The sequence below is a fragment of the Vipera ursinii genome (assembly GCF_947247035.1).
Source record: "Vipera ursinii genome assembly, chromosome: 3".
NCBI lineage: Eukaryota > Metazoa > Chordata > Lepidosauria > Squamata > Viperidae > Vipera > Vipera ursinii.
Window position 1 is genome coordinate 18748087 of NC_139516.1, and position 288358 is coordinate 19036444.

Sequence of the window (288358 nt, forward strand, 5' to 3'; positions counted from 1 at the left end):
ATGTATGTATGTATGTATGTATGTATGTAAATCCATGAAATCTCTTTCATAGAAACCAAAACACCATTCTTCTATTTCAGCTGTTCAACAATATTTATTGAAAGACACTAGATGGCAGCAAAGGAAAAACCTTAAAACTACACAAGTCTATGCTGCCATCTCCTGTTCAATAGGTTTATAATCATTTAATATAGAAATGGGAGGAAAATGGCTGGATAGAGGTTCCAGATGTACAAGCAAAGCCCCAACACACACTCTGTATGGCAGTTAGTGGCAGCTTTTTCTGCATTTGTCGACCTTGGGAAGACTGGAATTTCAGCCAGGGAAAAATTATCAGTCCCTTCCCCTCCATTGTCATACAGTGGAACTGTATAACAGCAGCACAGCATGGCTCTGTTTCTAATGCCTCAAATGTTGTGGGAACAACACAGCTTATGCCAACATGATTTCCTTCTGTGGATGGACCCATAGAGTCTTGAAGTGGCAGCAGAAGGTGCTGTTGTAAATAGTCCTCACTGGACACCAAGTGTGAACCAGATGGCCAGTTTTTCCTTATCTCATACTCATTCCAGTGCTACTTCAGGCAATGTGAGAAGAGTGGAGGTGCATTACTTAATACAGTTGTAGGAGATGATGCCAATCTCATAGATACCCTATAGAAGTGTTTCTCAACCTTGTGAACTTTAAGATTTATAGATTTCAACTCCCAGAATTCCCCAGTTAGCTCGGCTGGCAGGGGAACTCTGAGAGTTGAAGCCCACACATTTTAAAGTCCACAAGGTTGAGAGATACAGCTCTGTTCAATCACAGAGATACCCTACTTCAGAGATCCCCAACCTTTTGGGCACCAGGGACCAGTTCCATGGAGAGAGGTTTTTCCATGGATCAGAGGGTGCACGGTTTTGTGTGCTGCCTGCATCCTGTGGATGGGGCTTTGCTTGTTTGTGAGGACCAGTTGCTGGCATGCTGCAACCTGGTGCTGGTCCATTGACCGGGGATTGGGGACCCCTGCCCTACACCATGGGTGTCAAACTCACCATGTCACATGATGTGTTGCAACGTATCGTGACTTTTTTTGCATTGCCATAGCAGCCTTCACATGATGCAACTGACCCACGGGCCGGCAGTTTGACACACCTGCCCTACACAGTCTTTTCCTCCTTAATGTGGCTTGTATGCAGAACAGGAGGGTCATTCCCAGTAATTGTATCCCCAATTTTCCTCCCTGTGATTGTCATTGTATAAAGGGTTTACAATCAAAATAGATCATATCTTCATTTTTGCTTATTCATTTACTGTGCTACTGTGTGCCTCCTGCATCAAAGATTCTAGGCAGCTTAAACTCAAGCAATAAAATCATTAAACCATAAAAACAAGTCAAACCAGAAATTCCAAGCTTTAAGTTCTCAGACTAATTATATCTGCCATATGTAGCTGCCTTCAATAAAGTAACAACTTTTACTCAAAGTCTTCCTGGGAAAAACAACTATCTTGGTTGCCAGTAAAAGAGAATATTTGTAGCTCAAGGTTGAAACAGTCAGACTGATGAAGTTGCCTAGTTCGGGTAATGAAAGTTCTGCAAGAAAACATCCTGGTTCAGAGAGCCCCAAGGACCCTCATTCTTGGTTGCTTTTCAGAATGTTAGCAAGGGCAATTTGTGACAAAGCAACAGGCCCAGGACTCAGAAGGCTGGTTTCTGAACCTCACATCTTCACATCTCAAGTGTGGGATTTTTTTCAGCCTGGGAGGGCAAAATAGTTGCGTGTATTCTACCTGAATCAGATAGTCCTAATGGTAATAAGGATTGGAGCTATAAAGGATTTTATAAAAGACAACCAGAACCTTGAATTGGACCTGAAAGCCAATTCCTGCAAAATGATCTTATTCTACTATTTACCAGCAATAAGCAAGAGCCTTGGTGGAGCAGTGGGCTAATGCCTCCTTAAGTAACACCAGCTGCCTGCAATTAGTGCAGGTTCAAGTCCCACCAGGCTCAAGATTGACTCAGCCTTCCATCCTTCCGAGATAGGTAAAATGAGGACCCAGATTGTTGGGGGCAATAAGCTGACTTTGTAATAATGCCGCTTGGGGGGGGGGCGAAAGCCCTAATAAGCAGGCATATACATAGAATGAAGGCTATTGCTAAGCACATTGATTTGTGCTTTAGATCAGGGGTGTCAAACTCAATTTCATTGAGGGCCGCATCAGCATTGCGGTTGCCCTCAGGGGGCCAGGTGGGTATGGCCAGGGTGGGCGTGGCCTGCTGGGTGGGTGTGGCTAGAGTGCATATGGCCTACTGGGTGGGCGTGGCCAGCTCTACATTGTTTGCATCAAGGGTGCCTATGGGGGCCTGGGCAGGAGTGGGAAAGATCTGAGGGTCTCTGGCAGAAGGAGGGTCTCTGGGCCAGGGCCAAGGCAGTGGGGGCCGTTCCCTCACTGTTTCCAGGATGGCTTCGCAGGCCACATGAAACCACTTTGCGGGCCGGATCTGGCCCCCGGGCCTTGTGTTTGACATGTCTGCTTTAGATTGTAAGCCGCCCTGAGTCTTCGGAGAGGGGCGGGATATAAATAGGATTAAAAAAATAATAATAATTAGGAGTGGTTAAGCCTTCCAACTGCTTTCTAGGGCAATCCCATATAGAACAAACAGTTGTAGTCAAGATACAAGTGCAAGATAATAACTATTGCCCTTGCCTCTTGGTCCAGAAAATATAATCAAATGCATTGACTTATCTTTCCATTATCAGCTTATTTCAGAAAAAAATTATAAAGACCAACTATTCTAAAATCATCCAACCCCAAAGAAGATTGAATATGGGTATGCTTCTCTGAGGAGCATGAAAGTTCCCAAGTACTCGAAATATTCCAATTAAAAATTAAACTGGTCTAATTTCCAAAACTGGCAATAAACACTTGAATTTACCTGATATCTGATTCATCCAGGACAACACAAAGAAAATGAGGGAGGAAACAGAACTATATAATTGAACAGAATTACAGAGTTGGAAGGGACCTTGGAGGTCTTCTAGTCCAACCCCCTGCTCAGGCAGGAAGCCCTATATACCATTTCAGACAACTCTTTGTCCAATCTTTTCTTAAGAACCTCCAGTGTTGGAGCATCCACAATGTCTGAAGGAAAGTCATTCCACTGATTCTAACTGTCAGGAAATTTCTCCTTAGTTCTAGGTTGTTTCTCTCCTTGATTAGTTTTCATCCATCCAGGTGATAATATTTCTCAATATAAAAGAATAATCAAATAGACTTGGCAACTTTAGGTGCACAAGACTAATCAGGATGAAAAACTAAAATGGTTTTATGGAAGAGTGTTCTATCTGAGGCCTAAAGGGTGCAATCCTGTTCAACCTTAATGTTGAGTGTCACTTCCACAATCCTCCCAAGGTTACATGTGCTGGGACAGTAAATATATGATTACTAATTGTGAATGGTATTTAAATAATTTAACTTTCAATTTAAGTTAAATTTTCCTTTATAGAAACTGTTACAGAGAACAAGAAATAGCTTAACCAAAATCGCTTGCCATTGCATCAATTATGATGGTTTAAATTAAAATATTAGTTAACATTAGCCTTTCCTTCTCCATTGATCTAGGTTTGCAGGTTTATAGAGAATTTTGTTATTAGGACCCACAAAACCTCAGTGGACATGACAACCATATGATTAAAGTGGGGGTAGGGATAAGAATTAGCCTGGAATTAAATTATACATCCAAATTGTTCCTCAATTCTCTCATTTTTTAAAGCATTGTGAATGTCCCATATGGACAGAAAGGACTTTTTATCCTGTGCAGATATTTTCAAAGCAGTAGTAACAAGAACAATCTGTGCAAAGGAATTTAGTGCATTAAAGATGATGGTAACAGCCATTCTCATTTGTCCTTCTATGTGAAACAGATTTTTCATTTAAATATGTTCTCAAAAGAGGTTGAACTAATCCAGAAATTTATTTGCCATTTAGAAAGCAAAATTATCTACGCCATAAATTAAACTGTGGTAACAAATATGACCGACCCATAAAACGCTTTTTTATTCATTTATGCATTAGATATAAACTTGACCACAATCAAAAAGGCTCTTGGCGCTTCACCAACACCAGTAAAATACAATAAGACATCCATGGTAAAAGAATATAAATAATCACACAATAACCAGACAGTCAGCTCAACCCTAAAGGTCCTCCAAAATAATAGCTTGCAGAAAGCCAATAGAATGAAGGCATATCAAATGTCTTGTTCTACCCCCTTAGTTCATGAAAATAGGGGGTTGTGCGCAGGATCTCTCAGAGAGGCTGAAATTAGATAGAATTACAATAGAATAATAGCGTTGGAAGAGACCCTAGAGATCTTGTAGTCCAACCCCTTCTCAAGCAGGAGACCTTATACCATTTCAGATAAATGGCTATCCAATCTATTCTTAAAAGCCTTGAGTGATGGAGCACCTAGAGCTTCTGAAGGCAACCTGTTCCACTGATGAATTGTTCTCACTGCCAGGAAATTTCTCCTTACAGTATTTCCACTCTCTCCTTCATAAGTTTCCATCCATTGCTTCTTGTCCTGCCTTCAGGTACTTTGGAAAATAGTTTGAACCCCCTATTCTTTGTGGCAGCCCCTCAAACATTGAAACACTGCTAAAATGTTCTTCTTTTAATTAGACTAGACATACCTGGTTCATCTTACCCTTTTTACTCCAGTCCCTTAATAAACGTTGTTGCTCTTCTCTGCATTCTTTCTAGTAGCCTTGACATCTTTTTTTGTATTGTGGCCAGTGCTTTTTTTGTAAAAGAAAAAGATGCCGGAACTCACACATGTCATACAACCCGCCTTGCCTACCCTACAAGGTTCCATCCAAAAAAGGTGCCGGAACTCCGTTCTGAGAGTTCTATGAGAAAAAAAGCCTTGATTGTGGCGACCCAAACTGGATGCAGTATTCCAAGTGTGGTCTTACCAAGGCATTATAACATTTCACATGATCTTGAAACTATCATCTGTTAATGCAGCCCAGGACGATGTTGGCTTTGTTGGTGACTACAGCACACTGCTGGCTTATATTTAAGTGATTGTCTACTAGGAATGTTAGATCTCTCTCACAGTTACAGTTATTGAGTGAGTTACCACTTATTCTAAACCTGTGCATTTGGTCTTTCTTGCTTAAGTGTAAAACCTTACTTTTCTCACCATTGAATTTCATTTTGTTGGATAATAGAGAAGTATTTCTGCAAGAACCCTACCACAAAGCTATGTAGGCCTTCAAATCAAAACCAGCATTTTGAATTGCATTTGGAACTAATAGGAAGCCACGGCAGACCCAAAGCAAAGATATATACTAGTAATGGGTCCATTGCACTGTGGACCAATTGAAGCTTCTGAATGGTTTTCAAAAGTAGCTCATGCAGAATCTATTGGCAGATAAGTGATAATGAGGGCATGAGTTACTGTTCTCCCAGGATGTCCAAGTCAGGCAGGCTAAAATTAGACAGAAAAAGTATTTCTGCAACAACCCTACAAGTAGTTCTAAACTTATGAGTGTAATTGAGCCCAGAATTATGGTTCTAGGTCATGCCAGTTGTTAAACAGATTATGGTTTTTAAGCAGATCACTATGTGACCATGTCTGATTTTTATGACCTTTTTGCAGCAATCATTAAGCAAACACAGAGGTCATAAAGTGAAGGCAGTGAAGGCAGTGGTCATTACATAGATGTAACAACCCCATCACTTCAGGATAAAGATCCTCCAGAAGAGTGACTGATGCTGTATTCTTCCATGTCCAAATATGAATCCTGAGTAGAAAAGATCCTAGCTTATCTTTAGAGGAACAAGTGCCAAGTTGTTATGGTGCCAACATTTCAAATACAAATTATGTAAAGCTGACTCTTCAACAGCTATCTTTTCATTTTATAATGAGATATAAAGGCAATAAAAGCGTGAGATAAAGAAGGAAGATGAAATGCAGAACTCTTCTCCCAGATGACATCACATGCATGAACGAAAGAGGTGGACTTTGCATCCCAAAGGCATGCTGCTGCTTTTGTCATTTTGTCACTCTGATCTTGCAGAGGACCTTCTGGGTCCTTGGCTCTTGAAATATCCTTGTTTGCAGAATCCAGACCCTTGCCAGAAGAACTAACCATGTCTCTCTAAATGATCAGAATAATCCCTGGCCAGTTTAATTGAAAACCATGAAGGCATTGGCAGGTTACTGGTTTTCCTACAAACTTGTGCATAGCGCTGAACTCATCAAATATAACTATCTTATCTTGCTTTTGTTTCTTTCCTTTAAAGTTCGCTATCAAGGCAATGAAAATGAAATAAATTTGCAGCCCCCTGTTCCATGAAACCAGCTTCTTACTTCACGTTTTACTAAGTAGATGTTGTAAACTTGTATGGCACCCCCCAATTTGGTTCTCTCCCAATGTGATAGGTTGTCAATGCCCAGAATTGACTATCCCACATGGCCAAAAGGAAATGTGAGAGTTGCTATATCAATAGAGAATCTTTTGCATTCCCAGGGCCTCAAATGCACTGCCTCTTTAATTGGATTCCAGGTCACACTAGCTGCTCTCCTTCATGATGCACAAGACTTCTCTCTTATCATCAGCATCAGAAGTTTGAGAAGGCAAAAGATCTGCCTTAGTTGACAATATTTGGAAAATTAACTGGGTTTAAAAAAATGATAAATATTAAATTTCCAATTAATTAATTAAAAATAAAAAATAAAACTCAATTCAAAGTGTAGATTCAACGGATCACTAGGTCTTTTTCTGCTGTCAGTTTTCTATGTTTCTATATTTATAAGTTCAGCAGTAATGATATGCCATCTAGATAGGAAAAAAAGTAGATTTATAAGATGAATGTACTTGCTCCAATAACATAAACTGTTAAGTCCATTAGCAGCATTTCTGCACCATGCTCTATTATGTATGTTCCGAATAGCATTATCCTAGGGCAGACAAGCCAAACATGCACAAAAATATCGTCTTTCACCTCTGCCCACTCTTCTTTTTGGCTATGCTTTCCTTTTTTTTTCTTTCCTTTCATTATCCAACATACAGAAACCATCATACAGCTCTTTTTCATCTATTTGGGATAGGCGATTTGGTGATTTCAACTGCAACTCTCATCTGCTCCAACCCAACTAGCTGATGGTCATGAGTCTGACTGCCTACCCATGTATTAACCATTCATGTTTTCTGCCTCACCATCATTCAGTCTCATGTTCTTTCCTGTCCATCTCATTGGTGATATGATTTAGGACTTCCTTAAAGGTTGCTTCAAACAACCGTTTAGATTTTAGATGTTTTGGAATTGTGTGAGCTTCTGAATCCTTCTTTTCCTTCCCACTTGGCTCCTGCTGATCTGACAGTGGCATGGGAAGGGGTGATGTAGTTTAGAAAGCGCTTTAGATGAAAATTAAAGATGCATAAACTAGACCAGTGTTCTTGCTGTTTTAGTTAGACGGGTGTAGAAGAAAGAATACATAGGGAAAGGATAGCCACTTCAATTTAGCACACAATGCTAATACTCAGTTTATTAATTGTTTCTATTTATTTTTTTGAGAAAGGTAATGTCTTACATTTCCCTCAAAGAACTGAGATGGAACTCTCAAATGCCGAAAGCTGAAGCAAATCTTCCATGAATTACTGGTGATATTATTCCACAAGTATGTCACCTTTTCTTCAGTTGAATAATGTCACTGAAATGCTGTCATCCAATGCTCAGTCCATTATAAAGCAAAGTACTTCATGCACAGAGCAGCTCAATTTTTTACATCATCGGTAAACTTGAAACTTGTGGATGAAAAGGCCACTTCTAGAAGGACCTCTGTTCTCTTCAACAACACTTCCTTTCTGACTGAGAGGAGCCGAAAGAATTGCTGCATTCTGAAGCTGTGTTTGCTGGATGACTAACACTTTTGGATCTTTCTACATACTGGGACATCCATGGAATTCTTGACGCAGCGAACATGAATCAGCTTCCCTGTGTTGCACTTGGATTTTAAAACATTAAAGGGTCACTAAAATTCATAATGCAGTAGGTTGGAGCTATGATCTGTGTGTCACATAGTCAAGCAAAACTAAGGCTTAAAGGAAAACAAAAAGGATTTTTGTACCTTAAAGAGTTTTAAGGACATTTTAATAGATGCATCCATTCTTATCTTTGGGCAACACGTAGGTCCCAAATGTCTTTTCTCTATTCTTATTAAAAATCTGACAGTGAAAAAGCAGCCATAACTGAAAAGAAGAAAAATATATAACTTTATTGTTTCTGAGTTTTTCTTCCTTCCCATCACTCCCTACCTCATTGTTTGATTGATTGTCTTGGGGTTTCTGCTTGGGACTGGGTCTTAAAGATCCTAAGGATTGGTCACCCTCTCCCCTCAACTTTAGTTTAAAGCCCTTCTGATAAGTTGAGCCAGTCATTTTCCAAATACACTCTTCCCGGTTCTTGTGAGGTACAGCCCATCCCTTGCTAGAAGCCTTTCATGTAGGTAATGCAGACCATGGTCTGGGAATCCGAAGTTGTCTTAAGCCAGCGACTCATTTCTAAAATTCTTTGTTCCCACATTGGATGTTGACCCATCATTGAAAATACAGATGAAAACACCACTTCTGCTCCTAATTCCTTAACCTTCTTGCCTCATCCCATATAGTGATTGTATGGGAGTTTCAGTTCTCAATTGAGACTCTGACCATATTGAATTATCCTTAATTTATTTAAAAGACTTATAGCTTACAATCTTTTTAAAAAGAAGACTCAAATGAGGTTTACCTTAACAGTAATTATTATGCTCCTATTTTAACATGCAGCAGGCAAAAAGCTTGCAATTCTTAATATTTAAAAAGAAATGTAAATGTAATCCCAATTCAAAAGGAAATAATAAGATGGTGGATTTGACTAGGGAAATTATAGAGATGATAACCTGTCCAAAGTGTAACAGCTATATAAAGGAGCATAAAGTAGGAAAGATGTAAAAGCTACATGGATAAAGCCTTGGTGGAGCAGTGGGCTGATGCCTCCTTAAGTAACACCAGCTGCCTGCAATTAGTGCAGGTTCGCATCCCACCAGGCTCAAGGTTGACTCAGCCTTCCATCCTTCCCAGGTAGGTAAAATGAGGACCCAGATTGTTGGGGGCAATAAGCTGACTTTGTAATAATGCCGCTTGGGGTGTGTGTGAAAGCCCTAATAAGCAGGCATATACATAGAATGAAGGCTACTGCTAAGCTTGTAAGCCGCCCTGAGTCTTTGGAGAAGGGCGGGATATAAATGGAATTTAAAAAAAAGGTAATTCCTCCAGATGAAGCTTGATTCCTGGTAACTAGTTCTATGCAGTTTTCTTGGCAGTATTACAGAGGTGGCTCCTATTGCCTTTTCCAGTGTTGTTTTTTTCTACTTCTCAATCTAGCCAATAGATCTGGAACTTCCAGACATTTTTCTATCTGATATAAACCAGGGGTGATCCTCCTTAGCTTCCAAGATCAGTTAAGATCAGCTAGAAACTATTGTCTAGTTGATACCTTTATGTGGATGTAGGCAACTATTACAAAAATTAAAGGTAGCCCTTGACTTACAGCTATTTTTTTAAGCAACCATTCAAAATGACAACAGCACTGGAAAAAAATTGACTTACAACTGGTCCTTGCACTTAGAAACATTGCAGCATCCCCAGAGTCGCGTGAGATCCAGCATTTATCTGCTGGGCACTTGAGATCCAGCATGTATTAACAATGATTGCAGTATCCCTTATTGTCATTCACAACCTTCCTAGAGGGCTTTCCACAAGCAAAGTGAATAGGGGAAGCCAGATTCACTTAATGGCTGTGTGATTCACTTAATTGCAGTGATGGCAAAAAGGTCATAAAAGGTCATAAAATCAAGCACAACTCACCTAAGAACTGTCTTGCTTAGCAATGGAAATTCTGGTCCTACTTGTGGCTGTAAGTCAAGGACTACTTGCAGTTTGGTGGAGGAAAGACTGTGGTTTAGAATTAGAACATACACTTTGCATCTAAACCTATCTTTCCAAAAAAAGACTGGGAAAAACTTCTGCCCGAAACATGGGCAGAAACTAGTAGTTTTTTTGTACATCATTTGCCCCTAACCAGGTGCCCTTCAGATGAGTTGGACTACAGCAGGGGTGTCAAACTCGCAACGTCACATGACATATCGTGATGTATCGCAACTTTTTTTCCATTGCTAGCAATGGGCTGGGTGCGGTTTTGCCATGATGCATCTGGCCCCTGGGACAGCAGTTTGACCCCCCCCCCCGGACTACAGCTTCTAAAACTGTAGGAATAGGAGCAGGGGGTCAAAATCTTAACAGATACTTCTCCAGTGGCATCAGATTGGAGAAAAGTTGATTAGAGAAAATTTATTATTTATTTATTATTTATTAATTTAATTTGTATACCGCCCTTCTCCCAAAGGACTCAGGGCGGTGAACAGGGCAATACATATTAAAAAACAAGATACAAAAATTAAAAGCGATTAAACAACAATGCCCATGAATAAATTAGTACATATTAAAAATTTAAAACAGATTTATAAAACCCAACCCCATCCCATCAGGCCAGGCCAGCTTGTTCAAAAAGGTAGGTTTTGAGATCGCGCCGGAAGGAGCGGAGGTCAGGCGCCATCCGGAGCTCGGCCGAAAGATGGTTCCATAAATCCGGCGTGCCCACAGAGAACGCCCTCCCCCTGGGGGCCACCAGTCAACATTCTTTGACCGGTGGCACCCTGAGGAGGCCCTCTCTGTGGGAGCGTGCTGGGTGGAGGGAAGTTGACGCCGGCCGCAGGTATTCTGGACCCATGCCATGTAGGGCTTTGTAGGTCATTACTAACACCTTGAATCTCACCCGGAAGACAACTGGAAGCCAATGCAGCTCGCGGAGCAGAGGTGTAACATGGGAGTGTCGGGAAACTCCCAACACAACTCTTGTGACTGCATTCTGTACCAGTTGGAGCCTCCGAGTGGTCTTCAAGGGTAGCCCCATGTAGTGGGCGTTGCAGTAGTCCAGACGAGAGGTCACGAGCGCGTGAGTGACCGTACGTAAGGCTTCCTGGTCTAGATAGGGCCGCAACTGGCGCACCAGGCGGACCTGGGCGAAGGCCCCCCTAGTCACAGCTAATATATGGTCTTCTAAGGAAAGCTGTGAATCTAGGAGGACTCCCAAGTTGCGAGCCCTATCTACGGTGAAGTTACATTGAATATTCATTAAACTGGTTGGCTTGTTTCATATTATCATACTAAATCATATTGTTTGGAGTTGTTTGTGGGCTTTGGGTCCTTTGTTTTGAGGTTGACTTAGTATGATGCACTGTAGCTACTTAAGAAACCATGACAAGCAAACCATGGCTTAACATAGTAAGGAAATCAAACTGTTTTAATTTTGTTACCTCTCTCCAGAGAGGATGGTCTACAGCAGCCATACTATAGGTAATCTGTAAAAATCCAAGATGGTACTAAGTAAATACAGAAACTTTTAGCTATGGGAAGGTTCTCTGAATTCTTGAAGCCCAGGTGTGATATTTGCCCAGTTGTTTAGGATTCTGTAGAAGACTCCGCCCGTTTCACAGGTTTTTTACCGTTGTAGTCATCCTTTGTGTCGTTCCCTAAATGATTTATGCCGGTCCAAGAATTTCACGTCTAGCGGCACAATACGAATGCCCCCGCCCGTCCCACTTAATCATGGCCCCGGTTCCGAAAACCAACAAAATAGAACCGGAGTCCTATTCCATTATTCCTAGCTGGAGTATTCCGGCGACCGGCCTGCTTTGAACACTCTAATTTTTTCAAAGTAAACACTTCGGATCCCCGGGACACTCAGTTTAGAGCATCGGGGGAGTGTCAAGAGGCAGGGGCTGGGACAGGCGGTAGCTCGCCTCGCGGCGGACTGCCAGCTCGATCCCAAGATCCAACTACGAGCTTTTTAACTGCAGCAACTTTAATATACGCTATTGGAGCTGGAATTACTGCGGCTGCTGGCACCGGACTTGCCCTCCAATGGATCCTTGTTAAAGGATTTAAAGTGGACTCATTCCAATTACAGGGCCTCGAAAGAGTCCTGTATTGTTATTTTTTGTCACTACCTCCCTGCGTCGGGAGTGGGTAATTTGCGCGCCTGCTGCCTTCCTTGGATGATTTTGCAACACAGGTTTCTCCCTCTCTCCCTCCCTCTTTCTTTCTTTCTTTCTTTCTTTCTTTCTTTCTTTCTTTCTTTCTTTCTTTCTTTCTTTCTTTCTTTCTTTCTTTCTCCACAACAAAGCATTCAGTAGTACCAAAGCTCAAAGGGGATATCAGGTGTTTACATTTAATAAGAGTTCAACATGCCTGAATCAAAGCTCATTGCAAAGTACCTCTTAAATAGGCTGGACGAAATTTGGCCCAGGCCTGGGGGGGTCGGTGTTTACAGCAAAGAAGAACTTATTCATATTAGAATCTGGGCTGCATCATGAACTGACTTGTCAAGTTAACTCAGCATCCCAAGGATCAATAATTACACCGTGAAGTCTTTTCCATCTTTAAGTAACTTAGCATGTTTGGCCATTGAAACAGAATGCAACTAAATCTGAAGTGCTGAAAGAAATATAGCACCAGAAAGAATGTTTTCATTAATAGCGGGGAGAGGGGGGTTAAACTTTCAGACTATTTAATGGCTCAGGTTGTGAATGTCTTGCATGGTTCTAATTGTACTTAATACTCATTTGAATAAATGTTTATTTTCCGATATTTTCTTTTATAATCACAGGTATTCTAATGGTGTAAATAAGAATTTACAGATCACATGGGCTGGTTGGTTGGTTTCTTCCAAGTAAGGAGTTCATTAAAATTCAACATTAGTTGTAGGGTGTGGCCACTGACCACAGTAATGAATAGCAAATTGTGCTCAGATTTAATATTGGGTGCTTTTTCCTTGTGCCACATTTTTGCATTGGCAGTTACTTTGTTTTAAACAAACAAAATTAATCTTCCGTTTTTTTTCCTCAAAACTTGGATTTTTTTAAAAGGCCTGAACAAGTAAAAAAAGAAGAAGAAGAAGAGAAAATCAGGTTAAAAACTGCAGGATTGCAGTTTCAGACTTCTTGCCAAAAATAAATTTTAAAAAGGTAACAGTTCTACATGAAAAAGCAAATGTGAATTTATCTTCATTGTATTTCATCTGGGGCATGGATTAATTTGTTTAGATAATTTTCACAATAGTAGCTACGTTAATTTGTGATAGACAATCCACAGCAAAAACAAAAAACAAAACTTTCTGCAGTGTGTGTATGTATGTATTTCTGTGTAATTTTAGATTTTATACACCACACACACTATGAAGTCTTTCCTCAAGAGAAAGCTTAATTATAATTAAATTAGGTTATTAATCTAAAGAGATCTCACATCTTAATTGAAATCAAGGACTAAGTCATGCTTAATCTCCCTTATTCCTTGGAATGCAACCAATAGTTTAAATGATATTCAGGAAGAAAATTTCATTAAAAATATATCTGAAATGCTGGCTGGGGAATTCTGGGAATTGAAGTCCACATATCTTAAAGATGCTAAAGTTGCAAAACATTTATCTTGGTACTTCCGCAGCCAATGACAATGAACAAAGATACTATATAACATCTGGAGATGAGGAGGTTGCCTGCCTTCTGGAGCACAGAATACTGGGCTAAATAAATAAGTGATCTGGATGTATGACACTTTATTCATAATAATGTGTACATTTTTAACCTACAATATTTTAAAGACAGATATCTTCCGAAAATATATTAAAGAATATGTGATGATGATAATGACAATGTGGAGGAGGAGAAGGAGGAAGATAGGCACATTTGAACTCTGAGCTTCTTCACAGATCCTCCAATTGAACAAGCCAGAATACAAACCACCAATATGATCATCTACATCAAAGATCCCCAACCTTTTGGGCACCAGGGACTGGTTCCACAGAGAAAGATTTTTTCACGCACTGTAGAGTGCATGGTTTTCTGTGCTGCCTGCATCCCACGGATAGGACTTTGTTTGTGTGGACCGGTTGCTGGCATGCCGCGGCCCAGCACCGGTTCACAGACTGGGGGTTGGGGACTCCTGATCTACATAAAACCTGCCTATTTTTTAGGGAAGGCAAAGTGTGTAAGCGTGGAGGGAGTGGATGGGAATACAGTGATACAGGATGCAATAAGAAGGGCTCAAATAAAAAAAACCCTCTCTCTTTTTACGTGTCCCTATTCAGTGTGGAGTTGGGACAATTGGATGGAGCTAAGCATTTACTGGGCGGATGCCCTTCCTGACACCCATGCAGAGTTTGCAGCAGATATTTTTTCTTTGTGCTCTAAGAGAGAAACATCTGCCACTACCTCGCATTGAACTCTCAAACTTCTGAGTGGGAGGTGAACATCTTCACCACTAGGCCACCACACCACTTAATAAAAAGGGCCCAAATACAGGGGCTCAAATGAGCATTCTGGCTTTAGAATTTTTCAAAAGGTCCTGAGTGTAAATATTATTTATTAAACATTAATCAGGAAGATCTAAATTGATCCAAAGCATGCTATTAATTAGGAATTTTTTGAAATTTTGTCAAATTTTACAGTTCTACAGGGGTTTGGTTCAGCTTTGGAATCAACCCCACCTCTATACTTCTCCAAATCCTGCAAATGTATTTTCATGGATTTCATTCTGAGTGAAAAGTTCCATTAAACACTGTGTTCCTGATCATTCTATTACACTATTTTGCTTTTTAAATTTGGGGGGATTTAAAATGCAGTTTGCACATCTGCAGATTGAATATGATTCCTCAAAACTAATTGTTGATGGTACATTGTTCTTGGATATGCATACAGTCTGGATATAAAACAAAGTTTGATATGTAAAAAACCAATCTGTCATTCACTGTAAATATACTGGGTTCATATAAAATGAGTTGAGTATATCAAATTAGAACCAAATCAGTTACCTTCATTTGTTCCATCTCCAAGGCTGTTTCTTGCTACCAGGTGGCATGGCAGGGATAGTTGATATTTGCTCCTCCAAATATTAACTTTCCCTTACCTAATAATCCTCATGACTATTATTTACCACACCACTGGATAATTCTGGTGTGATGGAGCCTGGTCCATAGTAAAAAAATTCCTATGGTGCTATGAAGTTAGAAACAAGAAAATTACCTGTAGTATGCCATAATCAGGGAATACTTTGGATTTAATATCCCTTGTTTTACTTGCACTGGTTTTTTTTTCCAAAATCCAGGCAACTGTCTTAAATCTGTAGGAGAGCAGATCAGAAAAAAAATCCATCTGAAATAACTCCATATCTAGTAAAGATGTAGATAATAAGGGACTAGTGAAGATATAGATAATAAAGGACTAAATACATCTGCTCAAGATATTCTCTTTATCAAATAAGATTCATTATATATATATACTTTGCTTGATACTTCCACTCTTGTGGATCAGGTTCAAGATCTGCTTTCAGCAGCAGAGTCTGTCTATTTATTTTGGAAAGACAAGAGTCTTTTGTCAAAACTAAGTATTGTTGCTGTGAGACTGGAATGCTTTTGCAAAGTAAAAAACTGAGTTGGCTGTTATGATAAGCTCAAAAGAGCTGCTGTGGAACTTTGGGGCACATCCTCAGGAAACCTTAAAGGTTGATCTTCTCAAGAGCTTACAGACCAAGGTGGCCATTTGGAGCCTTTGTTCTGCTTCCCTAAACATCTCTTTGCATCCTGCCACTGAGCCAATATATTAGATCAAGATCGGTCAGCTAGCACCCATGACCTTAAACTATTTACTGTATTTGGCTCCTACTGGAGAGGAACGATAGCTCAGTGGGAGAAAATAGGTTTTGCATATAGAAGGTTTCTGGTTCAAGCCCTGCTCTTTCCAATTAGGAAGGATCATGTAGCAGAGAACACGGAAAAGTCAACTCTGCTTTAGAGTTTGAAAAACTGCTGTTGATCTGACAGTGATACTGGGTGGAAAATAGTCTGATTTGATCACCTTTCCTATGAAACAGCTACAACCCTTTCAAATCAAGTACAGATCAAAGTTCACTACAACTTAACTCAAAAGAACATATATGTATATGCACCACACAGAGACATAAACAGACACACAGAGAGAGATACACAACAGACATATACACAAAAATAGATGACAGACAGACAGACAGACAGACAGATGATAGATTGCAGGAAATGGATATTCCATTCTTTGGATGCAACTGAATAGTTTGAATAGTTTGATTATTTACTTATGTATTTTTACAATATTTATAGTCTGTCCTAGTCCTAACAGATTCTGAGTAGGGTGTAATAAACTCTAAACACAAACAAACAAAAAGCTCCCCAAACAAACAAAAAATCCATATAAATAATAGAAAATAACAATAATTTTAACTGTAAGCCACCCAAAATTGCTTTGAAGAATGAGATGGGCAGCACATAAATTTAACAAATAAATAAATAAATTTAAAGCAACAAAAGTACCATTTAATTGGAATAGTGCTATTTTTGTCTATTTTTTACATGTCTGTTGGGTAGGGGCCTTCTGTACCTTCATAGGGAGAATGTTCCATTAAAGGGGGCCACCACTGAGAAGGTCTGTTACCAGGCTCATGTTCCACAAAGCTCTTGGCTTCTGGAATTGGCTAATCCTTAGTTATCTACTTTGTTCTTACAATACAAACATCTAAATCAATTCTCTTTTGCTCTCAATACTTCGAAAAGACAATAATATGAGTACATTAATAATAATAATAATAATAATAATAATAATAATAATAATAATAATAATAATAATAATAATAATGGTGGTGGTAATGATGATGGTGATGATGGAAGGGACATTGGAGGTCATCTAGTCCAACCCTCTGCTCAGGCAGGAAACCCTATACCATTTAAGACAAATGGCTGGCCAGTCTCTTCTTAAAAACTTCCAGTGTTGGAGCATTCACCACCTCTGGAGGCAGGTTGTTCCACTGGTTAATTGTTCTGACTGTGAGGAAGTTTCTCCTTAGTTCTAGGTTGCTTCTCTCCTTGATTAGTTTCTATCCATTGCTTCTTGTCCTGCCTTCAGGTGCTTTGGAGAATAGCTTGACTCCCTCTTCTTTGTGGCAGCCCCTGAGATATTGGAACACAGCTGTCATGTCACCCTTCATCTTTCTCTTCATTAAATGAAAAAATCTGTTTTCCTCTGATACCCTCCAGAGATATTGAACTTAAGTTTTTAAAATATGGGCCGGCTGCTGGCTGAAAATTTTAATACTTGCAGTCCCAGTACAGGCAGAAGGGAGTAGAATGAGGGAAACTGGTTCATATTTTGAATATAAACCTTAGTCTTACTCCTTTTTCTTTTCTTTTTATTTTTGTTATGTCTTTTAGAACATAAACCTGTAGATTCTTGAAGTCATTCTGAGATCTATTTTGTCAAAATAATAGATTAAAAATTATCCAGTGAATGATAAATATTCTAAGAGAGGCCTTGACTAGTAGTAACAGAGGCAAATGCTTTGTTTTGAGATCATATGGATTCTCTGTGCTCTTCAGTGAGACCTTTTGAGAACATCCACTTCAATGTTTATTATGAACGAATCTTAGTTGAATGCTGGTTTACCATAGGGGATGGATCTATATATGACAGTGCTTAAAAACACGTGATGCTGCAGTGTGCATGTGAGGAAAGCATTTATACAAGTGAACGAAAGTCCCAAATATTCATACTCTTCAGTGTGTGATAATTTTCTCCTTAGTGCTCGAAGTAAGGGAACACTATCAGAAATAAACTTCCTGGGGAGGTATGGTGAACTGGAATGGCAGACAACTGTGACAATGATCAAGGAACTGGTGAGTAGACTGGTCCCTTGCAGCCTCTTCAGATTAAGGAGATGAAGGGAGATTGCCCACAAGTACTCTGAATGGCTGCTTCTCATGAGGAGATTGAAGAACAATGAACAACAGTGCTATGAGACAACAGGACAGGCCATCTTGCTAGCAGCCACAGCACAGCTTTTTGAAGGATGCTAAGTTTGCAAACCTTACTTTCCAATCACTTTGGAAAATTCCTTGTTAACTATCTCTAAGCTGTCTTCAGAACAATTTTTAAAACAGGCCAAGAGAATTACTCAGAAAAGAATATTTGTTGATTTGTTTTTCTTCCACTCAGTCATATCCAATTCTCAGACAAGTCCCTATATTTTTCTTAGCAAGTTTTTTCTGAAGTGGTTTGCCCTTGCCTACGGCTGGGAGAAAGTGACTGGCCCTTCAGGTTGGCTTCATGCCTAAGAAAAGGCTAGAACTAAGTCTCTTGCTTTCTAGCCAGATGCCTTAACCACAGTAATAAAAACTGGTTCCCTGTTTATTAATTAAAACTATATATTCAAAAAACAGAGTTCTACAGGACTGCAAAACTGCACACAAATATTAGATGGCCCCAAAGTAACAATAAAAATCATTCCTGCCATCTAGTGGTCATCTGGATTTTTGCATTCTAGATCTAGTACTAGTTACAGATCTAGTACTGTAGTAGTTACAATATTATTTACAGTAGTAGTAATATTTTAGTTCAGTACAGTAATAGTATAAATAATACTATTACAATTGTTAAAATTCTTCTTTTCAGAATACTATAAAGTAGCATGCAGGCTGTGCTTTATTACTAAGATAACAGACAGCTTAATTTTAAAACAATAGATCTCAAGCCTTCCTAAAATCTTATTTTGTCATTTCAGTTATATGGAAGAAAGCTGTGAATCCTGCCATATCTGCAGGATTTTTATTTTTATTTTCTTTCTGTAATTTCATGTTACAAACTTAGCAAATGTAAGTACAAGCAGCATCCGATTTTGTTCAGAATTTGGTAAGGAATGACTTCCAAATTAATTTGGCAGGAGAATTTGGCACATTTAGCCTCCTCTGGTGTAACTGATTTGACTTTTTTTCCTGAATAATGTCTGTAAGCTTGATTTGCTTGCCCATATAATTTCCTGCAATGTATTCTGCAACCATAATTTGGAGATCGCTTGGTGAGGAAGACGGGCAGTCTCCAACATTTGATAAATAAATAAATAATTCTTGAAGTGTACTGCACCCACATTCTGCAGTGTCTCATGCATTTGAATGAATACTTTCAGTGTGTGCATATTTTATGGATGGAAAAATGATCCAGCATTTAAGAATTAGCTCATTTAGAAGCCTTCCAGAGTTCTAGCCACAATGCAAAAAATATTTTATTTTATATGTGTTATATACGTAAACAATCCCCTGAGAGAGATGTATATATGTTAAATGTTCAAATAATACGGCAGCAGCAAGCGTATAAACTAAAGCAGCCTGACAAGAAAACACGCGGGAACTTTGACAGCTGTCAAAGTTCCCCGCACCGCGCAGGCGCCACCACTGACAGCTCGCGGCTGTCAAACGCCGGACTACGAAGAAGCCTGAGCTGTCAAAGCATCCACCATACAGCGCAGGCGCAACCACTGACAGCTCGCGGCTGTCAAAACACCAAGACACGCGGAAGCCGGAGCTGTCAACAAAAGACGACGCGGATTGGTCCCTGCCTGACAGGGCGCCAAAATGGACACCGCTGATTGGTTCTCACTACCAGCTGCCGGCTATAAAAGCCGGACAGTTATTCTATGTTGGCCTTTGCTCTTAAATAAATCTGTTGTTACTAGCCTGTCGTCCCGAGTGGTCCTTCGGCTACTTCACTGGCGACGAAGGTGGGATCGCTCCGGAGCTGAAGTCACGGCCGAGGAAGGGAGTTCCCGGCAAGAGCTGTCACGGAAGTTTTAACTTCCATCGGAGCAACCCAGGACCGGACGACATGGCAAACTTCGGCCGTGTGAGGGAGTTTGATACCCGCCATCCCGAGAGATGGCAATCACACCTCGGCCAAGTCGAGGGATTCCTCCTCGTCAGTAAGATCACTGACGACCGAGCAAAGGCCGCCGCTCTGCTGTACATCAGCGGGCCCCCGGTGTACGATGCAGCCGTCGGGTTGTTCAGCCCAGTGCCCATCACTGAAGTCTCCTACGCGGACTTGGTGGACCAGCTGAGCAAATACTACATGCCGGCTCGATCAGAACTATACTGGCGGGTGCAATTCGCGCAAAAGAAACAACGGCAGGACGAGCCCGCCAACGAATTCATCGCCGGGGTCAGGCATGCCGCAAGGAACTGCTGCTTCCCCGACCTGGAAGACCGCATCAGAGACCAGGTGGTGATCGGTCTGAGGGACGAGAAGCTACAAAAAAAACTGACGTCCAAACCCGACATGAACCTGGCCGAGCTGACCAGGGAGATCATGGCATACGAACACAGCCACAAGAAGAAGCCGACCAACACGACCCCAGAGACCCCCGCGACCGTCTACCAGGAAAGCGCAGCCTTCAGCGACAGCGGAGAGTCGGTAGATTTCACCGACGGAGAAGCCCTACAACGCCGAATGGAGCACCGACAGCCGAGAAGGGGAAAGACGTCGGACCGCCGGGGAGCCAGGAACCCTCCACCGCCACCGCGTTACGAGCAACGAGCCGCCTGTGCCAGCTGCGGGGGCAATCATGCCCGAGGAGGTTGCCGTTTTAGGAACGCGAAATGCCACAATTGCGGGAAGACCGGCCACATCAAGCCGGTGTGCCGCAGCAAGGGCCGGGACAACATCAATGAGGTGGAGGCAAACCCACCAGGTAGGCCGGCTGCCCAGGCCAGCAGAGAACCCCACCCAGGGCCCCTGGTAGAGACAGTTGACAGGGTAAACAGCATAAGCTCCAAGGTTAAGATCTGGGTCAGAATTCAGGGGGTGCCCTGCCACATGGAAGTAGATTCCGGGTCGGCAGTTTCCTTAATTTCTCTAACAACCTATCAGGAGATCTGTCAGAAGGGCCGAGGACAAATCCCCCTGAAACAAACTCAGGTACACCTAGCTGACTTCCAGAAAACCCCCATTCCGGTGGAAGGAAAAGCCAAGGTCGTAGTGCAGTACAAGGGGTTCAAGGGGCCCCTGGAGGTTTTAGTCACACCAGGGAACCGCACCGATTTGATAGGACTAAACTGGTTCAGTCCATTAGGTATCGCCTTAACTGGGGTTAACACCATCCTAACACCCAGCCTAGAAGCCGTTTGCGATAAATTCGCCGACGTTTTCGATGGCACTTTAGGGAAATACACGGGTCCCCCCATCTCCTTACAGTTAGACCCTGCAATCCAACCAGTTAAGATAAGAGCCAGGAGGGTACCTTTTGCCCTTAAGGAAAAAATCGAAAACGAACTTGATCGCCTCGTAGGACTAGGGGTGCTTGAGCCCACAGAAGGGGGAACCTGGGAGACCCCTATCGTCACCCCAATCAAACCTAATGGGGAAGTGAGACTGTGCGCCGATTATAAGGCGACAGTCAACTTAGCCCTCAGCCTCCATGCCTACCCGGTGCCAGCGGTAAGGGACGTATTTGCTTCCATCCGCTCGGGCACCCTTTTCGCCAAGCTCGATCTCGCTCAGGCGTACTTACAGCTACCTGTCACTGAGGACACTGCGGAGGCCCAGACAATTGTCACCCACCGCGGTGCCTTTAAGGTAAAGAGGCTCCAATTTGGCATATCGGCGGCCCCGGGTATATTTCAGGGTATCATGGAGAAGACCCTGAAAGGAATACCCGGGGTCTGCCCCTACTTCGACGATGTTCTCATCGCCGGAGAAAACGAAGCGAACTTAGCTGACAGGCTGTCAGCTGTGCTAAGCCGGCTCAGAGAAGCCGGCCTCAAACTTAAGCGGGAAAAGTGCTCTATTGGAGTCACATCCACTGAATTCCTAGGGTACAAAATAGATAGCCAGGGCATCCACCCCACCTCAGAAAAACTACAGGCTATTCAAACCGCACCCAGTCCTAGGAATAAGCAAGAGCTGCAATCCTTTTTAGGATTGTTAAATTTTTACCATGCCTTCATCCCCCATAAGGCCACTATTGCGGAGCCTCTGCACAGACTCCTAGACAAGGGTACAACTTGGTCCTGGACCAAAGAACATGAGAGTAGCTTCCAATCATTAAAAAAGATTATCTGTCACAGTTCAACTATCACCCTTTTCAGGGAGGACACCCCAATATGCATCGCTTGCGATGCCTCTCCCTATGGAATCGGGGCTGTCTTAAGTCACATATTCAAGGACGGCACACAAAGACCCATAGCCTTCTATTCACGCACTCTAACCAAAGCTGAAAGAAACTACGCCCAAATCGACAGGGAAGCCCTAGCAATAGTAGCAGGGGTCAAAAAATTTCACGATTACCTGTATGGAAGACCATTTACTATAATTACAGATCACAAACCCCTGCTAGGCATATTCACGTGGAACAAAACTACTCCACAAATTCTCTCCCCGAGAATGCTAAGATGGTCAACCTTCTTAGCAGCCTATTCCTATCAACTAATACATAAACCAGGTAAAGAATTGGGTCATGCTGACTGCCTCAGCAGACTGCCCATACAAACCAGGGACCCAGACCCAGCCCCAGCCAGCCAGATTTTAGCAATCTCTCAACTTCCAGAATGCCCCCTGACTGCAAACATCATAGCTAATAATTCTGCCAAAGATAAAATACTTGCCAGAATCCTCAAATGGGCCACAACGGGATGGCCAGCTCAAAATCCACAACCTCAATTCCAACCTTATTATAACAGAAAAAATGAGATCTCAACACATAGAGGATGCCTGCTGTGGGGAAATAGGGTCATCATACCAGAGAGGAACATAGACCAAACATTACAAATTTTACACGAAGGACACCCTGGAATTGTAAAAATGAAGGCGATGGCTAGAAGTTATGTGTGGTGGCCAGGCATAGATAAGCAAATAGAAAAGTACGTAGGTGGGTGTTATACCTGTCAAGAGACCAGGAATGAACCACCCCAGGCTCCAATCCATAAATGGGAGACAACAAGAAACCCTTGGTCACGTATACATGTAGATTTTGCGGGACCCATCCAAGGCCAAAGTTTCTTAATTGTAGTAGACAGCCACTCAAAATGGCTGGAAGTCACCCCCCTTAGAACAATAACGTCCCAAGCCACTATTCAAGCTTTACGAAAAATATTCGCTACGCACGGCTTACCTGACACCATAGTTTCTGACAACGGGCCTCAATTCACCTCTCGTGAATTTCAGATCTTCGCTATGAAGAATTGTATTAGGCTGGTCACGTCGGCGCCGTTCCACCCTTCGTCAAACGGAATGGCTGAAATTATGGTACGATCCACGAAAGAAGCATTAAAAAAATTCGTTAAAGGAAACTGGCAGAGGCGCCTCAGCCAGTTCCTCTTAGCACAACACACAACACCATGCTCTACGACCGGCAAATCACCAGCAGAATTAAGATGGGGGAGAAGGCTAATAACACGTCTGGACAGACTGCACCCTGACACGTATCCAGAAAAAGAACCACACCCCCACCCTACCCGCACACTCAACCCAGGACAATTGATTTGGGCACGATCATACACAGATAAAAACAAGTGGGTCCAAGGAACAGTAATAAAACAAACAGGGCCCATCTCATACCTTATAGCTACGCAAGCACAGGGCAACATACGCCGCCATATTGATCAGCTCAGACCCAGACAACCACCACACAATTCTGGGCAACCAACCAATGCCAGCATACAGCTCCCACCGGAAATGCTGCCTATTCCAAACCAGGAAGAAGAACACCAAAACGAAGACCCGGAACCTCACCACCCTCCACCCCTTCGCCGCTCAAACAGGAATCGGAGACCACCCACCTACCTAAAAGACTATCAGTGGGCAGGTTCAAACATCCAAGAAGATGGAAACGCACCAGGGGAGGGGTAAGGGGTGTGTTATATACGTAAACAATCCCCTGAGAGAGATGTATATATGTTAAATGTTCAAATAATACGGCAGCAGCAAGCGTATAAACTAAAGCAGCCTGACAAGAAAACACGCGGGAACTTTGACAGCTGTCAAAGTTCCCCGCACCGCGCAGGCGCCACCACTGACAGCTCGCGGCTGTCAAACGCCGGACTACGAAGAAGCCTGAGCTGTCAAAGCATCCACCATACAGCGCAGGCGCAACCACTGACAGCTCGCGGCTGTCAAAACACCAAGACACGCGGAAGCCGGAGCTGTCAACAAAAGACGACGCGGATTGGTCCCTGCCTGACAGGGCGCCAAAATGGACACCGCTGATTGGTTCTCACTACCAGCTGCCGGCTATAAAAGCCGGACAGTTATTCTATGTTGGCCTTTGCTCTTAAATAAATCTGTTGTTACTAGCCTGTCGTCCCGAGTGGTCCTTCGGCTACTTCATTATATTCTTAAAAAGTATAGAAATGCTGTTACACAACTCCCATTTCTTCCTGTGAGACCATGCCCTTGATCATTTGGACGGGGAGCAGAGGGAGAAAAGAGGTTATTTTCTGATTCTGAGATCACTAAATGACGATCTGGAGGCTAAATTGTATGATGAACAGCTAAGGGAACTACAGTATGTATGTCTAGCCCAGGGGTAGGCAACCTCGGCTCTTTTATGACTCATGAACTTCAACTCCCAGAATTCCTGAGCCAGTCATAAGAGCAGAGGTTGCCTACCCCTGGGCTAGCCTAACAAACAGAAGGTTTAGGGGTGATATAATAGCTGTCTTCTGCTCCTTGAGGGCTGTCACCGAGAAGAGGGGATTGGCCTATTCTATGAAGCAGCTGGGTGAAGGAAGCAATGGGTGGAAGCTCATTAAAGAAAAATTCCACCTGGAACCAAGGAGAAATTTCCTGATAGTGAGAACAATTAATGAATGGAACAACTTGCCTCGTGGTCTCTGGGTGCTCCATTGCTGGAGGTTTTCAAGAAAAGATTGGACAACCATTTGTACAGGATAGCATAAAGACTTCTGCCTGGGGCAGGAATTTGGACTAGAAGAACTCTAAAGTTCCTTACACCCCTATGATTCTGTTCTGTTCTGTTCTGTTGTTCTCCTCTGCTCTGCTCTGCTCCTATCCTATCCTATCCTATCCTCGAGGGAGACAACCTCTGACTCAGTGAGTTTCCCTTAATAAGCCCTAATTCTACTGAGGAATATATGACCAGAAAAAGCAATCTTATCTCAAGCCCCACCCATTTAGTGGGAAGAGGAACAAAAGATTCAATCCGGATGGAAGTCAAGAGAATGCAACAACTGGGAGAAATGGTGTCAAGAAGAACATTGGAAGGAATTAGGAATAAGGAGACCTCTTCTTAGTAAATGAAATAAAAACCATGTTACTAAAGAAACAAAGGAAAAAACGGGGGGAGGCATCTGGTCTTCCACTGAAAGGAACTGAAATACATAACTATATAGAAAACTCTTCTGGTTTCTAGGGAAACTCCTTCTCCTTCTCCTTGGGAATTCCTGGAAGTTATATAACACACAAACTCGTTTCCTCCCCAATTCATGGTCACTCTCAGGTCTCCTATAGCAAAGCCAGTCCCAGAAACGGTCCCACCAGGAAAATTTAAGTCACCAGTTGAGGAGCAGATGGGGTTGGCTGTCCTTCTCTCCAAGCCTTTGACAAGCAGCTGGTTTGGGGAATGTTAGATCATTCGGAAGGCAGCCTTTGTGGCCAACCATCCCTTCTGGACTTGGATGGGAATAATAGGAGTAACAGGATTCAGCATTTTTCAAACTTGGAAAAAAAATGCTGGTGGAAAAGAGATATTTTAGGAAAATTCTCTCATGTGTAGCAGCAGGAGCAGATGGATTTGGGGGCTATTTAAAGAAAAGACAATGTATTTTTAGAACTGGACTGGCTGAGGAGAGCCAAATGAAGTGTCCTAACCACGGAAAAAGGATTCTCCCTGTTGTAATGCAGGAATGTGGAGGAGGCTTTTTCCACCTGCAGAGCCCAAATTCTCTCTTTGTTTGGAGAAATATGTTGATTTAGGAAACCCCCTGTCTCTCAAGAGAAGCAGGAGTTCCTATACTGTTCTGGTCAATTCTTTCTTGAGTATCTCCTGATGCAGTATGTACTCTGGCAGGTAAATGTATCTACTCATCTAGTTTTTTAAAATATATTTATTTACAGATACAAAATGCCACTTCTTAGGGGCTGCACTGAAGGTGTCAGCCCCTCTGTTTCAGCATTCTTTATATTCCTGAATATTTAAAATAGATTGGCATATATCGTGTTTCCCCAAAAATATATATACCTCCAAAAGAGGCAACAGGTCTTATTTTGGGGTGATGACTTTGGACAGTTGCAGCCAGGTCTCCCATGCCCTGCTACTTGGCTCACCTTGCCGGCCCACTTCTGTGGCCGCTCGTGTGCATCACCCCTGGCCTCCGTTTCATCGTTAGAGGCCTTCTGGAAGGCCTCTGATGGTGAAACGGGGGCCAGGGGGGGGCGCCACACGCATCAGTCCAGAGCTCGTTTCTCAGCTGCAGAGGCCTTTCCAAAAGGCCTCTGACACTGAAATGGAGGCTGGGGAGATGCACACGAGTGGTGGAAAGTGGCCACAGAAGAAGTGGGCTGGCGAGGTGAGGCAGGTGTTGGTGCGTGGGAGGCCTGGCTGCAACTGTCCTAAGGTAAGTGGATGCGGGGCACGGTTCCCACCCCATCCCTATCCTAACTTGATTTTTAGCCATGCACCCCACCCCAGGTGCAATGGAGTGAGTGGGGTCTTCAGCAGGGCTTATTTTGAGGGTAGGGCACATGTGTAAAAATCAAGCTAGGGCTTATTTTTGGGATAGGTCTTATTTTTGGGGAAACACGGGTATGTGATTTTTTAAAATCCATGCAAACCCTATAGATATCTGCCTCCAGACAAACATCAGAAATAATATGCAAGAAATTTTGAGTTTGCACATTTTGTTAAGCCTTTGTTTGAATGCATTTGCACAATGCAATATGCCATAGACTATAGTTTAACCTCCCATAACTGGAGACAACACGCTAAACCTCAAATAAATAAAAGAACTTATTGGCTAATATAATATGGGAATAAAATGTGCGTCTGTATATCTATGTTTGTGTGCCTGTGTTTCTGTGTGTAAATGTATAGTTCAGTGGGACTTTTTTGTGCATATATGTGCCTCCAGATCAGTTTTCATTCCTGACGATGCTTGGACAAGTCTCTGCAGTCTTCTTGGTAAGTGGCTTGCCATTGCCCCCTTCCTAGAGGGACTAGGTCATCCATTTGGTTTTGTGCCTAAGGCAGGATCAGAACTTAGGTTTTCCCAGTTTCTAGACTGGTGCCTTAACCACTATACCAAACCTCAGAAAAGGGACTTATAACCCAGATTCAAAATTACAATGGCCACCCTCTCCTGTGGTCACATGATCACCTTAAGGGCACTCAGCAACCAGCCCATATTTATGGCCGTTTGTAACGTCCCGTGGTCACATAGCCACAATTCACAATGTTTTTGCCAAAAACCAACATTTTCTTTGTATTTCTGTCAAAAAAATATATGCCCCAATGGGTTCATTCAACAACCACAGCATTCGCTCTAAGATTACGATGTTCGCTTTACAATTACCATGTTCACTTAAAGGATGGATGCAAAAATCTCATAAAATTGGGCACCTCACACAGTAACCTGCTTAATGACTGTCACAACATACAACTGGAATTCCAAGCTCAATTACAGTTATATGTCAAGGACTACCTGCATGGCTTTCCTTTGCATGCTTCCGAGCTAGTAATTCTGCCTGGTTAGTACTGGAAGGGCTTCCATCGCCTCCTGCAAGGATTAGGACAAGGCCTTGAAAAGTGACAGTCTCCACCAGGAGAATAATGTGGCCTCTGCAGTCCAGCTGAAGTGAAACACAGCTGTCTAGACCAAGTCTAAAAATGTGTCAATATCTTTATGGGGCCAAGTGAAGTCACAAAAATGGGTACAAGCCAAATTCTATTTTAGCCTGGTCATGACATGGCTGAAAGCTCATGTCTAACTGTGCGGAAATTTATTTATTTATTTTTGCGCCTTTGCAATCCTCTAATTTTTGTAACAGCCAAAACAAAATAAACCACATCATAGCTTGACGTGATATGCAAAATGACTCTCTGTAAATCAGCTTCAGATGTATCTTTCATACTGCTGTACTTAAAGGTTCAAAGGTGTACTTTAAACCGATCACAGGACTGTTATGATCATAAAAAGGCTAGTTCAGATAGCCTAAAAAATATGACCATCTTGTTTTATTTTTATGTATCTCAAACACTTTGAAGCATTCTTGAATCATGGTGATCATTTATCACATAATAATGTCATATCTTGATTACAGATGAAGAAAACAGATCGATTACTTCAGGAAACATGAAGATAAACAAATGGTATTTTGCTTCTGATGCAGTTTCTAAGAAATTTGTATAAGTAACATACTGTTTAAGGGACGCGGTGGCTCAGTGGGTTAGGACGCTGAGCTTGTTGATCAGAAGGTCGGCAGTTTGGCGGGTCGAATCCCGAGTGCCGCGTAACAGAGTGAGTGCCTGTTACTCGTCCCAGCTTCTGCCAACCTAGCAGTTCGAAAGCACGTAAAAATGCAAGTAGAAAAATAGGGACCAATACGGTGGGAAGGTAACAGCGTTCTGTGCGCCTCTGGCGTCTAGTCATGCCGGCCACATGACCACAGAGACGTCCTCGGACAAGCGCTGGCTCTTCGGCTTTGAAACGGAGATGAGCACCGGCCCCTAGAGTCGGAAACGACTAGCACGCATGTGCGGGGGAACCTTTACCTTTACCTAACATACTGTTACCATTTTATCTGCAGAAATCTATATACACTACTACTAAAACTCATGTCTGTAACCTTTAACCTGGTGACACTTGGTGCATTGTAGGGCAAAGTGTTTTGATTGAAGGAACCTCAAATGGACTAACTCAGAGAATGCATCCTAAATCGGGGATCCATTATTCCTGAGGAAATGAAATTTGGCAGGTTTTATAAAATATTTTATAACACTTTAAGATACAATGCAAGGTGTCTTAAAAGATTTTCTTTGATCAATTTCTGAAGTTTAACTGTGCTATACCGTTCAACATGGGCTAATTTCAAGGAAGGTACATCTCTGAACTATCTCCCTGAATTTTGAAGACCTTTTCAAGTATATTAAAAGCTCTGTGACTAGTTAAAGGCAACTGAGGAATATGGTAAGGAAATATCTCTGTAACAAGCCAAGAGATAAAGGTTGTCTTGTAACAGCTAACATCTTCCATCTCATTGAAATCAATAGGATTTAGTACATGTTTTCCATTCACTTCAGTAGGATTTCAAAATTTCCTCACTATATCTCTGCTTACATCTCTAATTAGCATCCATTCTCATGAGAATGTCCCTTTAATAGGGACAAAGGAGATGCTTTTATAAAAATGATTTATATGCATATATTTCTTTGACAAAATGTTTTGTCAGAATGAGATCTGCAAAAATCTTGTTTTATACTGTTTTGATATTTTGCTGATTGCTTTGGATGAGAATAGTGACAAATGATGGTCCATATCTTTCTGAAAGAAGTAAAAAAGGAAGCCCTCTTCTCTGAATTCAGAATATTGTGTTTGCAATTACATTTAATTGTGGACATTAATGTGGGGCTGAATTATATCTATTGTTTCCAGTGTTCCTTGTGACTGATTTATTTCTACAAATTTTTTCTCCAAAAGCAGTGGTTTCAATTGTGAAGTGTAAACAGGGGGATTAAATTAGTCAGTGCCCCTGTTACGTTCAGTCAGTTACTCTCCTGTTTTCACATAAATATAATTCAGAAGTGGCACAAACTAGACCAGAGAAATCCCAACTGACTTTTGTGCTGAAATATGAACATGAGACCAAATGTCTTTGCAAGTGAAATATTTTTACCTGCATAGAACAGTATGAAATACCTCCTTAATACATAGTATCTACTTTGATTCAATGAATTTGGAATGCGGTTTGACTGTTGTATCCACTCCACTTGTGCTTAACATTCAAAGATGAGATATTTTTACCATCTTATGCCATTTTGACAGGCCCTAAAGTCAACACTCTACTGTAGCTTCAGAATAAGATTGTTTTAATTATCTCCCTAACTTTCTGTATTTGCATTCAGGATGGGACCAGATGGTGGGATTCAGCCGGTTCACACCAGTTCGGCAGAACCGGTAGCTAAATTTTGTTGAGTTTGGAGACCCGGCTGAATACACACTGCTTCTGGAGGCCTCAGAGGCCTCAAGGAGGCCTCTCAGCCTAGAATGGCCCACCAGAAGTGCGTGGATGTCACTTCTGGAAGTCTGTTCTGGGCCTTGGAGGTCCAGTCCTACATCCACACAGAGAACCAGTTCAGGTATTTGAATCCCACCACTGAAATCATCCAATGAAGGCTAACTACCAACTGGGAGCCCAATGAACTCATGAAATTACTTCATTTATTTGAGGAAAAAGCAGACCCTGATCTGCCCTCATTTCCACACCAGGGAGGCCGGTTTCTCATTGGATGACTTTGTGTATTTCCAGCTAATGTGGAGTTTATTCAAGGACTAATGAACTTAAGCCAGTCTTGGGTAGTGATGAGGGCACAGGCCTAGAAACCAGGAGACTGTGAGTTCTAGTCCTGCCTTAGGCATGAAAGTTGGCTGGGCGACTTTGGACCAGTCACTCTCAACCCAACACACTTCATAAGAGTTGTTGCTGTGGGGGAAATAGGAGAAGGAAGGAGTATTATGTATGTTTCCCACCTTCGGTTATTTTTATAGTAATAAAAATGGAATAAAAATTAAATAAATAAGCCCTATTTCTTCAAATGTATGTGAATTAGATCTTTTGGCGTTGTTATTTGTAGAGGATCAAGATAGTGGTCATGATTTTAACTTGGGAAATACCCAAATAAACTGTGAGAAGAGGTGTAGGCAAACCAATGTAGAAGTGTGCAGATAGAATCCTGAGGGCAGATCCACCTCATTCCCTCTCTAGAGCCATCTCTGATGGATGTTGAAAGCCAAAGCAGAAGACACTTTGCTATAGCAAGTGGAACTTTCACAAATCAGAACAAATGCCTTTGGCCATTTGCCTTTGGGCAATTACTTGGAACAGACACCAAAGAACAGGGGTCCTCAACCTTGGCAACTTTAAGACTTGTGGACTTCAATTCCCAGAATTCCACAGCCAGCTTTTCTGGCTTTGGAATTCTGGGAGTTGAAGTCCACAAGTCTTAAAGTTGTCAAGGTTGAGGACCCCTGTCATAGAGGCAAGGGCAGGGTGTGGCAATGTAATAGCACATATTATGTTGGCATTGTTTTGTGCTATGTCAAGGATATGCATCTACTACTTTAGCTCAGTTGTGAGAAAAAGTCTACAGTGTAAAAAGAGATAACTAAGTAATCTGCAATATTCATCTTTTAGAAAGCAACAGCTGTGATGTCAAGAGGAGATCAGGACAGGTTCAAAAGACAGCTCTTAGTTCTCCCTTTGGGACAGAAATCTTTCAGTCTTTCACACCTTGTTCATTGAAGGTCCATGTCCCCTGTCTTTTCTAGCTGAGCACACACTGGCTGCTTGGAGCAGGTTCCAAAGAGATGGTGTTATATAATATGTGCCCCTGGGCACCAATATATTTTCTCCTAAGTGTTTCCAAGAGTGACAGGACAGAAGTGGGGAGGGAAAATGTGTTTCCCTCTCTTGCTCTCAGTTGCTACTACACAAACCTTACCATAACAAATCCAGGAACAGAAATTCCAGAGATGTAATTCAAAAACGGAGGAGAGTCAAAATGGAAAGGTTTTGTTTTATGCCAGCCAGCTGTATTGTTGAACTGGAATCCAAGTTCATGAACAGAAGATGACTCAGCCTCTGCTTATTCCCATGACCACCTCTGACCCTGACAGCAGTTTGTGTATTGAATGGCAGTTTTGAGATGGCCCAGAGCATCCACAGTTAATTCTCATCCCGATGGCAATTCAGATAGAGACTAGCAATTTGAAGGTATCCCAAAGGGTCAGGTTCAGGGCTGAGTCCAAAAAAATCTAGCTTTATTTAACTTAAATCATCTCTTTCTTTAACAGCTGACTGCAGTGTACCTAATTCTTGTCTTTTCAATTGATCATTACAACAAGTCTGTGAAATAGCTTAAGGCTGTGTGTGGTCCAAGATCACTGGGAAAAGAGATATCTCAGTAAGACTGTTCCAGATCTCTCTAATGCTCTAAAATATTGCACAATCTTCACATATATTACAAGTGGCTTCAATATATAGCTTTCTTCTGCATAATATTATTTAAACACAGCAGCTGCAACTTGGTTTAATGATTCCAACTTATCCTGATTTTTTTTTAAACTTAAACTTAATTGTTTGGAGATGGCTACAAGTCTCTCATTCCATTCTTATATCAGATCCCATAAACAACCCTTATGATTCACTGAGTCAATTAACTGAGATCAAGTAATTTTGGACATCAATTCTCAATAAATGTAGCAAAATAACTCTATGCCTATTCACACAATTATATTAACACATTAAATAGAAATTCTCTTAATATGAATGTCCTGCTATATCTGTTTGGGAGTCTCATTTTTTCCATAGATACAGAAAATTCTGAATTGTGTTTTTCCCAGATGTGCACTCAGAAAGCACATGGGACCAGGGTGAAGAAATTGAAATCAGGCAAAACCAACATTTGATTTTCATTTAATGAAATGTACATCAAATGCAGTAAAGACAACCAATAGAGGCTGTCTAGACTTGGCTGGGAAGGAACTGACTCCAACTGAAACCTACCAAGACGTGGATATTAGGCCCAACTATACACTTGGATGGGGTGGCACTTCCCAGTTCAAGAGTGGCATTTAATAGCACCTTGAAGATCTGGCTCTTCTCCCTAGAAAAGGAAGTTTGAAAACTGGATGAAAACTTTCCAGGCTGGTTGAGTCGAGTGATGGCCCCTTGAGAAGGAGATGAACCATCACCTCTTTGAGACCCAGCAGAATTTTTTTTTATTTTAATTCCATTTATATCTCGCCCTTCTCCGAAGACTCAGGGCGGCTTACAAGCTTAGCAGTAGCCTTCATTCTATGTATATGCCTGCTTATTAGGGCTTTCACACACACCCCAAGCGGCATTATTACAAAGTCAGCTTATTGCCCCCAACAATCTGGGTCCTCATTTTACCTACCTCAGAAGGATGGAAGGCTGAGTCAACCTTGAGCCTGGTGGGATGCGAACCTGCACTAATTGCAGGCAGCTGGTGTTACTTAAGGAGGCATTAGCCCACTGCTCCACCAAGGCTCTTTTTTTCCCCTTCCTTCAAGGAAGAATTACTGTTTGGGCCCAACCACACATCCTCTCCTGGGCAACCTTGACCAGCATGGATCTAATATACAAGTGTATATAAAATCTAGCAGTAACAAGAATCCAGACCACTTCCTCAGGCTCAACAGGATCAAACTCTTCCCAAATAACTTTGCGAGACGTAGCCTCATAGCTTCCACTGGCCCTGCTTCAAAGCTGGTGTCTAATGTAGAGCCAATATGAGTGAATTAGTCAGTAGATTTATACCCTGCTTTTGATTTGTACAACTCCAGGTGGTGCCTACAGTGGTGGGAATGGGTCATCCAAAACAGGGCTGCTGAATGACTATGTGTGGGTGCAATGAGGGTGGAGAAATAATCATGTTTTACCACCCCTTAAAACCACAAAGTAGGCTCTAACAGTGGCTCTAGGGTGATCTTCCCCTGCTGTATCTTTTAGCTCTCTTTAGCCTTGCCAGCTCTCCAAATATGGAGGCCATTCAGGCATGATCTGATCCAAGGCCATGGCTGCTCCCCCCCCTTCCATGTGGCTACCAAGCAGACTTCTCAGGACAACCCCGGGCTCCCTCTGAAACTCAACTGGATCCATTAATCACCTGAGCTAGTAGGCTCAGCCTCCCTGCAAAGGGAGGTATCACCAAAGAACTGAAGGTTCAGCAAGGAGTGGTCTTACCATGACAGTTGCCTCAATTAAACAGCACTGCTGTGACAGAAAAGCCATGTCAAGTATATGACCACTATTATGCATTGGGCTTTGGATGGTTTGGACAGGACCATTGTGGCATGAACTCCAAGGCCACCTCAGAACCCATGCTTAGGGTTGGCAAGTTGAAGTCCCCCAAGAACCATAAGCCTGGAGAACTCCACTGCCAGCCAAAGAGTCAAGGAACTCAGGCAGGGAAGTTGCCACACAAAAATGAACATCGCAGCTACTGATAATGTTTAGTAACGATGGATTTCCATTTATCCCTTTCTTCAAAATTCTCTGCAATATTTTTTTTTGTTTTGCTTTCCAGAAGTGGCAGTAGTTTGACTTAAGAGCTGGATCACAAACCAGTCAGAAATTATCCATGTGTAAGATCTCAGTTCATTCCATTTTTTATTTTTTATTTTAAAATTGAATTGAATAACAGAGTTGGAAGGGACCTTGGAGGTCTTCTAGTCCAACCCCCTGCTCAGGCAAGAAACCCTATACTATTTCAGACAAATGATTGTCTAGTCTCTTTCACTGCTTCTTGGAGGCAGGTTGTTCCTCTGGTTAATTGTTCTGACTGTCAGAAAGTTTCTCCTTAGTTCTAGGTTGCTTCTCTCCTTGACTAGTTTCCATCCATTGCTTCTTGTCCTGCTTTCAGGTGCTTTGGAGAATAGCTTGACTCCCTCTTTTTTGTGGCAGCCCCTGAGATACTGGAACACTGCTATCATGTCACCCCACACCCTTCTCTTCGTTAAACTACACATACCCAATTCCAGCAACCATTCCTTATATGTTCTATTTAGTAGGTCAAAGAGAACAACCAATTTATGCCCTAATCCTTGGGAGAGAATCCCATTGAATTCAATGAGGCTTCTTTTCAGATAAAGGCACCAAGAATCAGGTCATGCATCCCTTGGTTTTTCACCTGACTTCAAGCCGGATTGAAAAAAGACATTCCCCGCATTATTAGATTAGGATTGGGAGGGAAGCTTCAGTTTCCTTTCCTTGCTCATCCAGGAATATTTCCTGTATAAATTGGGTCTCTCTTCTTTCTTTCCTCTTCCAACTTAGCCTCCCTTGCAAGGTTGCTCCGAGGATAAGGCAGGGGGGAGTGAGAAGAACTGGAGGCCACGCGAGACACAAAATTATAAGAAATCCAGCCACGAAAAGGAACTTTGGCTAAGGCCCTGGTTATTTGGTCCAGGCAGATGATACCCCTCTAATGGCAGAAAGTGAAGAGGAACTAAAGAGCCTCTTGTTGCGAGTGAAGAAGGAGAGTGCAAAACTTGGGTTGAAACTAAACATTAAGAAAACCAAGATCATGGCATCCGGCCCTCTCAATTCCTGGCAAATAGATGGGAAAGAAATGGAGGTAGTGACAGATTTTATTTTCCTGGGCTCCAAGATCACTGCAGATGGGGACTGTAGCCAAGAAATTAAAAGACGCTTTCTCTTTGGGAGGAAAGCCATGGCAAATCTAGACAGCACACTAAAAAGCAGAGACATCACCCTGTCAACAAAAGTGCGTATAGTCAAGGCTATGGTCTTCCCAGTTGCAATGTATGGCAGTGAAAGCTGGACCATAAAAAAGGCTGAGCGCCAAAGAATTGAAGCCTTTGAACTATGGTGCTGGAGAAGACTCCTGCGAGTTCCTTGGACTGCAAGGCAATCAAACTGGTCAGTCCTAGAGGAGATCAACCCTGACTGCTCTTTAGAAGGCCAGATCCTGAAGCTAAAACTCAAATACTTTGGCCACCTAATGAGAAGGAAGGACTCACTGGAGAAGAGCCTAATGCTGGGAAAGATTGAGGGCAATAGAAGAAGGGGACGACAGAGAATGAGGTGGCTGGATGGAGTCACTGAAGCAGTAGGCGTGAGCCTAGATGGACTCCAGAAGATGGTAGAGGACAGGAAGGCCTGGAGGAACATTGTCCATGGGGTCGTGATGGGTCGGACACGACTTCACAACTAACAACAACAACAATTTGGTCCAGTGGTGTGGTGTTTTTTTTGGTGTTTTTTTGCTGCCGTTCTAAAGGTAAACTGCAATGGTTAATGAAAACAGTTATCCTGAAACAGTGGGGTAGATTTTTAAAGAAGGAATAACCTCCATCGTCCCTCCGTCCCTGCTTCTATCATCTTCTCCAGGGCTGGGTTTTTTGTTTTTTTCGTGTTTTTTTTTAATCCTGGCGTCCCCTGCTCCTCTTCCTCCCCCCTCCCCCCCCCCTTGGCGCAGCTCAACAATCGCCTGCTTGTGTCGCGGCCCAGAGAAAGAGGAGAGCGGGAGAGAGAGGGAAGCCACAGGGCCGCCTTTTGGCTCCGGTGCAAGGAGACGTCATGGATTCCGGAGTGTGGAAGTTTGCAGGAAAGCCCTCAGTTCGTGCGATGGAGGCGATCCAGGGGTTTCCATGGTACTGGGCATAAACAGGAGGAAACAGTGAGGGAATCCCGTTATTTTACAGCATTCAAGACTATAAACACTCAGAGCAGGGAAGGAAGTGGCTTTTCCCTCTCGGGTGACCCACCTCTCGCAGCAGTCAAATCCAGCAGCGCCCTCCGGGCCGCAGGAACCCACGCGCGGCGCGGCTCCTTCCACGCGAGCGAGAGGCGGCGGATGGGCGCGGGATCGAGCGCGGTCTGAATGAAGGCGATCTCAGTCAGCTCGCGCCTTGGCCCGTCCTCGGCGTGTTTTTCTCTCCCCGAGAACCTTTAATTCTCAAACTCCAAATGCAGAGAGAAACCGCGTGCCGGCTGGTCCATTATCACCACATCATGAGGTCTGTGGATCAAGGTAGAGTCCTCGCATTTCTTCTTCTTCTTCTTCTTCTCCTCCTCCTTCTCCTCCTCCTTTTTCTCCCAGTTAATTATGCCGATCCCTCCTTCCGCGCCCCCCCTCCCCCAGTTTTGTCCTCTTTTGCTACGCCTGAGTAAATTGGGATATTTTGCGCTTTCCCCTTCTCTCTCTCTCTCTCTCTCAAACCGCTTGCAGCTGTCTGCGCGCGTCTCCGCTAGGGCAGCGTTTCCCAACCTTAGGAACTTGAAGATGCGTGGACTTCAACTCCCAGAATTCCCCAGCCAGCTATGCTGGCTGGGGAATTCTGGGAGTTGAAGTCCACGCATCTTCAAGTTCCTAAGGTTGGGAAACGCTGCGCTAGGGATCGGCGGGACTCCGGCAGGCCGGACTTTGCAGGCATCCCCGTCTAAGAGCGGCATCGTCACCAGATCTCGCCTTTCTAGATCCTGTAGCTGACGTGGTCGTGGGAAGAACTGGGGAATCTAGGAAGGATTCCGTGGAAAGGCGAGAGAGCGGGAATAAAAGAAGTACTTTTCACGCGTCTCAATAGGCGCCCCCACGCCCGCCGGGAGACGCCTCGGTAAACGGGGGAGAGGGGTTAAAAAGGATCCCTGGGGTGGGTTCCCCTCTTTGCTCCCTTCCGTTCGGGATCATTTCCTTCCTCAATGCCTCCGGAGAGACGTTTTCCTCCGGGACAAACCCCTTCCCGGAACCGCAGACCTTCGGGGTCGCTTGAACCACTCGTGTGGTTTGCGCTGAATTCTCGATTCAAAGAGCCGAAGTCGGGGCTTTTTAAGGCAAGGGTCATCAGTGGGGGGGGGGGGGGGGAGAAGAAGGCATTCTCCTGAAATCAGCCGCTCTCGAACATACACTCGCGATTGGGCCCCATTCTCAGAGCGCCCGATTTGAGCCAAGGTTGCTGAGAAATGTAAACTATGATTTATGATCTGTGACCTATCACTTTGTTCTTGTATGAGCTACACGGAGACCTTACGCACCGGAGACAAATTCCTTGCGTGTCCGTCCAATCACACTTGGCCAATAACCTATTCTATTCTATTCTATTCTATTCTATTCTATTCTATTCTATTCTATTCTATTCTATTCTATTCTATTCTATTCTATTCTATTCTATTCTATTCTATTCTATTCCATTCCAAGTAAATCGCGCAAGTTTTAGCGCTCCGCTTGCACCAAATATACCAAATGTTCCTCAGAAGTCCCCCCCCCCCCTACCCTCCCTCCACGTTTTCCGGGCTTTATTTCCAAGTATGCCTACAGTAGAGCTCTCCGCCTTTAAGCTGCTTCTCAACCATCCACCCACTAATATTTTTTTTTAGTCCCTGCCTAGTTGCGGGCAGCTTCAGCAGCGCACACCGAAGTTGGTAAGATTTTTTCTTTTTTCTTTTAACGGCGGCCTTATAAACTGACCTATCCCCATTTCCTTGATTGGGATCGCGCGATTGGGTTTTCCAGCAGATCCGTTCTGGGGAGGTCGAGGTGAAAGCAGCAACATCGAGGACTCGCGTTAGGGCTTTTCGAGGGTGGCGGGAAGGGGAGGGGAGGAGGATTGGGAATTCCAGCGGGAATGGGATTGGGGTGAAAATGGGGACAATTATCCCTTCGGCTAGATCGCTACCTTTCATTAAAGGCGACAGAGGCAGTCCGTTAAAGGTATGACTGTATTAAATACGATCTCTGAAGCTATTTCAATATTGTGGCTCACCCCCTCCCCCAAATAGTGGAATTCAGCACTGGAGCAGAAATCCTACACGGACCAAGGGAGAAGCGGGTGGGGCCAAGTAAATATTCTCCCTCTTCCCCCCCCCCCACCTTTCCCTCCAGGTTTGGTGCCGTGAGCCCCGTTCCTGCGTGTCCCCGTCCTCGAAGGGAAGGAAGGGTTAAGAAGGGCGAAGGGGCGGAGTTTTCAGGCGCTCTCAACGTGGACGGCTCCTCCGTCCAGCCCGGGCCTTGCAGTGGTGGCGTCTGTCGCTTTTCCCTGAATTGGGCGCTCGGGGCTCCGCGTTGAGAAAATTAAATAGCTTCTGGCGCCCGGCTCAAAATTATTATTATTATTATTATTATTATTATTATTATTATTATTATTATTATTATTATTATTATTATTATTATTATTTATTATTTATTAACAACAATAACAACAACAACAACAACAACAACAACAACAACAATAATAATAATAATAATAATAATAATAATAATAATAATAATAATAATAATAATAATTTGTGCGTGAGCGCGCCTTTGTATGGGAGACCCTCTCCATTTCGGAGAGTTAAGAGCCCGTCTCGAGCTGAACCAGTTTTTGAGTCTTGGGAAGATCATAGGGAATTTCGAAAGAACTGCCTGGAGAGCGATCGGTAGCAAACGCTTAAAAGCTGCCCTTGGCTGCCCGACGGGCTGGCCTAAGATGTGGTTGGCAGGGTTCACTCAAGGCCTTCAGCAGTTGAAGGCCAAACGTCAGCACTGGCAGTGGCTAGCATTCACCTCGCAGCATAAGGGGATGGGGATGGGGTCAGTTTGATGCGAGCCCCTTTTTTAGCGTTATAGGCCAGAAAGTGGGGTTGATTCAAGAATAACAGAAGTGGAAGGGACCTTGGAGGTCTTCTAGTCCAACCCCCCTCAGGCAGGGAACCCTATACCATTTCAGACACATGGTTGTCCAATCTCTTCTTAAAAACTTCCATTGTTGGAGCACCCACAACTTCTGGAGCAACTTCTGTTCCAAGCCACTGGAGGAAAGTCCAACGGGGATCCTCCGCTCAGCCCGGGTCGCCTTCCTCTTCCATGGGACCGACTCTCCCCGGGAGTCGGGCTGTTCGTTACAGAGTAACGCCTCCCTCGGCTTTCCCTTGCGGGTCCGGGGGCCCCGGGCCGCAGCTCCTGACTCAGCCCTGCTTTGCTGAGAGGCGGTCGAGTCCAGCGCGTCCGGGGCAAGAGCTCCAGAGAGGAGAAACTGCGGAGGAGGAGCGCGGAGAGTGCAGTTAAGGTGAAGCTTGTTGGGAGTGGCGGGGAAAGGATTGCAGGCGCGCGTTTTTGCTTTGGGTGTGCGAGCGAACGTGAGTTTCTGATCGCGTTGGAGAAAAGGCCCCAGTGAAGTGGTCCAACACCCGGGCGGCTGGAAAGGGTCTCTTGGGACTCTCACGCCTGCCTCCCCGCCCCCCCCCACGCGCGCCCTCTCTGCTGGAAGGGACCTCTCCCTTCTCGGCAATTGCTTCTCCTGAGTTCTCTTCCGAAAGGGCCTCGCGGAGCCACGAGCTGGCGAGAGAAGCGGGCGGGTGATAGGACGGATGGTGGAGGCGAGGAGATGGTTTGAGAAGGGGTCTGGTACGGTGAAATAGGGCGAGCTCCCCCTCGAGTAGCCGAACGGACCTCAGATCTGCCAGGTTGCGAAATAAGCGTTGATAAGTCTCTGCCGAGGAGCCGAAGGCTGAACTAGCAACAATAACAGCACTTAGACTTACATACCGCCCCAAACCATTCTCTGGCTGGTTTGCAGGATCAGCATACAGTCCCCAACAATCCGGGCCCTCATTTAATCTCTCTCTCTCTCTCTCTCTCTCTCTCTCTCTCTCTCTCTCTCTCTCTCTCTCTCTCTCTCTCTCTCTCTCTCTCTCTCTCTCTCTCATGAAAACAGGGTTTCATCTTAATGAGCAAGTACTCGTTAGCATTGCTGTAGTCAGGCTGCCCTGAGACTTTTCAGTGTGTGTGTGTGTGTGTGTGTGTGTGTGGTTGAGGTGGGGGGGGAATGCATTTTGCTCCTTAACATTTCTCTCTCTCTCCCCTCTCCAATCTTTTTGCAGGAGTATTTTAGGACTCACTAATATTAATGCTCTCGTGCAGGTGAAGGGTTGCAGCTGAGTTAAATATCAGTGTGGATTTGAGACCAGAAAATGGAATTTGGACAGAATTTTTCTTACTCACACTGCCAGTTAAAGAATAATTTCAGTAGCGTAATGGTCTCTATATCAGTAAATGGTCCTATGTCTATTAAATACTACTAGAAGATCACCTTCTGAATCATCAAGTACAAAATTGTACTCCTAATTTTTAGCCATTGCAACTGTTCTTGTAACTCTCTTGCTCTCTGAAGCATTCGCAGAGTAAAAATCAAAACCTGATTTGCTGGTTTTACATAGCATTTTAATTGGAGTAGCAACTTCTAGTATTACAGGGGTTGTGGAACTCCAGATTGCAGAGTGTAGTACTTGATCGTGCTTGTTCAGCAGCAAAATTGATTGCTGTTGCTAAGCTGTAATGATTGGGTTTTCGTATCACTGCAAACTAAAATGAGATCAACCATAGTACTGTTGTTTGCCCAGTACACTAATTGTTAATTAAACCCAGCTGGCACAACACACTGAGCCACAAACATTTACCCTAATGTGTGTGAGCTAAGCCTGGAGTTTAGCAGTGTGTTGAAGTTGGCTAGGTTCACACACACTTCTAAATTATTAACTATAAGTACCAAAGGCTGGATTTGGGCAATTACAAAACCAGATTGTTTGTTATGCTCATTTTATCATAACATGCTTAGTGAAATGATTTTGAATCCAGAGGTGACATGGAGCACAGAGATAGGGTAATCCTACTTCTTTGGCCGTAACTATTTGCATGTGAAGGGATTCCAGCGATATCTGTTCATGCCTATGCCCACCCTATTTTACATTTCAGAAATGATTGCCATCTCAGAGCAGATAATTTCAAAAAGAAACTACAGCAGAGAATTTTGTAGCTTATTTCAGCAGTTGAATAAGCTTCCAAGATTCTTGCTATAGCTGGATGGGGAGGAAAATCACCCTATAATTAATCAGAGCATCTGTGCTTCACATTCTACTTTAATATGTCAGCATCCCATGTATACAGTACATACAACTGCCAAATTAGCTGTGCAATGTTGTTGCCAAGACCTCTTTAGTAATGAGGCTGGCAAGTGATGCTCACTGATGCCCAGCTTGGCTTCTCCTATAAAGTCCACCTATCAGTGAACAAAATAGTCACCACTCAAGTCTTCTTTAGGTGTGATGGGACCTATGTTAGCAACTGAATGTAATGGTGATATAGCAACTTGTCAAGTTCTTCAACTAAAACGTCATAGGTTATGTGCAGCATTTGGGGTATTCTGTACCACTTCTGAATAGCAAGATGAGCGGCATATAAATTTAATAAATATCCTTCATCTGTTAGGTTCATACGTAGGACTGGATACTAATCTTGAATGAGCACAATCCTCAGAGATGCAAAGGTTATGATTAGGCAGTCAATAGTGGCAGCAAGAGGCATGGCTTGTATACACAGCACCAGAAATAGCCCATGAAATTGGTCAAATTAAGGTGTAGGATAGTGTTTCCCAATCTCAGCTACTGGTTGGGGAATTCTGGGAGCTGAAGTTCACATATCTTGGGAAGACTGGGGAATGCTGGGCAGTCAAAATGGCACCTTTGCTCCATTTACTGGTGACCAAACTAGCAATGTAGCTGGGGAAAACTAGCTCTCTGTTTGAAAGCACGTAAAAATGCAAGTAGAAAAATAGGGACCACTACGGTGGGAAGGTAACAGCATTCCATGCGCCTTTGGCGTCTAGTCATGCCGGCCACATGACCAAGGAGACATCCTCGGACAAGTGCTGGCTCTTCGGCTTTGAAACAGAGATGAGCACTGGCCCCTAGAGTTGGAAACGACTAGCACGCATGTGCGGGGGAACCTTTACCTTTACCTTTACTATGTAGCACAGGACTACAGCTTTATCGAAGTTTGCTAGCTCTAGTTTTTAAATAAGTCTAGCACTTTTTCAAGAGTATTCAGCCTCTGTTTATATGGTGCTCATGTTTAAGACCCCTTGAGAGCATTGCTTGCTGGGAAGCAGGAAAAATTTCGTATGTTTGAGATAACGAACTATAGAAACAAGGTTTTTTTTTTTTAAAAAAAATACATAATAGGTTATTGGAATGGGCAGCCATAATAAATTTAATAAAGAAGAATATTATGCTTATGCATTTATTTTACATTGTATGTCACTCACTTTCATAAGTGGCTCATAGTAATTCATGGTGCATCCTATGACAAAAAAAAGCTTATAACAAAATCCAGCAAAAATACAGTGCAGGAAATAAGTGGGCTAAAGGAGATTGGTCCAGCTAAAACATACACCTGGCATGCCTTTCATAGGGAGCATTTTACAACCGATATGTCGCTGCAGGGAGAAGAAAAATCTTCACCAATAATCACCTGTTGCCGCTCATTTATTGAGGACCCATAAAGAAGACCTTGAACCTGGATATTGTTTGGAAGTGAAAATGTTTAACTGCTGGTATGATATATTGTCCATCTATATAGTACCTGGCAGTATTCTGTGGTACTAGAAGCTCCCATACATTTCCAGAGAGGCTTCCGTGATATTAATTCAAATGGAAGTGTAATAACAGAAGCAAGGCATTTTATGTTCTAATGCGAGAACAGCTGACCTCTTGGCTTAAGCTTTCAAAATAAAAAAAAATGCTTTAACCATTTTTATCCCTGGAAGGGTGAAGATAGATCATTAAACAATGATAAGGAAAAAAAACCTCTGGTCCCTTAGAGTAGCATTTATCAACCTTAGCAACTTTAAGATGTGTGGACTTCAGTTGAAGCCCACATACCTTAAAATTGCTAAGATTGAGAAACCCTGATTTAAAGGCGCCTCCACAGGAGTTTTAGTCACTATGAATACATTTAATGGCATCCCAAGGGAACTCTCCTTCTAAGTCAGGGCTGGCTGAGGAATTCTGGGAGTTGAAGTCCACAAGTCTTTAGAGTTGCCAAGTTTGAAACCCCCCCCCCCCCCCCCGGTTTAAGCAGAGAGATGGAACTGGCAAATCTCATGCAGATTCAGTTCTGGACAAGCCTTGTTCGTTGCCCATCTTCATAGCACGTGGCCCCCATGTGTGCATCACTGGGAAAGGGAATGGGTGGTGCTCCTTTTTGAGGCAACTGGCAGCTACGCACACTGATGCAGTCAGACAGGGGTGGAAACCACTCTGGAGAAGTGGGGTTGAAAATACATTGAGGTTTTATCCAGTTTGCCACATGGCTTGGTTCAGTATCCAAAATGACTATTAATGATAGGCAGGCCCTGAGAACCTGATTAACTGTTGGATGGGAGACCATTAGGCATTCTCAGGGTGGTTAGATGGGAAATTGGAAAACACTGTGGAAGCAGGCAGTGGGAAGCCATTTCTGAATTGGCACCAACAAAAACTATGGAGAAGTGTCAAAATATCAGCAGGAGTTATGCCTGCTTGAAAAGAGACTTTATCTTAATTTAGAGGGGTTGGTAATTGTAGCAATATCAATCATGGGAGCCTGACACTTAAATATTATGACATCATTATTACAGTTGTGAAGAGCTGGCTCTTCACCCAGACCTCTGGCAAGGGAGAGTGGGACCCTCACTTCATTGCTCTTGCCGACTTTTATCTTTATTTTTAATCTTTAATTGGTCTTACTGTAATTTCTTTGATTGTTGTAACCTAGGGTTGTGGAGAGTTGTGCAGCATACAAGTTTAATAAATTACTATTATTAGTTATTTACATATATAATTCATATATTTGAAGAATGCAGTATTTCAGGCTAACTTTGCCAACTGCCAGCAGTTTGATCCTGACTGGCTCAAGGTTGACTCAGCCTTCCATCCTTCCAAGGTCAGTAAAATGAGGACACAAATTGTTGGGAGTGATAAAACTGTTCAGAGAGGGCTGTAAAGCACTATGAAGCGGTATATATGTCTAAGTGCTATATATTATGTTAAATTTAACAAATTCAATTTATTCCAATTATCCAGGGACAATAATTATGACATTGCTTTTTTATGACATGCTCATATTCAGTGGGCAATTATTATTATTTTCAGGTCAAATATGTAACCTTAATCATTATTTTCTAGAAGTCAAACTATACACACAATCATACTACAATGCTGTGGCCACTATAAAGTATCCTAATTTGCTGACTTGATTTGTATGATATGATTGGAGGATGTTCACATAGTTCATAACAAACAATAAGATTACTTAAATCAGATTAGCTGAGAGTTCTTACACTGTAGACTGGGACCTCCAGGGGTTATTTCTGGAGGTGTTTGCACAGTTTAAAATCCTCAGTGGGCAGTTGTGGTTCCAGAATTTTAACACAAAGAGACACAAAGACATACACATAGATAGAAACACACGCATACAAAGATTAGATGTTTATTATTAAAAGTGGTAAATTTACTTCTCGGCTAATCCTAACCCCAGAGAAATTGTTACATTTGTTCATATGTAAGGGTCTCACAAATTCATTTCTCAATTTACTGTACTGCCAAGTGTAAAACAATGGATTATTGATGTCCTAGAAGTTGCTCCAGAATAACAAAATATATAAAAATACTTCCATGAAATCTAATAAACTGATGAGAATTTACTCCTGATGCTAGAAATCTGGCTATTAAACGTCATAGTGCAGTAAAGCATAATTAAAACAAAAATCTAGTAAGAATGATTTCAGAAAGCAATTCAGAACATTAGAGAGACTCTTGTTCTGACTATTTTGAAGTTGTATCTTTGTTCTTGATAATATTGTTTAAACTCGGGAATGAAGCTAAAGCCAATGAAATTGAATAATAAACTGAGTTTCCTCGATTGTGGCAGGAATAAAAAAAATGCAAGTGACCTTTGAGAGAAGTAATAAACTCATATTTAAGGTGTTATTATAATTTAGCAAAGATTAGATGTTTATTATTAAAAGTGGTAAATTTACTTCTCGGATAATCCTAACCCCAGAGAAATTGTTACATTTGTTCATATGTAAGGGTCTCACAAATTCATTTCTCAATTTACTGTACTGCCAAGTGTAAAACAATGGATTATTGATGTCCTAGAAGTTGCTCCAGAATAACAAAATATATAAAAATACTTCCATGAAATCTAATAAACTGATGAGAATTTACTCCTGATGCTAGAAATCTGGCTATTAAACGTCATAGTGCAGTAAAGCATAATTAAAACAAAAATCTAGTAAGAATGATTTCAGAAAGCAATTCAGAACATTAGAGAGACTCTTGTTCTGACTATTTTGAAGTTGTATCTTTGTTCTTGATAATATTGTTTAAACTCGGGAATGAAGCTAAAGCCAATGAAATTGAATAATAAACTGAGTTTCCTCGATTGTGGCAGGAATAAAAAAAATGCAAGTGACCTTTGAGAGAAGTAATAAACTCATATTTAAGGTGTTATTATAATTTAGCAAATTAATTTTTCAATTCTGCAAGCATCAAAACACTAGACCGATAGAAACGTTTTTTTAATTAATGAACATATTTTACACAGTGAAATTTCATATAAAATATCAGCTAATACCTAGGGTATTATGCTATTATACATATTTATGTATGTATATGCATATTTAGCCTTTATCTTTAAAGTGTGGATTATTCTTGTTAATATATTGCAGAGGGGAAAAAAAATCCATGAATATTTCTGATAAAGTAGACTTTGGACCACAGAACCTAATACAACTGTAAGCAAGTTTAAAGCTGAATCCAATTAATTATTTCTTAAATTAAGACTGTTTGTTTTCAGTGGAAATTAGCTCATGACTTTCCCTTTCCATTTCACTAGTTTTTAAATTAACCCAAGTTTATAATAGATTCAATGAGTAGTTTTTAATATGCTATTGTATAACACTTGGCTGTTATTTTTCTGTTCCCAAACAACTAAATAGATATATGCTAAAAAGAAAAAAATTGCACAGAAATAAGAATTACAAAAATTACTAGCATACATGAATGCTCAAGAGAATCTTATCATCAGATGCCTTTCTGACATTTCCAACACCAAATTCTTTGCTTAGATTTTAGCAAAAATTCCTATCCAAGAGGTACTAGGTGTGGACTTCTCTTAAGTTGAGCAAACTCTATTGCTCCACTAAAATAACGTCATCGTTCACCTCTGTGGAGAAAAAAAGCCTAGAATAATAATATCTTAGGAAGCCTTTTCCAATATTTGGCTTCCTATATACTTTTTATTATGATATGTACATTCCATTGGTTTTCAAGGCTGCCTTCAGCAGTTTTAATGTGAACATGGAGATTATGAGCAATTTTTCCATTGGCTTTTCTTACCAAAACCACATTATGCTTCAAACTGGGAGCAATATCTCTGACTCAGACTGACCCCAAAATTAAATGTGTTTTCTAAGGGATCTGTATTCGTATTTTATTTTTACTCTCTTTATAAAACACTTACTTTTAGTGGGAAGCTGTTGTTATTTGTAACAACAACGGTAATGTTAATTATTCTTCGTTCCCCCTGACCGGTTCCTATAGCTTTCTCTAACTTGAAGGCTTCCAGATTTCCCCAAATTTCCTAACAGCTCCAAGAATTCCCAATTAGCACTGCTGGAGGACAGTGTCTCAGGAAAGAATATCTAATTATTTGGTTCCAGAACTAGTTCTGTGAACCTCAGAGTCTCTTTAATACAATATTTCTCATACATTTTTCTGGGTGGGATGGATTCAACTTAAAAATGGATCATAATTAGCAATATTCCTCACCTGAAGTTCTTTGGGCAAAGGGGTACCTTTTCTCAGGCATTCACAAGGCAGGCCTGAAGGGCCTCATTTTCTTTTGCAAACTGATCCTGCCTGCCTAAATACCAGAAGCCATGTTGGCTACACGTTCCTACTCTGTGTGATCAGTTCAAGTGTGAGGGGACACCCGTTTACAGCAAAGTGCAAACAGACATCTTTCCAAGGAGATGTAACCCTGACTGTGAATCTGTTTGGATCTCATTAGAAGGGGAGGGGGCTGCGCACACACTCATCTGTTAACACCTAAACCCTGTTTCGTCAGCCTTCCCTCATATACAGAATTAGCAGAATCTTGTAAGTCTGAAAGTACAAGTGTCCCATCATCTCCTTTACAGTATTGTGTGGGACAGGTTTCTGAGCCTTTTTCTCCACTCGTCATGCCACTGTAGGCTATATGCAATCTGTTATCTGAACACTCCTGTCCCCCAAGGTCTTTTTCACCAACCATTACACACCTTCAGATTCTCCATCTGTATCTCAACCAGTGAAGTTGACTGATGCATCTGTCATTTAGCAGGGGGTGTGAGTTAGGGAAAGTCACTCTACAAATAAGTAAGAAGTGTGCTTGATTCTAACTTTTAATAAAGGCTCATAGATAGTTATAGATCCAGCAGTACAGCTAGACGTTTTAAATCCTGGATGGAAAGCTGACTTCAGTTGTACAGCAAAACTGGGCCGCAAGTTTCCAGGAAACCACTAGGTGTCAGAAAGCCTTGAGAGGTTTTCTGTATCTTGTTCCTGCCCTCTAGTGGCCTTCAAGATTTGTGGCTATAATCTTCATTTAATGAGCCATCTCTTAGTAACCATTTGAAGTTTTGATGAATTCCCCCAGAAGGGCACTTGTTAATCAGCTCACCTTATGTCTGGTTACAGCATTCCACAGCCACATGACCATGATTTATGCTGGGGATTATTATTATTATTATTATTTGCCAGTTTTTGGCCTTTTCAGCCTGCTTCCATCAAAAAAGGGCCATAGGAATGAATGGACACACTTTACGACTGCAGCATTCACTTTATGACTCTGGCATTGCTTAATGACCACCACTAAAAAGTTTGTAAAATCACCAACTTTTAGATCACACAGGTACTTCAACTTAGAATTCTCATGGCATACAACAGAAATTTCAAACTCTTGTTACAGTCATAAGTCAAGGACCACTTGTACAGTTGCCTATAGCATGCAATTAATCAGCATGTTGATGGGCTCTGACATTTCTATTCTGGCCCAGTTGCTTATATCCAACTCTTGCTGCTCTCCTTATCAACTTTTGCTCTCTTTAATCAGTCATTTTCTCCTCCCTGTAAGTTATAGTTTCCTGGAGTTTAGATCTGAAAGGACCTGCACTAGACATGGTGTGTGTGTGTGTGTGTGTGTGTGTGTGTGTGTGTGTGTGTGTGTGTGTGCTGTATCATGAAACAGCTTGTTTTTTAATGTCCTTTCAGTGAATATTTTGCCTTATTCACTCCTGGCATATGAGATTATATTAACCACAAGAGGCCGGTGTGTTGTGCAATTAGCTCACATGGTATAACAAGATGATGGGTTTGTTGTCACTGTGAGTTGGGGGGGGGTGTCACGAAGGGAGGTTCAGCCAATCTCAATGTATACATGGTTGTACTTTGACAATAAAGGTTCATTCATTCATTCAACCTCTTGAAACATCAAGTTTGCCTGGTTTGTATAAATGCTGTTATTCTCTACTCAGGGAGTACAAAGGCACTTGCAATTTGCACACAAGCACTCAATAATAAATCAATAGAAAAATATTAAAGATAGAAATAATCACAATTCATATTTGCTCATGCTACAGAGTATACCTACAAGCCCAGAACTATGGGAAGAGAAGGATTAGGGGTAACATGATAGCCGTCTTCCAATATCTCAGGGGTTATTTTCCTGAGAATAACTATTCTCCAAAGCACCTGAGGGCAGGACACGAAGCGAAGTATGGAAACTAATCAAGGAGAGAAGCAACCTAGAACTAAGAAGAAATTTCCTGACAGAACAATCAGTGGAACAACTTGCCTCCAGAAGTTGTGAATGCCCCAACACTGGGAATTTTTAAGAAGAGATTGGACAACTGTTTGTCTGAAATGGTATAGGGTTTCCTGCCTGAGCAGGGGGTTGGACTAGAAGACCTCCAAGGTCCCTTCCAACTCTGTTATTCTATTCTATTCTAAATAGTTAATCTAGAGAAAATGAGAGGATTGGCTCAAGTTTTCCCAACATATTTTGAGCCTATGTGGAGATTTGAACTCTGGTCTTGTCCTGCTGTTCTGATATTTCCCATTTTGCCATGCTGATGCTCGTGGAATTTTTTTTCTAAGCCTTTGGCGTGAGCACTGTAATTTTAATGTGATATGACTTTGCAGACACTAAAAATGCCACCTGCAATATATATCCACTGGAATTATCTCTTAGACTCTACTGCTCAGTGCTTTACCCCTGCTTCAGTAACATAAAAGGTAAAAGGTAAAGGTTCCCCCGCACATGCATGCTAGTCATTTCTGACTCTAGGGGCATGTGCTCATCTCCGTTTCAAAGCCGAAGAGCCAGCGCTTGTCCGAGGACGTCTCCGTGGTCATGTGGCCGGCATGACTAGATGCCAAAGGCGCACGGAATGCTGTTACCTTCCCACCATAGTGGTCCCTATTTTTCTACTTGCATTTTTAAGTGCTTTCGATCTACTACGTTGGCAGAAGCTGGGACGAGTAACAGGCACTCACTCTGTTACGCGGCACTCGGGATTCAACCCACCAAACTGCCGACCTTCTGATCGACAAGCTCAGCATCCTAACCCACTGAGCCACCGCATCCCTAGTTAGTAACATAACTCTGCATTATAGTACTGTTTCCGGATGATGGCTGGGAATTCTAGGAGTTGAAGCCCATTATCTTAAAGTTGCTAAGGCTGAGAAAGATCGTATGAGGGGGAAGTCTAAGGTAGGAAGTATAGACAGGGATACTGACCTTTTTAGATAATGGCCAGTTATAAAGCAGATGTTGGTGTGACAAAGACATGCCGATATTAGTGAGTTAAGCTATGTATTGTGATGATGTGATGGGTTTCTATTTTGTATATCCTATTAATTTTCAGTGGGTTAATTGCATTAATTCATTACAGTCCAAACTGAGGATGATGCAAAATGCTGATGCAGTCCAAAGGAGAAATTTCCTGGTAATAAGAACAATAAAACAATGGAACGGCTTGCCTTCAAGAGTTGTGGGCGCTAAATCACTGGAGGCTTTTAAAGAGACTGGAGAGCCATTTGTCTGAAATGGTACAGGGCAGAGGTCCCCAACCTTTTGGGCACCAGGGACCAGTTCTGTGGAGAGAGGTTTTTCCGTGGACCAGAGGGGTGCATGGTTTTGTGTGCATCCTGCAAATGGGGCTTTGATTGTTTGCGTGAACCAGTTGCTGGCATGCCTCAGCCCGGTACTGGTCCATGGACCGGGGTTGGGGACCCCTGGTGTAGGGTTCCCAGCTTGAGCAGGGAGTTGGACTAGAAGACTTTCAAGATCTCTTCCAACTCTTATTCGGTTAAGAAATTAAAAAAAATAAGAGGTTGTGAAAGAAAAGTAATCAGAAGAAAGGATGATTAAAAGTCTGTCTGGTTTGCTGCTGAAGCAATGCTTGGCTGGATGACATCCAGATCCCTTCCGTAATGCTTGTTTTGGCAGTGCTGTGGATATGCAACTAGATGATGTAGAGGGTAGACATCTTAGTCTGAGCTGTTAAAAGTGTATGTGTGTGTTTTTAAAACAATAAGCCCAGAAGCGTATCACTAGTGTTTTACGTAAGTACTGGAAAGAATCATAAATGTTGGCTTGGCTTGCTGTACTTTGTTCCATGTCATTTTTATGATCCTGATGTTTGAGAAGTCATCTGCAAATGTGATTCAAATTATAGGGCTGAGTTATACTGCTCACTGAAGCCTTGGGACCAAAGAATGCTTTGAAAAGAGAGAAAAGACATGTTTCTATCAATATAAATGACTTAGGTTTTTAATGCTTTTTTAAATAGTTACTTCTAAAGTTAGACTAATTAGACTACCTTGGCCTCATTTGAGATGGGCCGCTATCTGTCCAAAATATTCTATAATTACGGTAGTTCACATTTGGTTATAGTCTTTGACTTACACCCATCCATTTCATGACCATTCAAAGTTACAACAGCAAAAAATGACTTATGACCGGTCCTCACACTTATGACTGTCACAGCATCCCCATAGTCATGTAATCAAAATTCAGTTGCTTGGCACCCAGCGTTTATAACAGTTGCAGCTTCCTGGGATTATGTGATCACCATTTATGACCTTCCTAGGTGGCTTCTAATAAGCCAAGTCAAGAAAATTCACTTAAACATTGCAGCAAAGACTTGAAATGGGATGCAGCTCACTTAATGACTGCATTGCTTAGCAATACAAGTTCCAGTCCCTGTTGTAGTCGTAAGTCGAGGACTACCTATAGAGTTATCTTTCTGCAACCAGTTGAGACTGCAATTCTGTGGCAGCACGTTACAATCACAACAAATTTTGAAGTTGCCAGAAAAAGGAGCACGTAGCAGATGCCTTTGTATGCAAGATCTGGTTTAGTAATCTGAATTTAGCTTTTGCAGATGACATTAATTATCTGAGGACTCGGAGGAATATAATATACAACTTGTATCTCACATGAAGATTTGGAAAATTGCATATATCAGATGATAAAGATAGGATATTAATTTTATACTAATAATATGTGGTTCACACGTAGTTCTTGACTTCTGGCTTTAATGGAGCCTGCCCATTGCAGACCTAAGTTGTGATGTTTGTAAAGTGCATCACTCACAATGACCAATCCAATTTGGTGGCCTTTTTTGTGGTAGTCATTAAGCAAACATCACCATTAAGTGAACTAATTGCTCACTATTGGATGGTTTTCCTGAAAACTGGAACTAAACGTAAAACTTGGGTCACATATTCAAAATTTTGCAAACACCTGTGCAGCAAGGAAGTTTTCACCCCCTCAGTGGTGTCTTTCTAACACTTCTGTACCTGTTTTCAGTTACATGCTGTTAAGTTTGCATACAAAGCTTTATGTAAATTTCACTATTTTACAATAGTTAAATGTTCTTATGTGGATGTGCTTGTTTTTCAATAGAATCAGTACATCAGTAACTACATAACTATTGAGAAACAAAAGGTGATGCTACATCTTAGGTAGCACATTTGAAAACAGATTTGCAAAGGATAAGTTTGATCAGGACAAAAAAAAAAAACACCACCTGACTTATGATTTCATTTAATCTAATTGTTATGCATTTCAAAAAGTGCATTTTGTAAGTTTTCCTACAGGGTAGCAGCTTACAATATATTAAATCGTGAATATTTGAATAATTAAAATACACCAAATGCCTTAATGAAATAATAAACGGTACAGGAGGTCGTGATCGCACTTATGCAACTCATCATACATTTAAAATTGAGATATAGGTATCTCGAAAGGTCTGAGAGAAATCAAATCAAATATGGTTAGTAACGGACTCCCTTGCTTTTAACTATGTTCCCCTTTCCTTATAAACATCCAAATCCTTCCTCAATTTAGAAAAAGGCACTCCATTTACACAGCCTCGTATCTCTCGCAAAATTCCTTTCTAAGACCTTCCGTTTCTCCCTCCCCTTGCCCCATCCAAGGGAGCGCACGTGTATTTATTTGTGTTTATATGTATATGCACGATTTATGCACCGATTTCCCAGTTCGACCTCCAGGCTTCTTTGGATAGTAGGAAGAAACGCATCCGGCGAAGTTTTATTTTCCTCCCTCCACTTCTCTCCCCCCCGCGTGATGAACTTCTGCAGCGAAGTGAAAAGAAGCGTGAGACCCTCGCCTTTCTCTCTCGGGGGGGGGGGGAAAGAGGGGAAACGAGGTTACGTGATGCTTCAGCACGTCGGGCGCCCGCAAAACCTTAGGTTTAGCAACTCAGCCCGGGCAAGCTTAAGACACCAGCCCGCATTCACACGTTCTCAGGGCCCCTCGCGCGTGGGCTAAAAAAGCCCCGCCCACTCTGGCCACCTTTTCAAGCTCTGCCGTCTGGCGCCCTGCGGCTGCCGCTTGTCTCCTGCCGGGTCGCCCGGCTCTGAAGAGACGGGGATCGGGTAGCGATCAAGCCCGCGGGGATCGCCAAGAGTGGCAGCCCCGCCGCTCCTCCCCTCCCGGAGGCAGCGCCGCCTCTCGCCCCAGGTGGCTCCCGCGAACAGGAAGTCGCCCCTTGCCGAAGCCTCGAACGGGCTTCGCGGTCCGCGAGCGAAGCTGCACCCGTTGCAGGGCCGGGGGCGAGTTGCAGAAGCGGCGAGCGCTCCCAGGTCGCGGGAGCTGCACCTGCGTGTGCAGACGTCTCTTCTGGCCACGTGAGGTGGCGGAGGGAGATTCCAAGGCTCAGGGCAAACGACCCCCCTCCCTCCCTCCCTCCCTCCCTCCCTCCCTGAGAAGTTTAAAGGAAGCGTGCGTTTCATTTTTCGAGTTGCATGGTTCAGACGAGCGGGGACGGGCGGTTATCATTAATTCTTCTTGTGGCGACTGCTTGCGAAGGGGAAGGCAGAGTTGCCTCTCCCGTGTTGTTGTTGTTGTTTTTTTCCTTCTGCCTTCGTCCCCATCAGAGTTGTAAAGAGATCACCCTTAGACGTAGAGATGGCTTCCAGTCCAAACGATTCGGATCCGAACTCCCAGCCAGGGGACGATGATCCCAATCCAAATCTCAGTCCTCAAGAAGAGCTGGACTTCTCGATTTTATTTGATTATGACTATTCGCAGCCAGTAGCAGGTTTGTGACTTCGGATTACTCCTATTCTTAGTAGTATGAATTGATTGCTATCAACCCCTTCGGCTTGATGGATGCTTTTCCAATAGAACTTAGGGGTGTGTTTGGAATGGATGGGGGTTTTCTGAAGGATGGAGGTTCCCAAGGTCCAAGGAATGGTACACGATGTAGCTGGTGTCGTTGGGTGGCCGGGATCAGATCTTGTTTCTTTAGTACTTGGGTTGGAAAAGGTCCCATCAAGAGTTGGACTCGCCTGGCCTTTACAGGAAAAAGTAGTTTTCTGCAATTAACCCTAAAAAGGGCAGCAGGGAAACTTTACAATGTTTGCTGAGCTTAATTAGGATCATCTGCAGTTAGGAAAGTTTACCTTTCTTCCATCAGGCTAAAGTGGGGTTGAAAGTCTGCCTATATCTTTCTGTTTATCTCTAGAGGGATGCATAAGTAGAAGCTCTGATTGCTGATTTTTTAAAGATGGACTAACAGGGAATGGCAGAAAGGGAACTGTCAAGAAAATAAAAATTATAGTAGCAATAGTACTATATCTTAGCACATCAAAGACTCCTCTTTGTCATTTCTGGGTCATGTAGAAAACAGCTTTTTCTTTTCATGGCTTTCTGTTTTATCTGGCAGCATCATCACTTGCACTTGTAATTGTTTGTTCCTAATGCAAAGCACAGATCCAGAGGGTAGGGCCGGAAACGACTCTGAAATTAATTTTGGACAATGGCTTTGGTCAAGCTTGCTAAAATCAGTAGGCTGAGTAGCAGAAGACAAGTCTTTGAAAGCTCTGACTGAAAGCCAGAGTAATGGTAATTTCCTGTAGTATTTGTAAAGCGCTATAAAATGTCATACTATTTCTACTAGCCTCAGGGCTACGATTGCATTGCTCATGTTTTCAAAGTGTATGTCTTTGGAGGTGATAAAATATATCTGATTTTTTGGATGTCCCATAAAAATATCACACCTACTTGTTCATGCATCACGCACCCTTGTTACACGTTGAGAATATCTAAACATCAGGATTCTTGGGACATTTCTTTATTTCATAGTACATAGGTATTTAGCAAATGTCATCTGTGAAAAATCCTCATTTTAATATGTGTTGGCAATTGCAGACAGTGTGAAAAACAAAATCACACGTCCTGATATGAGTTTGCCTCTTAATTAGTCATCGAAGTGGACAATACGGTTTCGTAGTCATCTTCTGAGTGTAGTCAGTTTTCTTTTGGCAGGGTTTTGTGTATCATGTTAACTAACAAATTCTATAGCAAATTGTTTTGAAGTCTTTACTGCTGTCCAACACTGTAAAGGTGCACAGTGTAGTCATCGCTCCTTTCAGTCAGTTGAAGGGCTGCTTTGACCTAGAAAGAGAGAGCAATTGACTTGGATCCCAGGAGTTTTGAATTGCAAGCCATGATACTGTTTGAAAAAGAACAACTGTATGTAATTCAGATATAACCAAAAACAGACATGTGGAAACCTGCAAAGCATTCCCTTCTGCATGCTTCTCAGCTATTTATAAGTACAAATTAAAGCCTTTTCTTTTAAAATTATGACTTCTAATATTTGTGACATTATTGTGATCACATAATTTTAAACAGTTTTGCATTTTCTTATTTAGCAACATACTGCTTGTTTTGCCCCTTTGGGATGGAATATAATCAATAACTGCAGGTAATCTCCATCCCACCCCAGTTTTCTTTAATCTGGTTGCAATAGAACAGCAAGTGTCAAAATTCTCAGCAATCATGGCCAAATAGCCAAAAAAGTGCTAGGCTGGGCCTGTCATGCTTTTTTGAATGATTTTACTGCTGGGGACAGACTTTGTAAATGAGACTGGCATTAGGTGAAAGTTTTCGTTTAGATGGGTTATATCCAGAGGTTTAGATACACAATTTCAATAAATGCAGTCAAACATTCTTGTCAATGAATATATTATTATAGAATGAACAAAGCTTTACTGATTTTTTCTGAATGTGGACAAGAGGAAATATAACCAAGAGTGGTTGATTGTACTTGAGGGTAGACCTACTAAAGTTGCTTTTATGTCACACCTTTTGACAAGTGTGAACATAACTTAGAATGTGTAAAGTGATATAATCTTACACTGCCAAAACCAACTGAGAATATTTTTTCCTGTGAAATATTTCAACAGTAGTTGCTGGTCTACAGAAATTAATACAGTCAATAATTTTACAGCTTTAATGCACAGAGATTCAGTTAAACAACAAACCTAGCCTACTGGTTTATTAAGGGACGTGGTGGCTCAGTGGGTTTAGGGCGCTGAGCTTGTCAATCAGAAGGTCGGCAGTTTGGCGGGTTGAATCCCGAGTGCCGCGTAACAGAGTGAGTGCCTGTTACTTGTCCCAGCTTCTGCCAACGTAGTAGGTCGAAAGCACTTAAAAATGCAAGTAGAAAAATAGGGACCACTATGGTGGGAAGGTAACAGCATTCCGTGCGCCTTTGGTGTCTAGTCATGCCGGCCACATGACCACGGAGACGTCCTCGGACAAGCGCTGGCTCTTCGGCTTTGAAACGGAGATGAGCACCGGCCCCTAGAGTTGGAAACGACTAGCACCTTTACTGGTTTATTACCAAACTTTGGGAAATCTGAGGTTATCTTTGATTCCTAGGTGTAACAGAGGAAAAAAAGTATTTTCTTATTAAAACAACTTGCATTTTAGTGATTATTTTAACCAAAAGCAAAAGTAGAGTTGCAAACTTAAATACCCTTAATAGAAATAAACTTTACTGAATCAGTGAAACTTTAAATGCATGCATTGGATCATGATGGAAATCTCATTTCCCTATCTTTATGGAGGTATCCAATTCTTCATATAACATAAAGAGAACTTGATGTGATCTACAGAAGCATGCTAAAATCTTATTAATCTTATAGTTTAACTATAATATTTTTCAGTTAAATTAGGTTATCAGATCTGCACTACCAACATCGTGACAGCCACAAAACAGTAGAAAAAAGTTAGCTTGTCAGCCCCACTAGATAGATCAGACCAGGAAATCAAATCCACAGGAAGGCTAAAACTAGTTTTACTGAGATTGGCTATACGGTAATAGCTGAATCTTGCAAGTCTGGTTGTGTTTTACCTCTTCCTCCTCCTTGTACTTCAGTGAACCAAGCATCAGCTTGAGCCGCTTCTGAATGTTATCTCATAATTTAGGACTAAAAAATATTTCAGCCCCTTTTGCCTAGGTATTCTGCATATCTCCATCAAGGTCATCTTTCTTACTCTTTGCAGGGTAGGGTTTTTTAATCTTTTTCTGGCATTGATCCATTTGAATGTGATGATCCCCTTCTCTATGAAATTTTAGAAGTTGGTGAAAATGAAGTTGTATTTTTTCCCATTCCAGTTCCTGTATTCTTTGAAACCTATCATGTCTCCTGGGTTAGAATTTTCTGTATCTTTTAGACATCATACAGTGGTTACCTGTATTTTTGCTCGACATGGAAGAGCGTTATGTGGGAATCTAAATGTGGGCTTCTCCAGCATCTTAATAGATAAAAGAAATTTTGAAGAATGCTGCAATGAAAAAAATCATGGTCAGTTATGATACTTTACTATCTCAAGCTGAGTAGCCCTCACAGAGACTAAAAGTTTAACTATTATGATTAGGGTAGTTAAACTTGGTTCAATGTTTTGGTATTATACTGTATTATAAAACCTATTGGATGGATGTGGTGTAGATACACACTCTGCTTAACTTATTTCATAAGTTTATGAGGATACAGTTTGGGCTTTTTGTAGCTACCCTAAGCTTCTCGAGAAAAAGTTTATATGTAGCGCTACCCCTGAAAGAGCCGCTAGAGTCTGGGTTCTTCTGGTTCTCTTGGGCTGGCTGTCAGTCCACAGTGGTCCCTCACTTAGGCACAACTGCTTGGCTGGAACACATGATGGTCAGTCTCTCTCGGCAGTTGGGTCATGTGATGGGGTGGTGCTCAATCTCTTCTCAGCGGGCAGGTCACGTGCAGGGAAAGTGTTCAGATGGCTGATCAGCTCTTCTTCTTTTTCTTCTCTCTCTCCCTCGCCCTCAGGCTTGTCCCACAGAAGCCTCCCATATCCTATTCCCTTCTCTCCTTCAGGCTTGCCCCACAGAAGCCTCCCATATCCTATCCCCTTCTTTCCCTCAGGCTTACCTCCTGAAAGCCTCTCCCATTCTCCCCTATTGTCTCCTCTCCCAGGCTTATCTTCCCCAACCTAGGCCTCAGCAGATTCAACTCCTCCCTGCCCTCTCCTGACTCTTCCCCCAGGCATCTCCCGTACTGTATCTACCCCCAATACATATATATATAGGTAAATGTAAAGGTTCCCCCGCACATGTGTGCTAGTCATTTCCAACTCTAGGGGCCGGTGTTTATCTCCATTTCAAAGCCAAAGAGCCAGCACCTGTCCGAGGACGTCTCCGTGGTCATGTGGCCGGGATGACTAGACGCCAAAGGTGCACGGAATGCTGTTACCTTCCCACCGGAGTGGTCCCTATTTTTCTACTTGCATTTTTACATGCTTTCGAACTGCTAGGTTGGCAGAAGCTGGGATGAGTAACAGGCGCTCACTCTGTTATGCGGCACTCGGGATTCAACGCACCAAACTGCCAACCATCTGATCGACAAGCTCAGCGTCCTAACCCATTGAGCCACCGCCCCTTTTATGTATATTTGTATATGTATGTATATTTATATGTATATATGTATGCAGTAATAGAGTATGGAGTTACATGGCCTTAATAGATGCAAATGTAATCAACCATAATGATCTGGATCAAGCTTGAAATTTAACCTTGACAAAATGAATGCCATAAAGGAAGGGAAGACAGTAAAAGAAATGTCTTTTGGCACCGTGCATTTGAGTTCTTACAAGCTTTAATCATGTGCTTATAGAACCCAGTGCAGCAGCATTTGACTTGTTTGCCATTGCAAATCAAAAGTGAATGAGATTATTGATGTTGTCGCAATACTTTCATTATTGGACAAAGGACTTGCTGGTAGCTTACATGTCCATTTGAAGCTGTGGTCTTGGAGTTGGCTATTGGCTCTCTGAAGAAAATTTTATTGAAGGTAAAAATATACAGTATATTCCTTAGAGAAGAACTGCATGGGAAGAATGCCAATCTTAATGTAATGCATGAAACCCATTGTGTGGATTGCACCTCGTCCTAGTATGGGAATAAAATGGCTACTGAGGCAAGTCTGCTTAGAATAATATTGTTAAAATAATATTTAATATTTAAAATTTATATGTAAAATGCCTAATAATTTTATTCAACCATCAAAGCACTGATGGAAAGTTGGTGTAGCCGAAAAGTGTTTCCTTAAACTCTCTTCTTTCACAAACTGATTGGGTGGTTTGCCTTCCGTGCTATCTATGTCAGATTGCAATCAGGACCATTGTTCTTTTACTGCAAGTCCTCTCTCCTCAGTGGACCTCACCTTTGAGAAAACATGCAAAGGGTTTAGAAAATCTGCAATGCCAATGTTGATTCATTCTAAAAGAATATTGTCCCAAACTTGCTCCTTGTTACATCAGCAAGATGTATGGCACTATGTGGTTTCATGCACATTTTGGGCTCTGACCAGAAAATCTTAGCTCAAACTTCTACTTAAGTCACCAGGGTTGTAGAGTGCTTGGGGCAATCACTTTTCTTTATCCTAGTTGAGATTTTGTGGTCAATATGAGGATAAAGTGGGAGAGGAATGTATCTTGGCTTTAGCTTGGAGGAATGATGGAATTATCATTATAACTTTTCATCCTGTGTGAATGGAGAGTAAAGGATGCCTGAACAGATTTGGAAAGCACTTCCAGAGACTGTTTTCCTTATTCGGAGTGCCTGACTGCCATGATTATTAATTTTTAATATTTTCGAGATGGAAATCATTAGTGTAAGAGAGATCACAACAAAACATATAATCTGGAGGACATTCCTTGCTTACAGAAGACACCATTATGAGTCTGTAAGTAATCCTTTGTACATCAGTGATCTTTAATGTTCTAAGATTAAAGCATGTTTACAAAGAGATGGATTTAACAAAAACAAAAACCTTTAGTCCACATGTTCAAGTGTGCCTGGAAATTGTGGAAGATGACTGTTTTCTCAATTATGTTAGCTTCATTGGAACTGAAAGTAGTTTTGGATGTCCACCAGAAATGCAATTTTAGCCATAGGTCAGGATCCCAAACTTTCTCTTCTTCCCTGTAAACATTCTCAAAAAGTGTCCCAAAGAAATTCCAAAATCAACAGGAAGCAGTAAAGTTATTTCCAGCCTTTAGAAGTAGTTTTCTGTTATCTAATATTACTAAAAATGCTCTGGATTTTTATTGGGGTAATTTAATACATTCAAAAATTCACCAGGAAATATATGCTTGTTATATTTATTTTTATACTGGCCAGTTTTTAAGACTCAAGAGTAGTTTACAACTCAACATATAACATCATCATAAGAAACCCTTAGTTGCCCCAAATTGACATTACTCAAACATCAGTAAACTATAAAAGCAAAACTGTTGCTCAATATACAAAACAAAAATCCAAACTACATAGGTTATAATTAAAAAGTAAATCTAAACAAAAGAGGCTTGACAGCTTTGGAGAAAGCCAAAAGAGATGGTGTCAGGACGACCTTGAGGGCAGATAATTAAACAACATAATGGCCACAAGAGAGATGAACTATCTCTGGCTCCACAATTTATCTCTAGCAGAGTTAGGACTTTTAGCATATGTTCCCTGATGCTTGCACAGTATGGTCAGAATCCATTTGGAGGAAAAATAGATTGTCCTCGACTTACAATCATTGTTTAGCTTTTGTTCAAAGTTGCAATGACGCTGAAAAAGATCCAGGGCTTGCACTTATGACCGTTGCAGCATCCCCACAGTGACATGATCAAACTTTGGGCACTTGGCGACCGGTATGTATTGCAGTGTCCCAGGGTTACACATGATCACCATTTGTAGCCTTCCAATCTGGCTTCCAACAAGCAAAGTCAATGGGGAAAACCAAATACACTTAAATGACCATGTGACTTACTCAACAGCTACAGTGATTTGCTTAATGACCACAGCAAAAAAGATCATAAAATCTGGCACAACATCTGGCTTAGCAACAAAAGTTCCAGTCTCAATTCTGGTTGTAAATCAAGGACTACCTATATTTCCTTGAATAACCAAACCATGCAGAGCTTTGAAAGCAGGACTTTGAATTGGAATAAAAATCCAGAATGCAGGAAAGTTAGTGTTATATTACAGTAGCAGATAGCTATCCTGTTGTGCCAACTGCACTTTCTGTGTGTGTGTGTGGGGGGTGTCTTTAAGGCAGTGCCATGTAGAAGGCTTTGCAGTAGTGTAAACCTGTGATGATGAAAGGATGAGTTATTATTGTTAAGTCTTCTCACTCCAGGAAGGTCTGCAATTGTTTACCAGCTTAGCTGAGCATAGGCTACCCTGCCCACGATTCTAATCACCGTCCCAGTAGCAGCTTTAAATCAAGGAGAATTCCCAAGTTCTCATTCCCAGGAATCCCATCCCATTCAGAACTATTACTGGATTTTGAACAAAGCCAGAGTGTTTCTCGCAGAGATTTAATTTGAGCTTGTTTAACCCATTCAGCCCAACATAGCCTTTTTGCACTATGTCAGGATTTCATTCCTCAGATGGGGCTGTAGGGCTGAGTATCATCAGCATGCTGATGAGACCTTAGCTGACCTCTCCCGGTGGCTTCCTATAGGGAAGAAGTCTGAATTGGCTATGGATCATATGCTTGAGTACGGAACAAACAGTTCTCAGATGCATGTGCTCCTTTAAGCTTACTATCGAGCTCATGGAACTGGCATTTTAAACTATTCCCAATGTTGCAAGAAAACAGTGTGCCCAAGGAGGACTCTGCCTTCTTGGCTTGTTTCAGCTCCCCCCTCCTCTACTTCCTAAGACTTTCTTGACTTTTGTTAAGAAAAATCTGGGATGAGAGAGGAGGGGAAAAGGAAAAGGTATCAAAGTGAGAGGAAAGTTTGATTTTTACTGCCCTCGATCTGCAACCCAGATTTTTTTTTTTGTGAGAGTTCTTCCGGCTTTCTCCTGGATGTAGTGCTCTGATTGGAAAGAAAGGGTGAGAGTATCTCCCATGCATGAGCATGATTCTAACCCTCAATCAGCTGGGAAATTGAGGAACATCTATTAAAACTGCAGTGTAAAAGAAAAATGTAACAAGAAGAAAAAAGTAGCAATCAGCAGTTAATAACATCAACGACCAGTGGAATTTCAGGGAACAATGTTTAATCAATTAATAGTATTCATTAGGTTTAATGAATTAGGTTTAACCATTAATTTAACAACTATAGTGATTCCTTTAACAACTGTGGCGAGAAACGTCATAAAATGGGACAAAACTCACTTAACAAATGTCTCACTTAGCAATAGAAATTTTGGGCTCCATTGTGGTCACAAGTTGAGAACTACCTGTAATAGAATCATGATGAGCCTAGTCTATTAAGCCCAATAAATACTTCAATAAATAAATTGAAGTCTGGATTGTTAGAGAATAGTAGTGTTTGCAATGAGCTTGTTTTAGAGGTTTGCATGGAGACTGCTTTCAATTAGTCCTATACAGTACCTACATTATGAATTAGAGAAAACCATTGCTGAAGTGCATCCAGCTGCACACTAATTTGTTGCACACTAACTGGCACAATCTGAAATTGCCATTTTAGTCAGGATGGAATAAAGAAAAAAAGTTTATTCCTCTGTGTTCAATAAGCTGTTGGCCGGTCTTCCCGTCTTCTCAGGAGAGGCCTTCCAGCACAACAACAGTAGTCTGCATGAAGCCATGTGTAGGCTGGCATGATTAGCAGCTGGGTTTATTAATTACAGGCTCCTAGGTTTGGTGGGCATGGAGTCTGGATTGGAAGATTTATATTGGACCAAATTGGATTACTTAATATTAAAATCAGGAACTGCAGATTTTGTGCTAACTTTGTCTATTCAATAGTGGGCTGGCAATATACCATCATGGATGTTTCTGTGACTACAGACTATAATGTCACAAACACATGTATTGCAGCATACCAGCTTAGACAGTGGCAAGGCTTTGGGGATGTATCTCCCCCCACCCCGCTTTGAAAAAAACCTCCCATCCCTAAGAGCTGAAAGATGTGGTGACTGTGAATATCAGTTTCCTCCTCAAATCTAAGCTGAGCCAATATACCCGGTGGAATCCAAAGAGTTTACTGTGTTCTTTTGCAGGCCTAATTTCAGCATTTCAGAAAAATGCATTCAGACCTCATTTGTGTCCCTTAAAGGGAGCCACGTTCATGCAAAATTGGCAGCGGCCAGAAGCCGCAACCACCGCGGGAACTCTGAGTCCCCACCTTTCGGCAGCCTGCATGGCCAAGCGCAATCCGGCTTTGAGATAGCATTTGCAGACGGAGCAGCCGCCGCGTCTGGAGCCAAGCCCCGCCCAGGAGGTGGTTGGCCAGGCGGGTCCGGAAGACGCGCTAGAGAGCCGGGCTTGGGGCGGCCATGCCGAGGCCGGCTGGCGAGGGCCGCTGCATGGTCTGTGGGCAAGAGGGGCGCCAAGTACCGCTGTTCTGCACTCTGTGACCGGGCAAGCGATTCTTCCGGTCGGCGTGGGTCAGGCGGTGCCTCGGCAGGAGCAAAGGTGCTCCCTTCCTACTGTCGAGCAGCGCGCCTCTGGGGACCGCCTGCCCCTCCTCTTTTCGGGGACCTGACAGCCAGCATTGGAAGCGCCAGCATGGCCAGTCCTACAGAGAGCAACAGCGGCGGCTGCAGTAGCCGCCCCAGGAGCTGACAAGAGTTTGCCCTCCATCACCCGTTCGCCATTGGCCGCTTAACCACGGGTCGCCATTGCCTACCTCCATTCACCCAGCGATCCCGCCGTCCATCAGAAAAGAGAAAAGATCAGAGAGGTGAATAGTATTTTTTGGCGTATAAGACGACTGGGTGTATAAGACGACCCCCAACTTTTGAGAAGATTTTCATGGGTTAAAAAGTCGTCTTATACGCCTGAAAATACAGTACTATACACATAGTCCTTGACTTACATCTATTTAATGATCATTCAAAGTTACGGTCATTTCAGAAAAAGTTATTGATGACCTGTTCCCACACTTATGACCATCTCCTTCTCTCTCTCTCAAACACACAAGCACACAAACACACACAGTCATGTGATTGCAGTTTGGATGCTTGGCAACTGGCTCATATTTACAACTGGTTGTAGTATTCTGTGGTCATGTGACTGCAATTTGCAACCTTCCTAGCCGGCTTCTGATGAAAAAAGTCAGTTGGGGAAACAACAGCCACAGTGATTCACTTTATGACCACTGTAAAAATGGTTATAAAATTGGATCCAGTGATGCAATGACTTACGACTGCACTGACTTACAATGGAAATTCTGTTCATAATTGTGACCCTATATCAAGGACTAGTTGTAATTTTATATTAATACATGAAGAACTGTCAGGCTTTTAGCTCAAGAACAATCCAGCCAAATAGATTATTCATGGCTGTTTATGGATCTTTCATGTCTAAATTGCTACGATCTTAAGCATGTTTTGTAACAAGCCAGAAAATCAGTTCAGATAGGACAAGCATGATGTCAGATCCCCAAACCCTTTTTGCTTTCCCTTGTTCTTGTTTAGGGCCTGCCATTCTGCTGGGGGGGGGACTTGAATGGGATAACTTTCACTTTCTACCCTTCCTTTCCTGTCTCTATCCATTTGACAGAAGAATGTGTCTCCCTTATCAGGGAGACAGTTACAGAGAAATGAAACTGGAAAAGACATTGAGATGTGCTCCAACTTGTGCTAGTTACCCACACATCGTGCCACCTGTGGATTGGCTGGATTTCAAATGAACATTATGACTTTGTGGGAGGAGGAAGATTGCTAGTTTAACTATACCGTTTGAGTGGGATTTTCCCCAGATCTCATCTTGGCTTTCTTACTGTCACTAGCCCCTAATAAAAGTTAGTTTTGAGACAATGCCCGTTTCAAGAATTCTGCTTTCTTGGGTGCTTAGCTGAGGTGGGTCCTTACATATGATTCTGTGTCACATGTGAGTTTAAAGATAGGATTAATTTAAAATACGAATATATTTGGCCTTCTCACAAGAATTTGATCTTTGATTTTATGACCTTTTTTATCAAGATTGTTAAAGCGAATCATTGAATTTTTAAGTGAATCACATAGTCATTAAGCAAATCCAGTCTCCCTGCCCTATTGACTTTACTTATCAGAAGCCAGCTGGAAAGGTTTCCAATGGCTATCACAACTGGTATTCGAATCATGTGGAGACACTGCAGTGATCGTAAGTGCAAGTACCGGTCGTAAGTTGCTTTTTTCATTGCTGTTGTAACATCTAAATTAATGGTTGTAAGCCGAGGACTATCTATATATTAATACGGCTATCATGTTAAGTTATACTTTGTTTTAATTAAAGTTCATTGTATAGGCCACAGTGCCTGGATCCTATGGCGATCTAGACTCAAAAAAGCAACCCCATGGCTCAATGTGATACATGAAGCCAGCCACTGTCTCTTAATTTGGTTCTGTCTATATTCCACAAAGCTAGGATGGAAACACAGTCCTCCAGCTAGTGATGAAAGATGCTTAGATATTTGGGTAATCAATATCCTGACTATAATTTGAAAGTAGTATTTAATAAGGTCTTGAGAATTTCATGATGACATTTCATCCTTTTTCTGGCACCACTTTAGACTGTTTTCCTGCTGTCACATGAAGAATGCAATTGGAAATATATAAGATCTAAAAGATCTTTACAAATATTACATGGATACCTTATTATTGGTGACTGGTTAGATAAATTCCCCTACTGCTGTCTGATGGAAAGAAACCACCCATTGTTTGAAATTATATATGGAACTGTGCAAAGTTTGAGCTTTATGGCCACATAGCCATTCTTTTGTTTGGCTGCTATGTATCTGCCAAAGGTTTTATTCAACTGAATGTTTTAAATATTTAAAAGCATATATTGCCCTAATTTTTAAAGGTGCACATTTTGCATGAAAAAAATAGTTTCCCTGGATTCTACATTTTTCAGTAGAAAATTCTTTAAATGATCTTTTGGTTTGTGAAAGATAAAGCCATTTGTTTTTTTTTTTTATAAATTCTCAGTTTTAAAAATCCTTGAATTCTAATAACATTTTTAAAGATACAATAGAAAAACTCAATACAGATAGAATTTTCTGTTACAAAAGGGTCATATTTGAATGGGTGTTCTGATGATCGAATTTTTTTATTGGTCTGCAATAAAAAAAAGAAACGTCTATAGTAGAACAATAATTAAGTTGAGAAATCCCTAGGGATTGAGGCAGCTGTAAAATTTAACAAAGAAAACAAAGAAGTTGCTAAGTTACAGTGTTTTATTCTTGCATACTTTTGAATAATAACTCTTTATTAGGGAATACTCTTAAAAATAGTAGGTAGTTTAAAAATATATGTAAACTTTAATTTTAACTATATTTGAGATTTTTATCTATTTTATTTATTAGCTTTATATACCATCTTTGCTTCAGAAGTTCAAGGCAGCATTTCCCTAATTTGTTTCACACAAGTACAACCTTGTAGGAGAAGTTGGGCTAATAGCAAATAGCAAATCTCAGTATCTAGGTAAAATGATTATTGAAAATGAATGAGAAATTTTGAGATGTGCAAATGCTAGTAGAAAGATAATAGTATGTGGACTGTTATAATAAATTAATGGTTGCCCAAAGAAGCAAAAATAGCCAGGTGTTTGTTTACTCACTTTTTCATATAACAACAACAACAACAAATTATTATTATTATTATTATTATTATTATTATTATTATTATTATTGTTGTTGTTGTTGTTGTTGTTGTTGTTGTTGTTATTATTATTATTATTATTATTATTATTTGGAAGGAACCTTGGAGGTCATCTAGTCCATCCCCCTGCTCAGGCAGGAAACTCTATATCATTTCAGACAAATGGCAGTCCAGTCTCTTCTTAAAAACTTCCAGTGTTGGAGCACTCACAACTTCTGGAGGCAGGTTGTTCCACTGGTTAATTGTTCTAACTGTCAGGAAATTTCTCCTTAGTTCTAGGTTGCTTATCTCTTTGATTACTTTCTATATGGAAGTAAAAGTTTAGTATGTCAGGAGAAGTGTAGTAAGTTGAATGTAGAATGAACTTAAGAAGGGTGCATGGTAAAACAAGAGACAAGGACAAGAATGTGTCAAGGTAATTATGATTTAGAAGTGATAGAAGGGGGTAGTATCCCTTTAAGAGACTGTGTCTGAGGAGAATAGCAGTTGGAACCTGCTTGCTCACTTCATCCCTTTGAATATAACTTATAATATAATATAATCTTGTATTCTGTATGCTCCCTGAATGTTGTTTCATATTGTATATTAAACCACAGTTCTTTTAACAAACCCCTGTCAGATGTTTATGCTCCTGTGTTATCACAAGAAGAAAATAAGAAAAATGCAGCGATAATTTATATTTTAAACAACAGAATGAATGTTGAATAAATGCCTGTGGCGATTCTCAGTCATCCAGGTCCTGGTTGTCTCAAAGGTGTTTTTCAAAAGGCAGCTGGACTTTCTTTGCTTTTTCCTTGAAAATGTTTTACTTCTCATCCATGAAGCTTCTTCAGTTCTGACTGAATGGGGGCGGGGAATGGAAAGATCTGGTGGTTAGCAATCTGAAAGTCATTGTTAGTCCTCTGAGAGACAGGAGATAGGGTAGTGTCCTATCTCGTATCACTCACACCACTTATATCCTGGCTACAACCAAGAAAGTCCGGTTGCCTTTTGAAAAGCAGCTTTGGGCCAAGTGTTGAATTACTGAGAAGTGGACAAAAAAAGAGGTTCACCAGCATGAAAGAAATCTGTTAAAAGTGGTTTGGTCATATAGGCAGAACAACTGAAGGTTGCATACAAAAGAAGATGCATGAAGGAAGAGTGGGTGGTTTGAGAGGAAGAGGAAGGCTGAGAAAGTTGGGGTTGAAATAGCTGAAAAGACAGGTAAGAAGTGTAAAAAAGAACACAACATATGGATATGAGGGAAGCTGTAACAACTGGCAAGAATAGAAAAAATATGGAGAGGAACAGTGAATGGTGCTGAAGCTTATCTGCTCCTTTACTCCTTTTCTGCTGTCTGCCAACCATTCCATTCTCTAAAAGGGAATAGTGTGATGGACATATACAGTAAGCATGTAATTGTATTATTAAATATGCCATACTAAGTTAGCTGAGGGAATGTCTTTCATTTTAGGAACTGGACAGTTGTTAAATTGGAAGAGCAAACCCTCCTTGGTGGCTTGGCTCTTGATATCGTTGCCTGACACATTACAAAGGGACTTGTCTCGCATTGCTCTCCTGTGATGGAAAGCACTACTGTGTGAGTTGAGTTTGGCCCCCTTCTTTGGCATTTAGCAATCATGTACCTGTAGCATTTGTCATAAACACCTTAAATTAAATATAATCGAGTATTGGTTTACTGTTTATAGTGTTGGTCTGCTGACTTTCTAATGCAATACAACAACCAGGATGCTAGAAAATTATGAAGTAAACATGCTTGTTTGTTTGTTTGTTTGTACGTTTGTTCCTAGGTCTGGGTGTATCATATCATTTTCCTTCTTTTAGAAATTGAGTAGTAGGGACATTTCAACATTGTGTTGCACTCAGATTGGAATCTGGGAGATTTGCAGCTAGTATCTGGTTGTGCCTAGGTAGACAAAAATTAGGTGAGCCAGACACAGAAAACATGACCAACAATGGCCTGAAGATTGAAGACTGCTACCCAAATAAACAGTGGTCAGTGGCCTACCAAAGATGGGGTTGGAAGCAGGCTGTCATGGATGCACGCAGTAAGAGAAGTCTATCTGGAGGGTCAGAACTGAATGTGGAGTCGCATTGCTGCTGCCAGTGCATCAGTCAGCTGTTTGGCATTTGGTGGCATGGTGCCATAACAAAGGTAGAACAGAGCAGGCTGGGTATGGTTGGACCAGCCTGTATCCTGCAACTGTCACTTGCTCTCTGAGCCACACCAAGTGTGCTCTTGCCAATAGTCATAGCAAAAACATGATCAGAAGGTAGCTGACGGTGAAATACTGGAGTGGATAGATGAAATATTTCAAAGCCAATGCGATACTCTGTGTACAGTGGTGGCACATTTCTTTTCATTCTCTGGCTCTTACTCGGAGAGTGCCCAGTGGGCTTCTACTCTGAGAAGGCTGACCTGCTGCCTTATGCATGCAATTGATGTCTGTGTATAATGCGACCTTTTCCCAAAACGCTATTGCTAATGCCTTCTTGTTAACCCAGGATTGCTCAGCTTCTGCAGTGGTATGTCTAGTCTTAAAAGCGACCCTTCTTTTTCCAGAAGAACCGACTCCTTCACATAAAATCATCAGCCCACCCACTGGAGTTACTTACCCTCATGACGATGTCTCGGATTATGGCCTCAAGCCGTACCCCTTCGCTTTGTCTAGCCTTTCGGCAGATCACATGGGCAGATATGGACAGCCAAATAGCATAGGGTCAAAATGCTACTTGGACCCTCTCAAGGCTGCAGGTCCCCCTACTTTGAGCCCTAGGATTGAGATAACACCATCTTATGAACTGATTCACTCAGGGGGGCCCTTCAGCAGCAGAGACACAGATCTATTGGTAGAGCATCAGTCCAGCTCAGCTACTGCTAGCCCAAGGTTTACCCTGCCAGTCCCTGGCTTTGAGAGCTACCGAGAACCGCTGTGCCTGAGCCCTCCTAGCAGTGGCTCCTCTGCAAGCTTCATTTCAGAGACTAATTTCTCTCCTTACACTTCACCATGCGTTTCACCAAATAATGGCCCTAGTGATGACCTTTGTCCACAGTTTCAAAACACCCATGCTCATTATTCCCCTAGAACCTCGCCAATAATGTCCCCACAAGCAACTGTTGTGGAAGATACCTGCTTGGGGCCACGTTCACCATCACCACGTCCCAACTCAAGGTCGTCATCGCCAGGGGCAAAGCGGAGGTACTCTTGCACTGAGCTGTACGGGAGTCAGCACCCACACTCTTCTCCACGGCAGTCGAGGACCCCTTCTCCACAGGCCTCTCCCCACATCTCCTTGAGAGAAGACGGAGCCACAGTCACTTACACCCAGCTGTCCACCTCATCAAGTCTCATGGATGCAATGAACAATCTCACCACTGATCCTTCCTGCGGAGTTCCCACAAAAATATGGAGGACCACCCCAGATCCTTCGCCAGTGGCTTCCCACAAAGCCAGTATGCCATGTCACGTGCTTCAGCCGATCGAATACATTGGGTCCTGTGAGCAGGACAACCGAAGGAACCCCCCACCAGATTCAATCCTTTTAGTGCCGCCATCTTGGCCAAAGCAGCTAATGCCTGCGATACCAATCTGCAGGTGAGTAGATGTCTTGCACATATATGGAGTTCTATAGAATGTATAGAATTTGTCTTATAGATATGTGCATATCTGCGAGACAGATTGCATATAATAGAGGAGGATTTCTTTTAATGAGTTATTGTTGACTCTCCTGTTCTTTTTCTCCCAAGCTGCCCTGGATATTCTTCTGTTGGAGATAACAGCAAATGCATGTTCCCCCAGCAAATCAAAGTGCATAATATTGGAGGAGGGCAAAATCATTACAGGGTAGAAAGCAGCATAATTTGTTCCTCCTTCTTGACAAGGAGACAGCTAATCATTTTCTATCTTTCATTACATTCTAAACATCTGCATTTACCTATATTTACACACAATGATGATTGAATGGCTACTGAAGATGCTCTGCATTGTCAGTGTGGAAATAATCTAGTCAGAGAAAGAAAAGGATGATTTTGGAAGTCCAGCATAGCCTTTAATATGAAGTATTGATTGATTATTCAAATTTATATAGCCATCCATCTCATATGTATGACTATGGGTGGCTTACAAAAAATCAAAACAAATATAAAAACAAGAAATAAAACCCAATACAATTTAAAAAAACAGAAAAGAACAATATAAAAGCATATAGAAAACATAATGAAATACATAAAACTCACAACCAAGGTAATCCCATTCATCAAAATAACTACTACTGCATCAGCTCTGCCATGCTCCTGGATCTCAATGCCAGTTAGCAAAACTTGTGAGTTCCTTCAGGGCCTTGTGAATAGCCAGGAAGGTTGGGGTCAATCTTTCTTTCATAATCATTGATTCTTCTTGAATTAATTGCCACTGGTTCTTATCCTAGTTAGTAACTGTTTGCAAATTATGAGGCAAAGAATCCACCCCACTGATGTGAGTTGGGCAAAAAAGCATTTTTAATTGTTCTCCATCTCTGGCCAATCAGTGGTTGATCCAGTCCTCTTGTATTTTGAAAAAGAAACATGATTTCCAGTTTAATTTAATTTAATTTATTAATATTTCTATACCGCCCTTCTCCCGAAGGACTCAGGGCGGTGTTGTTTGGATCATTATTGTGCAGCTTGTCTTTGTTATGTGAGTATTGAGTTAAGCTTCTTTTCTTTCATAACTTAAACCCAAACTTTCTTTTCCCCAGCATTCCTGTTCAGTCTCTTCCACCTCTTGAGTGGCCACTTTCCAGCCATTCGGGCTCCTATGAATTACAGATTGAGGTGCAACCCAAACCTCACCATCGTGCTCATTATGAGACGGAAGGGAGCCGAGGGGCAGTCAAAGCACCAACAGGGGGACATCCTGTGGTTCAGGTATGTTGTATTTTGTATGGCATATTTTACAGTGCAGTGGGTATATGGATCCCAGAAAGGCAAGGGTACTGAGCTTAAATGGACTCCAGAAGATGGTAGAGGACAGGAAGGCCTGGAGGAACGTTGTCCATAGAGTCGCGATGGGTTGGACATGACTTCACAGCTAACAACAGCAACAACATCCCTAGTCTAATGAAGAGAAGGACTAGGGGTGACATGATAGCAGTCTTGCAGCCCTTGAGGGACTGCCACAGATAAGAAGGGCTCAACTTAGTCTCCAAAGCACTTGATGGCAAGATAAGAAGTAATGGGTGGGAGATCCTTAAAGACAGATCCAACCTAGAACTAAGGAAAAATATGTGTACAAATAATCAGAGGAATAGGTTGCCTCCAGAAGTTGTGGGTGCTCTATCATTGGAGTTTGGAGACTGGACAGCCATTTGTCAGGAATGGTATAGGGAGCAGGGAAGTTGGACTAGAAGACCTCCAAAATCCCTTCCAACCCTATTATTCTATATTCTATTTTGTTTGAGTTAGGAGATAAGATGGAGGAACCCCTGCTTCTGTCTCCTTAACCTCTCCTTAAGTATATTTTTCTCAGTCTCTGGTCTTTCAGTAGGAGATATCAGATATAAGCCAAGCTTCTTCAAGTCTCACTTGACAAGTAGATCAAATGATGCCATGCCAGTTCTAGCACCCTTGATCATTTTGCATCAAAATTTGCTATTTTACAACATCCAGGTCTCTTGATAATAAAACATAGCTCAATCACAGTGTTTTTCAAACTTGGCAACTTTTAAGATGTGCAGACTTCAATTCCCATGGTGGCTGGGGAATTCTGGGAGCTGAAGTCCACACATGTATAGAAAGAAGTATAGAATAAAATAACAGAGTTGGAAGGGATCTTACAGGTCATCTAGTCCAACCCACTGCTTAAGCAGGAAACCCTATACCATTTCTGACAGATGGCCATCCAGTCTCTTCTTGAAAGGTTACAGTGATGAAGCACCCACAACATCTGAAGTCAAACTGTTCCAATGGTTGATTGTTCTCACTGTCAGAAGATTTTTCCTTTTTTCTAGATTGAATCTCCTTGATTAGTTTCCACCCATTGTTCCTTGTCTGGCTTTCAAGTGCTTTGGAAAACAAGTTGACCCCCCTCCTGTCTCTGACAGCCCCTCAAATATTGGATCACTGTTATCATGTCACCCCGGTCTTTCTCTTCACTAGACTTGCCAGGCCCAGTTCCTGCAACCATTCTTCATATGTTTTAGCTTCCAGTCACCTAATCATCTTTGTTGCTCTTCTCTGCACTCTTTCTAGAGTCTCAACATCTTTTTTATAGTGTGGTGACCAAAACTGGATGCAGTATTCTAGCTGTGGTCTTACTAAGACCTTATAACAGGGGTGTCAAACTCGCAATGTCATGTGACGTGTCACCATGTATCACAACTTTTTTGCCATTGCCGGCAATGGGGTGGGCGCGGTTTCACTATGATGCATCTGGCCCACGGGCCAGTAGTTTGACACACTTGCCTTATAGAATGGTATGTGGTACCTCACATGATCTTGATTGAATCCCTCTGTTAATGCAACTTAGGATTGCATTGGCTTTTTTGGCTGCTGCCACACATTGCTGGATCATATGTAATTGGTTGTCTACTAGACTAAGACTGTTAAAGTTGGTGTATGTTTATCCTGTGTTTCTTTTTTTATATAAATAATTCAAGTAGCGAACATTCCTAATATTCCTTCCTCTAATATTCCTAATATTCCTAATATTCCTTCCCCACAACAATCCTGTGAGGTGGTTGGACTGAGAGACTGTCCCATCCAGCTAGCTTTCATACCTAAGGCAAGATGAAAACTCAGTCTCTCAGGTTTCTAGCCTGGTACCCTAACCACTAGGTCAGACTGGTTTCAGAGAAGGTCAATGTCAACGCTGCTAACATCGGATGTTTTTGCATTGACAACAGATGGAGATGTAGCCATTTTCGCTTTTAGAGTTAGATGATGCTGAAGAGGGGGGGAATGTGCATGAGAGTCCAGCTAGACATAATAACACTGAACCTAGCATGAGAACCAAGGTTGTTGAAATAAGAGATGATAAAGAATTGGAGGGCTGGAGAGCTGGAGGGGAAACCTGTGCTTCCAACTAATTGGGTAATGTGGTTTATGACTGTTAATTGGAGGAGGGAATTGTGCTTTGAAACACAATTCAGGTTTTGGCTTTGATTATGTTAGTGCTATATGAATAAAGATTCTTTAAAGTAAACAATGCCTCGAAGTTCTTTGAAGAGTTCCATCTGTTGGAACCATGACAGTCAAGTTTGAAAAATACTGTTCTGTTAGTCTGGAAAAACAGAGAATTATTGTTTGAAAACAGAAGTTGGCAACTCACTCAAGCCTGTAGCTCCTTTTTTCTGCTGTCCTCTCATGCTAAAGAGATTGAATTGTATTTTTGCTTCTCTGGAAGCAAAAGGCCCATACTTCTACTGGTAAATTGTTCTGTTCTGGCTGCTTATATAGCTTAAAAGCTCAGTTCCAAAAGATGCCATCTTATGCACAGATAAATAAGGCTTTTGTTTTCATGTAATAAGCACATTTTGTAATTGGGAGGGAAGACAAAAAAGGGACATTTCCTAGGGCTACAGAAAAGAACAGGCTGTAAATGTATCAGCTGAATCAATTTTTAATTGATAAGGCTAAAGAGATACCGCCTAACATCCTAAGCTGGCCCTTAACATTTGAACCATTTTGAAATTTGGTAGAAAGCTTTGCAAAAAAACCCAATAATTTTGTTTCTAGTGGAATTGACTATGGAAGTAAAATTGGACAAATTTCCTTTTCTAGGATGGTTTTTTTTTAAAAAATTCCATTTATACCCCGCCCTTCTCCGAAGACTCAGGGCGGCTTACAAGCTTAGCAGTAGCCTTCATTCTATGTATATGCCTGCTTATTAGGGCTTCCGCCCCCCCCCCAGAGGCATTATTACAAAATCAGCTTAATTGCCCCCAACAATCTGGGTCCTCATTTTACCTACCTCAGAAGGATGGAAGGCTGAGTCAACCTTGAGCCTGGTGGGATGCGAACCTGCACTGATTGCAGGCAGCTGGTGTTACTTAAGGAGGCATTAACCCACTGCTCCACCAAGGCTCTTATTTGGTTTGGTTTGGTTATTTGGTTTGCACTGCAGTGTAGATATATAGTGTAAATATAAATCAAAATCATGTGAAGTATTAGTACCATTTTATAAAACCTTCGTAAGACCACAACTGGAGGTAGTGCATCCAGTTTTGGTCACCCCATAACAAAAAAGATTTTGACACTTTTGAAAAACTGCAGACAAGGGCAACTAAGATGATTAAAGGCCTGGAGAGTAAAACATATGAAAAACATTTGCAGGATTTGGGTATGGCTAGTCTAGAGAAAAGTAGGACTACGTGTGACATGATAGCAGTGTTCAAATATTTGAGGGGCTGCACAAAGAAGAGGGGGTGTCAACTTATTTTCCAAAGCACCAGAAACAAGACAGGAAACAATGGGTGGTAACTAATCAAGGAGAGAATCGACCCAGAACTAAGGAGAAACTTCCTAACAGTGAGAACAATTAACCAGTGGAACAGCTTGCCTTCAGAAGTTGTGGGTGCTTCTTCACTGGAAGTTTATAAGAAGAGACTGGACAGCCACTTATCTGAAAAGATATCGGGTCTTCTGCTTGAGCAGAGGGTTGGACTAGAAGACCTCCAAGGTCCCTTCCAGCTCTATTCTGATTAAATATTTTGCTGGAGACATGTGGACTGAAGCACCTTCTTGCCTTTTGTACAACAGCTGCCATAAATCAAGCAGCCAGTTCGGTGTTTATTGGCCATACTGTTTCTTTCTCCTGTAATACTTTTGTTATGTGATGCCAATATAAGATCTCTTCATTGGCATGGTTAGAATTGTGATAAGGAAAAGAAGGTCAATTGAAGCCTGCCACAGTTGGCATTTGGTTCAGTGAGGTTTTTGATGGCATGTTGTAAACTTTATGCTGTTGTAAAGATACAGCGGCATAGGCTAATTGGGTTCATGAATTCGTAAGAGAAAGGTGAATGAGTTGGAGCAGATTTTGCTGATTTTTCTGCACGTTAGACTAAAGCCACGGATAACACAGGACATTTTAAAAACAAGGATAGAAAGCTGCTTCCCTTCCCACTTATTAAATTTATATCCATCTTTTCCACCAAAATGAACACAGTAGGCTTCTATCAATGATACAAAAGTCTAAACTTTGAAAACAGGCAAATAAATTTCCCATTAAATACAGTTCAATCAAAAACAAATAAACCATATGCACCAATTAAAACCTGTGTCAATAGACAAGTCGAAGTGTGTGTCCAGAAGTCTGTCTGGATAAACATGTCCCTAGAGAGGACTTAGACTTTGCTATCTGATCAACCTAGAGTCTAAACAGTATGAACAGTAGGTAGGGATGATGGAGATTGCAGTCAGACGATAATTGGAAAGTCGCAGATGATTCCATCCTGTTTTAAAATATTCTCTTGCCTTTTTTACAGTTGTGTAAATGAAAGCCAGTTTTGCTGGATAAGTCAAGTTTATTCTAAGTGGTAGTTGGAATTAAAATATGAGATCTCTGTACTGAATAATGTGTTATCACTGGGATCCAAAGCAGAAACATTAAATGTGTTGATTTCTCCAAGGCTTTTTTTTCAGTGATGAAGAAGCAAATGTACTTAATAGAGATGAAACTTTAGATCTCCTTTTGAGAAAAAAATATTCCAGGGGAATTCTGGTTCTTTTGTCTTCCCTTCTCTGGTATATGTATCTGGTTAATACATACTAAAGTCTGTCTGTGATACTGTCATAAAATGGACGGGATGGAAGAGATCTTAGAGATCATCTAGTCTCACCTTCTGTCCTGTCCATGGATGCTTTACTGCAAGCAAGAATTACTTTTTTTTTGATAGAGGAGTATATATTCTGGTACTATAGGTAGTCCTCAACTTACAACAGTTCATTTAGCAACTATTCAAAGTTACAATGGCACTGAAACTTATGTTTGTTTTTCGCACTTATGACCATTGCAGCATCCTCATGGTCATCTGATCAAAATTCAGAGGCTTGGCAACTGACTCATATTTGTGATGGTTGCAGTGTCCCAAGGTCATGTGATCACCTTTTGTGACCTTCTGACAAACAAAGTCAGGGGAAGCCTGATTCCCTTAACCATGTTACTAACTTAACAACTGCAGTGATTCTCTTAACAACTATGGCAAGAAAGGTCATAAAGTGGGGCAGATTTCACTTAACAAATGTTTTGCCTAGCAACAGAAATTTTAGGCTCAATTGTGGTCGTAAGTCGAGGACTACCTGTATAGTAAGAGCTGAAGCAGCACTGATATTTTAGCTCAGCCTGATGCCAGTTCTAATCAAATAAGCTAAAAAAATGTTCAGAGAAGAAAAGATGGGTAGATTAGCTTTTTGTGGTCTACTAAGAAAGTTTTAATTGGAATTGCTGGTTTGACAAAATGATTATGAGTGTGGTGTGTGGGTCAGTACGCCTCAATGTGTCCTTTAAGTATGTGGCTAAGTACACACTGTTTCGGTTTGAACCACAAACCAAACCAAACTAAAATGGGATGCAGAGAATAGTAGGATCCCAGTTGCTAACTTTGTGCAAATCAGGCCTGACTATTAAGCCACAATACAGTGCAGACTAGTGGCTGAGTTTCTGCAACATTTCAGTTCTAAAACTGGGTTAACTTGGTTTTAGGTTTTAATAACATGGTTTTAGAGGTTAGATTGTTGTATGAACCCAGCCACCATCTCTACATTAAGCCTACACCATTCCAACTACTTCCTTAGTTCTAAAGAAGAAAAAGGAAGAAGCTTCTGAGAAAAGGTAGGAAAGTCCTAAGTGTTCCACAGATAACACCTCTGACTAATATATTCCCTTATATATTCCCCAACTCATATACGCTTCATATATTCTTGCTTTGAATTTTTCCAAACAATGCATAAAATGGGCAAGGCTGAAATAATCTGGATTGGGAAATATCCAGTTTTTCACCCCTTCAAATCTGTTTGTTTGTTTGTTTTAAAAAGGGGAACATATGTTATGGCTTAACAACATGGATTTATACATAGTGTCTTGCCTTAAAAGTGTCGTGTTCTATGACATTGATTACCCAACTGTGAGTCTTTGAAGAAGGCAGCTCTTTGGGTCCTCCACAGAGGTTTCTTCTTGGTTTGTAGCTGATAGAAGGCAAAACCATTTGGCACTTTTCAAGGTCCCATATGGATAGATAATACAGGTAGTCCTCAATTTACAACTGTTCATTTAGTGACCATTTAAAGTTAACAATGACACTGAAAAAAATGACTTATGACTGTTTTTCACACTTACGACTGATCAAAATTCAGAAGCTTGGCAACCGACTCAGTAGCAGTGTCCCAGAGTCATGTGATCCCCTTTTGCAACCTTCTGACCAGCAAAGTCAATGGGGAAGACAGAAACACTTAACAGTTATGTTACTAACTTAGCCACTGCAGCGGTTCACTTAATAATTGTGTCAAGAAAGGTCATAAAATGGGGCAAAACTCACTTACCAATTGTCTCCCTTAGCAACAGAAATTTTGGGCTCATTTGTGGTAAGTTGAGAACTATCTGTACAGTTGAATTGTCCAATGTCTTCCTACCCAAGTATAAAGTGGATAACTTGCTTTCTGCATGGAATCCAGTGATACTGATTTGTGTAGGAGTCAGATTGTGACACATCTATAATAGCATTCTCAAAGTCCCTTTTAAACTGTAGTTTCCATGTTTCTCTGGAGGAAACTATGAGAATGGTGTTTATATAGTACAATCCAGTTGTCCTTCAGCTCTTGGACAAAAATGTACAGATGATATATCATGCCCCCTTGGAAGGGTTCCAACTCTCTCCCTGGAGGAGGGAATTTCATTATTTTTATAGTGTATAACCAGTATAGTCAATGTAACTTTGGAAGAAAGTGCAATAGTTAAAGTTGTATATAAATCTGGCTTCCTGCATTGATATGCGAGAGCATTATTTCTCCTGTATTGTAGTAACTGTTACACAATTAAGCTAATGATTTTCTTGCTGTAAATCTAAATGAGTAGTATTTGGTCCATCTGAGCAACTTTTACTGTATCTTGTCAAAAAAAGACCCAGCCATATTCCATAGGAAATTCTTTCTTTTAATGTTTTCTCTGTACAGCCTTATTCATAGACGATCCTTTGTATGCTTTAAAAACAGGTGGGCTTTATTCACATCCATGATTACATCTGAAATATTTAATGCACTTATGGGTGATGATTTGAAACTTGTTTTGTCGAGCTCAGGCATATTTTTCATTGATTCTTTTAATTGCTACTTGAAATTACTTTATATGAATATAACTGGTCCTCCAGTTGTGCTGGCTTTCCAGGAAACAGTGGCTGGCATACTAAAAGATGTGATAAGTTTGCTCTTGTTTACTTAAGTCTTTCAGGCATCTGAGGTCACCTATTACTATTGCCAGTATTCAGAGCTACAATACTGAATTTCAGAATTGTAATATCGTGAGATAACAATGCACAAAACTAGCTTGGCTTACATATCATGCTAAACTATGATTTCTTTAGTCATCATTTGCTAAATATGCAGTTAGCTAGTTTCATATATCATGCAAAGCCCTACACTTTCATGAGAGATGGGTGGCTATATAAGTATGATAAATACATTTTTAAAAGCATATGGTTTTCAGATTACTTGAGTGTGGTTGTTATACAACCACATTATGCAATAAATAAGCCCAGCTATCTTGATACATTTGCTTATTATCCCAAACTGTATTTTGCTTAGCCAAGCAGATTGTATAAACATTCACCATGACGTGAGGTTGTGGCAAGGTAGAGAATATTAGGCACAATATGAAATCATTATTTGTTTTGAATATCGCTTAGCCTTGGAATCACATATTGACTGACGTTACACAGAGCACTACAGAGATGTAGAATTTTATTTGCAAAATCAAGGCAAAAGCAGGAAACCTGCTCATATTGTATTTTTGGTCCTGAGATTCTGCACTGGTCAAGTGACTGAGTGAAAATTTGGCAGCCGCAACTTCTGCTTTTTGTTTAACTGAGGAACCACTTTTTAAAAAAAGTTTATCAATCCTTTCTAATAATCCAAGACACTGTCATTGCTTCTAGAAATCTCCTAAACCTCTGCTACTTTTTCTGCAACACTTGAGCCGAGGTAGCCATACGCACAACTACCAGAAATGTAGGCTAGAACTCCAAATTAAGCAACCTGTTTGGTTCCTAGGTCCTAAACAAATAGAGAAGAATCTATTATTATTATTATTATTATTATTATTATTATTATTATTAATAATAATAATAATAATAATAATAATAATAATAATAATAATAATAATAAACTTATATACCGCCCTTCTCCTGTAGGTCTCAGGGCGGTTCATAAGGTTTTTTTTTAAAAAAATACAATTACAAAAATTAAAAACAATTAAAATGATTACATTAACCTTGAATACATAAAAATCCCAATTAGAATCCAATTAAAACCCCAATTAATACTCTCAGTCCAGGCCAGAAAGCTCAAAGAGCCAGGTCTTCAGGTCCCGGTGGAATGAGCGAAGGTCAGGGGCAGTCCTAAGCTCTACAGGCAGCTGGTTCCAAAGGGCAGGCACACCCACAGAGAAGGCCCTCCCCCTGGGTATTGTCCGCCGGCAATCTTTTACCGGCGGTACCCTGAGAAGACCCTCCCTGTGGGAGCGCACAGGACGAAGGGAGCTTGATGCCAGCAGCAGGTGCTCCCTCAGATATCCCGGACCCAAGCCATTTAGGGCTTTATAGGTCATTACCAGCACCTTGAATCTCACCCGGAGGGCAACCGGAAGCCAATGCAGCTCGCGGAGCAGAGGTGTTACGTAAGAGTATCGGGAAAACCCCATCACAACCCGCACGGCTGCATTCTGCACCAGCTGAAGCCTCCGGGTGGTCCTCAAGGGCAGCCCCATGTAGAGAGCATTGCAGTAGTCCAATCGGGAGGTCACGAGCGCATGAGTGACTGTGCGCAGGGCATCTTGGTCCAGGTAGGGCCGCAACTGGCGCACCAGGCGAACCTGGGCAAAGGCCCCCCCTGGTCACGGCTCCTATATGGTCTTCAAAACTGAGCCACGAATCCAGGAGGACGCCCAAGTTGCGAGCCCTATCTACGGGGGGCAACACCTCACCCCCCATCATTAAAGATGGAATAGACTGGTTAGTCCGAGATGCTGGAATGCACAGCCACTCAGTCTTGGCAGGATTGAGACGAAGCCTGTTTCTTCCCATCCAGACCTGGACCGCCTCCAGGCAACGGGACATCACGGCAAGGGCATCACTGGGTTGGTTCGGGGTGGAGAAAAAAGTTGGGTATCATCAGCGTACTGATACCCCACCCCGAAACCACGAATGATCTCGCCCAGCGGCTTCATATAGATGTTGAACAGGAGGGGAGAGAGAACCGACCCCTGAGGAACTCCACAAACGAGAGGCCTCAGGGCAGACCTCTGCCCTTCCGTCAACACTGATTGCGAGTGGCCCAGGAGATAGGAGGAGAACCACTGCAAGACAGTGCCTCCCACTCCCAACCCCCTGAGACGCCGCAATAGGATACCATGATTGATGGTATCAAAAGCTGCTGAGAGATCTAATAGAACTAGGACAGAGGAGCAACCCCTGTCCCGAGCCTGCCAGAGATCATTCACCAGCACGACTAATGCTGTCTCCGTGCTGTACCCGGGCCTGAAACCCGATTGGTACAGGTCCAGATAATCAGTTTCCTCCAGGAACAGAGGAAGTTGATGCGCCACCACACTCTCAACAACCTTCGCCAAAAAACGAAGGTTGGAGACAGGATGATAGTTGTTTAAAATCACTGGGTCCAGGGCAGGCTTCTTGAGAAGGGGCCTCACCACCGCCTCCTTCAAAGCGGCGGGGAAGACACCCTCACTCAAAGAGGCAGATATTACTGCCTGGAACCAGCTTCGTGTCTCTTCCCGAGCTGCATAAATCAGCCAAGAGGGACACGGGTCCAATAAACAGGTGGTGGAACTCAGCCTCCCCATAATCCTGTCCACATCATCAGGGGAAACAGGATCAAATTCAGTCCAGATTACATGCTCAAGACCGTCCGATTCCTCCACATCAGACTCTGCCCAGTTAGAGTCCAAACCGGCCCGGATCTGAGCGATTTTGTCCGTCAGATGATGACTGAACTCCTCGGCCCGCCCCTGCAAGGGCTCCTCCCTCACCTATTAATAAATTCTAGTTCAGCAATTTGATCTTCTGTGCTTTGAAGTACATGCCCCCATACTAACATTATTCAAGAAAGAGTTTGAAGATGGGTACAGCTGCTACAATGAGTGAAGAGTTGAAAAATAACTATTCATTTTTAAAAATCTCTCTCGTTCTCTCTGAAAAGAATGTTGTACTCCTCTGGATCTGATATCCCCCAAAGCTTTATGTTGTGGTTGTGCTAACTGATGCCACTTCCTCTTCATTGCATGTTGGTCTCAGGAGTTTGGCACTCTCCACTGAAGGATGTGCATTTATAAAGTGCTTCTAGAACACCAGAACAATTGTCTGTCTGTTAAAATGAAGAGCCTCTGGCAGGATGAGAGGCATTCAGCAAGGACATGGGCTTTTGTATGTTTAACGTCTTGTTCAAGAGCTGAGGCTAGCAATAACTGCCTCTGTTTGGGGGGAAAGGCTGGTGTTGACATGAAAATTTGTTCCTTCGTGGTTGGCACAGATACTCAATTCAGAGAGGATGTGATAAATATATCCTTGCCTCTTGGTAAAGTTGAATTCAACCAACTGTGGTTAAAAAAAATGCAAGAAGACTTGAGTGGGGATTCAAACTGCTCCTTGCTGCTGATAATTGATGACAGATTGTTTGAGAAATGATTACTCCCTGCTGATTTGTTGCTGTTCAGTTGCTAAGTTGTGTTTGATTCTTTGCAACCCCATAGATCACAGTACGCCAGACCTCCTGTCCTCCACTGTCTCCCAGAGTTTGCCCAAATTTTTGTTCTTTGCATTAATGAACAAAATGCACTAACCATCTCATGATCTGCCGTCCCTTTCTCCTGTTGCCTTCAATTTTACCCAACATCAGAGTCTTTTCCAATGAGTCCTCTCTTCTCATTTGATGGCCACAGTACTTGAGTTTAAACTTCCATATCTGTCCTTTCCAAGGACAGTCAGGTTTGTTTCCTTTACGACTGAGTCCAAGGGACTCTCAAGAACACCACAATTTGAAAGCGTCAATTTTTCCGTGCTCAGCCCTCCTTATGGTCCAACCCTCACAGCCATACATTACTACTGAGAAAACAATATCTTTGACTCTACAGAACTTTGTCAACAAGGTGATGGCTCTGCTTTTTAACATGCTGTCTAGATTTCCCATAGGGTCAGCTTTTTAATATGCTGTCTAGATTTCCCATAGCTTTCCTTCCAAGGAGCAAGTGTCTTATAATTTCATGGCTTCAGTTGCCATCTGCAGTGATCTTGGGACCCAAGAAAATAGAAATCTGTCACTGCTTCCATTTCTTGCCCTTCTGTTTGCCAGGAAGTGATGGGACCGGATGCTGTAATCTTAGGTTTTTTAATGTTGAATTCCTTGCTGATAACTGCATTCAGCTTGTGTATGTGGTACTTGTTTTCCCTTCATTGAATAGATGATATTAGGCTTTGAGCAATCAAACCGAGATCTGGATTTAGGTTCAGAGAAAAGAAAGACCATAATCAATGTGTTGATTTGTGCTGTTCATGAACTTTTTTCAGGCGACAGCCCCATTCTCTGTGGATGTTTCTTCTCAAAAAAATGAGTAGAATTGAATCAGTTGATAAGTTGCTTTAGGATTGTACCTAAGTGTAGGAAATAACCTGTATGTATAATTTGGGGAGTTTTTCGCACATTTATTACTCATGACAGCTAAAAATAGAACTTATTTATTCAGAGCTGAAGTTTAAAGAAACGAGAATTTATCACTTTTCTCTATCCTGCCCTGCTTGTAATTTTTCTTTGGGTATCAGACTAATTATATCTGAGAGTTGTTTTACATCTCCTGATAAAATGTGGTTTTACACTCTTAAACCCTTAACTATTCTTACCTTTATTGTAATAGAGACACTGTGGATAAAAGTCCAAAATTTCCACTGTTTAATGAGATTCTGTCTCATTAAAAAAATGTACATACTGTACATACTGTAATTGTACATAATTGTATCTAATAATGCACCAGCCAATGTTTTTAAGGAAGGAATACAGCTTTCGGTAAGGGTGGTTTTTATTTTTGGAGCAAAATAGCCACAGAGGATGGGAAATGAAGAGAATGAAATGAAATGAAGTGGTAGCTACAATTACTTTTCTGCAATTTTGTAAAGACATTTCAAGTCTCCTTTTACTTAAATTATATCAAAACATTTCTCTAATGCCCTTCTTCAAGGTAATTACCAGACGTCTATATCATGCGTTCACCCTGCAGATTTAGTGGAATTTTATCTTTTATAAAACTCAGGTGAGGGGGAATTTATATCGCCTTTTTACTTGTAGCACTCTTGGCTTTCTTTGTTTATGTTTCTTTTCCATTAAAAAGCCACATAGCACAAAAGGTGAACAGGTGCACACTACCTTTTGACTGGAACTTCGGGGAACAGTTTGCATGGGGGCATTCCATGGTTTGCATGGAAGATTGCAACTTGCAGCAACAAAAATGGTACAACTATATGACTGTATAAAACCTTAATAACAGGGAGCTGTTTTAGCAGCAACACTTAAGTTGCTGAAAGAACAAAGAGGCTCAGCTCGGTTTTGCACTGCGTTGGAGCAAAGTAATTGCTCAGGAAAGGACATTCTTCAGTTGAGGTCCTGCTCAAAAATTGAAGATGCAAAGGTTTTCCTTTGAAAAAAGAGGAATCTTGAGGAAAGATCTTGGCAAATGACTTTAGAAAATAGATAGGTAATGTTACGGAGGTAGGCAGTACCTGGCACTGTTTTGTCCTTCAGCCCTATAGAGGGAACTCCATGGAAAGGATTTGGCAGTCATCCATAATATCCAAAGGTCATGACATTGCCTGCTCCTATAATAAATTCAGAAGTGGTCCATTAGTTTGGGGTCCAAAGAGCCTAGGGTTTTACATTTCTGCTTGACTTGGCATTAGCCAGGAGATTTCTTTCAGAAGCAGTGAGAGGTGGTTCTGTGTTTCAGACAAAAATCCCTTTTCTCCAAGACTTGTCTGCTAAAATGCCCATTTATCTTTAAAGTCTTGATAGATGGCAACAGCTAGCTTGCCTTGCCTTGATCTCCACAAAAGTAAACAGAATTGGATCATGTTAGCAGTGGAGGGGAGGCTGTTTGGAAATCTAAGGATTACAAATCTGGAAACTGAAAAAAAAGGAAGAAATCTTTGACAAATCAATGTCAAGGGAATTACCTGGGTATGTTCATGGAGTCCATTTTGAATGGGTGTTTATTTTGCTTATTATTACAAATACATATCTTAAGCAAGGGTCAACACAGTAGACCATTGGGCAGTCTCACTAAATGGTTCCCATGCTGAGGATAACCATATATTTGAGGGCTAAAAAGCACTAGGATCCAGCCAGCAAGCCAGCCAGCATTTTATTTTTAAGGATATTTCTGGGATGTTGATGAAGCTCAAGGATATAAGTAAAGTTTAGGCTGGTGTTTTGCCTCTCAACTTGCTAGCTTCCCAATAACATTTTAATTGAAAGAATCCTTAAAAAAACACGGGGAATGGAGCTTGCCAGATGTCATAGAATATATTAGCAGGTGTGCTACCCCCTCCATATACACTCCTTGTCATAATTGTCCAGGATCTAAAATATGTTAATTACCTAGGATATAAAATTTCATTTTAATTACCCAGGATCTGAAATTGTGCTGGTACAGTAAAGGGACAGAATGCAGAGGAAACTTTCTGGAAAAATTAAAGTGATGTTTATATACATGCCTACATGCAAAATATGCAGCTTCTCCCTTGAAAACCATCCTGTTCCAAAATTGCTTTTCTTTAACAGTTGCTGGGATAATGTATATGTGTCTGGTTGTGTGGATATCTACCTACCTACCTTTCATTCTATGTAGAAACACCCTTGGCCAACTGAAGCCATAACTCTTGAAAAATGCTAGCTTGACATGAAGCTAACATTTTTGCAGACTATTTTCATACAATTTGCATGGACCTCACCAGTCTGGTGCAGAGCAAAGTGTATTGATATATGTGTATTAAAAGAACAGGGGGAAGGAAGTGGTGAGAATTTTTTTTTAAAAAGGCACGCTTTCTCTCTCTCTCTCTCTCTCTCTCTCTCTCTCTCTCTCTCTCTGTCTTTTTCTGTTGGTTTCTCTCCCTTTTTGAAAATTTTGTCTTTTTTTGCTTGGCACTAGTAACATCTTTTCTCAGAATTTGTCTTCTGAGTTTGGAAGTATGGTTAACACAATGTACAGAAGAACACTTATAAAACTTCACTTGCCCTTTTGACTTTTCTTCCCTTTAAGAAATCTGATTGTGGCTGATTGGTTTCAGGTCAGAATTGCTATCATATTAATGACTTTTTTTTTGTACTGGAGAAGATTCATGAAAGCCAAAGAGAGACTCTGTCTCTGTCACTTTAGATTCCACAATTGTCTATTTCACTTCCCCCTGTTCAAAAATCCAAATTCCTTAAAAAGACAGAATAAATTAAGAATGCAGAATGCATTATGTTAAAATATGTGTGTTTCTATGCACTGACAGCCCCTAATATAAGTTATATAATTACAGTGTTTTATGATCAGAAATTACAGTTTCTCTGATACATACATTACACTGTTTTATTGCAGAAAAGTATTCTCCCACACTGGTTTATGTTTTATACATGGAAAATTAGGACAATCTAGCCATGTCACGTCTGGTGTCAAAATCACTATAGGGCAACAACAGATGAAGCGTTAGGGCTTGGCATGAAAAAAACAAATCCTTTCTCTATACAATAGTACATGCAAAAAACAGCAATAGGACACAACACCAAACATCACAATAGTTGAATAAAGTTTTTGCTGATAAATAGGTCAATGCCAAGTGGTACAAGAGTAGCTATAATCAAACTTGAAAATATTGTAATACTGTTTCCCCCTTTCCACAGCTCTCTCCCCCACAATAGTCTATGGCAGGCTGGCATTTAGTGAAGCAAGTCCAGAGATCAGGATGGCAATTCTGACACTTACTGCAGCATCAGGAGCTATAACAATTGAATTGTCAAAATTGTTGACAAAATTAGAATTAGTCAACCTCACAACATTCAGTTTATTGCCCCCCCAAAAGGTAATCTTTACATAGAAACACATAGACTTCAGTATATATAAAAAGTCAGGCTCCATAGAGCAATCACAATATGCTTTATTAATTAGTTTTCTTTCAGAGAAAATGTTACTGTACTTAGGAATGTTCAGAAGTTATACATCAAGTAGTAAGGATGTGTTTAGAAGAACATGGCAACCAATTCCAACTTTTAATGTAATTTATACAATAAATTGTCAGTGAGGCCTAACTTTATCTATGGAGCTTCATTTTTGTTATACCCTGTATATTACAGTAGTATTTGGGCAATTTTAGAATAAAACTTGAATTGACCCTAAAGGCATTGATGATGATGATATTATTATTATTATTATTATTATTATTATTATTATTATTATTATTATTATTATTATTATCATCATCATCATCATCATCATCATCATCATCATCACAGTCAGCCAGATGTTCAGACTGGATTTGGCTATTATTATTATTATTATTATTATTATTATTATTATTATTATTATTATTATTATTATTATTATTATTATTAGCCACTGGTAGTTGTGACTTGAAATTCTTAGCCATTTGGGGGTTTTTTGCACCAAGGAGGAAAACTCAAGAATGTTCTTATCTTCTTGTGCACAGCAGGAAAAGGGAAGAGGTTGGAGGAAGTTAGTTTTTATTTGGTTTATACTTGCCTTTAATTAAGAGTAGGCAGCAGGGACTCTGTTTTCCTATTATTTTTTTTTAAAAAAGTTGACAAATGCATTTCTGAATCACCACACTGTTTCTGAAAAAGCTGACAGCAGACATACATGCTCTTTATTGGTTGCTAAAATTGCTTCCTGTAAGATTATAAAAGGTTTCATCAGGAATTAATTTAGAACCTATACAATCAAATCATTTTAGAAGTAGAAATAGATAACCTGTATTGTCATTTTTTTTTACTGTGGGCACAATGGCACATATTAAAAATGAAACTTTGCCTGCCAGTGTCTGTGGGATTTTTAGTTGGATGCCCGTGGACACTTTTGTTCCTTCCCCTATTTGAAAAAGAGACACTTTTAATTAAAAGGAAAACAACAACAACAAAGGGAAGCTGCCTCCCTTTAAATCAAATTGACAGATTCCATTTTTCTGTTCTGATTTCCAAGAATAAAGGTAGCAGTCCATCAGCATTCTCAATTGCAAAACTCTGGCAAAAGAAAGCAAAGGTAGTATCAAACATCAAACATCAACACCTGCCTATCCCAGGTCCTTGGGAGGGACTTGACAGGTAGATAAAAATGCCGAATCCAGTGTAAACTTCTGGTTAACTCTGCAACAAACCAATAATAATAATAAATGGAAATGGAACATTTAGATTTTTATCGTCTTACGCTTCTTTGAGATAGGGCGAGCTGGTAAATGAAATTTAATCATGCATATATTCTAATAAGTCAATTTCTGCAATAAAAGTCTCCCTTGTTTTCAGAATTATTTATTTATCTGCCTGAGTAGCTAGCATTTCCTTGGGTCAGAGACCAAGTCTGGCACTGTTAATATTCCAGTAGCAGGCAAAAGAAAAGAGTCCATTTCTACAAAAAGAAAGAAATAAAACCCCAAAATAGAATATGGAAAGGTACACATCATGTCTGGCTAGTCTTTCCCTTTTTGGTAAATGTGACTCAAATGCATTGGTTTTTCTCCAGTCTACTCTATATATACACTTTTGGGGGAGGATTGTTTTGAATTGCTTACCTAATATGAGAGACAAGTTCCTCTTCAGCAATCCCTATTTATCTTTCTTGTTTCTTTTCTTGTTTTTCCATTAATTTTTGATATGAATCCTTTATATTCCTAGAAGCAAAAAATAAAGGACAAAAACTCGGCCTTTAACAAAAATAGTTTTCCAAGGTTAATCTCATGTCTCAGTCTATTTTACAGCCTGCCTGTTTGTCAAATTTGTACTAATTGAATCTTAACCTGCATCACCCTTTCACATTAGCAAAGATTGAGCGGGTGCTGTCACCTATCTGATCCTGCTATCTAGAAAAGCAAGCAAAATCTTTTTATCTATTTGCTTTGCCCATGTTTGTAATTTGCAGAGAAGTATTTAAATTCACTATTTATTTCTGTGAACTTTACGTAAGGATAACATACAAACAAAGAGGAATGAATACAAACAATCAAAACAGCAATCATAATCTGAAGTATCTATGGAGATTCTCAGTCATCCAGGTCATGGAGCTTTTTCAGGAGGCAACTGGACTTTCTTGTTTTTCTTTGAAAATGTTTCACTTCTCATCTAAGAAGTGTGCGGAGCCATGACCTGGATGACTGAAAATCTCCATAGACATTTAGCTATTCACTTTGAGATGAACACCCTTCAAATGGTGAGGAAGTATGAACGGATTTCCAGAAAACATTGCAGACTACAGGAACCATTTGCACTTCAGTTTGAGATGCAGACAACACAGACTCATTCCCAATAGTCTGCGCCTGTCTTCAACAGTGAAGAGACCCAGGGCAGAAAACATCCTGCAGCCAAGAAGGCTCCACACACATTTGCACTAGTCAGCTGACCCTGAGGGCGCACAGGTAAAACTCCAAATGGCTTCAATGACTTTCTAAAAGAATGCAAGTAACCAGCTGTCTGCAAGGAATGTAAATCCTTCCATTCCCCACCACCCAGTCAGAGCTGAAGAAGCTTCTTGGATGAGAAGCGAATCATCTTCAAAGAAAAACATGAAAGTCCAGTTGCCTCCTGAAAAGGCACCTTTGGGACATAATCTGAACTAATTTTACTATCCAGTTAAGTAGCATTCTTGAGAAAAGCCATTATCAAAGATAAGACCGTTGAAATATTGGAGGGCATTTTTTTTCCTGTGAAGCAAAAACAAAGATGAAGTTCTAGATGTTTATCGACCAGGGGTAGGCAACCTGGGCTCTTATGCCGACTCAGGAATTCTGGGAGTTGAAGTCCACGAGTCATACAACAGCCCAGGTTGCCTACCCCTGTCTTTGACTTGCTGCTATAGTACTATAGCTGGAGGCAGGTAACCTTTGTAAGAAAACCATAGTTGGAATTTTCAATTTAGAGTAGTTTGTACCTAACACATTCCCAGTCAACTCATCCAGGTTAGAGCAAGTACACATGCCACTCAGTTTAGAAAACAATAGCAGAGCTTGATGTTTATGTACAGGTAGTCCTTGACTTACAGTTGTTCATTTAGTGACTGTTCAAAGTTACAACGGTACTGAAAAAAGTGACGTATAAGTATTTTTCACACGTATGACTGTTGCATGGTCACATGCTCAAAATTCTGATGCTTGGCAGTTGTTTCATATTTATGACCGTTGCACTGTCCTGGTGTCATGTAGTCAGCTTTTGTGACCTTTTGATAAGCAAACTTAAGGGGGAAGCCAGATTCATTTAACAACCGTGCTACTTAACAACTTAACAACTGCAAAGATTCAATTAACAGCTGTGGCAAGAAAGGTTGTAAAATGGGGTAAAGCTCACTTAACAAATGTCTCAGTTAGCAACATAAATTTTGGGCTCAATTCTGATCATAAGTTGAGGACTACCTGTATGAAAAATCAGCATATATTAAAAAAAAGTTGGCAAATGGGACAAAAGACAGATAATAGTAGGGAGTAGAAGAAAGCCAGATACAGAAGGAAGAGCACTTAATTACGTCTGCCTGCCTGCCTGCCTGCCTGCCTATCTATCTATCTATCTATCTATCTATCTATCTATCTATCTATCTATCTATCTATCTCCATTCATCCATCAACGCACTCATCTACCTACCTGTCTACCTACTTATCTCACTCTAAGGTTACAGAGGCTTTTTCAGAGCTGCTACAAATACAGATATATCTCATTCCATTGCACTTTGCAGATGCTACATTTTTTACAAGAACTTTCACCAAAAAAAACTTGCTGGAGTTTCAAATGATGATTAGTAATGTTTAGCAATAAAGTATATACATTGATTTTAGACATCATGCTATTGCACATTGAATAGACTATTGTATAGTGTAAACATAATTTTTTATGTACTGGGAAGCCAAAAGTTTCCTGTGACTTGCATTATTGTAATATTCACCTTGTTGTGGTGGTCTAGAACTGAACCTGCAATATCTCTGAGGCATGCTTGTAAGTCTGTGAGTAATTGATTTCGAAAATCCCAAAGATGAAGATTACTTTCAAACAGACAGGAAAGATTTAAGAAGAGAGTGGACAACCATTTGTCTCAAATGGTATAGGGTTTCCTGCCTGAGCAGGGAGTTGGACTAGAAGACCTCAAAGGTGCCTTCCATCTCTATCATTGTTAATGTCATTAATACTTGCCTAGGTTTTCAGGAATTTTTGAGCCATTTGTTGCAAAAATCCAGTCCTGATTTAAATGTTTGCCTCCTTCAAATTTTGTTTCAGCAAAAACAAACTCTTGCTATCTTGGCAAATGGCATCACTTGGCTGATCTCAAAAAAGCTAAGGTAGATTGCACTTAGGTGGTACTTTGATGAAAGACTACAAGAACATTCCAAAGCTGTAACCTAGAAGAAGGAAGTCCAAAAGCCCTTGAAGAGAGCAGTGCCCAACCACAATAACAAAGTTGGAAGGGACCCTGGAGGTCTTCTAGTCCATCCACCCCCCTGCTCAAGTGGGAGCCCTTATACCATCCCAGACAAATGGATGCCCTTCTTCTTAAAAGCCTCCAGTGATGGAGCACCCACAGCTTCTGAAGGCAAGCCATTCCACTGATTAATTGTTCCCATTGTCAGGAAATTTCTATTTGTTCCCAAGAAAAATATAAGGATACTTCTGTTTGTTAGCTAACAGTCAAGATCAATTCATGGTATTCTTCTAAAAACCTTGTAGCTTAGCAGGTTTTTGCCAGTAGGTCCTAGTCTACCCTTATTTTTATTTTTTATTTCGGGATTGCTTTAAAGCATCACCATTCAACCATGTACAACTGTCTTTAGGTAATCTTTAATGTTGTGTAGTGCTTTGAGAATCAACTATGTAATCTGAAAATAATGATTTTAGGGAATATCTATTACATCAAGATCTTGAAGTCATCATTTTGTTCTCTCCCTTGAGGAGGATCCAGAGCTGGCTGTTCCCTCAAATAGATGCTCCCAGGGATCCTCTTTGCACAAAGCATAGGAGGGTTTTTAGTAGGAACGACTTATGTATTTTTTTTAATCATTCAGAATTAAAAGACCATTTTACATGCTTTATAAAAGGCATGGTCCAGGACAAGCCAAAGAGATTTCACGAATCATAAACTACAAACTCTTATGCTGGCTTAATGATGAAATCCACATTTTTATGGATGAGTCCAGTCTGTTAGCACTTGTATAGAACTATATACCAAGTTAATGAAGTTATTTGCACAAATAAAGCTTGCAGACTCGTTCCCTTTTCTTTCTTAAATTCATACAAAGGATATGAAAGAATGTGTGGGGGGTGCTTTTGAATATTTGATGCTAGATTTGTGAAAGCAAAATGGGTTCAAAGACTGTGTGTCTTGTGGGTTCTTCTTCATTAAGCAGACTGTGGAAGCCAGCCAGGCAATCTAGAAGTTGCATGTGGTCTTTTTCTGGGGAGGGGGGTAGGTAGTGATGGTGGTGGTGGATTAATCTAGGCAGAGATACCTCCTGCTGACTGTTAAAATAGAGAACAAAGAAAAAAGAAACTTTTTTTTAAAAAAACCCTATAGATGCTATTAGCTTAATGTTTCTGTTCTCTGATCTCCTGGCCCTGCTTGCTTTGTACAGTTTAATCAAGATTTTTTTTCCCCAAATATGTGGACCAAGTAATTGAAAACAAATTTACCGTGTCTTTAGACCATCAAGTTCCCTTTCAGCTAGATGGCTGGCTATGCGGTAGATTTGTCTGCTTTCAATTTTCAGTGATGTGAGAAATATAGAATGGCTTGATTTGTAATTGTGAGTGTTAATAATGAAAGAGATAATTCTCTGGTCTGGAGTCTGCACAGAAATTCTGGCTCAGTTATGCTTCACGTAATGAAATCCAATTCAAAAGCTGCTGTTATTCTTTACTGAACATTTTTATGCTCAGCTCACTTTTTAAATAAACTGAAGGCTCCTTTTACTTCCTCCAAACATATGCCGCATACAGGATACATAAATATTTGCATAGAGAAAGATTGCCATGAACATTTTAAAAACTTGTTTGTTTAAATACATATTTCATTTGATAAAGTTTTGTTTCGGCTTGTCACCATCAATGTTAAAACAGTAGAAAACAGTTTATAATCCAAACATGTATTTTATGGAGTGCTCTGCTTCATTTGGGGGGATTTGGGATGTATGGTGTCAATTTTTTATTTCCGATGGTAGCTAGTGATTTGATGAAAAACTGAAAATCCAAAGGATTTGGGAATCTTTTTGTTGTTTTGCTATGGCAGTTGTATCCTGGAGTTCCTTAAGTCAAGCTGTTAATAGTCTTTTGGCAAATTAGGAAGTTTGAAACTACAGGCCATTCCCAACTCAAAATCTACAGTACATTGTTTGTAAACCTTCATTTTGGCTCATGTGACTTTAGGCAATGCCACAGTATAGCTGTTACTGCTAGTGTGCCTTGAAAGAGTTTTCAGAGAGTTTAAAGGAATTTTTTTCCCCGAGATAGAAAATATATCAAAAAGCAGTCCCTATGTTTTAACTTCCATCAGAGCTAAGAATGTCTCCATTCTTGGTCAGACAATGTCAGGTTTTGTATGGCTCCTGTATTTCCAATGCTAGGAAGTGGCTTTCTGACATTTGATGTCTCTGCTAGCATATCATTTGCCCCCTTCTCACACACCTCTATCATTCAGATCTTTGTTGAAAGGCTTTTTAAGAAATTTTCAGGGAGGCAATTAGAAGATTAGTAACATCAGCAAGAGGTGGGACTGAATGAGCTATTCTGAATTCCTTAGAAAAGGAGACGTTAAATGTGATTTACACTACCTTAAACATACAGTTAGCCAGGTAGATCAAAGATATGTATACGGTATATTTATTAGGTCTGTGTAAATCATTCCATGGAGGTACTTTGCTTGTATCCACTTCTGAAGTAGCCACAACTGCTCAGAAGCTTGGTGTGGCTGTTTTGAGGTCCTCCTGTGATCTTCTGGGAATAGCTATGTATAACAAGACACATCGCTGCCTGACTGCAGGCCTAGGAATCTTGGGACAGTCTCTACACAACTATGCCAAGCTTTCAAGAAGTTGTAGCTATTTTGCTGCTTTAAGAATAAATTTCCACTCTGCTTTCCCAGGATCATAGCTTCATATTAAGGAAAGTTTAAACTTCTTCCTAATGTTCAGTTGTATTGTTTGTTTGTTTGTTTGTATAGGTTTGGGTTTTTGTTTGTCACAACGGCTTTTAAGGTTGCACATCTTGCAAATTCACTCAACCTGAAAGTGACATTTTAAATAAGAGATCCAACTCCTAGACAACCTCAGCTTCTCCCAAAGGGGATTGTACTTTTCCTGTACTGGGATTGTCCTTGGAGAGAGACAATATTTAGGTCCATAATGGTGTACCTTTTTCTGTGATTGACCTGTGCTTCCTCTTCCTCTGTTTCTGAGCTTCACGCAAAGGATGGGTGCGAGCATTTCCTGCCATTTCTCAAAACCTGGGAGAGACAGGAAGCACAAGTTACTTGTGCATCCTCTCAAACCTTTTCGACAGAACATGCAAAGTGTGACTGTATTTCATAATAGATCTATAGCAAAAGTTGTTGCGCTCAAGTAAAAAAATGTCACGGCAGCTCTATGTAACCTTGTTTTACAAGGCTGGCTTCAAATTTGAAATCTAAGAAAAAAAGTCTCCTGTCAGCCTATTCTGTGTTGTCAAACCAACATGGTGTACTGAGAAGCAGGAGGGAGAGGTTGTTGAATAAAGCAGTTGGGTTTGTCAACAAGAGCAGCTGCAGACAGTATTGCAGGGTAGTGTCGTATCAGGGACTTTGTGGAAAGGCGACTTCTGCTGATCAAGATCAAGGCCAAGGGAGAGAGAAAGCAATCATTTTGGAATCTGTCAGGATACACTAGACCAGGGGTGTCAAACTGCCGGTCCACGGGCTGAACGTGTCACACGGAAGCTGCGCCCACCCCATTGCCGGCAATGGCAAAACAGTGCCAATACATTGCATGACATCATGTGACATCGCGAGTTTGACATGTCTGCACTAGACTTTACTGAGCATTGAGATCCAAATAGTTAGCTAGAGGTGTTGCATACTAAAGGTAAAAGTAAAGGTTTCCTTTTTCCAGTCATGTCTGACTCTAGGGGCGGTGCTCATCTCTGTTTCTTAGTTGAGGGGGGCCAGCGCTGTCTGAAGACACATCCATGGTCATGTGGCCAGCATGACTACATATACGCCAAGACACATGGAACGCTGTTAGCATCTTATCGAAGTGGTACCTATTTAACTACTTGCATCTGCATGCTTATGAACTTAGGTGGGCAGGACCTGGGACAAGTAATGGGAGCTCACCCCATCATGCAGCACTCGGATCTTGAAATCAGGCTGTCAGCTTTCTAACTGACAAGCTCAGCATCCCTAGCTGCTGAGCCATCACACCTATTATTGTTGGACAGACATGTTCTACCGAACAACCGATTTATGTAAAGTATTGGAACACCATAATGCTTTAAAATATTTAGGTTTTGTGCATCAGCCTTTAGTATGGAGTTTATTTATTTATTTATTTTATTACATTTATATACCGCCCTTTCCCGAAGGACTCAGGGCGGTTTACAGGGTGATTAAAAACAAAAATACAAAAGTTAAAAACAAATTTTAAAAAATTATATCCGTTCCTGAATAAGTAAAACCCCAGTTAAAATTGAAATTAAAATTAAAATTAAAGTTCTCAGCCTGGGCCAGAGAGCTCGAAGAGCCAGGTCTTCAGGTCCCGGCAGAATGAACGGAGGTCAGGGGCAGTCCTAAGCTCCACTGGCAGCTGGTTCCAAAGGGCAGGCACACCCACTGAGAAGGCCCTATCCCTGGGTGTCATCCGCCGGCAATCTCTTACCGGTGGCACCCTGAGAAGACCCTCCCTGTGGGAGCGCACTGGACGAAGGGAGCTTGATGCTCCCTCAGATATCCCAGACCCAAGCCATTTAGGGCATTATAGGTCATCACCAGCACATTGAATCTCACCCGGAGGGCAACCGGGAGCCAATGCAGCTCGCGGAGTAGAGGTGTTACATGGGAGTATCGGGAGACCCCCATCACAACTCGCGCGGCCGCATTCTGCACCAGCTGAAGCCTCCGAGTGGTCCTCAAGGGCAGCCTCATGTAGAGAGCGTTGCAGTAGTCTAAACGGGAGGTCACGAGCCCATGAGTGACTGTGCGTAGGGCATCTCGGTCCAGATAGGGTCGCAACTGGCGCACCAGGCGAACCTGGGCAAAAGCCCCCCTGTTGCATTTATTTGTATGTGTGGTTTTGAATGGAGCCTGTCTCACAAAGCACGAGGTATATTCCTTGCTGGGTCTCCATAACTTGACAATGAAATTGAATACATTACCTAAATTTTGAAATGTATACTGTTGGGTGCTAGACGCATGCATCGCTACTCTGAGTCTGTTTTTGAATTCTCTGGAAGGGAAAAAAACAAGATAAAAAAATGTGATTGAATGGGGTGTTTGGGGGGGGCTGATTTGTGACTAGGTTTTGGAACTGTAATGCTATGTTCAATTCCTTTTTACTGCACTTTTATTTTCTTGCATTATAAGCTGCAAGCTACTTTTTCTACGCACAAGTTTTATTTACATATTTACTTTATTTACTGATATAAACACCTCTTCTCTGGACATAGGTATAGTGTATATTGTATACCCTCATGATAAATTACACACACACACGCATACTTCCTTGGATTTGATCTAATCATAATTACAGATTATTTCTTTTACTACTAGATTATTTCCAGCTATTGAAAAGCAGGAAATGCTCTGCAAACTGGAAATGTAAACTACCAAAAACTTTGGCTTAGCATTCAGTTGATGCCTTACCTTTTGAAATTAAGCCTTCAGAGTTAGCTTTGAAGTTTTTCCTTGTATTATAAGAAAGATTCTAGACGTCCTGTCTTGGAAGGGTTTTGCTGTTATTGTTTTGTCAGAGAGGAAAAAGGAGCAACAGTTTTCCTCAGAAAATCAGTTGACAGATTCAAATTTTCAGGTGACAACCCAGCATTTGTTTATGAGAATTCAACTGCTGCTTCATATAGTGCCTCTTTCCAATGTCTTTGTGCAGTGATATTTGGGAATATTTTAATTCTAATTTAAGGTTTGTAAATACTGGGTCTGCTCATGGACAACTCGCTGCGGCCAACTCCACATAGGACAATCCACATAGGATAACTTAACACAATAAATATTATATGCCACTATTTCTTTGGCATTATTTCCATTGACAAAAGTTGAAATAATGTTGAAGAAACAGTGGTAGATAACATTTATTGTCAAGACGACTGTGCTGGATTGGCCATAGCAAGATGGCTGTGGCAAGTTGCCCTAGACCTCTCTACTCACTATTTTGAGAGAATATGTTCTCCGATACAATTTTTATCTCATCCTTAGCCAACTGAGGGGGCAGCTTGTGTACATTACTTCAGCAGTTGAGTTTTAAGGTATTTTTTCCTTTTCTCTTGATTCAAGTTTTGTCATTTGTATATTTTGTGATACCTCACTGATGACATGGGTGATGGTGCAGTCTGGCACTGCATCTGCTTTCATTTGGCTATTTCCCCATGCTGACCTCTTCTCTCTGGTCACTGGATAGTGCCTTCAGTGGCCATTTTGGCTTGGGCTACAGGAGAGGTAGGCCTTTTTTCGGGGCCTTACACAGGATCCCTACATATAACATTAAGAATTTCATTTTTAATGTGTGCCATTGGGTTCACACACAAAAAAAGAGAATAAAGGTGATCTTATCTTATAACATAGGTTTTCTCAAACTTGGCAACTTTAAGATGTGTGGATTTCCAGAATTCTCCAGCATGAAATATAATTATTCTGGAACACTATTAACACATGTTAGTGATCAGCCTCTTTTATATGATTTTTTTATTTTGCATCTTATTGTATATGTCTTTATTCAAATTGTATTTTTAGTGTAATTGTATTTTTACAGTAAAATATAATCTACCCTGAGAGCTTCAGCTACTGGGTGGTTCTAAAATATAAATTTAAAAAATTGCTTTTCTACTGACTTGAATACTGGAGGCATACTCAATAATGTGGTTTTGACAAAGAGCCCATAATGAAGACTGGAAAGGCTAATCAAGAACTATAATGGTTATGGTCTGACTGATTTTGGCTTTGTTTTTAGATGAGCAAAATGTCTTTGATTAATGAATTGTAGTCATTAACCGACTAATTATTGCAATCCTAGCTTTTCTCTCTCTGTCTCTCAATTTCACTGATGCTTTCACTTTTACCAGTGCTTAGGCACTTACATTTAATAGTTTTAATAATTCTGTGTTCATGCAGGTTTTCTTTAAAATCATAATAGGGAAGTTACAGCTACTTTTCTTTTCCATTTGACACAGTGGTTTCTCTCCCTTCCTCTCCCCACAGAATCATATACACATTTAGTGCAGAGGTGTCTAAGTGAGCTTAGACACATAATTTTTTTGAAAGACATTTTAAAAATGGTTGATGGTTCTATACAGTTCAATAAGTTATATTCCAATTATGAAAACTGTGAAGATGCTAAGAGCAAACATTTTACCAAGTAAAATAAGATTGGAAACTTTAAAAAAAGCTCCTATTAGAACTATCACATATCTCATTTTTGGAAAATAATAATTGGCAATAATCATATTTCGGTCTTGCAAAGTAAAGCCGCAACAGATAATAACATTATTGCTCAGTATTCTTCATTAGTTAATTTATCCATGTTCTGTTCATGCAAAACTATTTTAGCCTGAAGGAAACGAAACAAAATATCTTTCTGAGTTGTAAAAAAAAATTGCCTGTTTATCTTGAGGTGATCTTCACTTACCACAGGGAATAAGATGAGCAATTATAAGCTTTTTGTGTTCTTTATCTGACACTGCTAAAATATTTCAATTCTTGCTGTATTTGTTGTTGAGATAATTGTGTAAATGGTTTGTTCTCTTGCCAGCTTCATGGTTATGTGGACCACAAGCCCTTGGGCCTTCAGATCTTCATTGGAACAGCAGATGAGAGGATTCTTAAACCACATGCTTTTTACCAAGTCCATCGCATCACAGGGAAAACAGTCACTACCACCAGCTTTGAGAAAATAATTGGCAACACCAAAGTGCTGGAAATCCCTCTGGAGCCAAAAAACAACATGAAAGCAATGTAAGGTTCTATATTAGAAAATGTAAGATAGCAAACAAAGGAGGACTTAACATTATTAATGTAAAAGTTGCCTGTATTTAATTTGTAGAGAAAACTCTCAAGTGTAAACCCACTTTGCTTTACCATGGCATATGCTGTAGTTCAGTAGTAGAATACTTCAAGTGAGTGCAGAAGGGGTCCTCTTCAATCCCTTAACAGAGGTTACACATTAGGAGAAAGGTTGTTTTCTACTGGACATCTTGTTAGCAGAATAGACACTTAATTTACCAGTCTTGAAAAATCTGTCAGTTTTCCTGGAAACTCCTATTTCTCAAGGTCCATAACTGAAGAGTCTTTGTAGTACACACCCCTGATCATTAGATGCTCTCATTTCTGCACCAGGAGAATGTTCTGATTTGCCAGTTCTTGGGAGAAGAGAACCTTTCAATTAATCAGCTTCTTCCCAACATAAATTATCATTTGAATTGAATTCTTTCCCTCATAGATTTTGAACTGAGATGAGCATCAAATGGTCTAGAGTCTAGTATCTATACTGAGCATTCACATTTGGATGGATGGATGGATGGATGGATGGAAGCAGAATGGCTATAGTAATACTACTTGCTCAAGTTGTTATGAATGTGGAGAATATATGTAGCTCAGGGTTGAACTGTAGATTCTTGATTGTCTAGGAAAAAATGTCTATAGTAAGAAAACTAAGTTCAGATGATATCAAGAGGCCAGTGAATCATTGTTCCAGGTGGGACAATGACATTGATAAGAAAGATATTGTCAGATGCTTAAGACTGAAAAATCACTGAAATATATTCCATAGAATAATGGAGAGTTGTAGATTTAGGAATCTTTGTATCAGCCAGCACTATTGGAGTGGTCCATTGGTATCAGCTGATTTCCAGATTAGGACTACATAAAGTATTTCATGAATAAGCCATCTGGAATTACTTGCATTTCCTTCTTTGGAACCATTGCTTGACTGACATGGTTGTAAGTTAACAGAGGTAAGATGAAATTCACATTCTTGCAGAGGTACAGTGGTCCATTTTCCCTCAGGGAAAATAGAAAATCAGCCAGTCCCTTGATGAAATTCCATAGAAAAAAGCCAAGCCAAATCTGTAGTCATAATCAGAGAAGCAAAAATTTCAGGAGTGGGGAGTGCTTGGCTTGCAAATGTAGTTGGGGTAAAAGTACTGGTGTCACTCGACAAGGATTATTCAGTTATTTGTTTGTTTCATAGCATTGACTGCGCAGGAATTCTCAAACTGAGGAATGCAGACATTGAATTACGGAAAGGAGAAACAGATATTGGCCGAAAGAACACCCGTGTGCGATTGGTGTTCCGCGTGCACATCCCTGAATCCAGTGGCCGGATAGTTTCTTTGCAAGTTGCATCCAATCCCATTGAATGCTGTAAGTCATAATTTTCTAGTAACTTTATTATTTTCAGTAATATTGTATTGGAAGCCCATAATTTTACCGCAGACGTCCCCAACCCCCAGGCCGTGGGTCAGCACCAGTTTACAGTCTGCCAGGAATCAGTCTGTGCAAGCCCTATCTGAACCCCCATCTGTGCACCCACGGGATTCAAGGCAGCACTTGAAACCACAGACCTCTGGTCCTCAGAAAGACCACACTCCATAGAACCAGTTCCTAGTGCCTAAAAGGTTGGGGGCTGCTGTTTTACAGGACTGAAATACAGGCAGTTCAGAGTTAAGAACATCTGACCTAGATCTCTACCTATTATTAAAAATGGCAGATTGCTTTCTTCTTTCTCAAGCCAATGAAGCACTGAAGCCATACAATGTTTTCAGGAATTGCTAAAAATCATGGAAAACAGGCTATATGTTAAAAATGCAGTTTCACTGGTTCCTGAAAAGCTTTGCATGGCTTCAGCACTTTGTTCGTTTGAGGAGGGAGAATACCATCTGCCATTTGTTGTAACGGGCAGCCCATTACAAGTACAGATAGTCCTTGACTCACGACCATGATTGACCCCAAAATTTTGTTCCTAAATGAGGCGGTCGCTAAGTGAATTTTGCCCCATTTTACAACCTTTCTCATCATGGCGGTTACATGAATCACTGCAGTTGTTAAGTTAGTTAACATAGTTGTTAAACAGCTCTGTCTTCCCCATTGATTTTGCTTGTCAGAAATTTGCAAAAGGTGATCACATGACCCCAGGATATTGCAACTGTTATACATGCCAGTGGCCAAGCATCCGATTTTTGGCTATGTGACTATGGGGATGCTTCAGTAGTTGTAAGTGTGAAAAATAGTCATAAGTTCACTTTTTAAAGTGCCATTTTAACTTCAAACGGCCACTAAATCAACTGTTGTAAGTGAAGGACTACCTGTACAAGTTCTGAGTTAAATGCAAAGTTGGGTTAAAGACAGAGTTAGGGAACATAATTTGTTCTTAATTCAGGGACTGCCTATAAAACTGGAAAACATGCTAACCTCTTGCCAAAGGCAAACACCACCCTCTTTACTTCCTGTCATTTAATCCTTAATTAACCAATGTAAGGGCTTGGGTTTTGATCCTGTGCTATGCATACTTATTTATCTGGGACTGTCTTATGACTTGAAGATAAACTTCATATCACACCATTAACAGAGAGATGTTGCACACTTATTGACATATAAAAGAATGCCCAAATGTATCAGCATTCTTCCAGAACAGATGGCTCAGTTTGATTTCATGCGCATGTCTCTAAGATTGCCTGATACTAAAAAATGGGAGTTTTCTAATTTTCACTGTGAATGCATCTTATAATTCCATGTAGCATTCCAAAAGACTTTAGGATAAGCCACAATTCAAGAGGAAAAAAGGGGGGTGGGAGTTGGGAAGAGGGATTTCCATTGAACATAGAGTATCTAAACAATACAGGAAGTCTATTGTACACTCTTGTCATGTTTTCCATGGGGAGAATGTCCTTGGCTTTCTTGCAGGTGAACCTCTTCTTAAATATTCCAGTTTATCTTCCCTTGAGGTAGGAGGATGATACAAACGTTTACAGGTCCTTGCCGTTCAACGAGTCGAGACCTGTGGTGCAGCCTCCATTCTAGCACCTCAAAGGAGGCTTAGTCATTTTTGGAGAACTTACCCTCATGACTATTTTTTCTCATCCTGTAGTGTTTTTTTTTGTTAGTAACTTGAGTTTTCTCAGTGGTTTGGGGATTTCATAGTTATAACGTACCATTTTTACATCTTTTGTTGTATGACTCATATTAGTGTACAAAGCCTTGTTGTAACAATAAACCCTCTGAGAAAGGAGGCTTTGAAAGATCTACTCTGTGGTTTTTGATCACAGCAAAATGCTTTCCCTAAGACACATTTGTATTGGAGTTGCATCCTTCTAAAATGGTGTTAGGTTTTCAATTGAAGCATCTGGGAAAGTTCTATTATCAATTATTGGAGTTTGCTTTCTTGGATGAGGACAAAGTCCATATACTTTTGTGTTCTTTTTCTGTTGCATCCTGATAAGTTGATCTTCAAGCGTGTTGATGGCAATGGTGTTACTGCTTATAGTTTGCATATAGTATCAACGTTGGGTTGCCTCTTTCCATGCAGGTTTTCTTTAGCTAATCTGCCTGTTGATTGTAAGTTGTGTGAAGAATTTAACCATTTAACATGCACACACAACATACACCCTAATTTACAACTTTGGACCATTTGAACAATTCTTTGACTAAGCATTCCCTAAAGTACACATGGTTTAATATTCTCAGTATGCATCTTGGTGCTTTGACTTTTTTAAAAAAATATTTATGTTTATTAAGAATTTTACATAAAGTAAAAGACAAGCCTAAGGAAAAGAAAGAAGAAAGATGATAAAATATGACTTCTGACCTTCTCATCAGCAGATAATTGCAACCTTAAAAATCCCTCCTCCAAAGTGTTATAGACATCACTTCAGCCTTTCACTGAATCCAAATTTAAAATTGTTCACAAATTTGCACATTTTCTTCTTACATTTATGTATTGACGATGTTTCTTAGCTACAGCATTGCTGTGAGTGGATTTAATGAACAGCAAGCTAGCTAGAGACAAGTGGCAGATCCTATTATCAGAACTATCATTTCTCATAGTTCATGAATGGGGATGGGGAGTCATGTGAGCATGATTGTAAGTAAGGTCAAGAGGACTTATTATCCCTTGAACCAAAAAAGAGATAGAGCTCTCCAATTTCCCACATCAGTATGTAAAGGTTTATATCTTTACAAACAGGGGTTCTCATTACTAGCGAATCACTCAGGGATTGGAGTTGTAGACGTCAATCCCTAGAGAAATAGCAGTGCTAGTTAGCTCAATTGGTTGCTCCCACTAAATGTAGTCCCTTGAGTTGATGGTTGCTAGCCATAAGGCATCTAAAAGCTCCAAGGAGATCAACAGCTGCAGAGAAATAGGAACCAATTTGAGTAGAGATGTCGTGTTCCTCACCATAGGTCTTGAGGGATGTGCTCCTTCATAACTGAAAGGGTGAGGATTATAAAAGTGTGGTGATTATAAAGTAATGTACTAAGAAACTGCACATGTGGCAAGTAGAAAGGTAAACACTCTCCTGATCTGAGATTAACTCATAGCAATTACATGAAAACATTCATGTTCACTTCATAGTCTCAGTATGGGATTTGTTCACTCTTGCCCTGTTCTGTGAGCTTTTTTCAACCTCCCACTCTAGTCCAATCAATCAGGTTTTATCCCAATTAGATTTTGCTTAGCATTTTGTTTTTGTTTTCTAAAAATCAGAGGGTGTTGATTTAAGTCAGATGGTGCAGATCTACCTGCGGCTGGATATTTGCGATGAATTATGTTTCCAAAGGAATTTTTTTATATAAATTTTCAGAGCAATCTGGTGGCAATATTGAGGGAAAGAAAGTAAGTCACTAATCATTTTCCTTGAATAGCTGAAAGATAAGATACAATGTTTGAGCCAGATGGAAATACTGGCATGCTCACAGAACTCAATGATTTGTAGAGAGTAAAGATGATGACCCTTGATGAAAAGGGAGAAGATTTGTTACCAAAGCAACAAAAAGGGAAACATTGCTTGAGTCAATGAGGGAGGATTACAAAAACATCTCAGACACCCCTAAGAAAGTCTTTAGTCTGAAAGCCAGGAAAGCTGCTCTCAATTAGGGCAAATCAGAACTACCTAATTTCTACTGAGGACCACACCTGAATCTTTGAATGACATGTTGGGAACACGGCATCTGGTAACCTCAGCGGAAAGGGAATGGTACATTTAATAATCCTGCGGTCTGAACTAGCAGGACTTTTAGATCTTATCTTTCCTTCTGCAGATATTCGGTACTATAAATATTATCAGAGCAAAGTTACCCTCCCGTTTTTTTATTCCTGTCTCTCAAGATTTACAGGATTAATGTTGACATTTCTCTATTTATTTTCAAAGGCATTTCTTAGTTTGGATGAAATTGGATTAAATCACTTCTTTTGAAACAACTTCCTTGGTAGTTTCCCTGTTTTAATTTTTCCCCCCACTCTTCTCCAAGTTTCACATAAAATTGAGATAGCCTGCATTTATGATATGTGGTACATTTGCAAGGGCAGTGGAAATAATGTTTTCATCTTGGCAAACCTTCTGCGGCTTTCCTGCAACAAAGAAAGCCAACTGGGAGATTGGCAACAGAAGGTCTAGTGAAAGAGCAACAATGAACTATTCTCAGGAGATTCAGCAGCCTGCTGTTTTCAGGCGGGGCATTACAAGGGCTGTCCATTTTCAGTAACTTTGCTCAAAATCAATGACCACCTTCCTTTCCTTCCTTCCTTCCTTCCTTCCTTCCTTCCTTCCTTCCTTCCTTCCTTCCTTCCTTCCTTCCTTCCTTCCCTCCCTCCCTCCCTCCCTCCCTCCCTCCCTCCCTCCCTTCCATTACATTCATGTTACTTGAATAACTCTTCCATTAAGCCTCTCTCCCAAGCAAGCGTAGGTGCCTTGTTTACTATGAATTATGAAAATCAATAGTATAGATGCAGATGGAAGTATTTTCCATAAATGAAAGTTGTTTGCATAGGAGGAAAATTATTATAGCAGGAACAGAAATACATTGTTATTCTACGAAAAAAATATGGATAGATGAGCAAAGTGTAGAAATTTAATAATACAACTCCTTTGACATCTATTTGCAGTACATATTTGCATAATAAATGTTTTTTATTCACATGTTATTAGTGGTAAGTGAAAAATGTTTTAAAAATTGGTAGCCTGGTTTTCTAATAACCCAGAGATAAAAAGACATCTTGATTAAAGAATCAACTCTTTTCCCAAAATCATTTATATTTTCACTTAACAACCATGGCAAAAATGCTTATAAAATTGTGTGTGACTCACTTAACAACTGCCATGCTTAGCAATGGATATTCTGGTCTCAACTGTGTTCATAAGTCAAGGACTACCTATCTTCTACAGGAGCTCTAAATGCCTTGGAGCTTTTGTTGGCCTACGAGTTCCTAACTCTGAGTTCGCACTTTAAACGCAGTAGGAAGGAAAAGTCTGATAGAGATTGCAAACTTATCTTGAGCTTATCCTAGAGTGATTGCCATCATGGGAGCCATAGCTCGTATTCAGTGTGCTGTGCATCATCCACAGCCAACAACAACTGTCACACCTATTGTTGGAATTTGTGCTTGAAATATGAAACTTATCTAGTCTTGCTTATTCTGGTGCTTCTTATGCTTGCCTGCAATTCTGGGAGTTAAAGCCGTAAGTTGTGGAAAATGTAAAATGTTGAGTAATTACCTTTGAATAATTAGAGTTGTAGGTTGAGGGTGGGAAGGGGGAGAAATAGCACAGGAAGAAGGCCTGTTGCTTCCATATTTTTATTTATTTATTTATTTAGTTACATTTATATACCGCCCTTTCCCTGAGGACTCAGGGCGGTTTACAGGGAATTAAAAAATCCGAGATACAAAAGTTAAAAACCAAATTAAAAAATATTAAATTGACCCTGTACACATTAAAAAACCCCAATTAACCCCCATCTAGTTAACTATTGCTGGATACAGATTGTAAGTTTTTTGGATGTTGTCCTGGTACAGCAGGGATCTTCTTATTAGGAAACGTAGCCGGACCCTAGTTTTAATATCAGCAAACATTACTTTTAAAATTACAATCCCTTCTCCTTTTACCTCTCCTGCATTTGGATTAGAAGATATGCTTTCTAATCTAAGATAAGCAGAGAAATAGAAGCCAGAATCCACTTTGGAGTCTGTTTTATATAGTACTGTTACTCTGTAGGAATGGCACTTCTATCCCCGCTTTCAATAGTTGGAGTAGGTGTTGACTTTGATAGTGCTGCTACACAGCCAGTGTGACTCATTCAAACAAATAGAGGCAGGTGTGGACAAATAAGGACCACTTCATTGAAGCACTATAGGTTCATTGAGTCTCATGACTGATTTATAATCCTGTTCCTCCCCTAACAGTTGAATAACCTAATGAAGAGAAGGCTTGGGGGAGACATGATAGCAGTCTTCTAATACTTCAAGGGCTGCCAATACTTCAATATTTGAAGGGCTGTCACAGGCAAGAGGAAATAAGCAGGAATTTGATGATAATGAGAATTATTAATCAATAAGACAGCTTGGCACCCAAAGATCTGTGATGGGACAACTGGTATTTGCCATCTGAAATTCAGTTAGTGTTTGTCCTTCCCCAGTAGAAAAAAAAAGACTAGGAAAAAAAACACCAGCAGGATAGTCCAAACTCTTGCTTTTCTCTCTCTCTTTTTTTTTCCCCAAAAGAAAAAATGGCCTGCAGCATTGGATTCTCCGTAGACATTGATTTTCCTTGGTTGCATTTCCTAAACTGACCATATAAATTTGCAATATTTCATAATCACAGTCAAGAAGTGTTACATAAAAGCAGCAATATTTGAGAAAAATCTTACACTGCTTTGAGCTGTTTGGGAAGGTGAATGTTGCAGGGAAAAGAAAGAAGGATGAGAACACTTAGTATCACACATATCTTTTCAAAATTAGGTAAAACCATCATTGCTTCGAAACAGACCTGCACATTTTATATTCAAACATTTTGATTAAACAACTGGATTTAAATGTGCTGGAACAGATATCTGCCCTTCAAAACAGGGAATGAAAGAATTCATTCTATCTCTCATCTAATTAACTCTTCTCTAGAAATGATAAGCCATCCATCCAGCCTATGAGATGATTAATTCATTGTTTTTAGACTGTAAAAAATGAGAGAGAAGGTTAGCAATACATGATAATGGTGAATGCTTCATTACCAGAAACTGTCTTGCATTATGTTGGTGGCTGTTGCTATTGAAAATAAACACCCCAACTAGATACACTCAGAGCTCTTAAATTGTAATAGCTGTATGAAGTGTCAGCCCCTGAGGGGAAAAGAAGGAACAATGTGAAGTTGTAAGTCTACATTTTACTGTTTCCTAAGCCTAGGAATTTACTAAGGAGCAAGATAGCTTAACCATCCCGAATCAGTCTATGCCAATATAATTATCATATATAACCCCTTTTCAAATATACATTGGTCTGGTCTAGTCTTCCCAAACCTGCCCTACAATTTTTTTTTGGGGGGGGGAATGGTTAGACATCAGTGTTCCAGGTGAATTCTGCCCACAGCCAGGAGTTCGATCCTGAGCAGCTCAAGGTTGACTTAGACTTCCATCTTTCCAAGGTTGGTAAAATGAGGACCCCGATTGCTGGGGGCAATATGCTGATTCTGTAAACCTCTTAAGAGAGTGCTGTAAAGTAGTATGAAGCGGTATATAAGCCTAGGTGCTATTGCTATTTCTATTACAACAAAATCATTGTCCACCCAGCTTGGCAGTGACTATTTCTGCTAGTTGAGAGTGGCAATTTCAGATCAACACATTTGGAAGACACCAAATTATTGGAAGAGATTAATATACCATCAGGCCTCCTGTGTTCTTACTATTTGTTTTTATTTTTCTGGTTTTTAGAATATTAGGTTTTAAAAAAAGTTCACCTTGGATGACTGTATTCCCAAATCAAAAGCATAAACAAATTAATTTCCTCACAATAATGTTTAACAGATCAGACGATTTCAAAGAAATATTTAAACACATATAGTTCTGCAATACAGGTTTGAAACATTGCCTGCTATATTGGAGTCAGGCACCCCTGGAAAAACAAAATAGCAACCAAGAGACTAATAAATATTGTAAGCATTAGTAATGATTAGTCTCACATTGAACTGATTTTATCAACAAAGAACAGAGATTTATATCATCATCCAGGTACGTAACCTGAACACTGAGAAAACACTCCTCAGTGGGATGGTGAACAAGCAGAAACTTATCCACTTTTTCTAAGAAACATTTATTGTGCTTGGTTAGATTGAGGGAAATGGAGATCAGAGACCATATTTACTCATTCTATCACCAGGAGTCAAACCTATCTAGATATCTTACTCTTTCTTCGCTTCAGCCTCTTCTTCCTTCTCTTCAAGACTTTTATTATTATTACTATTGCTGTTATTATCCACTCAACTACAGAGTTGTCCAGTCGGTGTTATTATTTTGAACTGTGTCATTACTCATAGTTCTTCAGCCATTTCTCCAATAGTCACTCTGATATTTTATTTGTTTGTATGTTTATTGCATTTTCTAATTAGTATCAGAGAAGCAAAGCACACATAATATGATAAAATCTCTTTCTGACACCTGGGACAGCTTCTGCCAATCGATATAATCAGGAAAAGCAAACTAATTCTCCAGATGTTGCTGAACTACAGCTTTCAGAATTCTCAACCATTGGCTGGGGTTTGTGAAGCTTCAGAGTGCCACTGTGGCTTATCTCTGATATACAGTATTTAGTTAGATCCTACAATGACTGCATGGTTGCTGCACACAGAGCCACAAAAGTATACTGTATCGGGCTATCCCAGGGGTCAGCAACCTGAAACAGTGAAAGAGCCACTCGGAACCGGTTCCCTCACAAAAGGAAAAACTGGGAGCCACAAAAAATGTGTGCACATGCACGCATGCACAGAACAGGGTTTGACTGAAGAGTGGAGCCAAGGCGAGATATGCACCTACCCTGCATATTTGAATTGATTGGTTGAACTTTTTTAGTCCCACTTTTTTGTTTTTTGGACTTCACATGGCAGAGGACTGGGAGGCGCAGGAGTCGGCTGAAAGAGCCGCATGCGGCTCCGGAGCCGCGGGTTGCAGACCTGTGGGCTATCCATTCTTTTTCTTGACACTTCCTTGCCTTCCACTTTTTGCCCTATTTTTGGACCCTCTTTTCTGTTTTGCAAGAAGGAAGCTGCAGAAAATGAGCAGGGACTTGTTACCAGGGTCTTAAGCTGCTGCTGTCTTATGGAAAATGTATGGAATTAGGCTCAAGGTGGTGGCCATGGGAGTATTTGTGTCCTTGCTTAACCCTGATCTAAGGCAAATTTCTGTGTTCTTAATAGTTTATTGTTTTCCAATAAAGTTCAGGTTTTAACAAATTTCAAAAGATGTTCTTTATATAAGAGTAGGTCAGCTACTAGGAATGCAAATAAATTAAAATTATATTAAATCAAATTTCATTTTGTTGTGCCCTTACAGTACTTACATCTTTGTCCTGTCTTTTATCTACTCTTCTATATTTTTATATCTCCAAAATACTGAGTTTGGGTATATGTAACATGCTTGTATGGCTGTTCATCTGCCAGAGCATAGATTACTTGGAGTAAATCATGGTAATTTTTTTTCCCCTCCTGTGAGTTGGAAGTTAGTGAAAGTTTGCTCTCCCCTGATTCGTAGGGACAACTATGATTCATTTAAGGCGTTCCTCTTTGCATTGGCAGTGTAGAAAAGAATAAATAAATTTGTTGTCCAAAATGTGGTTAGGTATAACAGAGCCAACAGGTCCTTTTTCATGATTTTATTATTAGTATGTTTTATGCATTACGGACGTTTAAAACTGGCTTTTTATGTTTTCATTTCTGTTGGTATATTGCACATTGTTTGCTTTCCCTGCTGAGTCAGGGCTGATGGGCACAACAAATTACTGACATTGGCTGACCAAGGAATTACATCTATCCATCCTCAGTCCTGCTGAGTACTGAATACTGACCTACATGCAGAGCATAAATCAATGGTTCTCAACCTTTTCTTCACCATGGATCCCCTTTAAGTACCTTTTATGGCTACGGATCATGGCCACGGACCCCCAAGACTTAACTCAAGATTTAAATCATAACATTTCTTCAAGCCTTTGTGGAAACCGCGTGATGACATTGCGGCCCCCAGGGTTGAGAACCACTGGCATAAATAATGACTTGGTATAAAGGAAATTTTCCTAATGGATCAAATATCTCATTCTTTTCTAAAGATATTGGTCCCTCTCCATGACACAAGCATCTATTGCTTTGGTTTCCCTAAGAGTAGCACCTCTGAGAGATCTGCACTTTAAAAATGGACCATCACTCAATGGTAGAATGTATATTTAACCAGAAATAAGCCATTCAAAACTTCCAGATGTGGCTTAACTCTTAGGATCCTTCAGATACTATGGCCATTGCAGAGAATTCTGAAAGTCTACAAATCTGGAAGGTTGGGAAATATTGAATGAGACCAATTATCTAATTTGGTCAAAACAACGTCATTTTATTGATAAGATTTCTGAGAATACATGGTGTGTTGTCATAAGGCTGCTTTTTTATCTTGTGAATATTCTTATAGCTTAAAAGCCATAAGAATATTCTGATTTAGTTTATTAAACTTAATATATTTTAATAATTTTCTTGGTATGCCATACATACACACACACACACACATACATACATACATATATAAGGTATGCATTTATTTGTATACTTTTGTTCATTATAAGAGTATAGAATCATTTTGATCAAACAACGTGCATTTGGATACACGTAGACATTGGATCAACCAGTTTTTAAAGTTGGAAATTAATTTAAAATAGTTTTAAAAGCCTAATTCTGAAAAGAGAACAATATAGTCATCTAGCAAGTCTCATAGAAGGAATTCCACAGTAACAAATGTTCTTTCTCTAGTCATCACCCACACAATATCTGTCAAAAGGCACACAAAGAAAAGCACTTGTAGGTTGATTGGCAGGTTGGCTTCTTTCAACAAGAGTGAGATTTATTATCAATTAATTATTGCAGCTTACTCTTGTAATTCTACATTTTTCTAATGTGCTTTGAGGAAAGGATTTTCCCCTTCAAGGGAAACCATGACTAGACCATCCCTGTCTAGCCTGAGCTAGTTAAAAATACCTCACTGAAATATTTCCCACAACAAGATAGTTGTATCTCTGTAGCAAACCTGAATCTAAGAATAAGAATATTTGCAAGTTGAGAATCTTATTTTGGACCCTAAACAAAGTGAATACATTTTCTGAAAACCAGAGGTAGTCAAACTGAATACAGAAAGACTTGTAAAAGATAGAATATAGAATAATAGATTTGGAAGGGACCTTGGAGGTCTTCTAGTCCAACTTCCTGCTTAAGCAAGAGACCCTATACCAGGGGTGTCAAACTCAATTTCATTGAGGGCCACATCAGCATTGGGGTTGCCCTCAGGGGGCCAGGTGGGTATGGCCTGGGTGGGCGTGGCCTACTGGGTGGGTGTGGCTAAAGTGCGTATGGCCTACTGGGTGGGCATGGCCAGCTCTACATCGTTCGCATCAAGGGTGCCTATGGGGGCCTGGGCAGGAGTGGGACAGATCTGAGGGTCTCTGGCAAAAGGAGGGTCTCTGGGTCAGGGCCAAGGCAGTGGGGGCCGTTCCCTCACTGTTTCCAGGATGGCTTCGCGGGCCGGATGAAACCACTTTGTGGGCCGGATCTGGCCCCCGGGCCTTGTGTTTGACATGTCTGCCCTATACCATAGCAGACAAATGGTTGTCCAATCTCTTAATGGTCTTGGAAGACACTTGATTTCTGCTGACGATAAGTCCTTGCTTTGCCATTTACACTTCTTTTAACTATCTCTTTTTTATTAGTAAGTTAAATAAAACTTTATTAATACCTTAGTATAGGGGTCCCCAATCCCCGGTTCATAGACCGGTACAGGTCCACAGCATGCCGGCAAGTGGTCCGCACAAACAAGCAAAGCCCCATCCGCGGGATGCAGGCAGCACACAATACCATGCCCCCTCCGATCTGTAGAAAAACCTCTCTCCACGTAATCAGTCCCTGGTGCCCAAAAGGTTGGGGACCTCTGCCTTAGTAGAATGAAAGAATACATGCATTACTGTGATTATAATATCTGTTTCTTTACTTGAAACTTTGATCATGGGGTAGCTCTATTAGTGGAACTAGACTGAACTTTTCTCCAGAACTTTCTAAACTCAGAATTAGCTCTATAAAAATATTCTCAAGATGGCATTTAAACTTTTGAATATTGTAGCTGGATTTATTTAATTTGTTTTAGATATCATTTAACCTTGCATTTTCAGAACCATAAATCTTCTGTTTAGTGGTAAATCCAATTATGAACTCATCAGGACTGTGACTGTTTACAAAGAGTGATTAATCATACATACCATGTGGAAGAAATAAGCAACTTCTGTGAACATAATCTCAGCATAAACTACTGGCAGCTTTGTAGGCCAGCTGTGTGAATAATAAAGAATGAAGCACCCTAGGTTAAAGAGAGAAGAAGAAACATGTCCCACATTGACAAATTACTGTGATTACTTCTGAACTATAATTTGAGGTTAATTTTAATCATCCAGGGAATGGGTGCAGGCCACTGAATATTAATAGATGTTCTGGTGGTTCTCTGAACTGTAACATATATGCATTTGGTAATAGAAGTGTACTGAGTTTCATGTATGCAATAAACCTTTGTTCCAAATGTAAGTTTGGAAATCTTTTTTGTGATTGTACAAGTTAAGTTTAATAGACTCACAGCAAAAAAATTTTCAGGAAGAAATCGAAAGACCTGATGTCATCCAGATCTGTTGACCAACTTATGTTAACAGAGTCAAAATACTTATACTGTATATGATTGTTGTCCAATATACTGTAACTGGAGATCATCAGACTGCATTACAGTACACACAACCAACAAAAGACCTCTTCTCCCAGTGTAATATTGCTGGCTGTACCTAAAGGGGTAACAATGCTGAGGCAAAAAAACCCAGTCTGAGATATTACGAAAGATGGCCCTGTTGTCAAAAGGTAGTTCTGATTTAACTTAATTCTGCTGTTACTTTATGTTTTATATATTCAAACTTTAATATCAGCTTTTAGGTTACATATGGAAGCCATTTAAAACATAAAACCAGTTTCTTTATCAGTTTTTAAAAGGTCACTTTAAAGTCCTTCGGGAATAGGGCGGTATAGAAATTTAATAAAATAAAATAAAATAAATAAAATAAAGACAATTCCCACTTGTTTTTCAAATATATGGAAATTCATATTTTACAGTATACAGATTTTCTTCTGTGATATGCCCTTGATAGTGTTTTCTTGAAATAAGTGTTTTTATATGCATTTTAACTCCAATGATCATTTTAGCATGTTTTTTCAGCTTAGAATATTTAAAGAATTCCCTACCAGTTAATTAGAACTGAAGAAGCTTCTTGGATGAGAAGCAAAACATTTTCAAAGGAAAACAAGAAACTAGCTATAGCAATAGCATGTAGGCTTATATACCACTTCACAATGCTTTACAGCCCTCTCTCAGTGACCCCAACAATCTGGGTCCTCATTTTACCGATCTCAGAAGGATGGAAGGCTGAGTCAACCTTCAGCTGGTGAGAAACGAACTGCTCGCAGTCGGCAGAATTGGCCTACAATACTGCATTCTAAGCCCTGTGCCACCACGGCTCTTTCAAAAGGTAAAAAACAGTTGCCTTTTGAGAAAAAAGCACCTTTGGGACAACTATGACCTGGATTATTGAGAATCTCCATAGACACTATCTAAATGCGGGGGTCCTTGGTGCTCTCTCAGCTTGGTTGTTTACTTGCAGACACTTTTTTACTTAAACTAGGCATCATCATCAGTGCTTGTAAGGAGTAGGGTTTGCTCTCAGTTTATATTCTAGTGGGCAAGCCCACTAAACTAAGCGCACCAAGGACCCATTTCAATTCTGAGCTACAAATATTCTCCTTTACTGGTACTATATCTAAATAAATGTTTTTTAAAAAGTTAATTATATTCCAATCCACAGTTTTATCCAGAATTTATACATTTCATTCATTAAAAATATCTAAACAATATTCTCCATCATCTCTACTCTCTAGTAGCCACAGAAAGCTGACTGATTAGCACATCTACTCCTCTCATAATGTAGTTCTTATTTCCTGTTCATCATTTAGAAAGCTACTGCTGTCACTTCCTCTAAAAACTTGGCACGATTAAATTTTCACATGAAGAAATTGTAAAGACTTTGTCATAGGGTTTTATGCAGCAGTGTACAAGCTGTAGGCTGAGTGATGGTATCTCTAAAAAGGATTTTTGCTTGTGGCATATTTTGGAGACATTCTTTGCAACCTTGGCTATTATTCGTTTCAAGTAGAAGTGATAGAAAATCCTGATCTTTAAGCAGAAGGGCCACATGAATTAGTTAGCAACCCATGATTCAAAATAAAGCACAAGTAGATAAGGATATTAAGATGTTGAGCAAAATTCTCAAGAGACCTTCACTGAAGGGATGAGAATAAAATGGAGAAGTTTGAATTCAGATTTTGAACTTCTAGGTCACTTAATCTAAACAACTGCTTGAGAGATATTAGGAACAGCCCAAAGAAAATATTCAATCTTTTCCAGCTGTCTCAATGGTGAAAGAACAAATATTAATAAAGGTAAAATTCAGAAAATTTCATTACTGCAAGGAACAGTCCAGCCAGGATCTTTATTATGGTATGGGTGGAACTTTCGTGAGCAGGATGCCCTACCTTATGGCAAATGATTGGTCTAAATAACTTGTGGCAGAGGGGTCTTTGTTGGTTGTTCTGTGAATTTAAGTAATAAGGGATTTGAAATTCAAAATTGCTGTGAATCTGTGAATTCAGTCTCTTTGTTGTTGTTGTTGTTAGCTGCGAAGTCGTGTCCGACCCATCGCGACCCTATGGACAAAGTTCCTCCAGGCCTTCCTGTCCTCTACCATATTCTGGAGTCCATTTAAGCTCAAGCCTACTGCTTCAGTGACTCCATCCAGCCACCTCATTCTCTGTCGTCCCCTTCTTTTGCCCTCAATCTTTCCCAGCATTAGGCTCTTCTCCAGTGAGTCCCTCCTTCTCATTAGGTGGCCAAAGTATTGAGTTTTAGCTTTAGGATCTGGCCTTCTAAAGAGCAGTTAGGGTTGATCTCCTCTAGGACTGACCAGTTTGATCGCCTTGCAGTCCAAGGGACTTGCAGGAATCTTCTCCAGCACCATAGCTCAAAGGCCTCAATTCTTTGGCGCTTAGCCTTTCTTATGGTCCAACTTTCACTGCCATACATTGCAACTGGGAAGACCATAGCCTTGACTATACACACTTTTGTTGACAGGGTGATGTCTCTGCTTTTTAGTGTGCTGTCTAGATTTGTCATGGCTTTCCTCCCGAGGAGCAAGCGTCTTTTAATTTCTTGGCTACAGTCCCCATCTGCAGTGATCTTGGAGCCCAGGAAAATAAAATCTGTCACTACCTCCATTTCTTCCCCATCTATTTGCCAGGAATTGAGAGGGCCAGATGCCATGATCTTGGTTTTCTTAATATTAAGTTTCAACCCAACTTTTGCACTCACCTTCTTCACCCGCAACAAGAGGCTCTTTAGTTCTTCTTCACTTTCTGCCATTAGAGTGGTATCATCTGCATATCTTAGGTTGCTGATATTTCTTCCGGCAATCTTAATTCCAACTTTTGATTCATCTAGCCCTGCCTTTCTCATGATGTGCTCTGCATATAAGTTAAATAGGCAGGGCGACAGTATACAGCCTTGCTGGACTCCTTTCCCAATTTTGAACCAATCAGTGGTTCTGTGTCCAGTTCTCACTGTTGCTTCTTGGCCCACATATAGGTTTCTCAAGAGACAAATAAGATGGTCTGGTACTCCCATCTCTTTAAGAACTTGCCAGAGTTTGTTAAGGCTTTAGCATAGTCAATGAAGCAGAAGTAGATGTTTTTCTGGAACTCTCTAGCTTTCTCCATGATCCAGCGTATGTTGGCAATTTGATCTCTAGTTCCTCTGCCTCTTCGAAATCCTACCTGTACCTCTGGTAGTTCTCGATCCACATACTGCTGGAGTCTAGCTTGTAGGATTTTAAGCATAACTTTATTAGCATGTGAAATGAGTGCAATGGTGCGATAGTTTGAACATTCTTTGGCACTGCCTTTCTTTGGAATTGGAATGAAAATTGATCTTTTCCAATCCTGTGGCCACTGTTGAGTTTTCCAAATTTGCTGGCAAATTGAGTGTATCACTTTTACTGCATTGTCTTTTAAGATTTTGAATAGCTCAGCTGGAATACTGTCACCTCCACTAGCTTTGTTGTTGCTCAGCTTTTCTAAGGCCCACTTCACTTCACATTCTAGGATGTCTGGCTCGAGGTCAGAGACCATCTCATCATGGTTATCAGGGACGTTAAGCTCATTCTTGTATAGTTCTTCTGTGTAGTTTTGCCACCTTTTCTTAATCTCTTCTGCCTATGTTAGGTCCCTGCCATTTTGGTCCTTTATCATGCCCTTTTTTGCATTAAACATTCCGTTCATCTCTCCAATTTTCTTGGAAAGATCTCTGGTCCTCCCTATTCTATTGTTTTCTTCTATTTCTTTGCACTGTTCATTTAAGAAGGCATTCTTATCTCTTCTAGCTATTCTCTGGAATTCTGCATTCAATTGGGTGTATCTTTCTTTTTCTCCCTTGCCTTTCGCTTCCCTCCTGTCCTCAGCTATTTGCAAAGCTTCCTCAGACAGCCATTTTGCTTTCTTGCATTTCTTTTTCTTTGGGATGGTTTTAGTTGCTACCTGTTGTACAATGTTGCAAACCTCTGTCCATAGTTCTTCAGGCACTCTGTCTATCAGATCTAATTCCTTAAATCTATTTGTCACCTCTACTGTATATTCAACAGGGATATGATTTAATTCATACCTGAGTGGCCTAGTGCTTTTCCCTACTTTCTTCAGTTTAAGCCTAAACTTTGCAATGAGAAGCTCATGGTCTGAGCCAGTCAGCTCCTGGTCTTGTTTTTACTGACTGTATAGAGCTTCTCCATCTTTGTCTGCAGAGCACATAGTCAATCTGATTTCTGTGTTGATCGTCTGGTGATGTCCATGTGTAGAGCCGTCTCTTGGGTTGTTGGAAAAGAGTGTTTGCTATGACCATCGTATTCTCTTGACAAAATTCTATCAGCCTGTGCCCTGCTTCATTTTGTACTCCAAGGCCAAACTTGCCTGTTATTCCGGTTATCTTTTGGCTTCCTACTTTAGCATTCCAATCCCCCATGATGATAAGGACATCATTTTTTGGTGTTAGTTCTATAAGGTGCTGTAGGGCTTCATAAAGGTAAAGGTTTTCCCGCACATGTGTGCTAGTCGTTTCCGACTCTAGGGGCCGGTACTTATCTCCGTTTCAAAGCCGAAGAGCTAGCACTTGTCTGAGGACATCTCCGTGGTCATGTGGCTGGCATGACTAGACGCCAAAGGCACATGGAACACTGTTACCTTCCCACCGTAGTGGTCCCTATTTTTCTACTTGCATTTTTACATGCTTTCAAACTGCTAGGTTGGCAGAAGCTGGGACGAGTAACAGGCGCTCACTCTGCTACGCGGCACTCAGGATTCGACCCACCAAATTGCCGATCTTCTGATCGACAAGCTCAGCGTCCTAACCCACTGAGCCACCACGTCCCTTAGGGCTTCATAGAACCGGTCAATTTCATCCTCTTCAGCACTGGTGGTTGGTGCATAGACTTGGACTACTGTAATATTGAATGGTTTGCCTTGGATTCGAACTGAGATCATTCTGTCATATTGAGGATTGTATCCCAGTATTGCTTTTCCTACTCTTTTATTGACTGTGAAGGCTACTCCATTTCTTCTGAGGGATTCTTGCCCGCAGTAGTATACCTGATGGTCATCTGAATTAAATTCACCCATTCCTGTCCATTTTAGTTTGCTGATACCTAAGATGTCGATGTTCAGTCTTGTCATCTCTTGTTTGACCACGTCCAGCTTTCCTTGATTCATGGATCTTACATTCCAGGTTCCTATGGAGAAAAAATCTTTACAGCATTGGACTTTCCTTTCACCACCAGACACATCCACAGCTGAGCGTCCTTTCGGCTTTGGCCCAGTCGCTTCATTCTTTCTGGCGCTACTAGTACTAGCCCTCTGCTCTTCCCCAGTAGCATATTGGACGCCTTCCGACCTGAGGGGCTCATCTTCCAGCGTCATATTGTTTTGCCTTTTGGAACTGTCCATAGGGTTTTCATGGCAAAGATACTGGAGTGGGTTGCCATTTCCTTCTCCAGTGGATCACGTTTTGTCAGAACTCTCTGCTATGACCTTTCCGTCTTGGGTGTCCCTGCACGGCATAGCTCATAGCTTCATTGAATTACGCAAGCCCCTTTGCCATGACAAGGCAGTAATCCATGAAGGGGTCAGTCTCTCTCTACCTCTTTCCAATTATTTCTTTCTTTTTGAAAGATTTTATCGCAAAGGCAAAAGGGATTAAATGCAAAAGTGCTATACAGAATGCTTCACACCTTTTAAATGCACATCAAAGGTGCCTTACAAGGATAAGCCATTTGACTTCCTGCAATACCTTTTTCTGCGACTTAGTTCCCTGTCTCAGATTCCTCTGCTTTCACTTATCACAATGAAGTACAGTATATTCTAGCTCAGACATGTCAAACATACGACGTCACATGACATCATGAGATATATCGGGACTATTTTGCCATTGCCGGCAATGGGGTGGGCGTGGCTTCCAGATGACACATATCCGGCCCCATCTCGGAGTAAGTTATGTTTCAGCTCACTGTAAAGAATTCAGTTCTATTGATTGGAGTTGAGTGTGCAGGTGGCATATTTTAGATTTCATGATTGTGACATATGTACAATTGAATCTTCGGCCACTGGTTTGGAATGAAACATGGGATGATTCCAGTTCTGAGTTCTTATTTGTCAGAGACAAGGAGTAAGGCTAATAGAGCTATAGTTCTGGAATCCGTTCCTAATTATTATTCCAGTATATATTTCCTCTTTTATTTTTAAGCCCTTAATTGACTCTCCCAGATAAGTGGCATGATGGCCTAGAGGTGAAGATGCTCGCCTCCCACTTGGAAGGTTGAGAGTTCAACCCTAGGCAGCGACAGATGTCTCTCTATCACGGTGCAAAAAGAAAAATATCTGGTACAAACTCCACGTAGGTGTCAGGAAGAGCATCCATTCAATTGCCCCATTCCCCCCCAATAAAAGGGATTACAGGGTCATAAAAAGAAAAAAAAGTGTCTTCCAAATAAGCTCTTTGGTAGTGAGAAAATGGCAATATTGACAAAATAGAACATGTGGGTACTTCTGAAATTTCCCAATCTTTTAGAAAAGATTTAATTTAATTCCAGTCTGCATTTTGTCCACAGCCCAACGCTCTGCTCATGAACTTCCAATGGTTGAAAGACAAGATATGGACACCTGCCTTGTATATGGTGGACAGCAAATGATTTTAACTGGCCAGAATTTTACAGCAGAATCCAAAGTCATCTTCACAGAGAAGACACCAGGTATGGCATTGTTTTCATTCTTTCCCTCATGTGGCTGATTAAGGAAAGCCATGCCTTGAAGGACCCAATCTTAAAAATAATATTAAAATAGGGCCAGCAATAAGGAAGCTCCTTTATTATAATTCTTTTCACAAAGGCAGTCAGGAAGAAATAGTGAGACAGTACAATAGCTTAGTACATTTTTAGCATCAAGGAACTAAAGCTGAACAAAGAGGTTGGTGATTTTCAACTAGAATCTGAATGATCATCTATTGGAGTTAATATAGGGAATCCTGCTATGTGAAGTGGGGGTGGATTTGATGACCTTATAGATCACTTCCAGCTCTTTAATTCTAATCGGTGGAAATTGCCTTCCACAACTTGTTTTTTTTTTAATCCCATTTATATCCCGCCCTTCTCCGAAGACTCAGGGCAGCTTACAATCTAAGCACAAATCAATGTGCTTAGCAATAGCCTTCATTCTATGTATATGCCTGCTTATTAGGGCTTTCGCCGCCCCCCCAAGCAGCATTATTACAAAGTCAACTTATTGCCCCCAACAATCTGGGTCCTCATTTTACCTACCTCGGAAGGATAGAAGGCTGAATCAACCTTGAGCCTGGTGGAATGTGAACCTGCACTAATTGCAGGCAGCTGGTATTACTTAAGGAGGCATTAGCCCACTCCTCCACCAAGGCTCTTAGCTAAATAAAGGTAAAGACTCCCTCAGGTTGAGTTCAATTACTGATGACTATAGTATATGAGCATATCCACAACTTCCATAACCAAATGGCGCACACGAGCAAACAGCACACCCGGCTGTTATTGTTTGAGAGCAATCCCACTGCTGCACCTCAGCTTTCAACTCGGACAGAGCTGAGGTACCGAAGCCACTGAATCGCCTGCCTCTCGCTCCCCCCTGTGCCTCAGGCTGGCGCTGCCAGCAGCTTGCTCAGGTCCATTAGGCTGCTGCCACCCAGGAGAAGAGTGGTAAGGTTTTGTGCCAGCCAGGCGACCAGGCAGGAAGTAGGTTGGGATGGTGGCTAGCTGGCTGGGGAGGGGGGAATCATGGGTGCTTGGGGGGGGATCTGCCAAGCCTCAGGGCAGCAACATTGGCAACTCCCCCCACCAGCCCATTTCCCTGGCTCCGTTACCGGCAGCATCTCCCTCAGCAAGTGACCCACGGCCTTCACTGTCACGTTTCCATTGCACAGGCTTCCTGGAACTGAGAAGTGCAGTTACTGTGCTGCCAGGTGGGTCTGGTGGGCGGCGTTGCCTTCCACTTTTCCTGCTGTGGCATTGGCTGCTGGTGTTGCCTTCCTGAGAGGAGGGTGCAGTGATTGGTTGGCAGCCATGCCACAAATGGAGATTGATCATCCCCCAAACCCCACCACTGTCAAAGGAGGAGGAGGAACAGGGAGAAGAGGGAAATTGGCTGAGCTGGCCAGGCACCGAAGCCTCACCAAAAAAAGAGGAATCTCTTTGTGAGCCTGCCTAGCCCACATCAGCCTTGCTTTCCACAGCGTGCTGCAGCTGATCTGAGGCATGGAGAGCACGGCTGATGGGTGAGCGCATAGCAGACGCACGCACAGACTCCTCTGTTTTCGGCGGCACTTCTGATCAGCTGCAGCAACCCTAACCTCACCACTGTCGAAGGAAAAAAGCGGAGTCTGTGTGCACTCCTGCCTTGCCCGTATCAGCCAGGTACTCCATGGTGTGCTGCAGCTGATCAGAAGCGCCTCTGAAAACAGCGGAGCCACCAGCAGCTTGTGCAGGTCCATTAGGCTGTCGCCGCCACCCAGAATGCCTGGCCCGTCCAGCACAAAGGAGACAAAATGGCTGGCTAGTGAGCCCTGTGTAGAGGTGGTAGACCACACCCACACCCAGCAAGCCAAAGGCCACCCGAGTGGGGAAAGTCAGATCCCCATTGGCGCCATGGCCCCCCAGTCCCAGCCAGGATTGTATGCCTCCCCCCCATCTCTGCTGGGCCTGGAGTCCTCCCTGGGAGGTAGGTTAGGCTATTGCTTCTCAATCTGGTGTCCACTAGTTTTGGAAATACTACAATCCAACTAACACTGTCAGCCATGTTGGCCAGTTATTTTGGAAACAGTAATTCCAGCACCTCTGAAGTGCATTACATTGGGATGTGTTTAGTTTGGCAGATTTCTGTGGTTGTGCACAAAGGGTGTTATGTTAACCTGTGGCAGGGAATGTCTTTTGAGGGAAGTTCATTGTATGCAGTTTGTGAGCATATTGGAATCACTTCCCCATTCTTCTTCAGGTTGTCCAGCTCAGATAGGTAATTCTGAAAGAAAAGATTGGGTTACTAGTAATCTCATTTTACAGCATATGATATACAGCAGTCTTTCCAAAGGCTGAATGCATCAATTTGTCATCACTTACCAAAGAAAATTGGTTATTGTAGTAAGAACACGTATAGAAGATGGCAGTCTGAGGTGAATGGTAAAACTGTACATTCAGTAGTATACTTACATGGTAATTCCTCACGGAACCCTTTGCAAGAATTTCCTCCCAAATGAACCTTTTACTCCCAAATGAGACTTTTGAGGTAGAACTATTTCAAGAATTTTAATGTGCTATGCATGAGTCAGAAGAAGGGATTGTTAATCAGAAACTGGGAAACTAGAACAAAGAAATAGAATTGTGACTAAGAACAATAGCTGATTTGCTTTGATGATAGGTCAGTTTAAATGAATTTCCACTGAAATATATGTGCAAATGGGTCATGTGTTCTTGTTCCTACCAACAGCAGCCTCTACAAGGAGGTCAAAGTCTGCAAGATGACTGGGGCTGCATTAAGGGGTTGAAGGCCTTCCTTTTTTGTATGCATGTATAAAACCTGAAAAAGGGACACGGTGGCTCAGTGGGTTAGGGCGCTGAGCTTGTTGATCAGAAGGTCAGCAGTTTGATGGGTCGAATCCCGAGTGACGAGTAACAGAGTGAGCGCCTGTTACTCGTCTCAGCTTCTGCCAACCTAGCAGTTCGAAAGCATGTAAAAATGCAAGTAGAAAAATAGGGACCACCACGGTGGGAAGGTAACAGCGTTCCGTGCGCCTTTGGCATCTAGTCATGCCGGCCACATGACCACGGAGACGTCCTCAGACAAGCGCTGGCTCTTCGGCTTTGAAACAGGGATGAGCACCGGCCCCTAGAGTTGGAAACGACTAGCACGCATGTGCGGGGGAACCTTTACCTTTACCTTATAAAACCTGAGGCAGCACTTCAACTGAATGACAAGTCTGCCGTCTTGCAGATCTTTACAACCCATTGTTGTCAACACCAAGATCATGGATTGACTGATTATGTGTCATCAAGTCAATGTTGACTAACTGAGCATATAACTAGATTTCCTGCAGGATGATAATGAGAGCTCAACAATATTCAGAACGTTCCATTTTTATCAGTACTGCAGTACAAGAGGGGGAAAAAAATCTTCTTGTTGAACCTAAGGCTTTGCACTGGAAAAAAACAAAATCAGAAGTATAATTAAATGTACTAAATGTTTAGTTAGACATGCATATGATCAGCCATCATATGACAAAAACTATGGGCATTTAGGAAGAGTTAATCAGTGAGACTACTACCCTTAAGTAATAAAATAGACCTTTATTTTATGTAGATTTCTGTTTTGGAAATGATATAAATCTTTGGTCCTTCTGGATCAGGCCAAGATCCATTTGAGTCTGGTACTTAATTTCTCACAGTGACCACTGATGCTTTTGGGGTATTCAAAGCTGTTACAATGTAACAGAAGAGCAGCTTATCATTTCTTGGAAGTGTCTTATGTCCCAATTGCAGCCAAGTATAAGTGAAAACACTGCTCCCAATTTGAACAAATTCCCCGGTAACATTAATGGAGAGGGGGGTAAGTGGGGAATAAGGACACTGATACTTAGAAGGACAATATTAAATTTCCAGTTGATAAATGGAAGCTCCAACTCTGACATTGTGTCATATTTTTTCATATGCATGGCACAAGCTAAGATTGTGAAGACTACATTTGTTAAAGAGAGGAAAGAGGGAGGAAGTGCAGAATGGAAGTCAAGACTAGGGCCCAGCCACTCAATTTATGTGTGTTATGTATTTTCAAATCAATTTTGATTTCTTGCAACTGCTTGGACAAGTCCATGCATTTTTCTTGGCAACATTTTCAGAAGTATTTTTCCATTGTCTTCTTCCTAGAGCCGAGAGGGAATGATTGGCCCAAAGTCATCCAGCTGGTTTTGTGCTTTAAAAAGCTGAAACTCCCAGTCTCCTAGTTTCTGGTCCAGTGCCTTAACCACTACACCAAACTGGCTCACAGAATAGTTTATTCGTGATTGCTATGTCAGATGGTTTTCTTTTTGTTGTAGTTGTTTTTCCTTTGCTCGGCTTAATTGCTGTAATCTAATTACAGTATCATGAAGTGAACACCACTCAGAGTTGTATAGCATATCAGGCCGACAAATAAATACACAATTTCCTTTGTTTTGAAGACTGCTCTTTCAAATGGAACTATTCAGATCTAAAGAGCAGCTCTTCTGAACGTTGCTGTCTTTCATTTATGCAATATTATTTATTTTTTTTGTTCATTACTATTTTACTAGGCTCACATCTTATTGTAGGTTACGATGATTGCAGATTAACTTTGGAATTCCAAGTGTCCACTTTACTTTGGAGTTAAGGCTTTGGAGGGCTTGCTTTAACAGCTCCCCCCCCCCCCCCGGTATGCAGCAGCTGCAGACTGGGTCTGCCTTCAAATACAGAAAAATGTACAGAAAAATTGTAGATTTATCTATGGGAACTAATTGTAACAGATTGTACCTGCCCTCAGTGTGGAAGGGACTGCCACTCTTGAATTGGCCTTTTCAGCCACACCAGACGCTGCTTTAGGACTCCTTTCCAGAGCACGATACCATAGTCTCTCAAGACTGAAGGATGCCAATGATGTATGCATAAGTTTGTAATCGGGTTTCAACATGCATATTTTGCACATAATGTTAATAAATAGCTCAAAGGATAAGAACACTGCCATAAGAACTTGGAGCGAGGGCTACATAGCTTCCTTGGTGAGGCTGTCAGTTATTTTCCTGATTGTTGACTCTAGGAAAAGACTTGCATTTTTATAAAAAGGAAATGGCAAAAAGAAGAAAAGCACACCAGCGACTGGAAAGGAAAGTGTGCTCCTTTATCTCTCCATTTCACTTGGATGACTCATGGGGAATGGAGACAGCCAGAAGCAGCTTTCAAAGCAGCATCATGAGCCCTGCATACGATGTGACTGCTTTAATGATTTTTTGGGGGGGAAAGTGCTTTGTATAAGTTGTAGCGCATGACAAGGCTCCTATTTTCAGATATTTTCCACCGTTCTAACTGTAACCATAAGTCACAGCACTGTTAAATGTGTGCAGCTGAGGATGGGGAGAGATACTCAATAGTATGACGGAAATGGGAGAGTTAAGCTTTTTCTCAACTTCATGCAGTTAATCCACTCAACATCTTAGGCTCCTTGTTATTTGGAGACAGAGCTAAGGGAAACAGCCAGGTTTTTAATTTCCATAGCTAGCACAAGACTATTCCTCTCCCCCAATCAAACACAGCTACCACAGCTTTGGACAGAAAGGTATGACAGATACCCCACTGATTTTGTACCCATGCCTTCCAATTCAAAAATACTCCCACAATTTAGATCAGCAGTTTAGGCTATCACTTCTAACTTTCCTGTCTAATTAGAGAGAAAGTCAAGCCACTTGTCTGCATCATCTGGATCTCAACCTGAAAGTCATGTCGGTGTTAAATTGCAATACATTGAGCCTGGGCCATGAAAATAACTGACCTTCGCTATGTTGGCTTGACTACACTACATATTAATGAGATCAGCACGCAGTTTATAAAAAGACCCAGTCATTCTAAACCTGGCACAGGAAATGGTGGAAGGAAGTGAACTCTGGGGAAATGGGAGTTTGCAAATTTGTGCTTTAGCGGCATCTGAATAAAGCTCTTGTGTTTTAAAAAAAAACACCAATGTATGCAATCCACATGTAGTATGTGTGTGCTTTGCACCATCTGTGGATGATGCATAGTAAGTGGAATGCACATTGCACTCACTTAAATGAACCTTGTGGTGTTTGAGTTCCTTATGTACCCACTCTCCAAAGCAGTGATGGTGATAGGACTAGCAACAATTTCTGGGTAAGGGATGTTAGTATTATGCAGTGGGGTGCTTAAGTAGATGAGTAAAACTGGGAATATGTAAGCTGAAGGCCACTCTTAGCGTGGAAGCACTGGGTACTTTGGGGCAAATCATCCCTCTCAGCCCAGCATACCTCACTATTTTTTTTAAATGGGGATAAAATAAAGGGAGGTTTCCACATAAATGATCTTGAGATTTTTTAGGAAAGGCCAGATAATGCATGCAATAAATAAATACTTGAATTCTTAAGTTTCTACAACTCTTGAAGGGAATGCAGTCTGGAATGATGCTTAAAGTTGTTTGGTTTTTATTATCCCTTTCATCTATTGAGCCTTTAGCTCAGGGCTTTTCAACCAGTGGTATGGGTCCCACCTGTGGTACATTGGCACCTGGCAGGTGATACACGACCATCCTAGAAAAGTGGTAGTGGGGGAGGGGAATGAGCTGAACCAGTGGCAGCACTGCACAAGCCAGAGCGAGAGATGGCTGGAGCTGCAGGGCTGTCAGGGCTCAGTGGATGCGCCAGGATCAGTGCCAGGCTCCAGCTGGAGCTCGGCACTGATCCTGGCGCTTTTGAGGCCAGAAGAAGCACCAATCAGCTGGAATGTTGCAGCATCTCCAGGGTCTTGTGATTTACATTCAGATGCTTGGCAACTGATTCATATTTATGATGGTCACAGTGTCCCAGGGTCATGTGAAGTGACCAAAACCTGCTGCAACCACCCAGCAGATGGGGGGGAAATAAAAACCAAACACCACCCCACCCCCGCTGCCAATCCTCAACAGAAATGCTCACAACAATGAAAACCTTGGACAGGAGGAAGAGCGCTGCCAGGCGGGCAGGCAGGTGTCTTCCTCGGCTGTGGCTTGGGGGGCACTTTTTGAGTGCCATTGTAACTTCGAACAGTCACTAAGCAACCTGTTGGAAGTAGAGGACTACCTGCACTTCATCACTTTTTTCCTTTTTTGGGGGGGGGTCAAGTTTTTGACACCTTGCTAGGCGACTGGTGGTAGTCGGATGTTGCCATATCCTAAAAGTGGTACAATGGGTGAAAAGGTTGAAAAGCCCTGCTTTAGCTAACAGTTAAAACTATGTGCCATTGGAATCTTTGGTGCTCTTTGAGTGTTCTTGTAGACATTTCATTACCCAACTAGTTCATAATCCTTAATTCTAGTGAGCGTGGGCTTCACTTTTTGTTTATATGCAGTAGCTTGCCCTGTCAGCATGGGTGGGGTTGTTGTTTTATCCTTGGTAGTTCCTTGATTAAGACAATGTTTATTGCTTGATTGTTTATTTGGTTTTTCTCTCTGTGTCTTCTTATACCAAACAGAATCAAGACTATGTTTTCTTGAGTTTATTTCTCACCCTCTATTCCTTCCCAGGGTTAAGTTGATATTTATTTAAAGATTCTTGCATTCCTTCTTTAAGGGTATTTCCATGCACCTCTACAAGAAATTAAGTGACTAACTGGAAACAGAGGTAGTTGAAGCAGGATAGGGATTGGCAATAGGGAAAACTGAATTTGTGGTGGGATAGTTGTCTAGTTCTTAAGATGCAATGATATCACTTCAACTCAGCAAAGGAGAAAACCCCTAAGTTAGTTTCCACGAGCAGGGGAATTGGCCCCAAGATGAATCTTGTTTACAGATGTTCTTCTGTTACTTTATTAATGCAGACACATCTTTCAATTTAATATCTCCTTCTTGTAGATTATTGTTCCACCAAAAAAACCATTGAAAAAAACCTAGATTTCAATTTACTTTCCAAAGAGTTTCCACCCTCTCACATCCCTTTTTTAGTTAATGGAATTGAGGCTGTAGAAAGCTGTATGAGATCTAAAGAATAATAGTATACTAATACAAAGCCTCCAGGTTTTGTACATTTTCCACCTCATTTGATATCTTCCTAGAACTTATAAACAATGTTTTGTGGTTATTTTCTGCTGAACTGTTGGATTATTTTTAGTTTTGAAGTCCCCATCTCTCCTACACTCCCCCCCAAAAAAATCAAATCATCTTCCCAAGGTTTTTCACTAAGAGAAAAATCTCTTGATAGTAAAGAAATATAATATGGTGTTTTTTTACTTTATAATTTAATTCATAGAACAGGTTTTAATTTCTACCAGTGGCAGAAATGAAAATAATACTAGAAAGAAAATTGGGATGGTATCTGCATTATTCCAAACTGTGTGAAGGAGCATTCTTTTTTTTTTTCTCCCAGGAAAGTGCAGGATATCGGGTTCCAAAGTCATGTAAGGATTATTTGGTTTTCAAGAACAGCACAATCTGAATTGCCTTACAGAAAAGTGTCAAAATTCATCCATTCAGTCACAGTAGCCTATCCTTCCTGACATGCCTCCAAGATTGTTTTGACCTGGTACAGTTTGACTTTGTGATGATTATCTAGAAGCTGTGAATTTTCTACACTGGCTGCTATTGTTGCAGGTAGTACAATTGTACCCAGGGCCCTGAATCTGTAGAAACATAGAGTTACTTTTATTTTCATCTATTTACAATTGTTCTATTTTATTGATATTATACTCCCAATATTGTACAGTATGGATGGACAACTTTAGAGGGCCGATAGGCCTCAGATGCTTTAAAGATTAGGTTGACCCCCACTTCTCTGTGACTGACCCTCAAGTATTGAAAGACTGCTGTCATATCACCCCTCGTCCTTTTCTTTGTTAGACTGGATATACCCTTCAGCTTATAATCCCCTAATCATCTTTGTTGCTCTTCTCTCTTTGTTACTCTTTCTAGAGTCTCATCATCTTTTTTGTATTGTGACCAAAACTGGATGAGATATTTTAAATGTGGCCTTACTGGTGGAATATAAAGCAGTACTAGTACTTCATGTGATTTTGATACTATCTCTCTTTTGATGCAGCCTATGATTGCACTGGCTTCTTTCACAGCTGCAGCATACTCTGGCTCATACTTAAGTGGTTGCCCACTAGGACACTTATATCCCTCTAATAGTTACTGCTGTTGAGCGAGGTACCATCTATTCTATATATGTGCATTTGGCTTTTTTCTTGGCTAGGTATAACACCTTACTTTTCTTACCACTGAATTGCATTTTGTTGGATAGGACCCAATGTTCAAGTCTGTCAATATCCTTCTGAATCTTGAGCCTATCTTCTAATGTGTTGGCTATTTCCCCCAAGCTTGGTGTCTTCTGCAAATTTGATGAGTTCCCCTTCTGTGCCTTCATCTAAATCATTTATGAAGATTTTGAAGTGTGCTGGGCCTAAGATAATTTTGAGGTACCCCACTGCATGCTTCCCTCCATGTAGATGTAGTTCCATTGATTACGTGCTGAGTATGATTGGTCAGCCAATTACAAATACATCTGGTGCTGATGCTATCTATATTTTCCTATCTTATCAAAAAGTAGGCTGTGGTCTACTTTGTCAAATGCCTTACTGAAGTCTAAGTAAACTATGTCAACAGCATTTCTCTAGTTTACCAGTTTAGTCATGTTTTCAAAGAATGTAATACTTTTAGACTTGCAAGTTTCTGTCAATGTTACCTTACAATAAAGATAAACCTAGTGCTTATGGGTGTGCTTCTTGTCTGGACTACCTCACAAAGCTGACCTGTATGGAGGAGAGGCTAACAAAATTATAAAGCTTTGGCAGTTTTGGCAAGGAGTATAATGTGAACATTGATGAATGTAGCTTTGTGAATGTTCTGTGAGAATTTCTACCTTTGTATTGCAGCTCTGTGACTGCTTGTACAAGTATTTCTATAATATGACCAGCAAATGTCAGATGGAAAATAGGGGAATCCCAGATGAATCTTGTGAAATTAGGGTGGGGGTTGGGGGGGCAGATAATCTGAAAATAAACACTCAAGAGAAAATAAGAAAGTGGCCGTAGAAACTCAGTTGCCATAACTGAAGAAGAATAAGTGACAGCGTGGAATCCAGTGTTTTGGAAAATCTCTCTGCATGACACACGGTTTTGGAATTTTGCAACTGGTAAGCTCTTTGTTAACAAAGGCAACTACTGCTGGCTTGGATTTCCTGGCTTGCTACACACTACGGGGGCGCCTAGAAACCAGCCTGTCAGTGATTATCAAGCTTTGCAGGGTATTTGTTTAAAAGCAACAATTGCCTTTTAATGCATTTGTCTTGGAACTGAGGAAAGGCAGAGGGAGGAAGAGAAAGAATCTTCTATCACCTGTTGAAAGCCAATTGATCCCATTAAAAAGCTGGCACATGGAGTGGAATTCCCTAGTCTCCCACTTAGCCATCACATCCTGGTGTGACTCATTTCATTACACGGTGGTTCCCAGTGGTTTTATTTTGAGTGGAGCTTTTGTTTCATTAAATGTTTATGCATTTTTCTTCTTCTGTGTTGTTTCTTATGAATTGCATAAGATATTAATTAAAATAAACCTAGAACCAGATCATTCCCTACTCTTTCGTTGCTATTCAGATGAGCTAGAAAGGGGGATGAACTTATTCTCTGGGTGCAAAATGTCAATTTTGGGGTTGGGCTATACATCATGAATGACTAATAACTCTGGCCATTTCCCAGCCAGACTTTGACATGTATGTTTGGCCTTAGTGAGTCATTCCTTGGGTGCTTTCTTGGTGAAATTGAAATACTGGCCTGTTCATCATCGGGCCTGTTTAAATAACTATAGTCTCTTCACCCACTTGAATAAACAAGGTGACCACAGAATGTAACCCTTCTGAAGAAAGAAAATGTTTTGTTGACTTCTGCAAATCAAATTTTCTTAAGCTGCCATAACAGCTTTTCTAAAATCATGGAAGTACCCTGTGTGATTAATCATGCACAGTGCACAAGATCACAATGGCAATTTAAGAGACTTGTTTTACTTGATCAGGACAACCTTCTGTGAAGTCCAAAACTTATATTACCAGACCATCAACCCAGATAATTATGGAAGATTACAAGACGTCAGGTAGAACTGATATATAATTAATTGTCTGTGGCCATGCTAACCCAGGTCTAACTTGTCTTATGAGAGATGCTAATACATATCTTTGGAAGCCTTAGCAGATGTATCCAAGCTATTTAGGGGGTGTCTGAATAGGAATTATGAAAGAGCATGTGTGCATAGTATCAGAATCAGAATGCATTAAGTTTGAAAGCACTCAGGAAAGCTGTTAAGTCAGATCTTTGGTTACTGAGAACTGAAATAATTTTTGCACAAGATTGTGTTACTTACATTGACTTTTCAAAGATGACTGAAGTTTTGCTTACCCTTTATGGAGTAGCATGTTGTTGTCTCATTAGTAAATTCCACATAGGCCTTGGGCCAATTGCATGTACAAAAGTGTGCAAATAGTTTATAACAAAGATCTTATTTTAGCCTAATGTCAGTGATAGGAATATATATATATCAAAATCTCTTATATACAAAATGGAAAGATTTTCTGTCTTCAGAGCAAAAATATTGACTCATGCGAAGGGATGGGTAAGTAATAAAATAACTGAGACCAGCCCTGATCACTATTTATTCATCAAACTTCAAATTCAAATTTTACATCTGTTACTATAATTCTTATTCAGCTAACACATTGACTTTGTTGTGATTACCTATATAGATTTTATGGACAATGAACTAAGGAACAGTGATGAGATGCAGATCCATTTGGATTGAATTAAAAGTTATGTAGGAACTAATTTGAATACTAGGTTTGGACATTAAATTGGATTTGGATAGTGTTTGGGTGAGAGTCTATTAGGAAATCTGAAGGCTGTAAGATAGATTTGGAAGTTAAAAAACATTCTGGAAGATGATCAATGCAAACCCAATCTTTACTGTTTTTGAAGAACTATATCCATGAAGTCACTAGGAGTCAAATTTGAGGAAACATTGTTGGTGCATTCATTCATAACATTTTACCGTAATGCCATTAGATCATATGCTAGGTTGCTGAACAATTCTGTAGCTATGCCTCTCCTTGTAGTATGCTCCATCACTAGCCATGTGGGCCTTTTGGAAAACCACCAAGACCCAGTTGGGAGATTGACATTATGGTAGGTACCATTCCCAGCAGTAAGCAATTGCTTCTTTGTAAAAGCCCCACAATTTTGCTTTTGTATTTTTGTAAGTTGCTCAGAGCCTTTTTAGGAATTAGGTGCCATATTGCATTAATAAAGAAATAGGAATCAGTATGCCACAATGGCTTGGTTTGCATATAATAATAAGCCATAATAGATGAGTTCATGCTTCAAGCAAAATTATAAAACCAACCCAGCAAGTTTATGCATAAATCTAGGTTTATGGCAAAGCTAGCCTAGATTGATTACTCATGCTGAATCCCTCTTGTGTTGATTGGATCAGATGTACTGTTGGAAGCTACAGTAGATTTTTTTTTCATCCACAATAACTTAAATAAATGTTACTTATTTTGGACACTTTATTTGACAGTCTGTCAAGTTGCTGCTTTAAAACCTCAGAGTAAGCTTGTGAGAAATGCAAAGAGAATTTCCCAAACCTCTTGGTTGATTCTCTTATGCCAGCTCAGCTAAGCTGTGGCAGAAAACACATTTTTGCCGCCATTTCACAAACCCTATTAATGAGTAAGGGATTGTGACTAATGTGTGCAGGTTTGGGGTATTCTTTAATTGGCTAATTAAGCAAAACAACTCTGAGGGTACTGTAGTAGATCAAATAAGATTTACCTAATGCAGGCTGACATCTTGACTCTCCTAGAGTTTGGCACAAAACTTGTGGTCCAATCACAGCTTGAGTTAAACAAGATAGAATTACACTTTTCCTTTAAAAATGCATTTAATCCTGTAAAGAGTGCTGACACAACTGGATCTTCTGTTAGAGCTTAATTTCATATTACACTTCCATGCAGAATCAGAATAAAACCCACCATTGTACTGCAGAGTAGAAACATCACTTAAAAGAAACACCCTTTGATATGTGTGTGCAGCATTCCTCATCTCAGTCTTTTTTATAGGCAAGGCTGAGATGGCCTCATTATTATTTTTCATTTTACAACCCTCTAATCTAATCCCTTGTATCAAGGTGGACTGAATGGAGCTGAGCATTTACTGGCCGGATGTCCTTTCTGATGCCTATGCAGATTTTGCAGCAGATAGTTTCTCTTTGCACCCTGATAGAGAAACACCTGTTGCTGCTAGGATTGAACTCTCAGTCTCCTGAGTATGAGGTGAGCATCTTCACCTCTAGGACCCTGCGGCACTCATGAGATGGCCTCACTATACTTATAGGTTAATAACGGCTTGGTACATCTTTTAGTAAAATGTGTCTGAAGGGAAGAGATATGAGAATAGTATGTGGAGCCCTTGATGATTGCTTGCAAACATTTCATTAACCAACTATGTGACATCATCAGTGCTAGCATAATATATATTAAACACATTTATGGGTTCTTCACACAATCTGCATTCATAGCTTGGTGGTGAAGGAACCATGTGTCTCTAATGTTGCTGGAAACAGGGTGAAGTCAACAAGCAATTTGCTCTTTAGATAGACAAGCTTAATGTTACGTGCAACCATGGGATTCTAGCTTTGGATTGTGGAAGAAACCAGGGAATGAAACCACTAACCAATTAACAGATCATGTTTTTATTGATTCTGAAGCATGAGTCAATAAAAACAAGGATGAGCAGAATCTATGCTTGAGAACCTCGTATAGTCCCTAGTTATTCATAACATAGTCTGTTTCCAAAAGAAAGAAGGTGGAGATAAATAATCATACCATATGTATCCGGTATGGTTTTGCTGAAGCACTATAAATATTTTCATATCCAGGTAATCAGCCCTCTGCTTTACTACCTCAGTTTACCTCCCATTATGAATGCCTACCCTGTTTTCCACTGGCCCGCATTAAAATGGTACCACCCCTAATTAGCAACAGCAATTATGTTACAGTATTTATGTAAAGTCCATTGTAAGAAGAAGTATGATGGCTGAAATTATGGATTCTGGAGACATCAAAAGTTTTTGCTAACCTGGGCAAAGTAATAACCATTAGAATGATCCTGGAATTTCCATTAAAAAAAGTCCATGCCCCAACAGTGATACATCAGCTTCACTGCCACCCATACAAGCCCAGTTTTTTTTTACTTCATTTGTCTTTGAACAACTTGCCCCAAGTTGCACAACACTCTTGGGGTACATAAAAAATCTCAACTGAGGGCCACACAGAGGAAGATCCTTGAAATGGTTTGAACTACTAGCACATTCCTATTTTGGAACTGTTTCCTATGTTGACTGGTTCTAATTGGGGAACAAAAAAAGATCCCCATGCACCCAGACCTGCATTGTAGATACTTCCAGCCTGAATTCTAGAAGTTGAAGAACCCCAAGTTAGACCACTTACACATTCTGCTATTTGTAGGCCCAGATAAGAAGTACATTCTCAGATTTTGTGCCATATGCCCCTCTCGTAAACAACAGGTTGCTAAGTAGCTTATAACAAAATATAACAATATGAAACATGTTAGGTGGCCATTAAGAATCCAAGTATTTAAGAACTGCTATAAAACATCCTTTTCCCTTGTTAATTCCAAGCAGCAGCTCAGAGGTAGCCAAAAAATAAAACAAAACATTGCAACACACAAAATAGCAGACACCTTTTGTCTATGTGCAAAATAATCCTGGAAAAATGCTGAATAACTATCTTTTCTCCATCTTAAATACAGTATTGTTGTGAGGATCTGCGATATCTGAATGAATTAATTCCATACAGGTAAACTATCCATGGACATTACTCTTTTCTAGTTTATGAATCTCACTAGGAGCTTCTATTGCTGTTCTTTTGTACACAGCTTTCTATAAGGCAAGATATAAATGTATCAGATTAATCTTTAATTAATCCATAATATTGACAGATAAGCCACCAATAAACTTTAGTAGAGGCTAATTGAGCTTTAAACTTAATTATAAGTAGTTATGACTACCGTATTTTCCGGTGTATAAGACGACTGGGCGTATAAGACGACTCCCTACATTTCCTGTTAAATTATAGGGTTTGGGCTATACTCGCCGTATAAGACTACCCCTCTTCCAATGCACACCAAATTAAAAAACATCAGATTTGATTTTAATATGGTAAATTTAATTCAAATGCTTATGACATGCAGGTGCTTAGTAGGAAAACTGTCACTTTTAAACATAAGGCTGTTTGTCATCAAACATAAAACAGTGCAAGTGGATTAAACTATAATAATAATAATAATAATATAATAATAATAATAATGATGATGATGATGATGATGATAAGAAGAAGAAGAAGAAGAAGAAGAAGAAGAAGAAGAAGAAGAAGAAGAAGAAGAAGAAGAAGAAGAAGAAGAAGAAGTAGTAGTAGTAGTTGTAGGGGACCTTGGAGGTCATCTAGTCCAACCCCCTGCTAAGGCAGGAAACCCTATACCATTTCAGACAAATGGCTGTCCAGTCTCTTCTTAAAAACTTCCAGTGTTGGAGCATTCACCACTTCTGGAGGCAGGTTGTTCCACTGGTTAATTGTTCTAACTGTCAGGAAGTTTCTCCTTAGTTCTAGGTTGCTTCTCTCCTTGATTAGTTTCCATTCATTACTTCTTGTCCTGCTTTCAGGTGCTTTGGAGAATAGCTTGACTCCCTCTTCTTTGTGGCAGCCCCTGATTCCAGCAACCATTCCCTATTTTCCTAATTCACTTTTTCACTTTTCCTAATTCACTCTAAAGCTTTCCCTGCGCAGAGCCTTAAGTAACACCAGCTGCCTGCAATTAGTGCAGGTTCGCATCCCACCAGGCTCAAGGTTGACTCAGCTTTCCATCCTTCCAAGGTAGGTAAAATGAGGACCCAGATTGTTGGGGGCAATAAGATGACTTTGTAATAATGCTGCTTGGGGGGGGTGAAAGCCCTAATAAACAGGCATATACACAGAATGAAGGCTATTGCTAAGCACATTGATTTGTGCTTTAAATTGTAAGGCACCCTGAGTATTCGGAGAAGGGCAGGATATAAATGGGATTAAAAAAAAAAAGACCAAATGGGAGATCCGCTCCAGGTTTTCCAGCCAGCTCACCCAGTTCCTGAGTCAAATTGTCCTTAGAGCTAAGCCTCTGCTCTTTGCTGCTGCCTTCCCCACCTGCCTTTCAAGTTGGGATATACTACAGCTGCTCTTCAACTTTAGAAGAATAGACGCCCAGACCCCAGCCTGTAAAAAATCATAGACTGCAGCTTCTTCTCCAATTGGTCCCGCTTTCCCTGCGCAGACTAAATGGGAGATCTGCTCCAGGTTTTCCAGCCAGCCCTGTCCCTAAATTTTCAGCACCCGGCGTATAAGACGACCCCTGACTTTTGAGAAGATTTTCATGGGTTAAAAAGTAGTCTTATACGCCAGAAACTACGGTAATACATACTGTATATGAAACAATTAAAAAGTATCTCTGATCATTTACAATTTTTATTAATTTTTTAAACCCACACTAAAAATAAAGATAACAACAATGGTAACAATTGCAAAGAAAATAGTAAATTTTATTTCATGTATAATTACAAAAAACCTTTAACATAAAATTTAAGATTCAGAGATGTGAGTAGATGTTAAAGATTTTGAAAATGTTGACCTTCCCTTTTTACCTATTTGATGAATTACTGGAATGATTACTGGGAAGGGAGATAGAAGAATTTTGCATGCCAATTTGTGCTTGTTGAAACTTGACTGAGATAAAGTAGAATAAAACATTTGAGAAATTAAGTTAAATATTCACCGATGGCATGAGAGTTATGTGGATTCCCAATGGGTTTAAATTAATATTCAAAGAATGTTCATCAATGGATGTTCATCAGATTGGAAAGAGGTAATAGGCGAGGTGCACAAGGATCAGTCCTGAGTGTTCAGCATTTTTGTTAATGAAGAAGTAAATAGAATGCTTATTAAAATTGGCAATGGATAGAAAATGGTTATGGATAACTGTTACATTACAAGACAGAATTAAAATTTACAACCATCTTGATATGTTGTAATGAATGGGCTGAAAGAACAGGCCCGTGTACTCCAGATCTTAAGAAGTAATAATTGCATTCTTTTCTGCATTGTCAGACTTACGCATTACATTCAGTGCTTCCTTAAATATAAAGGATTCAATGAAATTGGCCTAGGCTTAAGACAAAGACAGTGAAAATGTTTAGGGGACTATAAACTTGGAAAAAATTTTTTTAATGGAGCTGGATGTTTAATTTAGAGAAAAGATGACCAAGGAGAGTTATGGTAGTACATTTGGAATAAAAGAAAGCCTATCATGTTTCAGGAAATCAAGATCTGTTTGTCTCATTCCGGAGTACATGACACAAAATAGTAGATTTAAGTAATAGGGAGACAGGTTTTAAATGAATATTAGAAGAGTAAAAAAGCAGTTTGATATTGGAATCAATTATTCAGAATGGTATTAGACTCTCCTTCATATAATGTGTTCAGGTGAAAGCTGGACCTCTGAACTGGGGTGCTTTAAATTGTATTCCTGTGTTGAGCAGAAAGTTGAATTTGATGGTTTAAGCAATCTGTTCTATCTCTATTTCAAACACTTTTAGAATCAAGAAGCACCAGCTATATATTTGCTTCTCTGTCTGTAGAAAACCCAGCACAATGTTCATTCAAAGTAGGAAACAATGGGTTACAGGAAGACTCTCTTTCTTTTTTCCCTCTCCCAAGCAAAGCAAACCTGATTTTAGACATAGATTTAGAGCTAACGTTCAGAGATGTTAAGGGAAACACAAATATTGACAAACTAAAATTAGGGCTTATACACTCAAGATTATAACAGCATATTAGCAAGACAGATGGAACATGATATACAAACTGAAAGGTCAGTACAATTGCCATGAGATTATTACCTTTTTATGTACAAGGCTACTATATTTAAAGAAACAGGTTTGTTCCAGCTGTGCTAGGGAAACATTTATTTCCTGCAGACATGGACCTATACAGGTAAGACCATCTGTTGTCCTTAGAACATTGCCTTTTGAGTAAATAAAATGCCAATCAAATGGAGGGAAAGCTGCATTAATTTAATGCGTATGCCTTCACTACCTTAAACAGACATGCAGTGACATCCCTGTAGAATTTAAGGTCAGTTTCTAAAGTATTATCAGGTGGTTTGAATGACTATGGAGATTCTCAGTCATCCATGCCATGATTATCTCAAAGGTGCTTTTGCCAAAGGCAAGTGGACTTTTTATAAAGTCCATTTGCCTTTGCAAAAAGCACCTTTGGGACAGTGTGGTTTCAACATTTTAGATTCAGGAGATTTTTCTTAGTATTATTTGAGTGATTTGGTCACCAAATAAAACCAAATGCTTCGGTTGCTTTAGTGGTGGAGTACTCGGTGTCATTTCATTTACAGTTCATACAGTCTTATAGGCAGCAGGTATTGAATGAGTCTGCTGCTTGAGGGAAGGAAAGGATACTGTCAGGACCCACCCCAAACCACGTCTTAGGAAGACAAAAACTCTTGGAGTCAGTGCTAGTCCAAAAGGAATCTTTACTAGGACATGCTTGGTTGTGGGAATGCAAGACAGGACTTAGTATTGTTTTACAAATTGAAATTTTATAAAGGGTACCCGGTTCAACCCCCCTTCCCTCAACCCCATTTGGTCAGCCCCCATCCTTCTACTTGGTGTCATCCCTTTCGTGGGGAAAAAAAGGAACTTCAAATCTTTATGGTTATTGCCTTCTTCCTCTCCAGAATTAAAAGAAAACACAAGCCAGATACCTTTTTTCTCTAACCCTCCCTTTTGATCCCCCCAGTTCAAAAGGTTTCCTTGGTCTTTGAAATAACCTAAGGCAGGCTGAATCCACATATGCTCCTCCTTCCTCGGGAGATGGCAGAATCCATATGGGGGGGATAATGTTTTAAACATACATTTATGAATGTGATATAAATGGATTCTGACAGATGCGGTGTAAGTGGTGTGTGCCATTTTAGACTACATGAGGGGAAGGGAAGAGTTTTCAGTGTTCTCATTTGCACCTGTTATAGCAGTTAGGCTCATTTGGAAATGTTCTCTTTATTGTGCAATTTGTTTAAGAATTGCAGGAGGATTTTGTTGGCTTGCTTGTTTTAGATAAAGAAGGGTTTTAAAATGGCACTTGTTATCTGCAGCCAAAATGATGTTATCCATTTGTCTCAGGCCCAAATTCTGCCACATTGTTCTGTCTCATCTGTAATCCACCTGTTGTAACTATTCCAGAGTATCTGTGTTGCTATCTTCTCTCTTTTCTTGTTCCAGTTAAAATGAATCCAAATATACGCAATAATCACTGTTCATACCTCACTCATTTTTCCTCCTTTCTTCTCCAACTTCAATTGCTTTCTGCAAAGTTGGAATTGATATTGTGAACCTCTTCAGATAAGAACATTCTGTTTCTTCTCCATATTTCTAGCCTGCTTTTAATCAATGAAGTTCCTGGCATAGAATAAGTAAAAATCTTATGTCCCACAAAAACTGTTCAATTCAGTGAGAAGAAACTAAATATGTTTGGATTTAAAAAATTAACCTCCATGAACTCCTGGCAACCATATGGATATATCTGTGTTTTTTTCTTATGAATAATATATAGAAATAGTTTGCCATTGCCTTATTCTGGGATGAGTTTATGACTCAATCCAGCCTAAAATCTTGAGTTTTTCAGGTAGGATCTTATTCAAGTACCACTAGGTCAAAACCTATTTAATTTTATTGAAATCAGTCAAGGTTAGATAGATGCTGCCACCTGCTGTGGGCTACTCAACTGTGTTTCCAGTTCTCAGGTCTTCAAGAATTTCATTCACACTTAGGAGGTTAAAATCTAAAACAAAATGGTTTTCTTAATTGTGGCTAGGTTGATGGAACAAAAGGAGATAAGTAGCATCAAATTCAATAAAGAATTTTGGACATGTCAGTGAATAATAAACTGTACAAGCTCTCTGCTAGCCTAAATAAATGTGTGACTTTACAAATATATGAATGAATGAATGAATGAATGAATGAATGAATGAATGAATACCACATTTGAAGAGACAGAATGAGGATGGGTATACTTACTCCAGACTTTTACTTCCTTCATAAGTAGAAAGTAATGTTTCTCAGTGTGGCAAACTTCTGTCCAGAGAAGCGCTCTAAGATATTTAAAATATTACATGTACTGTAGATTTGCAGATCATCAGGGGATAAATAAATCTTGACAGTGGTAGCAGCTATTTTCCAACCAGCAGGCTTACCCACTGAGACAAACAGTATTTGATGCATAGTGCCCCAGTTCAATCCCTACAATAATTAAGAGAAGGTTGGCTGAAAACTATTGCAAAACAGTTGGGTGAGAGTAGCTTCTGGCATCTTGTATAGCCCTCTGCCCTTTTCCACAACTAGCAGAAGGATAATAAATTGTTTAAACTTGCTAACTTTGCAGAACTGACTTCAGGAGTTGCAAACTAGGATATAGTTGCCTTCAGTGTAGAATTACGCTGCTTGTTGGCTTACTGCAAGGTTTAGTCTTAGGCTTACCGTAAATAACTTTCCAACTGTGATTAGTCTAATATGTTCAGTTTAGGTCACTTGAGTTGGCTGATTGTGTGCAACAACACTGCAATTAACCTGCATTGAAGGCTGACTGTTCTCTTGAGTTCTGCAGCTGCTGTTCTTCCTGAGGGTGGTTTGGTAATGATGTTTCAGCACACTCTGTGAAAACTGGAACCCTTGTGTGTGAGCTGACTTCAAGAACAATGAAGGACTTTATGCCTGTATGAACTCCCCTTGAGTAAAGGCTAGAAAATAAAATGCAGGCACCTTGGTGTAGTCCCAGAGATCCTCTGACTCAGTAAATCTGACTCATAACCTCTCGTTTCCCTTTCCCTTCTCTCATCTTACAGATTATGCTTTTATTCCCAGCTTCTAACAATATTGTCATTTTTTAGACTTTTTTTGTTATTTTCACTTAACGGTTGTACAGGCATATGAAGCAAACTCCTTCCTTACCACCATCTAAAAAAAACATCTAGAGCTGGCTGAACTAAAAGAGGAGTCCAGTTGCCTTTAATATCTTCAAGACCTACATTAGATGCAGCTTAGTGTGCCTCGTATTAAAGCTACAGGGAGTGGAAAAATTGTACCTACACAAGGCAACCATGAAAACAACAGAAGTATCCATTACTAGTCAGTCCCGACATAAATCTTGCTCAACATAATCTTGGCTCCAAGTGTGAAGTATGTCTACCGCTTCCCTTCTTCTACTGCTTCCATTCTTCCTTCTTGTCTCTTGCTCTTCAGGGAAATTGTTTTATCTGTTCTTTGAAGCAGTTCATCTTTTCAGATAGCAAATGGAGAATTTTTAAAATTCTAAAGAGCCTGAATGCTTTTTGACAACAGAATATTTCCGTACGCTCGGAGTCCTCATTGATACCCAGGTTGTTCTTATAGATGGGGAGTATTTTCTTTTAAGACAATATCAGCTCTCATCTGTGATCTGAGGTGGTACAATCCAGGGACAAGCTTACTTCTTTCTGGAATGGCCCAGACTGAAGCAGGTTTCTCTCCTGGGAATAAAAAGGTGCCTTTTTTTGGAGAAGGAGGCCTGGTTGTTATAGTTTAGAATTGTACAAGAACAAATACTTCTGTAACTGTATGTATTTACAAATCCATTCTGGTCAGATTCCTTCTCAGAGGTTGAGGTTCTTTAACCAGATAGGTTTAGTGCATTGTTTTTCAACATACCACTATTTATTTCACCTTATTTGAATATTCAGCAGTTTTCAATATGGGGGCAGTTTGCACACTAATATGCATGCAATTGATTGAGAATTTGCTTAGCAGATTGCACCTGTCACCAGCATTAAAAAGCAGACTAAACAAAATGCTAAAATGTTGGATGGTGGGGAAATTACGTTGTGCATAATTAAATCTTCTTTTGTAGAGTCTTTGGTGCTCTCTGAGCTTGGTTGCTTGCTTGCAGATGTTTCATTACCTCACTCGGTAACATCAGTGCTAGTGAGTGTGGGTTTTCCTCCCTGTTTATATACATTAGCTTGACCTGCCACTGTTGGTGGAGGTACAGTTTTCCTGGTAGTTCCTTGATTGGGGTATTGCTTTCTGCTTGATTGTTTGTCTCATGTTAATTCCTGCTTATCTAAATGTAGTCTTCTGGTGAGGATGTGTTCTGGTCTTTTTGTTTCCTTCTTAGCTTTTGCATTGTCTCTTGTCCCCATAGCACTGACAATGTGACCTAGTTGTATAATGAGACATCTGCAAGTAAATAACCCAAGTTCAGAGAGCACCAAGGACTCCACAGTTCAATCCTGAGCTACATAAAATTCTTTTCTATTTAAAACATATTTTCTTCCAATATTACCCTTATGAACCTTTTCCATAATTGCAGTTATTAGTTCTTGAGTGGAAGCCATAAACAGGGCTAACAGTTACATGGGGAAAGGTTATTTTAAATGGTACTACAACTTTCTGCTCCAACTTAACTGTTTTGTAATGTCCAGCTTCTAATAATTTTATTTTTTTAAAAAAAGAAATACCCAATGGCACTTCAAATGCTGCATTTAGCATTTTAGCATTCTATGCATGTTTAATAAGGAATAGGTTCTATGAATAAATTATGTAAATGTAAATAAATATAAAGGGATGCGGTGGCTCAGTGGGTTAGGACGCTGAGCCTGTTGATTAGAAGGTCGGCAGTTTGGTGGGTCGAATCCTGAGTGCCGTGTAACAGAGTGAGCACCTGTTACTCATCCCAGCTTCTGCCAACCTAGCAGTTCGAAAGCACGTAAAAATGCAAGTAGAAAAATAGGGACCACTATGGTGGGAAGGTAACAGTGTTCCGTTGGCATCTAGTCATGCCGGCCACATGACCACGGAGACGTCCTCGGACAAGCGCTGGCTCTTCGGCTTTGAAACGGAGAGGAGCCCCTAGAGTTGGAAATGACTAGCACACATGTGCGGGGGAACCTTTACCTTTACCTTTTAAATAAATATATTTTGATAGCACCAGTGTGACTTTGTGAGAAAAACTGAGTTTTAGAGTAAAGCATTTTTAAATAAAGTGACTGATTTAGTTTTAAAATGTTGCTAGAAAACATCCACCAGTTCAGTAAGATTGCTAGTTTAAGTTAAAGCAGAATCTTGGTCTTTGCTAAGTTATTTGGCCTAATATTATGGCAGATATCTTTGTTCTATGCATCCTTGTCAAAAGCCATAAATGCTTTGTGGTCTCCAATGTTCACAGCAAAACAAAAAATATAGGGGCTTGCTAGTTTTTAAAGTGTTTGAATAATTTTTGCTGTTTCAGTTCCTGCATCTTATTGCTTTAATTTAATTTAAATTTTTGTCTATAGCAGGGCTTTTCAACCAGTGGTACAGGTACCACCTGTGGTACATTAGCACCTGGCAGGTGGTATGCGACCATCCTAGAAAAGTGATGGCAGGGGAGGGGAATGAGCTGAACCAGTGGTAGCACCGCACAAGCCTGAGCGAGAGACAGCTGGAGCTGCAGGGCTGTCAGGGCTGAGTGGAAGCGCCAGGATCAGTGCTGCTTTCCAGATGATTGTCGCTTCTTCGGGGCTGTCAGGGCTTAGTGGAAGTGCCAGGATCAGCGCCAGGCTCCAGTTGGAGCTCGGCGCTGATCCTGGTGCTTCTGCTAAGCCTTGAAGAAAAAACAATCACCTGGAAAGCAGCACTGATCCTGGCGTTTCTGCTGAGCCCAGAAGAAGTGCCGATCAGCTGGAATGTTGCAGCATCTCCAGGGTCTTGTGATTTACATTCAGATGCTTGGCAACTGATTCATATTTATGACAGTCACAGCTTCCCAGGGTCATATGAAGTGACCAAAACCTGCTGCAACCACCCAGCAGAATAAAAACCAAACACCCTCCCACCCAACCCCTGTTGCCAATCCTCAGCAGAAATGCTCACAACAATGAAAATCTCGGACAGGAGGAAGAGCACCGCTGGGTGGGCAGGCAGGTGTCTTGCTCAGCTGTGGCTTGGGGGGCACTTTTTTCAGTCCCATTTAACTTAGAACAGTCAATAAGCGAACTGTTGTAAGTCAAGGACTACCTGTACTTTATCACTTTGTTCCTTTTTTGTGGGGTCATTAAGTTTTTGACACCTTTCTAGGCAACTGGTGGTACTTGGATATTGCCATATCCTAAAAGTGGTACAATGAGTGAAAAGGTTGAAAAGCCCTAGTCTATAGAATATTATCACTCATACCATAGTATGTAGTAATGATACTCTGAAGTAATTCCTTTTTGGTTGGTGGTTGAGAATAATACTTAACATTATCAACATAGGTTGTTTGATTATTTTACCTTAGTTCAAATTACTTTGTAGTCACCGGACCATAGTAGTGTTTTTTTTCCATTTGATATGTGAAACACGTGAAAGAAATCACTAGATCACGGGTCGGCAACTCGCGGCTCCGGAGCCACATGCGGCTCTTTGAGCCGTCTCCTGCGGCTCCCAGCCGCCTGGTGCACGCGCACCTCTTCGAACGGGCAGTGGTGCGCACGCACCTCTCCAAATGGAGAGTGGCACCGCCCATTTGGAGAGGTGCGCGCGCACCTCTCCGAATGGGCGGAGGTGCGCGCACACCTCCCCAAACCTTTGGAGAGGTGCGCGCGCACCTCTCGGAATGGGCAGCGGCGCCGCTTGTTGGGAAAGCTGCCGCGGCACGTTTGCAGGCTGCTGAAAGCAGCAGCTCTGCAAACGGACCGCGGCAGCTTTCCCAACTAGCGGCGCCGCTGCCCATTCCAAGAGGTGCGCGTGCACCTCTCCGAACGAGTGGAGGTGTGCGCGCACCTCCCCAAACCTTGGGAGAGGTGCGCGCGCACCTCCGCGCAAACGGGCAGCGGCGCCACTCTTTGGGAAAGCTGCTGCGGCACGTTTGCGGGCTGCCGAAAGTGGCAGCTCTGCAAATGGGCCGCGGCAGCTTTTCCAACAAGTGGCGCCGCTGCCCATTCCAAGAGGTGCGCGTGCACCTCTCCGAATGAGTGGAGGTGCGTGCGCACCTCCCCAAACCTTTGGAGAGGTGCGCGCACACCTCCGCGCGAACGGGCAGCAGCGCCACTCTTTGGGAAAGCTGGTGCGGCACGTTTGCGGCCTGCCAAAAGTGGCAGCTCTGCAAATGGGCCGCGGCAGCTTTTCCAACAAGTGGCGCCGCTGCCCATTCCAAGAGGTGCGCGTGCACCTCTCCGAACAAGTGGAGGTGCGTGCGCACCTCCCCAAACCTTTGGAGAGGTGCGCGCGCACCTCCGCGCAAACGGGCAGCGGCGCCACTCTTTGGGAAAGCTGCTGCGGCACGTTTGCGGGCTGCCGAAAGTGGCAGCTCTGCAAATGGGCCGCGGCAGCTTTTCCAACAAGTGGCGCCGCTGCCCATTCCAAGAGGTGCGCGTGCACCTCTCCGAACGAGTGGAGGTGCGCGCGCACCTCCCCAAACCTTTGGAGAGGTGCGCGCACACCTCCGCGCGAACGGGCAGCAGCACCACTCTTTGGGAAAGCTGCTGCGGCACATTTGCAGGCTGCCGAAGGCGGTAGCTCTGCAAACGGGCCGTTGCCGTCGTGCAACCGGGAACCGGTGCCATCACACATAAAAAAAATGGCAACCGCACGCGTCCGTGCATGCGCAAGAAAAACCCATTTTGCGCATGCGCAAAATGTTTTTTGCGCATGCGTGTGCATGGACGCACGCACGCGGCTCCCACTTTTTTTTATGTGTGATGGAACCGGTTCCCAGTGGCTCTTTTCCTTTTTCAGGTTGCCGACCCCTGCACTAGATTATAGCCATCACTAAGAAAAACCATAGAATTAATGCCATAACAGAAATGTGATTATGAAATTAAAAGCATTAAATTTTGTTAACAGTCTTGGTGGTGGCACGACAACTCCCTTTGAACCTGGAGGAAGCTGAGTATCTAGATCCGTACCAATCGGGTTTCAGACCCGGGCATAGCACGGAGACGGCATTGGTCGCGCTGGTGAATGACCTCTGGCGGGCCCGAGATAGAGGTTATTCCTCTGTCCTGGTCCTATTAGATCTATCAGTGGCTTTTGATACCATCGACCATGGTATCTTACTGCGTCGTCTTGAGGGGCTGGGAGTGGGAGGCACCGTTCTGCAGTGGTTCTCCTCCTATTTCTCGGACCGTTCACAGACAGTGTTGGCAGGAGGGCAGAGGTCAAGCCCTAGGCCTCTTAAATGTGGAGTGCCTCAGGGTTCGGTGCTCTCGCCCCTCCTGTTCAACATCTATATGAAGCCGCTGGGAGAGATCATCCGTAGCTTCGGGGTGAAGTATCATCAATATGCTGATGATACCCAGCTTTTCATCTCTACCCCGAACCAACCCAGTGATGCCCTCGATGTGATGTCCCGTTGCCTGGAAGCGGTACAGATTTGGATGGGAGAAAACAGGCTTCGACTCAACCCGGCCAAGACTGAGTGGCTGTACATACCGTCATCTCGTTTAGTCCAAGAGGTTCCATCTCTGACTATAGGAGGAGAGATGTTACCTCCCATTGATAGAGCACGCAATCTGGGCGTCCTCCTAGATTCACGGCTCAGTTTTAAAGATCATATTGGAGCCGTGGCTAGGGGGGCATTTGCACAGATTTGTCTTATATACCAATTGCGCCCCTTTTTGGACCGAGATGCCCTACGTACAGTCACCCACGCACTCGTTACCTCCCGTATTGATTACTGTAATGCTCTCTTCATGGGGCTGCTCTTGAAGACCACCCGGAGGTTTCAGCTGGTGCAGAATGCAGCTGCACGGGTTGTGATGGGAGCTCCCCGATACTCCCATATTACACCCCTCCTGCGTGAGCTGCATTGGCTACCAGTTGCCCTCCGGGTGAGATTTAAGGTGCTGGTACTTACCTTTAATGCCCTACATGGCTTAGGTCCGGGATACTTGCACGACCATCTGCTGCCGGGAACAAATTCCCATCGTCCAGTACGCTCACACAGAGAAGGTCTCCTCAGGGTACCGTCAGCTAGGCAATGTCGGCTGGCGACCCCCAGGGGGAGGGCCTTCTCTGTGGGAGCGCCAGCCCTATGGAATCAGCTCCCCCCTGAGCTTCGGATGGCCCAAAACCTCCAATCCTTTCGCCGCGGCCTCAAAACACTCCTGTTCCACCAGGCTGACCTGGACTGACAGGCATTTTAATTAATTTATATTTAGTATTTTTAAATTATTTTTTAAATTCTCTAATTTTAATTTATTGCACAGATGTTCTCAATTTTATTTTTATCTTGATTTCTGTACTTATTATATGTTTTGTTGTTAGCCGCCCTGAGTCCTTCGGGAGATAGGGCGGGATATAAATCCCATCAATAAATAAATAAATAAATAAATAATTCCCCCCCCCCCCCAACTCCCATTCAGCATCAAGGATGTGAAGGTGTGTTTCATGTACTAGTGAAAGATTTGTGTGATTTTTACAATGCCTGTAATATGCTGACAAAGTAGAGAGGAAGGAAAGGAACTCATATAAGGTCTTCTGAGTTGCAAGGAAAGTTGGGAGGAACTAGGAAAGTTTTAGTTCAAGGAAGAAGCTAAGGTTTGTGGGAACATCATAACAAGTTTTAACTTTGTTAATGGCTGCTTGGGGCAGGATGCTTATCATTTTTTTTCCCCTCTTCTGTGCCAACTACGACAGATTGAGATATAGTACGGGTCTCACACAGGGAAAGTTTGTGTGGCCAACAACTGTTTGTCTTTAGATAGTAGACGCATTTTCAATACTGTGCAGAAATAACAAACATTGAAAGGCTTCTAGTTTTATTAAACCTAGGTAATATAATAGAATTGCTTAGAGTGAGAAATTAATAGCATTAAAATCCTAAAAACATAATTAGTGTTGTGCTTTCTGAAATCTTCTGCATGCATATAGACATCCCTGGGACATACACTCAGTTTTGCAGCTGAATTTAAGTTCTACATTAATAAATTTTAATATGGTGTGTTAGTTTAGAAATTCAAAGAGTTGCCTTTTGCATGACTGACTGGAGTCAGATTCTGGACATCTCTACAATAAATTAGTGAGCTGGTCCTAGGAAAAAAAGCAATTTGTTCAACTTTATATTTCCATGTGCAACATATAATTATAAACCTGAGCACCACTTGAACACCATCGGCATTGACAAATTCACCATCAATCAGTTGCAAAAGGCAGCTTTACTCAGAATAGCTTACATCCTGTAACAATACCTCTAACGCCATCAAACATCAATATGTGCCTATCCCAGGTCCTTAGGAAGGACTCAGTAAATGGATTAAAATGCCAAATCCATTCAGAATATCTAGCTGACTGCAATGAACCATAATAATAATAATCACCACATATCTTTAAGAAACAAGGGACGCGGTGGCTCAGTGGGTTAGGATGCTGAGCTTGTCGATCAGATGGTCGGCAGTTTGGCGGGTCGAATCCCGAGTGCCGCGTAACAGAGTGAGCGCCTGTTACTCGTCCCAGCTTCTGCCAACCTAGCAGTTCGAAAGCATGTAAAAATGCAAGTAGAAAAATAGGGACCACTACGGTGGGAAGGTAACAGCGTTCCGTGCGCCTTTGGCGTCTAGTCATGCCGGCCACATGACCACGGAGACGTCCTCGGACAAGCGCTGGCTCTTCGGCTTTGAAACGGAGATGAGCACCGGCCCCTAGAGTCGGAAACGACTAGCACGCATGTGCGGGGGAACCTTTACCTTTACCTTATCTTTAAGAAGGGTTTTAGGACAACATGTGCAAAAAAATACTTTGAACGCTATAATATAAAAAGGGATGCATTCATAATGACTTTATATACGTCTGTCTTCCATACATTCTGGTACAGTTTCATGCATGACTTAATTTTTTTTTCAGATGGGCAGCAGGTTTGGGAGATGGAGGCCACAGTGGACAAAGACAAGAGCCAATCTGTAAGTTCACTCTATTGTTAGCCACAGAAATACAATCTTCCACTTTGTATGGAAAAGAATAGTAATAGAAAAATCATGTTCTCCTTAACATTGGCCAAAGTGAACAAGATTCCATTCTTGTTCTCATGTCTTATGAGTAGAATCTCATAAATAAGAGAAATATTAAAACTAATATTTTAAACAATATTAAAACTAATTTCTCTAAGGTTGAAACTTCAGATACTGTATCTTTAGCTGAACTGTTTAAGGAGGGTTGCTTATACAGGTAACACACATACGACTATTCATTTAATGACTATTTAAAGTTATGACAATGCTGAAAAAAGTGACTTATGATTGGTCCTTGCACTTATGACTGTCACAGTGGTCATGTGATCCAAATTTAGGGGCATGGAAACCTACATGTTTTTATTATGATTGCAATGTCCATGGGTCACATGATCACTATTTGCAACCTTTCCAGGGGCTTGTGACAAGCAAAGTCAATAGAGGAAGCCAGATTTGCTTAACAGCTGGTCCCAGTTGTAGTCATAAATCAAAGATTATCTGTATTTACAAGATTATATCCCAGTGATCTCTTGCTGATTGCAGAAATTAGGCCTACCATATTTGAGCTGCAAAATCTAGACAATCACTAAATAGCAGAAAATGGATGCAGAAAAGTCATTTCCTGCCATCTGTGGATCATCTGGATTTTTGCAGGTTAGATGGGTATGTCTATTAATATTGAATTACTGGCATTATTATACTGTATTGTCCCCACAGTTATTTATTATTATTGTTGTTTTCAGAATATGCTGTTTGTAGAGATTCCAGAATATCGGAACAAGCACATTCATGCCCCTGTCAAGGTGAATTTCTATGTTATCAATGGGAAACGGAAAAAAAGTCAGCCACAGCATTTTGCCTACCATCCAGGTAATTATTTTTTTTTGTGAAAAGGGACTTGTAACACAAACATTTTGTGGGAACATAGAGCTATTGGTTATGGCAACCGAATAGCAGTGCAATATACCCAAGGGCAATATAGCACTTGGATGAGAAATCACAGGGAACGCCATGTTGTAGAGCAGAAAAATTGAGAATTCTCTTGAAAGATGACAGGATAGGAGCAAACCACTTCCATTCTGAAAATTGAATAGATGTGGCTATGAAGCTTCAGGAGTTTAACTCAAAAAGGACTTTAACTTCAAAACTAGGTGGAATCTTTTTAGATTAGGTTAAGTTGGGTACTAAGAGAAGAACCTGGGATTTGTGTTCAGAAACACTCTCTCGAGGATTGTTTGTAAGATTCCATTTCGAGGAGCAATTGGTGCAATCATTTCCCTCTAGTTGATCATTAGTTTTCTATCTTACTTTCCCTCAAAGCAGCATTATAGAGCATCCCGTCTCCTTATTTGTGCATGCCATTTCTACGGCCACCAAATTAGCAGATTGCCACTGTGGGCAGTTAACAGAATTAAAAACACAAAACACAATAACCAGTGAACACGATCTTCTTGGCTACAGCTACCAGCTACCCTTCAAGTAGGGAGCCACTAGTTCCAGATACACACCTGCTATATTTGAGGATGCCAAGCCCATCCAGAATTTAAAGAATACTATCTCCATATCTAGAATCCCTAAAAACCACAGGTGCTAGATCTTTCTTGAGCTGAGCCCAAGAAACTACTTCTTCCCCATCCAGATGGCCACGGCCTTCAGATGCTGGGGGGGGGGGGGAAACTTAATTGCCCTAGCATAGATATTACTGATACATTGGTAATTTTTCTGGTAGTCATTAGCTAGTTACTTACATACACACAGAGATCATTCAATTCCATAATGTTGACATATTGCATCACTTGATGCTGACTTTACTAGATAGAACATGGAGAGTCTTAGTCATCCAGATCATAGTTATCCCAAAGGTGCTTTTTCATGAGGCATCTGGACTTTCTTGTTTTTCTCTGAAAATGTTTCTTCAGCTCTGACTGGATGGATGGTGGGGAATGTAAGGATTTGGATGAGAAGCAAAATGTCTTTAAAGAAAAACAAGAAAGTCCACTTGTCTTGTGAAAAGCACCTTTGGGATATAAGCAATATTTTATGTTGCTTGGCTTGGTGGAATTAAGTAGGTAGTCATTATGTGGATAATGAGGGTGATCGATATGCCTATGAATATTAGCTGGTTACCCCTTGTAGCTGAACACATAAACTGAGTCCATCAAAAAGTATTTGAGAACAAGGCAATAGAAGGTGATATGGAAGTTCAAATTGTGGATGTACACTGTAAGTCTACAGTGCTCTGTTGCTTGAATTTGTCAGTAGATATGTGAGTAATATCTGAAAACTGAACAAGCTGAAAACTGGTAGTGGGGAATTATAGTGTCAGAGTCATTCATCTCTTTGACTGTCTATTAGCAGTTCTTTTAAAACTGATATCCTTTATGTATTTTCTTCCAGTGCCTTCCATCAAAACAGAGCCCATTGATGACTATGATCCAAGTTTAATCTGTAATACAGTACACAGTGGTCTAAGAACAGTAACACAGCCTTATTATTCACATCATACAATGGTCTCAGAGTCTCCTTCCTGTCTTGTGGCTACAATGGCTTCTTGCCAGCAGTTGCACTCAAATCTCTCTTCTCCCGAATCCCAGTATCCTTCACAAAACCCAGGAGCTATAATATATCAAAGAAGCAAAAGTCTCAGTCCAAGCCACCTGGGCTACCAGCAGTCCAACTTGATGGGAGCCCAGGTTTCCATCCCAGATATTCATAGGTCAGTGCTTGTACACACAGGATCCCCTAGCCAAAGTTCAGCAATGCTCCATCATTCTCCAGTCAATCAGCCATCTTCTCCAGTGATTCATTGCTCTCCCACAACCAATCATCAAATGAGATGTGAAAGCCATCAAGAGTTTCAGCATATAATGTGTAGTGAAAATTTCACATCCAGTGGAGTGAGGCCCCATCAGCCTCAAGTCAACCAAGCACAAAGGTTAAGCCCAAATTCTTATCCTACTGTGATTCAGCAGCAGAGAACGGCCAAAAATGGACCTCCAGTAAATGATCAAAAGGAAGTGGTATCAGCTGGAGTCACTGTAAAACAGGAACAGAATCTTGACCAAGCTTATTTGGATGATGGTAAGCAATATCTGCTTTAAAATGCTATTTTCTCCCCAGATTGGCCTTTGAAAGACATCAGTTTGGCTTCCTCTTTCTTAGGGTACAAATTTGTAGTTTGGAGAATACAAGTCGCTGCATTTGCACAAAATGATAACCTAGAGATCTAGAATATCTTGGCCTATTGTTCATATATGCAGCTCTGCTGGTCCATATTCCCTAATTCTCCAGATTGGTTTCTTCTGCCAGTTAAAAAAATAGAACTTCAATACCTTTTAAAATAATTAATATGAAAAAGTGTAATATTATGATGGAATTTAGCAGCACCAAACAAGGCAGGATCATACATAATTTCACATCTTGATTTCAAATTCTGATTCTCATTTAGAGTATCTCAAACCAGACATTCTGGTTTGGAGGTATGGCTAATGTTTTTTGTTATAGTGTCTTCTGGTTACCAAAGATATGTCTGTTGAGATGAGGAGCAAGGGAACATTCAGGCAAAGATTAATAAATTAAAACCTCCAACATTCTCCTTTATCACATAATTTATTTCGGGATAAAATCTTACTTTGTATTTTGAAAGCTCAGATTTCTGGTTTAAAACTATTTTAAAAGTCTGCTCTTTTTTAAATTCTCTAAACATGTTTGCTTTTGGATCAAATTCCTTGACTTAATAATAGTACAAAGTATTTTTATCTTTTTTTAACGGAAAGCACAGTTTTACTGTTTAGCTGCATTAGCCATTTATGCAATTGTTCAAGCACGTTTAAAATATTTGTGGTACCTGTGCCACAAATTAATCTTAATACTACCCAAATCATTACCTTAAAGTATTTTGTATTTGATTTATTATACTATTTGCATTAGATATATTGTCATGTTTTCTGTTTCTATTGTTTTTACCCCTTCTTTTGGGTATTTTGAATATATATTTTATATTTTTAGCTTTTTATATAATTTAATTTTGGGGAGGGTTTTTTTTTGTACCCCATTCTCCTTATGTTGGTCTTTGATTGTGATAACAGTTGACTTGATTGCCCAAGCAAATGAATAAATTGAAAGGATAAAATAAGATACTAATATTCAGGCTTTTAAAAACAATAGACCATAAGTATGGATTCTGTTTTTATAAAATTCTTTTAAAGAATGCTGAATGACAAAAGAACTTTTTGTTGCCAAGAGCAACACGTTTACTGTTTCTTGTTTTTAATTGTCCTTGAAGGTTATAGAGGTTGTTGGATGTGTAGGTGGCAATGTAATTTTACCACTGGAATGGCTTGAAATTGTCTGTCTCGGAGATGGAGAATCTGGAAGGGTTTCAGTTCAAAACCGAACAGGGTTTCAGGACATGGTGTCCTGTGCTACACCTCCCAAATTTAAAAGTATTTCACTAAATATTTTATTAAGGATGCAGTTGGCTTCTATTTTTCTAAATATTTGTAGAGGTATATAGAATCTGTTGAAAGTATCGTATGTTTGCCTGGAATTCAGATATTTTGACTTAGGGGAAAAATAGGAAAATTGTAGTGCAATTCATATAACTTGCAAGATTATAATACTAATTATGGGGTGTTTGTAAGCAAATAGACATTTATTTCAGACTTGTTTTTTTTTAAAAAAAAACTAGGGTGTTTTTTTTACCTTATCCATATGAATAAATGGTGCTTTGGAGAAGATGATTTTGAGTTTTTGTGACAAATTCATAAAGTTTATTGTGGCTCCTATTCTTGGTCAGTATTTCACTTCAGTACTAAATAAATTCTAACTCAAGCAGAACTGAATGAAGGTTATTATTTAGCACCTCAGGTTTAAAACGATTTTCTCTTTGAGACATGAACATTCTCTTGTTACTCATTCTCTTGAATAAAGATTTTATGGATTAGAGTTTGAATGAAGTAATTTGCTGACTTTTTATCACTGAGAGAAAGAGTTACTTCCTAATAAATTCGGGATTGGTTCCCCTTTGTGGTTATTGTGGATGCTTACCAGATAGATAGGTTCCTAAAGCACTTGAGTTAAAAGAAATGTGTAGTAATTCAGTCTCTCTCCCCCCCCTGTGTATGTTTCTGTGTGTGTGTGTGTGTGTGTGTGTGTGTGTGTGTGTGTGTGTAAGAGAGAGAGAGAGAATGAGAGAGAAACACTTTGGGAAATCTCCAGAGAATTGCAAATAGGAACTATAATTAAGTGCATTAGTACATTGCTTTGAAAGAAGCAGAAGATTCTATGCAATAAAAGCTAAAAGAAATAGGTGTGAATAGCTTGCATGGCCATGAGGAGATACTTTTTTTAATTTTAAGAATACTGGGAAGATTAAATAGCGTTAGCATGAAATGATTTCCTTCCCATAGGAAAACAAACAAACACATCTAACTAAACATTCTTAGAACAGCTATCAGATGTGAAAAACAGATACTTGTGGGGAGCTCATTTTTCCAGTAAAGTTAAAATTGTTGCTGGAAGCAAACAATACATTTTGTTCTCATCACTGTCCTTATTCTGTATTTTCTGCTATCCTCTCTCCCAAGGAAGATTCAATCTTTATCCTTTTGTGTACTGAGATTTTCTTTCTTTCTTTCTTTCTTTCTTTCTTTCTTTCTTTCTTTCTTTCTTTCTTTCTTTCTTTCTTTCTTTTCTTTCTTTCTTTCTTTCTTTCTCACTCTTTCTCTCCTCCTTCCTTCCTTCCTTCCTTCCTTCCTTCCTTCCTTCCTCCCTCCCTCCCTCCCTCCCTCTCCCTCCCTTCCTCCCTCCCTCGCTCCCTTCCTTCCTTCCTTTTTCTTTGTTGATCAGATTTTTTTTTTGCCATTGATCACTTCTCTTCGGTGTTTTAACTGTTTCCCAGTCTTTCACAATTTCCCATTATTGTGTGGTAGCAATTTCTACCTTTAACTCTATAGAGTTGACTTCTATGAGTTGGGTATCTTTTAATTATCCTGGTTATGAAACTAGAAGGTGTCTGAATGGGCAATGCTGCACAGAGTGTATTCTTGATAAAATACAATTTCTGTAATTTTCTGACACAGTAAAATGGTCTTAAATTAGATTTGTCCCACAGCAACTCGTATCAGATTTCCCTTGCAATTTTTTCTCTCTACATAGATATTCAGCATGCTGGAATGGCAGATGCCAAGAGAAAAATAGCATTTCACCCCCTTTATTAAATGAGTAACTGGTGGATTATGAAACATATGCATGGATTCTTATGCCTGATTTCTTTGCACAATTTATTGAACTTTTTCCTGGAAGAGTTTTAAATCACACACAGAATACATTTTGAAACCAAAAAATAATTCTCCACCCTACAAAGCAACATAAAACTCTTATAGCCATTTGATCTTCACTGAAAATTTACCACTACCATGCAAAATCTGGCAATGAAAACCAAGCAGGAAATTTATATGGTGTCTCTGACTCAGCACTGTGATTGACAGCAGGCCTCCCAAGTCTGAGACATTTTTCTGGGCAGACTTTTACACTGGAGACCTCCTCCACTTGCAAAATAGATATTACATCTTTGAGTTTCAGTCTCTTCAAAATCAATCCTGTAATTATTGTGAAATGTTTCAAAAGCACCCCTGGACTATTTTAGAAAGGAAACAAAAAATACATGGAACAGATCTTTCCCAATCAATTTATGTTAACCGAGGTGCAAAGTACATTTGTCTCTCAAACAGGCGAATATTCAAAGGTAGAGTGGCATCTGCATTATGATGTTCATGCAAGTTTCATTGAATCAATATTGTCCAAGATGATCCATCAAGCCAAAATAACAGAGAAGTTGCTTCTTCCCATGTGATTTAACAGGTTGTTGTTGGGTAACTTTACTCCTCTACATTTTCCCACAGACTGTTATAGATGGTTTACCTTGAACAAAGTTCTCCAACAGGGCACCACATGATGGGATCATGTTTGGCAGCAGCCTTGTTGCCTATATAATTGGTTTTGTTTTATTTTATTTTAATTTTTTTATTTTTTTTTATTTTTTTATTTTATTTTATTGCCTTTCCTCCATTGGTGTTTGGCAAGTTAAATTACTACATTTTTAGAGAGAGTCAGATAAATAACATTTATTGTTCCGTCTACAATAATACTGTGAGTTAGATTGTAAGGTTTTGATGCACAGTAATGCTTTGCCTCCAGTACTTTTATTGCTCATTATTGGCTTCAGTGTTGCCAACAGATTAGTGTAGTTTCAGATCTTTCATAACAAAATAATAGAATAACAGAGTTGGAAGGGTTCTAGGAGGAATTCTAGTCCAACCTCCTGTTCAAGCAGGAGTCCCTATACCAGGGGTAGGCAACCTCGGCTCTTTTATGACTCATGGACTTCAACTCCCAGAATTCCTGAGCCAGCTTGGCTGGCTCAGGAATTCTGGGATTTGAAGTCCATGAGTCATAAAAGAGCCGAGGTTGCCTACCCCTGCCCTATACCATTCCTGACAATTGGCTGTTCAGTCTCTTCTTAAAACCTCCAGTGATAGAGCACCCAGAACTTTTGAAGGCAAGCTGTTCCACTGATTAATTGTTCTCACTGTTAAGAAATTTCTCCTTAGTTCTAGGTTGCTTCTTTCCTTGATTAGTTTCCATCCATTGTTTCTTGTCTTGCCTTCTGATACTTTGGAAATTCACAGAATTTCCAAAAATTTATAAAATTCACAGAAGCCTCACAGAAGTTCAAAAGGGTGTTCCAAAACAGTATACAAAGTTCCTTGAATTGAAGGTGCCATGTCCTTGGCTTGACTGCAGAGATGTGCATTGTAAACATTAAACAAGGATAAAAAAGTTTAAACACTGCAAACTCTAATATCTTTTTTTTTAAATAATGGTTCCTTCGGTACTACTCTTCACTTGCTCACCCAATCACATAATAACATATAAGGTACAAACACACAGAGAGAGATACAGACACATAACACTGCAGACCCTAAAATGATAAACCCAAATTCAGGAAGAAAATAAATTGAGTTGGTAAAAAAAAAGTAGCAGTTGCTCTACTGGTACTTCTTTGTTCTCAAATTCAGGAATCCTTTAATTGGTATAGTACAATGCCTGTAGGCAAGTTTTGCTATAAAGCATTTCCTGTTCAGAAGAACATACAAAATCTATTAAGAGAGCAAGAGCACCACAAAACGGAACTTAAGCCTTGCTCAGAGTACACATTTACAATTTGTCCTTGCACTCCTCACGTAGAAGCTGTGTTTCAGAGTGAAAAATTTCTCCTATTATTGCAAAATAATGTTGTGAAGTCAAATCACAGAAACACTGGCGTTGTGATTTTTGTGGGGAAACAGGTGTTGAGTCCTTTCATGAAAAATACTTCCATTCTGTTGCCTTGCAAACCGAAGGTTAACTTCAGAATGATTTGGGGGTCTTCTAAACAAACTTAGAAAACAGCTAGTAATTAGTTAGATAAATAGATTAAAAAGTTGAATAGTGAACCATTTTCCAGTTTTGGAGATGAACTAAACATTCAGCTGGATGACTCTCTGGAGCTGGTCAATGCAATTGCCATAGCAAAAGTCCAAATAGTCCAATCTATATATATTGCTAAAACTCTTGTTGTGACCTTTAACTGGGCAAAATGGTGCATTGTATGGCAGCCATTTTTTAACCAAGATACCTCAAATGGGCTAACTTACAGAATGTGTCCAAAATCCAGGTTGCAATGTCCTAAGGCACAGGTCTGCAACCCGCGGCTCCGGAGCCGCATGCGGCTCTTTCAGCCGTCCCCTGTGGCTCCCAGTCCTCTGCCATGTGCAGTCGGAAAAAAAGTGGGACTAAACAAGTTCAACCAATCAATTCAAATATGCAGGGTAGGTGCATATCTCGCCTTGGCTCCACTCTTCAGTCATACCCTGTTCTGTGCATGCGCGCTTGTACGCGCATGTGCATACATTTTTTGCGGCTCCCAGTTTTTGCTTTTGTGAGGGAACCGGTTCCGAGTGGCTCTTTCACTGTTTCAGGTTGCTGACCCCTGTCCTAAGGTAATGTGATCAGCTTTTGCAACCTTCTGACGAGCAAAGTTGATGAGGAAGCCATTTGTCTTACAACTGTATTACTAACATAATAATTGAAGTGGTCCACTTAACAACTGTGGCAAGAGAAGTCATAAAATGGAGCAAAACTCACTTTACAAATGTCTCACTTATCAACAGAAATTTTAGGCTCAATAGTGGTTGTAAGTCAAGGACTACCTATAGGATTATGGCATATGAAAGATTTTTCCCTTGGAATTTAAGAGGAACAAATGGCAATAAGTGTGAAATAACTAAGGAAAGGAAATAAAAATAGAAATGATTTCTGTCTATGAAATGAAACGGACGGGGAATAATCTAATAGATTTGATTGGAGGTCAGGTCTTGTGAAAAGTGTTGGCAAATAAAAGCAGGAAAGTGAAGTTATCAGTTTAGTTATGAAAATGTAGAAAGTATGAATTGGTGTCACCTAGTTGTGACTATAAGTAAAAATAGGCATCCATAAGTTGGTGAAAATTGCATGTTACGCTCCAGTGAATTGTGACAATGGAAGAACCATTTTGTAGGAGAAATTAGGCATTATTCTACAGGAATGCAATGTGGGGGGAGGAATAATTATGCTAAGTGATATGAATGGATGGGTATGAACAGAAAGGAAAGTACAGAGAAAGTGATTAGGCCATTCAGAGACCCAAGCATGCATAAGAAAGAATAATGAGTATCTGCTTAGAAAAAGATCTGTTCCCAATACATACAATAAATGTTTTAGATTTGTGCATGGCAAAGAATGTATTAATTGACTTAACTGAATGTGAGACAGACAGTTTCTTGTATTGTCAAGAGAATCTTTGGAAAAAAGGGACATGGAAGAAAATAAAAGAAGTGAGGCAAATACAGCAACTGCAAGGAAAAAGTATTTCAGAATAGTCTCATTACAGAGTGGATGGAAAGTAGATATAAGATTATAGTTATGATCACTAGAGTAGAATAATATAGGATTACAATTAGAGTGGAAATTAAAACTGTTTTGGAATTGGATGAAGCGAGGACCCTCCGAGAGAGTAACTACAATGAATGAATTTGGGATGAAATAGGAGTGAGGGAATGCCAGAAGGAGAATTTTAGAGATTTGAAGGGGGATTATACAGAGATACATAGACTGATCAATTGAAAAGTGGAATTGAAGAAATGTTTTAAGTGTTAGTTCAGACATATTGATGAAACAGAAGTCAACGATGCTGTTAAAAAAAATTGTAAGGCTGCAGGTATAGCTCGAATAATTGGAAAAGTGTGAAGATATGAACAGGATTTGCATATGGAGGCTTTGTGGTTTGTTTAACATGTATACAAAGATTACATCGGTGACTAAGAACTGGAAGAATACTGTTTCTATTCATCTGTACTAAAGTGCAGCCTCCTGAGCTCCGGCTGGTGTATCTGAATGCCAGGTCCGTGGTTAACAAAGCTCCCCTCGTTAGGGATTTAGTTGAGGGTGAGCATGCGGACCTGGCCTGCATCACGGAGACCTGGTTGGGCCCAGAGGGTGGGGTCCCTTTGGTTGACCTCTGCCAACCAGGCTTCCGGGTGCTGCACCGGCCAAGAGCTCAAGGTAGGGGTGGGGGAGTGGTGGTTATTATTAGGGAGACCTTATGTCCGCGGGAGACCACCGTTTCTCAGATAGTCGGGTGTGAGTCTCTCTTTGTGAGATTTGGTTCTGGGGCGCAGTTGGGTTTGCTGCTGACGTACATTTCGCCTAGTCGTACAGCGGCAGCCCTGCCCGAGCTGCTTGATATCCTCTCAGGGTTGGTGGTTGAGTTTCCCAAACTTATAGTTTTGGGAGACTTCAATCTACCATCCCTGGGAGGCTCATCTGAGCTAGCTCGGGAGTTCATGGCTTCCATGACGGCCATGGACCTGACGCAAGTAATTTCTGAACCAACTCATGAGGGAGGCCACACTCTTGACCTGATTTTTTTATCTAGACGGTGGTTGGATGATCTTGGTGGGGGCTCTCCATTTATTATGCCCCTGTCATGGACCGATCATCATCTCCTGCGGATGGTCTTCCGTTTTGCCACCCCCCGCCGTGGGGATACGGAACCAATTAGATGGTACCGCCCCAGACGCTTAATGGATCCTGATAGATTCCAAGCGGCGCTGGGGTCCCCACCTGCCTCCATTGCTCACAGCTCGGCGGATGCCTTAGTGGAAACCTGGGACAGGGCAGCCACTGAGGCACTTGACCGGGTTGTACCCTTGCGGCCCCTGACCCGGCGCAGATCCCAGCGAGCTCCATGGTTCTCCGCGAAGCTCCGGGAGATGAAGCGTCGGAAACGGGGCCTAGAGAGCTGTTGGAGGTCGAGCCGATCCAAACCCGACCGGTTGCGGTTAAGAACCTATATTAGGTCTTATCTCGCTGCGATGAGGGTGGCGAGGTGTAATTACTTCTCTACCCTCATTGCGTCCGCAGATAATCGCCCGGCCGCCCTGTTTAGGGTGACTCGCTCACTTCTTAATCAGGAGGTGAGGGAGGATCCCTTGCAGGGTCGTGCCGAGGAATTTAGTCAACATCTGTCGGATAAAATCGCTCGGATTCGGAACGGTTTGGACTCCAGCTGGGCAGAGTCAGGCGATCAGGACACGGACGGTCTTGTCAATGTTATCTGGGAAGAGTTTGATTCTGTGACCCCTGATGAAGTGGACAGGATTATGGGGAGGCTGAGCTCCTCCACATGTTTGTTGGATCCGTGCCCTTCCTGGCTGGTTTATGCAGCTAGGGAGAGGACACGAGGCTGGCTCCAGGCGGTTATATCTGCTTCTTTGAGTGAGGGTTATTTCCCCACCGTCTTGAAGGAGGCGGTGGTGAGACCTCTCCTCAAGAAGCCTGCCTTGGACCCAGCTGTATTGAACAACTTTCGTCCAGTCTCCAACCTTCGCTTTCTTGCGAAGGTTGTTGAGAGTGTGGTGGCGCATCAGCTCCCTCTGGTCCTGGATGAAGCGGATTATCTGGACCCCTACCAATCGGGTTTCAGGCCCGGGTACAGCACGGAGACGGCATTGGTCGCTCTGGTGAATGATCTCTGGAGGGCTCGGGACAGGGGATATTCCTCTGTCCTAGTCCTATTAGACCTCTCGGCGGCTTTCGATACCATCGACCATGGTATCTTGCTGTGGCGTCTCAGGGGATTGGGAGTGGGAGGCACGGTTCTTCGGTGGTTCTCCTCCTATCTCCTGGGACGTTCGCAGTCGGTGTTGGCAGGGGGGCAGAGATCGGCCCCTAGGTCTCTCGTTTGTGGAGTTCCTCAGGGGTCGGTTCTCTCGCCTCTCCTGTTCAACATCTACATGAAACCGCTGGGTGAGATCATTCGTGGTTTTGGAGTTGGGTATCATCAATATGCCGATGATACCCAACTTTTCTTTTCGACCCCAAACCACCCCAGTGATGCCCTCGCCGTGATGTCCCGTTGCCTGGAGGCGGTTCGGGTCTGGATGGGGAGGAACAGACTTCAGCTCAACCCTGACAAGACTGAGTGGCTGTGCATTCCGGCATCCTGGGACATTCAAAATGTTCCATCTCTTTCTATGGGGGGTGAGCTCTTACCCCCCGTGGATAGGGCTCGCAACTTGGGAGTCCTCCTAGATTCACGGCTTACCCTAGAAGATCATGTAGTGGCCGTGACTAGGGGGGCTTTTGCCCAGGTTCGCCTGGTGCGCCAGTTGCGGCCCTATCTGGACCGGGATGCCCTGTGCACGGTCACTCATGCGCTCGTGACCTCTCGCCTTGACTACTGTAATGCTCTCTACATGGGGCTTCCCTTGAAGACCACTCGGAGGCTCCAACTGGTACAGAATGCGGCCGCGAGAGTTGTCTTGGGAGTTTCCCGGTACTCCCATGTTACACCTTTGCTCCGCGAGCTGCATTGGTTACCAGTTGTCTTCCGGGTGAGGTTCAAGGTCTTGGTTATGATCTTTAAGTCCCTACATGGCATGGGTCCGGGGTACCTCGGGGACCACCTGCTGCCGGCTTCAACTCCCCTCCGCCCTGTGCGTTCCCACAGAGAGGGCCTCCTCAGGGTGCCTCCGGTCAGGGAATGCCGACTGGCGGCCCCCAGGGGGAGAGCCTTCTCTGTGGGTGCCCCGGCTTTGTGGAACCAACTGCCGGTGGAGCTCCGGACGGCATCGGACCTCCGAACTTTCCGTCGTGGTCTGAAGACCCATTTGTTTGAATTGGCCGGTCTGGCCTGATGGGGGAGCTGGGTTTTAAATTGTCATTTTAGATTGTATTATTGTTTTTTAATTGGGCATTGATTTAATCTTTGTTTTAACTTTTGTATAGTATTGTATTTTTATTTATATGCCCTGTGAACCGCCCTGAGTCCCCAGGGAGAAGGGCGGTATATAAATTAAATAAAACGTAAACGTAAAACGTAAAGGAAGAGCAGGAAGAGTGGATGCAAAACATACAGGTGGATTAATTTTTTAACTTGATCTGGGAAGATGCTTAGCAGATTTTGATTGAAAGCATACAAGAGGTGACTATGAGCAAAATTTAGGAATTTTTATGCCAGACAGGGAATGTGTAAACCAGATTTTTGTGCTTTATTAGAATTTTGAATAGTGGACTGTACAAATGTGAGGAAAAAGATTATTGTATCATTGTTGAATTAGATAAAGCATGACAAAATTTATAGGTCTGAATTTTGGAATATTTGTAAAAAAAATATGGTTTGGTTGCTACGTGAAGTAAATATAGAATGACACAAATATGTATGGGATCTTATAACATTAGAGGGGACATGTGTTGCCTTGGGACGTGAGTGTACGTATGATTTATATGCAGATGATGACATGTTGTTGGCTGAGAACCTGAATAAATTGCAACGAATGTTAGATGGATTGTATAATGCAACAAGAAGCATGGATAAAAAAAAAAGATCTAATGCAGCAATATAAAATTGTGCTTGATATGTGAAATGAAGTGAGCTGTAAGCCATAATTAAGTGGTGAAAAATTAGAACAAACAGATGAATTTGTTTTACCTCGCCAGAATGGGAAAGTAGATGGAGAAATTTTCATATGTGCAAATGCTGGTAGAAAGATATGTTTTCTGCTGCAAGGAATTAATGATTGCTGGAAGAAGCAAGGATTGCTTGTTTATAAAAATGTATTTCTGCCCAAATTGTTATAAGGAAGTGAAAATAGGATATGTTCGCTAAATTGATTACAATGGAAATGGGATAATTAAAAGTACGCGTGAGTAAACTGGTAAGAGTTCATTTGGATTGTAGAGAGTTATAATCATAATAAATAAAACAAAGAAAGAATTCTGGGTGAATGAGTACTGAAGAAACATGGATCAGGTACGAAACTGAATGAGATGAAACACACATATACGGGGCCGGGAGGGGGGTTGCCGCCAGAGTAAGAATGAGAGCATTTCTATGAATGAAGGCGGAATGGACTGAAAGAAAGGGCAAGACCAAGAAAGCTGTGGTTAGATGGAATCCTTAGAAAAGGAGAAATGAGAAGTGGAATTTTCACGAATGAAGGTAAATATACATATCACAGGATAATGTTGAAGGATCCAATCTGGCTCAGTAACCAGGACCAGAGCTTTAGTCTTTCGAGCTTTCAGACTTGTGCTGGAGCCCTCAGGGAACTTCTCTCTCACCAGAATGTGCGTGAGAAAGGGAAACTGAAAGAGACTTAGAAGCACAAATCTGAAAGCTTGGAAGACTAAACCTCTGGTCCCATTGACCGACCTAGATTGGATCCTGTAGTGTAAACTTCGTATAAAGGGCAAAGTAGGAAGTAGAAGCAAGGGAAATTATGAGAAGATAGAAAGGCACAGAGAGGAATATTGAATGTTGGTGGTATACATTAATTTTAGCTGTCTATCCTTATTTCTTTGCATGGCAGAACTACTAGACACAAGGACAGTTTTTTTGCCCCCATGCCATCACTCTGCTAAACAATTAATTCCTATAACACTGTCAAACTACCTAGTAAGTCTGTATTACTATTATTCTTCTCATCTTTCCTATTAACTATCTCATCGTCTTATGATTATAACTCTGTTGTTTGTATCTTACATTTTATATTAATTGTTTTATTTATTATCCTAGTATGATTTAGTTGTTTGCTTACTTAGTATCCTATGACTATCACTAAGTGTTGTATCTTATGATTTATGAAGAATGTATATCTATGCTGATCATGGTTTTTACTTTGCTTGTATGTACACTGAGAGCTTATGCACTGGAGACAAATTCTTTCTGTGTCCAGTCACACTTGGCTAATAAAGAATTCTATTCTATTCTATTCTATTCTATTCTATTCTATTCTATTCTATTCTATTCTATTCTATTCTATTCTATTCTATTCTATTCTATTCTATTCTATTCTATTCTATTCTCTCCTGCTGAAAACCTAACACACATGCATTCAAACCTACAGGATACCTTCATTGCTTAGAGCAGTGTTTTTCAACCTTGGCAACTTGAAGATGTGTGGAGCTCAACTCCCAGCAAGCTGGTTGGGGAATTCTTGGAAAGGAAGGGTCATGTACTCAATGAAATTTGTGCTTTTATAAAATTGCTTCAAACCCAAAGATTTTGTTTTCCTTTGCTTCTGGTACCCTATATGTTCTTTCAGTAGTCAGATAATTTTGCTAGTTTTCTGTGGAGATTCTCAGTCATCCAGGTCATAATTATCCCAAAGATACTTTTTCATGAGACTTTCTTGTTTTTCTTTGAAGACGTTTCGCTTCTTATCCAAGACGCTTCTTCAGCTCTGACTGGATGGTGGGGAATGGAAAACATTATTTTTTATTTTATTTTTTTATTTTTATTACATTTATATCCCGCCCTTCTCCGAAGACTCAGGGCGGCTTACAAGCTTAGCAGTAGCCTTCATTCTATGTATATGCCTGCTTATTAGGGCTTTCACACACACCCCCAAGCGGCATTATTACAAAGTCAGCTTATTGCCCCCAACAATCTGGGTCCTCATTTTACCTACCTCGGAAGGATGGAAGGCTGAGTCAACCTTGAGCCTGGTGGGACGCGAACCTGCACTAATTGCAGGTAGCTGGTGTTACTTAAGGAGGCATTAGCCCACTGCTCCACCAAGGCTATTTATACTCCTGCCCTCTCTCAACAGAAGGGGAGGGATCCGAAATCATCTATCTCCTGTCTACAACACAGTCCTTTTAACAGTTCTAAGAAGGCTCCACACCCTTTTGCACTACTCAGGTGACCCTGAAGGCACAGATAAGCCTCCAGATAGCACTAAGGACTCACTAAAAGAATACAAATGACCAGCTGTCTGAAAAAGCATCTTTGGGATAATTTTACTGCTTGTTCATGAAATTTTTGCCCTTTTAACTCACCTAAAACATTATTTTTATATGAATCTTTGTGGATTTGATTTATTTAACATATTTATGTAGCCTTGGGGGATAAAAGTCCTCCTGAGATTATTCATTTCCAGTAAAATAAGAAAACAGAAATAAAACCACCATAAAAATGAACACACTGCAAAAGTTACAGAGAAGGAAGTGCAATTCTGCCACCCTGAGCCAACTTTGTTTATCTCTGTTTTCATTGGACTCCAAACTAATAGAATTTATCAACACTGAAAAATTAGTTTCTCAATAAAATGCAACTAATTTAATTGTTTTGAAACTAAAATGGCAAGAGTATGACAGTGATTAGTTCTGTAAAATGTTTGCAGAGTCATAGTCATTAATTAACTGAATTAATCTTCAAGATTGATATGGGTTCCATACAGTTATAAAATTTGAAGTCCTACATATTTCTAGCAGCTGTCAGGATTATGGTGTTAGAACTGATTTTGTCTAGTTTGCCTTGGTACAGTTTTTATTTGCTCTAGTTTGGCTTCTTTGTGTCCATGAAGTTTCTATCCTGTCCTCTTGTTTAGAGCCATTCCAACATTGGAAATCTCCTATCTAATTTTCCAATCCTCTCAATATAATGTATCTACTTTTAACTGTTTTAAAACTAAAATGGCAGGAATATAACCAGCTATTTTGTAGACCTAAGAACTTAATCCTGTAAGAATTGGAATAAGCATATACAGTAATATTGACAACATGCTGGGGGAGTCAAGCATAGACCAAACAGTAAAAAGTAAAGGATCCTTCAAGCACAGTTTGACTCTTAATGACTTCATGAATAACTTCATGTGATTTTTTTGGCATTTCCTTCTGAGATTTTTTTTCTACTTACAAGTCTAGTCTACGATTCTGTCATTTACAGAACTACAGACTGTCATTCACAAGCCAGCCAGATTTGAACCTGCCAAGGTTAGATTCAAACTCAAATGGCTTATGCAGCAATGCTGAATTATTTACTTTTAGATTAATCTATTTTACTAAGTTATTCACAAAGACAAAATAGTGTGTGGAATCCACAGAGACATTGCCAGATTCTTCCAAGCAGTTCAAGAGAAGTTATTGCAACTTTTAAGATTTGTGGACTTCAACTCCCAGAATTCCTCAGCCACCCCAGTTGGTAATTCTGGGAGTTGAAGTACACAGGTCTTAAAGTTGTCAAGTTTGGAGACCCCTGATCTCAGATAAGCTAGGTCAGGCATGTCAAACTCCCGGCCCACGGGCCAGATGCTTCATGCCGAAACTGCACCCACCCCATTGCCGACAATGGGGAAAAAGTCGTGATATGTCGCACGATATCACATGACGTCACAAGTTTGACATGCCTGAGCTAGGTTGAAAGTAAGTGGTACAATAATTGACTCCATTTCCATTGTAGCATGGATAATATTTTTCCCCAAAGCACCAATACTTACAATTCTTTTAACCCCTGCCCCAACTATACACTTGATTCAGGCAGTCCTTGATTTAAAACATTCATTTAGTGACCATTCAAAGTTACAACAAAAAAGTGACTTACAACCATTTTTTACACTTACGACTATTGCAACATCCCCACAGTTATATGATCAAAATTCAGACGCCTATCAACTAATTCATATTTATGATGGTTGTAGTGTCCCAGAGTCATGTGATCCCCTTTTGTGAGTCTGTCACAAACAAAGTCAATGGGGAAGCTGGATTCACTTTACAACCATATTACTAACTTAACAAGTGCAATGATTAACTCAAAACTGTGGCAAGAATGCTCATAAAATGGGGCAAAACTCAGCAAATGTCTCACTTAGCAACAAAAATTTTGGGCTCAATTGTGGTCATAAGTTGAGGACTACCTGAAATTCTTAGCTAGACAGGGAAATGGTATTCATTTATTTCTGGGCTCTAAGGAGTAGGAACTATTACCAGAAAATGTCTACCAAAATCTATACTGCTCTGACTAATCAAATCAACCTTCATTACAAAGAGCAGTTTAGCTCTGATTAAGGAAAAAGTATTACTTGCCAAGGTTGGAATTCTATTATAACTGGTAACTTTAGCATAGATGGTGTCAAGGAGTAGTAAGTCTGGAGTCAATCTTTGCAAAATAAATTTGAAATAAAATTATACACTAGTTTCCATTCTATTTGCTGTTCATATTTAGGGGTGTCTTATAATGTTTCGAGGCAGACGTCAAGTAACAGATACCTTGGAATGTTCTAGATCAAGAACGATCTAGATGGAAAGCATAGCATACTCTCACAGGATGACTTATCACAAACCATTTTGTGGTTTGTGGTCAGTCATAAATCAGCTCTGCATCTCCTCAAACGTACTAAGGATGCCTTGTACTGCCTTTGTCTTTCTTTCCTTCTTGCTAGTTAGGCCAACTCCTAAAGATAGCATTTTATTTTCTAATGATACTTCTGGGGCCTATGTGGGGTTCGTTACCATGGTTGAAAATATGGGTCATGGGGAGATTGCACATATCTAACTGGACAGGAACCTGATGGGCAATAAGGAAGATGTTCGTGGACTCATAGCTCCGGGCAGCACAGTGTACTTGATTTCTGGATAAATTTGTTTTACTTTGGCTGGTTTGGGCCACAGGTCTGCAACCCGCGGCTCCGGAGCCGCATGCGGCTCTTTCAGCCGTCCCCTGTGGCTCCCAGTCCTCTGCCATGTGCAGTCCAGAAAAAAAAAGTGGGACTAAAAAAGTTCAACCAATCAATTCAAATATGCAGGGTAGGTGCATATCTCGCCTTGGCTCCACTCTTCAGTCAAACCCTGTTCTGCGCATGTACGCGCATGTGCACACATTTTTTGCGGCTCCCAGTTTTTCCTTTTGTGAGGGAACCGGTTCCGAGTGGCTCTTTCACTGTTTCAGGTTGCTGACCCCTGGTTTGGGCTATACGCCTTAGAAATAGTAGTCAGTATTTAGAGGAGGTAAGCACAGCAAAATATTTGCTGATTGAGATTCTGCAGATATGAGAGCAGAGATCTGGACGCGCCTCTTCAGAATTCAAAAGAAACACAAAGTCCAGTTGCCTCCTGAAAAAAAAAAGCACCTTTGGGACAACCATACCTGGATGACTGAGAATCTCCATAGGGCTCTTCAGAATCATCTTATTCCATCCAGTTTCTCCAGTTAAACCTTCATAGGATTGCAACCTAACCATGCCATATACAGATTTCTAATCAGATATAAATTTCAGTATGAGCTACTGTCATGTAAATGCACATGAATTATAACCCTTGAGGCAGATTTCTTTGTGAGCCCTTCTAGTATAGAAGACATTGGAAAAAAAGCGGCAGGATCCCAGTGGATAGCTTCAAGGTGAAACTAGACAACCCTCTGTTAGGGATGCTTTTTATTTGGATTCCTGCACCAAGTTAGATTTCATGGCATTAATGGCCACTACCAATTCTGTGATATGAGAATTTGTGTCAACTAAATAGTTTTTAACCTGTATATATTATTCACCGATAATGATAATATAGCACTTGGTAGCCTACTCCTTTCCCTAAATGGAAGGTGGAGAAAAGCTCGGGTAAATGCATATCTGCTTTGATTTTGGCTGCAGGTGGCTTATTATCAAGAATGAAAAGCCAGATGTCTTAATCAGTGAAGCTAATTTGAAAGTTAAGTTGATGGGGCTTAATTGAATCTGCTCAAACAAGCAGATTTTGGCAGTCGGCAGATTTGGGTAATAAGTAAGTCGCTGAAAGCTGTAAATGCAGGGTTTTGTTTTTTCCCCCTGTTAGTAAATACCTGCCCAGTTATGGGATTCTTTGTATGGTTCTGAGTTGGTTCTGCAAAGGCTTGAAATAAAATGACTATGAAATGCAGCTATGAAAGTCCTTTAGATTCTACAGTTTTTTTTTAAAAAAATGGAAGATACATTTCTAGATATACCAAATAATAAGCACCTTTCAATTGGCACCTAACTGAGTAGTCTTAAAATTATTCTGATTGTTTTTCCAGTTATCAATTAAAAAGAACAGATACTTGCATGCTGAAACTGGTTCAGCATCAGACATTAGGTATGGATTGGGGGGGAGGGTTAACCAAGTGACTTAGTTGTTTTATAATTTATAACCAATAAGTTAATAGCATTTGCCAAATTATAGAGATACACAGAATAAGACTGATATTATCTAAACAAAAACACTATTCTTAATAAGAATTCAGTGCAATCAGATCATTTTCTATATTATGAGAAAATTAAGAGGCAGAAATATGTCAGAGTAATCCCTGAAATATTTGACGGTGAAAGAGGGAAAATAAATTCAAAACAGATTTAAATGCTTTCAAACCAAGTTTTAAAAATAAGGAAAAAAACTAGTGGTTATATATTTTTCCCCTGAAATGGTACAGCAATACTTTTGCTTCCTTTATTTTCACCAGGACTCCCACCCTACAAAGCAAGATTTAACAATATGCCAGTCTGCATAACATTGCTGTCTTTGCCAATAATAATAATAATAATAAAAATTACCTATTTAGCCAATTCTTTATGTTAAAAAAATAGTTATATGTTAGAGGAAGCTTTCTATCTACCCACAGCTGTAATTAGCATGAAAGCATGACTAAGTTTATTCACCAAATGTAGGATACACTCTTAAACAGAATACTGTTAAGTTTCTGGATAAACATGAATGAGAAAGGAATATATTACTAAGGAAATTTTTATTTGGATGAGCTAAAGACTGGATCGATATAACATCCTTCTTCCATCTGTAATTAGAAGTTTTTAACACTGCAAGATGCCTACAACTAATTCATCTATCTCAGTCATCTGCAGAAAGAATTGTGATCCCCAAATTAATGCACGTTCTAACATTTACATCTTAGTCAACCTCTGCCTGGTTTAAGTTATAGCTTCACAGTTTTGCAGGCTTCAAGGATGCAAAGTGCATACTGCAGAGAGCAAACTTTCATTTCTTCAAGTTAGGGAGAAAGTCTTGTGATCTGTGTATCTTCTTATTGGTAATACTGGATAGGAATCCATAGGTACTGCCATTCAGCAGGAAGCCTATAGAAAGCTGTATATTTCCCAGGTCAGTGTAATTGTGCCAACATTTCATCAGCTGGGAAATATTTAATTTGTTGATTACAATAGATCCCTTCCAGCAAAGAGCTTCTGGGCACATTCAGGTCTTTGCTTAAGTATCTGTTGCATCTTAACTATGCTAAAAAAGAAACGAAAGGACCAGGCTTCACAACAATCATAGACGTATTCCTTATTCAGGAATAAAATTCTCAAGCATCATTAGTGTATTTATTGCAGACAAAAATGAAGCCATATATTTACAGATATGTAATATTATTGGTAATCTTTATCATTATATATTAGATTTGTATATTGCTAAGTCTGTTAGATTCACAGAGGTTTACAACAGCATAAAATACAATTAAAACAATGATATAAATTTACCCCAAGCCACAAGGCAATATGTAACATCTACCAAATTAATTCCCTAATAAAACTGAAGTATTTGGTTCCTGATGGCACAGAGTCAATCTTCAAAACCCTCTGGAACACTATGGTCTTTACTATCATCTGGAATAATAGCTAGCTTCTAAGTGAAGGCAGTTCTAGAGTATAGGTACTATCCAGCATTTAGAAAACTCTTGTGCTAGAGAATTACAAGCACACATGCAAATGCACACAACACACATAGTCTGAAATGGTACCATCCAAAATTGTGTCATCTAATTCCACATAGCTGTTGAATGAAACATCAAGGTCCGGGATATCTGAGGGAACACCTGCTGCCGGCATCAAGCTCCCTTCGTCCAGTGCGCTCCCACAGGGAGGGTCTTCTCAGGGTGCCACCGGTAAGAGATTGCCGGCGGACTACACCCAGGGATAGGGCCTTCTCAGTGGGTGCGCCTGCCCTTTGGAACCAGCTGCCAGTGGAGCTGAGGACTGCCCCCGACCTCCGTTCATTCCTCCAGGACCTGAAGACCTGGCTCTTCAAGCTCTCTGGCCCAGGCTGAGAATTTTAATTTTAGTTTTAATTTTAATTTTAACTGGGGTTTTACTTATGCAGGGATGAATATAATTTTTTAAATCTGTTTTTAACTTTTGTATCTTTGTTTTTAATCACCCTGTAAACCGCCCTGAGTCCTTCGGGAAAGGGCGGTATATAAATGTAATTAAATAAATAAATAAATAAATAAAGAGTTGGTCTTCATACCCCTGAAGACCCTAGTGTACTGTAAGCCCCAAAATTATTAAATTTGGATCAACAAGGATTTAATGCTTCCTTAATGAATAACTAGTGCTCATCGTTCCATCAGCATAGGATTAATGTTTCATTGAACAAATCAGGTCCAGACGTATGTTTTTAATCCACATGCTGTGGGGAATCTTCTTTCTGTCTTTCTGATGTAGAAACCTCATAAATAATTGTTTTTATTTAAATCCAGCTTTAGTGGTACCATAATGTTTTAACGTAAGAAGCATTTTTATATTCTTTGGAATTGTGTAGTTGTAGAACATGGGGCAGCTCTTTGAAATCCAACTAAGAGACATTCCTCAAAATAAGGGACATGTGGTAATGCTAAATTAACATGGAGACTGCCACCAAGGATGAAATAATTTAAATTAGAAAGAGAAAAGCAAGCAAATACCTCCAGTATGAACTTATTTTCTCAATTTTCTATGCAAATTGAGTAGGGGCCAGTTAAATGTACGCTGGGTTAAATTGCTTTTGGTTTGTCTGTGTGTTTAATATAAAATTACTTCATCATCTATGAATGGATCAAGTCAAACATAAACCAAAAAGAAGGAATATTATGAATGATGCCTCTCACATGTTCAGTGTCTCACTTGGTGCTCGTTTATTTGGGTGGTTTTAAACCTTGATGGAAAGAGTGAGGTTGACTTAATACTAGCTGTGACATGTAGTTGTGTGTGTCTTTCCTTTTTAAAAAGAATTAGCCAAATGTATCCCTGAAGGCTAAGGGTTTAACCAAAACCAGCCAGGAGGAACTGCTTAACCCTTAACTGTCTGTAATGCATTCCCAGATGTTCCTTCAGTTTATATTTATTTTGACAAAAAATAGACTCAAAAATGGACATGTTTTGTCCTGTTTTCCCAGGCACTTTCTACACTGGCACAGGCCTCGGGGTTTTGCAGTAATCAGTCCTTCCCCCAGCTAGAACAGTTGGGATGGGGTGGGAGGTTGTACCAAAAAGAGAAGATATAGTGTAGAAGGTGAAAATGTTCAGCTTTGCAAGGCTTTTTGTTGTTATTGTTATAAGTAATATGAACAGAAGGATGCAACACAGTAGGCCATAGGATGGTTTGCTTTATTGGGGCTTAAAGACTTGGCTTTTTTTAAGTCTGACTTGGTTTAAGACTTAGCATGGTTCATGAATCCATTCAATATGTTCATCTGGTATGCATTAACCAAACCATAATGTTTTTAACCTCAATAATAGGAGGTGAGCAGGTGAGTAATCTGGCAGGAATATCAGTGTCTTTGGCTGAAAACTATAAATTGCACATGTAACAATTGTGAATTATCACCTCCCAACATTAAGTGTATCATTTAATATAGTGCCAGAAAACGAAGAAATATTCTTCATGTGCATCTAATCAACCTGCAGAACATGATGCTACATGTTCTGATGTGAGTTGCTAGTTTAAATGGTTACAGAAGGGGGTTATATACATGTTCCTAGAGGACAGGTCTAGCAGTGGATATTAGTCTTAATTACTGGTTGCTGCCTCCAGGTACAGAGGCAATCCAACTATACATACCTATTTGGAAATAAATCTCAGTTTGAGCATGTGCGAGAAATAGGTGGGGATAGCGATGCCTGTCCTAAGGCGCCTTAAGCAGTAGTTCAGTAGGCAGTGAGGAATGGAAGAAGGTTGTGTTGCAGTTGACTTGTCCGCTAGATCAATTGAAAATAAACCAGTTTTTTAAATGAAACAGTGGCTTGAGTCGCACTGCTTCAACAATGACAATGCGCTTCACAGTGCTGTTACAGGTTGGCTTCATTCCCAGGTTTTTTTTGCAGAAGGAATTTCAAACCTTGTAAGACGTTATGTCAAGTGCCTCAATTTGAATGGTGATTATGTAATGTTATAGTTTTTTAATGTGTATAGTACAAGTTCTGTATTTGTCATTGATAACCAAACGCATGTTTATTTATTTATTTCTAAATTGCCCTCGTAGATGCTGGCCAGATGGGCCTAAACCTGATCCAGCAGAGCTAGTCACATGTTCACATGTTCAAACCAATACAGAGTTTTGATGTTCAAAACTAGAAATCGCACTACACATAGCCCTTGCTTGCCAACTGTTCATTGACTGACCATTCAGAGCTACAAGGGCACCTGTAAAAAGAGATTTACTGTAGACCCTTGAACTTGCAGCCACTGCAGCATCCCTGTAATCACATGATTGCCATTTGTGGCTTTCAAGCTGAGTTTCAACAACCAAATCAATGGAAGCCAACAGGAAATCTCAAGTCATCATGTGATGTCATGCTTAATGACTGTGGGTAAATTAATTCACAATCTTAGCCAGAACTGATGTAAGTCAGTCACGGTCACATGATGTGTCACTTTAAAACCGCATAGATTAGTGCTGGAGTTGCCAGTCCCAATTGCATTTGGTAAGGGAGGGCTACCAGTACATCATTCAATAAATCATTTGGTTGGTAATGAAACTATTTCTTCACAATGTTTCTTCTTCTTGAAACATTCCTTCCTACAATTCACTGCAATACCACAGTGTTTGTGGCCTTGGCTCCAATATCTAAGAGGCTGCCACAAAGAAGAGGGGGGTTAACCTATTCTCCAAAGCATCTGAAGACAGGACAAGAAGCAACGGATGAAAACTAAACAAGGAGAGAACCAACCTAGAACTAAGGAGGAATTTCCTGATGGTGTGACAGCCATTTTTCTGAAATGCTATAGGGTTTCCTGTCTGAGCAGGGGGTTGGGCTGGAAGACCTCCAAGATCCCTTCCAACTCTGCTATTCTGTTATTCTGAATTGACATCCTGCTTTTCTTTCAGAAGCCTAAGCTAATGCACCTAGTCCTTTTGCAGTGGTTTTTCCCACAAAAATTCTGTGGAAGACAAAGCCTAGGCCAAAGTCATCCTTTACACTTGCCTGGTTGAGGGTGGGTGAGTGAGTGAATGATAAAATGGTCACTATGAAAATTAAGTTGCTAGACTATCCTGACTTTATCTTATAAACCCGCCCCCCACCACCGCCATATATATTATCCAGCATTGCTCTGATGGCTTGGACTTTTCCCTGGGCATACATGTCTATTTAAATCCAATATGGTATCAGTTGCTTGATGATCAAGGGAGGAAAATAGCTTGAGGATCTAAAGCTGTGAGCCTATCCAAATGCATCTCAATTCCTAAGCCAAAATACAATGATTCCACTAGCTATCCACCCTTATTGAAAAGAATGGGAACTCTTTGTTGCCTGAAAAGAGACCATAATCCCCTGCCTTTCCTTTTGTTCATGTTGATTTGCCTCTGGGTGTGGCTAGCAAAGAGGATGAGAAAATCTGCAGCCAACTCTCAGTCCTCTTTTCCTTCAACAGAGCAAACTCTGTTCTTTTTTAGGCTTCAGCTCTTTGAGAAGGCAATCATCTGTGTCCCATTCTTCTCCTTCCATTTAGCCCAGTAAAACATGTAATAATTCTTCCCCTCATCCGCTTCTTTCAAACAAGCACCTCTGTTTCAGCATCCATAAGAATACACTTATTCTCAAGTATATCTGAAATGCATTTGAATGTAATTTTTATATCCACTTCCCCTCTTAAAAAAAAATCATAGAAAAAGAATATAGGAAATGGGTGTGGGCTGGAGATTGCCAAAACCCCTTTCAACAAACAACCCATGCCTTCAATCAGGGAAGCCGGGGGTGGTGTGTGGGGAGGTGGCGGGGGGGGGGGCAGGACAGCTGCACATGTTAAGTTGTAATCTCCACCAACTCCATCCATTATGGTCAAAAGTGAAGAAAGCTGGAAATTGTAGTTCAGCAACATATGGAGAATGATGGTTTCCCTTCCCTAGGAGATAAAGGACGAGCATTTGTTTTCCAGGAGTGGAAAATATTTTCAAAGAAATTATTGCTTACTCTGTCTTTTTGTCAGCTGTTTGATCAGATTTTTGCATATTTGAAAGCATTACCAAAATAAATAAATAAATCTGCAAATCCTATTGAGTGTTTTCTTAGCTCATCAAAATGTAAAGATTTCTCCGTCCAGTTGTGTCTGACTCTAGGGTGCAATGCTTATCTCTGTTTCTTGGCTGAGGGATCCAGCATTGTCCAAAGACCCTTTACATGTTCATGTGGCCAGCATGGCTATACACCAAATGTGCAAGCCTGGGCTTTCAAGCTCAGTGTCTTTAACCACTGAGCTATCGTGTCCCTCTTAGTCCATCAGGAGAATATTATTGCCATTGGAGATGTTTCCTAAGTAAAAGCATTCTGTGCATTCTACAAAGTATTTGAAAAAAAAATCCACCAAACTGTCCTCTTGATTTGTTTGCATTGAAAGCATTTCTACCTAGCCAACAGTATAATCCTAGCACAATTGAAATACTAGTATTGTAAGATATGCAGATGATACCACTCTAATGGCAGAAAGTGAAGAGGAACTAAAGAGCCTCTTGTTGCGGGTGAAGAAGGAAAGTGCAAAAGTTGGGCTGAAACTTAACATTAAGAAAACCATGATCATGGCATACAGCCCACTTAATTCCTCACAAATAGATGGGGAAGAAATGGAGGTAGTGACAGATTTTGTTTTCCTGGGCTCCAAGGTCACCGCAGATGGGGATTGCAGCCAAGAAATTAAAAGACGCTCCTGGGGAGGAAAGCAATGGCAAATCTAGACAGCACACTAAGAAGCAGAGACATCACTCTGCCAACAAAAGTACGTATAGTCAAGGCTATGGTCTTCCCAGTTGCAATGTATGGCTGTGAAAGTTGGACCATAAGAAAGGCCGAGCACCAAAGAATTGAGGCCTTTGAACTATGGTGCTGGAGAAGACTCCTGCGAGTCCCTTGGACTGCAAGGCGATCAAACCGGTCAGTCCTAGAGGAGATCAACCCTGACTGCTCTTTAGAAGGCCAGATCCTGAAGTTGGAACTCAAATACTTTGGCCACCTAATGAGAAGGAAGGACTCACTGGAGAAGAGCCTAATGCTGGGAAAGATTGAGGGCAAGAGAAGAAGGGGACAACAGAGAATGAATGGAGTCACTGAAGCAGTAGGCATGAGCTTAAATGGACTCCACTAACTTAACAACTGCAATGATTCACTTAACCACTGTGGCAAGAAAGGTTGCAAACTGGAGCAAAACTCACTTGCTTAACAAGAGAAATTTTGGGATCAAGGACTACCTATGTATCAGGGTTTCTCATGCTTTGTGTTGCAACAGTTTTCCATTGCAATTGATTTTTTAAAAAGACCCTTTCTTAAGTTGCTTGTGGGGGTTTGGGGAATCCTGACCTACAGTTTGAAAATCTTTTGAGAATATTTGCCTTAGCTCTTTCCAAAAATTATTCTTCCAGTTATCCAAAGGAATGAGATGGTAAGCCTGCAGCAATGTTATCACCAGGAAAAGAAAAAATGATGATGATGATGATGATGATGATGATGATGATTTTGGGATTAATTCCTAATGCTTTGGAGAAATATCCTTCTGGGTCATTTCCAAATATTTTGGGGGAAGTATACTGTAGGTTCGAAATATTAGTTGGCAGTAGTCTGCTACTATCTCATAAATTTATCATCATTTGGAGTCATGTGTTTTATTTATTTAGTACATTCCTGTCCTACCTTTCTTCTAAAAGTTCAAGACAGTGCAATTTTTTCCCTTCCCTTTTTTATTCTCTTAAACAGTGACCCTGTAGATTTTCTGGAGGGGGGGGAGGAACATGTAAAAAGAATGAACAAAAATAAGCAAACAAGTAGTGTTTGCCCCCAAATCTTCACGTTTGAATAAAGGTTGGCAGCTCGATCTCCCCTGTCGAAGTCTAGTATCAGTCTGGCATTGCACTTCCAATACTTTAGGGAATACAAATACTCCCAAGACTTAGTAGTTGGGAAAGTGTTTTAAGATGCCGTAATGAGACTGCTGTCATAACAGCACTTAACACCCAAATCCAGGACATTAAAGTTAGCGCTTTGAGAACATAAAACGTGCTCTAGCAGCAGGCCCGATCAAGCTTTCTTGTGATGGTATCACAAATTCTATGGAAACCATTGTGTAGGAAGGCTCAGGAGAGTTGGGGAAAGTCTTGGGTTGATGCGTTTGGCATTGTTTTGATCTGGGTCGAGATCCTTGGATGCTGAGGTGGAGAACGAGGGAATGTAGGAGAGAAGACTATTTTTTTTCCCCATACCCAAGTTTATTTATTTATTTATTTATTTAGTTACATTTATATACCGCCCTATTCCCTGAGGACTCAGGGCGGTTTACAGGGAATTAAAAAATCCACCATACAAAAGTTAAAAAACCAAATTAAAAAATATTAAATTGACCCTGTATACTTAAAAGTTGAGGAACTGCCAAACTCACGTACACACCCTCCTCTTTCTTTCCCAAAGGAGAGGTGCTGCATCCTAAAGATAATCTTTACTGTGGACAAGGATGGTGGAAAACATGAGGTCGGCATGGATTAGCACAGGAATTCGTATGAACTGACAACTTGGGTTTCCCTCTATAAACAGCAGTAGTGTTTTCTTCCTCTGGACTGAGCTACATATTTCATTCCCTTCTTCTCTTCCGTTCCCCCTTCAAGGCTTTGCCAGAGTTCAAGCTCTGTTGCAAAGCCTTCTTTCTCTGCATTGGAAAATAGCATGAAATCAAAGTGGCATATATTTTGTTTTACCCAGAAGCTGGCTTTTCAAAAAAATATTTTGATTTCTAGATGAAAGGGGAAAAAATAAAGTTTCCACTTTCGTCATTAACTGCCTATGGCAAGCTTTTTTTATATATAGTAATAAGTTTCCCTTTCACTAATTTCCTTGAAGCTGTGCACAGTCTCAAAGCTCATTCATAACGTGACACAGTTCAGATTACCTCTGGTAATGAATTTGCAGTAGACATTTCGGAGGGAAAAAAAAGGATGAACAATGAAGATTATGCACATCTCTATAAGCCAGGAATATTTAATGTAACTTTAAAATACTTTCTATGGAACAAAACTGGGAAAGAATGTACTAAAGTACTATTACTATATTACCAAACACCAAGAGTTTGTTGCGAAACTAGCTTAGAAATATTTACAACCTTGAAAGGTAGGCTGATTCAAGATACAGATGAAAAAAATGATGCCAGGAAATAGTCATCAGTCAAACGTTAGCCAGTGAAATTATAGGAATGTTGAAATTAGACTAGCTGGAATCTTTACTGCATAATTCTGTATATATCCTTTCAGAATCAATATATACCAATCTGTCAAGACCACTTTTATTCAATTTTTTGTTTGCTACATAAAATGCCTGTGATTTTCATAGCAGAGTTATTGTTGTGAAGAAACTAATGGAATATGAGTTAAATATATGATTTGGCAAGTGGAACAAGAAGTTCATTATATGGTCTGCCAAGTCAATTTTCAAATGACCAACTGCAGAAAGTTGAGAGTCCCTATTTAATTGATTTAAAACAGTAAAATGTTAGAATTTTCTTCCATTCTTGAAACTTTTTTTTTTTAAAAAAATGCAAGTTAATTAAGTATTTTTTTCGGTCTTCTTCTTTGTGCAAATACTGATGCACAATGTTTTCACTTGTATAACTAAAATTGATGTCACTGCTGTCACATTATTAAATAAAATGGCTGAATAATATATTTTTAAGTTTCAAATACCATGTAATATAGGCTTTATCCATAATCTCTCTTTCATCCATTTAAGCTTTAAAATTAAACTCTTCCTAAGTCAAAAAAGCAGAACATGCATTTCCTATAAGTGATTGAAGCTGCCTCAGAGGATGTTTTGAGAATACTATTTTAAAAGTGAAGACTTTTGCAAGGTTGTGAATAATTTAAAATGAGGGAAATCAATAACAAGTGGAAGATTTTGCATGATCTCTGATACACATTCTGGCAAAAGAATGAATGTATTTTAGTTGTGCACGTTCCTCCTAAATAACAGAATAACAGAGTTGGAAGGGACCTTGGAAGTCTTCTAATCCAACCCCCTGCTCAAACAGGAAACCTATACCATTTCAGACAAATGTTTGTCTAATCTCTTCTAATAATCTCCAATGTTGGAGCATCCACAGCCTCTGGAGGCAAGTCATTCCACTGGTTAATTGTTCTCACTGTCAGGAAATTTCTCCTTAGTTCTAGGTTGGTTCTCTCCTTGATAATTTCCATCCATTGCTTCTTGTCCTGCCTTCAAGTGCTTTGGAGAATAGGTTGACCCCTCTTCTTTGTGGCAGCCCCTTAGATGTTGGAACACTGCTATCATATCGCCTCTAGTCCTTTTCATTAAACTAGATACACCCAATTCCTGCAACTTGCAACATTCTTCATACGTTTTAGCTTCCAGGCCCTTAATCATCTTTGTTGTTCTTCTCTGTACTCTTTCTACAGTCTCAACCTCTTTTTTATATTGTAGTGACCAAAATTTGATGAATATTCCAAGTGTGGTCTTACCAAGGCATTATAAAGTTGTATTAACATTTCACATGATCTTGATTCTATCCCTCTGTTAATGCAGCTTAGGACTCATTGGCTATTTTGGAGGCAGCGGCACACTGCTGGCTCATACTGAGACTGGAGTGACTCCCTTTCTTAGTGTTTTTTAGGAAACCATTACAATCCACTGTTGGGAGTAGATTTGAAGGCTGTTGGACATCTCTGTTTTGCTTTTCAAATTAGACTGTCTTCATTTTTATTTTTAAATTATTTTGCAAGATGCTTAGAGATATTACTATAGTTGTAGTAAATAAATTCATCCTTTAGTTAATACAAAATGCAACTTCTTTGTTGAAAAAAATTTGTTCCCAGAGTTTGAGTGGTGAGCTAAATGGAGATTGTTCCCTGGCCTGGCTTGGCTTGTGGGGCTGCCAGTTGCTGACTCCTCAGGTTGATTTATGACACCAAACAACTTTTGTATAATGCAGTTTTCATCAGGTAGTCCAACAAGATAATCTTTTCTATTCTTTTTAATATACAGTACCTTTCTAAATGTTGTAACCAAGCAATAAAAAAGCAGTGATATTACAATTTTAAGAATTGCCTTTAAATAAATCAATGTTTCTACTTGTGAATAGATGCTGACTTGCTAACTGTTCTGATCTGTGTGATGTATGCAGAATAGGGACTCAGCTCTGAATCACAAGAAGCAAACATAAGGAAGGGAGGGAGGGAGGGAGGGAGGATCCATGTCTTAGAATATGTTTGTGAGGCTCATATCCAAATCAATACTCAATAACTTGGTCAGAAATTAACAAGATTATTAATAAACTGACAACTAGTAAGCCTGAAAAAATATAGGTAATTATACACCTCTAATGGAGATGTGTTCATTTGGCCCATCACACCCAGCATGCAAAGATGTGATTGAGCAGTTTGTGCAGCACAGAATGTTTTCATTATTTAATACTGTGTTTTTCCCCTGGAGAATTTAGACTTTGCTTTTCTGTCAAATCTTGACAGCTTACCTGTGCAAGGGTAATAAAATTGTAGAAATAAATGAATCAGATATCAGTTTACACTCATCTATCTAAAGTGGGCTAAAACAGGTTTTTTTTTAAAAAAACGAGAAATATAAAATAAACGTAACAGCAGTGGTCTGCAAACGCTCACTGAAGTTTCTTTTTTTAAAAAAAGAGACAGCAATCAGAACAGTCTGATCTCTTTGAAAAGGCTATTCCCACAGCTCACATGCCTGTTGTTGGAACATTACTTGTGTATTTTTGAAGGCTGAGATTAAAAACAGCACCCCAAAGAAAGAATAAATTCTTTTAGTGCACTATGATGAAAACAGATCACTGAAAAAAAAAACCCTCAAAAATACCATCCCCAATGATGCAGCCGAAGAAAATTAAAACAAAGGGAAAATACGTAAAGGAATGAAAGAATGGGGAATATCTCAAACCAGTAGCTCCTCTGGTTAAATTGAATTCTTAACTAATAATTCTTGATGCTAAATGCTTAATTTTTTTTAAAAGGTAAATATCGTATCCTTGCCAAATAAGCAAATGAGGAGCCAGCCAGCAGGATTGTGGGAAGATGTCTGGATGATTAGTGCCACGCAGAGCTTTGTGAACCTTCCTATAAATTGCAAATATGTCATAAATTGTTGTTGTTAGCTGCGAAGTCGTGTCTGACCCATCGCGACCACATGGACAACGTTCCTCCAGGCCTTCCTGTCCTCTACCACATTCTGGAGTCCATTTAAGCTCACGCCTACTGCTTCAGTGACTCCATCCAGCCACCTCATTCTCTGTCATCCCCTTCTTCTCTTGCCCTCAATCTTTCCCAGCATTAGGCTCTTCTCCAGTGAATCCTTCCTTCTTATTAGGTGGCCAAAGTATTTGAGTTTCAACTTCAGGATCTGACCTTCTAAAGAGCAGTCAGGTTTAATCTCCTCTAGGACTGACCGGTTTGATCACCTTGCAGGAGTCTTCTCCAGCACCATAGTTCAAAGGCCTCAATTCTTTGGCGCTCAGCCTTTCTTATGGTCCAACTTTCACTGCCATACATTGCAACTGGGAAGACCATAGCCTTGACTATACGCACTTTTGTTGGCAGGGTGATGTCTCTGCTTTTTAGTGTGCTGTCTAGATTTGCCATTGCTTTCCTCCCCAGGAGCAAGCGTCTTCTAATTTCTTGGCTACAGTCCCCATCTGCAGTGATCTTGGAGCCCAGGAAAATAAAATCTGTCACTACCTCCATTTCTTCCCCATCTATTTGCCAGGAATTGAGAGGGCTGGATGCCATGATCTTGGTTTTCTTAAAGTTTCAACCCAACTTTTGCACTCACCTTCTTCACCCGCAACAAGAGGCTCTTTAGTTCTTCTTCACTTATGTCATAAATTACATTCATTATTAGTAACAACATTTCCACATCACCTTGCCTGATTTCCCAGCAGAGTTTAAAATTCAACCTTTGTTAATGCAGAATCTTGATGTTTAAATGTGGGGGTATACAGAGGCCTTGTATGTGTCTCATAAATAAAGGATTTAATGTCCCCCCTAGCTCAGTGGACTTGCATGGTTGCAAAGGACTTTCCAGCTACATTTTTGGACTTCAATTTTGGCATGGCCAGTCAAGCAGAGAAGGTAATCCAAGTCTGGAAGATAGTTGACTACTGTTGGCTACAAATAGATGACTGGAGAGCACATTGTACTAGGGAAATACCATCTCAGCCTGCATCCAGCTGTTAACAAATTCTTAGTGTGTGCAGCATTCTCCAGCCAAGTCTTCACAGCACAGTGAATTTCAGGGCAATGTTTTTTTGAGCTTGTAGCTCATCTGGAATTCTTTCCCATCCTGGTTTGCGTTGAAATCCTTTTTCTTTTCAACCAGAATGCTTCTCTATTGATCACCTCAGTAACAGTGATGGAATGACCACATTCTCAAAAGTACTTGTAAAAGTTGGTTTTGTCGTGATGATTTTTAATCTCCAGTGCCTCCCTCCCTCCCTTCCTGACCTCCTTCCCATTATAGCATCAAAAGCCAAGAATCTGGGGGGAGGGAAACCAAGCTGTTCTGCAAATCAAAAGTGCATTTTAAAACTAACACACTAGTATCTCAGGAAAGTTTGTCACTGAGCTGAAAGGCTCTGCTTTGAGGGGATCTACCTCAGCTGCCTTCGTAGTTTTGTTCTGGTGTTCTTTTGATATGTATTTGGATTGTGCTTTTATATGTTAGCTGACTAGCTGTACTAAGGCAACATGGGCGGTCATATAAATTGAACAAATAAATAAAATCTATTAAGCTTATTGCCTCTGACATGCTACTGGCATCTAGCTGACCTTTTGATCTTGAAACAGTGAAGCAGAATTGGACCTGTTAGTACTCTGTTAGAATTCAGACATTTCAAGGCTGAAGGCTTGGCAAAACAACTGGGAAGAAAGCAGTTCCATGTAATTGCCAAGAAAACTATATGGAGTCAGTTTCTGCTTGATGGGGAGTCTTTCCTTTGTACATCTGTCCAAGCACACTATTGTTGCTTGAAACAGGTTAGCCAAGGGTTCAAAATGAGATGCGGAACCACGCTACTGTAATCTCCTTTCACATTGTTTTGAGCTTTCTGAAAAAGCTACTTCAGTTCTTCCCCAAAATAATATCTGTCATCAGTCAGTTATGTTCTTAATTAAATAATAAACCACATTTAGTAAGAGTCCATTCCTCCCTAATGCTAAAGTTCTGTTTTAAATCAGCCATAAGCTTTCAATTTACTGTGCTTGCTTCTGAGATAAGGATTTTCATCAAGTAACAAATTTATTAAATTTCATTATCACATTTATTTATTGGATATATATCCTGCCTTTCCTCTAGAAACTCAAGGTGAGATATCTAAGGCTCGATCCTCAGTTTTTCCTCCACAGCAAGCCTGTGAGATAAAGTGAGAGTGAGTTCCAATCGGTGCTTTTTCAAAAGGCAACTGGACTCTCTTTGTGTTTCATTCAGAGGATCGGTCCTCTCGCCTCTCCTGTTCAATATCTATATGAAGCCTCTGGGTGAGATCATTCGTGGTTTTGGAGTTGGGTATCATCAGTATGCTGATGATACCCAGCTTTTCATTTCAACCCCAAACCACCCCAGTGATGCCCTCAACGTGATGTCCCGTTGCCTGGAGGCGGTCCGGGTCTGGATGGGGAGGAACAGGCTTCGGCTTAACCCTGACAAGACTGAGTGGCTGTTCGTGCCGGCATCCCGGGAAATTCAGATTACTCCATCTCTTGCTATGGGGGGTGAGCTATTGCCCCCTGTAGATAGGGTGCGCAACTTGGAGGTCCTCCTAGACTCACAGCTCTCTTTAGAAGATCATATAGGAGCTGTGACTAGGGGGGCCTTTGCCCAGGTTCGCCTGGTGCGCCAGTTGCGGCCCTATCTGAACCGGGATGCCTTGCGTACAGTCACTCATGCACTCGTGACCTCTCGTTTGGACTATTGTAATGCTCTCTACATGGGGCTGCCCTTGAAGACCACTCAGAGGCTCCACCTGGTGCAGAATGCAGCCGTGCGAGTTGTGTTGGGAGTCTCCCGATACTCCCATGTTACACCTGTGCTCCACGAGCTGCATTGGCTGCCGGTTGCCCTCCGGGTGAGATTCAAGGTGCTGGTAATGACCTACAAAGCCCTACATGGCATGGGTCTGGATTACCTACGGCAGCACCTGCTGCCGGCGTCAACCTCCCTCCGTCCAGTGCGCTCCCACAGAGAGGGCCTCCTCAGGGTGCCTCCGATCAGAGAATGTCGACTGGTGACCCCCAGGGGTAGGGCGTTCTCTGTGGGCGCGCCAGACCTGTGGAACCGCTTGCCGGTTGAGCTTCGGATGGCCCCCGACCTTCGCTCCTTCCGGCGGGATCTAAAAACCTATTTATTTGAGCAGTCCGGCCTGGTCTGTTGGGTTTGGGGTTGGGTTTTTTAATATGGTTTTAACTATTGTATATATCGGGCATAAATTATTTAATTGTTTTTTAACTTTTGTACTTTGTTTTTTAATATTTATTGCCCTGTACACCGCCCTGAGTCCTTCGGGAGAAGGGCGGTATAAAAATTTAATAAATTAAAATTAATTAATTAATTTCGAAGATAAGGCTGAACTAGTGCAATGCCCAACATTTCTCACTATTGATTTACAATAGCCTACATCTTTCCTTTCTTACAGTCAAGAAAAAAGGCAATTAACAGCAAAGCAAGATAAAATAAGTGGTTATGTCACAATAAACAGTAATTTTAAAAAACTAAAAATCAGAAAATGTGAAACAGAAAGAAGCACTAGAAGCACTTGTGAGGATTTTACCAAAAGCATTGGGAAACAAATAAAATTGTATTTTTGTGTCCTTTTAAAAGTAGGCAGTGTGGGGATCAGACATGGCTCTATTGGAGGCCATCCCATAATCTGCTCAGGAAAAGCCATCTACCTTATTCCCGTATCATTAGTAGAACTGTAAGAAGGGATTGAGAACTGAGTGAAGTATTTTCTTTCTGGCATGTCTGCAGAAAGCTGAATTCTTCAGTTTAGAAGAATTCTCTCTGTTCCATAAGAGGTTCAGCCCATGAGTGAGTACACCGAACTTGGAAATATTTCTCTTGATTTCCATCATATGTAAACTAATATTAAACACACATTTAATATCTTCTCTGTAATTTACCAGCAATCAACCTGGGAGAGCCAAATGCTTGACTCACTCACACATGGTCTTTCTTGTCCCGCCCTCCCCCCCCTTGTTCTTCCAACCTAAACCATCTGGCAATCAGCATTTGCAACTCACAAGTTTTATAATAAAAAGTGTTCACTCGAAATGAAAAGTGAGCATTTTAGAAAAAAGAAATAAGAGAGAAAGCTAGATAAACTTAGCCGGGCTGCACAATACTATGAATTCTAAGGCACAAAGGTGCATCAGAGTCTGCAGTGCTTTAAACTTGAATGTAAAGCTGCTTTCCACAGCTGCAGGACAATCCTGAGGAAAGATAAGTTTAGTTTAAAGAATTGCAGATGGCCATCTGTACGTCCCTGGACACTCTGAAACACTCCTTGGACTTTGAATATGAAATACTGCAGAGCCCCAACATCTAATCTATTGCATGCTAACGTTCCACAGTACTCGGAGTACTTAGGATCCTTTCCTTTCTCTTTGATAACACAAATGATAGCTACAGCTTTGTTGAGGCAACTTGTGGAATGTTTTGGAAAGGCTCAGAATTGTCTTCAGTTGAAAGAAAAATCCTGTTGTGGCTTTAAAAGAATTTTATGCAACTCATGACAGTGACAGATTGCATTCTCCAAAGATATAAATAGCCAATTTTGAGTTAACTCAATTGTTACCTTTGAATTAGTGTTTCTGTGTCTCAAAAATGCAAAAGAAACATATCCCAAATGTTCTCTAGTGCTGGCTCCATTTGTGGCTCCACAGGGGGCACAAAGGAAAAAAATGACTTTACTCGGGTTCTGAATCTTTTCCATTGTTTGACTGCACTGTGCTGGAATTTCAGGATTATGGGGCCAATTCACATCCGATCAAATCAAACCTTTAAGATATCCCTAAGACCAGCAGTCAAATATAGATAAAACAAATAAAAAATAATGAACATATATGTTTGGGTTTGTGTGGGTGTGACATTCTAACACAACTGGAGACAGATGGTGCATTATGGCAATTAGACACAACATTATTGAATAATGATCAGAGAGGAGAAGCAATTAATAGAGGTCATGTCCTCTGCAGAGGAATTTCTTCAGGATAAAATGAATAAAAATGTATATGACTCCCTATAGAGAAACCAGTAAAGGAACATGTGGCTCAAGAACCATACTAAGCTGAATCCACAAAGACCAAATTCCCAAGTTTTACTGTTGGGAAGTATTTTTTGAAACTTCCCAGTAGAAGAACAGAATAACAAAATTGGAAGGGACCTTGGAGGTCTTCTAGTCCAACGCCTTACTCAAGCAGGAGACCCTATTCCATTTCGGACAAGTGATTATCCAATCTCTTCTTAAAGCCTCCAGAGATGGAGCACCCATAACTTCTGAAGGCAAGGCAACCACTGATGCACTGATTATTCTATCAGGAAATACAGAAATGGAGGGCAGAAAGCAATGGAGTGGCCAAGACAAAGACCCAGTGAAATTTCATAACCATGATAGCAGGAAATGACCATGCGCCCAATTTGAAAAACTGCATGTACTGTCAGGCTGGGATCAGAGTCCCCGATACACTGCTTAAGAATACTTTTGGCATTTTGGAAGCCTATTGGGAAGACTTTGCGGCAGGATTCCTATGGAGTGAAGCTTGCCAATAACTTTTTTTTTAACCAAGCTGAATTAAGGTAGTCTCTAAGAACCAGTGGGGCAGGACCTACTGGGAAGAAAATTAACTTTAGCCAAATATTTTAAAAAGCAGTACTAAGCTTTAGTGTTCGTGGAAACCAAACCCATCTCTAAATGGAGAGCAGCGTGCCTAATATATCTTGGAACTGGATAGATAGCTCTAATAAATTAGAATGAATGGCTTCAGGAATGCCAGACTTGGATGGTATAGAAATGTTGAGAAATGATCTTTGTTATGAAGACAGTGTAATAATATCCTTATTAGTTTCACAATTACGGATATTGTGATAGTTTCATGCAAATACTAAGGTGTATTTTTCTGATAAAATATTACTAGATTTTCCTCTAAGGAGAGAAAGGGGCCAAAGCCTTCGGTGCCCTTCCCAATGGATAGACATGGTTACAACATTGTGTACGTAGAAAACAACTGGAACAACTTTATTTGCTAATAGAGGAGGGGGATGTGTGACAACAGAAGGGTATGGATTACCAAATTAATATACAAATTTGGAGGAACTAGAAAACAAACATCTACACCTCACCCTTTTCTGAGGTGGTAGTAACTCCAGAGAGCCATCCCTGTGAGGAACATCTGACCATCATTCTGGTGTGGATGATGACTCCTTAATGAGGAGTCTTTTTTTTTACTGCGGTTCCCCTTAGTTTCTCCCACATTATCTTCCTTGACATTAAACCAAAAGGTGACTCCAAATCAACAAAGGCTATGAGTAAAGAATCTCTGGGCTAGGAAAGGTATTTTTTGGCTAAATGGTAGAGGGCCAGCCAGTAGTTAAGACTAGATTGGTCCACTGGGAAACTGCCTACTCCTCAGTACTTTCACTTTCAGTCTCAACAATAGATTTAAGTAAAGATATTTAGCATATATCTTGCTGACTGTATTAGACAAGCTAATGGGTCTATAATTGGAAGGATCAACTTGATTTCCTTTGTTGTGCAATGTGATGACAGTAGCATTGCTCCAATCACTGGGAAAACATGCTGAGTTGTTGGTATTAGGGAATAGGGCAGCCAGCCCTGGAGCCTCTCAGTCCTTGTTCTCCCTTAGTAATTCCGTGGAGGATAAAATATTCTCCTGAGACTTTTAGATTTTAGTTGAGAGATAAAATCCTTGACTCCAGATGTGTGCATAGGAAGCTTAGTCATAAAGAATATTTCAAGTCACAGGTGGATTGACTAATGATGCCATTGCAAAAATACTCTGGAAATAGTTCTCGCCTGGTTCTGGTAGTATCTGGCAGATCAGACTACAGCCTTTCTCATTAAGGGAGACATTAATTAATCAAAAAGTATACTTGAGTTTAGCAATTACAGTTAAGCTCTCCTATTGCTCTCTCATAGGTCCCCTTTTCTTTGTTTTAGAGTGGTTTTGAAGTCTTTTTTTTGGCTCTATAAATGATGGGAGCATTTCTATGGAATTATTACTGTAATTCAAAAAGTATTTACTGCTGTGAGCAAAGCATTTTTTGCTTTAGTACAAGGGTGTCAAACTGCTGGCCCATGGGCCGGATGCATCATGCCGAAACCGCACCCACCCCATTGCCAACAATGGGGAAAAAGTTCCGATACGTCGTGACACGTCAAGTGACATTGTGAGTTTGACACCTCTGCTAGTATAACCAGTGTCAAATTAGAGTTTGGATTTAATATGGGAAAGGCTAGTACAATCTGAGAATTGTGATAAAGGAACCTGACAGAATAAAGATATGTTAACTGTTTTCATAAGAGGCAGACCTGAGAGTGAATTAAAGAAGACTCCAAGTTCAAGGGGCCAAGCAGTCTCCAGAGTTATAACTCTGGAGAACCATTGATTCAGAACATGCCTTCTCTTCTGTAACTAAGCCAGTACAGTAGTTGGGCTTTTTCTAGGAACTTAGTATTTGCTTTAGGATCCAGCAGGCAAATTACAGGAAGGTGATTGCAGCTGAAGTGAGTTCCTATACAAAAATGAGTTATTAAGTGAACATGGAACAAGATATCAATCACACTGACCATCCTGGAAAACCTCCCCCCCCCAAATTTAATTCTGTATTAGTGTACCCCTGGTAGTGCTGTTTAGATTGAGTGAGTACAAATTAACTGTTAACTGAGCCAATCAAAAATTGCACACCTCAGATGTTAATTGTATTTTGATCTGGAAATGCGAAGTATACAATAAAATTCATTGCATCCCTAGCTTAAACTACGGTATGTTATTTTTATATTATATTTTTTGCCTATTACTCCGGAGTTGCAGTTTAATGCCTCATTAATTAACAAATAGTTATTTCAATCTCACTGAACTCCATAGGACTTAATTCCATGGAAACAAGTATATAATTAGGAGCTAATTTCATTTTTTTTTACATTTTACCATTTCTACTTCAAATTTGAAATTTATTCCTACAATTTGCATGTATTTTATATTACAATAATACCGCTGCATTCTGATCTTCAGAAAACTAAGCTTGTATGGGCAGAGAACCTCCATTCACTGATTATCTGTGTAAAAGTCCTCTGGCCATCTGGAGTATAATGACTTTTTCACTAATCTCTTACAAATTCAGGTATGAAATTAATGATTGACAGTCTGTTACCGTTTCAATGGCAAATTAAAATGAGGCATTGAAAATGAGAAAAACGGCTGACTAGCTCAAGGCAAGTGGATCTTCGGAAGATCTCTTTTCATCAGTAATTATTTCCATTCCTGTTTCTGTTCCATTTGCTTAAAAACATTGAGCAAGGAACTAGGGCTAATTATTACTAAGGAAGGTCTCCATTTAGTGTAAAGGGCATAGAGAATGGCCTTGCAGGAAAGCAGGAAGATCCATTACTAAGGAAGTGATCAGACAGGGATGTCTTAAGCCATTCCAAGAAAGTAACTTAAGACAATGTCTCAGACAGCCTCTCCCAAATTCACATGAAGATAAAAGTGAGGAAGGAAAAAAAAAGCATAATCACTCTTGCTACTGTTCCTATAACCTTATAATAGTAATTTTAACATTCATGAGTTTGGTTTCCTTGTCTGGTCTATCCTATATAGGCCAACATCTGGATTCTTGATGTCTCCATTTAAGGGCTCAGAAGATGATTGATGGTGTACAAGTTTTTTGCCTGTGGCAAGAGCTGCTGCCAGACAGAGTAGGCACTATTAAGCTAGATAAAGAAATGGTCCGGATTAAACTTACTTCAAAATCCTTGTCCCTGCCAAAGAGAGAGGACCTGAACAGGGACAGGGATGTATAGATTTTATTAGTGCAGGATCCGATCTGGATCGGTCACTGGGTCCAGAGATTTAGTCTTTTGAGCTTTTGGACTTGTGTTGGAGCCCCCATCCTCAGGGAACTTCTCTCTAGCAAAGTGTGTCTGTTAGTTTTTGGAGTTGCCAATTTTCATTTAAACAAGTACTTGAGTCCTCTTTCCTCCCTTTGTTTTTCACTTATAAGGGAGAAAAAAAAAGTAGAATCGCAACCACACGCACACACAAATATACAGAATATCAGCAATGTCCACCATCCTGCTGTACAGTCATCTAATTCTCAGGATGTATGTTGATACCACTGCCCAAATTGCACAAAATGATCGGGCTGAATTTTAAAATATTGCATTTTACATTCCAAAGACCAAAAGAAAAGCTTTTAAAACCCTGCTCTCTGCAAGCACCCCCCAAAAAAGCGGTTTTATACACAAGTTGTCACAGCAGGTGGCAGTACCTAGTCAACCTTGACTGATCTCAAAAAAACAAAACAAAACAAAAACCCTGAACAGGGTCAGATCCAGCTAATAGTTGGGTGGGAAACTATAAAGAAATTCCAGTGCTTTAGCTAGTTTGGGAAATTGAAGAAACACCTTGCAAATGTTTTTATTAAGAAAACTGCAGAGAAATGTCCACGTAATTGCTACAAGTCAAGCCCAACTCCATCCAAATGAGTGGTATACTGCAAATTTTCCTCTTGTTTCTTGGAAGGATTTATTCAGCAAAGACAGCTTACAGTATATTTTTATTTTCCTTCCAGTAATACTTTGAAAAAAAAAGACACTGGAGTGAGGCCCAAAGGAAGGAATAGTTGAGTGAAATATTCTTGAACTGAAAGCTGCATACCCTGCTGCCATTTTGGGTGATCATATTATTTCTTGCAATATGCAGGGCTGCCCCGAATGTATTTCAAAGGTGGGAGTTTTTGAGAGCTGTCAGACGGCTTTTACTGTGCAATCCTTCTTACTGAAGTATCAAATTTTACAGGATGATTCAGACAATAGTTTTTCTCTATAGTGCTACAATGTTTCCCAGCACTAGCATTTTAGATAAAGTAGAATAGATGTGCAATGATTTATATGATGCATATTGTTTGATTTTTTTCCCCCATTGGATAGTTTAAAAAGTAATAAATACCTTTAAAACCATGAGAATAAAGCCAGCAGAACATTAACCAATTAATTGGAATCATTGGGGGAATTATGGATAGTATTGAATTGCAAGGTCAGTCATTTTTGGTGCAAATTCTGATAGTTTCAGCCCCAGTATATTTCCAAACAGCTGTGATGTTATTTTAGTGGCAGTTGAAAGAAAAGGGGAAAAAACAGATTGGGGTATCAAAACATCCTGTGCCCAGAAAGTGCCATTAAATAATAATAAAAAAGAGCTTGAAGACGCACTCTTTACTTTAAAAGAAAGTTTGGATGCACGGTGCAGTTACTCACCAGGGAGGAAAAAGCCCTCTGCAAATACATCCTACTTGAGATAAGCAAATATTGAGACAAGTTATGGGTCTACGTTGTGAATAATCGTACTGTGTGGATCAAAGATCCAGTGGTGAATTAAATATCCAGCTTTGCTGTATGTGATTATGGCATTGCACCATCTACATCCAGGGTTCTTTTTCATTCCTCCTCCTCCCCATTCTTTTCTCCCTCACGGATGCCCTCAATCAACTTTTATGACTATTTCAGAGGTTGAAAGAATGGAAAGTGGGATGCAGAGAAGGAAGATAATCTGTTCTCCTGCCAGATGCTGTTCATTGATGGATGGATCCCATTCAGTATAAGGCCCAGTGTTCAAGGCACTACATACATTCTGAAAAATTGTATTGTTTTCCATTGCATTCGTACCAATACCATTGGTAGAACTTACCTATTATGGAACTAAATTTCTTTTGTGTTTTAATCATGTACATTTTCCACCAGTCCATGGTGAAAACCACATTGCATTGTCACAGGAGTTGACAACCTTTTAAGGCACCAGGGACCATTATCTGATAGTGCAGGTGTCCTCCAAACAAATCGAAACACAAGCAAAAAAAGAAGTCAAACTAGCTGTTAAAAATACCATACATGATATTTCCCCCCCCCCTTAAATTACTAGACTTAAAGTGAGAATAGTTGAAATCCCAGAAATCTTGCAATCTTTCAAGAGTTCATCTGTGGCTTGATCTTCAGTCTGGTGGATATTTTCCAAAGGTCTACGGGTGAGAGGCCTCTTTTGAGGGCCATGTTTCCATCAGAACACTATTTACGTTAGAGTAACTTTGAATTAGTATACAGTATTCTTGTTGTAACTCCATCCTGCTGAAATACAATACGTACAGTACTAGGAGCGGGTACTATATCGCTGCGGCACATTTGTGGGAATGGTGGTCAGTCAGTCCAGGCATGTACAGAAAAATAACAGCATGTAATATAAAACAGAAAACAAGCTTGTAACATTTGACCTCACCACTGGGTCAAAAGTTACACTTTCTCAAAAATGGTTTTGCAAATCTTTTTCAGAGCTGATAGATACACATCTTAGCTGGATACAAAACATTTTATGAAACACAAAGGCTGTGCTTTTTTGATCCAAGCAAACAAAGTCCCAGGTAATTTATTTTTTTTCCTGACTTTTATCTAGCTTTGGTTCTTCTTAAGCTTTCTTTGACTTGTCTGGTCCTCTGCAAATGTCTTTTTGGTTGGTTGCTCAGTTGAAAATTTCATTGCAGAAACATCTAATATTTGGCGGGAACAAAAAATGCACTTGGTAGGGTTGAATGGTGGCTACATGTTTACTTTCAAAATGATTGAAGTATTTGAAAACGTGGTATTTGTTTTTAAATGATTAGGAAGTGAAGTTTGCCTAATATTTCACATACAAGTTGTCTATTGCAAAAATGAACGTATTCTTGTCTTGCAATGCCTAGCACACCTCTCTTCTGCACCGGACTCTTTCCATATCTACACTAAAATATTTTTTACATAAACCAGTAATGTTCTGTGATAGTCTGTACTTAGAACAAAAATGTGCTTTTGCAGGTCTCTTATCTGCATTTCTATTGCAAAGATCACAGAGAAGAATATCTTATTAAAAGAATATTAGCTTCTTCTTTGTCAAAGATTGGAGGCTTGATCTTGTTCTAGAATTCTGACTTGTCCCAGGTGGTCTACAAATCAGTGTTATTAATTATTGATCAATCAACACTTAACTATATCCCCATTCCAATATAATCTTTGACCTATTTGGAAACCCTTTCAACAATTTCTTACAATTCATGATCATGTGCTATAGTTCCCAAGCGGGGTGTTAAAGACCCCAAAACAATAGTAAATAACATCAAATCTTTAGGGAGAAGTAAAAACACAGCCTTAATAAATCCATGGGCCCCAAATTTTGATTCCACCCAGTGTTAGCCATATTATGCTTCCACCACCTTTTCAGAAGACCAGCTAAAAGGTAAAATGACCATTGGCTGGGTCCCTGAAACTTAAGTATTTCAGATATGTTCTCCCCACACTTTCCCATCTTTTTTGAAAAAAGGGTTTATGTAATATCCCCTCTGTTGGAGAAGACTCTAGAGCAGGGGTGTCAAACTGCCGGCCCGCGGGCCGGACACATCATCCAGAAGCCGCGCCCACCCCATTACCGGCAGTGGCAAAACTGGCCTGGTACATTGCGCGACGTCACATGATGTCATGAGTTTGAAATGTCTGCTCTAGAGAGTCCCTTGGACTGCGAGGAGATCAAATCAGTCAATCCTAAAGGAACTCAACCCTGACTTTTTTGGAAGCTCAAATACTTCAGCCACCAAATGAGAAGAGAGGATTTATTGGACAAGACCCTGATGTTGGGAAAGACTGAAGGCAAAAGGAGAAGAGGATGAGATGGTGAGGTAGTGACATTGGCGCAATGAACATGAATTTGGACAAACTAAGGGAAACAGTAGAGGACAGAGGGGCCTGGCATACTATGGTCCATGGGGGCACAGAGTCAGATATGACTTAGTGAGTTAACAATAACAATAAATATCCCCTCTTCCAGTATATGATGGATTCATAGCTCTCCCATTATTGAATCTAATTTGGCTCTTAAAGTCTCCTTTAAAAATCTGGGTTTATTGTAGCTTATTTCAGGGTACATGACCAAGTAAAATTAATGGAAACTACTACAAAGGAAAGGAGAAATTGTTCTGGATTGTGGATGACAGTGCTTATTTTCTAAGTTGGCACCCACTTAGCAAATAATGGCCAAGCATCTTTTGACTTTCTACTTTTATTGAAGGTTTAGAGAGCAGGAGATCCACGTTTGCATATCTTGTAGTGAAATATCTTTGAATATCTCTTGTAAAGTGGGAGGTGACTACAACACAAAGGCTTTAGAGAAAGTAGCATATCCAACTAGTAATGGTGAGAAATGGAACTCAGGGTCACACAGACCATTAGCTCTCATGTTCAGTCTCTGCATTAATAATTGACTAGAACCAAATCTACAATTTAAACTTTGTGGAGGTCTGTAGACCGGTCTTTCTCAACCTCACAGTCATGGACTTCATTTCCCAGAATTCTGTGCAGTGGAATTCTACGCAGAATTCATTTCCCAGAATTCTATGCAGGCTGTAGAATTCTGGGAACTGAACTCTAGGTATCTGGAAGTCAGCCAGGTTAGATCAAGAGAAATCTTCACTCTGTTCTCACAATCAGGTAAAACAGGTAGTCCTCAATTTACAACAGTTCATTTAGTGACCGTTCAGAATTACAACATTACTGAAAAAGTGACGTATGACTTTTTTTCACCCTTATGACCATTGCAGCATCCCCATGGTCATGTGATCAAAATTCAGATGATTGGCAACTGACTGATATTTATGACAGTTGCAGTGTCCTAGGGTCACGTGATTACCTTTTGCAACTTTCTGATAAGCAAAGTCAATGGGAAAACCAGATTCATTTAACAACTCTGTTACTAATTTAACAAATTTATTTATTTATTTATTTATTTTAATCCCATTTATATCCCGCCCTTCTCCGAAGACTCAGGGCGGCTTACAATCTAAGCACAAATCAAATGTGCTTAGCAGTAGCCTTCATTCTATGTATATGCCTGCTTATTAGGGCTTTCGTCCCCCCCCCCCCAGCAGCATTATTACAAAGTCAGCTTATTGCCCCCAACAATCTGGGTCCTCATTTTACCTACCTCGGAAGGATGATTCACTTAACAACTGTAGCAAGAAAGGTCGTAAAATGGGGCAAAACTCAGTTAACGAATATCTCACTTAGCAACAGAAAAGTTGGGTCCAATTGTGGTTGTAAATCAAGGACTACCTGTAATATATGAACTCCCAGTATTTTATGTTGAAGAGATTAAGGTTATTTTCCAGGCTTGTGGTTGAAGCCATATTGGCTATTCCATCTAAAAGCTATTCCATGTAAAAGTAAATGCAACTTTAACTTAAATGCCAAAACAAATGCATGGCACAGGGGTTGAATTGTGTGCCTATGGTTGTATTCTAGGACACAGGCTGTACTTGGGTACACCTCCACTTTCAGAATCTGTTGCCCACAACACTGTAATTCTATGTATACAAGCACTCCCCATTATCTAAACCTCTGATTATCTTAATCTTTTGGATGTCTTCCCAGCCATTTGGCTACACGAGGGCACATTTTTATTAGATATTTACAAGAATCAAAGAACAGTATTCAGGCCTCAGGAATTTTTGGACTATTTACCACCATCTCCCCATTCCCCTCTGTTGCAAAAGCAGAATGAGTCATAATAAGCTGTAGATATCTGCTGTGCAATCATCAAAAGTACATAAAAATATGAGTGGGTTGGAAAAAGTGAGTCTGGAACAGTTGTTTACCCTTTCATCTGATATTAAGACCACTGAGACAGGGGAGACTGTCATGAATGTTCAGGTAGTTAAAAAATAGCAAGATTTCTCACACACACCCCGAAAAACCACACAAATAATATGTAGACTTAGAGGAGGCATTCACAATTAGAACTAAAACGAAGTAGGCAAAAAAAGATGGGCATACATTTCACAGATTACTCTGATACAGAAGAAGTTGAAGGTAATCTCAGAACACCCAAATAATAGAGTTGGAAGGGATCTCAGAGGTCCTCTAGTCTCAAGCAGGAGATCCTATACTGTTCCAGACAAATGGCTGTTCAAAATCACATTCAGAATGGTCACTGAAATAAAGAATGTATAATTAATGAAATAACTTTGTAGGTTTATTAATTTTAAAAAAACTGATTCTGTGGAAATCCCACTGGGAAATCTAAATCTAAAAATCTAAATAATACAGTATCTCAAGAGGAGGAAATGAAAAATCTGTTTCTATATTATGGCCAAGAAAAATACATGAAGGTGATGCTTATGTAGTCACCAAATACAAGCTTTCCTTGAGGAAAGTTTTTACTTAAAAAAAGTCAAAAAACAAAACAAAACTTTTTTTGTAGCTTAAGATACCTTGCATTTCTAGGATGCAAACCTGCCTAGTATATACCCACACTAAGCTGAGCATATAACAGCACCAACATTAATTACACCAGAAACAGCTTCCTTAATGGACTGTCTAGCAAGTCTATCTGTTGATCTGCCCACCCACCCATTATCTATCTATCTATTTATCTATCTATCTATCTATCTATCTATCTATCTATCTATCTATCTATCTATCTTTCTGTCTGTCTATCTATGTATCTATCTATCATCTATCTATCTATGCATACATACATACATACATACATACATACATACATATATACATACATCTCACGAGACTGAGACTTTTCCAATGCAGTTTCCCAATTTGTAGAAAATTTCTTTATCAAACTATCCATATTGAAAAATCTTACAGGAAATTTGTGGAAACCAAGTGTATCAGGCAATATTGCAAACACAAATGCACACAGGACTCTGTTTACCAATTTTTAAAGCAAACTTTTTTAAAAAAAATTCTCAGGTTTGATAAATGGAAGTTGAGAGCTCGACAGAAATGATTGGAGGAAATGTTGCCTCTTGAAATGAACTTGTTTGCCCATTCTGATTCTCTGCCCCACTATGGAAATGCATGCACCAACCTCTTTGAAGACTATCCTGTTCTGATGTTCTTGTTTTTGCAGGCTAATAACTTTTCAAGGCTCAGGGGGTATTCATAGGATAAGGTAAAAAAAAATCTTTAATTTAATTTATTAATATTTCTATACCGCCCTTCTCCCGAAGGACTCAGGGCGGTGTACAGGGCAAGAATAAAACATAAAGTTACAAAAATTAAAAAGTAATTAAATACATGCCCATAAAAACAATAAATACATTAATAAAACCCCCAATAAAATGATACTAAAACCCCAGCAATCCCACCCTCAGGCCAGGCTTGTTTGAACAGGTATGTTTTCAGATTGCGGCGAAAGGAGCGAAGATCGGGCGCCGTCCGGAGCTCAACCGGTAACTGGTTCCATAACTCCGGGGCGCCCACAGAGAAAGATCTCCCCCTGGGGGCCACCAATCTACATTCTCTGACCGGTGGCACCCTGAGGAGTCCCTCTCTGTGGGAACGCACAGGGCGGAGGGAAGTTGACGCCGGCAGCAGGTGTTCCCTAAGGTACTCCGGCCCCCTGCCATGTAGAAAATCAAAAGGGGGACGACTGCAGTGCAATTGAATTTCTGCGCCTTTCATATGCAACATATGTTAAAAAAATAACAGGCAGAGTTTAGTAGCACATTATATAACATCTATAGTGGCACCATTTTTATTTTTTGACCACATATTGCAACCCCTTTATCAGCACAACTAGTCCTGCACCTACTACAACTGAGCCCAAAATTTCTGTTGCTAAATGAGACAGTTAAATGAATTCTGCCCCATTTTACGACCTTTCTTGCCACAGTTGTTAAGCAAATCTCGGGGGTTGTTATTAGCAGGACTGTTAAGTCAATCTGGCTTCCCCATTGACTTTGTTTGTCAGAAGGTCTCAAAAAGTGATCACATGACCCGGGGACACTGCGACCATCATAAATATGAATCGGTTGCCGAGTCACTTTTTTCAGGGTTGTTGTAACTAAATGAACTGTTGTAAGTCGGGGACTGCCTGTACCATGAGATTTCTGCCTCGTGAAGTTCAGTGCGATTAATTCAGAGAGTTTTTCCTGATTCAGATTTAGAATGCTGACCTGCTTTGCCACTGCGGCTTCTCAATACACATAAATGAGCACTTCCCCCACTGCCAGCCAATCCCTTTTTGGCTTTTCACACAGCTTTTGAACAGGAAAAATGTCGCATTTGCAAACAGGTTGATTTCTTTAAATAAAAATGATATGGCCCTACAGTGCATAGAGCTTTTTTTTCATTCTCGGCACTTAACCATGTGAACAAATGTGCTGATAAATAAAACAGCTTGTAATTTCATCCTACTTTGTTTACACAAAGGAAATGACCCACCATTCCCCTGTTAAGGTTGGTGCCCACCTTTTTTTTTTTTTTACCTAAATGGTATTTTTAGCAGTCGAAAAGACCAAAAACTTTCCATTGAAGATCTGCTCTTCTCATTTCCTGGGTAAAGAAAACAGGAAGCCTTTAAAAAAAGAAAAAAGAAAAATAGGTATAGGCTTCAGTCAGGGTGTCTCCTGAAACCAGAGCCATATCACCCCCTGCTGACAATTCCAGGACATTGCAAGACTTTAGAAGCCAGCAATTTCAATTAATATTTTGTAAGGCCTAGCTTTGTTTTAAAAACCCACAATTAATTAGATGTCTTAAGTATAACCGAAGACATACATAGCCTGCATATTGATTAAATGCTTAGAGCACTTACCAACTTATAACCCTAATATGGTACGATGCACTGACAATGTTTGAGGAACAATCTTGTATATTAATTACACAGTTTCATTAACGAGTGTGGATAAGAACACCGTCTAAAATGCTTCTCTTTGTCCCCAGATAATTGTAGGAGAAAAGCTGGGCATATTTTTTAGTTCATTGATTTTTTTAAAAAAAATATTTTTCCATATACATTTCCAACCATGGTTAAAACCTTTAAAAATGCACCATTGTGTTAGATAAGTAGTTTTCAGGGTTGTGGTTTCTTGTGTGTTTTTTTAATGAAGAAGGCTAAATCCTCTATGTTTCCCTCTTTCTATGTACAGTACAACAGGTAATAAGTAACGTACTGAACAGTTACAAAATCTATAGAACAAGCAATATTCTTCATTCCAACTTGAAAATGTGTGTTATGACCTGCTCAAACTGAGTCCAAGTTTAATCCTCAATATACGACCAGTGGCTTAGCAATTGTTCGGAGTTACGACTGACCGCCCCAGATCTATTTACGATCCACATTCAAAGTTTTGACCCTGCCTCTGTGGTCACACAGTCGCACTTAGCAACTGACCCGCATTTGCACTGTCTAGCAATCATGTGATCACCATTTATAATGTTTTTTTTTTTGCTAGAAACTGGCACTTACTTCCTATTTCTGCCAAAAGAAACAATCATTGCAGACAATGGATTATTTAACGACTGCTACAGTTGCTTAACATCCATAGTGATTCACTTAACAGCTGCTGCAAAAAAGGTTGCAAAACCTCATGAGGTAACCCACTTAACGAGCAGCATAACTCTGGGCTCAATTACAGTCATAAGTCAAGGAATACCTGTGTTTCAAGCAAGTAGTGCTTTTGAGTCACCCCCAGACTGGCCCAAATGTGGTCACACTATTATAGGGAGAATTTGTCATGGCCATTGTTCCTTCAGATGATTGCATCAAATTCCACCACAGAGGTATCTAAGTCAGGGGTGGGCAACTATAACAACTTTATGACTTTATGACTTCATTTCCCAGAATTCCTAAGCCAGCCAACTTTATGACCAGTGGACTTCAATTCCCAGAAAACCTGAGGCAGCTGGCTCAAGAACTCTGGGAATTGAAGTACATAGGCCATAAAGTTGCCATAGTTGCCCATCTCTGATGTAAGCCCATCTTGAAGCACCAATGATCCTATCAGTTAATTTTCATGCTTACTGAGACCAGAATGTACATAACCTCACGGTCTGATTCCAGAACATTCCGATCTCCACTGTGACGTTCTCAAAAATATGCCAGAATGTCCCTGCCCCTTACAGAGCCATTTTATTGTTTTCTAGAATTTATTATTCTGGAATAGAAAGTGGTGCAGAGTGTTCTGGACATGGAAGAAAAGGTCAGAGAAAGCTGGGGAGGAGGTAAGAGAATTGGGTGAACAAAGGCAGCACAGCGATTTCATTTTTCTCTTAAAAACAAAGGAGCTGTGTTGTTTTGCGAAACAGTTTTGAAAGGTGCTTCATCTGAACCTGTGTCAAAGTAACAGCACTCCCTTCCAATTTCCATAGCCCTACAAATAGGTCTTTCCTCCCTTTTTCTCAACAACCAGAAACACACTGCAGGTCTAATGTATAATCACAATAACTATCAGCCATTTTTATCTTCTACGAATGTATCTAATCACTTTTCTAAAACTATCACAATTAGCAGCAATCACAATATCTTCTGGAAGAAGTTCCACCTTTTAAAAATAAGAGCCCTGGGGAAATACAGCTGGTACCTTTGAACAATCTTGATTAGTAATATTTATAATCTCATCACGTTGCCTTCCATTTTATTCATAACTTTGTCAGTCCAGATCAGCCTCACATATAGATGGTCCTCAACTTACAACACTTCATTTAGTGGCCATTCAAAGTTATAATGGCACTGGAAAAAGTGATTTATGACCATTTTTCACACTTGCTACCGTTGCCGTCTGCCCATGGTCACGTGAGCAACATTCAGACACTTGGCCACTGGTTCATATTTATGACGGTTGCGGTGTGCAGTCACGTGATCCCCTTTTGTGACCTTCTGACAAGCAAAGTCAATGGGGAAGCCAGATTAACTTAATAACTGCAATGATTCACTTAATAATTGTGGAAAGTAAGGTTGCAAAATAGGGCAACATTCATTTAACAACTGTCTCACTTAGCAATAGAAATTTTACGTTCAGTTGTGGTCATAGGTCAAGGACTACCTGTACTACCTTTCTTCCTTTAAGAGCTGACCCCACTATTTTGAACAGTTTGGTTGGGCTCTGGCTGCATTTTCCCCCCAACACAGTAAGTTTTACATAATGACCAAACTTTTGCTCAGAAATATAGATTGCAACTTAAATTAGTAATAATAACAACAGCAATCATGGGCCATCTGTATGGGCTCTTAGTGACCATATAAATAGATCTTCTCCAGGATGATCTGTTGCCCACTTGGTTCTTCAGGTCTCTCATCACCACTATCTAAATCCATCCATGTTTCTGCTGGTCATCTTTCCTTTTTCCTTCCATCTTTCCCATCATTTTGGAGTCCTCACATGAGCTGGATCTTCAGACGTATCCAGAATATAATAATTTGAACCTGGTCATTTTGCCTGAAATGAAAACTCTGGATTGATATTTAAGTGTTAACCGTTTTTTTAAAAAATTGTGCGCCTTGACATTTATTAGTAGAACTTTGTATTTTCAGCTATAAGGGTAGGACCATCAGGATAATGCATGTTTCTTCCTCTAATTTTGAAGCCCTGATGGTTTTGTACCAAAGCAGCCCCTCCAATCCATATTCAGCATATTGGTTGGATACACAAGGGAAGAATAATATAATAATGTAATGTAATGTGATAATACAATACAATACAATACAATAATATGAGAAGCAAAACCTGAAGACAGGACAAGAAGCAATGAATGGAAACTAATCAAGGAGAGAACCAGCCTAGAACTAAGGAGAAAGTTCCTGTCAGTAAGAACAATTAATTTGCGGACTGGCTTGCCTTCAAAAGTTGTGGGTGCTCCATTACTGTAGGCTTTTAAGAAGAAACTGGACAACCATTTATTTAAAATAGTTTAGAGTCTCCTGCTTGAGCAGGGGGTTGGACTAGAACAGGGCTTTTCAACCTTTTCACCCATTGTACCACTTTTAGGATATGGCAACATCCAAGTACCGCCAGTCGCCTAGTGTCAAAAACTTGATGACCAAAAAAAAAATAAAAAGGAAAAAATTGATGAAGTACAGGTATTCCTTGACTTACAACAGTTCGCTTAGTAACTGTTCGAAGTTACAATGGCACTGAAAAAAGTGCCCCCCAAGCCACAGCCGAGCAAGACACCTGCCTGGCCGCCCAGTGGCGCTCTTCCTCCTGTCCGAGGTTTTCATTGTTGTGAGCATTTCTGTTGAGGATTGGCAGTGGGGGTGGGGTGGGGGTGTTTGGTTTTTATTCCCCCCCCTCTGCTGGGTGGTTGCAGCAGGTTTTGGTCACTTAACATGACCCTGGGACACTGTGACCGTCATGAATCAGTTGCCAAGCATCTGAATGTAAATCACAAGACCCTGGAGATGCTGCAACATTCCAGCTGATTGGTGCTTCTTCTGGGCTCAGCAGAAGCACCAGGATCAGTGCTGAGCTCCAGCTGGAGCCTGGCACTGATCCTGGCCCTTCCGCTGAGCCCTGACAGCCCTGCAGCTCCAGACACCTCTCGCTCAGGCTTGTGCGGTGCTGCCACCAGTTCAGCTCATTCCCCTCCCCCCTTCTAGGATGGTCGTGTACCACCTGCCAGGTGCCAATGTACCACTGGTGGTACCTGTACCACTGGTTGAAAAGCCCCGGACTAGAAGACCTCCAAGGTCTCTTCCAATTCTATTCTTCTGTTAATAAACTCGCTTATATACCTAACTCCTTTGCTGATCTGAAGCCGGAATTATATTCTGACCAGACTTTTGCTTTCTGTTCTATCTGTAGGTTTTACATGGACATCAATAGTAGCAATAGCATATTCTACAGGTGATTGTACAATACAGTGCTTTGTCTTCAGTATATAGCAAAATGGGGTTTTTTAGTCACTCCCCAAGATTTGCATCCTCCTAGACATTTTGCCAAGACTGTCTGCCAGTAACTACTTCATTGAGTGTTTGTGGTTACTATCAGCTTAGTGAAGTAAATTTGTGAAACATATAGGCACATAGAATGTACACTAGTAGAATATACACTAGTAAACAGAGTTTTACTGTGAGAAATCACCAACATGTTCATTAAACAGTAAAGGATACAAATGTATTGAGGGTATTTTGTACACTGCCTGGAACTCTTCTCACCTAACTGAGCTATGCAGTTAACAGGGCCATAGTTTACCAAGTCACAATTTGACTGGCACTGCAGAATATGGTTTGAATGATCCGTAGTTGGTACAAAACATGAAAAACGAGAATGAGCTTGCAAGAGTGTTTCCTCTGCAATCTGGACAGGATTCAGTAATCAAAGTTCATTACATCTGTGTTGATCCTGTATTTATAAAAGTCAGTGAAGTGTTGTATTATTATATTACATTACTTTAAATAAACCAGAAATGAAAACTCCCTTTCCTACCAGGAATTCAAGAAAGTATATATATATATTTTCTTTCCTTTCCATCTTCTTTACAGTTTGCAAGCTACTTGAGGCGGAACAATAATGATAGACTCAAGACCATCCAGCAGGCTACATGGCTATATTCCAGCAGTTGGGACTTGCACCCAGATTTTCATAGTCTTAACCCATTACTGAATGCCAGCTTTTAATTGGCAACCACACAGGTGGCTTTATGCTCAGCTCTTTCTCATTTTCTGCACAGTAACGTTTCTGCTTTTGTGTTTCTTTTTTCTCTTTCCCTTCCTAGTTAACGAAATTATCAGGAAAGAATTTTCTGGACTCCCTGCCAGAAGTCAGTCATAGAAGATGCGATTTATGAGACAACCTTTGCAGAATCCATCCACACCTGACTTCTAAGATTCTTCTCTTGTCCTGCCTGCCTTTTGTTTCCTCAGCTGATCATCTCAAGGCACCAATTCAACACCAGCAACAATGCACTGGCATCCAGCCGACAACTTTGAGTAAGCCACTCAGCACCTCTCATTGTAAATATCAAACAAAATTCTCTTGCTTTTGTCCAAAGATCATACAGTTCTCATGCAACCTTGCAAGTGCCTGATGCTATTTACTGATGCATCTAAAGATGCCTACATGGACTGGAAATGGCAATAGGGGGGAAAAGTTATTGGTCCAGAAACTTTTATTGAACTAAAGTATATGAATGCATGTTATGGACGCTGGATGAATTTTACAATTGCCAACTCAACAAAAAAAAAGAACTAGGTTTCTCAAATGGTCACAATACATAGTCAGAAACAAAATTTAAAACTTCCAGTACTCAAGCATTGAACCCCCTCCCTTAAATGAAAGGGAACAGATCTATGTATGCAACATTATTTTTTATTCTTTTTTCAAACAGAAGCATGACCTGCACAGATTCACAGGTGTTTCAAAAAAATAATAAAAAGAAACCCTCAAAAGGAGGGTGCTGCAATGGAAAAATGGATAAAAATCATCTGGTATGCACATAGCTTCTCATGAAAATGTAAAGTAGCTTTCTAGTTGTAGCTTTGTCATAACTTTGCTCTATTTTTAGATGCACCAAAGCCATATTTTCATTGGACTAGAAAATATATAAACTCAGAACACACTGCAGTCAACAATGAAGCATTTTTTAAAAAACCAAACAATGTCTACAGAAAAGAGCCGAACCTGTATTTGCAATTCTGAATGAATGTTAAAACTAAAATATTTAAGTTTGGCTGAAGTATGCATTCTGTTCCACACTGTTCTATGCAGCATTTCACTGTACAGTGTACAGATTTGAAACTGATTTATTTTAGATTCTTTCCCATTCATACAAATATCAAAAGGTTTTTTTTTAAGTAAATCAGTTATCTCAACTTGATTTGGAAACTGCTTTTATGGTGTTACAGTGGAACTTTTGCAGTTCAAATCATTCAACTCATGGTAAAAATCACAAGATGGCATAATTATATTCATAGGAAATGTGGGATATTAAGTAATTTAATTGGTTAAGCATAGAAATGTGTTTAATTGGTTAAAGCAAGTAGGACTTACTGAATTATTCATTCTAGCAGCTATCAAATTATCCAAAAATCTCAGAGCCTCTTTTTATTTGTGATACAATAAGGTTTTTCTCTCCAGAATGTTTTTTTTCTACTAAGGATTATCATTGTGTATTCTGGATTTAGATGTTATTTCTCTAAAATTTCTATTGCCAAAAGAAGCCACAACATGTTTTTTTACTCTTTTTGCCCATTGTATGTGGTAGTTTCTTTTCTTCATCCCTTGCAAAATTAAAACTGTAGATCAGTCTTGATAACTCACGTGATACAAATTGTTTGGAAGTGCATACTTTTCAGCCATATGTAGACTTATCCACATTCCATCAAATAAGATTCTTAAGGAATTGATAAAAAACTAATAAAACTATTGTAATAACCAACTAACAATTTGATTTTGGTTTCTTGAGGATTGGTAGACGGTCCCAATGTACAAATTTATAAATAGGCATAGCAAGTAGGATTGATAATAGTACATTGGCTATAATGTATCTATGCAATACAAGAAAGCATAGCTTCATTATGGTGGAAACCTTTTGTCCATATTTTTCTAAGCTTGATGAAAATGATGAAAAGCAACTGAATTGGATAGTAATAGAGATAAGTACAAAAGTAATTTTCTAGTGGAAACTAACCTAACTCCTCGAAGCTAAATAAAAACGTTTATTAGTTTTCATTTTCACTTTTATTAGTTTTCATTTTCACTTCAAATTATCCTTTAATGCCCGATCTTGAATACACTTCATAACCATTTCCACCACTAATCCTCAATGTTTGTCTAGATACCTGGATTTCAGACCACAATTGGAATCATTTTTGTGCCAAGTATAAAGTACCAAAGAAACTTCCTATTTGAATTTCTTTGCTGGGTTATTGTTCTTCTATGAGAGTACCATCATTTTATACAAATTGTTTATCTATATCTGCCTAATCTGCAAAGAGGTTTAAGGATGTGATGCAACCTAGCTCTGGCTTTTAGCTCTAAAACACCAGCTCTAGGAAATAAATTCTTGGCAAATTTAGTAGTATTTTTGGATAAAAAGTAAAGTGTCCTTTGAGTTGAGCTATAATTTATTTGGCAACAATATACAGATGATTTGCAATTGCCTTCTGTAAGGACATTCGCATCCCCAGTAGTAGTAGTAGTAAACACTTGTGTCCATTTGTTTTTACCTTGGTTTGGTGTGAAATTTACCCTCTCTGACTTATAAATACTGTTTCTTTGTAGAGATGGGTTTGTATATTCCACTAAGTGAAAAGCCCAACCAACTACCTAATGGCTTACTATTATATCCATGTTATTATGCCAGTGATTCACTGCGGGGAATGAAAAATATGAGTCCACAGTTAGATCCAGAGCTGCAGTTCTACTTGATCAAATGTTCTTACCAGCTTTCTGTAAAGCATACGTAAACATGAAAAGTAGTCATAAAGTTCTTAGTTCTCTTTCATTTCCTATGGATTAAAACCATAAGGAATTACAATAGAACAGCCATATTGCTTCTTTGTCTGCTTCTCAGCAATATATATATATATATATATATATATATATATATATATATATATGTGTGTGTGTGTGTGTGTGTGTGTGTGTGTGTGTGTGTGTGTGTGTACATTATACATTCATTTATGTGTAGTATAGAGTATATGTTTTTAATCTCTCTCTCTCTCTCTCTCTCTCTCTCTCTCTCTCTCTCTCTCTCTCTCTATATATATATATATATATATATATATATATATATATATATATATATATATATATATATATATATATATATATATATATATATATATATAATGGCTACGTGTTTGCAAGCTGTCCTACTGTGTCTGATTTGGAACATTTAGCAAGCAACCATTTTCTCATAGTAAAGCCTTAACCAAATATATATTTCTCAAGCAAAACATTCCGCTGCAGATGTTTGTCGTAAAGAATAACTGGATACATTTAATTCTGAAATGTTCAATGAATGAAATTATTTATTTTGGTTTTGCAATAGATCTACAGTGTTAACATTTGTAAACTTTATGTAAACTTTTTTTAATTATTACTTTGACCTAAAGAAATGTTAGGTTTGCCTTGGACAATAAACTGCCTTGTGTGAGTAATTTGTTCTCAGTTTATCTGGAAGACAGCCTTAGCTGCACATGAGGAGATTCTTTTTTTTTCCCCTCAGTTATCTGAAAGCTTCATGACAAGTGCCTTCCTGTCATTGTACCAAAAGGCCTCACAAAGCATTGTCTAACAACTGTAAACGCATTTTCCATTAGTTTCTTATTATGCTAAAGTCAAAGCAGTTTATTGTAACTCAGTAGCATTTTTTTCCAACATTATTATTTCTTAATCACAGCTTAGACCGACATATTACAGGATGAGCTTCTGTAAACTTTTGCACTAAATAGATGAAGTCGTCCATCTTAGTATGTAAACAGTCAGATGGTGTTAGAGAGGCAACTCATGCTAGTAAGAGTGTTTCATCACTTTGGAATGCATTTGTTACTAAAGAATACCAAAGAAAAAACTGCACCTGAGAATATTTTGTGATTTGAATGGATATTTTTTTTCATTGTGAAGAATTCTTTTTGTCTTTTTGCTTGCCTCTAATTTTTCTTCTGGGTGTCAGAGAAATGTAGGCTTATTTGAATAATAGTAATGCTGAGATGGAAAAAAATATCAAAATATTTATGCTTTGCATTTGGTTAATACTGACCTGTGGGCTCAATCCAAACTGAAGCACTTTTCCATGAATCTTTTGCTAGATAGTAGTTCAATATAATAATGTGTTACTTTATTCTGTTTGACATCTGGTCTTCTTGTCTAGTAGATACTGTATGTAATATAGAAAGCGTAATTCCATTGATTTAAAGAGGAAATATCTGAAGTTGTATTTTAACTCAGGGATTCTCAAATGTTGTGATTCTACACCTCCCTAAAATAATAAATAAAGTTGAATAACTAAATGAATAAAACAAATCCATTCTTAGGAGTTAGGGTTGGACAAGAAATAAATACCCCACTTAGCTAAAAGATATGTCATTTTTATCATAAATGTTTGACTTAAATCTTAATTGGATGAGCACTATGGTTAGATTGATCATTTTTAACGCTCATCTTCCCACCCAGCAAAAATTTCCATTTTAAAAGGCTAGAAATTGAGCATAATGGGTAAAAGCACTAAAATTTATTATAGTCACACCCAAATTACAGATATTCTATTACACGCCATATGGGAAGTCACCACTTGGCAAGAATTAATCAGCTGCTTTGATTGGCAAATGGTGCTGATGGTTGGCTAGACCCACAGATTTAACTGTCCTGGGCTTTTCTCTCATGGAAAGCATAAATGAGCATTGACAGCCCTCCTGTTCACTTTGTCTGGGCAAGTCTGATCAATTAAAATGCTGTAGCCCCCCCCCCATGCCTGCCCTCCCTCCCCGGAGGTTCATAATCCACCCTTTGAGATTCCCTGTTTTTTCTCATACATTAGCGGTGGCAGGATTTGAGAACATGCACATGTCTTTGGCTTGATTGGACTCTGCATATTTATGCATCTTGTTTGGAATGTATCACATTATAAACATTTGCAAAGTGAGCATTAGATTATATAGAGAAGCTGCTTCTTGACTGTTGTTTTCAACCCATTGTCGGAATTATCTAGCCTCTTGTATTTTGGGGGGTGGGGGATGGGGGTGTTATATATATTGTATTATAAGATTTTTTTTTTAAAGGGAAAATTGTCTAAGATATTTTCTGGTTGCTACAAAGAATGAGACGCCTCCATGGTGGTATTTCTAAATAGTGTGACTTTTCTTCAGCTGAAGCCTTCAGAAATGTTATTCTGTGGAGGCAAGTACTGTTGAACTCACTGAGTGAACTCTTGGGCTTATGGAGAGCAGTATGTGAGGAAGTTCCCTCAGGGTTTCTTAAATAAATTCTTTCCTTACCGGCTGCTTCCCCTCATGCTCTCCCAGAGAACCAAACAAGGGTTGGACAAAAGACTTAACACCGCATCCTCTAATGCTGTGATTTTTTGACACTCCAAAAACCAGTCCTGTAGACTCATATGTGGCCTTCACAGATGCTTTGGTGCCTATTTGATGTGATCCATGAGTCATCCTTTATCGTGCTACATTGGATGATGAAGGAACATAAGTACACAAGCAAAGAAACTGCATTTTTTTTTCTAATTTCAGCTGTGCTAACTTGCAAATGTCTGTTGTCTGCTTCACCAGCCAATCAGTAGTTCTGCTTGTAAAATTTCTGTTTATTTCTGAATGCTTGTATATAACAAATTTCATAAGCTGGTATCTGCATCTCTGGATTTCCAGGGCATTGCGCATAATGTTGAAGGAAGTGCTGAGAGCAATTGTACAGATTCATTTAGGCCAAAATTGTATTATACCAAGGGAACCCTACGGTCCTCTTGCACAGGGCCTGTGACAGACTGAGAATTTTGATAATCCCAGGTTTTCTTTTAAAAAAAAAAGTCCTTACAATGTGTTGACAAAAAAAAAGATCAGAAAGGAAGATGCAATAAAAAGGGTGAATAAACATATCCTAACACTCTTCTTGAAGAAAAGGACTGTCATAATTAGTATACTGTAGATCAGTGTTTCTCAGCCTTGGCAACTTGAAGCTGTTTGGACTTCAACCCCCAGAATTCCCTAGGCAGCACAGCTAGCTTTTCAGGCTGCCAAGTTTGAGAAACACTGCTGTAAATAATAAGCACAATAAATTGCAATCCATAGTTGTTGTTTTTTTTAAATCTGGTGTCTGGTGTCTCAGGAATGTGGTCATTATATACCCTACCAATAGACCGGTAATTTTTGTGTTTCAGGAAACGAAATGCAATTTATGTTCTGCATATAATTATTCAGCTCGTGTTGTATGTATCCTCATTCCTGTTCATTCCTGATATTATTTGCCATCAAACAGTGAAAAATAATGTGGAATGTAAAATATATTAAAAGGAAGTCTACTGTTATTTTCTCCCCTGCCCCTATCTCACTGTCTCTCAATTAATTCAGCAGCATTGAAAGGTTTCAGTGAATTACCAAGCACCACTTGGAATTGCTAATGAAAAATGTGGATTAGCATCAGGTAACATCCCAAAGTATCTGAGGTTTGTGTGTGTGTGTGTGTGTGTGTGTGTGTGTGTGTGTGTGTGTGTGAGAGAGAGAGAGAGAGAGAGAGAGAGAGAGAGAGCATTGGTCCTTTGGTAAGTTTGACCCATTAAGATCATGCCATTAAATTCCAGCTGCTGCTTGTCAAGTGTGAGATTTGCAATCCTATCCTTCTTGTGGGCTTCCCAGAAATATCTGGCTGACCATTGTGGAACAGGAGGCTGATCAGATGGCGCTCTTCTCAAACGACACCAAAGATTTCTGATTTTCCAAATCCTAATATATATATATATATATATATATATATATATATATATATATATATATATATATGTATGTATGTATGTATGTATGTATGTATGTATGTATGTATGTATGTATGTATGTCAAAATTGTACATTTGGCTTAAAATAATTCTTTGCTTCTGCTTCCTAATCATCAACATGTTTTACAAACAGGAATTCAAAACTAACTTTTAAAATAAACTGCCCTAAGAAGCAATTCAGCATGGAGAAGTAAGGTTTCTTTGGATTGCAAGGAAGTCAAAATGAACATATATTTCCAAGTGTGGCAAGGTAAATAGTCAGCCTGGGTTGCAGCTAGTCATGTCTGCTTGCTGTAGTCACAGGGTCATCAACCTAAACGGAAAGCAGCTTTATTGCTCAAATATTAACACGTGACTAAACTGCTCGCTCACCTATTTTTAACTAAAACCCAAAAAGCCCCACAAGAATGAATGGTGGGTTGTATCTGTTATATTGCCCTTTGTTGTGTTTAATCTCAAGTTTAATTGTGATTTTGCTTTTTTGTAAAATATTTTTATACAGCTTGTATTATTAAAGTTCAGCAATAAATTGAAGGACAAACAGCTACTTCCTTTGTTCTTGTTCTTTGTACTTCATTGCAGTTAAAAGAAAGATTATTATGATCCAATGAACAATGTCGGTAGGAACACTGGACCCATTTTTCTGGAGCTCTAATCACTCCATGTATGACAGTCAGCCTGATCCAATTAAACCATTCACTTAACCATGAAGAAAGAACTTAATGGGCTGTGATCTGGACTAGATGTGCTCAACAGTTCCCTTGATAGCCAAGCTCCTAAATCTCCCCCTTATAAAGCAAACTGTTGTGCAACCATATTTCATCAAGTAGGGTTGAGCTCCAGGATCATTTACCCAACCAGTTATTATCTGGAGACTGACTGCAAACCCTTTGTAGGCTTTTTACTGAAAAAGGGGAAAAATGAATTGCTGATTAAAAAGATTTGTTTATAGGAAGAAGCGAATGACAGGAGGGTGAAGTTGGTAACTAAGATGTTTGCTGCAAAGTAGATGGGAAGTCACTTCTCTAGATAATTTCCCTTTTCTTGCTTTTTTGTTATTCACATTTTCTTTTATCCTTTAAAAAAAAATTCTATTCCTTTATGTATGTGGTTTTTCTAAATCTCTATTTTAATAAAAAATATTCATAAAATAAGTAATACATTTATGTAGCTGCCCAACTCACGAATAGTATGAGATCTGAGCTGGTCATTCTCTTTTAGCCCAACCAAGTTCATGGAATTGTTTTATGGAATGAAGATCTCTTTGCACACTGTCCTGAACTGGGCAAAAGTTGGGAAATACTTCTAATAAGTAAAAAGACAGTTTTATGAAGGGATTTTCTTTTATTTTAAATGGTTGCATAGAGTGTTATTAACTCCAAAACATTTCTTGTGGGAGAAGCTGAGTTAGTCTATACCCCACACATGCTTATTGATGATGTTAGCTGATTGGTAATGAAATGACTGCAAATAAACAGCCAAAGTCAGCACCAAGGGCTCCAGAGTTCAGTCCTCTGATACATACCATATATTCTCTTTGTATTGGATTCATTCACAGTGTGATGTTAGCATGCTATCTGCCCATCCCTGAGTGTGCAATACTGTCAGTCACTTGCTTTCTTTGTTTCAGATCACCACCTTATCCTGCCTCTGTTCCCAGTCACTTCTAGCCCATTAAAGAAAGTAATGGGTGACAAAGTCTTAATACATTTTATATGCCTTGGTCAAAGAACAAGGAAGCAAACCCTATATTAACACCAGGATTGCTGTGGATAACTCTCATCCATTGTTGAAGACAACATCAAAGGGGATAGGCAAAGAGGAGAATAAGTGGGATATTTACCCCCTATTTAGGCATAAAAGAGGATATGGCAAAACGATCTTATGGAAATGAGATGTCTCACATGCTTTCTTGAATTACATATCGGAGCATAATTCCAAGAAAGAGGCATTCCATATGCAACTCTTGGGAAGGTGAGGGATGCATAGAGCAGGGAAAGAATACAAATAGAGACCATGATTTACTATCACCCTGCATACACTATATAAGCATCCTGCTGACTTGCTAAGCACCGCACGGTCTGGCTTCTGTTGGAGGGATGGAGGCTTCTGGGGCATTGAGAACTGCAGGCTAGATGGGGAAACGAAACATCCTGGAAGTAGGAAATAGCAAACCATTTCTGCCTTGCAGCCAGATACTTGAATGGAAGCATCCTTACAGTTACAGGAATACCACTTGACAGAAAGAGGACTGTATCTACCTTACGCATTGGGCCCAACTGCTGCCTTGTTTGTGATCCCTGCAGGGTAACACCATTCTCTTTGCAGTACCAAATATGATACCAAATATACATAGGAAGCAAAATGTGCTTCCATCAATCAGGCAATGGCATCCATTGGCATTTTTCATCAAGCCAGGCCTTTTGCATTGCCCAGTGATGCTATCAGTGGATTGGGGGAAGTCTCCTTTCTTCATGGATTTGAAGCCATGTTGGTAGTGCTGGGTTTTTACTTCTCCTTGTACAGGTAGTCCTCAATTTATGACAGTTTGTTTAGTGACCATTCAAGTTACAACAGCACTTAAAAAGTGACTTATGACCATTTTGCACACTTACAACTGTTACAGCATGGTCACATGATCAAAATTCAGATGCTTGGCAACTGACTCATATTTATGATGGTTGCAGTGTCCCGGGGCCATGTGGTCACCTTTTGTGACCTTTTGACAAAAGCAAAGTCAATGGGGAAGCCAGATTCACTTAACAACCATCTAATTAACTTAGCAACTGAAGTGATTCACTTAACAACTGTGGCAAGAAAGGCCATAAAATGGGGCAAAACTGACTTAATAACTGTCTTTCGCTTGGCAACAGAAATTTTGGGCTCAATTGTCATCGTAAGTTGAGGACTACCTGTACTTTTTTCCCCTTCTGCTTCTCCAGACCCCCCCACAACAGTGTCAGTATATGCAATATGCAATATTCCTCTCAAGTTCATATGGCATGCATTTGGTAGCTGTGATTCACAAAATCTTATACCACGATAAATGGATAAATCTTTCTTGCATAAAGGAAGAAGAGCTTTTCTTTTGGAATTAACAGCTTCCCTCATTTAAGAAAGAGTCATCTGAAAAGGAAATTCTGCACAATCTTGCCGCCTTGTGCAAAACCACTGATATGTGGGTTCTCGTCTGACAACCCCAAATAAATTCATGTTAACATGCCACACACTGAGTAAAGTTTTCCCACTTCAACAATGACACAGTTGGCCATATTTCACATCAACTGGTGCACATCGTTAACAAGAGAAAGAAACCTCAAGATCTGGCAAATTTTAAGGCAGAGAGAAAGAGAGAGGAATAATGAACTACAAATTTAGTCCCTCTGCCATTTGCTCAACAAGGTATCCAAGTTAGCAACATATTCTTTTGGGAACAAGCTGGATACATAGCAAATAAGCAAAGATGAAGCCAGTGATTTTTTTATAATAATGTAATTATATGGCACCATCAACATGCATAGCAAGCAAACAGGCTAATGACCCCAAAAGACTTAATAAACTCAACAACAGAAGCAAGCGGGGAAAATGAAGATAGAGGAAAATAGAAGGAATATATCAATGTTTCAAGGCTCTCGGTACAATTTGCCTCAGAGGATGGTAGTCTTTCCCACTCTATTGATATCCAGATATATTGGAACTACAGTTCCCAGAATTCATAACATTGATGTTAGGCACTTGGAATTCTGGCAGTTGAGATAATAATCCATTTGGAAGCTGAGTTTAGGAATCCTGTAGCTTGTTTCAAATATACTGCTCAAAAAAATAAAGGGAACACAAGATAAGACATCCTACTATTAAATACAGTACATTGTGTTGTTTAAGTGTTCCCTTTATTTTTTTGAGCAGTATATTTTCTGGGGGGAAAATGGATGTTGGGAGGAATTTTATAACAACATGCAGATGTTTAGAGATGGTCCTTAAAAAACATGGAGCGCTCCCCCAAACACACCTCCAATCATATCTATTAAAATTCCCTAAGTTTGCCTTCAGAGTAATGGGTGGCCAAAGTGTCACAGATGTTACACATCTTGAGACTGACCTTGGACAGTATGGGAATAATAGGAGAATAAGTACCACTGTATATCAGGACATCTAATTTTGACTTGTGATTGTCTCACAGTTGGCCTGGATAACCCAAAGGTGTTCTTTTTTAAAAGAGGCAACTGGACTTTCTTGTTTTTCTTTGAAGACATTTCACTTCTCATCCAAGAAGCTTCTTCAGCTCTGAATAAGATGAGATTCTTGGATGAGAAGCGAAACATCTTCAAAGAAATACAAGAAAGTCCAGTTGCTTCTTGAAAAAAGCATCTTTGGGACAACCATGCCCTGGATGACTAAGAATCTCCATAGACCTGGCCTGGGGAAGATATGCCAATGTCATGGAATAAGGTGAAGATTTGGGACTACAGATAGTCCTCCACTTATGACCACACTTAAACCCAAAATTTCTGTTGCTAAGTGAATTTTGTCCAATTTTATGACCTTTCTTGACAATGTTGTTAAGTGAATCCCTGCGGTTGTTAAGCTAGTAAAACAGTTGTTAAGTGAATCTGTCTTCCCCATTGAATTTGCTTTTGCCAGAAAGTCGCAAAACATGATCACATGTCCCCAGGATGCTGCAGCCATCATAAATATGAGTCAGTTGCTTAGCGTCTGAATTTTGAATATGTGACCCTGGGGATGCTGTAAAAGTTGTAAGTGTGAAAAATGATCATGTCACTTTTTTTAGTGCCATTGTAAGTGCAAACAGTCACTAAATGAACTGTGGAAATCGAGGACTACCCGTATTAGAATAAATGCTACTATGAACATGTGTTCTTTTTCATTCCAAGTCCATCACAGTCCCAACAAGTTTGGGAGATTATTAAGGAAAATGATCCACATCATTGAATATAAGCTATTAGGATGTTTTCTGCATTAAGGCCCATCTTTATTTCATACTTTTCCCTGTGAACTGTAGTTTTTGTCATTTCTACACTCCACTTCATCCTAAAGATTTGCATGTGCACATAGATAATTAATCAATATTCCTTGTAGTTGCCCAGAAACCTCCAACTTCAGTTTGTTAGAGGATGTGGGAGGATTAGTATTGTTTATGAAGAAGAAAGTCATTGTTATGGCAGAAAACATGAGTCAGTTCAGCCTCTAAAAGGGTACAGCTGGGGAGAGTCAGTGGCCAGAAATGCCTTGCCATGCATTTGCTCCTTTTGGAAAGAAAAAGAAGAAGAGGGAGAACAAGGAGTGCGTAGGAAACAAAGGGGCTTCTCAGTTGCCTAGTGACTGACTGTTATAGCAACAGCCTCTACTGTGCAGAAAAGAACAGGATTTGTGAATGAGATCTGTAGTGAGGCTCGCTCAATTGATATCAGTCCCACTTAGTCATGCATGAGTCAAGCAGACTCTTCACAAAAGCAAATGGAGAGTTGCCCAACATATGTAGGGACAGCTGCTTCAACTTTCAAAGGAACCCAATTAAGAATTCCCATCAGGAATGCTGGTTAAGCAAAATGAAGAGTCAGGGATCAAGCTAGGGTGATACAAAATCTTGTCAAATAATCTATCTTGCCCATGAAAAGTGTAGGCCCGAAGCTCACTGCTTTTCTTTATGGCTGGGTTAATGGGCCTTTTCCCCTAGATGGTAAGGCAGCTCAAAAGTCTACTGTTGTGTACTGGGTTCTTTTCAGCAAGCAGGAGACGAGGCGAGAGAGTTCAGGCAGGAACGTGCTTTAACAAATGCAGGAACTGAACTGTTAACCATGGCTTCTACTATTTATACTCTGCCCACTAGGTGATGGCCAATAGGTTTAAAGGAACCTATTGCCGCCCTAGAGCCAACCAATGGTGGTCCTGGAGATGGCCTGTTTGAGGAGCCGGAGACCGTTACCCAATTCCCTGCTTAAGCAATCTCAGAAGAGCAACAAAGATGATTGGGGGACTGGAGGCTAAAACTTATAGGGAACGGTTGCTGGAATTGGGTATGTGTAGTTTAATGAAGAGAAGGAGGAGTGGGGACAGGATAGCAGTCTTCCAATATCTCAGGGGCTGCCACAAAGAAGAGGGAGCCAAGCTATTCTCCAAAGCACCTGTAGGCAGGACAAGAAGCAACAGATGGAAACTAGTCAAGGAGAGAAGCAAGCTAGAACTAAGGAGAAGCTTCCTGACAGTAAGAACAACTAACCAGTGGAACAACCTGCCTCCAGAAGTGGTGAATGCTCCAACACTGGAAGTTTTTAAGAAGAGACTGGCCAGCCATTTGTCTGAAATGGTATAGGGTTTCCAGCCTGAGCAGGGGGTTGGACTAGATGACATCCAAGGTCCCTTCCAACTTATTATTATTATAAAATCCACGTGGTACAGCTCAAGTTAAACTAGGCCCAATACATTACATCTACCATCCTACTTTATGTTGGCCTCAGTGCCAAAAACAGTTTTTCTGCTTATATTGGGATGTGCCCACTTGCCTCCCAGATATCATGTCTAAACATAATTAATGGGAAGGAGGACAGTTGCTGGGTGCTGGAGTGCTTCCTCCCAAATTCCCCTTAGAGCCAGTCGCTGCCCAGTACTTGTCATTTGTTTTTAGAGCTGTTTTTAAACATGGGTTTAGTCCTTTTGCGAAACGCTAAAAGATTCATGGTTAATAAAAGCTTCCCAGGCATCTTTCCTGGTGACCTGTTTTTCAAGCTGGCAGGAGAAGAAACAAAAGCTCATTTTAAGCACAGATTTTGTGCTTTTCCTCAAGAACACTGAAGGTATGTTTCAACATAGCCAGAGAAAGGGCTTGACTGGGATTGGTTGTCTGGTGGAACACAAGCTCCTCATTTGTCTGTCAGCTCATTGTCTGGCTGCTATAATGGAGCAATCTAGTATGTATGTATGTATGTATGTATGTATGTATGTATGTATGTATGTATGTGTGTATGCATGCATGCATGTATTACAGAGAAATACTCCATCAGAAGGAAAGAATCAGGAAAAAACCCATCTATCATGTAAAGGAAAGAATTATGGTAGAAGTCCTTCTCCAAATCCTAGGCATACATTCCCTGAACAGGTACCAATTATACATGGAGCAATAAAGCATAGACATCTGGATACTCAGTCCAAAGCTCTCATTTTCCCTGATTCCAATCTGCAAGCATCCCCTTTGTTAACTATCCACATTTCTAGCCTTTCTTTGGCAAGTCAAAAGAGTCTCTCAAAATAAATGGCAAACCTCTATATTATTATCAAGAAAACTACAAAGAAGTGTCCATAAGGTCATCAGGAGTTGACCATACCATTGTCTTTCAATCAGTAATAAAAACTTTTTCTTAGGATCCTGTTCCACAATATCCATATTTTCTTAGTAGATGGCATTTTACATCCTTCACCTATGAGAAAGAAAAAGAGATGTTAGTCGCAAAGAGTTAATTCTTTGACAAGACTCAGCAGTCAGAATCATACAGAAAATAGAAGCAGAGTTTATGCTGATTATAATATCTTTATTAGTCTGTGTGGTCCACCTCTTACTATTCAAATCAGGGTGAGGCAACTTAATTTTATCAATCCAAGTTTGCTTCATATTAAAATATTCTGTATTTATCACATTTTTCTTCAAGCAAAGCTTTCCATCTCTCTTTCACTTGCTATTCTTCTAAATTATGTGTATAACCTCTGCTTGTGTGGCCCTTTGGGGTTTAGTAGGAATAAAAATATTGCAAAGATTTAAAGGGAATGCAAGTTACTTTAGTTGGAACCACAATTGTTCAGAACAATACAATTACCCACATTGAACCAAATGCATAAATAATCCAATTAATGTGAACAATGAAACTGTTAGCCCTTCAGAGTTCATAAAGAAAATTAGATTATTTTTGCTTGCAGACTTTTTAATCAGCTAGCAAAAATATTGCTATATTCCACTAAGGTTCAGGATGTTCAGAATTAATTTTCTGCCCAGAGTTTTTCCATCAGCCATCGCAAATAGCAATTTTATATACTATGACTAAAAATGTCTAATTTTGCAACACCACCACAAAAATATTAGAAATAAAAAAGAGTTTCTTATCCCCTTAGTAGGCAAATGGGCAAAACAAATAACAGATAAAAATCCAAGCTGTCCCAGTTTGGTTATAACACTCAGTCAAAAAAATAAATAAAGCTGAAATCATTTGGATTCACCCTTTCCTTCAAATTGGAGAGACTGGGAATAAACAATCTCTAGAAGAGTGTAAATTACATTAGTTAAGGCATATGTATCCAATGCAAGCCATGTTGATGTCGTTCGTATCATGACTTCCTTGCACATACTATGCAAATTTTGTAAAGACATCATTTGCATAATTTACATGATGAGACATGTGATGTCACTTGTCCACTTGTTCTATGTGGAGAGTTGCAGTCGAAAGGCATAGATGATCTTACAAGTCTTGGTATCTTGATAGGTTCGTACAGAAACAGAAAATTTCTCAAGGAGTTGAGCTCCGAACTGTTTGTAGTTTCAAAAGTGACACCAACAATTGTTTCTGGAAAATAATTGATGGGTCATACCTTTCAGCAAGAAGGTTTTATGATATTATCCTGGTTTTCTGAAGCAAGTAATACTTTAGCTCTTGCATTTTACAACAACTGTAGCTTCCAGACTTTTTCAAGGAAAACTTCATGTACAATCCATTTCAGCAGTACAGCCAGGGTATAACTTAGGTTTCCTCCACAATTTATCTCTCTACTCCAAAATGCTCCTTTTGCGGGCGAGCTGATTTTCTCGCGATAACAGGAATCAATTCACAGTGGAAAGATAAGTTTGCATTATAAGTAGATCCTTGTGCCAAATATTTTAGTTTGGTTCATCTTTCAATATTTCCCCGCTAACTTGCTCAGATGGAACATGTGGTACACATGGCACATGTTGAGCAATGAATCACCCATCAAAAGTAGAAGACGCGACTAAACACTCCTAATGGGAACAAAGGCCTACAAAGCTTCTCCCTATTAATTGGGACCCCGTGATGAGTTACATTCCAGAAATTCTCCATGTCTTTGAACCATAAAATGAATACCCATCTTTTAAATAAAACAATACGTTTCCAACAATAATTTTTTCCAGCTGCTTTATGCTTCATGTATGCTGTGCCAGATTTTAATCACCAAGTCTCAAGGTTCTCACAGTTGGATAAGGCAAAGTTGCGAGGGTCAGCATGAACTGTCCACCTAATTTGTGTCACAATGTGTTGTTGGAAAAAGCAAGAACAGGTAGTCCTTGTCTTACAACCATTCATTTAGTGAGTGTTTGAAGTTATAACGGCAATGGAAAAAGTGACATATGACCTGTTTCCACACTTAACAAGCATTGCAGCATCCTCAAGGTCACATGATCAAAATTCAGATGCTTGGCAACTGGCATGCATATATGACAGTTGCAGTATCCTGGGTTCTTGTGATCACAATTTGTAACCTTCCCATTTGTCTTCCAATAAGCAGTCAATGGGGGAAGCCAAATTTGTTTTAACAATCACATGATTCACATAACAACTGTGGCAAAAAAGGTAATGATAATGGGGCAAAACTCACTTAACAAGTGTCTCGCTTAAATTTTGGCCTCAGTTGTGGTCATAAGTTGAGGACTATCTCTGTTATAGACTGAATGGAATAGGGAAAAATGTAAAATTCAATAATAATAATAATAATAATAATAATAATAATAATAATAATAATAATAATAATAATTAAAAAAACAACTTTATTGTCACTTTGAATGTACACCAATCGGCATACATTAAAATGAAATTTCGTTGCATTCAGCTCTCAAAGGGCCACCACCTCCGATCTACACTCCTTGTTCGTGGCCAGCTCGAGTTTCAGAATGTCTATTTTAGTCTCTATGGAGTGAACGATGGCAAACCGGACAGATGGAAATGGAGCTCCATGTGGATTAGCCCTCAAATTCGCTTGTATTCCTGCACAACAACCTCGCCTCCTTTCCTTTTTCTGATCCTGTCTCTTCCACCTTTTCCTTAAAGGGGCCTTGCTCCTTTTTGCCCCTGGAGCACGCTGCCGCTGCCTCCAACTCCTTCAAAAGCCTCTCTCCCTTCCTCTGGGCCTGCCGACAGCCTCATCCAGTTCCTTCCCTTCATAAGCCCCAGGACCTCTCCTCCTCTGCCTCCTTTGCAAACAGCCCTGACTTGCAATAGAATCCGTGTGGCTGTGCCATCATTCAGATTTTGCTGCCGGCAGAACAATTAGAACAACAATTTATTTGTTGGGGATCTCAGTCTGTCAACATAGGTTTTACATGAAAAAATTGCCAATCAAATGATCTATTTCCTAGGGTCCTAGAGAGCAGGTGTCTATCAAATTAGATAATTTTGGATTAAGGAAACAAAGAACATTCTGTGTAATATAATAGCCATTTGCTTGCTCCTTTATGTTGAATAGAAGAATATATTGTGATCGAGTTACAGTAGAATTGTTTACCACTACAAACTGAAATTATTTTATTGCATTATTGGGATGCATTGCTACTGAATAAAGACTGTCCTTTAACTTATTTATGCAGGCAATCTGGAAGATTATTTCATACTGTGGTTTGTATATTTTCGACTTAGCATAGTGCACAAGCCAGACCACGTATTCATGTTCCAAAATATTGTTGGAGCATTATTTATTTATAATTTATTTATTGAGTTCTTTCTATTGAATCCAGAGATTTAAAGAAGGAAATAACTGTCCAGTTTGGAATAAAACAATGTCTTATGTATATACATCTTTTGTATATCTGCTGATTTCCACGTGTTCAAACAATGCTCTAAAGAGAGTCTGTCTTTTGCAGGATTTACAATTTACACACAAAAACCCTATGTGCATATCATAGTTTGCATACGGTGGCTGATTCTTAAGGCCTCAACAAAATGACACACAACAAACTTTAGATTGTGTGTCTAGTTAATTAAAGGTATTGGAATACTATAAATGAGTAGCTTGTCTAGTCCTAGAACTTTTACCACCTTGATTTTCCTATATACAGTTCTACATAAGAAAAGTTCATTCTAAATAGAAAAAGATTAATCTGGTACTTCACAAAAATGCTGCATTCCAATTTCAAGAAATTCGAAACAGATTTTTTTTCTCCCTTTCAAGGCATACTTGACTTTTGTCAACTATATGGACAGATCTTTGCAGTTTTCTTGGCAAAACTTCCAGAAGTGGTTTGCTGAGAGAGAGTGGCTGGCCCAAAGTCACCCAACTGGATTTGTGCCTAAAGCAGGACAAGAACTTGGCTTTTCCCATTTTTGTTCTAGTATTTTAACCACTAGACCAGACTGGCTCTCATTTCATTTCTAACTAGCATAGATGTTGTCTAAGAATTCTGTCAGCTATAACTGCCGGGAACGATACTAAGCCTCTGGTATTCGTGACCAGAAGTGATGATGGCTGCTAACTTGAATGGCTTTAAAAGGAGATGGGATGGATACCTGGAATTCTGTCAGCAGATCTGTTGGTTTGTAATACCTCCAGACTGCAGAGCATGTTTCCAAATGTCCAATGCAGTGTCTGTCACACAATTGAAGCCTACCCTTTCAGTCAAGAATTTGATGCACATTTGACTTTTTGACACACAATCCCTCTGCTCCTTTCCCACCACCTCTAATGGCCAAAAAGCCAGAAAGACAAATTGGAGAAGTGTGATTCATATAGCTTTTTTGAATGTTGAAACTGCATGTATCTTAATCAAAAAGAAAATGGTAAGCAAAATGCAAATAAAAACAATTTCAGCTTGGTAATTTCATAAATCTGATTAACTGAGTTTTTGAGCTTTTATTTTAATGGAAACATTGCAACTTAAGTTTGTAGTCTGTAGTTAACTTTCTGTACAACAGAAATTAATCCATCTAATTAATTAGATTTTATATAAATCTCTATAGCTTTCTTCCATCTGTCCAACAGCTACCTGACTAATAGGCAAATATTTCTGTATGTTTCTAATATATATGATATGTATTTCAATATATTCCTGAAGAATATCACTAACCTGCTAGTTAACCTATTTGCATCTGTTTCTTCTTTCATGTGGAGCCCGAAGATCTGAATGAAACTTATTTCTGCCAACCAGTGTGAGGCTTTGATGAATTATTTTATTATCCATGCATGTCACAGTGAGTTTGATTTAAAGATGGGTGTTCTTTCCAAATGCACTCCTTCTGCCTTTTAAACTGGATGCTTTCCCAGATACAGAAATCTTAGAGCACAGCAAGCGTGCATCTGTCTACTCAGAAGTAAATCCCATGGTATTCATGTGCATAGGACTGAATTGAATGTGTTGTACTCAGTCCAGGGATGAACCAGTTATATAGTTCATCAATTATTCACTTCCATATGAATAAAAACATTAGTGTTTAATATGAGTGAAAAATAGGAATGCTTCTTCAAAGACAGCACATTTGCAGTGATTTTTTTATTTAACATAATTGTAAGAAGATTTGAAATCAGTTAACAATTTAAATAAACACTGTCCATTTGAGCAATGTGAAACTCAAAGGTATGTCCACCACCTTGCCTCATTTCTCACTTCCTATGCTATGAGCAAACTTGGTTGCAAGATGTTGACAAGCATATCTTAGCTTTTGCACTTTCCTGGCTTATTGAACAAACTTGGTTAAGTAACCCATAGCTCACCATGATGCATGAACCTAGTCTCTGTCTGGCACTAGAGGGGTGACATTCACAATGCAGAGTTACTTCACTTAGAAGATAATTCAGTGGTTAAAGATGCTGAGCTTGTCAGCTGGAAAGCTGAGAGCCCGGGTTCAAGACTCGTGCACCTTGTGATGGGGTGAGCTCTTGTTATTTGCCCCAGCTCCTGCCAACCTAGCATTTCGAAAGCATGCAAATAAGAGTAGATAAATAAGTACTACTTCAGTGGAACGGTAACAGTGTTCCATGCACTTCAGTGTATAGTCATCTTGACCACATGACCACAGAAGCGTCTTCAGACAGCACTGGCTCCCTCAGCTAAGAGACAGAGATGAGCACTGTCCCCTAGAGTCGGACACGACTGGACGGGGAAACCTTTATCTTTACCTTTAAGTAGAGGCATGGTCATAAATGAAACCTGGCTACATCTTTCAGCTGGCAGTATTAACCCAGTACTGCTGCCACCTGTCTGCCTTGGGTCCAAATGGTCTCTGATTGCCATTAAAACATTTGTACTTCATACATTTGTACAAATATGTGACTGGCTTAATGACACAGCTATCTACTTGCTCCAGCAAGCTGGAAAAGCAAATAAACAACAAGTAGCTTCATTAACCAAGGTCAGTGTGATGTGTGGAATATAAAATCCTGGACCTCAGATATCTAGAAAAAAAAATAGGGGATGAAGCTATTAAGAAATATACAACGTTCATTGTTAAGTCTTTCACATGTTTCTGTTTATACAACACAAATAAGGTTATTCTGTTTTAGCCTAGCATTTTGTACAAACTTAATAAGTATGATTAATTTGTGGTTCAGTGTATTAGGGAAGTCCAGAAAATTAAGTTGAATAAGTAATGTTTAAGCATGCAATGCAAATCATGGATAATGGAATACTGAACATGAAATGGTCCAGTGTTTCCTTAACATCCACTGTTAATTATAAGGATATGGATTATCTATAGGTCTCTTGCAAATGTTTTGGTCTTGGTAGATTCTTACCAATAGTAAGCCTGGACATTTGGGCCCATCTGCACCAGTGAATTTGAAACCAAAACCAAGGGACTTGGTTCATAAGACAAAAGTCTGTGCTTGAGAAAGATGAGCAATCTAAAAATATGAAATATAAATACATAAATAAATGTAGCTTAGTTTTGGCTTAGTGAAATAACAGTTTAATGTAATTAAACAGTTTAATGTAATTGACAAAGTGACTAAATTAGTAGACCAGCGAAATGCTGTGGACATAGTATACTTAGACTTCAGCAAGGCATTTGACAAAGTAGACCACAACCTACTCCTTGGTAAGCTAGAAAAATGTGGGATAGACAGCATCACCACCAGATGGATTTATAATTGGCTGACAAACTGTACTCAATGAGTAGTCCTTAATGGTACTACATCTACATGGAGGAAAGTAAGCAGTGGGGTTCTGTCTTAGGCCCAATACTCTTCAGTATCTTCATAAATGACTTAGGTGAGGGAATAGAAGAGGAGCTCATCTAATTTGCAGATGACACCAAACTGGCAGGACTAGCCAACACCCCAGAAGACAAGCTCAGAATCCAAAAAGATCTTGACAGACTTGAACAATGGGCCCTATCCAACAAAATGATATTTAATGTGGAGAAAAGCAAGGTTTTACACCTGGGTAGGAAAAACCAAAGGTGCAAGTACAGGTTAGGCAAAACCTGGCTCAAAAACAGTAACTGTGAGAGGGACCTTGGAGTCCTAGTGGACGATCACGTAAACATGAGTCAGCAGTGTGCAGCCGCCGCCAAAAAAGTTAATACAATCCTTGGTTGTATAAACAGAGGCAAATCATGAAAATCACATGAAGTATTTAGTATCATCTTATAAAGTCTTAGTAAGGCCACATCTGGAATATTGCATTCAGTTTTGGTCACCACAGTACAAAAAAGATGTTGGAAAAAGTGCAAAAAAAGAGCAACTAAGATGATTAAAGGCCTGGAGACTAAAACATGTGAAGAACAGTTGCAGAATTTGGGAATAGCCAGTCTAGAGAAAAGAAGGACTAGGGGGGACATGATAGCAGTATTCCAGTATTTGAGAGGAGGGAGTCAATTTATTTTCCAAAGCACCTGAAGGCAAGTGAAGAAACAATGGATGAAACTAATCAAGGAGAGGAGCAACCTGGAATTAAAGAGAAACTTCCTAGCAGTGAGGACAATTAACCAATGGAACAGCTTGCCTTCAGACGTTGTGGGTGCTTCATCACTTGAGGTTTTTAAGTAGAGACTGGACAACCACTTGTCTGAAATTATATAGAGTCCCCTGCTTGAGCAGTAGGCTGGACTAGAAGACTTCCAAGGTCCCTTTCAGCTCTATTCCGATTGCTTGATTGTATGAACTCCGTCACTGTGATTTATAAAACCATAGTTTATGATTCAGCATATTGTGCAAAGTCTACCAATTGTGCTATAGTCAATAACCCACAATTAACCAAATGGTGGCTAGCAAGACAAATAAGCAAAAAGGGCATTTGGCTCCACTCAAGATTTACTTTTATGAAAGTTTGGTGGGACTTAGCATAAATGTGCATACAATTGCAATGTTAACTAAAAGACTTCGGCTGTGTGTGATACATCTTATTAAAATGACTAAGACTCCTGTGGGTGTAGCCTCCATAATATTTAGTTCCAATTTATGTGTGCACTTCTTTTGCCAATGGGATTTTTCGGTACAGGTGGTATCAGATGATAACATTATTTATGGCTGCCAGGGGCAAGATTCCATACCCATCACTGCTTGAATGTTTCAGAATGGTTGAACCTGACACTTGCAAGGAAAGAGAGAGAGAGACATATTTGGGGTCATCAGTGATTCAAGCAGATTTTTAAAATATGTAGGATTGTTTTCTTTTGGAAATGCTACATCTAATAAGAACAAAGATAGTGCAAGGAACACAGGATTCCCCACCAACCATATTTGTGCAAACCAAATGCTTCTCTCTGACACATTTGCATCTTGTGCGTGACATGCACAAAGCCTTTCCGTATTTGTTTGAATGCCTGGACAGGGAGTCACTAATGAAATAAGAGGGCTGTGCAGATACACACGTGTGTGGGAAACCCTGAAATATCTTTGAAGCATTTGTGTCTGTGCCTTGCTAAAAGGATGACTGCACCAAGGCTTCTAGAGGATATGATGGTTTGAAAGACTCTGAGGCAAGTTTATTTATTAACAATATTAGTATGCTGCCTTCATTGCAATATTATGTGCAGCTAACAAGAATAAAACTCAGCCTTAAAATCAGAAAAACATCACAAACTTTCCAATCATAAAAATGAATCATAATTGCAGCTAACCATAAAATGTAACTATCTGCTAATAGACTATAATCAGCGTGCTAACATGCTTTGTACAAAGTGTTCTTCCAGCTGCTTTGGACGGGCTCAGTGTCAGTTTGGACAGCCCTTTCACAAATCAAATTAGTCAACTGAGGCTGGATATAGAATCTCAAACTTAAAGTGGATCCACAAATTGCATTAAACCTTTGCATGACTTGTTTCATTCAGGTTTAGTACATGACCTAACCATTAAATGAGATCTGTAAATTACGATTTAACATTATGCATAAACCAAATCACTTTGTCTTGTTCAATGAAACTTTGCACACTGCATGAAGCAGATCTTCGAAGGCCATGCTTTCCCAGCCCATAAAGTTGATGGGTCTCTCCACTGTAATTCAACTCTTAACAAATACGCTGCATTGCCTGTGGAAGGGAGTTGTTGTGAGTCAGCCTATATTTGTCCTGGTGCCAAGGAGCAACTTGTGCATCCTTGATCAATAGAACCAGAGATTTCTGACTGTGCCATAAGGACCCGTTTTTATTCTGCTTATGAACCATGGAAGAAAACATGCACATATTAGTCCAATGAAATGTAAGGAGACACAGAATGGACCTCAGGTTACAAACCATCCTATGTTGACATCATCCCCAGGCAAATGTTCAAATTACCATCTGTGGTTAGCTGAAATGAAGAAGAAAAAAAAAGGCACCAATTTCTCCAGTTCTGGATCCGGTTACCAGTAATTACTTATCCACATATAGGCGAATGAGCAGTGAATGGCTGCCAAAAATCTCCTAGGCAGAGCCAGAGTTCTTGAGAGCCTGAGATCAGTTTGTTGATGCAAAAATTGGCTTCTTTTGCTATAAAGCAATTGTGGAGCATCTTGTCAGTTTATGTAGAAATAATTAACTGTTAGGTTGGGGCACAGGGGTTTTAAAGGAGCTAAAAAAAATCAGCAGCCTATTGTTTTCTGCAGTTGACAAGTTAACCAGGTTATCTAAGTTACAGGGACATCTGTAGGGAAGAAGGGTAAAAAAAGTCAAGATAGCAGACACAACTGGGTGATCAAACTCCTCCTTTTTATATGTATCACATTATATGTTTGCGGACACCATCTTGACTTTTCTGACATCCATCCCATCCTGGCACCCGTGCAGTCACAGTTACTGGATCCAGAAGCATAATCTTCCTTTAAGGAAAGACAATTACATAAACCAATGTGTTGGCTCTCTCCCTGCTCTTATTAAAGGCAATCCTCACTTAATGACAGACCTCTTAGTAACTCTTTGAAGTTATGACAGACCCCCTAAAAGATACAACTCAGTTCTGGAGTCACCCCCTGTGGTCATATGACCATATTTTGGGAATTTGTCAACTTTTACAGCTGTTTGCAGCATTCAGTAGCACTAGCATTTAGTCTTGCATACCAATTCACAGTGCTTTACAGCCCTCTCTAAGTGGTTTAAAGAGTCAGCATATTGCCCCCAACAATCTGGGTTCTCCCTTTGCTGACCTTGAAAGGATGGAAGGATGAGTCAACCTTGAGCGAGTCAGGACTGAACTGCTGGCAGTGAGTTAGCCTGCAGTACTGCATTCTAACCATTGCGCCACCAGGGCTCTTCATTCAGCAGTCACATGATGTGATTTACAACATTTTTGGCTGGAAACTGGCCTTATCAGCCAGTGTCTGGCAAAAAAAAATATTTATAAGATTGATTCACTTAACAATTATAGCATTCACTTAGGTTGTCGTGCAGGAATACAAGCTAATTTGAGGGCTAATCCACATGGAGCCCCATTTCCATCTGTCCTGTTTGCCATCATTCATTCCCTAGAGACTAAACTGGACGATCTGAAACTTGAGCTGGCACGAACAAGGAGTGTATATCGGAGGTGGTGACACTTTAAGAGCTGCATGCAATGAAATTTCATTTTGATGCATGCCGATTGGCGTACATTCAAAGTGACAATAAAGTTGTTGTTATTGTTGTTGTTGTTGTTGTTGTTGTTGTTGTTGTTGTTATTATTATTATTATTATTATTATTATTATTATTATTATTATTATTATTATTATTATTGGTTTCTGCAATAAAGATCATTCATGTGAGCTCCTTGGCTTACACCATCATGACTTATAATGAAATTCGAAGCTCCATTATGGTCATATTTCAAGGACTACCTACAAGTGTGTCCTCGCTTCTCAGTACCTGACAAACTGACATCCAGTAGCTCTACTGAATCAGTCAGTTCAGTGTGTTAATAGCATGGCAGAGATGCTTGTACTTTTCCTTCTTTGAGAGCTCAGTGGTAGAACTAAACTCATCCCATCAAACCTGCCTGTTTTCCTGCCAGTTGTCTGTCAAGGTGGTGGTGGAAAATTTGCTTTGGATGACCTTTCAAATCAGAAGAAAAAAACATTATAAAAATGTTCATTGATGGAAAGTGGAAGTCTCTTGTATTTATTGAGTGATGAGATAGCTAAGAAGTTGGGTGAGCTGAACAATTCTACAAAAGTTGCTGGAGCTGCTGCCTTGCAAGAAGAAAGCAGAAGAAATGAGAGAATGAAGGAATTAAACTGGGAAGGAAGCAAGAGGATTCTCTAATGGGCTCCCCTCATGTGCTGGGGTACAAAGCAACAGCAGTAAAGAAGCTGAGTGTATATCCTGAGAACTCTGTTGTAGAAAAACATATACCAGCATGATTGTCCCAGGGAAATTTACTTGATAATTAGAAACTGCTCAGCACTCATCAAGAAGAAAGACTAAATTATGTAGTTCTAAGATGCTGCCTTGCTTTCAAAGATACAGGTCACACTGGCATTTTCAGAATTTGGTTGATGGTCTGATCCTATTTGCCTCATATCTAAAGCGAAATAAGACATACACTGAAGCCCTCATAGAATGCTTCTCTTTCTTTCTTTCTTTCTTTCTTTCTTTCTTTCTTTCTTTCTTTCTTTCTTTCTTTCTTTCTTTTTCTTTCTTTCTTTCTTTCTTTCTTTCTTTCTTTTTCTTTCTTTCTTTCTTTTTCTTTCTTTCTTTCTTTTTCTTTCTTTCTTTCTTTCTTTCTTTCTTTCTTTCTTTCTTTCTTTCTTTCTTTCTTTCTTCAGTCATTCATTAGCCATGATCTTCAAGGGATGGGCAGAATTCCTCGGATGAATTATTTTTTTCTATTTAAGTTAAACAAAATTTCTTGATCCTTTCCTGCTGTTTTATTTCCTTATTATAACACCAGGCTGAGTTTCTAGAACATTTTACAGATGTCTTATGAATCTTTATTTTGTATCGTCCATAATATTGTGACACACTTACAAGCATAATAAATAAAATTCTCTATCCTTTGGCCCAATTTTTATTGTTTGAAAAATGTTTCAGTGTCTAGTTAGAAATAAGATTTTCTCCAAAAATTTGAGCATAATGTGGGTTTATATTTTTATCTTTTTCAGCATAAAAAATCAGTATTATAGGAAGATGGGAACTAGTCCTCAAAACAAAAAAGTAAATAAAAATCACACTGAATATAATTTCTTCACAAATTTATATATAAATGTATATGTGTGTGTGTGTGTTTGTGTGTGTTGCATATTGTGGGATTGGCATACGACCAGGTGCTTTTCTAATAGGAGGCATATTTCTTATATATATTTCTTATATATTCAAGGTTCTGGTAATGGTTTTTAAGTCCCTACATGGCATGGGTCCGGAGTACCTCGGGGACCACCTGCTGTCGGCGTCAACTTCCCTCCGCCCTGTGCATTCCCACAGAGAGGGCCTCCTCAGGGTGCCTCTGGTCAGAGAATGTCGGCTGGTGGCCCCCAGGGGGAGGGCCTTCTCTGTGGGCGCTCCGGCTTTATGGAACCAACTGCCGGTCGAGCTCCGGATGGCACCGGACCTTCGCTCCTTCCGATGCGGTCTGAAGACCCATTTATTTGAACAAGCTGGCCTGGCCTGATGGGGGATGTTAGGTTTTTTAATAGGTTTTTTTTACATTGTTATTCTTTTTATCTGGGCTATTATTTAATCCTTTTTAATTTTTGTATTTTCTATTTATATCTGCCCTGTTCACTGCCCTGAGTCCTTCGGGAGAAGGGCGGTATATAAATATAATAAAATAAATAAATAAATAAATGAGAACAGTAGCTACAAAAATGATTTTTGTTTTTAATTGAAATTGATGATTGGTTCAGACAATTAATAAAATAATAAATAATAAAACAAGTAACATTTGATTCATTCGTGTCTATTCAACATATCAACTGTTCCAGTATTTAATGCCCTCATTTTTTCTGTGATTGGAGAAGGAAGCTTTAGTAAGTAATCTTCCATGAGTTTTGGACTACATATTCCAGTTTCTTTGTTTGGTCATGCTAGCTGGGGATGGTGGAAGCTGAAATTCAAATGTTTGGAGGGCCCCAAATTGTCCAGCACACTTTAGATTGATTCATGCACTGAAGACAACCATTTCTTCAGGCAATACAAGATTGACAAGTAGCATGAGCAGCCAAAGAGTATATGAGGGTCAAAAATGAATGATGGCAGCTTCTGTAAATGTCAGAGAACCCATCATATCAGTCGACTCTCTTTAGCTTTGTGCATGGAGAGAAAGCTGTAATGACAGCCTTTGAATCTCTTGTTCACCATTAAATTGCTCAATTTGCTACCTCAAATTGTTTCAAAGATTCGGTTCAAAGTGGTAACTTGATCAGATTCCTTTGAAAGGTTGCACAGCTCTGTTAGAAATATTCTACTGGACAAGCTAAAATCATCTTTACTCAAATATGATGTAGGACTTTATTCCTCTAAAGTTATGAATTCAAAAAAATATTGGAAAATCCTGTTTTTAGGATTAAATAATATCCATGAGGTTTGAAATTAGAAAGCTGAGAAATTAATTTTTTTCCAGTAAAATTCATTCATTTAGTATGATAAATCAAAGCTAAACTTAATAAAGTTACACAAGACAATTAAAGAAATTTTCATATTTAAGAGCAACCAATATTTCATTTTCAGAGGCAAAACTTTACAATGGACCCTCAGGAGCTCAGAACTTTGAAATTTGAATCAAAATGAGGACCCAGATTGTTGGGGGCAATTAAGCTGACTTTGTAATAATGCCGCTTGGGGTGTGTGTGAAAGCCCTAATAAGCAGGCATATACATAGAATGAAGGCTACTGCTAAGCTTGTAAGCCGCCCTGAGTCTTCGGAGAAGGGCGGGATATAAATGGAATTAAAATAAATAAAAAATAAATAAATAAATGCAAATTGACACTAAATATGTTTTGTGAATTTAGTGTCAATTCAATTTATTGTCTGACACATAGAATACATACATTTCAGAATTCTTATTTTGAATAGGTTTCTAGGTTTATAGTGTCCAGCATTAATATTAAGTGATATGGTTAATCCAATACTTAGAGGATCATAACAATAAGGTATTTTTTATGAATAGGATCCATGGCATCACTTGCCAGTTAGCCAAAGTTATTGATCTGAGACTGTTTGCTGGCTTCAGTATCTCCAGTGCAGTGTCTATGGATGTCTACTTTGATGCTTGACAAGATTCACCATTTTAGATGGTGTACTGTGAAGTAAACTGCTGGCTTCAAACACCCCTTTCATTTCTAAGAATGCCTCTAAGCCTCACATAATTTGCAAATTACCAAAACTAAATCCTAAAACAGCCAGAATCTGGTCTAAGCACTCTGTCCAAGACCAATACACCTATGTACAGTACGAAAATATCCACTGTTTCGCTTGTCACTTTTCCCAGTCCTTGCTATTTGAGCAAGAGCTGTCAGGACTAGAAGGGGTAGCAGGAAAAGACAGTAGAGGTGGCTTTTTTCCACCAGTTTACCCCAGTTTTTTTCCTAAACGTACAAAGAACATAGGTGTCAAATGGTGTCAAAAAGGGGGGCAGGGATCAGAATGGAGGGAACATTTGGCAGCTGGAATGGCCAATTGTATCATCAAGAACCTCATTGAAGAGGTGCCATGGATCTTGTTCACCATAAGAACTGTATCAAGAGAAAAGGGAAAATGCTACTTTAAAAAATGGAACTGCCACAGACAACTTTAAGCTGCCTTGCTGTGAACTGGAGATCAGGAGAAGCAACAACATGAAAAACAAGTCTGAAATGTAGCTGAGGAGGCATCTTCATGCTAGAATTATAAGAACAAATCCTTTCACAAATCCTTTGACAATGCAGCCTCTTGTTTTCACAGTCCACTTAAACAGATCAGCTGAAGACACAGTGATTACATTTGCAATTGGTTAGAGTTAACCTTGGTCGGCTTTTGCATGAGCTACATATACTCTATGTCAGGTTTCTGACGTATGGGCTTTTCAAGTGACTCTGAGGCACTGTTTACCTTTAAAGTCCTTTATTTAGCCTAATACACCGGCAAATGCTTGCTCGAAGGAAGCTGGAATCTGAAATCTCCACCCCTTGCACAATATATTAAAACACAATTCTCCACCTTTCTAATTTTGTCATTAATTATATTCTCCAATTAATTTAAAGAATCAGTTTCCCTTCCGTTAGAAGACCCGCCAAGGCCTTATCTTCTTTAGTTAGAGAGATCGCCTTGAAAGTGCATTCCTACTGATCCCTCCTCCCAGCCTTAAACTAATCTTTTAAAGCAATACACAAGTTTAACATATGAAACGGCTACTTCTTCATCTCTTGTCAAGCAATAACATTCAATGTTAGTGTTCTGTACCAGCCTGCTACCGGCCCTGCAGCAAAAGCAGGGACGACCCCTTTACAAACGGCAAGAGGCTGGAATAAAGCCTGCCAAATTTATTCACATAAAACAAGAGCAAGACAAGACACCAACCATAAAACACGAGCTAAGAAGCAGGAACAATCCAAGCGGTTGCCTTCAGCAAACCAGCCCTCCCACACATTCCCCTTAAATACAGTTCAGGGCATGGCCTCTCTGTGCCTCCTTCCGAGGTGCCCCATTGCCTTCCTCTGTTTACTCCTGACTGACTGCCTCCTGCGTCGGGCGTCCTTGAACAGGGTCAGCTGTGGGTCATCTTCATTCACGCTGTCAGGCTCACACAGCTGGGTCTGCGTTCATGACCAGATGAGAGGGGCCTTGCTGGGGGCTCTCATCAAGCTGTCCAATCCCCTCAGCAAGCTCTTCAACACCCCCCTCCTCCTCCTCTGAGTCATCCGACCCAACTCCTGAACCCACAGGCTGACCCTGAATCACAACAGTTAGCAGCATTGACACTGTATATGTATGTATATACATGAGAGTGAATCCAACCCTTTTGGTTAGTTGATGGTTCAGTACATTGTATAAGACATCCAGGTAATGTAGGTGGTGTGAGTACAATCAGTGGGTTGCTGCAGTCTGCTCCTTTGTGTAGAAATGTATCTCCTTATCCAGGAAAAAGATCGAGGGAACCCTGGAATAGTAAACCTTGGAAAATCGTAAATTAGAGCAAGGCGTTTCATAGGAAACTTTTCACAATAGGAATACTTCTAAATAGAACGCTAAAATTTGATTCAGTTCCTTTCATATTATCCCTTAGAATATCAGTTTGATATACAGTTTAATTTATTTGTCATGCCTTTTGAAACTTCCTTACATTTTTCCCATCTTCATTTTAGGCAAGATAATTTCATTTCATTGTCACAAGAAGGCAGCGTTTTTTTCCTTCTCTTCCCTCTCTTCCCCCCTTCCCCCCCCAAAGAACAAATTGTGAGAGATTGATAAACTATTGCTTCTTTTAAGATTAAATGTCAAGTGTTATATACTGGGTTTGTTGCTTGCTTGACGAGACGAGGCGAGTAAATTCAACAAGAACCATTCTTTGTTTGCTTACAGGAACTGAACTGAGAAACAGGGATGCGAATGCAGCTATTTATACCCTGGCCTCTAGGTGGCGGCCAATAGGTTTAAAGCAACCTATTGCTGCCTTAGAAGCAGCCAATGGCGGCACTGGAGACGGTTTGTCTGAGGAGCCGGGAGCCATTAGCCAGCTTCCCTGCTTAAACAACCTTCCAGCAATTAACCCCACATGATACTCTTTAGTAAGACAAAACCCCAATACATTATATCAAGTATGTAAAATGCTATACACATTCAACTTTTTTCTCTCCCCCCCTCCCCCAGGTTACAGTTCAAGAGCAGAGCAAAAAAGGTGTATGTTTTTAGAGACAGAGCATTTATAGATGTTTGTATTTACAGAATACAGAATAACACGAGTTGGGAAAGACTTGGAGAACTCAACCTTTTCTTAAAGACCTCCAGTGATGAAGCACCCACAACTTCTTATGGCAAGTCGTTCCACGGATTAATTGTTCTCACTGACAGGAAATTTCTCCTTAATTCTAGGGTGGATCTCTCTCTAGCTTCCATCCATTACTTCTTGCCTTCTACTCAGGTGCTTTGGAAAACAGGTTGACACTCCCCCCACCCTGTGACAGTCTTTCACATATTGGAAGACTGCTATTATGTCACCTTTTAAAACTTCTTTATACTCCTTATCTCAAGCTTAATTTGACCTGCTTCATATCCTCATTCACACATTCATGAAGTTACCACCTACGCAGGATAGTCACTACCACTTCCAAACACATGAGAAGCTAAAACTTGGCGAAGAACACATGAGTGCCACCCTTTAATTCCCTTTCATCTCTCTGCCTGGCTTGGAGTTATCCCTGTGAATTCTGCCCTCTGTTGCAAACAGGTAAGTTATTAGCACTGTGCAGTCTGCATGATACCCAGCTTGGGCTAATCCTGTCACATAATTCACTTAATGCTGAGCAGAAAGAAGGGTTAGGTAAGACAGGCAGAGTTGTCCCAGTGCCTCTTCTGCAGGGCCTGGGTAAGGTGAAATTGTAACATTTATTGTGGAATCCTATATATTTTATGGTATTTGGGATATGGCTGGATTCTGGATTTACAGCAACATTGAATGCTTAGAATGGTGTCTCAGCCTTGGCAGCTTTCAGATCTGTGGACTCCAACTCCCAGAATTCCCCAGACAGTAGACAGCAGAGGACTACTTGTAGTTACAGCGTAGTAAGCATTTCCCAGCAGTGGAGTTAGGCGATTGAGTTTGCAAATCTGCCTGCACATGCGAACGAAGCATATGGAACAGACCCTCTTAGACATCTGTTCCTGTTCTTTTCTGTTGCCAGATTTCATATTGTTTTTTTCAGCTCAGCCAAATCCCACTCCCTGTGTAATGAAACTTGGTAACACTTGTAGCAATATTAATATCAGTGCAATTAGTAAGTCTATTTATACCTCCCAGGACAGCTCTAATGGAGTAGAAAACTTGATATTCAGGCCTGGTTTAGACTCCTCTCTGTAGAGCAGGGGTGTCAAACTCAATTTCATTGAGGGCCGCATCAGCATTGCGGTTGCCCTCGGGGGGCCGGGTGGGTGTGGCCAGGGTGGGCGTGGCCTACTGGGTGGGCGCAGCTGGAGTGCATATGGCCTACTGGGTGGGCATGGCCAGCTCTACATCATTGGCATCAAGGTTGCCTATGGGGGCCTGGGCAGGAGTGGGACAGATCTGAGGGTCTCTGGCAGGAGGAGGGTCTCTGGGCCAGGGCCAAGGCAGTTGGGGCCGTTCCCTCACTGTTTCCAGGATGGCTTCGGGGGCCACATGAAACCACTTCGCGGGCCGGATCTGGCCCCCGGGCCTTGTGTTTGACATGTCTGCTGTAGAGGATCACTTGGATGCGTGTTTTCACCCCAGGATTTGCATTAAAGGCCGTGCAGAGATGAGTTGCTATCGGGAAACAAGAGAGGGTGGGACACAGGAGAGTAAGAGAGAAGAATGCAAAGAAGCCTTGTTGATATCAGTGCCAGAGTTATGCCTGGATGGGCTTGCACCACCTGTGAACAGGGCAGACTAGCCAGTGGAGGTCCTATTCAAGCAGCAGAAGGAAGCCATAGCTGGAAGAGATTTTGGCTTACCTGGTGTGGGAAGATTTGGCGACAGTGACACAGGCCTCATTACCGCTTATTAATTCTGCGACACCCCCTCTCCATGGGGCTGCTAACTTGGAAGCTACAGCTAGTCCAAAATTCAGCAGCCTGTTTCATTGAGAACCTGTAATATCAATATTGGCTGGTGGTGTCCTATCGAACCTTGTATGGCTTGGTCCCTGGATGCCTACAGAAGTGCTTGCCCCGGCTTGAATCAGCTCGGCCTATTATAAATTCAGGGGTGTCAAACTGCCAGCCCATAGGCCGGTTTCATCATACCGAAGCCGCGCCCACCCCATTGCCAGCAATGGAAAAAGAGTCGCAATATGTCGCAACACATAACATGACGTGGCGAGTTTGTCACCCGTGTATTAGATCATCTAGGGCAGTGTTTCTCAACTTTGACAGCTCTAAGCTGTATGGATGTCAGCTTGCAGAATTTCCCCAGTCATCATAACATGCCTGGGGAATTATGGGAGTTGAAGTCCACACAGCTTAAAGCTGCCAAGGACACTGGTCTAGGGAGAAGCTGCCATATACCTCCGAGATGAAAGGTGAGTACCTCAGTGCTTTCTGGGAGTAGTTAATCAATGGTTCTGGGAGATGAGGGAAACTGAGGCCCTGCTTTTTAATGCCAGTGTCCTTGAATAGTTTCTGGAGAGAGGTCAGTTGGGCACTGTGTGTTGAATTTTAGATGACAACAGCTGTTTCAGAGAGCGCTTTAGTTAAGTTCATGATTCACACCATCTTCTATTCTTTCATATATCTTTTTCCCCCCTGCTTTTTATTTCCTGTGACTGTTGGGAATGATTCACTGGGTTGCGATTTTATATTGTAGATTTAATATCTTTTCTGCTGAATGTTTTATGCTGAATGCTTTATTTGAACGTTTGAATTGCTTTTCAGTGGCAGCACTGACATTGTAAAGCAGCTCCTTCTATTGAGATCAGGCCATCTTTATTTATATTTTGGAAGCTTTTAAAGACAGCGCTGTTTCAACAAGCCTTCCCTTGAGTTTATTGCGCCATCTTTAACTATTATTTTTGTTGTTTGTATCTTTAGATTTAGCGGGTGTCTGTGTTTGTTGTTTTTATGGAATTTTATACCAAGGGTATTTTATCAGTTTGATATTCTATGATATTCTGTCAAGAGACTTTTGACTGCTGTGGGATGGAAAAGTGATTAAATCAATAAAATATTTTTTATATCATGGAAGTTGCCACAAGTCTTTGGTTTGCAATAAAAATCAAAGGCCTGGTGTGAACGGCAACAGCCTCAGGTAGACCCCAGCGGTCTGTCAACAGAAAGAAAGCATTGCTTGAAGGTACGTGATACAAGGCAGATCTGGAGATTGCTAGGCCATGGGGCTATTGCACCATTCCCCAAGGCTTGCATGCATTGAGGAATGGCACAAGATCCCCTATCATCTTAAATATGACAGTTTTGGTCACATTATAAAAAACATGTAGAGATTCTGGATCCAGTTGCCACCATGCTTTTTTCTCTCTTCTGAATATCCACAATTTTTCCAGTGTTCAAATTCTATTTATCTATTTTTCCCATATTTGATATCTTGTCATAAATTCATTCATTACCTTGTCTTTCTTTCTGTGTATTCTTCTACAAAATTTATTGCCTTTATAGCCCAACTTTTTTGAGCAGCTCAAAGTTACATTCACAGTACTTCCCTTTTCCTCTTGTTTCAGCACAAATTACCCTGAGGTAGGTTGAGCTGAGGGACAGCAACGGACTCAAAATGACCTGAGAATAGACTAGAACTGGGATCTCCCAAATCCTAACCTAACATCTTAATTACTATGCCCTATTAATGATCCTTGTGTTTCAGTCTGGTATAGTTCAGTGCCTTTGAAAAGCTAGTTCTTGACTTATGATCAGCTGCTTAGTCACCATTTTGAAGTTACAATGGAAGCCCCCCCCCTCAAAGCTTCTTACAACCTGGCTTTGAAGTTCCAAAGACGAGTTCCCCCACCCATGTTCACCTGACTGCATTTTGACTGCTCAACAACCAGCCTACATTTACCGCTGTTTGCAGCACTCTGAGGACATGATTTATGATGGGTTTGCCAAAAATACAGTGTTTACTTCTGATTCTACCAAACAAGAAGTGAACAATGGGTTTGCTTAACAACCACAGTGTTCACTTAACAAACATTTAAAAAGGTTGTAAAATTGGGCCTGGTCAAATGGTGGCTTGGTTTATAACCATCACAACTCAGTTGTAACTTGAGGGCTACCTCCAGTTCCATAAGTAAGACTACCTCCATTACCGATATCCCAACCCCAGAAAATAAAAATAAAACTGGTCATGTCCTATATTTCTGCCAGATTCATAGATAAAAAGGAAGAGAAGATTTGCCAGGAGAAGGAGAACAATGATTTTGAAAATGCTAAAGTAAATGTAATCTGGGGGGGGGGGGGAAGCAAAAAGCCTAATTTTTGAGCCATAACATTTTATACAGCAATAATGCAATAATCATTTTCATGGAATTTTTTTTAAGTGTATAACTGCTAGAGTGATTCTCACAAAGTATTTTTTTATCCAGTGATTTACCCACAATGCACTATTTGCCATTTTCTCAATAACGACCTTGAAAACAAATAATCTGCTGTCTGCACAGAAAGGTCCTCTCCATTTCTGCCACAAGGTGGCAGACTTGCTTAACTAGTTTCTGCTCTAGAAATGGCCTTTGCAGATCAAGCAAAAGGATCTGCTGTACTTAAAATAATTGCTACCAATTGGGTATCTGAGAATACAGCTACAAGACTATCTTAGTGAATGCTGAACTTTGGTACAGATCTATTCAGCATACATTCACAACCCACTGCAATGAGCCATAGTTTGTTTTACCCATGCTTACCCGAATGAGTTGTGAAGGCCCTTCCCATTAGTCAAAGCCAGTCTTCCTAAGATAGCATCCTTCTGTTGTGTTGGCACTGACAGAATCTTCCAAGAGTCTTTAGTCCATGTTCGATAAAAATTCTGCCTTGGAATTCTTAAACCAGAAATCAGGTTGAGGAGGCAGGTCAAATATGGCTTTAAACTCACCCATCTTCTTAACCCACCAAGAAACCACATAATCATTTTCTGCAATAGATGAAACTGTCTATTGCATCCAAAGACAGTAATGTTGGCTGAGAGCCAAGAAACAATGGCTTCCCAAATATAGCTAAATTGCTATTCACTGGTTGAGACTACTGAGAGCAGTAGTTTAGTAATATGTGAATTGCCACAAAGTTCTCACTATTTCCCTTTATTTATAATTAGGAGAAAACAATTTTGAAAAGAGAGTAATGATGCTATCTAGTGGGGTAATGAAATGTCTGCAAGCAAACAACCAAACTCAGAGAGTGTCAAATCTCCACGTTTCCCTTACCCTTTAGAAGTTAATTTAGGCAAATTCCATTCTCTCTCTTTGTCAAGAAAATTGGTCTAGGCTACCTTTTTTTCTGGGCAAGAACCTTATTGTTATATATTATTACCCAGCTTTATTTCTTAGTGATATAATTAACCCTGGCAGCTTTGAAGCAATGGAAAGAATCCAGAAATCAATGGGAACCCGCAGCAAGCAGTTTTCTTATGGTTTGAGAGAGAAAGAGGATTGATAAAAAAGAAGGATATAGAAGATGGTTATATATAGCAAAGTTCCAACAAAGACACCTCTGTGTTTTTGTAATAAATTGAAATTGCAATTTATGTCCTGCAATTTAATCTGGACAATTAGCTTTAAGACTAAATGGCTATCCAAGGCAATGAAATATTGCATATGGTAATATATATGTGTGTGTGTAATATAATAATGACAACAATAAGGTCACATAGACTGTCTACGCACAATGGAATGACAAAGTAGTGGCAATGATGTGTTGGAATATCTGCAAGAAATGCCACTTGATGGCAGGCAACAACTGGTGGGATCAAATTACACAAAGTAATGGAAAATAAAGAAGCAAAAATGCTCTGGGACTTTAGAATTCAAACAAATACTTGCCAAATAACATCCTAGGCTTAATAATTGTCAATAAGAAGGATAACTGTCAATAAGAAAAACAAAAAGGTTTTGAATGTGTGGATGTTGCAACAACTGTAGGCAGCAGAAGAGAAGAGAAAGAACTGGAGAAAAATTGCAAAATACAAAGACCTGCAAATTGAAGTAGAACAGCTGTGGCAAAATAAAGCAAAACAATACCAATAATGAAAGCATGCCCTGTTTTTGTGTGATTTTTGGAGGTTCAGAAGCTGTTAGAACAGGGGTCAGCAACCTGAAACAGTGAAAGAGCCACTCGGAACCGGTTCCCTCACAAAAGGAAAAACTGGGAGCCGCAAAAAATGTGTGCACATGCGCATACATGCGCGCATACATGCGCGTTGACTTTTTGCAACGCTAATAAACCAGGCAGATGGTTAGCTTATAGATTGAGGAAAAAACAAAGGGCTTCTAATATAGATAAGATTGAGTATAAAGGAAGGGTTGTGTTTCAACAGAACCTTATTAAGGATGCTTTTGTGGATTTCTATTCGAAATTATATGCTAAAGAGGAAATTAATGAAAAAGATATTGATATATATTTGGAGAATGCTAGCATCCCGGTTCTTACGCAAGTACAAAAAGAGGGGATTAATCAACTGATTACAGAAGAAGAAATTTTCACAGCAATTAAGGAATTGAAGGTGGATAAAGCACCAAGATGCTACTCAAGTTAAAAATTATAGACTGATATCGCTTTTAAATACAGATTACAAGATATTTGCTAAGGTTTTGGCTAATAGACTGATGAGGGTTCTGCAACAGGTGATTCATGGGGATCAAACGGGGTTTATTAGTGGTAGGCAAATGAAAAATAATGTGAGGCATATAGTTGATGTGTTAGAGTTTTTGGAAAGGAACAACAAGATCGCTGCGGTGCTAATTTTTTTAGATGCTGAAAAAGCTTTTGATCAATTGAATTGGAAATTTTTGTTGAAAGTTTTAGACAAAATGGATTTTGGGGAAAAATTTTTACAACCGATTAGGGCATTATATCAAAAACAAACTGCCCGAATTATAGTTAATAATAGCTTGACAGAAGCATGTAATATTGAGAAGGGCACAAGGCAAGGTTGTCCGTTATCGCCCTTGTTATTTGTGTTAACATTAGAGATATTATTGGTTAAAATTCGGAATTCGGAAAAAATTAAGGGGATACAAATTGGAGATCAGGACTACAGATTGAGAGCATTCGCAGACGATCTGGTTGTTACAGTGACCCAGCCAGAGAACTCTGTTGTGGACCTGATGGAGATAATAACACAATATGGGAAGGTTTCTGGATTTAAAGTTAATACACAGAAAACCAAAATTTTGGCCAGAAATATGACAGTTTCGCAAAAGGCTCTCTTAGAAGGATTAACTGGATTTGAGATTGTTAAAAGGGTTAAATATTTGGGGGTGATTTTGTCGCCCTCTAATACAAAGCTATATAAAAATAATTATGAAAAACTATGGGGGAAAATTCAAAAAGAATTGGAGAGTTGGGAAAAATTGCAATTGTCTTTGTTGGGACGGATTGCAGCAGTAAAAATGAATGTCCTGCCTAAATTTTTATTTTTATTTCAAATGATACCGATTCTTAAGAAAGATTCTAATTTGGAGGAATGGCAGCGAGGTATCAATAAATTTGTGTGGGCAGGGAAAAAGCCACGAGTTAAATTTAAGATTATGCAGGATACTCGTGAGAGAGGTGGCCTTAAATTGCCTAATTTTAAATTATATTATGAAGCTGCTGCATTAGTAGGAATAAGTGATTGGATTAATTTGACGCAAGGGAGGTTATTAAATCTTGAGGGCCATGATTTGTTGTTTGGCTGGCATGCATATTTGTTGTATGATAAGAAGGTAGACAACGTGTTTAGGGTGCATATTTTAAGACAGGCATTGCTGAGAGTTTGGAAGAAGTATAGACATAAGTTAAGTTGCAAGATACCATTGTGGGCAATTCCAAAACACGCAATAGAAAATATACATGCTGGCTTCAAACATGATGTGACTACGTACAAGGAGATCCTCAGCTTGGAAAGAAATGTTTGGTGTTTGAAATCATATAGCCTCTTGCGAGAAGAGAAGGTTGTTCAAAATTGGTTTCAATATACTCAGTTACGGGCCAGGTGGAAAGAAGACCAGAAAAATGGATTTACAATGACTGATGAAAATTTGATAAAGCAAATTAGAAATCAGGGACCAGCACATATCAAACGGATATATCTTGCATTGATAGAGATTGACTCAGAAACAGAGCTTGTTAAGGATTGTATGATAAAATGGGCCCAAAACATCCAGGAAGTTATCACAATGGACACGTGGGAAAAGATTTGGGTGAGGAACGTAAAATTTACTCAAGCTCAAAATCTAAGAGAGAACTTTTACAAAATGTTTTATAGATGGCATTTAGATCCTAAAAAGCTTGCAAGTATGTATCCGAATTATCAGCCTAAATGTTGGAGGTGCGGTGATGAAGATGCAACATATTTTCACATATGGTGGACATGTAAGAAGGTTAAGGCTTTTTGGATAAAAGTCTGGTGGAATATGCAGAAGATTTTTAAACAGAGGATAAAGTTTTGTCCGCAACTTTTTTTGTTGGGAATAATTGCAGACGCTACAGTTGTGGACACCAAGTTGATGTTGAACTTAATTACGGCAGCAAGACTTTTGATAGGCCAATATTGGAAGAAAGAGGAACTGCCGACCATAGAAGAGTGGACTTTAAAGGTTTCCGACCTGGCAGAGATGGCGAAGATTTCGGCCTATTTGAAAGATCATTCGCAAGAACGCTATATTATGGAATGGAGAAAATGGATTGAGTTTATCCAGAACAAGTATAGGGTTAAGAAGTTTTATGTAGCATTTGAATAAGTCTTCTTTCGTTTTTTTTTCTTTTCTTATTTTAGTTTCGTTTTATACATATTCAATATTACTAAGGCTTGTCTTATCCTATATAAGCTAGAGAGTGATGGATTTTAGAGTTTATAGTTGTTAGTATATGATTGTTTATGATTGCTTTTTATATATATACCTTGTATTTAGCTCTGGGAAGTCGGGGGGGGGGAGGGGGGGAGGGGGGGAGGTAGGGGGGGAGGAGGGAGGGGGAAGGGGGGATTTTTAAAGGAAAATTGTATCTTAAAACTTTTCAATAAAAAAAAAAAGAACAGGGTTTGACTGAAGAGTGGAGCCAAGGCGAGATGTGCACCTACCCTGCATATTTGAACTGATTGGTTGAACTTTTTTAGTCCCACTTTTTTGTTTTTTGGACTGCACATGGCAGAGGACTGGGAGCCGCATGCGGCTCCGGAGCCGCGGGTTGCAGACCTGTGTGTTAGAAGGTTGTTGAGTGTTGTTGAACAATAATGTATCATTAAAACATTGTGGCTTGTCATCTGACAGAACAATTAATCAGGAGAACAACCTGCCTCCAGAAGTTGTGAATGCTTCAACACTGGAAGTTTTTAAGAAGAGATTAGACAACGATTTGTCTGAAATGGTATAGGGTTTCCTGCCTGAGAAGGGGGTTGGACTAGACCTCCAAGGTCCCTTTCATCATCATCATCATCATCATCATCATCATCAGGTATGTCACCCAAAATTTTGTGGTGTGTCACTTTTCACATGTGTCATAGATTTGCCATCACTGCTGTAAAGCCCTATTTTTTTATTAGTTCTTTAAGCTACCTTCAGGTTTCTGTGGTTTGGATTTTTGTTGTGTGTTTTTTTTTGCAGTGTAATAAATTGCTAGTCACCGAAGCAGTAGGAGTCACTGAAGCAGTAGGCGTGAGATTAAATGGACTCCAGAAGATAGTAGAGGACAGGAAGGCCTGGAGGAACGTTCTCCATAGGGTCGCGATGGGTCGGACACAACTTTGCAGCTAAGAACAACAACAATAAATTGCTGTTTTTCATCTACTGTATTAGCTTTGGGTCCCCCCCCCCCGTTTTCCTTAACAACAATATGGATTCAACTGAATTAGATAAATCCTTTATTTAATATCCTGATTTAAATCATTGTCCAAGTGAGCAGATGTAGCCAATACCATTATATCAAGACTTACAGAAAATCAATGGTTCCAAAACTCAAGGGCAGATTATATTAAACTCAAATGGCTCATTTGGTGTTTCCAAATGCCTTTAGCAAACAGACATTTGGATCTGGGAAAGAAGAAAATTCTTAACCTATTGGCATTTCCCCCCCCCAATCACTCTGTCCCAATTCTGTTTACTCTTACAGGGATCAAGATTAATATTTTTAAGATCAGTCTAAGTCTGGAACAGTGGCTGAAACAAACAACATACCTTGGCAGGAAGAGTTTCAGACAAAAAGGATGTGTTTTTGTTTCCAATGCAACTGATTTCAAACTGCAAATGTAGTTCAAGAAAGGGAAACAAATACACATGGCTTAAATACATGATATTGCATGTCATGTACATATGATATTGCATGTCACAAGTGTTCCTATTCATGGTGAAAAGACAGTATGCATTCAACAGTCTCTTTTCATAATATTCAGTGAAACTTTATGGCTTATGATTATAAGCCATAAAGTATATGGCTTAATTAATATATTTCATTCATTTATGTTATGCTTGTTCAGGATCCAGATTCTTATTTCTGAGGCCTCTGGCTACATTTACTGACAGTTAGAACAAAATAGACTCTAACAATAAGTTTTTGAAACTTAAGATGCCTTTAAATCAAGTTTAGTTGTTGCTGATGGCATCCGTGCCAGTTTCTATCATTCTACCAACGGTATTACTGTATATATCAATAAATCTTGGAAGATGACAACGTGAATAGCACAGAAACATTCCACCAGAGTTGGACACAGAAAAAGCTTAGCATTAGTGTAAGGACCTGCCTCAACTAGATCTCCCAAGAAAGCAGAACTCTTGAAACAGGCATTGTCTCAAAAGGAACTTTTTATTGAGAGTTAGTGATGGCAAGAGAGCAAAGTGAGGTCTGAGATTTGGTGCGAAAGGATTATATCAAAAAGGCAATTCACAACTCCTCCCCCCCAGTGTCCAACTGTCCAGTTGAATTCCATCCAACCCACAGGTGCCACCGTGCTATGAGAAGCTGGAGTTTCAGCGCGCTTCTCAAGGTATGTCTAGTTTAATGAAGAGAAGGACGAGCGGGGACATTATAGCAGTGTTCCAATATCTCAGGGGCTGCCACAAAGAAGAGGGAGTCAAGCTATTATTATTATTAAAAAACTTTTATTCATAAAACATGAAACTCAAGTCAACTGAACACTCAAATTGACTGGCACTAATGGTTGACACGGGTTGCTGCCAGCATCCTAGGTATCAACCAGGTATTTCCTTAAAATGTAAGATGTTCTGAGTAGTGCAGTTTTTTGTAGCTTTGCTGGAGTTATGGCAGGAAACTGCAATTTCTTCATATATTTTGCAAAGTTTTTGGACATAGTTTCCAGTGCCCCGATGACAATGGGTATCACTGTTACACGTTTCATCCATAATCGCGCAGTTTCGATGGCCAGGTCGTTGTCGTCATCATCATCATCATCATCACCACCATCACCATCATCATCATCATTATTATTATTATCTCTCTTGGTTTTGTTTCCCAACGGTCCCAGGCTCTGTTATCTGGAGATAAGGCAGATGTTTTTTCAGGTCACATTCCTTTCATCCAGAGGGAGGCCTCTCACACAGAGCAGAGCAAAGCAGTTCCCCAAGCAACCATCCCCACCCCAACAGATGGCAGGCCTGGAAAATGAATACACAAGCAAAGCAGGGAAGGATAAGGAAATGGATGAGGTAGATGTGTAAATACAATGCAATAGCAAGCAAATATAATTCAGGGGTCCTGACAATTAGCTTCAGTAGTTATTCTCCGAAGCACCTGAAAGCAGGACAAGAAGCAATGGATGGAAACCAATCAAGGAGAGAAGCAACCTAGAACTAAGGAGAAACTTCCTGACAGCGTGAACAATTGATTAGTGGGGTGACTTACCTCCAGATGTTGTGGGTGCTCCAACACTGGAAGTTTTTAAGAAGAGACTGGACAGCCATTTGTCTGAAAGGGTTCAGGGTTTCCTGATTGAGCAGGGGGTTGGACTAGATGACCTCCAAGGTCCCTTCCAACTCTGTTATTCTGCTACCATTGAGGAAATTCTACAAAGAAGCATCCTGCACAAACTACAGGGCATTGTGTTAGAGTGCAGGGTATGTTTTTGGTCCTGTTCCATGCTTGCCTAATGAATACCCTCCCAAATCAGCTACCTCCTGGAAGGAAGAGAAAGAGAGGCAATGGACTCAGCACAAAAGATTGACACAAGCTCTGCAAATCTTGAGAATTATGTGCAAAAAAGTAGAAATTGTCTCAGGTGATCAAAATTGTTGGAGGGCATTGTTGCCCAAGTTGCTGAATAGCTCAGGCAGACCTAAATTTAAGTAAAAGATATTTCTTTATGGTAGAGAGCTGCTGGGATAATGAAATTAAGAAGAGCATGCCTCTCTTTCCTGTGATGGTCTATTTCAAAACCTCAGTGTTTCTTTCAAAGTGATCCATTTATGGTATGATTCATTTGCTCTGGGCACATCCAGATGGAGTGCCTACAATTGTTCAGTAATTAAGTACCACAATCATAGAAAGATATTAAAGTGTTGATTGTCCCTATCCTGAACAGGAGGACTGGATAAGACTGAGGTGGGTGGGTATGGCTGAGGAATTCTGGGAGTTGAAGTCCACAAGTCTTAAAGTTGCCAAGGTTGAGGACCTCTGGTTTAGACAGTGTTCGAAGTTACAATGGCACTGGAAAAAGTGACTTATGATTGATTCTCACACTTATGACCACCATAGCATCCCAATGGTCACGTGATCAAAATCCGGGCATCTAGTAATCAGCATGTATTAACAACAGTTGCAGGGTCCCAGGGTCATGTGATCACCACTTATGACTTTTCCAGCCAGCTTCTGACAAGCAAAGGCAATGGAGGATTCGCTTAACGACGATGTGATTCATTTAGCAATTGCAGCGATTTGCTTAACAACTGTGGCAAAAAAAGGTTATAAAATTAGGTGCAACTCACTTAACAACCACCTTGCTTACCAATGGAAATTCATGTCCCAGTTCTGGTTGTAAGTCAAGGACAAGTAGTCAAAGTTCTACTTTCACATTCATGGAGCAAAAGAGGGAAGGGAAAAACAAAGAGAAGTAAAGATTCTTTTACTTATGACTCCTTCCACCAAAGACTTTCTCTCCCCCCGCCCCTGCCCCCCCCAAAATCAGATATTGAGGCTTACTAAATTTCGGTGCACCTCATAGATTTACAGAATGGAAAGCAAGTGGTGTACGAATACAGTACCACCAATTTTCCTTCTTTTTCCAGAATTAAATATAGCTCTTTTTGTTTTAGGAACCAATCATTATCCCCATAGGAGGAAGGTAAAATTGGAGGATTGCAATCACAGTTGGGCTTACCTCATCATAAGATGCAGCAGAGTTTTCTTGGTTCAGAAAATACCTGATGAAAATACCAGCTATTGTGGCTGGTGCATATTTCGATATGTGTATGGTAGACATACTTTGCACATTTGTGCCATGAACAAATATGGAAGGGAACATCCTGGGGTGATTTTTACAGCATCCTTTTGCCCAGTGAAAAGGGTTGTTCCATCTGGAAGGGTAAGCAGCACAATATTGTAATGCTTACATTGCTGCTGCAGAAACAGTCAAAACAACAACTTTGGGGATTTGGAGTAAATTGGCTTTTTTAAAGAGAGCACTGCTCTTAAAAGTATTGCTGTTACTAGCCTATACACAACTACACCCAAATGTATCCATTGGAGCTTTGCAATGGAAATGTGTCTTATGGGAAATGTACTGGTTCTATCTATAGCAATAGCAATAGCATTTAGACTTATATACTGCTTCATAGTGCGCTACAGCCCTCTCTAAGAGCTGTTTACAGAGTCAGCATATTGCCCGCAACAAGTTGGGTCCTCATTTTACCAACCTCAGAAGGATGGAAGGCTGAGTCAACGCTGAGGCAGTGCGAATCGAACTGCTGAACGTCAGCAGTCAGCAGAAGTAAACTGCAGTACTGCATTCTAACCACTGTGCCACCATGGCTCTATAGTTTTACTTATTTACGGACTGAAATTTCATTCTGTCTTTCAGGTATTTATTTGGCCTCCAATAGCTTACATCACACACAATGCACACGCAGACACAAATGGGGACAGTGGAGACCCTGAGGAAAAGGAAGAGGATAGAGTTCAATTCTTCAGAGTAGCATTTATAAGATAGCATGTGCATCCAGCTTGTGCCTAGCTGACTTTCTCTGCTTGTGTTTTTCCATGACCAGCAATTGGTCAAGGAATTGGCAATTGGTCAGAAAAATAGTCTTTTGGCCAGAAAAATTGTCAAGGAGAGCTGAATGTTTGATTTCACAGACCAGAGCAATGTAAACTCATAGAAGCTGCTGTGTCTTTGCTGATAAATTGGAGTGCAGGTTGAGCTTCCCTTGCCAAAATAAGATGTAGCCTCTTTTTGTCTTAGTCTTCTGGTTGATGAATGAAGCCAGAGGAGCCTGTGTTTCAAACTCTGCAGGTCTAGGATAAGCTGTCAAGAGCCTGGAATTGCAGGGAAAGAAGGAAGGAAGGAAGGAAGGAAGGAAGGAAGGAAGGAAGGAAGGAAGGAAGGAAGGAAGGAAGGAAGGATATGTGTGTGTGTGTGTAATTTTTTTTTACACAAATATGAGCTGTCACTACTGTGACCACTGCCTGTGGATGGCCTTGAGTTAGGCTGAAACAGGTAATAAGATTTGTCCCATGTTTGGACAAATATATGTTAATTACCTTGCTAGGCCCCAAACATGGGACAAATCTTATTACCTGTTTCAGCCTAACCCAAGGCCATCCACAGGCAGTGGTCACAGTAGTGACAGCTCATATTTGTGTAAAAAAATTTTACACACACACACGCACACACACAAACATATATAGGACAGAGCCTTGGTGGAGCAGTGGGCTAATGCCTCCTTAAGTAACACCAGCTGCCTGCAATTAGTGCAGGTTCGCATCCCACCAGGCTCAAGGTTGACTCAGCTTCCCATCCTTCCGAGGTAGGTAAAATGAGGACCCAGATTGTTGGGGGCAATTAAGCTGACTTTGTAATAATGCCGCTTGGGTGTGTGTGTGTGAAAGCCCTAATAAGCAGGCATATACATAGAATGAAGGCTACTGCTAAGCTTGTAAGCCGCCCTGAGTCTTCAGAGAAGGGCGGGATATAAATGGAATTAAAAAAAATAAAAATAATCCCATTTATATCCCGCCCTTCTCCGAAGACTCAGGGCGGCTTACAATCTAAAGCACAAATTAATGTGCTTAGCAATAGCCTTCATTCTATGTATATGCCTGCTTATTAGGGCTTTCGCCCCCCCCCCAAGCGGCATTATTACAAAGTCAGCTTAATTGCCCCCAACAATCTGGGTCCTCATTTTATCTACCTTGGAAGGATGGAAGGCTGAGTCAACCTTGAGCCTGGTGGGATGCGAACCTGCACTAATTGCAGGCAGCTGGTGTTACTTAAGGAGGCATTAGCCCACTGCTCCACCAAGGCTATTATGAAGTTGTCCTTTGTAATGAAAATACCTGATGGACTACACCCCAGAGTCCTTAAGAAACTGGCAGATGTCATCTCAGAACCACTGTACCATATCTTTCAAAAATCCTGGAGCACCAGGAAACTCCCAGAGGATTGGAAAAGGTATGATGTGCTTCCCATCTTCAAGAAAGTGGGGAAAACAGACCCAGGAAACTACAGACCAATCAGTCTAACATCAATACCTGGGAAGATACTGGAAAAGATAATAAAAAAACAGAACTGCGAACATCTAGAAACAAAGTTATAACTAGAAGCCAGCACGGGTTTGTTAAAAACAGATCATGCCAAACCAATCTTATTCCATTCTTTGATCAGGTGACTAAATTGGTTTAGTAGAGAAATGCTGTGGACATGGTATACTTAGACTTTGGCAAGGCATCCCTCCCTCCCTCCCTCCCTCCCTCCCTCCCTCCCTCCCTCCCTTCCTTCCTTCCTTCCTTCCTTCCTTCCTTCCTTCCTTCCTTGCTGAAATCAATTCTTCACCCACATTTTTATAGATAAAACATTTTATGACCTTTTTTCCAATATACATATGTTGTTATCTCTGGTAACCCTTTGTGGACTTCTGCTGGCATTGAGACTGAAATGACAACATTTTATGGATTCGTTTATAAATAAGAGATGGAATATGGGGGGAAAAGTAAGGAGAAAGGGAAAGAGGAAAAACAAACAAAAAATAAAGGAAGACCGGAAGGAAGAAGACGGAAAGGAGAATGAAGAGGGAAGGAAGGAAGGAAGGAAGGAAGGAAGGAAGGAAGGAAGGAAGGAAGGAAGGAAGGAAGGAAGGAAGGAAGGTTATAATGAGATGGAGGAAGGGTCTGAGGGAAGTCCTGCCTTAGCATTTAGCCACGAACAGCCCTGCTGCCCTTTTGCCATCCCCTTGTCCCCTCCTCCTGACCTCTCCTGGTCTTCTCCCATCCTATCACTGAGGATGCTTTGGTTACAAAGCTGGGTCTCCTTGCGGGGAGAGGGTATGGGCCTCCCTCACACATTTTACCCTCTCGCACACACCATGAGCAACTTGGCCAAGGAGAATGAGCCAATCAGCAGCAGCCTTGAGGAGGAGGTAAGCGCAGCCAGGCGCCCCCTTGGGAAAGGCTGAACTGGGTGCTTGCCCTGCACTTCATCACTGGGGGTCTTCTGCGTGGCCTAAGAGGGACAGCAGGATTCCTCTGGTGGACAATGGTATGATGCTTGCCCTGGTCTTGCTTTCCTTGGCTGGAGACAATGGATCCCCCCAGCCCCACCTGGGCCCCCACAGGTGCCCCCAACATGACCGATGTTGAGCTGGCCACACCCACCCTGGCCACGCACACTCCTGCTATGCCCACCCCAGCCATGCCCACCCCAGCCCCCCAAGATCAACCACAACCTTAATACGGCCCTCAATGAAATCAAGTTTGACACCCCTGCAATAGAAGGACAGACAGATAGATTGACAGGCAGACAATTAGGAGTCCATATATAATAATGAGAAACAAAGCATTTGAAAAGTTCACAGTCGCTATCGCTTTCCAGGTTCTCCTTTGCACAAAGATAATCCAGTAGGAACAATTCTTTTAATGTAGCCAGAAATGTAACTGGATTTTGAATAAATTTATTCTTTGTAAGGTTTTCCCAGACTCTTGTTGTTGTTAATTTTTCAGCCAGACCAATTTTGACCTACCACTGGTCGAATGAAAGATGTATTTTAGTTTTCTAGCATTTTGCAATAACAAATCTGGCAGCTACCAAGAGGAACTGCAGCAAATTCATATGTCACAACAATTTATATGGAAATAGGGACAATCAGCCAAGAGCAGGCTTCTGTATGAAACATTGTTGAGTAGATTGTCCTTTATAGTCCTGAGGAAATCTATATAGTTTATGAAAAATGACTGCATTCTGGCCATTTTAAATCAATAACTAACCCAACCCATCTGGGGCAAATACTTTTGCAAATATAGTCAGCAACTTCAGCAGAAACAGAGGTTTCTGATTTAATGCAAAGTCAAAAAGCCAACAAAAGTTAGATTTAGTTAATCTTCGATGGTATGTGTGGGCTTAGCTTGGAAGTTGAAAAGATAACCCAGAAGAAGACAGTGGGAAACCAACTGCATGACTGGCTTCAAGAAGTCACCAGGAATCAAAACAAGTTTAAGCTGGGGGTACTAAGCCCCACTTCCTATGTCTATACCAATCAAAACATTGCCAATGTCACTTTACTTGGTGCCCAAGGAGAATGATCAATTAATCTTGATACAGATTTAAATGATTGTTAGCTCTACCAGTGTTAAATTAGTGTTTTATCATCCAACATCAGCTTCCCGCTAAGAGGTAAGATCTGAGAGGTTCTTTTTGGACATTTCATCCTCCCTTTGACTCTTGATCAGTCATATCTGATTGCTGGGAGGCAGAAGCAAAGAAATTTAGGAATTGCAAGAGGGATCTTGAAGTTCCTAATGGACAATCACTTAAATATGAGCCAGCAGTGTGCTGCAGCTGCCAAAAAAGCCAACACAGTGCTAGACTGCATTAACAGAGGGATAGAATCAAGATCATGTGAAGTGCTGGTGCCACTTTATAATGGCTTGGTAAGGCCACACTTGGAATACTGCATCCGGTTTTGGTCACCATGATGTAAAAAAAGTGTTGAGATTTTAGAAAGAGTGCAGAGAAAAGCAAAAAAGATGATTAGGGGACTGAAAGCTAAAATATAAAAAGAACAGTTGCAGGAATTGGGTATGTCTAGTTTAATTAAAAGAAGGACTAGGTGTGGATAGCAGTGTTCCAATATCCCAGGGGCTGCCATAAAGAAGAGGGAGTCAAGCTATTCTCCAAAGCACCTGAAGGCTGGATAAGAAATAATGGATAGAAACTAATGAAGGAGAAAAGCAGCCTAAAACTAAGGAGAAACTTCCTGACAGAACAATTAATCAGTGGAACAACTGAATAGAATAGAATAGAATAGAATAGAATAGAATAGAATAGAATAGAATAGAATAGAATAGAATAGAATAGAATAGAATAGAATAGAATAGAATAGAATAGAATAGAATAGAATAGAATAGAGCTGTAAGGGACCTTGGAGGCCTTCTAGTCCAGCCCCCCATTCAAGTAGGAGAACCTATGCCATCTCAGACAAGTGACTGTCCCGTCTCTTCTTAAAAACCTCCAGTGATGGAGCGCCCACCCAGTAGTTGTGGGTGCTCCAACATTGGAAGTTTTTAAGAAGAGATTTGTCTGAAATGGTAAAGGATTTCCTGCCTGAGCAGGGGGTTGGACTAGAAGACTTCCAAGGTCCCTTCCAACTCTGCTATTCTGTTATTTTATTAGAGTTTAATTATGTGTTCTGTCAATCAACTTTTAAAACAGTATTTATTCATTTTTAATGTTATGACCTAAAAAAACCCAAATGCAATTCAAAGGTTGCCAATCTAGGCAGGGTAAAAAAAAAGTTTGGATACAGTTTGAACAACTTCAAGCAGTTCCTCTATAACTGCAGACATCTAGGATTGTGATTCAATCTCTATCATATATTCTCAACCTATTTTTAGTCACCACTGATTTAACAATCTTCTTTTTTCCCTGGACTTAAATGCATATAAAAAGTCTACGGAAATTGTTTTCCAGTTGGACATTTCTATATAAGGAAACCATAGAATATTTTCTTCTCCTGCTTGCCTGGCTAATCACAATGGTCATCAGTGTATTTTCTTGTTGAATTGCTGTGAGCTGGAATAATGTGGAAATGAGTGTTCTGGGTATCCTGCTTAGCTTCAGAAATGCATTTCCATGCCAGTGTGGACACTGCATGAACTTTGAAAATGGAAAATGTACAATCATCAGTGCAAATTCAGCTCCCCCCTGAGCTTCGGATGGCCCAAAATCTCCAATCCTTTCGCCGCGGCCTCAAAATACTCCTATTCCACCAGGCTGACCTGGACTGACAGGCATTTTAATTAATTATATTTACAATTTTTAATTTATTTTTAGCTTTTAATTTTAATTTATTGCACAGATGATTTTAATTTTATTTTTATCTTAATTTCTGTACTTATTATATGTTTTGTTGTTAGCCGCCCTGAGTCCTTCAGGAGATAGGGCGGGATATAAATCCCATTAATAAATAAATAAATAAATAAATTCAATCTTGCAATTGTTGAGAGAGAGAGAGAGAGAGAGAACAGGACTTCAATAACTAAACCATGAGGCATTTTTCTTAAAACTGTAATGGTAGTAGAATGTGTAGCTGGGAAAAAGGAGACAAACTGAAACAATAAGAAGAGGTAAAAACATACAGAATTTCATCCTCTAAATGTGTAAATGCCGGTTGATTGTACATATGTAGGAAATGATCAGGCTAAGCCTGAGGAAGGGGTCAAAAGCATCATCAGTCATGAGTCCCTGTGCACACACAAGAGATCTAAGTCCAGCACACTTTGAACGCCTTCTTAATTCCTGCTCATTTCCCTTGACAGTTAGTAGCTCAAATGTTTGTAGAGAGCTAAGCTTGCAATAAGTCTTTATACTCCTCTGATTTCGCCAGAGCTTGACAACATAGTTTGTATGTGAATTTCAAGATTGTGTTATGGTGAGAAACAAATTTTGAATGAAAGAAGCTCCTACTGTGTGATGAAAACAAATCCACAAGCAGAATCCAATAAAATGGGAAAATAATAAGTAAATTGAAGGGCATTGATATTATGTCAATTTATTTGTTTTAGGACATCCTGGGCCAAAAAGCAGGAGGGTGGAGCAAGTTCTTACTTTAGGGAGCACCCTTGCCATATCCAGAATGCATAGTTCTGCTCTGCTATCTTTTATATGCAAAGTGAAAGATGCTTAATATTTCAACAACCATCTCCTTTTAGTTAATAGACAAAGTCATGTGCCTTGGTGGAGCAGTGGGCTAATGCCTCCTTAAGTAACACCAGCTGCCTGCAATTAGTGCAGGTTCGCATCCCACCAGGCTCAAGGTTGACTCAGCCTTCCATCCTTCCGAGGTAGGTAAAATGAGGACCCAGATTTTTGGGGGCAATTAAGCTGACTTTGTAATAATGCCGCTTGGGGTGTGTGTGAAAGCCCTAATAAGCAGGCATATACATAGAATGAAGGCTACTGCTAAGCTTGTAAGCCGCCCTGAGTCTTCGGAGAAGGGCAGGATATAAATGAAATAAAAATAAAATTAAAAATAAAAAAGTGTATTAACTACACCACACTATTTTCTTTTCGTCTATGTGTACTATATGTAAATCAAGTAGGCATTTTCCTATGGATACCAATATGCTAATGCTGGATTGCATAGATTAGCACTGAGTTGCAGAGAATAGCCTAAGTCTTGGGGCCATGCTGTGTGGCTTACCCATTTTAACAATTGCATCATTATAGTATTAAGGATACATTATCTTTATAGGAGAAACTGAAGAGAAGAAGTAGTTCCTGGCAATTTATTCTGAAATGTGAGAAGATGCTGAAGATAAGAAGTGAGAGGGCTTTGATAGGAAAAATAAGAATGCCGGTTTGGAAAATTAAGAGTGAATATGATTTTGGCACAGAAGTGGGTGAATTTTCAAAAATGGATTCAGGCAAGATAAATTAAAATGATGTCCTTCCTGGATGTACATCGTCAACAATAAGTCAGCAACTTGCGGCCTCATTTCTGGACAACAACTCTAATAATCACTGACTAATTAGTTGCAGCTAAGGATATCTTAACAAAAGCTGTATGCTTTATGCTCCCTGTTCCTGCATTTAAGTATCATAGTTGTTAGCCATTGAAAGATTTATCTCTATTAATTTGTATGGTTTTTTAAACTGTACGTAGTGGATGACTCAGCCTATAGAGTAAAAGTCTGAAGTCTCAAACCTCCAGTCCCAAACACTCTCTAGATCTTCATTCCCTAGCCCCAGGTTCTGCTTCATATAGTGGCTTTGTAGCTGTAATGGCATAAGGGAGACCAGGCAAAGAGATGTTGCCTAGACTATAGTCAAATAAGAGGGAGCCTAGCCTGCAGCTGCATAGTGGACAGACAACAGCAACAATAACAATAAAGTTGGAAGGAACCTTGGAGGGCATCTAGTCCAACCCCCTGCTCAGGCAGGAAACCCTATACCATTTCAGACAAATGGCTGTCCAATCTTCTTAAAAATGTTGGGGCATTCACAACTTCTGGAAGCAGGTTGTTCCACTGATTAATTGTTCTAACTGTCGGGAAATTTCTCCTTACTTCTAGGCTGCTTCTCTCTTTGGTTAGTTTCCATCCATTGCTTCTTGTCCTGCCTTCAGGTGCTTTGGAGAATAGCTTGACTCCCTCTTCTTTGTGGCAGCCCCTGACATATTGGAACACTGCTATCATGTCCCCCCTCATCCGTTTCTTCATAAAACTAGACATACCCAATTCCAGCAACGGTTCCTTGTAGGTTTTAGCCTCCAGTCCCCTGATCATCTTTGTTGCTCTTCTCTGCACTCTTTCTAGAGTCTCAACATCTTTTTTACACTGTGGTGACCAAAACTGGATGCAATATTCCAAGTCAGACTTGCAGTGACTTGGTTTACCAGGTAGACTGGACAAGAAATGCAAACAGATAATCTAATTCCACTTTATTGTAAAAACTACATTAACAAAATCTTGCAAATTTCTGAAAAAATATTCTGTAAAGTTTAGGTTTAGAAATGTTTGTATTAGACAGCATTGATCCTCTAGTATCAGCTGACTTCCACATCAGAAGAATTGTGAGGTTTCAGGATGCCTGTATCAGCAGCTCTTGACCCAGAAGCTAATCAGAACTAGCCCTGTTAAGATCTTCAGAGAATATCAGAGCCATACATTAGATGGGAGATTTTCAGAGATCTCAAAATGCACTGCTTAAAGGAGACTTTACTTATTCTATTCCCTAAATTGAAGACCAGTTCTATGTATATACTTCATGCTTGAGGGAACTCACTATAGAACATTAAAAAAAAATCTTGGGAGAGCCACATGGTTATATGATCTAGGCTCAGTATTCTCATCTTGGCAATTGCAAGGTGGGTGGACTTCAACTCCTAGAATTCCCACCCAGCAAGTTTACTGGCTGGGGAATTCTGGGGGTTGAAGTCCATCCATCTTCTAATTGCTCAGGTTGAGAAACACTGATGTAATCAGTATTATCTGCAGCAAATAGTACTGACATTCCAGGATTTCAGGGAGGAATTACTTCCTGGTCTTACTGGGGAATTCAATGAGGCCTTCTACACAGAAAGGAGGGGTTCTTCTACTAAGCTACAACTTTTCTAGAAACTCCTGGGTTTCTCTCCACACTCACAGCCTTCTTTGTATATACAGTATATAGCTAATTTAAACTGTGTAAGAGCCTTGGGTGGCATACTTCAGGAACCAAATTAAATCTGACCTCAAATACAAACCACAAAAAATAATTTGTACTTGTTAGTAAATTAGCACTGAATTCTAATTGCTGTTTTAGTTAGCAGACATCAGTGTAAAAAAAGAGCAAGTGAAAAAGTATGTTTTTGGTCTTATTCACAAAGAAAGACAGAAGATAGGGAAAATCAACTTCACGAGAAATCTGAAGGAGTGGTGAGATAAATAAGCATCTATTTTTAAATGATTCAGAAAGGGGCTGAATGAACAATGTGAACTTGGCCTATGAAGTTAGGATAATTTGTACAATAGGTACTGTTATATACTTAATTCACATCAATACACAACAGGTACAGAGAACATAGTACATTCAGAGATGTCTCAGCTAGTGCAGAAGCTCAGAAGCTAAAAGTCCTGGGTCTGATTAGTATGAGGAAGGAAGCATCCAAAGCATGATGGCTGGGGAGTTCTGATAGTTGAAATCAACTAAAGTTGCTGAGGATGAAAAACACTGATCCAGAGAATAGTAGGGCTAAAGTTAATAGACTGCAGAAGGAGTCAAAGGCAAGTTATTTCCATGTTGCTTCCAGGAAGCTAGATGAACATATCAGTGCAATTAGCATAACCTTGACCTTGACATGATTGGCACTTATTTTCTCACTCTCACTGTATACAATATGGTATACAATATGGTGAAGAACTTTTCCTTTCTTTCAAAGCCACGATCATTTGGCAGTGAAAATTGGTATGGATTTACTGTAACCCCACCTGTAGACATTGAGGGGGCATTTCAAAATCTGTGAGATGGCAGGCATGGCCTTGCAAGAGAAGATGTGCCCTTTTGTGCATGGATATACAAAAGAAGCATGGCAATGCAATGTTGTGTCTGCCATCTTGAAAAATTTGAGCAACACACACACACACACACACACATACATATGCATGGACACCAACCACAACACCCAAATCTCTTATACAGACACAGTTTCCAGTTCATAAGGACTGTCCTAAAGGGAGTGGGCTTTAAACATTTCAGCTTTAACCCCTTTATGTACACCAGCAGAATAGAGATGGAAAGTAGGACAGCAGGTGTCCATAAATAAAGAATTTGGTAGATAAGTAGATGTATCCAACATCTCTTACTCTCCTTTTTGTCTCTTCAGTTCCTTCTCCATTTCTCTTTCATTGGTCTCCTGGAGCAATCAAGCTTTGAAAAGCAAGTCCTATTCATGCCAATGGGTACTTTCCCCCAAATCCTTATGGACACCTGGGCAATTTGTGAGAGAAAGTGATCACTATGTTTGTATTGGTGTATGTGCATCTGTGCACACACAAGTGCATGAAGAGGACATTTCCCTCCTGCTGCAATTATTCTCAAAACATTATATATTATATATATAATCAGATTAATCTTTGCAACACGGAATATAAAAGAGATATCATTTGTTACACCAAGTTGTTGCCCTGACTCTAACCATGAAAAAGTCCAATACTTTCCCATAAAACATATTCACTAGCTAATTCACCTTGGACTTCGGTCGGAGCATCAAACTCTGTGCATCTTCTTTATTGTTGCATATGAGAGGTATCAAATGAAATGGCATGATAGGATTTATATAGCAAACCCCAGTCTACGAAAGAAAGCTATACCCAAACTGAACCAATTAATAAACAAAGAACTCCCAGAGGATTTGACCCTACTGATAAACCCTTGGAGGAAGACAAATGGAGGAATGTCACACATAGAAGGAAACACAATACTCAAAGAAAGAAGCAGCATACAATTAACAAACCCCTTCTGCCCAATCCAACCCAACCAGAAGCAGCCCCATTAAAACTGAGCAATCGATTTCTTCCCTTAGATGGAAACACACAGACCCACAACCTCCCCCTCAAAGAAAACATGCGGATACATAGCAAAGGAACAACTTCAAATATTCCTAAAAAAAGTCACATCAATGAACACACCTGAGATAAACAGAAAAGCAGCCCAGACTGCAGCCGCCCCCCAAAAGGAAGGTGAATGTTGGTAATAGGAGATTCTATCCTCAAAGGAACAGAATCATCCATCTGCAGACTATACATACACTATGTTGGCGCTGGCTCTTCAGCTTTGAAACAGAGATGAGCACCGGCCCCTAGAATCGGAAACGACTTGCACGCATGTGCGGGGGAACCTTTACCTTTACTTTTACCTTTACCTTTAACCAAAGCTTCCCTTAGTCAAACCCTCTTAGCATTCTCATATTTCCCTTCTCATACCAAAATATAGTATTCTAGCTACAAATTCTATCTTTCTAGTTATAATAATACTTTTATTTCTAACAATTATCTATTCTCTTAGCCATGTTCAAACATCTATTTAATCATATAATATCTCATCTAATGGGTCAAAAATCTCTATTTTCTTCAGTCTTGCTCTAGCTTTCTTCCTTTGTCAACTTTCCAAATCAATGCATTTGAATCATCAAGTAGTTCTTCTTCTATTTTTGTGTATATTGTTTGGAATAAGAAAGACAATTTCATTAAAGTATTTTTGGAAGAATGCTCAGCCCATTTATATTCATTTAACAGCCTCCCTCCTTCTCCAATTTTCCACAATTCTCCTAACAACATTATCTTCTGTTCAATCAGCTCTTCTTCACACCCAAGGAGGGACTTTTGCTTTACAGTTTGGTGCTTTAATCACTCCACCAAACTTTCCCTGCAATACAGAGTTTGTTTTGGATAATGAGAGAGTGATATATAAATTCATTCATTCATTCATTCATTCATTCATTCATTCATTCGTTCGTTCAATCATTTCATTTGTTCATTCATCCATTTATTCATTGCAATAAAATGCAGTGCAGTGCAATGTAATGCAATGTGTGTTTATTCAGAACTAAATCTTGCTTTGGTCATGGGACTTTAGCAAATGTTTTTAGAATAACTGTCAACAGAGACTATCCCAGTATTGCATTATGTTCCCACTTCAACCCTAGCCTTAGACCTCAAGGTTTTATACTAGAGGGGTTCAGATAAAACTATGCGGGCTTCACATTGTGTGAAGCATGCGTGTAGTTTTCTGATTCAGCTAATAAGGGGAGAAAGCTAGAGGAACAATGATATTACCTTTATATCAACAAATGCTGCTGGTACTTAGCATAGAATAATGTTCGAGCATTAACACTGTTAACGGCAGCATGGAAAGAGCTGAACATTTTAGGGCAATGTTTGGCACTTCTAATAAAATAGACAATCTGCAATGCTGAAAATATTGCAAGGTTAAAATGAAAACAAAGACTGGAGTAGGTATTTTAGTTGCAAGAAACTCTTTTCTCTAGAGGCTTCTATTATACTGAGACACTAGAATTTGGGGTTTTGTTAAATAAGCTTCATATTCTGTAGATGTTGAGGGCTTTGCATAGAAAGACAGGACCCACGTGTATGTCTTTTCCAGAGAACATAGTGTGGGAAGAATCGAAAGAAAGAAATATTTTGGGGAATATTAAAAAGGCATAATATATTTCCCCGAAGGATCTTAAAGGCAGAAAAGCAAGTCCAGTTTTTCTTAATAGCCCCAAACAGAAACTAGACAGAGGTCAGCTTTTAGAAATGCAGATGTGATAATCCTTTCAGAAAGGTAGGAGCCAGGAAGCTAAAAGCTGATGAGATTAGGAAGACAAAGACCCCTAAAATCTACATCCCCCACCCAAACTCTAATGACCTAAAATATATATAATAAAGTTGGAAGGGACCATGGAGGTCATTAAGTCCAACCCCCTACTTAGGCAGGAAACCCTATACCATTTCAGACAAATGGCTGTCCAGTCTCTTCTTAAAAACTTCCAGTGTTGGAGCATTCACAGCTTTTGCAGGCAGGTTGTTCCACTGATTAATTGTTCTAACTGTCAGGAAATTTCTCCTTAGTTCTAGGTTGCTTCTCACTTTGGTTAGTTTCTATCCATTGCTTCTTGTTTTGCCTTCAGGTGCTTTGGAAAATAGCTTGACTCCCTCATCTTTGTGGCATTGAGATATTGGAACAGGGAAGGTGGAACACTTGAAGGAAAGATTGTAGGAGACACACAGCAGAATGAACAGGAAGGGTCAAGAGTCTGAGGGAAGATGGAGTCTGGTAATAATAAAGCCTCAGAGAGTTGGTAGGAAGAGGAAGAAAAAAGAGGGTTGGGCTGCAAGTGAAAAAGTTTATGGATAGAAGACTGTGAATCATGACTGCTAAAAGAAAGCAGAAATATCCCTTCAGATAGCAGTCATGAAGAACAAATGCATAGAAAGGGAGTCACATTATACTTTTGGTCCTAATCCCACACTGGCTCTGTTTGTGTGCACCGAAACACAACAGTTTCTCGTGGTTGAAACATGGAAGAGGAGCAAAAGCAGTGGTGGGATTCATCTGGTTTGCATCACTTCAGCAGAACCAGTAGCTAATTTTTTTTGTTGCCCAGGCCCAGAATGGACTTCCAGAAGCGGCATCCGCACAGAAAACTGGTTGTTCACATATTTGAATCCCACCACTGAGGAAAAGTAATCTGGTATCCTTTGTATACCAACATTTATATGCATAATGGAAAGGGGAAAAAGGAAGCTAATATCATTTTTCACCCCTCTTTTTCCCATAACCTAACTTCTGTCTATGTGCACTCCACTAATCATAATCCTTTCAGTTCTGGTTCAGCTAAAAGTCCACTGGGAGTTATTAGAAATTCCAGACACAGTTTATCCCTGATCAAATAGTCCAAATTTATATTCCTTTTTTCTCTCCTTACAGTCTTGACCTAATATTGCATGATTTGATCTTTCATCAAGCTTTGAAGTGTCTTCAAGCTTTCACCAACTTCTACATTCTAATTATTGATAATTGGGAAATCATATGAATAGAACAGTTGGTCAAAAATCAATACTCTGAGAAGAAGATAGTTTAGAGGGCATGTGGTTGGAGGTAAAAAGAGCACAAGACAAAATTAAATACAGGCATTCTTTGAGTCACAGCTATTTGTTTAGTGACTGTTCAAAGTTACAATAGCACTGAAAAAAGTGACATACAGCCGATCCTCACATTTACAACCATTGCAGCATCCTCGCAGTCATAGGTTCAAAATTTATTTATTTATTTTATTTTTTTTATTACATTTATATACCGCCCTTTCCCGAAGGACTCAGGGCGGTTTACAGGGTGATTAAAAAACCAAAATACAAAAGTTAAAAACAAATTTTTAAAAAAATTATATGTGTCCCTGCCTAAATAAAACCCCAGTTAAAATAAGATTAATCCTCAGCCTGGGCCAGAGAGCTCGAAGAGCCATGTCTTCAGGCCCCGGTGGAATGAACGGAGGTCGGGGGCAGTCCTCAGCTCCACTGGCAGCTGGTTCCAAAGGGCAGGCACCCCCACTGAGAAGGCCCTATCCCTGGGTGTTACCCGCCGGCAATCTCTTACTGCTGGCACCCTGAGAAGACCCTCCCTGTGGGAGCGCACTGGACGAAGGGAACTTGATGCCGGCAGCAGGTGTTCCCTCAGATATCCCGGACCCAAGCCATTTAGGGCTTTATAGGTCATCACCAGCACCTTGAATCTCACCCGGAGGGCAACTGGAAGCCAATGCTGCTCGCGGAGTAGAGGTGTTACATGGGAGTATCGGGAAACCCCCATCACAACTCGCGCGGCCGCATTCTGCACCAGCTGAAGCCTCCGAGTGGTCTTCAAGTGCAGCCCCATGTAGAGAGCGTTGCAGTAGTCTAAACGGGAGGTCACAAGTGCATGAGAGACTGTGTGTAGGGCATCTCGGTCCAGATAGGGTTGCAACTGGCGCACCAGGCGAACCTGGGCAAAAGCCCCCCTGGTCACGGCTCCTATATGGTCTTCAAAATTGAGTCGTGAATGCAGGACGACGCCCAAGTTGCGAGCCCTATCAACGGGGGGTAACACCTCACCCCCCATCGTTAGAGATGGAATAGTCTGGTTGACCCGAGATGCCGATATGCACAGCCACTCAGTCTTGGCGGGATTGAGATGAAGCCTGTTTCTCCCCATCTAGACCTGGACCACCTCCAGGCACCGGGACATCACGGCGAGGGCATCGCTGGGTTGGTTCGGGGTGGAAAGAAAAAGTTGGGTATCATCAGCATACTGATGATACCCCACCCCGAAACCACGAATGATCTCACCCAGCGGCTTCATATAGATGTTGAACAGGAGGGGCGAGAGAACCGATCCCTGAGGAACTCCACAAATGAGAGGCCTCGGGGTGGATCTCTGTCCTCCCGTCAACACCGACTGCGAACGGCCCAGGAGATAGGAGGAGAACCACCGTAAAACGGTGCCTCCCACTCCCAACCCCCTGAGACGCCGCAGTAGGATACCATGGTCGATGGTATCAAAAGCCGCTGAGAGATCTAATAGGACCAGGACAGAGGAACGACCCCTGTCCCGAGCCCACCAGAGATCATTCACCAGCGCGACCAATGCTGTCTCCGTGCTGTATCCAGGCCTGAAACCCGATTGGTACAGGTCCAGATAATCAGTTTCCTCCAGGAACAGAGGAAGCTGATGCGCCACCACACTCTCAACAACCTTCGCCAAATTTGGCAACCAGCATGTATTTACAACTGTTGCAACATCTTAAGGTTATGTGATTGTCATTGCTGATCTTCCCAGCTAGTTTCCAGCAAGCAAAGTCAACGAAGGAAACTGGATCAGCTTAATGATAGCATAAGCCACTTAATAATAATTTGCTTAACATATGTGGCAAAAAGAAAAAGATTGTAAAACTAGGCCCAATTCACTTAACAACTGCCTTGCTTAACAATGGAAATTCTGGTCTCACCTTTGGTTGTAAGTCAAAGATTACCTCTAAATACTCAAAGACACAGGACTCAGAGTGCATTGTGACATTGCCAGGATGAAATCTGACAAGGTGAGGTTGCTCTGGAGGCTTCGAAACAGTAGGAACACATAATGAATATTAAATGTAAAAAACATTTAAAAACATTAAAAAATGAAAAAGCAGAAAGGAGCAACCTATATTTCTGGTTGGAAGAATTGTGTCTCACATTAGATTTTTGAAACAAAATGGTCATATATTTCACATCAATGTTTAGAACTTCGTAACAGGGAGTCAGAAAATTGTGAAAAAAAATTAAATTGAGTCAGAACTGGTGAATTCTTAGAAGGGAGAATGCAAGGAATTCCAGTGAGAACTAGAATGGGAAATTGAAAACAAGCATCACAGAAGGTGATACTACCGTCAAGAAAATAATGCAGGCATAGCTTGAAAAAAAATGGGAATATATTTTTCAACTTGAAAATAAGACATATAAAATAGATTCCAGATACACTATGCAGACAAAGCTGCAGTAAAATACAGATTGTGGGAGGAGTGAGATGGCAAAGAGAGCTGATTGGTTGGGAAGAGAAGTAGACAGCAAATAGGAACGCCTTGTATTAAACCATGGTAGAAATGTATCTTGGCAACATCTTTTCCCCCTTTGTTTCCAACGCTCCCTTCTTCTCAACACCAATCCATGAATGAGGCAACCTTAAGTCCTCCTTGGCTATAATCAGGTTAAAAATAATATGTTGCCCCTTTAGTCGATAGCAGAGAAGAGTGACTCTGAGATGTGTAAACCATTATCTTGGAAAGAAATTGGGTGATTGCACTAATTAGGAACTGAATAAGACTTTGAAGGTGAAAAGATGTTACAGAACAAGTGTGGGCATCTATGCTGCACCTCTAAAAACTGTTTTAAAATGGCTGCATAGCAACTATATTATAGCACCTCACCACTACCATCGCCCCCACATTTGGGTCCACTTACCTCTGCAAAGTTAGGCAGCTGCTGACTATTGAGGCAGCCTCCTCCATCCTGGAAGCAGGCCCCTTTCTCATGATGGGTCAGAAGGCTCCTCCTCCAAATTGCTCAATTTGGACCTTCTGAAGAATCATGAGAATGTTCATGTACATCATTGTTTGGAAAGGTTGGTGTTCAGTAACATTTTCATCAGATTTTAGGCCCATTTTCTCCAGGACATGATAGGATTTCCCTATAAAGGTAAAGGTTCCCCTGCACATGTGTGCTAGTCATTTCCAACTCTAGGGGCCAGTGCTCATCTCCGTTTCAAAGCCAAAGAGCCAGCGCTTGTCCGAGGATGTCTCCGTGGTCATGTGGCCGGCATGACTAGATGCCAAAGGCGCACGGAACGCTGTTACCTTCCCACCATAGTGGTCCCTATTTTTCTACTTGCATTTTTATGTGCTTTCGAACTGCTAGGTTGGCAGAAGCTGGGACAAGTAACAGGTGCTCGCTCTGTTACGCGGCACTCGGGATTCAACCCGCCAAACTGCCGACCTTCTGATCAACAAGCTCAGCATCCTAACCCACTGAGCCACTGCGTCCCCATGCATAGAGGAGGAGAAACCCCTCAGTGCACTGGGAAAACAGACTTCAAACCCTCCATTTCTTCCCCCCCCCCTGCAATCTTCCCTGCCAGCTTCCCCACTGATTTTCTGGGGAAGCCAGCAGAGAAGAATGCCAATGGCAATCACATCATCACAGGATACTTGGCAACTAGTCATAAATGTGAACAGGTTGTCAAAAGCCCAAAATGCAGTCAAAGACTTCAGGAGGCAGCATGACTATTTACAATGTCTGGGGGAGCTTTACCGGCCATATAACACCCATTCTGGGACCACTATAAATGTGAATGATCATAAAACAATTGTGATAGCAATAGCACTCAGACTTATATACTACTTCACAGTGCTTTACAGCACTCTCTAAGTGGTTTACAGAGTCCACAATCTGGATTCTCATTTAATGACCTCAGAAGGATAGTACATTAAGCCAATCTTCAGCCGGTCAAGATCAAACTGCTGGCAGTAGGCAGAGTTAGCCAGCAAAACTGGATTCTAAGCACTGCACCACCATGGCTGATAAGTCAAGGCCTGCCTGTACACATTATATTTTCCTGAGATCACGCAGCTCTCCTGTGAACCCAGGTGAAAACACTGCTACCAATAGGCACAGAATGCATGTCCATTCTCCAAAAACTTCTTTTTTGCTTTCCGATTCAAAGTTCAGCCGCTTACAATTGAGGCAATGCCAGTAAGATAGGAATTGGCAATGGGACACGGCAGACTTCATGCCAGCACAGCTTTCAGCTGACTCCATCAATCAAAGTTATGTAAAATCCTTTGGGTCATCCAATACTTCAGAGAGAAGTCAAGTATAGCAATGAGTGGGAACAAAGGCAATAAAGACTGGCAACACAGACAGTATATTTCAGGCAACTATAATTTTCTGCTGATTCAACAATAAGTGAATAGTATTGTAGTCATCTAGTGGGGAAATGTTCAATGTTTTAATGTGGATTACTTTAAAAAAAGTCATTGCATTGCATCGCAACAAAAATGAGCAAAAATGATTTCGTAGTTTTAAAACTATATAAAACTCACCACCTCCCTCTCTTGAAATTACTGCCAGAAATGCTCAGAGCAATTTTAAACATAAAGTAGGCAAATGCACATTATTATTCTAGTAATCAACAAATATTAAATGCATGCTCTAGTTATAAAAATGCAACATTTCTACACCTTTGAAATATTGTTTGGTTCCCCAAGAAGACATAGTTATAGAACTGATCAAGGGCATGCCTAACCCAACAGAGAGCTGTTATCAAGCAACTAGAGATTGATTATGTGGAGTTCCTCAGGGGTCGGTCCTCTCACCTCTCCTGTTCAACATCTATATGAAGCCACTGGGCGAGATCATTCGTGGTTTTGGGGTTGGGTATCATCTTTTCATCTCCACCCCAAATCACCCCAGTGATGCCCTTGATGTGATGTCCCGTTGCCTGGAGGCGGTTCAGGTCTGGATGGGGAGGAACAGGCTTCGGCTCAATCCCGACAAGACTGAGTGGTTGTATGTGCCAGCATCTTGGAAATTCAGATTATTCCACCTCTAACTATGGGGGGTGAGCTTTTACCCCCCGTAGATAGGGCTCCAAACTTGGGTGTCCTCCTAGATTCACAGCTCTCCTTGGAAGATCATATAGGAGCTGTGACTAGGGGGGCCTTTGCCCAGGTTTGCCTGGTGCGCCAGTTGCGGCCCTATCTGGACTGGGATGCCTTGCGTACAGTCACTCATGCGCTCGTGACCTCTCATTTAGACTACTGCAATGCTCTCTACATGGGGCTGCCCTTGAGGACCACTCGGAGGCTTCAACTGGTGCAGCATGCGGCCGCGCAAGTGGTGTTGGGGGTTTCCCAATACTCCCATGTAACACCTCTACTCTTTGAGCTGCATTGGCTTCCAGTTGTCTTTTGGGTGAGATTCAAGGTGCTGGTGATGACCTATAAAGCCCTAAATGGCATGGGTCTGGATTACTTACAGGAGCACCTGCTGCCGGCATCAACTTCCCTTCGTCCAGTGCGCTCCCACAGAGAGGGCCTCCTCAGGGTGCCGTTGGTCAGAGAGTGTTGACTGGTGACCCCCAGGGGGAGGGCGTTCTCTGTGGGTGCGCCAGACCTTTGTAACCCTTTACCAGTTGAGCTCTGGATGGCTCCTGACCTTCACTCCTTCCGCCATGACCTAAAAACTTATTTATTTGAACAAGCCGGCCTGGTCTGATGGGTTTGGGGTATTTTAATATTAATTTTAATTACTTTTTACTGTAATTGGGCTTTAATATTTAATTCTATCTTAACTTTTGTACACTGTATTTTTATTGTATTTATTGCCCTGTACACCGCCCTGAGTCCTTCGGGAGAAGGGCGGTATAGAAATTAAATTAAATTATTTATTATTATTATTATTATTATTATTATTATTATTATTATTATTATTATTATTATTATTATTATTATTATTATTATGTGTCATCAAGTTGGTGTCAGTCCTCAGTAATCACATGAAAGGTGGACTATGAAAAGCAAGACTGAAAGAGCACTGAAGCTTTCAGACTTTGATCCTGGAGAAGACTGCTGAGAATACCAGGGATAACCAAGAAAACAAAATAAATGGATCATAAACCAAATCAGCTCAGAGTTTTCACTCAAGGCATAAATGACCAGGTTCTAATTATCATACTTTGGAGACGTTGTGCAAATACCTTAGCTTCTTGAGAAGTTAATTATGACGAATTCCCCTGAGGTATCACCTATTTTTCCAAGTGTCTCTACCGGTCCAACACCATCTAGTAGAATCCTATCAGCCAAAGAATGTCAGCTGGTAGGGACTAAGAGTTGGACTTTTTCTGTGGTGGCCCCTGTTCTATGGAACACCCTCTCTTCGGAGATTAGAATGCCCCAACCCTGTTAACCCTTCGTAAGGCCCTAAAAACCAGGCTATGTTCCAGAGAGTGGGGTGCTGAATGTGTCAAGGGCTCTGTTTCCTGGCTATATCTGCTAACTGGCCAAGTATCTCGGTTGCTATATGTATTTATTTGGGAAGTTTTATTGTTTTTGTGTCTTAAGTGTAATATTTTAATATTAGAATTGTCAGCCACCCAAAGTCATTGACAGAGATGGGCAGCTATAAGTGGGAGACCGAGAGGTAGAGAGAGGGAGAGGGGGAGAGGGGGAGAAAGAAAGAAAGAAAGAAAGAAAGAAAGAAAGAAAGAAAGAAAGAAAGAAAGAAAGAAAGAAAGAATTTCAGCAGCAATGAGGGTCGCTTTGGAAAACATGGAGGACCATGTTGGGACAGATCATCCTGAAGGTCTATTTATGCAATCACTAGAGTTATTATTTATTTATTTATTTTATTTTATTACATTTATATACCGCCCTTTCCCGAAGGACTCAGGGCGGTTTACAGGGTGATTAAAAAAGCAAGATACAAAAGTTAAAAACAAATTTAAAAAATTATATTTGTCCCTGCATAAATAAAACCCCAGTTAAAATAAGTTGACACCAAGTTGATGGCAGATCATCAGCCAGTAGAGATTCACATAAATGAATGGCTCTGAGAGGGCTAAGCTCTTCTTGAACTATTATATAGAACTTTCTCCCTTTCTCCTCAAAAGCTAATTGATCTCAGAAGCGACTTTACAAAAGGACTTTTGAGGGTGATGTGTGAATAAACTCTTATGCTATCACAAGGCTAATTTTTTTGGGAGAAAATCTACTCTGTGCTGAATTTGAAAAAAGAGAGTAATACACCAAGAAACTGCATCTGGCCCATTATCTGCAAATCATTTGAGGTAAATCGCTGCTCCCAAATTTAAAAAACAAAACCAAACTTCTCATGCCATCTTCAGGTTTGTCAACATCCTATTCTCACAAACCAAAAGCCTGCATTTGTTACAATCCTTATGTGGAACAAATGAAACCAGTGTACTCAGTTGGGAATATACTGACTTTAATTTAATCTCTCCAATCCTGTAAAACAAATGTTTTAAAGGGCAGAAATTCCAGTTCCTTTCCTGCTATTTCTGCATCAGTTTCATGAGTGTCTGTGTAAAATAAGTGCAGGACTCCAATCACATAGCCATGGCCATCATCTTGATTTATTTGTCCACCCCAGATGCCCCTAATTCTATTGGTGCCTTGCCCTCTGTGAGATTCTGGCTGCCTTAAAAAAACATACCATAAAATCACAAAAATATTTTCCATTGTTGCTTACCCTGCGTTAGATGAACAATTTGGCTTCTATTTTTGAATGAACCCATCTAGGGCTGAACTTCTAATGAGAGTGGGCCATAATGAGGGCAAAGGGAATGGGTAGAAAAGACAGGTAGAGAGGCTCAATAGCTGCTCATCTTTTGAAATTACAAATTCAGACATCACTCTGATTTGCCTCCAGCAGTAATTGCAATGCAAGTTCTTTTAGAAGGCAAAGAGGAAGCAAAATTCCAAATATTCTAAATGAGCAGCCCTGGATATGAAATTACTTGATTGGCTTAGTGTTTTGTGATTTTATTAGATGGTCTGAATAACATTGTTTATGAACAATTGTAGTGCTTCAGACAGGAAGGTGGTGCAGAGAATGGTGAGAATGGCAGAAAAGATTATTGGCAGTTCCTTCCATCCAGGACATAGCACATAACATTGCTTGAGCAGGGTCCACAGGATTGTCTGGGATGCTACATGTCCTCTTCATGACCTGTTTTCCTTGTTACCTTCTAGGAGGAGGCTTCATAGTATCTGAAGCAGAACATCCAGATTCAATCACAGTTTTGTTCCATGTAGCATCAACCTTGTGAACTCTCAGGTTTCCTCTTTCTGCTATGCTTTCAAAATGGACAGTGATTAATATTTATATATATGTGTGTGTGTGTATGGGATATAGATATGTGCATGTATATAATATGTGTATATGTGTGTTGTGTATGAAGATATATACTTTCTTTTGAGAGCAGGCAACAGAGTTTCATTTTTAATGTGGGCCAATGTGCCACAGTAAAAGAAATGACAATAAAAGTTATCTTGTCTTGTCTTGTCTTGTTTTATCTTATTGCTCTACAGCTAGTCCTTGATTTACGACTATTCATTTAACAACTGTCCCAAATTATGAAGGCCTTGGGAAAAGTGTCTTACGATCGATCCTTGAAACTACAATCATCACAGCGTCCCTTTTGGTCACATGCTGGCAATGATTGCAGCATCAACAGGGTCATGTGATCACTATTTGTGACATTCCCAGAGAGCTTCCAACAAGCAAAATTGATCAGTGATGCTGGATTTGCTTAGCAACCACATACGTAATTCCTTTAACAATCATATGATTCCCTTAACCACAGTAAAATATCCATAAAATTGAATCAGATCATATGATGGTTTGCTTAAAACTGCATTGCTTAGTGACTGAAATTCTGGTCCCAACTGTAAGTCAAGGACTACCTGTATATTTAAAAACAAATCTGCTGTATGCCTGTTAAGTAACACATTCCCTTTATGGTTACTATAGAGATTTAAGAGTATTTGCAGTACTTTTTCCTCAGAATGTCCATTTTCTGAGGAACTGTCTTGAACAAAGAGCTTTTATTCTTACATTTGTTTATGAGGTGAAAAGTTTCTTTCACTCTTTTTACTACACTATAACACAATTCTATTACAGGTTAATATAAATAATTCCATATCCAAAGATATAAAAGTTAGTATGGCACAACATTCAGATGATTAATCTGTTTCTACACCAAGACATGTAAAGCATTTGCTTAATAGCTCATTCTGGCCCCACAAAAGTAAGAACAGGTAGTCTTTGATTTATGACCACAGTTAGGATCAGAATTTCTGTCATAAATTTCTGTCATAAATTACCACATGAGCATAACTAATTTTCCAACTATTTTTTATTGTGGTTGTTAAGTGAATCCCTGTGGTCCTTAAGCAAATCATGGGGTCATTAAGTGAATCCAGCTTCCCCAACGTTTTGCAAAAAGATTGAAAACTGATATAAATACAAGCCAATTTCCAGACACCTAAATTGCAATCAGGTGACTACAAGGCTGGTGCAATAACCATAAAATGTGAGAATAGGCCATAAAACACTTTTTCCAAAGTGCATAGCAGAAGAGATGAGCAGGGATCAAAAAAGCCAACATGGCAATTTTAACCACACAACTGAAGCCCTATTCATTTTCTGCACCTGTAACATAAAAAAGTAATGAAGCTTCAATTACATAGTTGCAATTGTCATGTTGATATTTTTTTTTACACCCCTGGTCCGTAGATGCTCACAAATGGCTGGAGTTTGTATGTAACAGTATTAAAAGTTATTTGAAAAAGCAGCAAACTTTGAAGTAGGATTTTAATTGAAAAACAGCTAATCAATTTAATTTTTTCAACATGCCTGAATCTCTGTGATAAATCAGTGTATTGAAAGGGTGCATCTTTTAATAAATTAATAGATGCTCTTTGCAATATCACTGCTTCTTTCATCTCATTGCCATGCACCCATCTGAAGGTTTTCTGCTCAAGCATTGTTAAAAAAAATACCTTCTTTGTTTAATCATTATCAAACACCTAGCCAATTAATTGGCCCTTCCATCAAGGGAAGGCACTCATAGGCACAAAAGTTTACATTTATTACCTCCTGCCAGGAGATACTGCAATGCCTGTTTCTTGTTGAGAGTCTCATAATGAGACACTTCATTAGTAACATTTTGCCATGAAGCTTTTTATCATGATGTTTTGGTGTTTGTTTGTTTTTTTTTAAAAAACAAACAAACAAGGAATTTAAACTGAGCAGCATCTCACTGACCTTGCCTGATCTTCAACAGCTAAGCAGGGTTTGATCTGTTTGTGATAAGGATGAAAGACCCTCTAGAACAGGGGTGTCATTGAGGGCCGCATCAGCATTGCAGTTGCCCTCAGGGGGCCAGGTGGGTGTGGCCTGGGTGGGCGTGGCCTACTGGGTGGGCATGGCTAAAGTGTGTATGGCCTACTGGGTGGGCATGGCCAGATCTGATCTCTCTGGCAGGAGGAGGGTCTCTGGGCCAGGGCCAGGGCCAAGGCTGTGGGGGCCGTTCCCTCACTGTTTCCAGGATGGCTTCGCGGGCCGCATGAAACCACTTCACGGGCCGGATCTGGCCCCCGGGCCTTGTGTTTGACATGTCTGCTCTAGAAAAAAGATACTACAGGAGGAGGCAGTGGCAAACCACATCCCACAACATTGCCTTAAAAACCAGAGAGTTTTGTCCACAAGGTCAACAGAAGCCATGCCCTGTCAGAAGGAGATTTTATTTTATTTTATCCCAGCGGAAACTTTCACCACATTTGACCACATTGAGGTTGCTTGTTTAGCTGTGAGATGAGCCATTATATAAATCAGTAAGTTATGCAGAGCATTTCTCCAGCTGCCTTTCAAAACAAAAAAGAAAGAAGAATGTTAAGTACTGGATTAGTTTAATCCAATATAGTTAATCACACATCTAGTTAAAATTTTCTTTGATCCATGATATGTTTTTTGGGCCCCCAAGTCATTTTAGATTTCTGGCAACTGCCTGGACAAGGCTCTACAGTTTTCTTGGCAACATTTTTCATCATTGACTTCTTCTAAGGTTTAGGGAGAGTATTGGCCCAAGATCACCCAGCTGGATTTGCGAACAGGGCTAGAATTCATGGCCTTCTGCCTTAAGCAAACTGCCTGTCTTGATCTATGATAGCTAGAGTCATATCATATGTTTGTGAATCAGGGTTTAGAACAAAATGCCCATAGACAATAGTGAGCTTGTTACCCCCCTCAAGGGCATACGTAGGCCAAAATTCATGAGGCCACCAAATGTCACAAGATTTCAGATATTATGAAATCTTAAAAACTGCAGAGTCCCACAATACCTCAAGTAAAGGACCTTGAAATTCTGTATGAATTTTCAACATTCTCAAATAAAATCTTGGAAAACAACTAAAACCCTGCATGGATTGGCAGTTTTGAGACATGTTGGCTGATTTGATGGTGGGGTCCAATGGCCTTTTAAGATGACACCAAGCTTTAAAGTGATAATAATGTGAATGGGTTGGAGCTGACTTCTGGAGAAGATAAATGGCAGGAAGAAATATAAGAGAAACTCACTAATCTTTTCCAATGTAACTGTCAAACCAGCGGGAGAAAATAGCCATAAAAACATGTAAGTGGGTTGAGATTGGTTGTAATGCTGCATCCACCATCTTGCACTTTTGGAAACAGACATCTCTGGATGGACAATATGGAACATGATTAACGATGTAGCCATAGTTGCTGTAACATGGATAGAATCCAGAGGAAAAAAGGTTAAAATAAAACAGGATGCAGGAATTAGGAATTTGCTCATGTCAAACTTCCTGAAGCTAAAGCTTTATCTGCTCTGAAGTGGGTCAGATGGTGAGAGTGGAGGATAAAATGGAGAGAAATTTGGCGGTAAGAGAAAAAAATAATTCAGAAATCTATAAAAGCCCCTGGGCTGAGGTATGATAATGGGGAATTTTCCCCTCTGCTGTTGGAAAGATAAATTTTTAAACAGGAGGGAAAGCTTGAGGCTTTTCCTGCTTGCAGTACTTTTGCCCAGCTGAGATGCCTGTTCCCTACAGGGGAGCAGGCAGCCTGGGCTGTGGAGTGACTTGGCAGCTTATGGATTGAAAGAAGCTGTCAGGTTTCACCAGAACACAAAATACCCAGCAGGTTCAAAGCTCAGAGATGCTGAAAGAAATGGACAAGAGGTGTAGCCCGAAAGAAGATGGTCAGGAAGAGAGAGGGAAAAGAAAAATTCCCTGAGACTATACAAAGAGGGCTACAGTGAGTGCATTTGTCAAGGGAAGGAGAAGAGTAGGATGGTAGGAAGCAGGTACTCTGCTTTTGAAGCATTCATGTGCCTTTAAGGAGATTGCTCAATTTATGGTGTAAAGCAGTGGTCCTCAAACTTGGCCACTTTAAGACTTGTGAATTTCAACTCCCAGAATTTCCCAGACAGCATGGCTGGCTGGGGAATTCTGGGAGTTGAAGTCCACAAGTCCTAAAGTGGCCAGGTTTGAGGACCCCTGGTGTAATCCACTAGCATTGTTTGAAGTTGTATTATGCTGCCTTTCTAAGTGGTTCCCTAATAATATAAGTAAAGATATAAAAAGTTCAAAACTGGACTTTTTATTTAAAAAAATGGATGCTCCAAAACAGAGGAAAATTGCATTTTAGAGCTCTTCTTGTTGATGGAGATTTGATAGTAGGTTTAGGATTTTCACTTTTTGGGGGGGCAACATATTTTTCATACCCATCATATTGAAGTTTCAGGCTATACTAAGTTTAGAGTTTAGTGGCCAGACATACATTATTAACATTTCACAATCCATTTGATCTACAATGAAATCCCAAAGTGCTGTAAATCTGATGGGTTGCATCTCCATAGCTTTTGCTTGCTGTAGATTGTAGACACTTGTATTCTATTTGCCTTGTACAGCCAAGATCCTCAGCTTGCAAACAGCACTTTCCTATCATCTCCACTCAAACAAAAACTGAGAATATACTGGATGATATATGGGCCATAGGAAAGTCATAGAGCCCATACTTGATGACCATAGACCTGCTCATCCTGACTTCCCTGATTAAAACAAAAAGATTTTCAACCTACTATTTTCTTAAATACCAAGAATGTATCTCAGGAATATTCTTGACCTTGTATGGGTCCATAGGAGGGCCTTCTCTGTGGGCGCCCCGGCTTTATGGAATCAGCTGCTGGTTGAGCTCCGGATGGCACCTGACCTTCGCTCCTTCCGACGCGGCCTGAAGACCTACCTATTTGAGCAAGCCGGCCTGGCCTGATGGGGGATGTGCTGGGGTTTTTATTGGGGATTTTTATTACTCTACTGTTTTTAGCTCGGGCTCTTATTTAATTCTTTTTTAATTTTTGTATTTTGTATTTTTATGTGCCCTGTTCACCGTCCTGAGTCCTTCGGGAGAAGGGCGGTATACAAATATAATAAAGATAAAGAAAGATAAAGATTTAGAAAATTTAAATGGTGGGAAACACCAAACCTATGCTTTGGAAGTAAGTTCATCTACAAGAGAAGACAAGCAATGAGAGACTTGTTTAAACATAATCTTAAAGGTAACATGGGGCATTCCCATAGGTTTTGTAGAAAATTAGAGTTTTGTGACTGATCTTGAAATCTATAGCATTCATTTGTATGAATGTGTTCACAACATTTTTTGCCAAAAATGTTTATGTGCCTATGTGCTAGTATATTTAAAGGAAACTGTTATTGTTTGCTATGTTTTGGAGTTTCAAGGAGTATTATGTATTATCCAATAACTGTATTCATATTACAGATAAGTCTTTCACAATTAATAGTTTTGAGAGACGTGAATCATAACACTTTTATGGCAGGCATCAGATTAGGGAAGGGGTGGTTTTTTTTTAGTAAGGAATAATACTTCTCTCAAGGAATAGATAATTTTTATTTCCTTTGTGAAACATATCCCCCTCCTTAGATGCCAAATTTTATTACCTAATTTCATTGCAATTCTCATTAACTTCTACATATATTTAAAACCAGCTTGGCATTACTACCAGTCTTAAAACATATGTGATACAAAGCATAAGAAGAATAACAGAAACAAGTTTTATAGTGCTCATTACATATATTTACAGTGTTACAATTATCCTAATCTATATTTTAATTACAGCATTATCATTTTGCTTTAGGCTAGGGTAAACTTGCAAAAATGTAATTCACAGCATGAGATATAATAATGGTGAATCAAGTTTAATGTTAGAATATGATGGCAAGACTTGCAATAACTTACTTTTCAAAATACATTTTGATTTACAATATAGCTTGCATACAATGTTTTGCTATCCAGAGACTGACCTGCTTTACAAGACCAACAGTAGACTTCATAATGGAATGTATTTCACCTGGAGGCCATAAACATCTTCCTGCCAACTGTGAGAGAAATATTGAATTGCAAACAACCAATTCATTCATACCTTCTCTTTTTTTACCCCAATAAACATTTGGAAGGCTCATGGAGAGCAAGAAGAACTAGCCAATAAGTCCAGCACCAAATAAAGTTAGAAGTGATGATCACTAAGGAGAAACTTACATATTTGGGCATATGATGTGAGTGGATTGATGGACTAAAGTATCACTAAAAAAATTCAATGGGGAAGTCAAGGGATAAGATAAATGCACAGAATGAAAGAAGTTACTGGAATATTCATGGAAAAACTACAAATCAGTGGGTATAAGTCAACCATTATCCATGCAATCGTCAGGAATCAAATTTGGTTTAATGAGTAACTAATTATTTAACAATGTTTGTTGTAGAACAGGGGTGTCAAACTGTCAGCCCACGGCCGGTTGCATTGTGCGGACACCGTGCCCACTCCAGCTCTGGCAATGGGAAAAAAGTCATGATATGTTGCAACATGTCACGTGACACTGTGTGTTTGACACTGGTGTTGTAGAAGAACAAAACCCAATCACTCAACTGCCTAGAATGTGATAAGTAATGCTGTTCTCCCTTTAAAATGTCTTGTAATCACACCTTGACAGTATTCTATCAGTAGCAAAGATGGATCTGAGTGTGAGTGCTATATGTGCCAGCACCTGAGTCATTGTTGACAACTGGCAATTGCCTGGATTAGACCCTGCTGTTTACTTGGCAAGATTTCCAGATGGCTTGTCTTTGGCTTCTTGCAAGGGCTTATGATCCAACATACACTGGATCATGGAGAAAGCTAGAGAGTTCCAGAAAAACATCTATTTCTGCTTCATTGACTATGCTAAAGCCTTTGATTGTGTGGATCATAACAAACTGTGGCAAGTTCTTAAAGAGATGGGCGTACCAGACCATCTTATTTGTCTCTTGAGAAACCTATATGTGGGCCAAGAAGCAACAGTGGGAACTGGACATGGAACCACTGATTGGTTCAAAATTGGGAAAGGAGTCCGGCAAGGCTGTCTACTGTTGCCTTGCCTATTTAACTTATATGTAGAGCACATCATGACAAAGGCAGGGCTAGATGAATCAAAAGTTGGAATTAAGATTGCCGGAAGAAATATCAACAACCTAAGATATGCAGATGATACCACTCTAATGGCAGAAAGTGAAGAACCAAAGAGCCTCTGGATGCGGGTGAAGAAGGAGAGTGCAAAACTTGGGTTGAAACTTAACATTAAGAAAACCAAGATCATGGCATCCGGCCCTCTCAATTCCTGACAAATAGATGGGGAGGAAATGGAGGTAGTGACAGATTTTATTTTCCTGGGCTCCAAGATCACTGCAGATGGGGACTGTAGCCAAGAAATTAAAAGACGCTTTCTCCTCGGGAGGAAAGCCATGGCAAATCTAGACAGCACACTAAAAAGCAGAGACATCACCCTGTCAACAAAAGTGTGTATAGTCAAGGCTATGGTCTTCCCAGTTCCAATGTATGGCAGTGAAAGTTGGACCATAAAAAAGGCTGAGCGCCAAAGAATTGAGGCCTTTGAGCTATGGTGCTGGAGAAGACTCCTGTGAGTCCCTTGGACTGCAAGGCAATCAAACTGGTCAGCCTTAGAGGAGATCAACCCTGACTGCTCTTTAGAAGGCCAGATCCTGAAGCTAAAACTCAAATACTTTGGCCACCTAATGAGAAGGAAAGACTCACTGGAGAAGAGCCTAATGCTGGGAAAGATTGAGGGCAATAGAAGAAGGGGACGACAGAGAATGAGGTGGCTGGATGGAGTCACTGAAGCAGTAGGCGTGAGCTTAAATGGACTCCAGAAGATGGTAGAGGACAGGAAGGCCTGGAGGAATGTTGTCCATGGGGTCGCGATGGGTCGGATACGACTTCGCAGCTAACAACAACAACAACAACAACAACAACAAGGGCTCAGAGAGACGTGGGGGGCCTATAAAGTCCCAAAGGTGCTTTTTTGGGAGGCAATTGGACTTTCTTTGTTTTTCCTTAAAGACATTTCTGAAGAACTGAAGAAGCTTCTTGGATGAGACGTGAAATGTCTTCAAGGAAAAACAAAGGAAATAGGTTCATCAAACGACTCAGTGCGCAGTTGTTCTTTGAGAAATCCTCCAATAAAAAAATCCCATATTATCACCATACATTAATTTCCTGTTCTTGGCCTTTCAATGAATGGAATTAGAAGCCAACAATTTTGCAACAAATCTAATTATATCAGGTTCAAGTGTCAGCATCACATAATTCTTTGGTGTTTTTTTTAAACGCTTCTTCTTTTTAAAACAATACAAGTAGTCCTTAACTTACGATTGCAATGGAGCCCAAGATTTCTGTTGTTAAGTGGGACATTTGATAAGTGAGTTTTGTCCCATGTTGCAACCTTTCTTGCCACAGTTGTTAAGTGAATCACTGCAGCTGATAAGTTAGTAATCCGCTTTGTAAGTGAAATTGGCTTCCCCATTGACTTTGCTGATCAGAAGGTCCCCAAAGGTGATCACATGACCTAGAGACACAAATATGAACCAGTTGGCAAGCATCTGAATTTTGATCGCATGATCATGGGGATGCTGGAAAGGTTGTAACTGTGAAAAACGGTCATAAGTCAGTGCCGTTGTAACTTTGAATGGTCACTAAATGAACTGTCGTAAGTCAAAGGCTACTTGTATTGAGGGGTTTTCTTGTATGTGGGGGGTATATGAGTTTGTGCAAAAGATCCCTGGAAACTACTTTCTACCTTATTGTTTATGGTTAGGATGAAATGTTCTAAGGTAGCTACCAAAGGCAGGGATCTCAACAAGAACACAGAGCATTCAGTTGTTCTGGTTCATCTCCTGATCCCTCCTACTTAGCAGTTTTTTCTACCCTGTTAAATATTTTCTTCACATCTTTAGCCACAGCATGTTGAAGTGGGACAACTACAGACATTTTTCTTTCCTTTTTAAAAGTAAAACTGCATATATGAAGTGTATAGCAGATTGGTAACTGGCTGAACATTTCTATCAGGAGGGTACTGGCCGACTACTGGATGTAATGCAAGAAACAAGCCTTTATTAGTATTAGTATTTAGTATTTATTAAATTTGTATACCGCCCTTCTCCCGAAGGACTCAGGGCGGTAAACAGGGCATATATAAATAACAATACAAAAATTAAAAGGAATTAAACAAATGCCCAATTAAAAATTACAATAACAATAAAAGCAATAAAAAAAACCCATTAAAAACCCTAACATTCCCCGTCAGGCCAGACCAGCTAGTTCAAATAAGTGGGTCTTCAGCCCGCGCCGGAAGGAGCGAAGGTCCGATGCCATCCAGAGCTCAACCGGCAGTTGGTTCCATAACGCCGGAGCGCCCACAGAGAAGGCCCTCCCCCTGGGGGCCACCAGTCAGCATTCCCTGACCGGAGGCACCCTGAGGAGGCCCTCTCTGTGGGCACGCACAGGGCGGAGGGGAGTTGACGCCGGCAGCAGGTGGTCCTCGAGGTACCCCAGACCCATGCCATGTAAGGACTTGAAGATCATAACCAAGACCTTGAACCTCACCCGGAAGACAACTGGTGATATTTGTCAGGATATTTTATTTTTCAGTTCAAAACAGCTGCATTGAGCCAGGAACTGTCACGATGGAGCTATTAGTTAATTTGGGAGGGACCTTTGTAGAGCTGGTTTGCTTCTGAATAAGAATATTTCAGAAGCTTATCTCACACATTGTTATCACCTACTGTACTGAAATACTGTGATCCAAGACCGATGCAAGAAAAAAAGGCAGGTTCAGTGTTATAGAACCCTGGTTTATTCCAGACGTTAGATGAGATGGATGTTTGTATATCTGAGGCTAGAGCATCAGTAGAATAAAAAGCTGTTTGTGCACCAGGTGGTGAGACTTGAGAATTTAGGGATGTGAACTATTTTACCAGGCATGAGTTAGTGGAGTGCTGCATCAGAGATGGTTTCAGATTGTGAAGTCTGTTTTGGAGGCTTCCTCCTAGCCTGATCACCTCAGTCACCTTCTATTATCATATTTATAGAAAATAAGCAAGTACGTTGCTCAAAGAATCACCTTCTCTTGTTTTCCAGCTTATGTCGGTTCACCAGAATAGCTAATTCTCTGCTACCAGCCTTTCTGTTGCCGCCACGGTACTAGAACACCTTGCAACAACTTTAGGATAGAATGGCTGTGGGACCGTCACTTGAACATTGTGACGAATGTTTCTTGTTCATACATTCAAAGTTACTATCAGTGCAATTAAAGTAATGCCACTATTATAATTATTGTTGCAAACTTGAAATTGCGCTAGACTCCTATCCTCTTCCCTTAACCTTTGCTTATACAGGTAGTCCTCGTCTTACAAAGTTCATTTAGTGACCATTCAAAGGTCACTGAAAAAAGTGACTTGCGGCCATTTTTCATTTTTACAACCACTGCAGCATCCCCACCTGGTCATAACTGGCAACTGAGCCATGTTTATGACGGTTGCAGTCTCCTAGGGTCATGTGATTCCCTTTTGCAACCTTCTTACAAGCAAAGCCAATGGGGAAGCCAGATTCACTTAACAACTAAGTTACTCACTTAGCAACTGCAGTGACCTACTTAACAATTGTGACAAGAAAGGTCATAAAATGAGGCAAACTTCATTTAACAACTGTCTCAGCAGCAATTTTCGGTTCAATTGTGGTCATTAGTTGAGAACTACCTGTACATGCAACTTTTTTTCTTAATTTTTACATATTCTTGGGGTTGCTTACAATCAGTCGTACAAAAGCATAACATCAAAAGCATTTTAGTAATTCATTTATTAGCCTTATAATGAATATAATTGCTAATTCATCACATGATAGCAGTTGCAAAGAGTTACAAAAGTGCTGATCTATCTTTAGAGGAGAGCCATACCTGGAATATTGTTGTTGTGAAAAGACTTGTTCAGGAAGTAAGACAAGAACATGAAATATTACTCGAAAAAACCTGTACTGGGAGAACAACCTTGGTCCTTATATATTTAGTTGACATTTTTATGACTTAACACTGCAAGGTCTTATAAGTTTTATAGTGATGTCATTATGACCAGAGTAACTGCCTTGAATTCAGCAGTGTAGTGACCTGATGATTAATGAAGCATCTAACTATGTGAGACTCAGACAGAAGGTTCAAATTTTTTTTAAAAAAAGGAATATTTAATTTTAATTATATTTAAGTTACCTCCCACAAGAGGAAACAGCATTCTCAGGTTTGGTCAGAAGTATCTAGCAAGTATGTTTTTCCCATGAAGACAATCAAAGACTACCTCTAGAGCAGTGGCCCCCAACCTTCTGGTCACCAGGGACTAGTTCCATGAGGAGAGTTTTTTTCGTGGACCAGAGGGGGCGTGGTTTCAGGTGCAACGTTCATCCTGCAATGGGGCTTTGCTTATTTGTGGGGACCGGTTGCCAGCATGCTGCAGACCAGTGCCGGTCTACAGACTGGGGGTTGAAGACCCCTGCTCTAGAGCAATGTAATTTCAGGAGAAAATTTTTAAATGCATCAAATAAGTAAACTAAATCAAATAAATTGAAAGTAATTAACTGATTAAAAGACAATGCCTTCCTATTTTTTCTGGAAAAAGCTCCACAGTGATTTTAGCTACATAGACCCCTCCTGTTAATTGCTTCTAGGTATTACACAAAAAATAAGCCTATTATTAAAGGGGGAAATGCAGTGGTACCTTGGTACTCATCATTAATTGGTTCCAGGAGGCATGATGAGTACCAACAATGATGAGTACCAAACAAATTTTTCCTATAAGGAATAATGTAGTGAGCCACAAGGCAGCAGACACCAACAAGTTCTAGCTTGTGTGTTTACCAAACAAATGATGAGTACTAGGATAAAATTTCATGTCAAAATGCATTGAGTACCAAATTCGATGAGTTTCAAAGCAATTGAGTACCATGGTACCAGTGTACCACATAGGCTGGCTTAACTTTCTGGAGAAAAGGTGTGGAAATATAAATTGAACAAATGAAATCACTATTATGCTATATAAATTTTTAACATATACTAAATTAGAAATTCAAGACTAGAGAAAGCATGGAATAAGAAATCAAGTATCCATTTAAGACTGGCTGACTGATAAAAGTACAAAACTTTTCCTTTTCCCACCATTTAATTAGAACTGAAGAAGCTTCTTGGATGAGAAGTGAAACATTTTCAAGATACATCAAGAAAGTCCAGTTGTGATTTGGAGAAAAGCACCTTTGGTCTGCCTTTCTTCTCATGTAACGTCCCACTTGATTTTTCCCATAAAACCTGTCTTACTTCAACACTATGGGGATGTGTCCACCCTTATCCCACTTCTGTTGGGATTGATTAGCTTCCCCCTTCATTCTCAGCCAAAGAGAAGTTTCTATATCTCCAATTAATCCAATCAACCAATCTGCTATTGGAATATGTATAGTCCTCAACTTATGTTCATTTATTACATTCATTTAATAACTGTTTGAAGTTACAACAGGGCTGAAAAAAGTAACTTATAAACAGTCCTCAAACATGATCAGTGTTCCCATGGCCACATGAACAAAATTCAGGCATTTGGCCTGTATTAAGGATTTTTGCAGTGACTCTGGGTCATGTGATTCCCATTTGTGATGTTCCTAGCCAGCTCCTGACAGGCAAAGTCAATGTTTAATAAGTATGTGATTTTTTAAATTTGTTTAAAGCAAAAAAAGTTGTAAAATGATGTGCAACTGGCTTAACAACCACCTTGCTTAGCAATGAAAATTCTGGTTCCCAGCTGTGGTTATATATCAAGGACTACCTAAACCAGACATGTCAAACACAAGGCCCGGGGGCCGGATGTGGCCTGCGAAATGGTTTCATGCGGCCCGCGAACCCATCCTGGAAACAGTGAGGGAACGGCCCCCACTGCCTTGGCCCTGGCCCAGAGACCCTCCTCCTGCCAGAGATCTGTCCCACTCCTGCCCAGGCCCCCATAGGCACCCTTGATGCGAACGATGTAGAGCTGGCCACGCCCACCCAGTAGGCCATACACACTCTAGCCATGCCCACCCAGTAGGCCACGCCCACCCTGGCCATACCCACCCGGCCCCTTGAGGGCAACCGCAATGCTGATGCGGCCCTCAATGAAATTGAGTTTGACACCCCTGACCTAAACAGTACTGATTAACTGGGTTTCTTACAGTCAGCTCTAGATAACCACCCATATATATCAATTCTGGTGTCATAGTAGAGGCCCTGGCCTCCAAACAATCACTAATGTCTGGTACTCTCTGTGTGTGGGGGGTGGGGGTCATCTTCCATCTTTCGATAGACAGGGCCACCTAATTCCCTGTCTTTATAAATATTTTGCTCTCTAAAGGAAACTGGAGATGTACAGATATAAGTAATGTATGATTGCCCTTTCATTCAATCTAATGCATGAATGAACTTTACATAAGTCCTAGTAGCGTTAAAGAATTTACAAGGTTACTTTCTTGTCATAGTGTTTAATTAATGGTGAGATAGGTTTTTAGCAAACCTGTTTTTAATGCTCTGTAGCTTTTATTATGCCAGGAAAATTGCAAGAAAAAAAAGGAGCAAGTACATTTGTTGAGTCATACCATAAAACTGACTAAAGTTATTTTCTTTCTTTATCCCCTGGGGCATTTGTTTGGCATCTGCTGTTCATTTTACATCCATCCTTTGCATTTTAATCAATAGAAAACCAAATAGTCCCCCATCTTTAAAAAAAATCACCAAATATTTTTTCATTCCACACTGCAGGTCTATGGAAATTATGTGCCACAAGAATCATTATACCTAAAGGCAAAAAGAAATTGAAAAATTGATTTTTTTTTCACCGATTATATTGTATTTTATAGGAAGATTACAAAAAGTAAATAGTACAAAAGTTCAGATGATAAACAGTGAAACAAACAATAACATGCTAAAGACAGACACACACAACACACACACACACACAGAGAGAGAGAGAGAGAGAGAGGGAGACACACCCACATATATAGTATTATTACCGTAAGTGAACAAGGCTACAGTTATAAAGAAATTAGAAGAAAAATTGGTGGAAACTTAACCAAAGGTGGCATTTCTACTGTACACTTTTCCCAAGAGTTTTTCACAATTTTGGCCACTACTGTATATACACATTTTAGTCTCAAAACTTTCAATACCTACTTAATGTTCTTAATGGCTATCCACATCTGATGAGTCAATTTCACACAATGAAACTGGCTTTATGGTACTTCCTACCACATAGATTATGCTCTACCTACTCCTTTGTTACAAATAAGCTTGAATTGCTTTCATCCTAGCTACCTCTTGGCTGCTATCCTACTTGTGCAGAGCAGGGAAATTCTTAAGCTGGACTTTTAGCAACTTGCTTGCCACTCTAGGTGGGGGCTGCCTGGTTTGAAATTTTCAGGCATTTCAGCCAAGTATCCAGAATTGCTACAAGGATTTTAGTATCTCTGTCCCTGACTACAATAGCATCTTCTTCAGCAGGGGAAATGGGGATAAATTTCTGAAGTAACTTTTAATTTTTCCTCCTATAGACTGAGATGGCATTACCATTCATATTCCAGAACCGCCTGTTCAGAGTCTTCAACATACAGCTGTTAATCAGCAACTGATCAAGGTTACATTTTATGACAATCAGCATAAAACATAATTAGTGCTTTACACATGCTTAACATTATTCAGACATCACTGATAATGAATTGTTACAAAGACGGTAATTTTTTTTTCTTCATTCCATGGTTTTTGGTCAAAACAAAAAAAGATGAAGCAGGGTGTCTCCAGGAGATGGTAAAATTAAGATGTGGCAGGGCAATTGTAGCTCTGCCTGTTACTGGTTGTTTTTTTTTAATATGCATTGACATTGGAAGAGCTCCTGTCCGAAGGAGAGTGTGTGTGGGGGGGTGATTTCTTTATTCTTTATTCCTGCAGGTTCTGCCATACTCCTGGGGGGAGGGGGGAAACTATGGGCACTACGATGTATCCTCTCCACTTTCCTCTATCTTCTTGCTCTGGAGTGGGAATGGAATGTGCCTTCGGCCATCTCTAGCTGCAGGAGAAGAGGTTTGAAGACCTAACAACCTAACAACCTTGGGGAAGGGCTCCTTATCAACCCTGTTCCCACAACAAACATACTGCACCCTCTAAGTTAGGTCTACAAACCATGGAGGCTTATGACTAGCTTACAAAGGCTTGTAATTAATCACACCAGTTTCTTCTCACTGGATATTATCAAGGAAGACAAGTCTATCTTATCTTGAATGCATCAAGATTCAAGGCTAGGAAGTCCTGCCAAGAATAGGATCATTAGGGTTAAGGCAGGGGTGTCAAACTCAATTTCATTGAGGGCCGCATCAGCATTGTGGTTACCCTTGAGGGGCAGGTGGGTGTGGCCAGGGTGGGCATGGCCTACTGGGTGGGTGTGGCTGGTGGGTGTGGCCTACTGGGTGGGCATGGCCAGCTCTACATCGTTCGCGTCAAGGGTGCCTATGGGGGCTGGGCAGGAGTGGGACAGATCTGAGGGTCTCTGGCAGAAGGAGATGGGACTGGGACAATTGCCAAGGCACAGTCCACTGGAGGAGCCTCACTGTTCCTTTTAGGCCATGTGTGGGGGGGTGCTGGATGGTGGTGCGGAGGTCAAATGCCTAGCCTAGCCCTCAAGCACCCGTAGCACCCACCCCCACTTCCCCAAGAGGGTGCCCAGCTGCTGTGCTTCCTCTCCTTAGCCAGGTTGCTCATGATGAGTATGAGGGCAACATCAAGAGGGAGGCCCACTTCCTCTCCATGTGAGAAGACCTGGCTTTGTATCCAAAGCTTCCTTAGCAATAGGATGGGAGACCACCCAGGTTAGCCCAGGAGGAGGGGGCAAGGGGATGGTGAAAGGGCAGCAGAGAAGGACTAAGGCAGGACTACCCTCAGACCCTCCCTCTCCTTCCTTCCTTCCTTCCTTCCTTCCTTCCTTCCTTCCTTCCTTCCTTCGAACAGTGATGGGAAAATATTTGAGATGAGGGAGAAAAACAGGCAAGAAATGCAGCTGGGGAAGTGTCATCCTTCATGAGGAATGAAGAAATGCACCATCGCCTGGAAGTGGCCAGCACATGGCCCTCGCCTCACAGCACCAAGAGGCTGAGCCGGTGGCACAAATCTGAAGAGAAACACAATGCTGCCCAGCCCCTAGCCTGCCTGAAGTAGGCAGGGCCATGTGCTGGCCACTTCCAGGCAATGGTGCATTTCTTCATTCCTCACAAAGGGTGATACCCAGGGGGCAGGGCCGATGTGGCGGGGGCCGGTCCCTCACTGTTTCCAGATGGCCTTGTGGAGCTAAGACTGAATGTATTTCAGCATAGATGACCACCACAAAATTGTACATT

The 288358-nt window shown here is 40.3% G+C and overlaps 1 protein-coding gene across 2 annotated transcripts; it reads left to right on the forward strand.

The window, feature by feature from the left end:
* Positions 1–53567: 53567 nt before the first annotated feature.
* Positions 53568–207124, forward strand: NFATC2 (nuclear factor of activated T cells 2). Of its 2 annotated transcripts, none has more exons than XM_083357419.1 (10): positions 53568–54186; positions 69578–70610; positions 71752–71920; positions 99445–99647; positions 100882–101054; positions 120196–120336; positions 149354–149409; positions 150201–150327; positions 151855–152538; positions 204865–207124. In XM_083357419.1, the coding sequence occupies exons 1-10, from the start codon at positions 54054–54056 to the stop codon at positions 204918–204920; spliced, it is 2775 nt and encodes a 924-aa protein (XP_083213545.1). In that variant the 5' UTR covers positions 53568–54053; the 3' UTR covers positions 204921–207124. The 2 variants fall into 2 exon arrangements, with proteins under 2 accessions (XP_083213545.1, XP_083213546.1); XM_083357420.1 differs by having other exon boundaries at positions 69581–70610.
* The last annotated feature ends 81234 nt before the right edge of the window (positions 207125–288358 follow it).

Excerpts from the sequence above, each read along its gene's own strand:
- NFATC2 (XM_083357419.1), top strand. The coding sequence starts at position 54,054 with ATGGCTTCCAGTCCAAACGATTCGGATCCGAACTCCCAGCCAGGGGAC. Across the intron at positions 99,648-100,881 it reads AAAAACAACATGAAAGCAAT|CATTGACTGCGCAGGAATTC; the intron begins GTAAGGTTCTAT and ends TTTGTTTCATAG. Across the intron at positions 149,410-150,200 it reads ACAAAGACAAGAGCCAATCT|AATATGCTGTTTGTAGAGAT; the intron begins GTAAGTTCACTC and ends TGTTGTTTTCAG.